A 284,619-nucleotide genomic window follows, 5' to 3' on the forward strand; every position below is an offset into this window, starting at 1 on the left:
CCTTGAGCCACTCCACCAGCCCTTTTTTGTGAAGGGTTTTTTTCAAGATAGGGTTGTGAGCTATTTGCCTGAGCTGGCTTTGAACCACAATCTTCCTGATGTCTGCTTCCTGAGTAACTAGGATTACAGGCGTGAGCCACCTGGACCCGGCCCATCCTCCAGTTCCTGAAGATGGTTTCCCGAATCTCAGAAATCTCCACAATTATGTACATATCTTTAACATAAACATTTAACCCTATCCAAAACAGTGCTGTTGTGGGATATTCATGCAGGGAAATGGGATACCAAGGCTTTTCTGGAAGCAATGTTTATTAGCGTGCCAGTAGTGGCTCAGCAGATTCCCATCCAAAAACTGAGCCCCGAGAACAAAGGGGCTTTGCCTTCTATACCCTTGCAAGCAGGTTACAGCAGCAAAAAGCAAGGTTTAACCCCTATGTGGTTGTATGCATCTCTATTGGCTACTTCACCCTCAGGGCTATGTGACCTTCTTCACATTCACATTCTCTAAGTTTTATCTCCCTGCTATGTTGTTCCCCTCCTCCCTGCTACATTATTCCCCTCTTTGATGCTCGAGCCCACCTAGGGTCAAAGAGCACAATCTTGAGTCAGGGGTTTTTATTTCCACAGCGTCATTACACCGGTGCTGTTTTCCTTTCAACAGTATCCTCCATAATGCTCCCAATTGACCGCAATATCGAGGGAACCAAGCAGGGCACTATTAAACATGCTCCCAAGATAAGAATCACAGCCCCCATCAGAGTCTTCAATCCCCCCAGGGCAGAGAACTATCCTCCAAGCAGGTCATTGGGATTCCATCCTCTCCAAGTCTGGATGGGGACACGGGCAGTCTTTCTCATCCTGTGATTTCCTCTGTGACCTTTTCTCGTCTTCAATCTGTAGACAGCGGTACTTAGATTGAACTTTCCACATACACGTCCCTCAGAGGCAAGTAAATAGCCCAAGCCCAAGCAGTTTTGGTATAGTGCATTGCGTACCTTTGCATGCTGTTTGGCAAGTATATTCAAGGGCCCCTTGCAGTTTCATTAGTTATAATATCAACAACTGCCTGAGGACGAATAATGCAGTTGAGCATATAAACCGGGGTACGATAACCCCAGGATCCATCTTCTGCCCAGGTGGCAAGACCATAATACTGAATGATTTGCCCAGGAAGCCATTCATCACCCTTCCAATTGCCAATTTGTAAGGCACCTCTTTTTTTCCTATTTGTTTTTGTTCCATGTATGGGAACGCCCAATTTTTCACCTTGTGCGAAGGAGAGCAAGAAAAAGGATGGCTTAATCGTGCCCGGTATGCAAGATCTGAACCAACTTCAGCTTCCGAAGTGACTAGAGCAGGGTTGTTGTCCCATTGTTCACAGGCCCCTGTTGTCTCCTAAGGAGCAGACTCCTGCTGGGGAGGGGTGCGGGCATTCCGGAGGGTGATCTTGCACAGTTAGGCTGGGTCAGGGATGCATTCTCACTTGACAGAGGCTGGCTTTACTTGGCTGTGGTGGATCCAAAGAACAATCTCTGCTACTTTAACTGTGGTGGGGGTAGACAAAATAACAACAAAAGTGCCCCTCCAATGGGGTTTTAACCGTTGGACATTCCATTCTTTTACCCAGATAGCACCCCCTGGTTTGTAAAGATGTGTGGGAGTTGTCAGGCTAACGGGAAGTCTCTCCTGAACCCAGTCATTGATTTTCAAGAGAGTCGACCCAAGATCCTGCATCTGTTGTCTCAAGGTGAGGTCACTGTTTCTTTGAGGTTCCCTCATATACCCTTGATTAAGGGAGGTGGGCATCCATAAAGGACTTCCAAGGGTGAAAGCCCTGTCCACCTCATGGGGCCTGACCTGATCCTTAGTAACGCTATGGGTAGTAACTGATCCCACTGTAGATAGGTCTCTTGACATAGTTTTCCCAGCTGTAATTTTAGGGTCCTATTCCTACATTCCACTTTTCCTGAACTTTGGGGGCAGTAGGCCATATGCAACTTCCAGGTGATTCCTAAGCTCTTAGCTACCAGCTGCACCACCTCAGCCACAAAGTCTGGCCATTATCTAACCCAATAGACAGGCATTACAAACCAAGGGATGATTTCCTTTAGCAGGCATCTGGTCACCTCCTGGGCCTTCGCAGTCCACATGGGGAAGGCTTCCACCCCTGAGAAGGTGCAGGTGAACACTAATAGATATTTGCGTCCTCTGGCTAGTGGCATTTCAGTGAAGTCCACGACCAGGTTTTCAAGGGAAATCCCACCAATGCTTTGCACCTGGGGTGGTGCTCTTGGTCCCTGCCGGGGATTGTTTTGGCACGTAGGCTACATCTTTCGTATACTACCTTACTGATGCTGGAGAGATTGGGGACATAAGAGTGCTGGGCCAGGATAGTCTCAAGGGACTGAATGGGTTCCTTTGCCCTGCATGGGTTCCTTTGTGGAACTGCTTAACAAATGTGGGAGCCAGTGACTCAGAAATAGCAATGTGACCATCGGCAAACTTCCACCATCTGTCTGATAGAAAATTTCCCTCCTCAGTCTTAAACCAGGCCTGTTCTTGTGGTGTGTACTTTAAGTCCCATTCAGCTAAGGAATATGGGGACAAGGCAGCAGTCAGGTAGTTGGGGCTGGTCCCCTCATGAGGGCTGCTTGTTTGGCTTCCCTATCAGCTTTCCAGTTTCCCTGAGCAATTGTATCTCCCTTTTGGTGCTCTCAGCAGTGTATAACTACCACCCATTTAGGGACCCACACAGCATCTAGTAGTTTGAGAATTTCTTACCCATACTTAATATTTTTTCCTCCTAAATTAATGAGGCTCCTCTCTTTATATAGGGCCCCATGGATGTTTGCAAAGGCATATTTAGAGTCAGTATAGATGTTTACCCATACTCCTGCAGCGAGGCAGAGTGCACATGTGAGGGCAACAAGTTCAGTCTTTTGTGCAAAAGTTCCAACCAGCAGCAGGTGGGCCTAATGACTGAGTCCAGAGTTACTATTGCATACCTGGCAAACATGTACTGTCCAGACAAAGCTGCTGCCATCTGTGAAATATTCAATGTCTGGGTGGCCAAAAGGCTGATCAGTTAATTTGGCCAGCTTGAGAAAACTTCATCCTGTAAGCAATCATGTTCCAGGGGACCCAAGTAAACTGGTGACCAGGTTCAGAGTCTTAACAACCTCCAGCCGAATGTGTGGGTAGCATACTCTGGATTTTGACCATCCGAGAGTTGGTCAGCCAATAATTTCCCTTATATGCCATGAGAGTTAGGAATGGGGAACTTGGACAGTGAGTTCTTGTCCCAAGGCAAGTTTGTCTGCCTCTGCCTCCAGGGCACCCGTGGCTGCTAGGGCACACAAGTAAGGCAGCCAGCCTCGGGCAACAGGCATCAAGCTGTTTGGACAAGTAAGTCACCAGACGATGCCAGGAGTCTAGTAGCTGAGTCAGGACCCCAATGGCTATTCCCTTTCACTCATGGATGTACAAGAAAAAGGGCTTCATCACACCTGGCAGGCAAGAGCAGGGGCATTTGTGACTGCCCTCCTGATTTCTTTAAAGGCTTTCTCTTGTTCCTCTTGCCATACTAAAAGTTCCCATTCTCCCACCTTTGTGGCTTCATAGAGGGGTAGTAGTTAGGGATTCAGATTCAGCAGAAACCTGAAGCTCCCAAAAACTCTGTGATTTGCCAGTGGGTCTTGGGGACTGGAATGGAACAGTTTGTTTCCTCTTGGGATTGAGTCTGCATTGCCCTTGTGACAGGTGAAAGGTGAGGTATTTGATGGTGTCTTGGCAAATCTGGGCCTTTTTCTGAGAAACTTCATATACTGGCTCCCATAAAAGAGAAAGAAGGAGGCCAATCCCTTCCATACAGTCCTCCCATGTTGGTCCAGCCAGTAGGAGGTCATCCATATACTGGAGGAGTGTGCAGCCATGCTGTTTGGCTAAGAAAACTTTGAGGTCATATACCAAAACAGTTATAGGCTTCCCTACAATTACCCTATAAACTTCATTGACTATAGCAGTGTCTAGCAATCTTTCCAGGGGCCACCCTATACCAAAAGCAGGACAATCTAATTCACAAATGATCCTAAGCTTGTTAAGAGTTAACTTGAATCCATAGTCTCCATTAAATCCCTTTTTAAAGTTTTTAAGCATGCACTCCAAGGGGGTACCTTTACTCTGATTTCCACCCATTTCCTCCCGTTACCCAACATCAAGATAGAAAAGGAAGGGTAGGGGGTTTTGGAGAAGAGGTAAGGGGTCCTCTTCTCCAACACACAAGGAAGACCCTTATCAATAACTTGGACATGGTTGTGCAGCCAGGAACTGCACTTACACAGGGTCCTCACTCACTTCATTCATCTCTGGCTGCTCCCCTAGCAGGTATCTCTTAGCTGCAGTGAGTCCATATAATCCCCAGACTGGAAACCCTGTTAGGGCTCACCCTAGATCATATGAGTTCACCATGGCCCTGCAGATCAGGACTTCACACTCATTTTGTAGCCATGCCACATCTCAGACTCGTACACACATACACATATATGCTCACTCATTTCTGCCCCAGATCCCTGAACCTGAGAGACATGGTTTCACCATTGATAGGACTACTCAGGTATCTCTTGGAGGTGATCAGGCTCCCTGTCTGCCTCCCAAAGGCAAGTCTATTGTTTGAACTTGGGTTCTTACCAGTCTGACAGGCAGAGCTCCCAATTGGTTCCCGAGCCTTCTCTGGGTCCCTTTATGCAACCTAGACTTGCTGTCTGGTGCACTGGGAAAGGTGAGTCCCTCCATCAGATCAACAGGTCTACTGGCACCTGGCAGGACACTCTCCCAACAGGCTAGGGATGCTACATCCCAGCAACAAGGAGGAGAAAACACCACCTCCAAATCCTGGACTGAGATCCCAGAAATTCTGCAAGATATTCAAGTAAGGAAATGGAACCCAAGGCTTTTCCAGAAGCAATGTTTATTACCATGCCAACAGCAGCTCAGCAGATTCACATCCGAAGGCTGAGCTCTAAAAACAAAGGGGCCTTGCCTTCTATACCCTTGCAAGCAGGTTACAGAAGCAAGAAGCAAGGTTTAACCCATATATGGTTGTATGCATCTCTTGGCTAGTTCCCCCTCAGTGCTATGTGACCTTTCTCATGTTCAATTTTTCTTTAAGTTTTATCTCCTTGCTATCTCCTTGCTCTGTCATCCCCTCCTCCCTCCTACAGTGCCCAAGATTCAGGAGTTTGGGGTACTTGGTTACTTGGTCAAGTTGCCCACCCTCAATCTCCCTTGAGAGTGTAATTATACTTTTGCTTCAATAAATCTAACCTTTGCTTTAATAAATCTCACTGTTAAAACTCCTCTGTGGCCTGTAATCCTAGCTACTCAGGAAGCAGAGATCAGGAGGATCACAGTTTGAAGTCAGCCTTGGGCAAATAGTTTGAAAGACCCTATCTCAAAAATACCCAGCACAAAACAGGGCTGCCAGAGTGGCACAAGTGGTAGAATCCCTGCCTAACAAGCATGAGGCCCTGAGTTCAAACCCCAGTACCACCACAGAATAAAAAAAAGAAAAAACTCCTCTACATGTCCACCCTTGAATTCCTTCTTCAGTGAGATCAAGAACCTGCCATTCATCTCCATTAACAAACTGATTTAATAAATACCTTTGTAGTATATTTTTAATCTCTACCATAGGATACAATCGAGGTTCAAGTATTCAATTTAGTTGTCATGTCTCTAGCATCCTTTAATCTGGACCATTTCCACAATTTGTCTTTGTGTTTTACAACATTGACATTTTTGAAGTCTATGGTTCATCTACCTTTTTTTTCTTCATATTCTTCACTTTGCATTTGACTGATATTTCCTCAAGATTTTATTATGATTTTACATTCTTAGTTGGTACTGGAGAGTCACGTCTATAATCCTAGCTATTCAGGAGGCATCGATAAGGAGAATCGTGGTTCAAAGTCAGCTGGGGCAAATAGTTCACAAGATCCTATCTTGAAAATACCCAACATAAGAAAAGGGCTGGCAGAGTGGCTTAAGAGTTAGAGTGCCTGCCTAGCAAGCAAGAGGCCTGAGTTCAAAACCCAGTACTGCCAAAAAGAACAAATAAAGATTTTTGCATTCTCACATAGAATAGTCCACAGGTAATTTATGCTCTGTCCTTTTCTGCCTACCACATCTAGAAAGCACATAATGTCCATCAATCTCTCATAGTTGAAATTAATTTTGATAACCCAGTCAGGGTATTTACTGACTTCCCCTCTATGTAATTACTGGAAGGAAGTTTTTCCCCCTTGTAACTGATAGTTTGTGGGGAGACACCTTAAGACCATGCAAAGCTGGGCATAATGGTAAATGCCCAAAATCCCAGTACTCATGAGGCTAAGGAAGGAGAATTGCAAATTTGAGGTCAGCCTGAGCTACGTAGCAAGACCCTATCTCAAAAAACAAATAAGCAAACAATATGACATGCAAATAATCTGCTGCTAATTTAAATTTCTTCCTAGACTGAACATCCATTGATGATTCTTGTCTAATCCAATCAGTTCCATGGTCGTTACAAAATGATGATTCTCCAACTCCAGCACACCCTCTGTACTTACCAGTCAGCCCTCTGCATCCTACTATCAGCCAGACCCCTCTCTTCTTGACTGACTATCCACAATGTCTAAAAAATGTGTATATCTGTTTATGTGCCTGTTGCTGTGTATGAATATACATGTATATATGTGTTTGTACATATGTATATTTATATGTATGGGTATAATACATATGTGTATGTTTTAGACTACTTTGATTGCTATAATAAATTAATACCACAGATTGTGCAATTTATTTTTAAAAAGAAGAAGTTTAGTTAGCTGATAGTTCTGGAAGTTTAAGAGCATAGCACCAGAATCTGCCTGGTATCTGGTGAAGATCTTTCTCCTGGATCATTAAATAGTGTAGGGCATCACATGGAAAGACAGAGCAAGCAAACCAGAGGGATTCATTTTTTTTTAAAGCCCAGGAAACAAAATCAATATACAAAAATCAGCAGCATTTCTATATCTCAACAATGAACAGTCTGAGAAAGAAATCAAGAAAACAATACCACTCACAATAAAATCAAAAATTAGTACCTGGGAATAAATTTAACAATGGAAATGAAAAGCCTGTACAATAAAAACTATAAATCATGGAAGAAAGAAGTAAAGAAGACACTAGAAGATGGAAGGATATCCCATGCTCATGGATCAGCAGAAACAATATTGTGAAAATGACTATACTACCAAAAGAATCTATATGTTCAATGCAATCCCCATCAAAATTCCAATGCTATTCTTCAAGAGACAGAAAAATCAACCCTAAAGTTCATATAGAAGCAAAAAAGATCTCAAATAGCCAAAGCAATCCTGAGCAAAAAGAGCAATGCTAGAGATATCACAATACCTGACTTCAAACTATAGTACAGAGTCACAGCAAAAAAAACAGCATGGTACTGGCACAAAAATACACATGAAGACCAATGGAACAGAATAGAAGACCCACACAAAAACCCACGTAGCTACAGTCATTTGGTTTTTGACAAAGGATCCCAAAACATTTGTTGAAGAAAGATAGCCTCTTCAACAAAATGATACTAGGAAAATTGGATATCCACATGTAGAAGATTGAAACTAGATCCTAGTCTCTCCTTGATCTTGTACTAGTATCAATTCAAAGTAGTTCAAAGATCTTAATGTAAACTGAAACTGCGAAACTACTACAGGAAAGAATAGGGAAAGCACTGGAACATACAGGCAAGGTAATGACTTGCTGACTAGAACTCCAGTAGCCCAGCAATTAACAGAAAGGACTGACAAATGAGACTTCATCAAACTAAAAAGCATTTGCACAGCAAAGGAAACAGTCACTGGACTAAAGAGACACCCAAGAGTGGGAGAAAATCTTTGCCAGATATTCATCTGATAAGGGTTTAACAACTAGAATATATAGGGAGCACAAAAAATTAACCCCACGAAGAATCAACAACCCAATGAAAAAAATGGGCAAATGAACTGAACAAATAATTCTCAAAAGAAGTACAAATGGCCAATAAATACATAAAGAAATGCTCAAAAAAAGAAATGTTCAACATCCTTGCCCATAAAGAAAATACAAATCAAAATGGCATCGAGATTTTACCTCACTCCATTTAGCAAGGCTATCATCAATAATACAAAGGAAACAAAGGTTGGTGAGACTGTAGGAAAAAGGAACCATTATCCACTGTTGGTAGGAATGTAAATTAGTGCAATCACTAAGGAAAGCAGTATGGTATGGAGTTTCCTCACAAAACTAAAAATAGACCTGCCCTATAATCTGCAATATCACTCCTAGGCATCTACCCAAAGGAATGTGCTCCAATATACAATAGAGCCACTTACACACCAATGTTTATTGCATCACTATTCACAATAGCCAAGCTTTGGAAACAGCCCAGATGCCCTACAACTGATAAGTGGATTAAGAAAATGTTATATATACAATGAAGTATTATTCAACTATGAAGAAAAATGAAATTGTGTTGTTTGTGGGTAAATGGATAGAACCGGAGATCAGCATGTTAGGCAAAGTAAGCCAGGTTCAGAAAGACAAAAGTCAAATGTTTTCCTTTATATATAGAAGTTAAACATACATATATAGAGAAAGAGAACATGATTGTGATAGTGGGTAGGTCTGAGGGAACTAGGAGGAGGTGGGAGAAGAAAAGAGAATGACAGAGAATGATATTGAAATACAATGCATCTGCATAAGAAGTGGTATAAGAAATGCACTGAATGCAGCTGGATAACATGGGAGCAGGGTTCTAGAAAAAGAGTAATAGAAAAGTGTTAATCTGATTAAAGTACAGTATATACATGTATGAAATATCATGGCAAAAACCCATTTCGCAGTCAATATACACACAAGAAAAAATGAAGGACAGGAAGGTAAAACAGATCCTGTCCCAGGGATAGGTACCAGTGGGAGGGAGGAAGGTAAATGGACAGAGTGAAAGAAGGTGAATAGGGGCTGTGTACTTTGAATACATGTATAAAAATAGAACAATGAAACCTATTGAAATTGTTCTAAGAAGGGGGGAGGGGATAAGAGACAGTAAAGGAGGGGTGAATCTAATTAAGATATATTGCAAGCATTATGTAAATGTCATAATGAAACCCCCCTGTACAACTAACATATGCTAATAAAAATGTAAGAAAGTCACTCCCCCCAAAAGTCCATTAATTCACCAATTCATTGATCCATGAGTGGATTTATCCATGCCAGTGTGACCCAGTCACCTAGTCCCACCTTTTAATGCCTCATCTGGGGATTGAATGTCGGTAGAGGTGTGCATTCATGTATTTCAAGTATCTATTGACTGTTGAACGTTCCAAGCAAAGATATTTGGTAGCAACAAACACATCAGTACCCACGTTTTAACTACTAATACCATTTTTCTCTCTAAAAGGAAATGGAACGTCTCAGAAAAATGGATGCTTTCAGGGCTGAGACAATGTTGATACAAGTCTGAGAGGACAGGTGGTATGGCTAAAGTGGTAGAGTACTGGCCTAGCAAGCATGAGGCCCTGAGTTCAAACCCCAGTGCTGCCAAAGCAAACAAACAAGACAAGTTTATGCCAGAAAGCAGAGGATTGTTCAAAAAGATATGAGAGCACATCATAAGGTCATAGGAACCAGATTAAAGTGGAGTCCACTGTCACTTGAGTGTGGTGGTACACACCTATAGAATCCCAGCACCTGGGAGACTGAGGTAGGAAGAATATGAATTCAAGGCCAGCCTGGGCTCAAAAAAGCAAATTTATCCAGGTGCCAGTGGCTCACACCTATAATCCTAGCTACTCAGGAGGCAGAGATCAGGAGGATCAAGATTCAAAGCCAACCCTGGCAAATAGTTCGTGAGACCCTATCTAAAAATATATATATATATCACAAAAAAAAAAGTGCTTGGTGGAGTGGCTCAAGGTGAAGGCCCTGAGTTCAAACCCCAGTACTGCCAAAAAAAAAAAAGAAAGAAAGAAATTTTAATTAACTAATTAAAAATTAAATAAAGTGGCTTTTACTTGTCAAGTGTGGGCCAATTTGAGCAGAAAATAATTAAATAATAATGAATCTTAAACCATTAAAAAATAAGAATTGAGTCCATGACAATGAGAATAATAGATGATAGATAGATAGATGATAGATAGATAGATAGATAAACTATAGAAGCTCTGTTGTTTCTATAGACTCAATGTTTGTGTCTCTCAAAAATTCATATGTTGGGCCAGGTGTGGTGACCCATGCCTATAATCCTAGTACTGAGGAAGCTGAGCAAGAAATCACAAATTCAAGGCCAGCCTGGGCTACACAGTGAAACCACGTCTCAAAAACAACCTATGTTGTAATCCAACCCCCACCCCCGCCTGCCTCAGGCAATAGGATGGGGCTTTGGTGAGGCAGTGAAGGTGTAACCTTCCTGAATGGAATTAGTACTCTTATAAAAGAAACCAGCGAGATCCCTCTCCCTTCTGCCATGTGAGGTTACAGCCAGAAGACACTCCTGTCTCAGGAGCAGGGCCCTCTCCAGACATTGAAACTGCTGGTGCCTTGTTTTGATCTCCCAACCTCTAGAACAGTGAGAAACAAGCTTCCATTATTTATAAATCACCCACACTATGGTATTTTGTTTTAGTAGTCCAAATGGATTAAGACAGTAATATTTTTGTTTGTTTTTTACACAGTAGGATTTTTTAGTCTCTGAAATAGTCCTTACCTAGAACATCTTTGTGCTACTGAAATTCTAAGAATATAGCTGAAATCTTTTGCTATACTCAGTGTGTTCCCCATATAAATCTTACACACTTCTTTCTCATTTATCCTCCCCCCCTCTTTTTTTTTTTCTTTACTCTTTTTGTTACTATTAGAAGTAAAATCTTTTTAAGCTATACTTTCTCACTGAAACAGCTATTGATCTCTGGATATTATTTGTACCCAGAACACGTGACTGAGTTCTCTAACAATGCTTGTGGTTTGCTTTAGTAGTTTTGCAGTTGATTATTCCAAGTTTACCATCTATAAATTGTGTATCTGCGAATAATTTTACCTCATTTTCAAAATTTTGTAACTAAAATCTTTTTCTTGTCTAATTGCATTGATTGATACTTACAAAATAATGTTTAATGGTGCAAACATTCTTGAAATTGTTCTTGACTTTAATGAAAATGTTTGCAGTTTTTATTTTTTTTCCTCCTTAAGCATGGTTCTGACTTTAGCACTGGAAAAATATCATTTTAAGATTTTTGCCAAGAGCGCTGGTGGTGTAGCTTAAGCTGTAGCACAACTTCCTCACAAGCATGAGGCCCTGAGTTCAAACCCTAGTACTGCCCAAAAAAAAAGGAAAGAAAAATAGAACTGATGGAGCAAGATCAACATCTGGCATGGCAGTGTGAGGAGCTCTACTGACTAGCTCCCCAGAGACACTGTCACCATGACATGGAGTCCCAAGGAGGTCTTCAACTCAAACTGTAAAAGTCCTTGACTTCGTCATAGAAAAGAATGTAAGGGTGAGCCAGACATGAGATTTAAGCAGATTCATTAGCAAGTAGGAAAATTACATACTCAGAGGTGGGCATCAAAGAGAGACACAATTTCACCTTTTACAAAGCATATATATACAGATATACATATGTATGTATATGTATCTATGTATGTTTTCAGGCTCCATCCTTGAGATTCTTATCTCTATTAGTTTTCTTTGTTCTGACCATCAGGCTAATTCATTGTTTATTTTGACTATGCTCATAAATTCTTATCTGAGGTTTCTGTTATTAGAGTCTTATCTGATGGTTCCTGTTGCTAGAGTCTTATCTGATAGTTCCTGTCCTTTTGCTATGACCTCAAACACTGAAATAAAAGACACAATCACTTCCTGTCATTCTAAAGGAACACGTTTGATGTTGTTAGTGCCATTTTAACATATGTTTTCTTTAAGATTCCATGTGTGCCTTAATACAGCCTCATGGGGTCACTCTATGCAGGTTTTATTATAACATTTTACTTATTTTTCTGTTTTCTCTTCCTCATCTTCTCTATTTCCCTTTTTCAAGACTAGTAAAAATTATTATTTAAAAACTTTAATGCCATGCATGGTGGTGCACACTGTAATCCCTGCTACTCAGGAAGTAGAATTAGGAGGATGGAGATTAGATGCTGGCCCAGGCAGTGGCATAAGACCCTCTCTGAAGCTGGGCACCTGTAATCCTAGCTACTCTGGAGGCAGAGATGAGAAGCATCACAGTTCGAAGCCAGCTGGAATCTTGAGACCCTATCTCGAAAAAACCCATCACAAAAAAGGTCTGGTGGAGTGGCTCAAAGTGTAGGCCCTGAGTTCAAGCCCGAGTATCACACACACACACACAAAAGACCCTATCTGAGGCTTGGGGTGGGGGCATGGCTCAAGTGGTGAAGTCCTGAGTTCAAACCTTAGAACTACCAGAATTTTTAAAAAGTTTAAAGTCTCTAGAAATGGTCCTAAGGGCAAACAGTAAGTGAAAAAAATATTTTTTCATGAAAATTCAAAAGAAAGGCAAGACTCTGTGACATATGAACCAAGATCACCTTGTTTCCCCCTTTCCCACTCAGCCTAAGTAAAGACTGCACTCCAAATGACGTCAGCCAAGAACCCAGGATTCCCTCTCCCCACTGCTTCCAGTCAGCAGTCTTTCTTCCCAGGAAGAACAAGATTTCATTTTGTCTCTTCTGCCCCCAACTACCTTTCCCTGAGGCTTAGTCCTGGGTAATATAGTCAAGAGATGGAGGTTCCACTCTTTGTCCCAACCTGGGGAATGGAGGCTCCATCTTGAGCGCGGTTACTGAGAGTACTGGAGTCCTGATAATCCTTGCTTCATCTTGTGAGGCAGTGATTCCACAACAGAAGGGGCAAGCCAAGAGAACTTTATGCTGCTGAGCTCCTAGAGAAAAGAGTCATAAAGCAAGCCATAAAATAGATGGCTCCTAATTTCTTCCGAAAGGAGCTGAGTTTATTTACAACAGAGCACCTGAAAGGAGAGCTAGGATAGCCAACTTGAGATAGGGATCCTCGGAATCTTGGAAGAGCTGTTTCTGAGCAACTGAAAGCAGCGAGCACCAGCCCAGAAACAGTGGCCCTAGGATGATAACGAACCACGACCAGGAGAATAAAAAGAGCCTCCCCAGACCCCTTGGAAACTCTGAGAAGAGCAACAAGTCCAAACTGGAAGCACTTCTCAGCTTAAGGGCAACCTGTCACTTTCACTTTTCTGCAAATAAATCCTTCTTGCTTTTACTTTGCTGGAATTTTTTACTGTTAAATTCTTTTAACACAGTAAAGGATAAGAACCTGCATTGGCCAAGCACAGTGCACCCATGCATCACACCAAGAAGCAAGTTAAGGTTGTTCTTAAGAATAGTGAAGCAGAGGTCGGGCTCCGGAGCTCACACCTATAGTCCTAGCTACTCTGGAGACAGAGAACAGGAGGATCGCAGTTCAAGGACAGCCTGGCAAATAGTTCTCAAGACCCTATCTCAAAAATACCCAACACAAAAAAGGGCTGGCAGAATGGCTCAACTGGTAGAGTACCTATCTATTAAGGTGAGGCCCTGAGTTCAAACCCCAGTACCACCAGAAAGGAATAGTGAAGCAGGTTTGGGGGCATATCTCAAGTGATAGAGCACCTGCCTGGCAAGTGCAAGGACTTGAGTTCAAAACCCAGTTCCGCCTAAATAAGAAGTGTGAAGAGAATGGGTTAGAGCTCAGTAGTACAGAGCACTTGCCTATCATGTGTGAGGCTCAATCCTCAGCACTAACAAAATAAAAATAAAAATAAATGGAGAAGTGGGACATTGTGGTTAAAAGCTAAAATGCAGTTGAGAGATTTGTGGATTTAATGAAGATTAAACTGCAGATCAGCTAATTTTCAGGAGAAAACCACAACTGGAAGAACCCTCCTAGAGTCAACACAAATATCAAAAACCAGCTGAGAAACTATTCCTTCAAAGGAGACAGCCTAGATTTGGATTAACTTGTACAATTTATGTCTGGAGACATTGTTGAAAACAATAGAACAGGGGCTAGAGGAATGGCTCAAGTGGTAGAGTGCCTGCCTAGCAAGTGTGAAGCCCTGAGTTCACAAAAAAAATTCACAGAAAGCAGTAGAGCAATCAACCAACCATTACTAGAGTTTAACAGTTAGGGAAAGACAGGAAGAGATCCCTATCAGTACTTCTACCAACCCACCAAAAAGTATATACTCCTAAGGAACAGCATCAGACACTTAAGGGTGTAGGGAAAATTAGACTTTACTGAAATAATCCAACCAGCCACTTAAAAAGAAAAAAAGCAAATATTAACAATCCCCAGGGGGTGTGAACCAGTAGTCAGAGTTGCTGCAGTATGCTATATAAAATATCCAGTTTCCAACAACAACAAAAATCATGTGGCCCATAAAATATTTTTTAAATAAATAAGAAAATATAATTAATGATCAGTATGACTGACAAAAATCAGGCAGCAGACACTGCCATGCATTCAACCAGATGTCAGATTTAACAGAGGAAGACTTCAAAGTGACTTTTATAAATATATTCACAGAACTGGAAAAAAAATGTATGATTGAAGAAGAAAAGGAACTAGGCATGATGATATATGCCTATAATCCCAACACTTGGTAGTCTGGAGCAGGAAGATAGAGGCTACTCTGGGATAGACAGCAAAAAGAAATGGTAAAGGAATATATGATGGGTTGCAATGTTGCATCAAATATAGAGAGTATTAGAAACTATTTTAAGTTAAAATTAGGAATTGGAAGTACAACTGAAATTTTAAAAAATTCATTAGAGGATCTCAACAGTAATTTTTACTGGTAGAAGAAAGAATTGGTGAACTTGAAGATAGATTAGTAGAGATTATTTAATCAAAAAAAACAGAGAAAAAGGATAAAGAAAAAAATGAACAGAGGCTCAGAGAAATGTAAGACATCATTAAGCACCCCATCACATTCATAATGGAATCACCAGAAAAAGGGAAAGAAGCAAAGGAGGAGAAGTGGGGGGACAGGGAAGGGAGACAGAAAAGAAGAAATGGAAGGGAAGGAGGAGGTCAAGGAGAAGAAGAAATAATGGCTCAAAATCCCCAAATTTATTGAAAAATGATCCAGGAAGCTCTATGATCGCCAAGGGATAAATGCAAAGAGATCCACAAGCAGACACATTATCATAGAAACACTGAAAGTAAATGACAAGGAGAAAAACTTAAAAGCAGCAGGAGTAAGAGGACTCCTCACTTACAGAGGAAATCAATAAGACTAACGGCAGACTTCTCAGCAGAAACAATGGAAAGCATGGGATGACAGTCAAAGAAATTGTCAACCAAGAATCTTATATCCAGCAGTTATCTTGCAAAAACAAAGGTGAAATACTTTCCTACCTAAACTGAGAGAACATGTTGCTGCCTGACCCACCTCATAAGAAATACTAAAAAAAAAAGTTCTTCTGGCTGAAAGCAAGTGAACATAGATAGTAATTTGAATCCATATTAAAAAAAATAGAGTTCCAATAAAGGTAATTATATAATTACAAAGACAATATAAATTTATATATTTTCCTCTATCCTTTCTTAATAGATTTTAAAATCTATTGTATAAATAACATGTATATAATGTACTGTTTGGCTATAACATTTAGAAATATAAATTATGAGCCAGATGTGGTGCTACACACCTGTAATCCCAACATTTGGGAGGCAGAGGAAAGAGGATTTCAAGTTCAAGGTCAGCCTGGACTATATAGAAAAACACTGTCTCAAACACACACACACACACACACACACACACACAGAGCCAAAATAATGGGCAGCAATAGCATATAGAGAGAAAGTGAACACAATTACAGTTGTTCAGAAGTCTTCATATTTTTCTGATAAAAGGGTTATGACACTAACTTCAAATTTATTCAATAGTGCTAAAGCTCAAATATTAAATGTCCCCCCAAAAGTCATGTGTTGAAGGCTTGGTCTCCAATGCAGTGTTCAGAGGCACAACTTTTGGGAAATCATTGGATTATTATGGCTCTGAGCTAATCAATGGTTAACCCATTAATGGATTCATGATTTGATGTTAAAATTGGGAGGTGGTGGAAACTAGGTGGTGGGATCTTGTTGGAGGATGTGGATCAGTGGGGACTGCTCCTTGAATGCTATCTCTTGTCCTTGGTCCCTTCCTCTTTCTCTCTTCTTTCCTTCTGCCGTGAGGTAAGCAGCTTTCCTCTACCATGCCCTTCTGCTTTCTAGCCTCACCTCAGGCCACAATAGGGCCAATCTACCATGGACTATAATCTCTGAAACCTTCCTTCTTTTACATTGTTTCTCTTGGGTATTTTGTCATAGTATGGAAAAACTGACAAATCCAATATGTATACTAAAAATAGGATAAGAAAATAAACCAACAATAATGAAAATGCAATTTTAGCTAGGTGCTGGTGGCTCATGCCTATACTCCTAGCTACTCAGGAGGCAAAGATAGGAGGATCACAGTTTGAGACCAGCATGGACAACTAGCTCACAAGACCCTCTCTTGAAAATATCCAATACAAAAAAAGGGGGTCAAGTGGTAGAGCACCTGCCTCACAAGTGTCAAGCCCTGAGTTCAAACCCCAGTGCCACCAAAAAAAATGCAATTTTACTATAGTTAAAAGCTTAAATTTCAGAACAAGACACCTGGGATAAAATCTTAGTTTCTTCACTTATAAGATGAATAGCCTTGTGAAACTTTTATTTGTTTGGTTTTTGTTTTGTTTTTGGTAGTACTGGGGTTTGAACTCAGGACTTCATACTTTCTAGACAGGTATTCTACCACTTGAGCCACTCCACCAGTCCTTTTTTGTGTTGGCTATTTTGCAGATAGGGTCTTGCAGAACTGTTTGCCTGTGCTGGCTTTGAACCCCAATCCTCCTGATTGCTGCCTCCTGAGTAGCTAGGATTACAGGTGTGAGCCACTGGTTCCCAGCAGCCTGGGGAAATTTATCCTCCCTGATCCCAAGAAGTGCACAGTCCCTTAAATATTCTTCTCCTTTTTTTTTTCCTTTGGTAGTACTGGGGATTGAATTCAGTGCCTCCTGTATGCTAGGCAAGTGCTCTACCACTTGAGCCACACCACCAGCATAATATTAAATATTCTTATTTAAAGAGGAAAAAAATGAAAATTAATGCCAAATGTTCACTTTGGTAGTTGGAAAAAGAAAAATAAACTGAAAGCAAAGGAGAGGAGAAAATAAAAATAGTATAGCTTACATTTATTGAGTGTGTTACTATGGACTCTTCCAAGTACTTACAGATTTCAGCTCATTTTATCTTCCCAACATCCCCAAGAGATATACACTCTTATCATCTCCATTTCACAGACAAAGTAACTGAGATCTGAGGGGAAAAGTTTCCCAAGGCTATTTAAGTGAAGAAACTAAGATTTGCCAGCTCAGGTGGCTCCTGCCTATAATCCTTAGCTACTTGAGAGGCCAAGGTCAGGTAGAAAACAGTTCAAGGCCAGCCCAGGTGAATAGTTCTTGAGACTTCGTCTCCAAAACAACAAGAGCAAAATGGACTGGAGGTGTAGCTCAAGTGGCAGAATGCCTGCCCCTTTGCAAGTGTGAAGCCCTGAGTTCAAACCCCAGTCTCACCAAAAAAAGAAAAAAGCTAAGATTTTTTACCCCAGTTTGACTCCAGAAGTTACCCTTGTAACTATAATAAAATTATAAAACTTACATAAAATGAATACATTACTGATAAAATATAGTTTACCTAAATGGAATCAAAAAGAAAAGAGAAGACCTGAAAAGTCCTATAACTAGTAAGTGAAACCTAGTGTAACTTCCCACAGCTCAGATGATCTTATTTGTAGAGTTAGTGGAAAAATATATTAGAATTTTGGTCCAACCTTTTACATACTCTTCAGAAAAAGCAAACAAAAAAGGGAGGTGTGGAATAAGGATGTAACTCAGGGAGGGCTAGAGCACTTGCCTAGCGTGTTCAAAGCTCAGGGTTCGATCACCAGTACTACAAAAAGAAAACAGGAAAACATGAGAGGAAGGTCACTCCTTTAGTGGTTAAAGGTTGACAGAAATTTGCCTCTCTCTCTTTTCAACAGTCCACAGAACACAGTCCAGAGCTGATTTGGCTGTTCCAGGAATCTTCCAAGTGCTCAGGCTTCTTCCAGCTCATCCCTCTGCCTCACCTCTGTGGGGATCTCATCATCATGGGTCAACACAGCTGGTGGAGGGTAGCCATTACTTCTGGAAAAAAGATTTAAAAAGAGTGTCTCAGATGCCACATCCCTGAGTCACAACCTGCGCTTCTGCTGTCTTTCTTCAAGTGTAGTCAGATGGGAAAACCTGGCTGCCATCTGGGAAATATGAATATCATTGTGTTGAGCTAAAACTTGGGATTGTTCATATTGAGAAATGAGCAAGACAGAAGCCAGGCACATGGCTCACACCTGTAATCCTAGCTACTAAGAAGGCAGAGATCAGGAGGATTGTGGTTCTAGGCCAGCCAGAACAAAAAGTCAGCAAGACCCTATCTCCATGAATAAAATGCTGGTCATGGTGGCGTGCACTTGCCATCCCAGCTATGCAGAGAATGTAAATAGGAGGATCAAGGTCTAGGCACAAGTGCAAGACCCTATTTGGAAAAAAAAAAAAAAACTAAAGCAAAAAGTGCTGGGGGCATGGCTCAAGTGGTAGAGCACCTGCCTAGCAAGTGTAAGTCCCTGAGTTCAAATTCCAGTACCACCCAAAAGAAAAGAAAATGGATATTGAGGGCAAAAATGGATTTTGAGGGCAGCCAGAAATCTCTACTGCATTCCCCAATTGCATGTCTGTAGCTGCTGTACACTTGACACTAAATCCAAACAAGGATCATATGAAAAAGAAAAATTCTAGGCCAATCAAGCTGACAAGCAAAACTGTAAAAACCCTAAGGGTAGCCAGGCCTCAGTGGCTCACACCTGTAATCCTAGCTATTCAGGAGGCAGAGATCCAGAGGATCATGGTTCAAAGCCAGCCCAGGAAAATAGTACGGAAGACCCTATCTCAAAAAAAAACCTACCACAAAAAAAGGGCTGGTGAAATGGCTCAAGGTGTAGGTCCTGAGTTCAAGGCCCAGCATCACAAAACAATAACAACAACAACAAAAACCCTAAAGGAAAATCCAGCAGTGTGTTTATCCAAATATAGCTTATTCCAGGAATATAAGGGTGGTTCACATCTTTGAAACTTATTAATGTAATTCAGTACACTAACCAATTAAAGAAGAAACATGCTTTACTAGATATTAAGACAGATTTTAAAGCTAAAATAGTCATATTAGCATAGCAATCAGCGAAATAATTAGAGCTCAATAATAGACCCATTCATATGAAAACCAGTAAATTACAGAGTTGGCATTGCAACTGGAGAAAGGATTTAATGAATGGTGCTCAAAAAATTGGTTATCTAGTTGGAAAAAAAATAAATTGGACCATGACTTTATACCATATACAAAAGGTCAATTCCAGATGTATCAAGAACTTTAATGTAAAAAAAAAAAGAACTTAATGTAAAAGGTGAAAGTTTTAAAAGATAGTATATCAAAATACATTATACCCTTGAAATAGACAAAGGTTTATTAAGCAAGAAAACAGAGAGTACTAACCCTAAAATAACAGTAAATCCAATCACATTAAGACTTTAATCCATCAAAAGGCTATCTAAAAAGTGAAACTACAAGTCAAAGAAAGAAATATTTGCCACTTTGTTAGTCAGGGTTTTTGTTGTTGTTGTTGCTGTGACAAATACCTGAGAGAAACCATTTAAAAGGAGGAAGGACACTCCATAATCAACTGACTCCATTGTTTCTGGGCCTGTGGTGAGACAGAACATCATGGCAGAAGGAAGGATGTGGCCTAGCAGAGCTGTTCATCTCATGGAAGAAAGGACAGAGAGAAAGAAAGAGCCAGGAACAGAGAAAGAGAGAGGCCCAGGACAAGGTATAGCCCCCAAGGACTATTTCCTCTGATTAGGCCTCACCTCTGAAAGTTTCCATCATCCCAACAATGCCATCAAATTATGAATGCATCAGTGAATTAATCCATTGATTAGGTCAGAGCCCTCATGATCCAGTCACTTCTGAATGACTGGATCACCCAGCTGAGGACCAAGCCTCAATACGTAAGTCTTTGGGGTGGACACTTTACATCTAAACCATAACACTACCATAAACACAACTGCTCAAATATTAATATCCAAAATACATTGAAACTCCCAGAAGGCAATAAGAAGACAGCTCCAAACCAAAATAGGCAAAAGGTATTAACAGTCATTTTACTGCAGAAACATTAATGGCAAACAAGCATGTGAAAAGATGCTTACTTTGTTCTAGGAAACACAAATTAATACCAAAATGAGATATCATTTGCCAACCACTAGATGGGCAAAATCAAGACATCTGAAATTGCCAAGAGCTGGTAAAAAAAATGGAGCAAGAGGAAGTCATATACTATGTACTATCTTCTGTCACTTTGGGAAAATAATTCAACATTGTCTTATAAAGTTGAACAGAAACTGCAACCCAGTACTTCCACTTCTAGACACAGATTGAACATCCCTTATCCAAAATCCTTGGGACCAGAAATGTCTCAGATGTTCAGATTTTGGGATGTTTGCATATACATAATTGGATATCTTAGGGATGAGACTCAAGTATAAACACAAAATTCATTTATGTCTCATATCCACCAAGTATAAACACAAAATTCATTTATGTACTCATATCCTGAAGGTAAATCTTTTTGGGGGGAAAGGAATCCTGAGGATTGAACTCAGGGCCTTGCACATGCAAGATAAGGTACTCTACCTCTGAACTACACTGCCAGTTCTTTTAAAAAAAATTGAGGGACTGGAGATATGGCTTAAGTGGTGGGGTGCCTGCTCTGTGAGCTTGAAGCCCTGGGTTCAAACCTCAAGTCCCAGTCCCACAAAAAAAAAAAAAAGAAAAGAAAAGAAAATTGCAACAGAGGGTCACTAGGTTGCTCAGGTTAGCCTCAAATTTGATCCTCCTGACTCCCAAGTAGCATGCACTGAATCCCACCATTCCAGGATGTGAAGGTGACTTTATACAATATGTTTAGTGCCCCTATGTTTTGACTGAGACCTGTCACATGAGGTCAAGTGTAGAATTTTCCATATATGGTGTCATGTTGATGCTTTGAAAAGTCTTGGATTTTGAAGTATTTAGAGTTTTTTAAATTTCAGATTCATCCCTGACAGCAAAACTAGCATGAAGTTCTTTTTCCTTCTTCATAGCTCCACAGATAGAAGGTTCATTCTTAATATAGATTTTAACAACTTCAGGATACAATTTTTTTCTTTGTTTATTTAGTCAAGAACTTTCACCTTTTCACCCAAAGGAATTTAGCATATCTAAATTGCTAGTATAACTACTCTTGTGCTTATCATTATTAAGTAATAAGGGTCACTTGGGAGGAGGGAGACAATTACTGTACATTAGTTTTCATAAATATTTTTACAATATCCTGAGAAACCTTCGGTCAGTGTAATTTGGTTGCGTAGCAAAAATACCATGTTAATCATTTCAACGACATTCCTAAACAGGAGCAAGCCATCTGAACTGGTATTTGAAAAGCAGTATCTATAAATGGAGCAATTCTGTTCCAATTTCAGATGAAATCAAGCTCAGAACCCACAGAGCTTCCCCACCCAACCTAAGACCGAGAGTCAAAACCTAAACTTCAGAAGGAGCCAGAAACACGTTATAAGGTTTTAAAAGCTTTGTTCATTTTATTTGGCTCCTCCCCTCCCCTCCCCAGCCATTTCCCTTTAATTGGATTTTTTTTCTCATACACCTAACGATTTACCAGTATCTCAAAGCAGAGGATCAAGTGCAACAAGATCTAACCCTTGCCTCGGGCACCCTACTTGGTCTGTGCTTGACACAGGCCTGCAACAGAGAAACAAACCACAACCCCCAGAAGGCCTTGCGGCACTGAGGCGGGGCTATCCCGTCGATTGGTTGTTCCGCAGCCCTAGCCCAGCGATGACTGGTCAGGTGTGGTAATGGGCGGGGCTAATGCGGATCGCGGGAACGAGGTCAGTGACTAGAAAGGCAAGTGGTCTGGTCTGGATGCTTGGGTCCGTACTCCGGCTGAGACCCGCAGCTGCGACTTCAGAGAAGCATGGCTCGGTGGTACGTTTGCGGGCTCGCCCTGGCGGCTGCTGAGTTGCTGCTAATTTTCGCCACTGTCTTCAGCGCCAAGGGCCTAAGGGGCAAGGAGTTTCAGGGGGCTTCGCGAATCCCTTCCCAGTTCAGCGAAGAGGAGCGCGTCGCTATGAAAGAGGCGCTGAAAGGTGAAGCTGGGTCCCCCCGCCCACCTCTGCTCATTCATCTTCTGAATCTGCGTTTTCCAAGAGAGGAAAGTTTCTGTTGAGTTCTAGATCCTGTGGGATAATGAGCTGCTTCCTCGCCATTGGGCTTAGCTCCAGCTTTTTTCTCTTTCATTAATAGTGAACTAAGGGGAAACTGCCTACGTAAACATGTGCAGGCAGATTCAGGGACCAAATGCCAATGTCTGTGGTTGGAGGTGGATTGTACTGGCCTGAGAAGAGCTTTCCCAGTGCATAGATAAATATTCCTCCGAAAGTCTCTGAGTCCCGATGCAAAAGTTTGAGAAGAACCTAGTGTCTGGACCTTAGAACTTTTCGTCCAGTGCACAACACCTGAGTTCAGATCTTGGATGAGTAGGCAGTAGGATCTTTTGGACCTCGGATTCCTCACCTATGTGGTGAGCTGTGATGCTATAGCAAAACTAAACACAGAAATCAGTGTGTCTTTCAGAGGCCCTATACCGACATGGAACTGCTCCAATTGAATTTGTTTCCGGTGTTCTTAGATAGCTGTTTAGTCAAATGTAGTCATGACTCACTGTGTTCATGGAACCCTTCCAGTCTGTAAAGGCAAGATGTAAAGGAAAGCCACTAAAACATGGGTGTAGGGAGGATGAGAGGTTTTCAGGACTGAAGAACTTGTGTGAGAGAATCTTTTTTGTAGTAGCTGTTCTTTGTTTTGGCTTGGTTTTGGTTTTGGTTTTGGTTTTTGAGACATTGACTTACTATTTAGCCGAAGGCTGGCCTCAAACTAGCCAATAGCCCAGACTGGCTTAAAACTGACTATCCTCTTCCTACTTCAGCTTCTCTAGTACTGGTTCAGGTGTATACAGCATGCCCAGCTAGGGTTTCAGATTTTTTTAAATAGGAATGCCCTAATCTGTGTCATCTTTAATCTTCCATCTCAAACTCTGACAGGTGCCATCCGGATTCCAACAGTGTCTTTTAGCCACGAGAAGTCCAACACCACAGCTTTGGCTGAGTTTGGAGAATACATTCACAAAGGTCAGCTGCAAAATGTGTGCAGGGTGGTAGAGATAGCAGTGGAGACGTGGCTCTTTTACAAGGTGATTAAGAAATATATTTTGTCACTGATCAGCAGACGATCTATTCCCAAGGATCTCTTCTGAGTTTGTAATTAGTGGGGAGAATCTTAAAGTAGAGGTAGACTATGGACTGTATTTGCCCTTTGAAGAACTAAGCCACATAGCTGTTGGGTTGGAGTTTGAACACTACCAATCTTTGTCCTAAATACATGTTACGTAATAAGTATTATGTAATCAAAGATAGACCTAGGAATTCCTTCTCCTGTGCAAATATTTAGAACTATGCCCCACGTACCTCTCACCCCTACCTCAATACACACACCTATATACCATACATGCACTCCACCTACTTACCACATTGCTAAGTCTCTAGGCAGTTGACAACCTTGAGCTATCACGTCAGTCCTCTCCCTTTATCTCCCCTCCCACCACCACCATCATGGAGCACAGAGGTAGAAAGGATGAGTCAGAGGAGAAAAAGGAGTCATGGAATTCCCCCTATCCCCTTAAGAAAACCTCATGGGAAGTAAGGACCCCCCCCCATACCCCTAACAGCCCCTTTAAAGATGTCAGAGGTGGGAGAAGCTGGCCTAGGAGCAGCAAGTAGGCCCATCTCTAACATGCTGGGACAAGTGGATGTGGGATTGATGCCTAATTACCAAATTGGAAGGCCAGACTGGAAGTCTTTACCAAATATTGATAAAAAATAGAGAAATGATGTACAGTAACCATAAAGTAAACAATTTGGGTGGCAAGCTAAAAGCACATTCTTCTTCAGGTTTTTGTTATCAGATCTCCACAGAGTAGTATGTGGAGTTTTCCAACAAAGCCCAAGGGGAAATACAAGTATTTCTCCATGTATCTAAGGTTACCTGTATTAAGGCCTGACAAAAATCTGAATAATCAACACTGTGAACATCCACACCTGCACACAGAAGTGTAGCCTTGTGCCACACAGAGTAACCCTTATCTCCATATAAACAAACAGTGAGAGTGCCATTTTCTTAGAAGGAAAACTGATTTTTTTTTCCTGCAGTACTGGGTTTTGAACTCAGGGCCTCCTACTTGTTAGGCAGGTAGTTTACCACTTGAGCCATGCTTCCAGCACTTTTTTCTTTTAGTTATTTCTAAGACAGGGTCTTGTATTTTTTGCCCTAAGCCAGCCTGACACCATGATCCTCCTACCTCTGCCTCTCATGTAACTGGAATTACAGTCCTGCACCACACTGCACCTAACTTGTTCTTTCAGATATGGTCTCACTAGATTTTCTACTCCAGTTGGTCTTGAACAACAATCCTATCTCTGCCTCCCAAGTAACTGGGATTACAGGCATGAGCCTCCATGTCCAGCAAGGCAGTATCCTGCTATATAGCCCAGACCGGCTTTAAACTCTGGATCCTCCTGCCTCAGCCTCCTGATTGCTGGGATTACATAGCATATGCCACTATGCCTGGCAGAATTTTTTTATAGAGAGGTCATGTTTGATTCCAAGTAATTTAGATATTGAGAACTACTGTAGTCAAAATTTAATATACCCCTCATGTGCAAAAGTTTCTACATTTGATAGCAAGTTGTAGGTCAGAATGAGCCAGCTAATGGTGGGATCTTTGCACGTTATTACACAGCACTTTAAAATATGAGAAAGAGGAATTTGCAAGATTGAACAGGCTTTGTCTCTGAAGGCCTCTTAAAGAATGATGAATGTGAAGGGAAAAAAATAAGTTAGGGATCCTGAAATGGCAGGAAGACCAAAAGATACTATCTGTCTTTCTCTCCTAATTTTTATCATTTTTCCTCTAGTATTTCCTACAGTGTTTAGCACCAACTTTATCCAGCACGAAGTTGTGGAACAGTACAGCCACCTGTTCACTGTCCAAGGCTCAGACCCTAGCTTACAGCCCTACATGCTGTTGGCTCATTTTGATGTGGTGCCTGCCCCTGAGGAAGGCTGGGAGGTGCCCCCATTCTCTGGCCTGGAACGTGATGGCTTCATCCATGGTCGGGGCACCCTGGACAACAAGAACTCTGTGATGGTTTGAAACACTGTTTTCTCTGCCTTGGGGTTCCAGGATGGGAGTATTTGGCTGATGACTAATCTAGGATGGGAGTAATTGGCTGGCTTCTGGGAGGAAGGAGGCTATGATTGAAAGAATCTTGGCTCCAGGAAGCCTGGGTTCCAGCCATCAGTTTGCCACTTCCTTTTTCTGGACCTTGATTTCTCAACTGCGTAAGAATTGGGGTAGAAAATCTGTCAATGTCAGCTCTGACACTGATAAATTTATGCTTTTCTCCAGGTGGCAAAGATTTTATGCAGAGTTAACTCCCTTACATCTGGCCCCCTAGACCACTTGAGTTTGTTCTTTTTAAAGAGAGTCTGTCAGCTTCTAGTTCCAGCAGCCCTGATGCAAATAGCTCAATGTCTGTGATACCCCACTTAGATAAAAAGATCTTTTCTCTTCTTCCATGTTCTGCACTCTAGGCAATCCTGCAGGCCTTGGAGCTCCTGCTAATCAGGAACTACATCCCACAGAGATCTTTCTTCATTGCTCTGGGCCATGATGAGGAGGTAGAGCTGTTTCTCCAATACCTATCTCTGGTGCCCCTGCTGGGGATGGAGGGGGGCTTCACCCTAATCCAGTGTGTTCCCCAGCTATAGGGTCTCTGTGATGTGGAATAGTTATTTGGCAACTTCTCTGTGTGTCTGTGTGCCAGAACTGTCAATAGACTATGACCAAAATTCAGATTCCTGGTCCCTTGCCATAGATCTGAATATTTGACAAACTCTCTGGTTCTATCTGAGGCAAACAGGTCAACTGTACCTTGAGAAACATTGGTGTGATGGAAAGAGAAATTAGCAGAGACATCAGTGCCTGTGTCTTATTTCCAGTAATTCTACTTACTTTTAACCTGGACAAGTTACTCTCTGAGTCCCAGTTTAGTTATTTGTGAAATGGGGGAGGGGCCTTCCAACTGACTTTTAAGAGTTTATGAAGTAGAATTGTCTCAGGCCCAGCCCCACTCTACCCACACCCTAGGAAGAAAACTAGGAAGCAAGGTTCTAGAGCCCCTTTCTAAGCTTAATGAGTCTCCATTATCTATTTCTGGAGGTCTGTTTCTGGCTGAGAAGGACCATGGCTCTTGGTTCGTTGTCTACAGGTGTCAGGAACACGTGGGGCTCTGAAGATCTCAGAGCTGCTACAGGCAAGGGGCATCCAGGTAGCCTTTCTTGTGGACGAATGTAGCTTCATCTTTGATGGTTTTATTCCTAACCTCAAGAAGCCCTGTGCCATGTGAGTAGAGCATCCCATCCTCTACTTTGGATGGGATTCTTACCCTACTTGAGATAACTCCAAACTGGTATCTGTAAGCCATGCTGAAACAACTCCATTTTATCCCTGTTGCCTTAATTGCCATGGTTTTCAACCTACCTTGGGCTTCTTCTTTCCCTCCTCTAGTGTAAATTTTGCAAAGCAGGGTAAAATTGACCTTCCAGCCCACCAGACTATCATGCAGATGAATCTCTGGGCCTCTGGAATAATTCAAGCAGGATGAGATCAGAAGGGCCATTTTTGATCCTTTTCTGTAGGGTTTCAGTCACAGAAAAGGGTGCACTTGACCTCCTGCTGCAAGTAAACATGACTCCAGGCCACTCTTCAGCTCCTCCAAAGGAGACAAGCATTGGCATCCTTGCAGCCGCTGTCAGCCGGTAAGCAGCTCCTGGCCCTGCTCCTGTGTCTGACTCAGATGGAAGAAGACCTGGCACTTTTTCACTCTGTGATTGAGGAGTAAGCTTCCTGCCCTAAAGCTTGGATGGGAAGCCTTGATGCAGGTTATAGGAGGGACAAGACCCCAGTACCCAGGCAAGGGCTGGGGTTAGACAATCCGTCAGTACATCCACAGAGCAAGTGGGATCCAGGAAGCAAAAGCTAGATCAGGGAGTGGGTAGTCCAGAGTCCAATTAAGCAGTTAGAAATTACATGTTGGCTGTGTAAATTCTCTGCCTTCTCTGGCAGGAGAACAAAGATAAATAATGGCTACTGGCTATGTGTGATCACAGCAGGCAGTGCAAGAGCAGTACTCACCTGTGTCTGAGTTTTCTCAGCAAAGGGGGAAGGAGAACTACACATTCATCAGATATTGAGTGAATAGCTACTATGGTCAAGGCTTTGTGCCCTGCCCCCAGGAAATCACAGCTGGTGGAGGAGAGGGACAGTTCTGTTGCAGTGTGGTAGGTACTATGAGAACAGACACACAGGATGCCAGAGAAAAACAGCAGGGAAGGAGCAGAAAGGGACCCTGATTTGGACTTGGTGTATAGGGGAACCTCCTACTGGGGGAGTAGAAGTGTTCCTGACAGTGCTTTGAGGTTTTCAGAATAGCTGGGCTGGTAAGGCAATGTGGAAATGAATGACAGACCCCCTGACCAGGTTTGTTGAAACTTCCACCTATTTCCCTCTTCCTCTTCAGGCTGGGGTGGGTGGGTCTTGAGACCGTCCATTTCTCTTCCAGCCTGGAGAACACACCAATGCCGAACATGTTCGGAAGTGGGCCACTGAAGATGACACTGGAGCAACTGGCAAATGAGGTATGGGAGGAGGATTACGTACTCCTGTCCAGCTGTAGAAGAGGAACAAAAGTGTGGCAAGAAGGACTCTTTAGAGTAATGAAATGGGCCCAGTGCTGGCCAGTATTCTGCCCATTCCACCTATTCCCAGCCAATGACTGAGCCAAGACTGAGAGATCTGGCTTGCTCCCTAGGGCTTCTGGGAGTGTCTGAGACCCTAAGACCTAACATACCTAGTTACCCTTTAGTTGCTGATTCCCACTCGTCCTTGAGGTTGCTAACCAATCAGCTAAGCCCAGCCAGATAAATCTTGCCTCACCCTCCAGCACAGAATGAGCCAACTGAATTCAGATGCACTCCTGAACACTAAGGGCCCAGAGGCAGGCCTAAATAGAGAAACCCAGGCCTCAGTGACCTGTCCTATTGTGCTGGCTACTCTGATCCTGATAACCTTGTTCTTTCCCTTCCAGTTTCCCTTTCCTACCAATATAGTCTTGAAAAATCTGTGGCTATTTCGGCCCCTTGTCAGCAGGTAAAGTATTGCCTTTCCTTCCTCCAAATCCCCCACCCCAATCCTACCTACCCCCAATCCCCTCTCCTTGGCCAACTTGAGCCTGATTAATCATCCCTCAATCATAGATGCTACATCTAATTCATATATAGGCTAGCTCTCTCAGTCTTAAAGATCTCTAAGGTTTAAGAAACGGAGTGAATTTCCAATCTTTTCTTTCTACCTATTGGATAGTTCTTCCTAACATCTGACCTCAGTCCCTTTGCTTTAGGCTAATGGAGAGAAATTACATAACCAATACACTGGTCAGGACCACCACGGCTCTCACCATGTTCAACGCAGGGGTCAAGGTAACATCACCTTTTTCTCACTGCCCACTCAACCCTCCATCCCTTGACTTTCTCTATGGCTTTTTCTTACTTCTCTGACTACAGTTTGAGTAATAGTAAGGACCAATGCTCTCCTGTGTCACTGTCCTCTTTCATGAGTTGGGTAAACCCCAAGAGCAAGAGGTCTAACCAAGGTCTACAAACCCTCTGAAATTGGTCAAATTTTACCTATGTATATTTAAGTGTGGGCGTCCAAGGAACTTGAGAGGAATTCCCTCTTCTCAAACTACCATAACACTAATGTGAAGAGGGGTTATTTGGGAGCTGGATCTTGTGACCTATGCTATGGCTACAATTCAACATGTTTTATATTTACCTAGTACTTTGGTCATGTAGTCTAAAGGTTTCTAACCTTTCTACCATCAAAGATCTTTTTTAACATCATTCCCATGTTTTAAAAGATCTACCTAATTTAACAAGGAATTAATGTATTTTCTCCTGGTATCACTCTAAATTGAGAGAGAAACTCACTTGCCATTTATAAAATCTATGATATGCATAATATGTACCACACTATCTTTTCCCAAAATCTACAGGCAGCCATAGCAAACATAATTCCTATATGAGGTTTACTCTTCTAGAAATAAGTTCATGTGACTCAATAATTTGATAAGCTTTTATTCCAAGAATTTCTTTTCAGTAAACTAGTCTTTCCTTTGGATTGGTCGTTAAGGGACATCTCTCTTGAAAGGACCAAGCCTGGCCACAAAAAGGCATAGAACTTTCTGAAATCTTGGAGAGCACTCTTAACAACCGTCAGTACTGCCAGCACTTCAGGGGGCGCCATTTGTACGGAGTACAGTGTGACCTTGAGGAGCTCTGGTAATCTGGAGCCCAAGTTAGATATAAGTGAATGGTGCCTCAGAATTAATTCCTGGCATAACTAACTGGTGTGTTCAGTCTGTAACCTGACCTGAGCTATCTTCACCAGCTGCCTGTAGTGCTCATCAACATAGTGGTACTGTGTCCTTGAATTTGAATGGTGTTTTTCTCCCCAGTCATGCTTTCATATTTGTCATTCCTCTTGGTCCTTCTAAGAGCCCTGTGAGTAGCACTGATACAATTACCAGTTGAGAAAACAGAGGCACAGAGGTTACAGTTATTCAAAATCACACAGCCCAGCTCACCGGTCCTAGTCTAGTGTTTTTTGGCAACTTACCAGCTCAAAGAAAGATGTGCAGTTGGGGAATCTATGCTTTCCAGTCCTCCAAGGAAAAATCCCTCCATAGCTTGACTGTCTTCTCCAATTAGTCCTGGATTCTTCCTGGCCAGGCAAAGAACAGAGTCAGATTTTCCAAGTGGATGTGAAAAACCAGCATCACCATCATGTCATCCGCACAGAGTTCAAACAAAGTCTGTTGGGGATCCATGAGGCTCTGGTGTTCTGCCCTGAGTTAAGCACTGGTAACAGAAATGTCCAGGGTACCCTGGGAAAGTGCACACAGAAGGCTCCCATTGGCACAGCACAGAGCCAAAACAGACTAGTCTGGTGCAACTTGGCAACCCCTCCAGGACAAAGAAACACAAAGATCTAGCCTAAAGCAGAGATACTTCTAGCCTAACTATAACCACAAATCAAGGGACCAGATAAGACAAGGACAGAATAATGTTTAAACCCAGGGTCCTCAGATCAAAGCAGCTTTCTCTGCCACTCCTGGAGGTACTTGATGTTTCCTGGGCAGGGGTCATCTGTGGAAGACTGAGATGGGCTCAGGTAAGGCTTATGGTTCTCTCCCTATAGGTGAATGTCATCCCCCCAGTTGCCCAGGCCTCAGTCAACTTCCGGATTCACCCTGCACAAACAGTCCATGAGGTATGTGCCATATGTTCCAGACAATTGTTTGGGATCAAAGAGGCAGGGCCATCAGGACCAGGGCTTAGCTATAATCCTAAAGATTTTTCAATCCTAGGCCATTTTTCAAAGGTATCCTATGCACCAGATCCCTGGCTGGAACTGAAGATCTCTAGTTTGGGAGTGTAGGGTGGGAGGCAAGTATGAATAAGTAATAGTAATAGTAGCAAATATACATAGTGGGCTTGCTCTGTGTTTAACACCATTCTAAGGTGTACACACAAATATGCACATACTTATTTAGCCCTCACATCCACCCTATGAGGTAGGAGCTGCATTATCATCATTCACTAGGAGGCCCAGAGCAACAGAGCAGTTACAGTATACTCAGACTGCACATCTAGTGGTCTAGCTTCCAGCCACAACTCCACACAGTAATATTAGTATAACAATTAGGGGTGAATAAATCACAATAGGACCACTGCAAAGAAAGGGACTGATGCTACCTCAGAGGGTCAAAACAGTCTCTTCTAATGGCTAGAAATTTGAGCTGGGCCTTATAGGACCATTAGGACTTTAATCATTGTGGCTTAAGCATAGGATAAATTGGGAAGTGATGGGAGATAAGAGTTGTAGCTTGGGGATCAAGGTCTTGTATGCCATGCTGAGGACTCTGGGCAGGAGAGAACTTTCAGAGTGTCATGATAGACAGATTTGCTGTTAAGGAGATAGTGTTGGTAGTGATACCAAGGAGGTGCTAGAGTAAAAAGAGATGGTTAGGAGGCTATTGCAGCATTTCAGGTAGTTAATATGAAGGTCAGAACTGAGACCAGGGTTGTGGGATGAAGAAGGTTCACTCACCTGAGAGAAGTGTTCAGTGGGATAAGGTATATATTTATGCATGTGCACTGAGTGAAAGGCAGGATGGCTGCAAGGTTTTTTCCCAGGTAGTTGATGAGGTGCTAATGTCTTTGACTAAGATTAGGAATTTGAGAAGACAGCAAGGTCCAGGAGAAATACAATGATTTAGAAGTTTCAGACGGCATAGTGGCATGTGCCTATAGCCTAAGCTTCTTGGAAGGCTGAGGCAGGAGGATTGCTTGAACCCAGGAGTTCAAGCACTCCTCAGTGAGACCCCAGTTGGTTTTTTGTGTTTTGGTTTTTTTCTAAAAAAAAATAAAAAGAAGAAGAAGAAGGGCTGGTAGCTTGGCACTTCACAGAGCACTTAGCTAGAAAGCACAAAATCCTGATTTCAAACCCCAGTACTGCAAAAAAAGAAAAAAAGAAAAGAAACTTTTTAAAAAGGATGTCTCTTAACTGGGGTATAGCTCAGTGATAGAATTCTTGGGTAGTATGAATGAGCTCTCAGTTTGATCTCAGCACAGAAGAAGAAGGAGGAGGAGAAAGAGAAGAAGAAGAAGAAGAAGAAGAAAGTTTGAAAAGCTTATAATATATTTATAGGAAATTAGAAGAAGTTTGAGAAGCTTCTAATATATAAATAGGCAATTGTAGAGGTACAAACTGGAGTGTTTTAACATAATTGGAACCTCTAGAGTTAGCCCTGCATGCTATGATAAAAAGGTTTTTGGTTTTTATTAGTGAATATAACAAGGAACGAGACCTCCTCTGAGAGTCAGGCAAGTCTTCTCTGAGATAGTGACATTGAGCTGAAAATTAAAGGGTAAGCAGAAGTTATATACAATGTTTGACATCCGTAGGAAATTTCTTTAAACATTTAACATTTAGAAAGAACTCCAAAGGCAAACTTGGGGCTAGGAACGTAGCTCAGAGGTACAGTGCTCATTTAGTATACGCAAGGCCCTTGGATTGATTCCCAGCACTACAAAAAAAAAAAAAAAGTGAACCTGTTCCTTCAAAAATTCACCAAAAAGGCAACCCAACAGTAATCAGATAGATAATATATTCCTGAATACAGCAGGGTTAGTTAGGGGCAGGTCTGGCCGAGATTATCATGGATCTGACACACTTAGACTTCTGTGATCCTTTCTCAAAGTTCTTCCCATGGAGGATTCATCCATCTCCACACAGGGAGGAAGGCATACTCCTCATCACACATCAGGGAGTGAGTAGGTTCCTGGCCTGCTCAGAGCTACCCTGCCTTGGGGAGAAGGGGATCTGGGACCAGTGTAAGCTCGGGGCGCTGCTGCTTTTCATCAGATGTCAATCTGTCCTCTCCCTAAGGGCTCATGGGGCCAGGAAATCACTAAGTTCCCCCTCTGAGCTTCTTTCCACCAGTTTTTTCCAGCCTCATTCCAACTCAATGCCCTTTCCAAGGACTGTTTTCCAACCAGCTGGGCTTTTATCTCCCCAGGTCCTTGGCATTCTTCCTTCCTCTCTTCTCCCCTCCACAGAGGCTTTCCCTCCTGGTCTAGCTGATGACACCCCTTGAATTCCTAGGCCCCCCTGCCCACCTGCCCCCGTGAGGAATGGAAAGCCTCTGTCAAACAGAATGCTCACAGGCCCCATTCTTCCTTGGTCACTCCTCTCCCTATTGCCCCAGCATGCTCAGAGCTTCATGCGGGATCAGCAGGAGCTCCAAGCAGTCCTGCTCTCTATCATGCTACAGATGTAGATAGGCCCTCATCACCTGTCTTCACCTATCCGTGAAGAATAAGAGTGTTCAGAAATTTGGACTGGGTATAGCTCAAGCAGTAGAGCACCTGCTTTGTAAGCACCCTAAGTTCAAACCCCAGTCCCACCAAAGAAAAAAAAAAAAAAAAAGCTGAGTGCCAGCAGCCCATGGCTGTAATTCTAGCTACTTGGGAGACTGAGACCAGAAGGATCTCAGTTCAAGGGCAGCAAATAATTAGTGAAACCCCATCTCCAAAATAACCAAAGCAAAATGGACTGGAGATGTGGCTCAAGTGTAGAGTGCCTGATTTGTAAGCATGAAGCACTGAGTTCAAACCCCAGTCCCACCAAAAAAAAAGTCTTCAGAAATGTAACAGACTACCATTATTCTGAATGGGCCTTAAACAGTAGAAAGAAGATCATTGGGAGAGGATTCAAGGAACATCCCTTGAAGACAGTCTTACATGGTAATGAGGTCCTCATCACTAAAAGGGCTCAGTTTGAGTGCTGTGGAGAAGAGTTCTTCCATCATTTATTCATTCACCAAGAATCTCCTGAGGGGCTACTTACTGTGGACTAAACATTCTTCTATGTACTTGAGAGAGTGGTGAACGAGACGTATTCCTATTCTAACAGTGTGTTCTAATGAGAAGAGACAGCAGTAAGCAAGTAATCAAATAGATGAACGAGGAGATTTTTAAGTGATAAATAACATAAAAGAAAATAATAGGATGCTATGTCACAGAGTGATTGTGGGGTGGAGTTGGGCAAGTGGGCTGAGTTAAATACAAGGATCAGTGAAGCCCTCTCTGAAGGGTCATTTTCATTGAGACCAGAGAAATAGCCTGACTGAGAATATATCCAGGCAGCAAGAACTCCATGGGGTCAATATTAGCACCCGCCTCATAAAGTGATTGTGACAGTTACTGGAGTCTATATGTAAGTCCTTAAGCCAGTGCCTGGCACATAGCAAGCACTCAATAAATGCTGGATTTTAGCCAAGTGTGGTGGCATATCCTGTAATTCTAGCACTAGGAAGGCTGAGGAAGGAAGACCTCAAGTTCAAGGGCAGCTTGGGATACAAAATAAGACTCTGTCTCAAAAAAAATCTTTTAAAAAAGTGCAAAAAAAATCTTTTAAAAGTTGTGCTGGAGGAGTGGCTCAAGTGGCAGAGCACCTGCCTAGCAAGCATGCAGCCCAGTTCAAACCCCAGTATGGTTAAAAAAAAAAAAAAAAAAAAGGAACGCCAGCTGTTATTTGTCTGTTTGTAGAGCAGTGACTGCCTTGGCAATAATCAGAGATACAAGAAGGAGACCAGGAGGAGGGACCATCAATGGTGAGAGTTCAGAGGTTACTTTAGACCACATTGACCTTTCAATTCTGAATCTACAGTCCTTCTAACACATTCCCACAACCTTGTGTTGGTCTCTGTTTTTATGTGTAAAGATTTCCTCTCATGGGAATAGTGTATTTGTTGAAGGCAATGGATACGTAAAAATAAAAATCAGTCAGGCCAGGCACTGGTAGTGCACACCTACAATCCTAGCTACTCAGGAGGCAGAGATCAGGAGAATTGCAGTTCAAAACCAGCCTGGGCAAATAGTTCATGAGACCCTATCTCAGAAATACCCAACATAAAAAGCTGGGGGCGGGGACTGGAGGAGTGGTTCAAGCAGGAGAGTGCCTGCCTAGCAAGCATGAGGCCATGAGTTCAAACCCCACTACTGAGGGGGTAGGGGTGAGTCAGGTTTTTAGAATTAGCAAGTCAGCTTCTGTCTTGCTAAGCTGCTCACTAGAAGACCCATGACAGGGATAGATAGATAGATATTCCCTTTTGTTTTGACATTGCTGGGGATTGAACCCAGCACCCTGTGCATACTAGACAAATGCTCTGCCACTAAGCTACAACCCCTGCCTCCATCCCATTTTTGAGCAACTTGCCTATGAATGTCTTCCTTATGATGAACTGAGACCTGGCTTCCTGTAACTCTTAACCCTTCTCCTTTTTTTCATATTGTATATACTCCACAGGATGTAATATGGTACTAGATGCATTGGAAACACTGAGAATAATCTCATGACATGTTAACAGATGAGCAAGCTGAAGCACAGAGAGGTCAAGGAGCTCACCCATGATCACACAACTATGCGGGATTTCCAAGGCACAAAGTTTGTTGCTATGCTTCAATTTTTGTGCATGCTCAGAATATCTCTTGCTTCTTCTCCATTGCTTTCATATCCTTCCTTTTAACTCAAGCTCAAAATCCATACTGTTAAGACATCCATCTCAGATGAACACCTTCTTTCTGGTTCTCCTTAGCACCTCACCTATGTGTACTGAGGAGGCAGTTGTACATTGTCCTTGTGAAATCAGTGGATACCCAGGCCCTAGCAGTACTAGCTATATAACCCTGGACAAGTTATTTAATGAGACATCTATTGTCATTTTTATTGATTCACATCTTTTATAGCCCATGTGTCCAACATTTATTACATGTCTTTCATGTGCTTGATAATGAAAATACAGAAATGAGATAGACACAGTCATTGCCCTTGAATCAGCACCTGGCCTAACAGCTGGTGAGCAAACTGTCCTCTTGCTGAGGGAATCCAATCTGTGTACTCTCTTCAATTTCTAAAGGCAGGAACATCAAAGTAATTTGAGGCAGGGGGCAGTGGGCAAAATCTCAACCTATTTCATAGCAAATAGTTTAAGGAACCTTTCATAAGGTCAAAAATGTATCAAGATAGGCAGGAGCCAGAGAGTTGAAAATCCCAGAGAATTGTGGTTTGGAGCCAGCCCAGGCAAAAAGTTCAGGAGATTCCATCTCAACCAATAAAAGCTGAGTGTGGTAGCATGTGAGTGTCATCCCAGCTACATGGAAAGCATAAATAGGAGGATCTCCATTCAGGTTAGCCTAGGCATAAACTCTAGACCTATTCAAAAAATAACAAAAAGGCAGAGGCAGGCTGATTTTGAGTTCAAGGTCAGCTCATGCAAAAGTTAATGAGCAAAACACAAAAGATACAAAACAAAAGGCTGGAGGCAAAGCCTAAGTGGTAGAGCCTTGCCTGCCATGTGCAAGGAATTTGCTTTGACTCAAATGGCAATTGCTGCACCAGAAGTGGGAATCATCACTCCCCTCCAGACTCAGCTCCTAACATGCTTCTAGGGGACATGGCCCCTCTTAACAGGTACTGTGGGATGTTGCCCAAATCGAGTGTGATCCCCAGCTGTGGGACTCTCCCTCTTTCTAGTGTAGAAGCTGTTTTAAGGGAACTACCAATCAAATGGGTTAAGACTAGTGCTAGACTTTCCTCAGGTAGCTGAATGGGTTTGGGGGACCACCAGGTCCATTCATACATGTGACCTAATCCTCAAGGTCTGGTCTGCATCCTTCCTGGGATCAGAGATTTTGCTCAATTCCCTCTAGTCATCTCAGATTGAATTTTGTAGGTGTTTCCTTAGGTTCCTTCCTGAGGAAAGGAGGCAAAGAGAGAAAACTTGAATATCAGTACCCCCACTCCTGACTTTTTGTGTATGCTGCACTCATCTTCCCAGCTCCAGTGTGGTTGGTTACAAACAGGAAGCAAAGAAAAGTGCCTGGCCCTCTCACCTGTCTGAGACTCTCAGGATGGAGCAGGATCATCCCCTTGCTTCAAGATAGTTGAAATTCCCATTCTACTATCTCTTTTATACTTTCACCCAGCCCATGGCTCACAACCCAAAGAAAAGAGGCATGATTTCCTGATTATCCAATTCCCCATCTGACTCCTGGCTATAAGACAAGCCTTCCAAACATGTAAACTTACCATGCTGTAGATTGCTTTCAGGGAAGGTCTAGCTCTTTTTTTTTTTTTTTTTTTTTTTGGTTTTTTTTTTTTTTTGCAATACTTGGGCTTTGAACTCAGGGCCTCACACTTGCTAGGCAGCACTCTACCACTTGAGCCACTCGGCCAGCCCAAAGTCCTGGCTCTTCTATCACCTACAGCTAGGCAGTTGAAATTAAGGTACAAGCCCTAAAAAAAACCAAAAAAATTCCCCTGTAAACCCCAGGGGTCTGACTTGCTGGAGAAAAATCAAGAGTATTTAAATTCATATGGTAGTTGGGAGAGCAGATAACTAAGAAATCTAACTCCCTTTGTTTCCACCCGGAGGTCCTAGAACTTGTGAAGAACATTGTGGCTGATGATCGAGTCCAGCTGCATGTGTTGAGAGCCTTTGACCCCCTGCCCATCAGCCCCTCTGATGACAAGGCCCTAGGCTACCAGCTGCTCCGACAGACCATACAGTCCATCTTCCCGGAAGTCGATATTGTTGCCCCCGGTAATGACTTCATCAACTGTGGCTAGAGGGAAATAGGGGCTGGAACTGTTTCCTATCCAATGTCCACTGCTCCACCCCCACTCCAGTTGTGCATCCTGGAAACAGCTGGCTTCTTCCCCTCCTGATGGGACTGGAACTGTATTTTCCCCTCAGAGCGGAAGTGAGAAAGCAAACAGGAAAGGAACAAAAACAATAAATTAGGTCAGCCAAGCCTGGATCCTTGCTTAACCTAGGTCAACAAGGACCTATGCCCCTCTAGCATGGAGAAGAGAATTGGCTTGGAATCTGCCCCTCCTCTGGAGTAGCCACAGAGGTGGTCAAGATCACCCTGGATTCTGGTTCTAATTCACTGCCGGCCCAGCTCAACAGCAGGGCCCATAAGGTCTTCTCAGAAAAGCCTCCAGGCCCTTAACATTTGCATTAATCCCATTCACTTCTGCAGCCAAGTCAACCCCAGTCCCTCCCCCCATCTGCACCCCTTCCCGTCTTCTAGCATGCCATCCAAACCTATCTGTCTATGACAATGGTTCTCCCACATCTGAGTGAAAGAGAATCACCTGGGCCTAAAGATTGAGCTAGCCAGATCTGGATGGTACCCTAGAATCTGTTTGAAAAACACCACTGGTGGATTCTGACACAAAGAAGTGATGACTGACCACAGTTTGAGAATCTCTGGTCTACTATGTGGGGAGGAGGGGTTCTAATGTGAAGACCTGTGTCCAGTTTCCTTCTATCTAAGTTTAATCATTGATTTCTCCAAACATCAAGAAGCCCTGACCGTCAGAGTCCCAGACCCTTCTCTCTTGGCCATCAAAAACTTTCCACCCTACTCTCTCCCTTCTATGGCAGTTGCCATATCCCATCAATGGGGTTAGGTTACTGGGAGTTGGAGCAGGGGTGGTCAAGGAGGGGAAATAGGCAGAAATCAATTGGCAGAAATCCACAAAGCCCATAATTTTGAAGGGCCTGGATACCCATTTGAAACTAGCAGGAAAATAGAACAAAACACAAATTATCATCTCAAATCATCCTGATGCTCTGAGATGTCTTTTCCCAAGAACATACTTATCAGGGACAGAGTAAGAGAATAGGAAGAGAGTGTCATGGGACTTTCCAAACCTGAAGTTTGATTCTAAGACAGGGTTAGCTCTCAGAGGATGAGAATGATGGGAGATCGTGTCCCATTTGGAAAGGATTGCATTTTATAGCAGCAATCTTCCCCCAGAGGGGGTTGGTTTCTGATCTAGAGTGATACAAAATAAAGGCCAGGTGATAAAGAAGTGATTCTAGATTGATGATTTCGAAAATAGTGAATGGACATGGCTATGGGGATGAAATGAAAATACTAAAAGTACCCTTAGCTTTGGACCATTCAGCGCCCTCAGGAGACGAATCCATATTCCTGGCTAAAACTATGACTTTTTGTAAGGTTTTGAGAAAGGGCAGCTAAGACAAAAAAAAAAAACTACAGCTATGGCCTCCAAAGAGGGCCCAGGTGTTGTTCTATAGCGATCAGGGTCCTAATTTGACAGCCACCCCTCCCCCCTTTCTTGACTTGGTTGCTCACATGAAGCCTTTTCCGTCTTAATCTTTCCTTTCTAGGTATTTGTATTGCCAACACAGACAGCCGACATTACACCAACATTACTGCTGGCATCTATCACTTCAACCCCGTCTACCTGCAACCTCAGGACTTCAGTAGGTGAGTGGAACAAATTTGAGTAGCAGAGAAAGAAGAGCTACATCTACCCGTCCCTTACTGCCCTGACAGTCCACAGAACAGGGGAAAACCAGGTTTTGGCAAACTAAAATGGAGACACCATAGAAGCCAACTATTCTCATTGCCAGAGTCTTGTCACTCCTCAGAATTTGTGGAAATCAACCCTCTTTTGAAAGGATGGAGAGAATTAGTTCATTGATGAGAACTTGATAGAAGTAAGACCCTTAGGTAAAGCAAGTAAGACCTTTAGGTAAAACTGGACATGATGGTGCACACTTGTAATCCCAGCACTCAGGAAGTTGAGGCAGTAGGATCTTGAGTTCTAGGCCCGCCTAGCATACATAATGAGACTTTCTCTCAAAAAAAAAAAAAAAAAAAAACCTTGAATGCTCTTCATCTTTTTGAGAAAGGCTTGCCTTACCGCTCCCCACCTCATTTTCTCTACCTATTAAAGTAGGGAGACCCTCAGCCTACTCTAAGATGCAAACACACAGTAGGTCTCAGAAGAAATACTATGGAAATCCAAGATATGAGCACCAATTTTAACTGCTGTGTGTAATATACTATGTGTGGGTTCTTCAGCAAATTTTGAATCCTGGGGTATAGAAAGATAGTTTCTACTTAGCACATCTGGATCTGATTTCCCCACCATGGGTCACTGGTAAACAGAATGAAAATAGTTGCGTGAGTTTAAGAATGGCTTTCATGATGTTGTTTTTGTTTTTTAAATTGGGGGAGGGATGAGTAACCACTCTATATTTCCTATCATTTTTGAGATTACAAATGTAGTTTGTCACTTACTTATTTTGTTGTATTGTGTTGTGGGCAGGCAGGTTGAGGGGACATAAGATCTGATAGCAGGGTTCCCAGGTGAAATAGAGACCCAGATAGGTGCGGGGGAGGCTGGATGTGTGCTGGCTTACAGAAAACTCTAGCTGGGGACTGTATCCTAAGAAAAAGAGAATTTAGAAAATAGCCTTCCCAGAGAGGAAATTATTGGATTGCGCTCAGAACATGAGACAATTGTGAGCTCCCCAGGAGTGTGTTCCTTATCTACCCCACGTGGCTATGAATGTGGATCCTTGAGAAATAACCAGGATGTCACATGAAACCTCACAAATGGTTTCTCCCATCTTGCTCACTTCCTAGCCCCAGAGGGTCAAAGGCCAGCAGTATCAGGGAATGGGGAGAGGAGCAGGGAGGATGCTCTGTAATGACACTGTGCTATAGCACTTGGACCTCCTCTCTTCCCCCAAATGCATCTTTCTCTCCTTCCCTCAGCATCCATGGAATCAACGAGAAAATCTCAGTCCAAGCCTACGAGACCCAGGTGAAATTCATCTTTGAGTTGATCCAGAATGCTGACACCTACACTGGGCCAGTTCCTCATGTGCATGAACTGTGAGGTCAAGGAGCCAGCTGGGTTAGGGTGTGCCCAACCCTGGAGCAGGACTAACAGAAAGGAGCAAAGGCAGTGTGGATGACAGTTTTAGTCAAAACCACATTGTCATATGTAGTTCGTCTGCCTGACTCACTCCTAAACTCACCCAAAAAAGAAGGCCAGGGGTAAGGAAAGATGAACAGAAGTTTGACTTCTGGTTTCTTCCTGACATCTGCATCCCTCCACTGATCAGTACTAACTGCCATATTGTCCCTCCTATCTTAGAAGTTATCCACCTCTCTGTCTTATGCTGATTATTTAACTGCTGTAACTTCCAGGCCTAATTTAGCAAATGCTCATTTGAAAAATCTCTACTAGGTTTTACCTGATAGGAGTTTTAATTTAGGGCACTCTGACTAGATTGTCTTTTCCAGGACTTACGCATTGCTTCTTGCTAGAACTTTCTTTCCCCTGTTATTCCCTCTCTTCTTATACTCAAGAGCTGCCTCTTCATCTCTCCTCTCCTGTCCCTTCCTCTCTTCCCCACGCTCTAGTTTATTCCACATTTGGCATAGGACTTAGTCAAACTGGAATGCTACCACAATTGCCATCACAATTGGCCAAATAAAGGGATCTATGGTCAGTGAGGGGTGAACCTGAGGCAGGGACCCTGAGGGAAACCCAGACTTCCTGGCTTCTGGAGGCCCAGCCTGGAAAAGAAAGCCTCTGTCCTTGGACTCCTCACAAGGGTTCCCTGGACTTTGCTCCCTCCCCTGCCCTGTTCCTGCCACCTGCTGCTGCTGTCCCACTCCAGGAGGTACTAATCTCTGGAAACATTTCCCTGGCACATCCTATGGGGACACTCATGACCCAACCTCCCAGTGGGGCCCAGGACCAACAGAGCTCTGATTTTGGCATTATGTCCTGATTCGTACTGATCAAGGGCAACTGAAGGACAAGAGGGCAGAGGAGAGAGAGACTAGCTACAGGCACTGCCCTGGGCTAGTAGGGTATGGGAAGGCACAAATCATCCCTTTTCCTCTGGACTCCAATCCTCAGTGTACTTGAATCTGCTCAGTAGCTGCCAGGTGGGGGCATTGGAAAGCAGTATTTCTTGGCTCAAGACCAGGAGCTGTGCTTTGTGGATCACAAGGGAGTTGGGGTCACAGAGGGAGACACAGAAGGAACTGGGCCTTGAGAGGCTCCCTCTCTTTTTTCTTCACCAGGCAAGAACCGTCCATGCCTCCCTGGGGTTTGATAACAGTGGGTTCCCTTGCCCTCTTCTCATAACCCCCATGTACCCCAACCCGCCCCCAATTCTGCACCTCCCTCCCCTGGATGCAAGCTGTGCCTTGGAACTCTGGCTTAATTGTCAGTGTGTTAGAAACACAGTGTGGGGATTATTCAAGCTTTTTTGCTACTTCTCCTAAGATTCACATTCCTTCCCTCGCCCTCCCTTTTTGGCCGATTCAGTACTTATTCAGCCTTTGTTAGAGGGCAAGCTGAAGAACAAAAATAATCCTTCACAATTGTGCAGAGCCCTGCAAAGTAGTTTCATGCACCTTATCTCAGTAGAGCCCCACAAGAACCCTGTGAAGATGGTATTGTTACTCCTGTCTACAGGGAGGAATTGATTCTGAGGGTGACACATCAAACCAGGATCAGTCACTTCACTCAAACCCATGTTGCCTGGCCCCAAACTCACTGTTATTCCATGATCCTAAGTTACCAAAGAAATCTACTTTCCCTCCTTTATTTTACTTAATCCTCACAACAACTGCTATGGTTTGAGTGTGTCCTCAGAATTCACATTCATGTGTTAGATACTTAACCCCCAACTCATATGTGAATGGTATTAAGGTGGTAGAAACTTAGTGCAACTATGGTCTTTAGACATATGGTCTTTGGAAGGTGATTGGGATAAGACAAATTCAGTAGGGTCAAGTCCTATAATTGATTTACTGATGGCTTTTTAAGAGGCTTTGAAGAGATAGGTATGTTTAACCTGATTTAAACATTACACAACGTATACATTTGTCAAAATATCACACAACACCCCATTAAAAAAAGGAGGGAAAAAGACCAGAAGACACAGACAAATACACATGAGTGTTCCTTGTCTCTTGCCATATGCTGTCCTGTGCTATGATGAGAAGGGCCTTCACCAAAGACCTTGAACTTTGAACCTCTAGAACTGTGAGCCAAAATCCCACCTTTCTTTACAACTCACTTGGTCTTTGTATTGTGTTCTTGGAAACAGAAAATAAACTAATACAACAGCTATTAGGTGTTAATGCCCCATTTTACAGATGAGACAACTGAGACTCCAAAGTTATCCAAGGTTATGCAGGTGTTGGGGGCAGAATCTGTCTGAATCCAAAGCTTGTGCTAATAGTTCTGAAAAGAGAACAGACTCAGAAAAGTCATTTTCTGGGGGAAATGGCCCAAACAATGTATGCACATATGAATAAATAAATAAATAAATACATAAATAAATAAAAAGAAGTCATTTAACGTGGTTTTTAAGGTGTAGTTCCAGAATTAAAATGGAGATCAAAAATCCCCAAGTCTGGTGCTGCTTCAGTTGCACCCTGCTGCTTACCCCAAGAACCTGTGGCATTTGGCTTATTCATTCTGAACCAGGGAGATGATAAGGACAAAGACTATTCTGCTGCTGAATTTAGTCCTTAGCTCCAGCTCTCTTTGTGACCCTGGCTGAATGCTTTCTGTTCATACCTCTCCCTTTGTCTGCCTGAATTTCTTACCACCCTACCCCCAGCTTCTAGGTTCAGCTATTTCTCCTTCTCTGAGTTTGGGGACAACCAAGTCTCTAATGATCCATCCATCGATGGAGAAGAATGAATAGGGGGGACTCCAGCCCATCTAGCTACCTCTCCCAGCTTTGGAAAGGACAGACTTCCAGAACCTCCTCCCCCCTGCCTCCTGCCCAGTGGAAAGGAAAGCCCTTAAGAGGGATCTGTTCTAAATCCCTCTCTGGGAACACACAGTCCAGTCCAGTGGCCATAAGGGCTTTTGGGAGTGGCTCAAAGTACTGGCCTGAACAGGACATGAGCCCTAAGAGCTAGGACAAAATGAGATAATAAATCTGAGACATTCCTCTACCCTACTACCCCTGCCCAGCTACCTACCACTCCCCAAATCCGCCTTCAAAAAGCTCCATCAGATAAGCATTCATACATCCCCTAAGCCCACATCAAAGACTTAGCTCAAGCTTTTTACTCACTCCTCCCCTTACTCCCACCTAAGGTGGGAAGGAAAACAAAATATTTATAAGCAAAGAGAATGGGAAAGGAAGGGGGTAAAATTCTGCTGGAATCCTTGATTCTGAACCTGGGTTGCTAAAAACATTGCCATCTTTTCTTCCAAGAAAGATAATAGGAGACAAAGTTCCTATGCAAAAGCTAAACATTTCATTAAATGTTTTTGAAATTTTAAATCAAATATTTTTATTAAAATGAAACCATTTGCAATTCTACTGTTCAGTGCCCCATACAACTTCAATAATGAAAATCATATTTCACTTATGTTACATTTAGATCTACAAATATAAAAATTTCAGAATAATGTAAATTGCTACTGCAAAATGTTCCTCAGCCATCATGCTGTGTTGTAAATACTATACTAATTCATGAGTACCTCCAGAGATTGGAAGTCAAAGGGGAGCAAGAAAACAGACACTCAGCACTACTATAAGTAACATGTCATGCTATCTGACAGGAAAGATTTGACAAGTAATTTTCTTTTCTCCTAGCTAAGCACTTTAACAGCTCAATTTCTCTCTGTCTCCAAAGCTCATAGTGACACAACCCACAAACCTTAGGGGCATTCAGATATGGTTAATGTTTTTTTCTGAAGATATAGGGCATACTTATTTTGTCAGCACCTGTACTAAAATTGGAATGATACATGGAAAGATTAGCATGACCCTTGCACAAGGATGGCATGAAAACTTGTGAAGCCTTCTATATTTATAATGTATACATACTTCAAAACATCACACTGTACACAAAGATATGCAATTTCTATTTATCAACTTACATAAATAGACATAGAACAAGATAGAAAAAAGTGTTTCCTTGGGGCCTAAACTGTATTATGTGTGTGTTCAAGGTTACTGGTTGCTCTGTCAGTACTGAGTTCTGGATCCCAAGTGACAGAGACGTCCCAGTGTTTTTGATAGATTTAGATATTTTGTGGTTATAATACATGGCACCTGCTAAAGCAAAAGTCCAAGACAGGTGGCTCTCTTGCCCAGAGCTAAGAGATAAGGTCTTATTCTGTGTATCTCATGGTATTATAATACCCTTATGGTAGGTCTGGAAAAATCAGGAAGAACTCTGTGGTGAGGATTCAAGATGAGACAAGACTTAAAAGTTAAATAGGCAAAGAACTGGGGAGGTGGGGCAACTGTGCTAGACAGAGAGAATAGAGTGTCCAAAGATGATAAGATAGATGAGAATGTGAGACCGTCAGGAAATTGAGAGGAGTCCTTCCTTCCTTCCTTCAGTTTTCTGTCCTTTTAAACATTCTTTCTAACCTCTATACAATATTTACCATATGTCAGGCACTGTTCTAAATATTTTGAACTGGCAGATTGGCTCAAGTGGTAGATCACCTGCCTAGCAAGTGGTGAGACCCTGAATTCAAATCCCAGTACCACCAAAAAAAAACCTAAATGATATCTATCTAACTATCTAGATCTATCTAGATATAGATAACATAATTTGATCCTAAGAGTTACCCTATAATGTAGGCTGTTGTAATAAAACAGGTGGAAAATGGAGGCAGTGAGTTGGAGAAAAGTAGGTAGATTACATAGTTATTTAGCTTAGTCTTTGGGGAAATGCAAATTAAAACCACAGTGGGATACTATTTTACATCCACTAGGTTGGTCATAATCAAAAAAAGTGGAAAATAACAAATGTTGGCAAGGATGTAGAGAAATTGGAACCCTTATACATTTGCTGGTGGGAATGTAAAATGGTACAGCAGCTGTGGAAAACCATTTGCTGTTTCCTCAAAAAGTTAAACATAGAGTTGCTATATTACCCAGCAATTCCACTTTTAAATTACAGTCAAAAGAAATGAAAATAAAAGGTATTTAAAGAAAGGCCTGTGCATGAATGTTGACAACAACATCACGGAAAGTTTTAAATATAAAGCCATTTTTAAAAATTAATATACATTTATAAATTTATATTCATAAATTTAATAAGCCTGCTCCAGAACCTTGTAATCTAGCTGGGAAAATGAAACCAAGACATAACAAAAAGTTCGTGGGGATGGGGGTGAGCTCAGTGCTAGAGCGATTGCCTAGCAGGAGTGAAGCCTTGGGTTTGATCCCCAGCACCACCAAGAAGGAGGAGGAGGAAGGGAAGGTCAAGGGAGAGGAAGGGAAGGAAGAGAAGAAGGAGAAGAAGTTGAAGCTCCTGTAAAAGAAGTTTTAAGCTGTGTAACTGATGATATCATCAAAGCCTACCATTTTATCTTTCATCTCACACTTCTCTACATGCATCCAGCCACACTCTGAATGACTGCTATCCCCTAAAAGGCCAGGTTCTCCCCTGCCTGCCACCATTTCATTCTGTTCCCCTGCTTTCAGTTCTTCTAGACACATACTTAATAGTGGAATTGCTCAGTGATGTGGTAATTCTATGCTTAACTCTTTTCTTCTTTATATACTGAGGTTTGAACTCAGGGTCTACACCTTGAGCTACTCCACCAGCCCTTTTCGCGATGGTTTTTTTCCCAGATAGGGTCTTGCAAACTGTTTGTCTGGACTGGCTTCGAACTGCGATCCTCCTGATCTCTGCCTCCTGAGTAGCTAGGATTACAGACTTGAACCACTGGTGCCTGGCTTATTTTTATTTATTTTTGAGGCAAGGTTTTGCTATGTAGTCCAAGCTGGCCTCCAATTTAAGATTTTCCTGCCTCAAACTCTCAAGTGCTGGAGTTATAGGCCTGAACCACCACACCCAGCTTTGTGCTTAACTTTTTGAGGAAACACCAAACTGTTTCCTGCAGCAGCCAGCACCATTTTACCTTCCCACCAGCAAATGTACAAGGGTTCAATTTCTCTGCACCTTCACTGACAACTTGTTATTTTTGCCTCCTTTTTTTCTTTTTTTTTCTAATGGCCAACCTAGTAAATGTGAAGTGGTATGTCATTGTGGTTTTGATTTGCAATTCCCTACTGACTAACTTAACTATTCAACCTACCTATCTTGTTTTCAATCCACTGACTCCATTTTCCACTTGTTATATTGCAATAGATGCCTTCAAAGGGAATTACTAGCAGCCGACGAGTGCACACATATACCCATACTGTCAGATTCAGTGAGAGCACGGCCATGCCTTGAGGACTTCCTGAGCTTTCCCTAGCAAAGGCCAGTGTCTCTTCCTATGATAAAGGTGTATTTGTGTTAAAGCTCACTAGGAGGCTTGATATGCAGCCAGGATTGAGAACCACCAGGTTGGGGCACTGTTCCCTAAACTAGTTAAATTATGAGTCAAACTATGGGACATTTCTTAAAAGAGTGGGTTTTCTGGCCCAACACCAGACTTTTGGAAACAGAATTTTCAGGAGATCTGAAAAAAATCTATATTTTAAAAGATGTAACCAGAGGTGATTCCTATAACCAGGCCAGTTTAGGGAATAATCACAGGTCAATAAACACAGAGGGTAATTTGAAACTTGATAATCTGGTTTGCAAGATACAGTCTTCTTATATCCTGGCTCTCAAAAAATGAGGCTTTCTCATCTCTGGCTGTGAACCACTGCAGGGATGCTGTCCCAATTAGCTCCCCACAGCATTCCCATGCTGAGGCTGTCTCCCATTTAACCCTTTCCAGGTAGGCATGCCTTCACACTCTGTGAAGTCTAGAAATCAGCATTAGGTCCCAACAGAGATGCGTTGCCTCTTCTAGAGGCCTAATCCCTGGTGAAGTCATAGCAGTCCTACTGTGCACAGGAGATTTTCTAGGTGCAATATTATCATTAATTCTCCTAACATCTCTGAGAAAGGGAGTCATGCCTCCACTTTATAAATGTGGTTGAGAGACATAAACAGCTCATCCAAGGTCACATGCCTAATGTGTGTCTGTCTGTAAACGAATTCAACCCATGTGATTACCCAGCTGTGGCACTTTCCACTCCATAGCACTGCCTCTCAAAGATCGCTTATCTATTAGTTCAGATCACTGGACTATTTTGCCTGCTGCTAAGGCTTCCCAACTATACTCAGTAATTTCAGAACTGCAGCTCCAAAACACCTGGAACCATCCTGCCTACAGGAATCCTAGCATGAGTATCTGCTCATCATGGACTTTGAGAAAGAGGAGCTCAGTTAAAGATGAGGACGGTGACAGCAACTAGCCCCGACCACAGATGGCCACACTTCCCCATCCCGCTCCCATCACGACATCCTCCTAGCGCTGAATGAAACCGGAAGGGGATATCACCTCAGCTCTGGGCAGCAGGAAAGAAGTTGACCTCTGGGAGGGAGATAGCAAGGGAGGGGTTAGAGCAAGGGGAAAAATGGGAGGGGGCACCCTCCCCCCAGCAAAACAAAAGACAGAAAAGTTTCCAGCCATGTCAGGCTAGTCTTGTGACTATGCCATCCATGCTGGTTAAGGGGTCTACGATCTATGGGGCTCTGGAATTTTATGATGCTTCAGGATGAGTATACAGGTAGCTCCTGGAGAAGCCCTTGATGGACAACAGCTGTCCCTAAAGGAAGGCCATGGAAGCTTCCTCAGGATAGAGGATAAATGAACCATATATTAGGTAGGATAAGTGCCAAGCAAGACTAAAATGAAGGCTGCCCTCCAGAGGCCTTCCCCTTACAGGGTCCTCAAAGGCCCCTGGCAGTGATCAACAATTTTCCTCGCCACCCACCCCCCAGACATATTCTTGTATAGCAAACTCTGTGCTTTCTATACAATGCCATTTCTCTCCAACTAGACCACTGTCCTAAGCTCATCTTGTTTAGAAATTTCTGGAGCCTCTGGGTAAACGCCACATTGCCCCCTGGGAAGAGGACACACCTTGAGTTTGTTAGGGTATTGCAAGGGAGCAATCTCTGTCCTCATAGTAGTGGGCATCAGTCAGTCTCCCGACCAGACCTGGTCTCAGCACTACAGCTGAAGGAGGAAGAGGAAAAGGAGGGGGAAGTACTGGAGAGAAAGGCGGTAAGCAAATAGTGCTATAGAATGCAATAGGCCTGTTGGCTTTCCCTGTTCAAGATGAACATTATAGGCTATGTGAAAGTAAAGAGTAGATCTAAAAACAAAAGAAAGATGGGAATAAGTGCCAGTGACTTCCTTTGGAGACAGAAATGTGTTTCTAAGTGAGGGAGAACTCTCAGCTAACAAACATTGAGAGTGGACCAGTCTTGAGTTGAGGAGGGCCCATGTGATCTTTGGAGATTCTTGTCATATAAATGTCCATAATGCTCAGAGACCCTCACTGTCTTCTTGAGACCCCCAACTGTGTCTTTCCTTCTGAAGTATATGGCTGGCTTACTACCTGCTGCTAGTTCCTGTGTTTTCATCTGTGACCTCTGCTCCATACATCTGTGCTTCTCCCTTCATAGACTGTAGCTATTTCTGCTCTTTCAGTAGAGAAAGGCTGGGATGTCTTCCTCTTCCCAATGTTACAGCTGGCTGGGCTGGAAGGAAATGTGTTTCCCCAGGCCTCCTGGTGTTTGACTCTAGGCATCCGCACAACAAAGGGTACACTACCTAGCTCAGTCTCATCCATCAATCCATCATTCATCCAACATATGTATTGAGCACCTACTATGTGTCAGGAGCCAGGATATGGTAGTGATTATTGTCTTGTCCCAAAGGCTCTGACATCTCAGAAAACTCCCAAAATAAGATCTTCTGTACTTAAAGAAATATTCACAATACCTATAACCAACAAAAGACTCATATCTGAAATATATGAAGAATTCTTCCAAGGCAATAAGATAGAAAGCTTAGTAGAAAACTTACATAATACTTGAACAAATATCCAAATGGCAAGTAAATGTATGAAGTGTTCAACCTCATTGGTTGTCAGGGCAATGCAAACTTAAACCACGATCAAATACCACTACACAACCATCAGAGTGGCTTTTTAGAGGGACAGTAGCAAGTGTCAACTGGAACTCCAGACGTTGCTGGCTAGAGTGTAAATTAATCCAAGCACATTAGAAAGCATTTAGTAGCATTTACTAAAGGTAAACACTTGCCTATACTATGACCAAGTCATTCTGTTCCTATGTATATTTCCAATAGAAGTATGAGCACAAGTGCACCAGAAAACATGAACAAAAATGTCACGGCAGCCTCACATAATAACACCAAACTAGGAACAACCCAAATATTCATCAACAGAATAACAGATGAATTGTCATATACTCACTTAAATGGTATATTCACTGCAGTAAAAATGAATGAACTACTGCTACCACATGTTACAGATTAGTCTTACAAACACAATATTGAGTGAGAGAAGCTAGACATAAAATAATACCTACCAAATGCTTCCATGTATATGAAGTTCAAAGGCAAGCAGGGGAACTAATAATCTATAGTATTAGACAGAGGTTACCCTTGGTAAGGCAGGTCAAGTAGTGACCAGGATGGGGATAGGAAGGTGGATTGCTGGGAATGATCTAATTCTTGATCTGGGTGGTAGCTCTATGGGCTTGTTCACCATCTTAGGATTTGTTGAACAGAGCTCTTAGGTTTCAATCACTTTTGCCTATGTCTGGTGTACTTCAACTGAGGGTGGAAAAAGTACCCATAGAAAAGGGAAACACGTGGGTGCTTTCAAGTGGGTAAAAAAAAAAAAAGGAAAATGGTAGGGAAAAGGAGAGATCAAAATCTTAGACATAGATAGCTAAGCTGAGGCAAGATTAAAGGGGGGAGGGGCTGTTGAGTGAAGTAGGGCAGAAGTTGTCCTCAGCCCCTGATTGAAGTGTCTCCAGATACATCAGTTTAATTCCCCACCCACCCCTACATCCCCTATTCACAAACCTGATCCTTCCTGAAGGAGATCTAGTGTTCCTCAGTGTAGGAACTACTTCTGTCAGATACTGACATTTTCTTTGCTAGGTCCCATGAGACTGCAGGCCCTGATGCAGAGGCCCTAGCAGCTGATCTGGAACAATCCTAGGGGTAACTGGAGTGGAAGGTCATGGTGGGCTAATGGGTATGTTTTCATCATCCAAAGGAATGATCTGTTCAGGTTGCAGTGTGTGTTCCTGTGTGTGCACGTGTGCCCAAAGCTAAATAGCTGGCACTGAATCCTCGTCCCAGGCACACATCTGTGCTCCAAAACCCACTCAGGGGGTCTGGAGCCATGCTCCAATGCCCCCTGCACCACTTTCCGGGAGGAAGAGAGCAGGAAGGAACCACTGGTCACAGGTTCCACTGACAAGAGGGGAAAACCTGGGAGTGGGGGTTCTTTTATGGGGGAGGTCATATCCCCTGCACAAAAACATCCCAGAGAGAACTGGTACTGAGTTTGCGCTGGAGAGGTGGAGATACCCCAGGGAGGAAGTGGCAAAAGGTGAGCATGGGAACACCCCTCTTTGATCCCACAAGGTGCGTCAGGGAAAGTTGGATTTCATTTCGCCTGGGATGGAGACATCTCCCATGTGGCCACAAGGCTCAGTGGGTCAAAGGAAGCCAGGCTCCCTCCGCCCTTACCTCAGGTGATGCATGTGGGACCCCAGCCATGAGTGTGACCACTTTTCCCTCCAGTCAGCCCATTCTCCTCCCCCCGCCCCCCTTTCAAGGATGGGACTTTATTAAGGCCTGATCTGTCAGGCCTAAGCCATTTGCTTAGAGGAACACGGGTCTTGGAGGAAGCACAAGGTAACGAGGCAGCCAGAGAGGAGCTGTGTTCAAGAACAAGGTAGGGATGGTTGGGTCCGGGTACTGAGGGCGGGGTGCCAAAGGGATCAGAGCTGGCTGGTCGCTCCACCGGGATGTTTGCCGATCTTCTGGAAGGCCACAAGCTCAAAAGACATACTCAAGATGCAAGGTACACGCGCAGAGGCGCAGTGGCGCGAGCGCTAGGGCAGCGGCACTGCGCAGTGACAGCAGAACAGCGGGAGCCCGGAGCCACCGGCCGAGGGGCGCCGGGACCCGCGAGCCCGCGGCACCGAGCCGGCTCCCAGCTCCCGTCACTCCTCGCACTGCGTTTCCCCGGCGCCCCGCCTCCAGCGCACGAAGCGAAGGAAAGGGGCCGAGCGAGGCTGGACCCGCCCCCTCTCCAGCCTCCGATTGGCTGCTGCACTTGTCCATTCAGAATCTATTTTTGATTTGAGGGGGGTTGCCATCCAGTCTGCCCCAGATCACGTTTGCCACCGGCAGCCAACCAGTCGGGCCCAAGTCCGCGGGCAAGAAACGATTGTGGACGAGTGAGCTCGGCACCCCGGTCCCCGTCCGGGTCCTCCCCCGCCCCCTCCTCGCCTGCCCGAGGCGGTATATCCTGTCCTCCCGGGCCACCTCCCCTCGTGGAAGCGGAGCGGCGGCCTCGTTGTAACGTAGAAGCGAAATGTAGCGAGCCGGGTGTCGCGGCTGGACGCTCGCCTTGCTTGGGGGTGTGGGGGGGATATACGGGGGCAGAGGAGGACTGCCGCGGAGGAGGAGTGATGAGAAGAGGGGGTACCCTGCACCTCCCGAGACCACGGGCCCCTGCTGCCACTCGCCAGGCGCCCCCCTTCCTCCCAAGCGAGGGTCAGGTCAGTGCTGTTGAGGGTGGGGGGTTGGGGGTGGGTGGCGGAGGGCGGGAGCAACTGGCGCGCAGCGCATTTGCTGAGTCTGAATCGTGGAGAGACAGCGGAGGCCACCCAGTTACTTCTCCCCCTCCCTGGGGCTGGGGATACTAAAACTGGTCGTTTTTTGTCCCTGCCTGGGAGGAGGGCGTCCCAGGGTCTGAGGCCCATCCGATGTCTCTTTACTGGGGATGTGGATGGGAACTTGCTTCCTCCCTGCGAGCCCCCTTTCAGGTAAGTGGCCTGCCAGGAAGACAAGGAGGGACGGGGGTGTCAGGTTTTAGCGGACTCGGAAACTTTGCTGGCAGAGGGGCAGTAGACTCAGAGGTTTCGTCCTGGCTCTCCAGTGAGGATATTTGAAAGAACCACAGTCCTGCTTCAAGGGTTCTGGCGGATGACTAGGTTGGTAGGAAGAGGGTACAGTTCCCTTGGGCCAGTTCTTGGGTTTTGATTCAGCCTTTCCCAAACTGGAGTTGACTAATTGTAAGTGTTCAGAATACTTAACAGCCTGTTCATCCCACCTGCGGGAAGCCCTCTAAATTTATTTTTTCTTTGTTGAGAGCCATTCTGATGAAATGAAGTAGGGTAGAATCAAGGCCTGGGGATTCCTTTAGGGAAAGAAAAGTGAGGCCAGGACAGCCAAAGAAACATTTGGGAACGAGTGCATATTAGCTTATGGTGCTTGGGTTTGTCTTGCTGTGTTTTTCTTTTCTTTCTTTCTTTCTTTCTTTCCTTTTTTTTTAATTGATACTATTGTTTCGGATTTTTTTGTTTTGAAGAATTCCACCATATCTGTAACCCTGCGGAACAAGGGAGCCTGGGTTACTGAATTGTGTGGATAATAACAGTTTTACACTCTGTCCCTTTGAAGGAAGATAACTGCCTTGTCCTATCTGACAAGCTTACAGGGGGACAGAAGTAGAGATAGAAGCCTGGACCCAAATCAGCCTCTGAGCTTTTGTAACACTACTGACTCTCAAGGGCGGGAGTGGGTAGGCCTCTGGCTCTTGGCCATGGTTTGGCAGTCTTGCCCCACTGCTGGGGGAGGCCTCCTAGGTTTTTTATTTTTATTTATTTTTTTCTCAGAGGCTAGGGCAATTGAGAATTTGGGGGCCTTCATTCATTCAGTGATCGGAGTCTCCCTGTTTATTGGCACCATACAGCTGTTGTGCTGTTACTGTCTGGTGAGAATAAAACAGTCATCTTCTACAGTGCGTGGCTGTATGGGGAGTTTGCAACTGAATTTTTAACTTACCCCACTTAAATAATCCTTTCTTTTTAATGGGATTCAAGAAGGGATCTCTGAGAATATCCCTGCCCACCCCAGGTCACTGTGAGGACAATGCCAAGGTCTCTGGTGCAGCATCTTCCCGTGAGGCAGTGGGTTGCTGGTTGGGAGGATGATAGCAATGGAGCCTGCTGGGCCTCCAGAGGTAGCAGTGCAGGATGGAGTAATTTTAGTGGAAAGAGGGAGGCAAACTCTGTAACCGACTGTCTTGGAGGAGGATTCTCCCAATAGGAGCTGTTCTTTTCTATATGGTAACTTTCCTCTCCTCTCTTCTTCCCTTCTCTTTCTTTTCTTCCTCCCACATAAAGTGCTCCACACAGATTCTCGTGATTTTAAGGACCAGGCAACTGGGGAGGAACAAGGCCTTCCCAGGCAGGGAGGAAATCTCTGGAAGAGAGGAAAAAAACAGAAGACACTGCCCTGGGACCAGCTGAACCTGGGGTGCTGTGGGAAGCTGAAGGAGCCGAGCAGGAGGAGTGGGAAGAAGCTCCAGCCAATGGTCCAGGTTGTGTTCTCAACAATCTGAATTCAGTCTACTTCTCACAAGAGAGGGGCCACCTCAGGGGGCACTCCAGACTTGGGTTGAACCCTTCTTATCTGGACGTCCCTCCGTCCCGCCCCCCCATCTGAGGAGCCTGCCGCTGAGAACCAAAGATTTCCCTCAGGCACAGTGCTGGGGCGGCTGGAGGCAGGCATCTGCACCCCTAGTGGCTGGCCACTGCGTCTGGTGAGGAGTTGCTCTTTCCCCCCAGCTCACGGCTGCAGTGCTTGATGGGGCTGCCTGTTGGTCGATCAGTTTTTTCAGTGCCCGGTAGGAGCAGAGGGCCGTGGGAAGACGTCCTGCGGCACCCAAGCCTGGGTTCACCCCAAGATTAAGTTATTTCCTGAGTTAGAGAGGGAGAGAGAAAGCAAGGAGGGGAAAAGAAAGTTCTCCCCTCCCCTCTTCCCTGCCCGTCATGTCCTCTAAGCCGGAGCCAAAGGACGTCCACCAGCTGAACGGGACTGGCCCTACTCCCTCTCCCAGCTCTTCAGATGGCCCTGGGCGAGAGCCCTTGGCTGGGACCTCAGAGTTCCTGGGGCCTGATGGGGCTGGAGTGGAGGTGGTGGTGATTGAGTCTCGGGCCAATGCCAAGGGGGTTCGGGAAGAGGACGCCCTGCTTGAGAATGGGAGCCAGAGCAACGAAAGTGACGACGTCAGCACGGACCATGGCCCTGCACCACCCTCCCCGCTCAAAGAGACCTCCTTTTCCATCGGGCTGCAAGTGCTGTTCCCCTTCCTCTTGGCAGGCTTCGGGACTGTCGCTGCTGGCATGGTGTTGGACATTGTGCAGGTAGGACCTAAGTCGGATGGCTTCTGCTGGGAACCGGTAGCTATCTTTGCATCCTGGGGAACCATGACTCTTGGAACTTCCTCTTCACCACTCTGTCAGAAGCAGCTGCTGCTTCCTAGAATACCATTTCCCTTTGGATCATGTCCCTGGTTTCTTTGTGGTCTCATTCATTCCTTTCTCCAGAAGCTTCCAGGAAGCCTCGTAGCCCCAGAGAGGTGGTCAGGGCAGTATTGCTTAATAGTAACAGTATTGGTTCCAGAGCTTAGGTTCAGAGAAGAGAGAGGCAGGGTTGCTTTCCATGTCTCCTGCTGAGTCCAGCTCAGTAGGAGATACCTGGATGGGTTTCCTCTTGCTGCCTTCTTTCCCCTCCACTTGAGGTTTCAAGGATAGCCATGGTAGAAAGTTCAGTTTCAAGTCTCTCCTTCATTCCCCTGCTGGGCAGGAATTTATTCAGCTGCCAAGAGGGGCTCAGATGAAGTGAAAAAGCTCTTAAAAGCGTTTTGTGTTGTTTATCTTCCCGCAACCTTGGCACAGTCTCTTTGGGGAGTGGGGAAGGGCACTTGCCGTCCGACAAATGATTTGAAGAGTCGGTGTACTAAGACCTAAAAGAGTCGATTATGTGCTGTAAATGGGAACAAAATATAACCAGGCCTGGGCAGAACTGTCTGTCCTCTTTGCTTCTGACCTATCTGTCATGAACCTGCTCTAGGCAAAGAAAGCTCTTTATGAGAATACCAGGTAGAATGAATGATAAGTAAGAGTTGGCAGGTCCTGGAAGCTAAGAACCAGGGACATGTTATATTTAGTGTATTGTGAGCTAGGACTTACCCAGCGCCTCCAGGTTGGAGAAATAGAGTCTTGTTTCTAGGTAAAAGTTTTTGAAGTACAGTAAAGCACAAAGAACTTTCCAAAGGTGCTAGTCTTATCCAAGTTAATCAGCACTTTGTGTCAGATTCCTGCCCATGCTGGCTCTGTCCTAGGTACTCTGAGAAATGCAGAAGCAGGAAGAGATTTTGCTGGTGCCATTGGGAATCCCCCAGTGTTCCCTGACTATGACATCTCCCAGAAGAACATGAAACTCAGTGTCACCTCTGCTGTGCCTAGCTAACACCACAAACCACTCATTTAAGGATGCAATGAGTGCTGGAAGGGCTGTCCATGCCCATGTCCCAGGGGACATCCAAGGGTTCCAGAGCCAGAATAGCCTTTTGACATCTTACCCCCATGAGCCTGAGGCATTGAGAGGCCTAGGTAGCAGGGGACCTTGGAGCTTCCCAATTTGTCCACAGAAAGCCGGCATCTGCCCTCAGTGTGGCATCTCACTCACCCCAGAGCTAGGGATAAGTTGGTGTAGATGACAACAGATGGTTTGTCCTTGTCTCCCTCTCCCAGCCTTCCTATCACAGCTGGGTTGGATCAGGGCCTACAAATAGCTGTAGCTAGATCACAGGAAGGGGTGAGTGCAGAAGGACTGGGGCAGGGGACCATAGGAAGATTCTTATTCCATGTCCAGGGGAGTGAAGGGGTGACTGACACTATCAGATACAGGATGAGCAGGGTGATTTCTCGGGATTCACACCTGTATTCTCTCTTTACAAGCTAAAATAGTCTTCAGGAGAGTCTAGAAGTCCCTAAACACAAGGGCCACCTGGGAGAGGTGGCTGTATAGGGTCTCAGGGTCTCAGAGCAACTGCACAGAAGTTTTTGTGGGCACTCATTCAGATGCATCCTTGGTGCAGAGCGCCTGAAGGCCCACTTCTGCCTCTCTCTTCTCTGTCCTCTCGGCTTTCCTCCACAAGCACAGCAGCCTCACCTCTGCAGTGAACTAAGGAACTGGGGAACTTGACAGAGTAGAAAAAGGGTAAGTGGACTGTAGTTGGCTCCACCTTGCCCACCACAGCCAAATGTTCCTGTTGCATTTGAGAGGGAAGCAGGCTTGGGCCTAGTGTTGTCTTTGGAAGGGAGGGACTCAATGGGATTCCCAGCTGCCCATACTTTTTGGCCCATCCCCCCACTAGCCTAGACTGCTGCAGGGCATCACTCCCTTTTTCTGTTAACCTCTGTAAGGAATGGGGGTAACCGCAAGTGGTATGCAACCTCCACTAGAACTCCCAGCTAGGTTTGGACAGGGGCCTCCCAAGTCCCTATTTTAACTGACTCCTTGCTTGCTAAGGATCCAAACTGAGTAGACTCCTCTCTTTGGAACACTTCCTTCTCTGAGATGAAAGTGGATCGTAGCATGACCTTGGGAAAGTGGAGGGGAATGGAAGTGGTCCTCTTGAAGCTGGTTTGCCCTTGTGGCCACCAGTGTTCCTGGGCAGAACACTCAGTTCCCATCTCCTTTGGCCACCCTTCTGCTTTGCTCATCTCTGCCTCCTGTCTGTGGTCTCACTTTGTACAACCTGATATACCCAGGTATTTCCCTGAGGCCCTCCTGCTTGGACAAGTCCAGGATGACTCTGGGGCAAGCCTCAGTCAGATGGAGCCTGAGATTTCTGTGACATGCCCTGACCCAGGCCTGCTCTGAAAGGTCCACTCCAGCCCAGCTTTCCAGGTTCTGTGTACCCTTATGCTTAGAGCTTGTGTCTGGGGACTTAAGTCTTTTAAGGTCTTGACTCTGTCTCTTCTTGGCCCTGACTTTCTGCCCTGCCACTGCCTACTGGAGCAGAAGACTCAGGCCAGAATACTTGAAAGCAGGTGGGCGTTGGAGGCAAGAGGAGGCGAGGGATGGAAGAGTAGGTTGGATACACAAGGACAGGGTACCAGCAGGGTCACTGAGGTGCAAAACTTAGGGGTGATTGCTCTGGATCAGGATTGGTTTTGAGTCTGGGGGGAAGCAATCTTGTCCCTCACTTCCAGAATATCAAGAACTAAAGAGACCCTACCCCAAGGAGAGAGAAAAAATGAGGGGCTGCATTCCTGAGAAGCAGTGAAAAATCCGTAGGTGCTACCCCACCCCTCAGGGCAGAACTTCCTGGACCCTGTCCCATCCCCAGCAGAGCAGGAAGGTGTGGGTGGCAGCTTGGCTGGTGGCTTGACTGACTGGTTTGACTTCAGGGGCAGACACTCCCAGCCAGGATGAACAGGACTGGCCTGAATTAGGCTCAAGGAGGAAGGACTGCTCACTTTATACCCTGCCACATCCTACCCACTCGTAGTTTTAGGACCGTCCTGGTTCCACGTCACCAGCCTTCTAGTTCCTTCCCAGAGTCCTATGGGTCACAGTCTCCCCGGCCTGAACTGAGTCTTTGAGAGGGTTTTGTGGGTGAAGAAAATGTACATGGATTGGAACAAGAGCCAGCTTTGCTGGGCTGGGGATTAGATGGTGTGAGTTCTAGGCTATATTCTGTAAGGGTTGGGAAGGCTTTTGCATAGGGGCTGTTTCTGTCACTGCTCAGTCTCCTTGCTCATCTATCTTACCCATCTCCCCTAAAACTCCACACCTTCCAGACCCTCCTGTAGTTGAAAGGAGAGGGTTGTGTATGTACTGGGAAGTGGAAAGATTTGGGGGTGCTTATAGTGACAGCCAGATAGGGCTTAACTGAATTTTTTACATAGTTTTTTCTTAATAAAGGCAAGCAGTATTTCTCACAAGCAACTCAATAATTCCTTCTGGGCCTTTTCACTTTCCCAGCTTGTAACCCTCTGCATTCACCTCCCTGGAGAGCTTTCAGGGAGCTGGCAGATGGAAGCAGGTATGGCAGGTGTTTTGGGGTGAGGATGAGACAGATGTGAGGCTCTGCTCTGAGAGGAGTTTCTAAAGCATACAGTCAGCACCCTTGTTAAGGGAGAGAGGGAGGGAATTCTTTCTCTGGAACTGTGCATACAGTTTGGGAGAAAGGAGAGGCAAAGCTACAAGGTTTGAGAGGAAGGAGGAGGTGCTCATAGCAAGGTCCAGGAATAAGTCCTTGAGCTCCCCCAGGGCTGATGGGGCTCACTGGGGCTGCCTTGGAGGTGAGCAAGGATTCACCTCCTCTTGTTTGGAGGGGCCAGCTCTTCCTGTGGCTGCCCAAAATCTCAGGAACTGCTGTTGGGGTGGGGGTGCCTCCTCCCTCTCAGTAAGCTTCAGAGAGGGGCTTCCCTAAGGAAAGTCCTAGGTCCTTTAGGAGACCCTAAGAAGGATCCAGGAGCTCAGACAAGGGCATGTTCTAACCCTGATGAAATAAGCCCCTCCCCAACATCCCCAGAGCCCACAGAGAGTTCTGATGAGAAAAGAAAGGTCCTTGCTTTATGGGACCACCCAGTGCCTAGCTCTGGCTCCAGCCCCCTCTCATCTTTTTTTGTTGTTTTTATTGTGTTAAAAAAAAATGTGTATATATATATATATATATATATATACACATATACATATATACATACATATATGTGTATGTATGTATGTATATGTATATATACACATATACATACATATATGTATATATGTAGTGTTAAATATATATATATATATATATATATGTATATATTAGCTGGACCCTAGTGGCTCACACCTGTAATCCTAGCTGCTCAGGAGGCAGAGATCAGGAGGATCATGGTTCGAAGCCAGCCTGGGCAAATAGTTCACGAGACCCTATCTTGAAAACACCCTTCACATACACAAAATAAAAGGGTGGTGGAGTGGCTCAAGGTGAAGACCCTAAATTCAAACCACACTACCACAAAACAATATATATATATATATTGTGTGTGTATGTATATATATAATTTATGATCATAATCATTTTTAAGTGTGTTACATATATTCACAGTGTTCTACAACAGATCTCCAGAACATTTTTGTCTTCCCCAACTAAAACTCTATACTCATTAAACACTCACTCCTTTCTCCCTCCCCTCAGCCCCTGGCAACCACCATTCTACTTTTTTTGTTCCTATGGATGTGTCTACTTTAGATAACTCATAGAATTGGAATCTTATGTTTGTCTTTTTGTGAATGGCTTGCTTGGCCATAATGTCCTCAAGATTCATCCATATCTGTAGCACATGACAGGATATCTTTCCTTTTTAAGGCTAATATTCCACTGTATATACATACCACATTTTGCTGGTCCATTCATCTGTTGATGGACACTTGAGTTGCTTCTACCTCTTAGTTATTGTTTATAATGTAGCTGTGGACATGGCTATGTAAATATTTCTTCAAGATCCTGCTTTCAGTTCTTTTGAATAAGTATCCAAAGGTGCAATTGCTCGATCATGTGGCAGTTCTAGTTTTAATTTTTTCAAGGACCGCCATACTGTTTTTTATAGTAGTTGCAACATTTTACAATCCCTCCAACAGTGCACAGGGTTCCAATCTCCACATCCAACACTTGTTATTTTGTTTGCTTGCTTGCTTGTTTGTTTTATAGTAGTCATCCTAATGGGTGTGAGGTGTTATCCCACTGTGGTTTTGATCTGCAGTCTTGTTCATCTTTAACAATAGAGTAGCAGTGCTGGAATTGCCTTTAGAGTCCATCTGATCTAGCCCCTGAATTGAAGATTTTAGATAGGAGCTTGAGGTCCCTGTACCGTGCCTGAGGTCCCCAGCTGGTCAGTGTGGGGAGGCAGCATGAAGTCTCTCTCTGTGTCGCTTATAGACCCAAGGCTCTCAGTCCAGTGCCCTTGCCATTACAACTCTTTGTCTCAGACCACGATACCCAGACCAACCTGCATACCTTTGCCCTGCTGCCTGCCCTTTCTCCCTCTCCAAACCTGGAGGCTTTCCATTCTTAAAACAAATAAAGGATCAATTAAAGCAAACCAAGTAGCCCTCAGGGCCATTAACTAGTGTCATACTCTCTGAACTTCATTTTCCTCATGTACAGAATGGGGATAAAAATAATCCAGATCTCATTGGGTTGTTGAGATGAATAAATAAGAAAATACATTTAATAGATGTCCGCCAAAGAAACTGGTAGGAGAGCTAAGACTGATTGTCTCAGGACTAGAAACCACGTTTTCTGACTCCTCGGGCAGGGCTCTTCCTATAGGGGTACACTTGCTTCCCCATACTGAGAGATTGGGAAGAATATGCAGGATGAGGGCATACGTAAAGGGAGTAAAAAGTCCCTTGTAGACCAGCATTCAGAGCTGGAGGAGCATAGTCTGAAGTCAGAGCCTGCTCAGGAGAGTCGCCATGGCTGAGGCCCAAAGCCCTTAGAGATAGAAATCAAACAAACGCTCTAATCTCCCCAGCTCCAGCCCCGTGCAGCCCAACTCTCCACAGCTGAGACAACACCACCCAAGGCTGAGACCACAGAGAAACTGGACTAAAGGCAAAGCGGCTGGATAGCGTTATCTGAGGGGTTGGAAATCACAAAAGGGTCTAGCACATAAACCTGCTTAGGGTGGTTCTGCTGTGTGGGTCCCCACTACTCTCTCCTGCCTTCAGAAAAGCAGGCACAGGAGGTAGGGCTGGGCCAGGCCAGGGGTCTCCCCTGTTCTGGGGCAAGAAGGGGAACTGTGTTTTGGAATCCATGGACTTAGTCTACTTCCAGGATTCTTGGAGGAAGGGCTGCTAGTGTGTTCACTCCTGCAGATCCTGTTTCTTCTTCCAGCCCCTGATCTCACACTGTTCATCCTCCATGCCAGCCCTTTGGGGCACTGAAATTCCTGGACTCTATTTTCACCTTGTAGCACTGGGAGGTCTTCCAGAAGGTGACAGAGGTCTTCATCCTGGTGCCTGCGCTGCTGGGGCTCAAGGGGAACCTAGAAATGACCCTGGCGTCAAGACTGTCCACCGCAGTGAGTGTCCTAGCTGGGAGGAGGGGGCACAGAGAAGACTGTGGGGGGCACAGAGAAGACTGTGGGCAGCACAGAGCCAGAGACTGGGAGGTGGTGACTCCACTGCCTGTGCCTGGAGTGTGGGCTGGGTGTGAAGGGAGGGCCTAGCTGGGCAGGTGTAGGGAGATCCCAGACTGGGTGTCCTACGCCTGGACAGGGGCTTCCTACCCAACGTGGTTCCCAGGCTCAGTTTCTAGATGTCCCAGCCATCCCTGGATGCCTGCCCCACCCCCTGCTTTGCAACCTGCCTCGTGACTGTTTATGCAGCTTTGACAGGCAGGCAGCATGCTGGTCCCTCCACCCGCACAGGTGGGGGCCGCCTCTGATCTCCTGCCCTACTCTGCAGCTGGGCAGGAATAGAGCCAAGCCTTCCCAGCCCGCTCCCAGCCATTCCCTTTCCCCAAGGCAGCTTGTTCTTTAAGGGCTGTTCATCACTCCCACTTCTCATGACCCCTTAGACCGGCCATGATCCCTTAGCCAGATACAGGACCATGGCATTGGAAGCAGGAGGCAATAAAACTGATGAAGCCAGGATGTTCCTACATGGCCTAGAATCTGGAGAAGATGGCAAAGAGAAGGGCAACCAGCCTAACCCATCCCAACTTGTTCTTCCCTACTCCTGGCCTGTGCCACCCATGCTCTTTCCCAGATATTTGTAGCCTCAATCCTTGTACCAGCTGCCAACCTTTCCTTTCCTAGGAGAGCAAGCTGCTGCAGAGCCAGGGTTGGGTTGTGCTGATCCAGACAGGAGTGAGTTGCCCAGATAAGCAAGGCAGAGGATGGAATCTGCCTTGGCTTCACTGCAATCTGGGAAGGAGAGAGAGATACAGCTGCCTTGGGAGTTCCCTTCCCACCACCTCCCAGCTGCAGGAGCTCACTCTTTAGCTTCTCTCTTACCCCAGTCCCCTTGTCCTACTCCACTTTTCTAGGACTTTCATGTCCTGGTTCCAGAGTCTAAGGCTACATGCACTGCTTTTTGATCCAGGCAGGGGTCTGATAGATGGAGCCCCAGGCCTTCTCTAGCCTGGAGCTCCAGCCCCTCACCCTTCCTCTCCCAGGCCAACATTGGACAAATGGACACCCCCAAGGAGCTCTGGCGTATGATCACCGGAAATATGGCCCTCATCCAGGTAAAAGCAGGGACCAGAGAAGGTGGGCTAAGTTTCTTCCTTAGTCAGGAATGTCTGTAAGGCTTAGGTTGGCCCCACTGGCTCTTTAGTGGATCTTTAGCCTCCTGCAAAATGGCTCTAGGAGGTAACCTATTACCCAGGAAAAAGGCCAATATGGGAAGAGCCCCAGCATCTCCCATGTCCCATGTCTAGGCTCCAAAGGGTACGGGGTCTTCAAGCCCCCACAGATCCTGGCAATAGGAGCAAATTCAGGAGTGCTAAAGTGTCCTCTCTTGTCCCATCTTTCCAGGAGGCCACATAGGTTTCAGACTGGGTATCTTCCCCCTTGAGTTCTAGGCCTTGACTCTGTACTGAAGCCTCCAGTTTGTTGACCCTCATCCTATCCCCAGAGGAAGGCCTGCTCAGCCAGTAACATGTCCTAGACTCCTGCTGAGTGCACTGCCCAGTACTAGTGTCTGGTGTGAAACTAAATAAATAAAGACATCCTTCCAGTGTGGGAGGACTGGACAGTCCAATCCAGCCTGCTTCCTGGGGCTGCCAAGGCCAGAAGGAAGTCCCCTGAGTGCTCAGTGGCCTCCACTAAGGAGCTCTCTGCTCCAGGCTCACCACATCATCATGCCTCTCCTCAGGTGCAAGCCACGGTGGTGGGCTTCCTGGCATCCATTGCAGCTGTAGTCTTTGGCTGGATCCCTGATGGACACTTCAGTATCCCACATGCCTTCCTGCTGTGTGCCAGCAGTGTGGCCACGGCCTTCATCGCCTCCCTCGTGCTGGGTAAGGAAGGGAAAGGGACACAGGAGTAAGGAAACTGCTCCAAAGGGGTTGGCAGCCCTCCCCACCCAGCACCTCCAACTCTCCCTTTTCATTTGTTGACACCCCTTTATATATACTCACCCTGTCTGCCCGCCTCCCCTTCCTCACCAGGCATGATCATGATTGGAGTCATCATTGGCTCTCGCAAGATTGGAATCAACCCAGACAACGTGGCCACACCCATTGCTGCCAGCCTGGGTGACCTCATCACCTTGGCGCTGCTCTCAGGCATCAGCTGGGGACTCTACCTGGAACTGAGTGATACTGAGGCCACCGAGAGTGGCTCAGGTGGACTCCAGGGTGGGACTGGGAGAGATGGGGGTTATTTTGCAAAACTGTGAGGATTTCTTCTGTGTTCTTAATTATTTGTTTGAACAATTTGTCGTAACTCCTGATCTTAGAGAGAGGAGAATAAGAACTGATTTCAACTTCAAACAGGCAGCAAGTGCCAATGGGAGAGTATCAGAAATCTATTCCTGCTTGGTCCTATGAATCTTGCTGTCTTGAAGGGGTGAAGCAGAAAGGGCACCAAAGGCTGGAATCTTGCTTGCAAAGTGAAAAAGGCGGTTGGGAGGTAGTGATTTCTAGAATCAAATCAAAAGACCTAGAGTCTGGTCTCTGCCCCTAAGTTTAGTGCCTGCGTAACTCCCTACCTTGGTTTCCTAGTCTACGAAATGAACAGGGCTGGCTCCACCTACCTCCTGGGCTTATAGTAAAGATCGAATGAGGTGATGCTTATAGGTGTTTAGTGTAGTATTGCTGTTGATCCATTGGTCCGTTGGGACATTTGCAGGCTGAGTCTCTGGGAGCAGAAATCAGAGTGCTCATCTCCCTCTGATCTCTGCCTTCCCAGAGCACTGGCGATACATCTACCCCCTGGTGTGTGTCTTCTTTGTGGCCCTGCTGCCTGTCTGGGTGGTGCTGGCCCGACGGAGCCCAGCCACAAGGGAAGTGTTGTATTCAGGCTGGGAACCTGTCATCATTGCTATGGCCATCAGCAGGTAGGCTGGGACCCTGAGTACCTACCCCCACTCTGCCAAAGATTCCCTTTTCAATCCTGAAGAGACAGGATATAGGGCAGACCCTAAAAAACGCATTCAACAGTGTCAGTCACGCATCCTTCTGTTGCAAGTGAGGAAACCATCTGAACTGGGTTTCTTTCCAAAGCAGAATGCATTGGCTTAGAGAACTGAAAAGGCACAGCTGGATTCAGGGCACATATTAATCAGGGCCCCTGGATTCTCGTCTCTTACCTCTGCTTTTCTTTGTGATGGCCTATAGTCCAGGTTTATGATTTTTTTAAGAGGGTCTTGCATCAGGGGCTCACACTTACAATCCTGGCTACTAGGGAGGCAGAGATCAGGAGGATCATGGTTTGAGACCAGCCCAGGCAAATAGTTCTAGAGACCCTACCTCAAAAATACCCAACGCAAGAAAGGGCTGACAGAGTGGCTCAAGTGATAGGGCTCCTGCCTAGCAAGGATGTAGCCCTGATGCCCAGAAATTGACCCCTCCAGAAAAAAATAGAGGGTTCACTGTGTAGCCCATGCCGGCCTCAGAATCCCTATGTAGCCCAAGCTAGCCTTGAACTCATGTTCCTCCTGCCTCCTACTGGGAATACAGACATGTGCCACCATACATGGCCTGGCTTACACTTTTTTTGTTTTTACCAATTTCAGTGGGAAGACAGAGATTCTTTCCCCCAACAGTGCCATAAAGTCCTAGACAGAATTTCATTGGTTCTCATCTGGCCACATATCTACCTATCTTTAAACCAATCACTCTGGCCTTGAGAATGCAGTACTCTGATTGAATGGCCTGGAGCCTAGACATTATTGAAGCAGTGTCACCTGAACCACAGTGACTTGAGTTTGAGAGAGGTGGTTCCTTGAGGAGGAGCCCAATACATTACTAGAAAGGGAAATATGGAGCAGGCAGAACAACAGAGGTCTTCACAGGCAGATAGTTCTGCAATGGCTCCTCTAGCCAATTTGGAGGGTAGGTACAAGAGGCAGCTGCCCAACCCAGCACCACCAATTCATTTTGGTGGTCGCTGTGCCACATTAGGAGGTTATGAGAAGCAACTGGTTCTGGCAAGGCAGATGAGGACTGAGAAAAGGAGAAACTCCTAGGAGCCTGTGCCTGTCATTCCAAGGACTAGAGCAGAACCCTTCAATGGTCTTTGTGTCATTTTGTCTTTGTGTCTCTCTAGTGTGGGAGGCCTCATCTTGGACAAGACTGTCTCAGACCCCAACTTTGCAGGGATGGCTGTCTTCACACCTGTGATTAATGGTAAAGTCTTGGCATCAGGTGTCAGGAGGGAAAAGAGAGGGACAGGGGAAGAGGACTTAAGGGGTTGACTTCTGCATCAGTCAGCATTCCAGCACTCAAGAGAATCCAGCTCACAGAGTTCCACACTTTAATGAAGGGACTACTTATGAGATGGAAGCAAGGGAAGAGGACTAATGGGATGTTGAAGCATCCAGAGATTAGCAACAATTTAGTCCTAAAGGCCAATGGAACCCAGAAATTACGTGGTAAGAGCCAAGTGAAAGATCCTCTCTGTTCCTAATAGGGGATAAGCCCTACTAAAAAGCAGAGCAGGGTCCAGAAAGAAATCTCTTTCCTCCTACACTGCTAACCTGCACAAGCCTGAGTAGAAACAGCCAGTAAGGGCAATTAGGGGATGCAGCCTGCTGAAGTCAACCTCCCAGGACTCAGGGCAAGACTGAGAAGCACAGGAACTAACTAGGTTGTGGTATGAAGGCAAACAGTAACCAGCAAGTTCCTGGGAGAAATACCAAACTCCAGAGTCTAGAAATAAAACCCACTACTGGAAACTGTTTACTGGAACCAGGATATAAGAACTGGGTGCCTGGGTCTGCTCCGAGCATTAGAGGGGGAGGAAGCAAGGCAGCTTGGTGCCCTCCACCAGGTAGGCAGGCAGGTACACATGCTGCACACAGGAGGAGTCAGGCTCAGGAACCACAGATTGCCCAGATCCTTGCCAGCACTCTCACAGCCTCTCCAGAGGCATGTGGTATGACCATATCTCCACAGAGGTGGGGACAGAGGAGCTTGGAAGACTCTGGAAGCAGGGATGTATTTATCTTCTTCCTTGTAGTGTCTTGTTCTTCTCTTGGGGACTGGGCAATGTCTACACAGACCCTAAATGAAGATAGAGGACAGGCTTCTACAGACAGAAGACAAGTGCTATTCTGAGTCTGAGTCCTGTGTGTCTCTGCAGGTGTTGGGGGGAATCTGGTGGCTGTACAAGCCAGCCGCATCTCTACCTTCCTCCACATGAATGGGATGCCGGGGGAAAACTCTGAGCAAGTTCCTCGCCGCTGCCCCAGTCCCTGCACCACCTTCTTCAGTCCTGGTAATGGCAGAGGTTCAGCCTCCTGAGTCTGGTTCTGCCCTGGAGGGAGGGAGCCTACAATCCTGAATAACTGGGGCCCTACTCTGGTAGGTCTAAGGTTCTACTCTGCTGGACTGTGCCAGCCATTCTGAAGAGCCTAGCCCAGGCAAGAAGGTAGTCTTTTCCTGTGCCACCCTTGAGGCCTGGGAACCACAGAATGGAGAAACAGAGACAGTCAGCCATTTGCTGCCCTGGAGTGTGGTGTGGGACCTCCTGACTGTGACCTTCTGGGGCCAAGACTCTCTCTGTCCTCACACTCTCTCTCCTCTGGTCCCAGATGTGAATTCCCGTTCAGCCCGGGTCCTCTTCCTCCTTGTGGTCCCAGGACACCTGGTGTTCCTCTACACCATCAGCTGTATGCAGGGTGGGCACACCACCCTCACACTCATCTTCATCATCTTCTACATGACAGCTGCACTGCTTCAGGTACAGCCCAGCCGGAGCATGGGCATGGGGTGGGGCCAGAGTCACCCTGCACTAGTGGGAGAGGAGGCCCAGGCTTGGCCCATCAGACATCCTGTCACCTCTTTGGGTCTAGGCAGCCAATAAACATTGGCTGGGACTTAGGAGAACAGACCATGACTCCAGCAGAGTCACTAACATGTTTCACTTCTCTGAACCTCAATGATGCATTTACAAATTGAGAAAAATGAACCAGAGGTGGTGATTTTCAGGCAGGAGGTTGTAGGATGCTCAGCAAGTAGACTGTGGCCACCCCCTTCCCTCCCTACCTCCACCTCCCTCCCCCTCTGCGTGGCCACAGAACTCTACTTGACTCTGTTTTGCATTCACATGAAGGGTTCCAGCAGCTTGAAAAAAGCATCAAAGGTACTGTCTAGATAATCCATCTGAAGGAGTCAGTCCAGCCCTGCCATTCTGTAATAGTAAGATTCTTTCTCCCTCATGATGTTACTACATTTCATTTATCCAATCCCCAGTTGGTAAACCGTATCCTTCTAACCTCCCACCTCCAATTTTAGAAACGTTGTATGTTAGGAGTCTTCATAAGGAGTGGGCTCAGAATCAACCCTATACATTTCCCCAGCAGCAGTTACCCAAATTGCCACACTCCCTTGCACATGGGGTCAAGAGCACTGGCTGATGGGAAAGGAGAGAGAGTGGGCATGCTGAGAGTCTATAGTGGGAGTTTTCAGTTCATCCTTGGCCCATGTTGAGAGGATAAGCCTTGGCTCCATTACCCTTTATGAATACCTTCAGGACACTCTCTCTGCCCTCTTCTGTAGATCTGTGGAGGAGCAAAGTGACACTTGATCCCCTGTGAAGTCTTCCTTATCCCTTTGCCTCCTCCCTCCTCCCAGCTGCTTGGTCCTGAGGCTGCTTAGGAGGCTAGATGTGAAGACAGCTGCTGCCATCCTGGGGCGTGTTCCAAAGGCCCCCTGGCTGCACTCTTTAAATGGGACTCCTGCAGCTGTTGGAAAGGGTGTGAAGTTACGGGGGCACTGGACCTCACCCATGGCCAGGGCCACAAGCATACAAGGCAGCTGCATGCAGGGTGAGGGGAGCATGAAGGGTGCTGGAACTGTAACCCCTGGCTTCCTTGGAGAGAGGACAGGAGAGCAACAGAGTTTACCTAAAAATAGGTATTAACTCTGGCTTCTGGCTCCCTTAAGAATTCCAGTCCTGGGCTGGTGGAGTGGCTTAAGTGGTAGAGTGCCTGCCTATCAAGTGTGATGTCCTGAGTTCAAACCCCAGTGCCACAAAAAAAAAAAAAGAATTCCAGTCCTGCATCTGGGTCCCTTAGGGCAGAATTTTATAGCACAGTATTTGCAAAGCACAGTCAAGAGCAAAACTTCCCAGATAGTTGTGTTGGGACTTAATCATTGGAAACTATTTCGTTCTCACACACATGCAGTCATTTAGGGAGCCCAAATGTCAGGTACTGTGCAGATGCAGGCCCATCTCCCATAGTGTCCTAAATTAAGTGCATCTCCAATTTCAAAATGCATGTGAATATTGTTAAAATGCAGATTCTGATAAGGTCCAGTGTGAGGTCCAAGATTCTACATTTCTGAATGAGTAGTTGATGTTACTCATTCTAATAACAAGATTCTGATCTTGAGCATTCTTAATTATCTGTAGTAATAGGAGGTAAGCAATGGCACAGATGAATCAGTAGATAGTCCAAAATGTATTCTGAATTGCTATGCATTGTAATCTGCTTTATATTTAGCTGAGTTACCCATAATTTTATTTTGCTAGGACTAATGTGAAAATAAACTTGCATTCTTTGAACTCACAACAGCAGAATGGGAAAAGTCAGGGATAATCAAGTGTTACTCAGATTATAAGGCTGGCAGCAGCCTCAGACACTACCCTTTATTACTACTCTGTTCAAGAAGAAATCCCTGACACCAACTGCCAGCCCCCCACCAGGCTCCTAGAGAGGCCAACATGACAGCAACTGGAGCAACCAAGAATGGGCTGACCCAGAATTAGAGGCAAGAAGGCTGAATTCCTGCGTGGGTAGGACTTAAATTAGGAAGCCCCTGTTTTGGTGAATGTGGGAGCAGAATGTAATGCTGGAGTGGGTGACCCCAGCCATTGCAGCAGCATCCTCTCTAACAAACTTTCATTTGCCTGTTGGTAACTAGCGGGCGTAGGAACGGAGAGAAGGTTACCCTGGTGGGAAGGTGAACTGTCAAACATAAGGATTGTGGCTACTAAGCCTTGTGATATACTGAATGGGTCCAACCATGTGGCCTCTGGCTCCCCCTGGAGAGAGGAGATGGCTACAGGCAGCCCTTCTGTTTCTCCAGGTGCTGATTCTGCTGTACATCGCAGACTGGATGGTGCACTGGATGTGGGGCCGGGGCCTGGACCCAGACAACTTCTCCATCCCGTACTTGACTGCTCTGGGGGACCTACTTGGCACTGGGCTTCTGGCACTCAGCTTCCATGTCCTCTGGCTTATTGGGGACCGAGACACAGATGTCGGGGACTAGCTTAGCCACTCATCCTTTTCCCCATCCCTTTGCACTTTCTGTTTGGGAATTTCTGTTTTGTTCCTCCATCCCTACCCCACCCTATATTCCACCTCTTTCTGGGACTTCACTTTGATACCAAATTCTCATTATTTTCAATGGGAATTTTTATACATTTAGCTAAGTTTGGATAGCAAGAATCCAGGAAGGATGGATGGACTGAGATAAGCAGAACAAGTAGACTTTTGAGACAATCACCAAGTGCAATTCCATGGTGGGTGCCTCCAGGTGAGGTGGATTGGGAAAGGAGGGGATTCTGTCTAGAATCTGAGGACATTTGGTTTAGCTTTAGGAACTTCAGTCTCGGCCCTAATGAGAAATCCTATGTGAATGGGCTCTGGGTTTTGTTTTTTCAGTTCTTTTTGGCTGAACAGAGGCATGGGTAACACTCCCCCGCCACACACACCTACTTTTGTAGAAATGGACCAACTTCAAAGCACTGGGCAGGAAGCAGCTGCCTTAGGCTTCCTATAATCGTACCTTGTTCTCTGCTCTCTGGACTTGGCCTTCTTGCTCTCAGAGTCAAGGTGACTGACCATTTGATTTGTACACATGACTTGCCAGCTGTCTGATGAACATCACCAACCTCCCTCTGATTGTTTTCCAGTTGGATGTCTCATCCAGGAGGAGATGAGCAGTGGCTTGGGCTCCCTGTGGATCCATGTCACTCATAGGTTTCCCAAGATCCACATCCTCCCTGGGCCCAGAGGACTGAGTCTGTCTCTGTTCAACCCTCCTCTAAGCACTCCCTTTCCCCCCAGAGCTTGCCAGGTGGGGTTCCAAGATTAGGGACAAAATAAGGACATGTGAAGAATGTCTTGGAGGTTGAGGCAACCAGAGGTGTTTTATTGTATTGCTGCTGTTTCTCCTGAATACATAATCACGGGGTCACCTTGGCCTCTGTCACTTCCTAAAAGCACTCCTATTGTGCTATGAAGGTCAGTTGTCCTCTCTTGGCTTCTGCCTGCAGACATTCATCATTCATTCACTCATTCAGCAAATATGCAGCCTCCGCAAGATGAGCTCTTCTGCAAGCATGGTCTGAGACATTCATTGAGCAATATTTATTGGGTACCTACTATGTATTAGGGGTACTGTGCTGGCACTGACTAGCCAGTGGTAAGGAATCACAGCTCTAACCTCACCTCATTGCCCAGGTTTCAGAGGTCATGTGCCCCTTTCAGTCTGGCAGAGAAAGTTCTCTTGTAGGTATTTTTCTACTTCACCAAGCAAGGTATTATTGCCTTGTTCTCCCTCCAGACCCCAACTTTGCTGTGATGGCCGCAGCTTGAGCTATCAGCCCCATTGCTCAACCAGTGTTTGTGTCCCTAAACTATTCTTCTTCCCCTTCCCTTAACTCTGTACCATACACCCAAAAGAAGATTTAGAACCAGCAAGCTGGACCTCAACTGGATGTTTCTACATCTCTCTGCCTAGCAGAAAATTGGGAGAAAACTGGAGCCTCTGCCTCTTCCCCACATGTTACTCCAAACAGCTCAGAAAACTGTCCACACTCCAAGATGCAAATATGGGCATTGGAATGCAGGCTTTTACTAACCTGTCTGTTAGGAACTGCCCCATATGCTCTCCCCTGTGTACTCTAAAGGCTCTGCCTGCAAGGGAAGGTGTGGACAATGCCCTGTTTCTACCATCACCACGCCTTATCCTGGGAGCTTTGTCCTGAACCTCCAGAAATTTTTCTCTCCTTCCATTTTCTCCCAGGCCACCTCTGGAATCATAGAACCCTAGAATTGGAAGGAATCATAGAGGTTAGTTGGAGTTCTGTCCAGCAGAGTTCATTAACACCAACCTGGGCTTGTTTCTGCTCTTCTCTCTCACTTCCTTTCATCTTTCCTTCCACCTCAAAACACTTGCACACAGACTCTTGTACAGGCACCAAACACTGAGGCTGTGCCCCTGTGATTCCCAGCCTCCCCTTCCCCAGCCACTCACCCCATCCTCTTGTGTGGTGTTTGGCCAGGCTGTCCTGGAGACTGGAGCAACCTTCCTTCTTTGCCTAGAAAGGTTGGTATACCCCAGGCTCAAGGAGTGTGTGAGCAGAGGAGGACTGTGGGTTGAGAGGGAAGGAAAATGAAGTTACTGCAATGGAAGATTCGATTCTTTCCCCTTGATTGCACCAACTGCATGTACTTCGGCCTGGCTGCAAGGAACAATATCGGTTTACTCTCGTATCCTTCAAAAGTTACAGAACTGTGTCTTAAGAGAATTATTTATAGTTGGTATAACTGAATTGACAAATGTCAACTTAACTGATAAATTATATTTGGTAAAATAAAGAGGATGTTTATTTAGATGGTTAGTGTTCTATGTGTCTCATCAAAAAGCTCCAACTGTTTTCTTGGGCTCCCTGTGTACTCCCACCCCCTCCTCAGAAATATGCAAGGGATCAAAATGTGACAAGCAATTAAACATCTCTTCAATAGAGATGATGTGGTAAAAAACACATCAGTCATTTATTGAGAAATAGTGGCATTCTAGGACTTGTTCTAGAAGCCAAATGCAGGGTCCTTCCTCTCAAGATTATACTGTGGCCTGTGGTCTCCGTGCGTTTACTCAGTCTCAGTATTGGGGTGTGAGCATCTATGGGTTAGGCTCCTTTCTGTGAAGAAGTTTACAATTGGGTCTGGTTAAAATAACAATAGCTATTACTTGCTGAGTACTTACTATTTGTCTTCACTGCATTCATGTCTTGAAAGCCTGTAGAATACTTCAGTTGACCACAAAGGGTTTTGGTGTCATGCCTGGGTTCAAATTCTAGCTCTTCTGCTTACAAGCTATACTAATACTGATTTTATAGGGTAGTTGTGAGACAAGTTTGATGAAGGTAATGTGCATAAAGCAGTAAGTTCTGTGCCTGGTACACACTAAGCCCAAAAGTACTAATCTGTATCAAAGTGGGTATGTTAGTTGACTTTTCATTACTGTAACAAAGTACCCTGGCTGAGGTAATCAACTTCTAAAGAGGGAAGGCTTATTTGGGCTCACAGTCAGAGGTTGCAGGACATATTTAATAGGTCCCATTGCTTTGGGGGCTGTGGTGAGGCAGAACATTATGTCAGGGAGCAAGCTGCTCATAGCAGCCAAAAAGCAAAGAGATACAGGAAGGGACAAAGGGGACCTATATTCCACAGTCCACTTCAAGGACACCCCAAACAAACCTAAAACCTCCCATCAGGCCCCAATCCATAATGGTTTCCACCACCTTCCGATAGCTCCAAGCTGAGACCAAGCCTTTATCACATGGGCCATTAAGAGACATTGATCCAAACTATAGCATTATGGGAGTAATGTAAACCAATAATAAGGCAATGACCACACTGACCACAGGGATAAGTAAGGTAGCTAAGGGGTCAGGCAGATGGAAACAGCACCTAATCAAAGTCATGGGGGGTCAAGGAAATAAGTCTTAGAGGATGCTAAGGAGTTGACCTTGAAGAAAGGGAGAGAAAGAGCCATCCGGCAGAGGGAACCATGAGCTAAGCAAGAAAGCCTGATGCCCTGAGAACTGCAAATAGTTCCAAAAAACCTGGAGTGCAGAGGGTGACTCACAACCTGTGAGACGCATATACTTGTGATGAGGCAATTTTTCTGATGGCAGATACAGAACAGCAGTCAAAGTGCAGCCCTACCCCAGGGCTGTCTTGAGTCCCAACCCTCTGCTGGGAACCACTGTCTGCACAGGACACAGCTCCCAGGATACCTTGCAGTGTTACGTGGCATAAACTGGGTGTTGAACATTTATGAATCTGAGAAGCCAGCCTTTCCAACAGCCCTGGGCTCTAGGATGAACTCTTTGAGGCAGCCATATATTAATAGGCTATTAAGAGTTAATGAAAAGAGGATAATTGCTTGTTAATTATTTATAGAGTTTTTCTATGCAGTATATTATACTGTACAGAATACTTTTAAATAATAATAGTCTTATTTACAACTTTAATATTATCTGTAATAACTATGAAATAGATATCACCATTTTGCCAGAGAAACTGGGGACCAGAGAGGTTAAATACCCTGCCCAAGTTGATGATATATACCCAGGGGTTTCTCAGCCCAATGCTTTTCTATAGTGCCTGGAGCCAGATGAAATGGCTGACCACGGTGCCCCTTTATAAGGATCATTTCGGTACCAGCTAGCTCCATTTTGCTCATGAGACCCATTACTGCAAATTTTCAATTGTCTATTAAAATACAGTTTTCCAATGGTCATTTTAAAACACACCTCCCAGGCACCAGCCTATCTCTGTCGATAGTTTTGCAATAGAGTAACAAGGGGCATTTCCAACCCTGAGATCAGTCAGCTTACAGCCTCCTAAAGTTACTAGCCTCCTTCAGCTAAAATTCAGAAACACTGATGCACAGTACAGGGCTTTCACTGTACTGTACTGTGTTTCATTGTCTAAGTCTTGTAATTTGGCTCCAAGAACTCTTAGAAGATTTTTCTTTAAATCACCAAAAAGAAAACAAATTGCAAAAAATTAAAGATAGTTTAGCCAATCAGGAAGGAATTTTTAAATATAATTTATGACTGTATTCATGTATATAGTTAAGTGTCAGTGACTAATCCTATCTAGCTATTAGTGACAAAACCCAACTAAGTTTGAATGTTTTGTCATAATTATCCTCATATGATACAAATTCTTTATTTTGAACATAAATACTTTGCATTATAGTCAAATGCTAAGTGAAGGAAATTTTGAACAAATAACATTGTTTTAAGGGAGTGCCAAACTGTGACCTGCCTGAGACACATTTTATCTGTCTTTGTCTGCCATGAACTGTCATGTGTATAACTTTCAAGTGTTTGTCTTTTTTAGGAGTTAGAAATCCATGACAGAGAAACTGAAGATTTTAAGCAGATAACTGACCTACCCCAGATGTCAAAGACAAAATATTACTCTGGTCTGAGTGGAAGGCCAAAAAGCAAATTGCCCTTCCATATAGGTTCAGAGAAGCAGAGGGAGATGTCAACATTGCCCGAGGTCCCAAGAGATAACCACTCATTTTCTCACTGCTCTGGAAGACAGAACAATCCATCATGTGCCCGCTCATGTCTGCATTCTGTATTTCTCACTTGACTTAGCATCTAGGTTATATAGGGTCAAAGCTAGCAGCTAGAATCCTCTGAGAAGAACCTAGAATTCTGTTCCTCTAAGCCAGACACAACTACCAGGTTGCCTTTTCCAATCAGGACATACTCTTTTTACTATCATGTCAATAAGTAAGGGTTCTGTTGCCCGCTTTTGAAATGAGGAAACTCTAATATTAAATGCTAATTTTTTGTGGTACTGGGATTTGAACCCAGGGCCTCACACTTGCTAGGGAGGTGCTCTACCACTTGAACCATTCTGCCAGCCTCTTGAAATTAGGAAACTCTTAGAAAAAAGCACAGAGAATACTATACTCTTCTCTTGGAAATCACCTTAGTCCCTACACACAGCTTAATTTTCTTTCTTTTTTTTTTTTTTTTTTGGTTTAAACAGGGTCTTGTGCTATAGCTCAGGTTGGCATCAAATTCTCAGTCCCCCTGCATCAGCCTCCCAAGTGCTGGTATTACAGGTATATGCCACCACACTCGGCCTTAATTTTAAAAAATAGTAATAGAGGTAAACAGACAAAGATTTGGATACTAGCTCTCTCATCTTGTGGCCATTATTAGCCTTTTATGATCCCTGAAATGGGAAAATAATGACCTCTTTGTGGTGTAACACCACAAAGAAGCTTTATTATTACAATGATATAACATGGGTTGAATCAGCTGAACTTTCAGTAGCAAAGTAAGAAAAGAAATACTCAGAATACACAATCTGGGAGAACACTAAGGAACCAGTGAGTAAAGAAGTTGTTACATTTGGAGAACCCAACTCTGCAGTATGGAATGCCAGCTTCACCAAGAGGCCTCCACTGGGGAATGCACCATGACCCTGAGTCTAGCCTCATCCTCTGGGCTCAGAAACCCAGACCCATTCAGAAATTATGTCACACGGGGAGCTGACTCACACCCACAAATTCACAGAGGCCTGTCCATGAGACCAGATGCAACCTGGTTAGTGGGCGGGACAGGCACATCAGCCTGACCAGTACATTTGTTCCCTGCAAACAAACTTCATGGAAGAACAGATGATCAGGAGGTACCTGGGAAGTCTGGAATCCTAGCAGACGAGTTAGTTTTAGACATCCAAGGACTGGAGGCATGACTCAAATGACAGAGCACCTGGCTAGCAAGCACAAGGTCCTGACTTCAAACACGAGTACTACAGAAAAAAAAAAAAAAAAAAAGGCCAGGCGCTGGTGGCTCACGCCTGTAATCCTAACTACTCAGGAGGCAGAGATCAGGAGGATCGCGGTTTGAAGCCAGCCTGGTAAGTAGTTTGTGAGGCCCTATCTTGAAAATACCCATTACAAAAAAGGGCTGGCAGAGTTGCTCAAGGTGAAGGCCCTGAGTTCAAGCCCCAATACCACACACACAAAAAAAGTATACATAGATATCGATAGCTTCAAAATAAATACAATGGCATCAGCCCTTGTGGGTTGGCTGCATGAATTTCTGCAATAAAGACACAGGACAGAGGGGCACATCCTCCTGGGAGACTCTGGTCCCTCTGCCAGACAGAGCCCGAAGAGGTATGGTCAATTCTTGCCTTTCTTTGCCTTCAGGCTGACCAACTTCTCTTCACATCAACACTCCATCTCGAGATACGTTTATACCTTCAGTCAGTGTAATCCCTTGGTGTTTCCAGATGGCTGGGGAGGGGTGGGTTGTCATCCTATGGACGGCCCATAGGAACACTAATTTCTGCTTTTGGACACGGGAACAGCACTTGAAAGGAGGAGCAGGAAGATGTCAAGTCTGATGCCAGCCTAGGTTACATAGTTTAAGGCCAGCTTGGGCTGCATAGCAAGACCTTGTATTAAAAAAAGGAAAGAAGGAAGGAGGAAGGGAGGGAGAGGAGAGGAGAGAGGAAAAAGGGGAGGAGAGAAGGAGGAGGGAGGAGGAGGAGAAAATACATATGAAACTAGAACAGAATCCTCCCAACTTACTCCTTTGGCTTATGCTACTTTCCCAGAGCCACGGGTCCCAGGACAGCTGGGACCACACACTCAGTCTTTTAAGCCAAAATTTCTCTCTAGCTCCTGCTCCTTTTCTCTCTTCTTTCTCTGGTCCTTATTGGAATAAGAGGGAGGGTATCGATGGAAGAAGCCAAATCGTGCAACACAAGCAGTAAAGGCTATTTTTGATGTTTCCCTAAATACTCCACGACTCCCTAGACTTCATAAACTGCTCAAGGCATGAAGAGCAGGCTGCCCTTTGAACTTGCCAATCTCTCTCTTGAGAGGGTTTCCTTGGGCACCTTACTACAGAGCTTTCCAGCTGAATGCTTGGCTGGGTCACAGGCATTTTTCTAAGCTGCCGTACCCTCCCCCACAGAAATTACCACCATGCTGTGAACACTGAAGAGAGTCTGGAGCTTGGGGCTGAGGAATAGCTGTTGCTCCACAGCCTTACCCTTCTCTAGGTCCATCCCTCTCCTCTGTGCCACTTGCTGGGTCACCTTCGTCTTCACTTTGTGTTCTCTGTTCCTAGGACAATGATGGATTGCAGGCTCTGGAGAGCCTATAAACTTTTTGAAGTCAAGCTTCCAAGCCCTTAGGAGAGTACCTGGAAGCAGACAATTTCTTCAATAAGTGTTTGTTGAATACATACTGTAGGCATCACTAATAACTACCTAAGATGTGTAACACATCCTCTGTAGAGGGCACTTGCCAAAAATGTTTCTCCTATTTGCCTAATCTTGAGGACACAAACAATACAAACTATGGGACTTCCTACAAGACAACCAGCCAAAACTCTTTATGAAGAAAGACAGTATTATTTAAAATAAAGAGGCGGGGCGGGGGAGGGGAGAGACGGGATTGCTACAGAATGGTGTCATCCAACAGACCTTTTTGTAGTGATGGAAATAATCTATGTCTATACCACCCAACACAGTAGCCACTGGTCAAATGTGGCTATTGAAATGTGTCTAGGTCATTGATAAATTGGCTTTTTAACTTATTTAATGTTAATGTAAGTATAAATAATTACACATAGCTACTGAGTCCTGTATCAGACACAGCATAGTCCTAGATCAAAAGAAACTAAGGAGAGCTGGAGATGTGGCTCAGTGGTAGAGCACTTGCCTAGCATGCATGAGGCCCTGGGTTCCATTACCTAGGAGAGAGGAGAGGGAGAAGCAGAGGGGAGGGGAGGGGAGGGAAGGGAGAGGGGGAGAAAGAAGGAGAGGAGAAGGGAGGGGAGGGGAAGGAGAGGAGAGGAGAGACAGACAGAATAATCAAATGCCATGCAGAAACCTTACATTCTGGATCAGAGGTGAAGCTATGGAGAAGTTTAAATGTAAACTGTTCATTAGATGACATCATTGAACTAAAGCTAATTTTCTCAGGTATGATCATGGTATTTTGCTTCTGTAGAATTTCATTATTAGTAACTACAGGTTGGAGTTGTTAAGTGTCTACCACACTTGGTAGTTAAGTAGTTAAGTAAGTTAAGTGTCTGCCACTTGCTTTCAAATGGTTCAACACATGTACATACAGAGACAAGGCAAACATGGCAAAAAGTTAATTATTAGTAAATCAGCTGAAGGACATATAGTATGCATTGTTCTCTTCTTGTGTCTTTTCTACAGGCTTAAATTTTTTCAAAATAAAAAATGAAAAGCAAAAAGTTAAAAAGACAAGAAAGGCAGACATCCATCAAAAGTGTAATAGTAACAGCATAAAACTGGCCACTTTCTCCAGTTTCCAAAACACTGTGTTCCAAAAATGTAAATCGGTTGTTTGGCACTCTGAGTATGTTTTTCCTTTTTCTTATTTATAAATAACTGTCTCTTTGGGAAATTGCAGTCAGAATTGCGACTCAGTATGAAAGAAATACATATCCTACCCCACCAACAGAATAAGATTCCTTCTCTGATAGAAACTCTGTGGCTTAGGGGAGCAGCAGAAATTTGCAAAGCTTCCTCTTAAGTCTTCACTCCCCACCTTTGTGATTTGGAAAACTAAGAGAAGTTTGTCTTGCAGATGGCCAGGCCAAAACCAAAATGTTGAAGTTTCTGTTTACTTTGCAAAATGTGCTGTTTACTTGTAAGTTAAATAATTATAAATTGGTCACATAGTTAAGTTACCAAAAGTCAAACAGAATGGAAATGCCACAGGTGACTACTTGTCAGAAGGCTGCAATAATAAGGGAAATGTCCATAAATGAGTCGATAATTAAGTCAAGTGTTACTCAACATGGAATCTGGCTTTGATGCAGATTCCCCAGGGCCCTACCCTGGCCCTACACAATCAGAATGTCTATATTTACCACACATAATGCTTTTTTTTTTTTTTTTTAGTACTGAGGCTTGAACTCAGGGACTTTACCTTGAGCTACTCCACCAGCCCTGTTTTTGTGAAGGGTTTTTCGAGACAGGGTCTTGCAGAACTATTTGCCCGTGCTGGCTTTGAACCTTGGTCCTCCTGATCTCTGCCTCCTGAGTAACTAGGATTACAGGCGTGAGCCACCAGCCCCTGGCTCCATGCATAATTCTTATTCATGCTAAAGTTTGAGCACTTCAAGTATGGAAACATTTAGATGTGTGGAATAAAACCTGAAAAGTATACTGATAGCTGAAGCATCTGATAGGAAATCAAAAATGAACTTGTATTTTTAAAGAGTACAAGGGGAGTGGGGACCCAGGCGCTGTTGGCTCACACCTATAATCCTATCTCCTTTGGAGGCTGAGATCAGGAGGATAGCAGTTTGGAGCCAGCCCAGAGCAAGTGGCTTGTGAGACCCTATCTCTAAAATACCCCACACACAAAAGGGCTGGCAGAATGGCTCAACTGGTAGAGCACCTGCCTAGTAAGTGTGAAGCCCTGAGTTCAAACCCTAGTACTACTCCCTACCCCCAAAAGGCATAAGGTTTTCATCTTTTGGAAGTGTGCAATTCTCACTTGACGATGTGAAATGAAGTTGGTTAGTGGGGCAGTGGGGACCAACACTGGCTCAGGGAGGTTGCCAGTTTAGGCAAGATAGTCGGCTAACAATGCAGAAACAAACAATGATGTTTTAGGAAAATCATGCTGGTAGGTTGTATAGGATGAACTAAGCAGGGACGACAATAAACAGGAAATTATAGAAACCCAGTGTAGGGGAGAAAGAGATATGCTCTATCACCCCTTATTTCTTATGTAGGATCTAGGAGTACAAAAGTTTTCTTTTATTAAATTTACATGTACAAGAGACTGAATATAAAGAAATGACAAGAACACCATGCTTTTATACTTTTTAGACAAAGAGCAATACATTTGTGAAGGAAGGACAGGATAAATGAGTATCTGGACTAGAGATTTAAATTCTTGGGATGTTACTAAGCATTAGAGGGAGGGGGCAGAAGCTAGCAGAAGATAAAAGGCTATTTGAGAGTTTGTTTATTCAGGTTCAATAGAGCCCCAATTAACCAGCCTCTGGTGATCAAGGCTATTTTCTGGCCTTGTTATGTGAAAGCATCCGTTCTAAAGGATCTTTATGGTTTATTGCATGCAGGGAAGATGGGCCAAAAGGCCATTCCTGCAGGGACTGAATCAAGCATTGGGGGCAGGGGGAGGGCTGGGCATGGTGGCAAACTCAGGAGAATGAGGCAGGAGGAGCTTGGGCCACATAAGTTTGAGGTCAGCCTGGACTACAAAGTAAAACCCTGTCTCAAAAAGCAAAAATATTCAAAGTAATGTAAATACTTAGGGGGGAGATAGGAAGGAGAGAAATCTGAAAGAAAAAAAAAGTGATCATCAAAGTAAGACGATAAAAAAGACAGAATAGCATCACAGAAGCCATGTGGGAAACAAATGTTTGGAGTGGTCAACAAGGTCAAGGCAAATAGGAACTGAGAAACTTGAGTCCTTAAAGAGAGTAGCCTAGCCTAACCATCTGTACCTGGGTCAAAAGCATTTTGGGCTGAATATGTTGTTCTTTGCTTACATAATGTAAGCAGTAGTCCATCAGGACACCTGGGCAAGATTTCACTGTGCTGGATGGTGGGCTGTTTTCTCACCAGCCTGAGGTTTCTCTTCTTCCTGGGAAAAGCATAGAAAATGAAGCTCATTTTTGCTTGCCATGGAGCTCAGGTCCCACTAACTCCTATTTAAAGGACAGGAAGGTCAGAAAAATTATAGACTAGACAATTAAAAATATTTGCCAACCTGTAGTGTTATGGTTGTTGAGGAAAAATAGCAGCAACAAATGGAAAAGGGATACCAGTGTACTGCAATAACCTTTTGTTGCAAATGATACATGTATGAGTTGGTCTGGCTAACATAAAGATTGTGGAAGTGTGAATGAGGAACTGTCTCTTGTTATCTGTCTTTACTGCTATGGCTAATTATTAAGTGCTGTAACTGGTTTGTTTTTGTTTTTGTTTTTGTTTTGTTTTGTTTTGTTTTGCAGTACTGTGGCTTGAACTCAGGGCCTACACATTGAGTCACTCCACCAGCCCTTTTTTGTGAAGGGTTTTTCGAGATAGGGTCTCGCGAACTATTTTCCCGGGCTAGCTTCCAATCCTCCTGATTGTTGCCTCCTGGGTAGAAATGTTAACAAATGCTGTTGTAACTTTTGGTACGCATTTTTCTAAGGATTGGTCACTTGGGTCGTTTCCCTGAATTTGCCGGATCATATGGAAAATATGCGATCATGTTCATAAGGTCCAGGGATTGTCTAAATGAAAAAAATAGGAAATAGACTTCGTTTGGAGCATGGCAGGTAAGGCTTGGGCGTTTATTAATGGAATAATTTTTATTTATTTTGTGTGTGGGGCGAACGCAAGGCTTCTTATTGCTAAGAAGGTTCCCTACAGTTTGAGCCATACCACCAGCTATGAAATAAGTTTTAATATTAATTCCATAAAACCTTTAAAGATATGAGAAAATGATCTGGGGACAAATTTAGGCAGGCAAGATGATGTCGAACAGACCTCCTCTGAAGGGATGATTCCTGGCCTAGAATTGTTTTAAAATAAGATTCTGAACGGTTGGAGGAGTTTGAAAACCTTGAAACTATGTAGGTTTTCTCAAAACGCAACAGTAAATAAACTACATTTCCCAGAAGGTTGTGCGCGCATGTCTCCGTACTCTCTAGGCGTCTGCGTCGCGAGGTACGCTGGGAAACATAGTTCTCCGTGCAGCCCCGAACGTGACGCTTGCGAATTAAAGCGAGAGAGGGGTCCGTGACTTCAGGGGCGGGACAGGGCGGAGGAATTGACTCTACGCCCCACAAGTTGGCCTGTGCAAGGAAGGGAGGGCCCTTATCGTCCGTCCCCAGCCTTGTATTGAGCCGGCCGGGGTTCAGGCGCTGACTGGGGCGCTCGGGGGCAGTACCTGTGGGTGAGGCTCCGCAGGGGCAGGGCGGAGGAGAAGGTGTGAACCGCCGAGGGGGCTCGAATTCCCGCCCTGCGCCCCACCCCTGCTGCGGCCGCGCGGGGAGGAAGCGCGCATAGCTTGAGTGCAAAGTTTCCTTTTCTGCTTTCTCGTCAGAGGAGCTTCGACGGGCAGGGGTTGGGGGTGGAAATGCTTAACTTCACTTTGAAAAGGACCCGGAGCCAAAGGGGTTAAAATAAGCGACTTCCCACGTCCCGAGAACGCTGACCCCGCTAGCCATGAGCAGCCGAGATCACCTGTTCAAAGTGCTGGTGGTGGGGGACGCGGCGGTGGGCAAGACGTCGCTGGTCCAGCGATATTCCCAGGACAGCTTCAGCAAACACTACAAGTCCACGGTGGGAGGTAAGACGCCCCGGGTGCACCCCGACCCATCCGGATCAAGATGGACACGCAAGTGGGTGGGGAGCATGTCCTCAGGCCCTTTCTCGGGTCTGGAGGTAGGTGTCTGGGACTAATAGCTGGATGTTTCATTTCATACCTCTCCTGGGACCCCCCAGTTAGGTATTTTACAGCCTGGAAAGATAGAATCCGAAGGTGTGAAGACGAGCAACGGGAGGGGAAGATGAGTGCGAGCCAGGGCGATCTGTGAGCTCCTGCAGCCGTCTGAGCTGTCTGGGGCAAAATCTGTCCATCCAGCACCGGCCCAGAGACCCTCTGTAGGGCCCGGTGAGATACCGGCGGGCGCTGTGGCCCTGCCTCCCGCTGAAGTGGCAGGCAGCTTTGAGGAAGGAAGAGAGAGGTACTTAACTTGGCCTAGAAAGGAGAACCCAGGGAGCTGACTGGGCTGAGGGACCCTAGGATGTGGAGAGCACTGTGTGTGTGTTTGGGGGCGGGGGAGGCTGGGGACACCAGATCCCCAAACGAGTCCCTTGGCCCAGATGTCCATCAGAGCTAATATTGTTGGGTCTTGTCTGTTGATTGTTTAAATAAAGGTAACCTAGGAATTCTTGGAAGAATGTGCAGAATTCTTCAGAGGTGAATGCACCACTTCAGTGGTCTGTCTTCCAACACTGGGCAGGGAAGGGAGGAAGGGAACACCAAGAGTTAACTCGTTTGTTTCCCAGCCTGGCCTTGGGACTCAACGGACCTATTTTTTTCAGAAGTAGAAATATCTTTTTTGTTAATTAGAGGGTATTTAGCTAAGAACACTGGTGATGGGAAAGAGTAATTAAAGTTTTTATTTATCTCTCTTAGAAGAATTTTTAAAGAAAAAAATACTAGTGTAAATTTTGAAAATGTGTGCTGATGTGTTACATATGAAAGTTTTTTAAATTAGCAACTATTTATTTTGCAATTAAAATATCCTCCTTAAGAATATCTAGCAAACTCAAGGATTTAAAGTTTCAAAGACTGTTTTCCTAACTACCCTGCCCCTATTCCTCAATAATGTGAGAGTCCTTATTTGATGGATTTGGGTTAAGTGGCCTACTAATTAATTTTTGCCAATTGTACTGCTTTTCCTTTGGTAAAGGATCTAACTCTGGCTAGTTTCCTTTTTTTAGTGTTTATTCTGAGTTTCTCCTAGTTTTATTTCTGTCATGGACGTGGAAGAATATATTTCCAAACGTCAGAAATTATTCTATCTCTCTCCTTAGCAAAAAAGGTTTTTCCCCTAACATACGTGTTTGTGGACTCAGCATCTACTTTGCGGGTAGAGTCCAGCATTTATTTTTATTTTGGGCAGTACTGGGGTTTGAACTCAGGGCCTTGCACTTGCCAGGCATGCGCTCTACCACTTGAGCCATGCCCCCAGCCCTCCAGTACAGCTCTTAAGCATCATCCATGTAGTGTCCTATTCCTAGGAGTCCTCTGGGACTTTCTTCATTTATCCCATTTCTGACTGAGATAATTCCTATAGTTTTATGGAGGATGTAGAATTCCCCAGAGTGTATTTTTCTCAAAATACAATTTGATTAGAAACCAATAGTGAAATTGAATGTGGAAGATACAAAATTGACCACAATTACTTCGTTTCCTCCATCTTCCCATCATCCCTTCACTGAGAAAACCCCTAAAGTCTCCCAGAAGCTGTTTAACCTAAGAACAAAGTTCTTTTCACTCTCATTCTCACCCTCCTGTCCCCAGCCATAGAGACGAGTAATATCAAATAAATTGGTTTGACAGGGGAAGAAAAGCTGGAAACCCTTTGGAGAATGAGTGTGAATTATCTGTCCCACACAAGTGTGAGCTCCACTCAGCCTTCAAGGACTTAAAAATAAATAAAGGGAATTGGAGTTGCATGTACCTAGGGTTGTCATTGCATATTTGATCTTCGTTTAATCCCTGGATTTTTTTTAAAGTAAACTTTATTGAAGTATAATATCATATATTTTCAGTGGATTTCGCTCTGAAGGTTCTCCAGTGGTCTGACTCAGAGATGGTGCGGCTCCAGCTGTGGGATATTGCAGGTAAACTGGGAAGACCAGATAGAAACAAGGGAAGCAATGTTGATTTAACCAGCAAGCTCTCAGGAAAACAGTGGGGCGGGAAAACCAGGAATTTTTTCCTGAAGCTAGAATGATTAAGCTGCCCTGTGGACACATGAGCTGAGTAGGTAGAGCTTTTACAGATGATTCAGGGGAGATGTTTTGTCCTGAGTAGATGTGGTACACTCTCTGTGTGGGCGAAAGGGCTTGTAAAGTGGTGGACTGTCCAGTTCATAGATGGACACTCCCACTGCAGGGGCAGGTGCTTTTTCTAGGTTTTTAGCTGACCCTGGTGAGAAACAAGATCTCCAGAAAATAGAAACAGTAATAATAACGAACCCTTATTATGTGCTAACTTCTTTTCTAAGTGTTTCAGATTTACTGAGTCATTAATCCTCACAACAACCCTGTCATGAAAGCTTTTATTGTCCTTTACAGATGAGAAATCTGAAGCACTACAAGCCTGATTTGCTTAAAGTCGAATAGATAGTAAATGACAGAGCAGGGATTTAAAACTCGGCCGTCTGGGTACAGAATCTGCCTTGGAGATAATTGGGTTTAATAATCCCTCTGTGTGATAGATAGAAAACCAAGAGTCAGAGGGAGGTGAGTGGCCCCTCTACCACATATACATATTGCCCTGTCTCCCAGGGAAGAGAGAGTGGTGAGGGTGGTTTTCAGAATCACCTTCTGCAGAACTCTCTCTTCTCCCCAGGGCAAGAGCGCTTCACCTCTATGACACGACTATACTATCGAGATGCCTCTGCTTGTGTTATTATGTTTGATGTCACCAATGCCACTACCTTCAGCAACAGCCAGAGATGGAAGCAGGACCTGGACAGCAAGCTCACACTGCCCAATGGAGAGCCAGTACCCTGCCTACTCTTGGCCAACAAGGTATGTGGCCAATCTAGGAAAATCTGTCTTTGGCCAGAAGTAAGCATCTCTAAAATGCCTTCTGATTCTGGACCTTTGTTCCCCCTTTTCAAGATGGCATAATCAGTTCTTCCTCCTTTCAAGAGATATTGAGAGCATGACTTTCTTTGGAACAGTATTGACTGCAGATTTTAGATGCTAGCATTCTTAGCCATTGATGAAGAAATGTTTTAACCCCATAGGTATCTGAGCACGTTCCTCTTCCTTGAAAGTTGATGGTGTTGCCTTTTATGTGTTCTCTTTGCCAGTGTGATCTGTACCCTTGGGCAGTGAACCGGGACCAGATCGACCGGTTCAGTAAAGAGAATGGTTTCACAGGTTGGACAGAAACATCAGTCAAGGAGAACAAAAATATTAATGAGGCCATGAGGTGAGTAATTCATGCCACTCTGGGGACAGGCACACAGATTTATCTACCTTCCACTGTAGCCCCATGGACATTCTTTTCTGGTTTCTGAGGAAACAAGAAAGACTGAGCCACTGGAATGCCAACCCCTGAAAGTCAGGAATACTGTCTGCTCTCCCACCACAATTTGGGACAAAGGGGCATTTATGGCTAATATTTTTACTGAATGCTGTTTGATGACAAGACAATGTCTGCCATTTCTCCCTTTCCTCCATCTAGCTTCTCAGGCTTTGTTTTCATTTGTTTTTTTCTAGGGTCCTCATTGAAAAGATGATGAACAATTCCAGAGAAGACAGCATGTCTTTGTCAACTCAAGGGAACTACATCAATCTACAAACCAAGTCCTCCTCCAGCTGGACCTGCTGCTAGTAGCATTTGGCTTGTATCCCGTTCTAGTTCTAGGAGGTCTTTTTATCTCTTCCCTTTGGCTTCCCACCTAGCATAAAAAACTTAAGAACATTTGAACTGTCTTGCCAACTGACTAGAAAGGACATTGTGACTTATGTTTATTTCTGCATCTCCTGTATGTTGCTCTGACTTACTGTTGGCCTATGTGCTCAACGGTAAGTGCCTTCTGTAGGAGAACCATCTTCTCATCCCTCAATTTGTGATCTGGAATTTTGTGAGAAGGATTAGAAATCAGATCTGTGTTTTAAAAATTGTAATTCTTAAATTAATTCAATTGTAATTCTCCCAGCTCTCCGGAGGCTGAGACAAGAAGAGGGCCAGTTCAAGGCCAACCTGAGTTAACACTGCAAGACTCTGTCTCAAAAACAAACAAAAGAATGGTCAAACTTTTCAACATCTTATTTTGTGTAATGATAATATTTTGTCCCATGAAGAAACTAATTCTCACATTAGGATTTTCTAGTGTTTGTTCACCAGTAGGGTAGAGGCAGGGATTTGGAGTTATACATTGATGCCTTTTCTTTTTTCTGGAGATAGGTCTCACTTTCTAGTCCAGGCTGGCCTTGTCCTCATTATCCTCCTGCCTCAGCCTCCTGACTGTTGGAATTACAGGTGTGCACCAAGACAATCTTGATGCATAATGCTGCAAGTGATATCAGTTGGCTGGGTGCCCTGAAATAGGTCTGCTTCTCACATCAGACCGAAGGGAAGAGGAAGAGGTTAACAGAACGGAATGCAGTTTTATGAACACTGGGTGGGTAGTACTTCATAGCCACAGGAAGCAAACATTATGCGTGGGCTTTGGCCTTCAGGTGGAAAATGGATAGACAGAAAATCATTAGGTAATTTAAGTGCCAAATTGGGAAGTGTTCTTAGTATCGAATCATTTCTAGACAGTTTAATTTGTTAAATTCTTCCCAGGATAATGATTTACAGCCTACCCAGGGTTATGAATATTCATAGTGAACTTATAGGCCTGAAGTTTTTGGACAGGCCTCAAATAAGTGTGCTAAGTCAGTGGTTCCCAAATGTGGCCTATCAAAACCATCTGGAAGCCAGGCACTGATGGCTCACGCCTATAATCCTAGCTACTCACAAGGCAGACATCAGGAGAATAGCAGTTTGAAGTCAGCCCAGACAAATAGTTTGAGAGACCCTATCTTGAAAAAAATCTATCACAAAAAAGGGCTGGTGGAGTGGCTCAAAGTGTAGGCCCTGAGTTCAAACCCCAGCACTGCAAAAAAACAAACAAACAAAACCACCTGGAGTTTGTTTAAATTTTTTTCATGTTTTAAATTTTTCTGGGTCCTAATCTCAAGCCTATTGAATCAAAATTTCCAGTGCTGAAGCCTGGGAATGTGTTCCTTTCAAAGCTTCCTGAGTGATTCTGATCAACTGAGTTTGGAAACCAGTGCTAGAGAACTTAGTCATGATGGAAGCCCAGGCCTTTTTTATGTAAAGCTTCTGTATGCTCTCTTAGCTCTCCAGTGGTTCGAACACACACTAGACTTTGAAAATCACTCTCCAAAGGGCCGGAAGCCAGTGTGGTGGTACACACCTGTAATCCCAGCACTTGGGAGGCTGAGGCAGAACAATCACCCACATAGTGAGACCCTGTATTAAAAGAAAATGAAAAGAAGGTCCAGAAGCCAAATACCAAGGAGAAGGGGAGTCATTGTTTTGGTTTGTTAAGCTGGTTAGCTGGTTTTTTTAGACGGAGTCTTACTATGTAGACTAGGCTGGCCTCGAACTTACAATTCTGCCTCAGCCTTCCAAGTGCTGGGATTACAGGAGTGCACTACCATGCCCAACTTTTTTCTTATTGCTACTTGATGTAACTTGCTCAGTCTTATGACTTTGAAATTCTCTTTTGTGTTACCATTTTTAGGTAGGGCTTTGATTACAGTGATTGAAAATACTGGAGTAACAAATTCCATTTATATGCAGAGAAAAATGATTTTTATTATCTGGTTTGAATCCCTACAAGATCATAAATGAATGAGAACTGGGTCTTATAGTCATGGTAGTTAGTAGTTAGGGCCTTTAATATGAGTTTATTAAAGTGCTGTTTTATACTGGTAATTCTAATATTGTAGAAATGGACTTTCCTCTTGAAATACCTTCTTTTTAAAGGAAGGTAAATATTCTGTTTGTTACTTTAATAGTACCCATTACTTAGGACCAGTTGCCTAGTACAAATTCAGTACTTGATGTAACACCTGCAAAACTGGAGATGTTATCATTTAAAAAGTGAATATACTTTCTTTTCCCATTTGCTGACTCAGGATCTGCCTGCCTTTTTGAGTATTATCAGAGACTGGCCTGGCAGCTTTTCTGAAGTTTCTCTCTCAATTGTTGAACATGATAGGCCTGGGCCTTAATTAAAGGAGGAACTAAAATATAGCTAATTTTGTATGCCTCTTTCCATAAAGAAGAGGAAAACATAAGATGAGAAAGAAGAAAATATTTACATCAGTAGAAATGTGATTATATAAAAATAATCAGGTCCCATCATTTGGATGCTACTTTTTTGGTGAACTTGTCTAGAACATGGATATTATTGTACCCCTCTCCCTGGAGATGTTTCTGTCTTTGGGACAAGATGCCCCTCCAACCACTCAGCTGGTGTTTGGTCAAAAAGAAAACAAGATTTCCCTACAGGGTGTTCTGAGAAATCCAAAAAAGGGTTGAGGTCAGAGCTTTGGGATAGTGACTGCCTTGGTTTTATTTTTTTAACACAGTAGCAAGTGACCAAATAAGCAGGGAAAAGGGGCTGTTAGTGCAGGGCAGGCCTTCTGCAGTATGATGATTTGCTCTTTATTACTACTAATTAGCTAGAATTACTCCAAGTTGATTTCCCTAATTCACTGTGCCTCTCTACTGCTGAGGTATAATTGGGTTCCTCATTTTTTTTACTATCTACAGGTTAACTTTAGGTGGTTTTTCTTGTGTCCTCAGGATACTACTTCATCTCACATCAGGCTTTACTTGCCTATAATTATCCTTTTGTAGCAGTGGCTTGCACTTGACATGAGCTAAGGCCATGGTTAGATGTTGTAAAAACCTCCATGGAATTCTGTAAAATCCAGTGACCAGATTACCCAAGGAAACAAACCTCAGTGCCATCTTCCCCTCCACCCTTCTTGGACCACATCAATATGGGAAGATTCCTGAGCTGTGTAAGTGACTTCTCTATTAATAATAATCCTTACTACTCAGGAGGATCATGGTTCAAAGCCAGCACCAGGCAAATAGTTCATGAGACCCTATCTTGAAAAAAACCCATCATAAAAAAAGGGCTGGCAGAGTAGCTCAAGTTATAGTGACAGTGTGCCTGCCTAGAAAGAGTGAGGCCTTGAGTTCAAACCCCAATGCTGCCAAAATAATAATAATGGTAATAGTCTCCAAAGCTGCAGGTCAGGATAGATAAGAAGTCACCGGAAGATGATGTATATTGGAAAAATCTCTATGTGTCTTTTTAATTCCACCATAAATACCAGACTGCAGGCTATGTCTATATATGACTTTTGTTGTTAGAAAAACCCTGCTTTCCTTTACTTTTCAAGCATGATCTAAATTCTCTCAAATTCTATCTGGAGAATTTCAGTATAATAATAGTATTGTTTTGTATTAAGGTTCTCCAAGGAAACGGCTAATAATAGAGAGTGAGAAGAATACAGAGAGCCTTAAATATATAGAGATACAAATATACATGTTTGTAGTATAGGAATTATTTTACACTATTATGGACACTGTCAGGACCAAAATCTACAGAGCCAGTGTCCCAGTTTGAGTCACAAAGGCCAGGAGAGTGGAAGCGCTAATGTCCCAGTTTGAAGGATGTCAGGCAGGAGATACAGCAGTCTTTTGTTCTTCCTACTCAGGCCTTCAGCTGACTGGATGAGACCTACCCACATTAGGGAGGGCAATTGACTTTACAAAATTAATCTCATTCAAAACATCCTCACAGAAACAGAATAGCGTTTGATCAAATATCTGGGTACCTGGAGGCCCAGTAAAGTTGACATAAACTTAACCATCACATACTCTTAGCAGTACTTCCTGAGTGATGGGTACTATTTAATTACCTTTTCTTCACACTCTAATTTGCTTCACAGTCAAGTTAAAGTCCATTTCGTTTGGAACTCATTATATTGTTAATGGGGATAAAGAGAAGAAAACAAATAGGAAGAGGAAGGAGAGAAGATTTTATGATTTATCATGAGTCCAAAACACTGAATACCAATACCTAATTTTATATAGAACTCTTTCCCCAGATCTGCAAGTTGTATGTGCCTCTTATACCATCTTTGAAATAAGAAAGCAAATGGTTCTTCCTAATTTATGTTTGAGGGAACAAATGTCTCAAAATTTGACTGACTGAAAGGCAGCCGGTTGCATTTGTAATAAAGCCAAGACATAACTGCATGTCTTCTCATTCCCCAGCTCCATTCTGTCAGTTAGGTTTCTGGGAAACATTTGGCCTGAAAAAACCCATTTTAGAAAATAAGCCTAGACATTTAGAGAACTAGAACTGAGCCCTTAGGGGTTTGAAGCTCTTGGTTTGTGTTAGATAGCTTTTAAGAACGTGTTCATGTATGGAATAGAGATATGTGATTAAATTTGGGACCAAATTAAGTGCAGCTTGAATAGCACACAGTGGAGACATTTTGTAAGATGTTTAATTGACAAGTTGTACTTACTAAGATATGTCACCAAATACAGTGACTGTCGTTTAATTTTGAGTATCAATTTTTTTGTTTGCAAGTTTGGGGATTATAACAGCCATTCTATTTTCAACTGTTGCTGACAGTAGCTAACGTTAATCAGAGTGTTTGCTGTAAACCACATATTCTCTTAAGCACATCACATAGATTTTTTTTATTTTCCAATGACCCCAGGAGGTAAATATAGGAGGAAACTGAGGCCAAAAAATTAAGAGTATTCTGAAGCTTAGACAGCTAGCAAATAACAATGATTACAAAGAAAAGTGATTCCAGAATTAGCCCTTTGCTATACTACACTTTGTAAATATGTGTGTGTTGATAGTGGCCTCTTTGAAGTTTTTCTGTTTAACAAGTGTTATGGTTTAAATTTCATGTGTTAAAAGCTTAGTTGCCAGCTAAAGGGCTTTGGGAAATGATTAGCTTATGAGGGCACTTATCTACTCAATGGAATAACCCTTTGATGGGATCATAATTTGATGGCATTAGTAGGAGATGATGGAAACTGGGAGGTGAGTCTAGTTGGAGGAAGTGGGTCACTGAAGAGTGTATTATGTCCCTGCTACTTCCTCTCTGTCTCTCTGCTTCCTGGCTTCCATGAAGTGAGCAGCTCTTCTCTACTATACCCTCTCTGCCTTGATGCTCTGCCTCACCACTGGCTCTTAGCAATGGAGCCAGCAGACCTCTGAGACTGTGAACCAAAATTAATCTTTTAAGTTGAGTTTCTCAGGTATTTTGTCTCAGCAACAAAAAACCTGACTAGCACAAGTTTATGGTGCAGTAGAAAGAAAATAAGTTATTAAATGGGCAGATAAAATTTCCAATCCTTTTATAATGAAAAATGTAACAGCTACTCATCAAGAAAAGTGAAGATGGGGCTGGTGTGTAGTTCAGTGGTGGAGTACTTGCCTACCATGTGTGGGACCCTGGGCTTGATCCCAAGCACTGCAAAAAAGAAAAATCCAAACCACTCATAGTCCCACAACCGAACCAAAACAGGTGTTTCCATTTCAGCAAATTTGCTTTCAATCAACTTTTATGCAAGTTTTTTATGTAACTATGCTCATACCTAAAGTATTTCTGGGTGCACACTTTTATATATCCAGTGTTGGGAGGAATTGTAGGAGATAATAAAGACCTATGCCAGCCGGGGGCTGGTGGTTCACACCTGTAACGTAGCTACTCAGGAGGCAGAGATCAGGAGGGTTGAGGTTCCAAGACAGCCCAGGCAGATAGAGAGACCCTACCTTGAAAAAACTCGCCACAAAAAAGGACTGGTAGAGTGGCTCAAGGTGTAGGCCCTGATTTCAAATCCTAGTACTGCAAAAAAAAAGAAAAGAAAAAGCAAAAGACCTATCAGTATCCAAAGATGCACAAGGTCAAAAAAGGTTTTTTGTTTTTTCTGGCTTGGGGTTTGTTTGTTTTTTGCATGTGTAGGACTTGAACTCAGGACCTCCCACATGCTAGGTAAGCTCTTACCTCTGAGCTACAGCATCAGATTAAAAAAAAAGTAGTAGGATTTGAGATGTATTAAAATTGAGAAATTGGTGGTATGGGATTTCAGGTTGAGAAGAAAGGGAGTTTAAAATTCTTATGCAAATTTGGGAAGGAGACTACAGACCAAAAGGTTTGTGTGCAGAGAAGTGGGAATAGGGTTAGAGAGGTGACTGTAGATTGTGTAAGTCATTCTTGTAACCAATAGTGGTACCTACCGTGCGCCAGGTACTTTGTTTGTTTGTTTCTTTTACAATGCTGTAGATCAAATCCAGAGCCTTCCGCATGCTAGGCAGTGCTCTACCACTAACCTACATCCTCAGCCCTGCCACGTACTTCATTTGGTTTGTAGGATGCAGGCCTGAAGAAGAAAAGGCTCCTGGCCAGAAAGGGTACTCCAGAAAGCAGAACTGCGTCTCAATGCAGGGAGGGCCAAGTCTACTTACAGTGGTGGGGATGAGGAGGGAAGTCAAGAAAGTGTAAAGAGAGGGCAGTGGAGCTGGATGAGAGCAGAGCAACTATAGGAGGACTATAGGAGGAAATGCATTTGAGATAGATGGGATAAAGTGGATGAAGACACTGAGCAAGGTCTGCAGTGAATGGCAGACCTTGCTCAGAGACAGGTGGATGTTCATCACAGGTGGAGGGAGTTGTAGTTTGTTTGGGCCACTATAACAATAAAAGATTTTGAACTGGGTAATTTATAGACAGCAGAAATTTACTGCTCACAGTACTACAGTCTGGCAAGTCCAAGATCAATATGCCAGCAGATTTGGTACTATTGAGTGTACTCTGCTTCATAAACCTGGTTGCTGTGTCCTCACAGAGGAGCAAAAAAATCTCTCTCACGCTAGATTTTTGTTGTTTCTTTGGTTCTGGGGACCAAACCAAGCCTTGTTCACCCCATGCAAGCACCACTGAGCCATGTCCCTCGCCCCAAGCCTCTTTTAGAAGGGCACTAATTCCATTCAGAGGGCTCCACCCTGGAGACCTAGTCACCTCCCGAAGGCCCCACTTCTTATTACCAATACATTGGTGGTTAGATTTCAACAAATGAGCTTTGGAGGGACACAAGCAGTCAGACCATAATAACAAGAGTGAAATAAGCCAGACACAGCGAGACATGATCTCATGATCTCAAGATCTCACTTATATGTGGGATCTGAAAAAAGTTGAACTTATAGAAAAAGAGTAAAAGGGTGGTTACCAGGAGCCAGCAGCCAGGGGAAATGAGGAGATCATCATCAAGGGGTGCAAACGTTCAGTTATAAAATAAATGCTTTGGAGACCTAAATGCACAGTATGGTGACTATGGTTGGTAATAATGTATTATATACTTGAAATTTGCCAAGAGTAAACTCCTTAAGCTTTCTCACCACACCAAAGAAAAAGTTAATATGCAAGATGATAGACATATTAATTAGTTTGGTTGTGGTAATCATTTTACAATATATGCAAAACATCATGTAAAACTTTATATACAATTTTTGTTTGTCAGTTATGCCTCAGTAAATCTGTAAAAAGTGCTACTGTTGGCCACATTGGGGGAGTCAGGAAAAGAAGATGACTTTTTGCACAGAGAAACAGCTTCTAGACAGTCAAGTGGAAATGTGTGCCTAGGCAGTTAGGGGGTGTTGGGCTGGAACTCAGAGACACAGGCTGGCACTAGTCAGAAGAATTGCACTTGTACTGGTCACAGATGGAGTAGATCGATTCTCCCAGGAATAGTTAGGAGGTGTGGAAAGACAACAATTTGGACATTCCCAGTACTGCACAGGCTGATTGTCATCACCTCACTGCCACTTTTTTTGCATCTGGAAGTTGTCAGAAGGCCCTGTTCCCAGAGTTGAAGGATAGTCATGTTTTGCTGGAGGAATAAACCTACTGGTGACGGTCAGATTTTTCCTTCAATGAAGTAGTGAGATCTCGTTCAATTGCCCACTGTGCTTCACAATACATAAACTACTTTCCCAAGTGATTCCACCTTTTTCTTGCTATTATGTTAACCTTGTGGAGTAGGAAAGGTCCAATATAATTATCCTCCTCTACAGCTGAAGGAGTTGAGGCACAAGGTGTTTGAGAGTTGCTGTGCTGAGGCACAAGGTGTTTGTGATTTACTTAGTAAATCACAGCTCAGAATCAGATATTCTTGATTACTAGTTCAGGTCTCTGTTATACCTTGGGGCCTTCTTTTTCAGCAATATTTGTCAGTGGTTTAGATAGATAAAGCTATGCCTCCAATGTTACAAGGGCAAGTCTTCCGTAGATTTCATTGGTGTCCAGTAAAACAGCAAGTAACAGTCTTGGATTTTTTTCTTCAATTTAAAATGAATGTCAAGTTGTATGTTTTTATTGTTTTAGCAGCACAAATTCACCTAAGTGTAGCTCTTAACATTTTTCAAAGTGAAAAGGAAGGTGGAAGTCTGGAGCAAAACAATAAATGCCCAAGGAAAATAATGACAAAGGAGCATCATCTTTTTTTGTTTGGGTAGTACTGGGGTTTGAACCCAGGACCCACAAGCTTAGCTAGGTAAGTGCTCTACCACTTGAGCCACTCCAGCAGCCTGGAGCATCTTCCTTAACCATTAGCTTATCTCCAAGCAGACTACTCAGCCTCTGGGTTGTACAGGGACTAACCAGACACACAGCTCTTCTGTCCCATCTTGTATTTTAGAGTGGTGGGGCACAGAGTCAGCAGGTTGGAAGTAGAAATTTAAAAATAGCTGGGTATGCCAAGTGGTTGTGGTGCATGTCTATAATCCAAGCTACTTGGGAGGTGGAAGTAGGAAGATCACCATTCAAGGCCAGCCCAGGCAAAGTTATTGGGAGACAGTATCTGAAAAACAAAATAAAAGCAAAAAGGCCTTGGGACATAGCTCAAGTGGTAGAGCACTTGACTAGCAAGCTCAAGGCCCTTAACTCCCCAGTACCAAAGAGGAAAGAAAAAAAGCTGGGTATTCTCAGCCCTGGGGAGCCTGAGGCAGGCGAATCACAAATTTCAGGCCAGCTTTGCACTGTGGCAGTATCTAAGCCAATGAGGTTTATCTGAGGTGCAGTTATTGCTAACTGAAAACTTCTCCCGCAAATTCTAGGCCAGCCTGGACTATATAACAAGGCACTGTCTCAGTCATACCCCAGGGCTCATGCCTGTAATCCTAGCTACTTGGGAGGCTGAGGTCAGGAGGATTGTGGTTCAAGGATAGCCAGGGCAAAGAGCTAGTGAGACCCCCATATCCAAAATAACAGGAACAAAATGGACTGAAGCTGAGGCTCAAGCAATAGAGTGCCTGCATTGCAAACATGAAGCCCTGGGTGGTTCTAAACCCCAATTCCACTTAAAAAAAAAAACAAGAACTGGAAGTGCTCTGCACAGAATGAGTGGTAACAATTTTTTAATAGCATTTCCAGCTTCATCACCTTTGAAAGAAATGGTTTTTCATTAGGGATATGGAAGACTCATCAGTCCTACTGGTACTGCCAATTCTTAAGGTCTTCCCTTTTTTTGTGGGGTGGGGGCTACCAGAGAGAACTGAGGGCCTCATGCACATAAGGCTCATGCTGCACACGGACATGTATCCTCACCTGTTACTGTCTTTAACACATGCACGGGAGAAGGAAAAGGCTACTTCTGAAAATACTACTAAAATCACAAGTGAAATGAAGCATTGGTGTAGGAAGCAATTAGAAATTTTTTATATGGATGGGTGATCTCACTATCTTGCCCAGGTTGTCTTGAGCTCCTGGGTGCAAGTGATCCTCATGCCTCAGCCTCCTGAGTAGCTGGGACTGCAGCCAACCACTACTGCACCAGGCTCCAGATCTCATTTTCCAAGAAAAGGAATAACTGCCTTTTCTGTCACCTGATCCTTTTTTGTTTTCATAGTCTGTCTTATTGTACATATTATTCCTTCAGGGTTGTCAGATGGTGCTTCTGAAACCTGACCTATCATATAATCAGTGTCTTTCTTCAGTTTCCAACAAACAAGCTGTGGTTGAGACAGGCACACAGGGCAGATTGTTTTGGAGATGGGCTAGAGGGAACTGACCTTGAAACTGCATTCCAGGTTCTCTTGGCTCTAGTAGGCGTAGTTCTGAACTTGCCCACTAAAAAGTAAATTGAAACTTCAAGTCTCGGGGTTGGGGATTTAGCTCAGTGGAAGAGCGCTTGTCTAGCAGGTGCAAGGCCCTGAGTTCGGTCCCCAGCACCAGAAAAAAAAAAAAAAAAAGCAAAAGAAAGTTCAAGATTCAAATAATTTCCTTCTTGAGAAGTAATTTCTCTTCCTAAGACAGTGTTAGTTGAAATATTGAGTGAATAAATGAGCAAATGGAGGAGAGGGAGATGTTATCTGAAGCTTTGATGAAGAGAGAAGTAGGGTATACCCTCACCTTCACTGGTCATCCGTACACTGTCCTTGGACTACACTACCAGGCCAAGTCCTAGAAAACCTGTTCTGGACTTTCCACTTGCCTGGTCATGTTGACTATGGCTAGTTCCATTCATTATCTCATTAATGAGTAACAAGAATCCTCTGCCTCAGCCCATAATACTAAATAATGGTATTTGCTAAAATAATTGCAACTTGTCCTAATAAAACAACCTCCAACAATGCCACTCTGATCACTACACCACCCCAACTTCAGCGCTGGCATTTTGACAGTACTATGAATGATAATACACTTAGTGTAAATATATTTGGATACCAATTAGGATGGTATTAAAAAAAAGAAGAAGAAAAATGCTGGGCACTGGTGGCTCACACCTGTAATCCTAGCTACATAGGAGGCAGAGATCAGGAGGATTGTGGTTCAAAGCCAGCCCAGGCAAATAGTTCACAAGACCCTAATTGGAAAAACCTTTTCACAAAAAAAGGCTGGTGGAGTGGCTCAAGGTGAAGACCCTGAGTTCAAGCCCCAGTACTGCAAAAATAAAACTTAAAAAAAAAATGTTTGTAAGAATGTGGAGAAACTGAAGCACTTCCACACTGCTGGTGGAAATGTAAAATGGTATAGCCACAATGGAAAACCATATGGCAATTCCTCAAAAAAATATGAAGAATTCCCATATGATCTAGCAACTCCACTTCTGAATAGATGCCCAAAAGAAGTGAAAGCAGGGACTCAGATATTTGTATTCTCATGTGCATAACTGCACTATTCACAATAGCCCCAGAAGGTGAAAAGCAACCTAAGCGTCTATTAATAAGTAAATGATGAAAAATGTGCTGTATACATATATTTCTTTGAAAAAAGACAATATTGGCACATGCTGCAATACCAATGAACCCAGAAGATATTATGCTATATGAAATAAACCAGTTGCAAAGGGACTATGCAGAATGATTTCACTTACATGAGGCACCTAGAGTAGTCAAATTCAGACACACAGAAAGTCCAGTGTGACTGCCAGGGACTGAGGAGGGTGTAGTTAGTGGATACAGACTCTCAGATGGGAAAGATGACAACCTTCTGGAGGTGTGTGGTGGTAATGGTTGCACAACAATGTGAACATGCTTAATGCTATAGATTGCACACTTAAAAGTGACTGAGGGACTGGTGGAGTGCCTCAAGTGGTAGAGCTCCTGTCTATCAAATGTGAGACCCTGAGTTTAAGCCTCAGTACTGCCAAAAAAAAAAGTGGCTGGAATGGTAAAATTTATGTTATGTATTTTTTTAACCAAATTAAAAGAAATACAGGACAGTGGGTAGCATTACATGGAAGAGATAAAAGATAACTTGCTTAATGCTTTGCTGGTGGACTGTACATTCTCTTCCCTTAGATAAGACAGATTTTACAAAGGGAGACCTTCAGAAAAGGTTGTTGTTATTTGGGGACTGCATCTTCAGTTGATTATCAAAGTTGCCTGTGTCAGGGATTGAAGTCTTTTTACAATGTTGGGATGTGTATGTAGTCAGTTTCCCATCACTGTGATAAAATACCTGAAATAAATCAACCTGAAAAGAAGAAAAATTGGGATTGGAGGGAGAGTACCTGCTTTGCAAGCCCAAAAGCTCTGAGTTCAAATCCCAGTCCCACCAAAAAAAAAGTTGAAGAAGAAAGATTTATTTTGTACACAGCTTCAGATGTTTCAGTTCATCATTGCTTAGCCTTATCTCTTTGGGCCTGTGGAGAGGCAGAACATCATGGTGGGGAGCTTGTGGCAAAGCAAAGCCACTCACTGTATGGGGTCCCAATTATCCCCTTCAAGGACACATTCCAAATGATCCAACTTCCACTAGGCCCCACCTCCTAAACTTTCTGCAATCTCCTGATAGCAACCATAGGCATACCACCATGTCTTTAGCATATGGGCTTTAGGGGAGATTTAAAATTCAAATCATATTATGAGGTATACCTTAGCTATTCCTACAGGGATTCTGCACTCTGCCTCTGAGAGTTTTAGACATCTAGCAACTGTTCACGGAGCTAAATCAAATGATCTGAGTTGCCTTCAGTAATGATTTGAAAGTCTGAGCCAGTCCTTCCACTACTCAAAGATGGGGATTATCTTTTAAAAACTGAATTTAACACACTTAAAGAGCACTTGCTGCATGCCAGCGACTGTTTTAAAAGGCTTTTCATATTTCAACTCATTAATCCTAATAAGTTTATGAGGTAGGTAGTATTGTTCCCCATTTTACAGATGATAAAACTGAGGTGCCATGAGGCAAAGGTACACAATTATTAATTAACAGACATAGAATTCCAACCAAAACACCTTGTGGCCCCAGAGTTCATGCTTCTAGTCATTATGCACCTCTTTTTTCGTGAAAGTGATGTCAGCGACTAGTACTTTAATGACCCTGAAGTGGCTCTCAAGGACCAGACTGGCGAATGGAAATTGGAGGTGAAGATATTTCTAGATATGATCCTGACTCTCTACTCCAGCAGCTGGTGTGCCCTTGTGGGCTAACGTTAAAGCCAGGGTAAGGGGCTTATAGCTATAAGGTCAAATTTTTTGAACCTAAGGATTTCCCTCCAATTCTGAAGCAGCCCCTTAATGACGAATCTGCTGCCTGTCTCACGGGTTTTGTAACTAGTGGATTTTCTAGGTGATCAAGGCAAGCGAACATGAAACGCCCTTACACGAACACTGAGCGACGCTGAACCCAATATAAATCTTTTTTTCTAGCCGTTCCAACATAACACCCAAGACGAATCCGCAACTCTGGCGTGGAAGCCAGGGGGCGGGCTCAACAGCGACCATTTTTGTTTTGCGGCCGTGCGCTCTCAAAGCATCTTGACTAACAGGACCCCACGGAGGAGGCGGAGCCTATTCGAGAGCGGGGCGGGGCCGGAGAGACGTGATGATTTAAATGGACTAATGAGTAGGGCGCATCTGGCAGAAGTCGCCAATGAGCGGGCGTGTTGGGGCGGAGCGCACAAACCCCAGTGGGCTTGGTTGCATCGCGGCTTTGGCGCATTTTCGGCTGGTTTGATTCATCCATTTTGAAGAGACGGGGGAGCGGGGGGCTCGTCTGATCCAAGGACCCCGAATCAAGAAGCGGCGGAGTTTGAGACACCAGCAGCTAGGGGCTCGGCGGTAGCGGCTCCATCGGCCGAAGTTCGGGGGGGGTGGGGCGCCGAGCGCGCGGGGTGGGGGGGGGTCCTGGTCTTTGGCTTCTCGACTCGGTCCTGTTTCGACAGCAAACATGTCTCGGCCTGTCAGGTCAGTGCGGAGCCCGAGGCCTGGAGCGGGTTGGAGGGGTTTGGGGGGGGGTAAGTGGCGAAGGAGTGTGGGATCAAGCTTAAGAGTTGGCTCTCCCCGGTGCCACGCGCGGCCTCCTCCGTTTCGGGACCCGCGCGCGCCCTGGAGCGTGGGGGGCCAGCTGGCGCGCGGGGTTGTCGGCTGCGCGCCCGTGCGCGCGCCCCTCCCCGCCCCGAGCCTTTGCAGGGCTCCGGTCTGCTCTGCTACCTCCCCCACCCGCCGCACTGGAGCGGGCGGGGTGTTCCCAAACCGCCAGGGCCGGAGGGGGAGGGGTATGAAGTCAGCGCCTCCGAGCAGGCCCCACCTCCTCGGGGCCGGCCCCGGAGCCCGCAGGGGAGACGGCCGACCTCGCGCTCCAACCCCGCGCCTTCGGTGGGGAGGGGCGGACGCGTCGCGCGGCCCCTTCCTCTCGCGATTTGCGTGCGGGTGGGGGCGTGCGGCCTCGTTCTCCAGTGGACCGGTGTGTTCTGTGCAAGGGGGAGGAGCAGCACTCTGTCCGCGGGGCCGCTGCTGACCCCGCCTCCCGGGCCGGGCGTGGGCGGGACCCGTTCTTTACTGGCAAAAGGGAGTTTGAGACTGGACCCCGGAGTGGAGTGGACTGCTGTCTCTCCCCGCCCCCCAAGTTGTCTATCGCCTCGGATTAGAAATGTCCTTCCTTAGAGGAAAATGTCCGTACCCAGGGAGGTGCGGGTTAACTGCACGACCCAAATCCCGTGTGGTTCTCGTTCCACCTTCACCCGGCGTGTACGTCTCGGGTGTTTCCGTAAGCCTTTCCCCCGAGTGTCTGATCATAAAGGAAGTAGGTGCCGCTAACCATGCTTGAGCCACATAATTTCAACAAGTTTGCTGCCACCCCCCCCCCCCCGCAGCGGTCGGTGGGCTCGCCCTTTGCAACCCTCCCGGCGATGGTATGGAATGTGCCATTTGAGGAGGAATGCGCTTTACTCCAGTCTTTTGAGGCCTTAAAGAGGAGAGCTGTTGTAAATACTCTTAATGTAAGGAGTGGCTGCTTTTGTATAGAGTTTTCTAACTAGATAAAGATTAAGTTTTTGAATGTTTTTACAGTTGTCGCTTCCCTTTCGTTCCAAGTTTTATGGGCAACGGGACGTATCTTACAAGAGTTCCAAAGAGTGCTTTGGAACCTGGGAAGGAGGGTTTTGTTGCTCACGGTTCTGTCTCCTAACCAGATGATCCGTTTACCCCTGGGGGTCTTGTGAGACTGCATATCCTACGCACTGGGTGGGAATGGGGACAGTGAGCTGGCTAGCTGAGTGCTTTTCTGCGCTCCAGTTTCAAGCCGTATTTCTGTAAACCATCTCGACTGTGAAAGTTCTGTTGGCCTTTGGGCAGAAGTTAGGATGGCTCTTTCAGATTATAGTTCGAATAGAGTTTTTTGGCATAACAGTTGATGAGTCCATCCCATTGGTTCAGGAAATTTTCTTTAGGATTAGGTAACATAGACATTATTATAAGGACTTCTTTTATTTGGAGCTTTTGTCTCCTGGAAGTAATTACTGTGTGGTAAAATTAAATTACTATTTTTTTCTCTTTTAGTTTTGATGACTTTATTTTACTGTAGTCACTTTCTTATATGTCTGAGTTTGTGGTCCCAGAGTTTCTGGAATGTGAACAGAACTTTTTTTTTAAAACTGGAAAACTTGGGTTTTTAATGTCACCATGTGGGGATAAATATGTTATTAAGCACATGTCATTAGTTTTTTGGAGGCATTTTCTTTTCTTTACTCGATATGTTAAAAATAATTTAAACTTGTTTATTGCCCTTAATTGAAAAATAAAGACTTCTTTTTTTTTGGTCACTTTCAAGTTACTAATTTCAGAGCAATTTGGTTTCTGGTTATAGTTTAGTGATAAAGTCTCTTTGTAACTATTTTTAAGAAGTCTTTGATATTCTCATAATCAATAATAAAGCAGAAATAATTAAACTTGAGTTTGGTGGTTTGTTAAATTTTTCAATAAAAAGTCTTGACTAAGGAAAATGCTATTGTTTGAAAGTATAATTGAAGACTTAATACTTACAGCATTTGACAAAAAATTACTGACATTAACTTGGTTTCGAAATGATCAATCTTGTTTAAAAACAAGCACATGTTGGAAAGATCATTGTCTTCTTTTGGCCCTTAGGCCTCTATGATTTTACCATTTTTCTGGTTCTCATTTTTACTATAAATACACTTTGTGTGTCCGTGGGGGTGCTGGGGTTTAAAGCCTTGATCTCATATTTTGCAAGCACTCTCACTTGAGTCACACCCCCACTAAATATTCATTTTTATTTTAATAGGAACCTAACATTTAAAGAGCAATTGGAAATGTACTAGTAGTTCTTTGACACTAATTTCTAAATGAAGCATACGATGAGCTGATTGGCCACAGCATGGTTGTCTGTGAACATCTGTCTAGCACATTATTTCTTTTCTATTTTTTTTTAATCTATGTTTTTTGGTTTTTTTGATTTTTTTTTTTTTTGGTGGAACTGAGTTTTGAACTCAAGGCCTTGTGCTTGCTGGGCAGGTGCTCCTACCACTTGAGCCACACCTCCAGCCCTCTTTTCTATTTTTATTTACCTATTTACTTCTGATGGTGGGGATGAAGCCCAGGCACTCATACATGCTAAGTAGATGTTCTACCATTGAGCTACATCTCCAGCTAGCACATCATTTCTAAGTAAGTTTTTTCATACAAGGTTTTTAGTGTGTATGACAGCTCAAGTATTTTAGACTTTAGATTAAAATTAATAGCATAAGAGTATAGTCCTGGGGCTAGGAAAAAAGTGAAGTAAACTCAGTACACAAGGGACCTGGACAAGTGAGGTACCCTGTAACACACACTAGCAGGTGTCAAGTTGAGACTAGAACCTGTTTTTACTAGTTTTGAGCCTTGTTAGTTCCCTTGCCACCAAAGTAATTTTCTGCTTGATAAATAGTAATGTTATTAATGTTGATTTGGTGGCATTTTTTTAACCTTTCAGAGTGGTTTCATGACTCAATCCTTGTGAGGAGGCAAAATGTCATTACTAACAAAAGATGAGAAAGTTTAAAAGGTTTGTTGACTTGCTTGGGTTAGAAACCAGGTTTCTTGATCAAGGTTAGTATATTCTCTAGGGAGGGATCCTGCTCCTTTATTGAAAGTGATCCACGTTATTGCAGATCAATCTATTTGTTCCTCTTTGTAACATAAGTGTGCTTGATATCTCATCTTTTGTTCAATGCTGGAGAACACAAAGAACCTTTGCCATTGAAAATTATTGATTAAAAGCTTAGGCTCTTAAAGGTTTATGATTATGGTGAGAATTAACAGTTTTCTCAAGATTCTAGATTGTTCTAGGATAATTGGGATGTATCTGAATTTTTTAAATATTCTTTATTAGCAAAAAAAATTTGTTCTCAATTCAGAGTAGCTTGGAATTTGTCATCAAGTGAGTACAGGAGGACACTTAAAATTTAGTGTCCTAATAAATGTGGTATGAGCCTGTTTTCTTATATCACACTGTCTTCCAGATGTGTGTGCATGCAAGAGAAATGTGATTTTTATTAACTTCAGATCTGTCACTTTCCTATAAAATATAAAATCTCATCTTTAGACTTTATCTTAAAAAACATTATCAAAGATAGATGTAACAAATTACAAAACCCGTGTAATGGGAGGAGTAAGTTTTATAAGAACATAAAGTATTCAACTTTTTCTCAACATACACTTCAGCTGAAAACTGTAATAATGCAATGTTTAAAATGTGGGCTTTCATAATAGCTTACTAGGAAAAATTAAGTCAGGCACTGTGGTAGAGACTTTCATTTTGTTTTAGTGAGATTACTTGTAATGTATATTATTTTTTTATTCCTCCAGAATAATAACAGATAACAAAACAAGCTTAACGCATGTTACTCAAAGTATTAGAATTTTAATAGCAGAGCCAAGATTTGAACCTAGATAAATTAAAGGGCAAAGCTAGCATTCTTTCATGGTACCACTCTTTCCTGCCTGGTATTTGCCATTAAAATGGTCTGGTTAGGGCTGGAGATGTGGCTCAAGTGGTAGAACACCAGCTTAGAAAGCACGGGTCCTGAATTCAAACCCTAGTACTTCCAAAAAATATTTTCTTTTTTTTTATTTAGTGAGTACATGCTTTATTTTTAATTTATTTTTTTCTGTTCTGGGGATTGAACCCAGAACTTTGTGTATGCTAGGCAAACCTGACTACATTCTGGGTTTTTGTTTATTTTGCTTTTTTTTTTTTTTAATTGTACTGGACTGGGGGCTGCATTCTACTTGTTTTTTCTTTTCTCCTTCAGTTAGAGTCTCTCTGTTTAACCCAACTCATCCTAGAACTCATGATCCTCCTGCCTCTGCCGCTCTTGAGTGTTGTGATTACCGAGGTGTGTCACCATACCTGGCCTGATTGCATTTTTTATACATAGGTTTTTACCACTATATAGAGAATATTTAGAGAGAACATGACCAAAGTGTTTTCATATGAGCACTTTTGTTTAGTACAATACTTTAAATATTTTTCATAAACTGGGGGCACGGCTCAAATGGTAGAGCACTTGCCTAGCAAGCACAAAGCCCTGAGTTCAAATCCTAGTACTGCCAGTATTTTTTTCAGAGAAATTTTAAACTAGTATTAAATTTAAAAGGCTGGTGCCTTACGCCTGCAATTCTGCAAATCGGGAAGCAAAGATCAGGAGGATGGAGTTTGCGACCAGTTGTGGGCAAATAGGTCGGGGGACTCTATCTTGAAAATACCCAACAGAAAAATAGGGCTGGGAGTGGCTCAGGTGGTAGAGTATCTGCCTAGCAAGCCTGAGGCCTTAAATTCAAACTCCAGTGCTGCTTAAAAAAAAAAAAAAAAAAAATTAGGATTTCAAGGACTAAGTCCAAGTCCAGTTCTTCATAGCTCTGATACCCAAGGAGAGAAAGTGTAGAGGTTAATAGCAAGGCTGGATTTAGACTATAAATCTTATCCACTTTACATCCTATTAGACTTATATTTGCTGTAATTGATTCCACAGAGGATGTATTATGTAGGTCTATATCCCTCGTTTGAAACCATTGGGGCCATTGTGTTTGGGAATTATGTTTTTAAAAAGATTTTAAAAGGAATCAGTACATATACTATAAAATACCATTGCTGATCTGGAATACTCTGATAATCAAACACATTAATACCTGGACTAGGGGCATGGCTCAAGTGGTAGAGCGCCTACTTTTCAAGTGCAAAGCCCTGAGTTCAAACCCCAATCCCAGCAAAACAAATACCTAGTGAAAATTTTGAATTTTTACACTAAATACAGATTGTAAAAATCCTCACATTTAGGTCAAGTCAGGGTTTGTCACCATGTAAATTTGGTGGTGGGGAGGGAAGACTTTAGTTTTCATAACTTAAGTTTATTTCTAAACTTTTTAATTTTTGCTACAGGGGTTTAAAGTGCCTTGGCTTGCTAGACAGGCACTCTACCAATTGAGCCATGTTCCCAGCTCTGAATTTCTAAATTTTGAGTTAAGAATTGTAGATTTTTAACAGCATAAATTGGAAAAAGAAAAATCACTTCCACACGATACAGCTGTCATTTACTGAGCAACTCTTAGGTGCCAAATATTCTGCCAGGTACTTTATACATATTTTAAAATCATGCAACAAATCTTCAAGCAAGGTATATATTACTCTTTCATGTGTGAGGCCTGGGGCTTTGGGAAAATTAAGTAACTGGTATACTTCCTCTGACTGCTAAGAGTTGAAGCAAGAATTTGAATCCAAGTGTGAACAACCCAAAACCAGCGTGATTTTATGTGACACAGTCATAAGGTGTTCTCATAGTGGTAGCACACTGTCTTCTTTGGAAAGGATTACAGTTCTTAATGGGACTTGTGGGGAGGAATAACTAAGCTTATGGAGAGTGGGGGCAGGTGGAGAAAAGGACAATTTCCTGGAGGAGGGAGTGAATATGGGAAGGACTAAAGAAGATGTACTTAGGGAGAAAAAGTGCCATGTTTAGTGTGAGTGGGGGGAAATATATGTCAGGTAGCGTTTTAAGTTTAGGCATTTAATAATAGAGCATTTCCTCTGACTAAAAGAAGTGAATAAATTCCAAAGCCACCTAACAGACAATACAAGAAGACTATAGGCTTGTTTTACATAAAAATAAAGGCACAAAAAATAAATAAAGGCACTGGTTTTTTGCCTTTATTTTTCACACTATTAGCTAGCTAAATCCAGTGACTATTAAAAAAGTATCACATGATCAAGTAAAGTCTGTCTAAGAAACAAAACAATCTATCACTAATAATAGTAAAAGGTTTAAAAAAAAACCAGACTGGCAGAATGGCTCAAGTCATAGAGTGCCTGCGTGGCAAGCATAAAGCCCTAGTTCAAACTCCAGTTCCACCAAAAAAAAAAAAAAAACAGGACATTTGAAAAAAGACTGGACACCTATTACATAATGTATTAAAATTAGAAGGAAATTAAGATTAAAATTAGGAGTTAGTTTAACTTTACGAAGGTTACAAATTTAGTACTAATCTTAAGTAGTAAGACAAATTCTTAGGAGAGGTAGCAGTGGAACAGCAATCGAAATCCTTAGTATTGGGAGACTTAAGGTCCATCCTCAATATCATCTCTGTATAATGGTGATATTGAACTCTAATGGGATAATAGCACTCTGCACTTACAAAGCAATTTTCAAAGCTTTTTCTTTTCAGTTTCTTAAAAAGTACCATTCATTATTGAGAAGGGTGATTTCAAATAAAGGTTTTTGTATTTTGGAGTTTCAGTTCTGTTTTTTCCAAAAATACAAAACCGGGCCATTATACAGTGTAACTCTGGGACATCTTCCCTTCTGTAATCCATGTGAGCGCTCCTCAAGCTGTGTGATGCACAGTCTGCATAGCCAGATGAGTTGCTTTGCAAACTTTGGCTACTTGAATTTACTAATAAAGGTATTACTGTTACAAAGTGTCAATTCCATTTGCATTTAAAAATTTTCATCTACAAAGAGAAATGTGACCTCATTACTTTATTCATAAGTAGCTTTGTTAATTTTTGAGACTAGACACAACACCTAGGAGACTCCCTTGTACACAATAGGAAGAGATCTTTGAATTAGTGCAGAACCACATTGGTCAGATTGGGCATCCTTTGTTTCATTGTGAAAAATCTGTTATTACTAGGAAGTGAAACTGATTTATAGAATCCATTGCCATGTTTTTAAATAAGTACTATTTAGTCATAATTATAGGTCTTTGGAATACTTTAGATGAAGAGACAATGGCTGCCAAGGGTGTCTGAACTAGGTATTGTATGTTTTCAGTTGTTTCTTAGCATATGCATTTTTAAAATTTGGTGCTTGCTCACTTATGTGTTAAGCAAAGCAGCTTTCCAGCTGCTTTGGTTTGGAGTGTAGAATCTTTGATTTGTCAAGATACAGTGATCTGGAAAATGAACTACTTTATTATTATATTGTACTGGGAGTACATTGTGGCATTTACAAAAGGTCTTACAATATATCATCATTCTCCTTTATGCCCCCCTAAAAATGAATTTATTGAGAAACAAAAAAGCTTGAAAAAGTAGAAGTCCATCCTGTTATTTGTTGGGATGGGATAACAGACACAGCAGGCTTTTTCCAAGGATGTGACACAGCTGTAAAAATTCATAACACAAAATATACACTCTTTGAATGATTACTGTTTTCTAGCAAGACATATGGTTCTCTAAAGTCAGAGACTATTAGAAGCATTGCCTTGTCTATCATTTTGACATAGATAACTATCTTAATTTACAGTTTTAAAGTTTTGGATGAGGGATTACTAAACACAAAATTCGATATCTACCTTACTTTCATGAAATGGGATTCTAGGTCCTCTTCAGAGGTGATGTGGGCCTCTTTAACACACTCCTCTTACAGCCTATCAGAACTGTGCCTCATTTACCTTAGTTCTATCCTTCCTCAAAGTCACAAGTGTTTTTTTCTGTGTTACAGAGCTGCCTCTCACTTCTTCAGTGTGTTTCTCCTCCATTGTAATGACTCAGTACGCCTAACTGTCAGGCTACAGATTTGGCCCTGGTGATTGGGCTACATGATTTGTAAGATTTCATTGGGTTTCCAAAACCCTGCTGCAAGCCAAGACTCAGTGATAATGTTCACATCTGAGACCCATTTTAATGCTTCTGTCTCACCCATTTTAAGCTTTTATTGGGGAAAATCTGTCCATTTTATTTATCAAATTTTATTGTACACTCATTGAAAGTTCTGTGTGACTTTGAAAGAAAATATTTTCCTGGTCCCACTCCCTGGCGTGACTCTGCCCTGAGATCCCTAGGAGAAGACCCCGCAGCCGCCATCTCTTCCTTCTTTCCAGGCCTCAACTCAGCTCTCCTTTTCCACTCCTGCACTTTCTTCAGTTTTGAAGTCGCAGCCACCCTGCCGGGCTCTCAGAGAATGGTCGGAGTGAAGCCAGTCGGAAGCGATCCGGATTTCCAGCTGAAGCTGAGCAGCGCAGGCTCCAGACTCATGGTGGTCAAATTCACCATGAGGGTGTGGACCGTTGTCTAAGGATTGCCCCAGCATTCAATTCTATAAATAATATCCACAAGCTGTTTTCTTAGAAGTAGATGTACATTGGTGTCAGGGAACAGCTGCCACCAACAATGTACCAGCAACACCTACATTTTTGTTTTTCTGAAACAAAGTGAGAATTGATCAATATCAAGGAGCAGATGCTGTGGGATTAGAAGAAAAAATCAAGCAGCACTTAGAAAATGACCCTGGAAGCAGCGAGGACACAGATATTCCAAAAGGCTATATAGATTTAATGCCTTCTGTTAACAAAGCGGGTTGAGAATGTCTTAATGAAAGTGATTAGCATGGGTTTGACAAATGTTAAGGAAAAGACATGACCTTGGAATCTGACTGTGATGAACAGCTACTTATTACTGTGGAGTGCAATCAACCGGTTAAACTTTATTCCTTGAGATTTCAAGGGCCTAAATATGTAAACATTTTTATCAGCTTACCGCAATCCATGGATTTTGAAGAGACAGAAAGAAGTGAACCAACTCAAGCTTTGGAGCTGACAGAGGATAAAGAAGATAGCATTGTTCCACCTTTTTTTGTTAAGTGTCAGAACATTAGCAGTGTAACTATATTTGTTCAGTCTAATCAAGGTGGAGAAGAAACAACAAGAAATTGATATTTTACTTTTATTGGTTCTCCAGTCCAAACAACAAACATGAATAACTTCAAACGAGTAGTTGGCAAAAAAGGAGAAAGCCACTAAGATACAAAAGACACTGGAAGACCTACTGCAATCAGATTTGCAGCTCCTGGATAATTGCTTGATTCTCTGTAGAAACTGTCAGTGTTTCATTGTTTGCCATTACCAATAAATCATTGCTTTTGTTCAGATGATATCACTAGTGTTTCTATTGTAATCTTGATACATGCAGTTGTAAATAAAAGTCATTACTTTTGGCAAGCGTAAATTTTGTCATTATGCATAAATATTTTCACTTGCCTTTTGTTTGAATATTTGCCAGCTTCTGATTTTAGCAGAGACTTAAGTGTCTGGCAGCATATTGTTTGAAAGCTACTTTCTGTCTTCAGAGGATCAACACTGTTGTAAGGAATTAAGGAGTACTTGTGTACATGTACACATAGAATGACTATGATAAATGGACTTGCACAGCTAACCTTGCTCAAACAAGTGCTGACTTCTATTTTTATTAAAAGACATTTGGGTATCTGGGCTATATTGAGTATACTCATATTATAAACTGCCAGAAATAAATAGGTTCAATAAGATTTAAGTACTCTTACCTAAAGCAATTAGTTAATGGTCTACAAGTTCTCATACCAAGATTTTAATATGGTCTGTATAAACCTTAATTTGAATCAGACATTTTCTTTACTAATAGAGAAATACTGAATTCAGACAGGAAAAATACGGTACATTTAACAATAGAAATTATTTTCTTTAATCCAGTATTATCTGAATTACCAAAACACGCAGAGTATATACAGAGGTCATGAAAATGAGTTTGTAAAAAGTTATATTTAAAAGATGATTCACAGAAGCTGGCTAAATATCTGTCCTTTATTCTTTTAATCTTAAAATTGTAAGCTAGAAAGTCTTGGCAAATTTAATTTTTAAATTTCTAAATATTTTTTAAATTAAGTATTTTAAAGAATATGTAAGAGTCTTATATACTCTTTCAGTTAATAAATTGAGAGCATTCTTGTGTAGAAATAAAGTAGCAATACTGTTTGCCCTTTGAGACCAATGTATTTATACATGATTTTGAAGAAATTATGAGTTTTAATGTCAAAAGTGGTTTTCTGAAACCCAAGTGTCATTAGGTAATGCTTAGTTCATTTGTATGTGAACACAGTAACTGGTCTATGCTGATGTCATATTGTATGTCTTTCAAAAATTTTGTTGCCTTGGGTTAAGTTGGTGGCAGATAGGCAAAAAATAAAAGTTTATAATACTCCTAATATAGACCATCTCAGGTTAATTACACCTGAAATTAAGGTTAAGATTAATATCAATGGCTTTGGTTTATACTTTTGTATACTTAGCCTTTTTTGGGTAGTTGTTAAAGTGCCTCATCTTAAGTATTGATGACCTTATCCTATTTATACTTGACAATTTGATGAAAAAAAGTAATTTCATATTTGTAAAGGATCGAGCATCAGATTTATATTATTTATGTGACTCTTATATAACTCAGTTGGTTGCAGTATACATACATTCCATAATCAAATTGTAAATAGTGAAAAATGATGTTTATAGCTAACTGTAGATTGTTTCACTTATAGGAAGTTTTACTATTACAAGTAAACATGCATAGTTGACATTATTTTTAAAGTATTTTCCTATGTGGTGGAATTGAAATGGCAGTCAGTCATAAAGTACTGTGTGACTTTATGTGACTATAGGGAATAAGAAGTGTTAATTAAGAATTAATACTTAACTAGACTTAGCCATTAACCAGTAGGTCAAAGTGTTTAGTAGGATGACTGACATTTGTCTAATAAATGTGTCGGGCTCATCATTCAAGCCTTCTTAGAATTTAGCTTTCTCATTTGAAAAACCTAGAAGCTTTTTCCTTTAATTTTTTTGTTTGTTTGATTTCCTGTTCCTTGTGCATGCTAGACAAGCACTTCTACCACTGAGCTACGCCCCCAGCCCTATACTGCTTTTATGTTTAGACAACTGTGTTTCATTTTGCTTATTAGGGAGACTTTGTTTGAACAAAAAAGTGTCAATTGCTAAAAAGTTCACTGATTTAAATGAACTCATTTCTTTTTCAAGATGTTTATAGAGCAGTGTGCCATGGCTCACGCCTGTAATCCTAGCTACTTAGGAGGCTGAGATCAGGAGGATTACAGTTTGAAGTCAGCCTGGGCAAATAGTTCTCAAGACCCTATTGGGGGGCAGGGAATCACCAAAAAGGGCTGGAGGAGTGGCTCAAGGTGTAGACCTTGAGTTCAAGGGAAAAGTTTTTTCAGGAGGTATAAGTCAGTAGTAGAATACTTGCCTAACATGCACGAAGTCCTGGGTTCTATTCCAACACTGCAACAAAAGGAAGAAAAGGAGGGAGGAAAAGTTTATTAGATCAAGAGAATTCTGTGAAAATACTGTTTTTGTTTTCTTTCTCTTGTTTTCTTTTACTTGTGAGTAAGACCAGACATACAAGCAGTTTGATAGCTCAGTGGGATGGATTAGTTTCTCACTAGTCTACCTAGAGAGGACTGACCAATAGATGGATGTCAGCCTGGAGACTATTTCCATTGGTGCCTTAAAGGACTGTCTTTTTCATAATGACATAGATGAGTACTTTAGTGGAATACTCATCAAATTATAATAAGTTGGAAAAGATAAATCATATGTTGAAATGGCAGAATCAGGGTACCAAAAGTTCTTAAATTTGGGGGGAAAAAAAGGTTTTAGTTACTAGAATTGCAGTTTGTTGTGGGGGCAATACTGGGTTTTTGTTTGTTTTGTTGAACTCAGGCTTTGTCCTTGCTGTACTACTTAAGCCCCCTCATCTTTTTTAAAAACCATATTATGTTTACTTCTGGGCACTATTTGACAGACTTAACTACATCTGATGTGTGGAAGAGCACAACTAGAGCATAAAGAAGTACTTAAAATATGTTATGAATGGCTGTTTAAAGAATCCTCATATTTAGCTCCAATGAAAACCAGTGGAAATAATCGTAGATTTTAAGGGATTCTCTGAGGAAGAAGGGGAGGAAAAGGGCTTAGAGTGGGTAGGGCTAGGTAGATCCAGTTAGTGGACAGTGGAGGCCGATTTCACCTCACTGTGAAGACTTACTGGAATTTTCTTAGCATTAGTTAGTTGCCTTGGAGATCGTGAGACTTCTCATTCTCTTCTAGAAATAGTCATTGACAGGATGCAGGGTTGGATTAGATTGTTCAGGTAGGGTCTAATAGCTCTAACACATATGCTGTCCCTACTTCCTTACCACCACCAAATTTTGATATGTTTTATGAGGTTAAATTTAAAGTGTTTTTTAAAAAAGTTTTTGAGCTGGTTATGGTGATGCATGTTTGTTTGTACTCTCAGCACTCGAGCGGCAAAGGCAGGAGGATCCAGTCTGGATTACATAGCGAGACCATGACTCAAAAAAATTTCTTTAGATTAAAGTGGAAGAACATTCTTCTGTGGCTATACATCAATAATAAAATTTTTTATTAAGGTAAAACAAAGGAGTTGTGAACCTTATGGTTGTTTAGGTACAATTTTCTCTAAGTGCTTTTTTTCTTCTTTTAAAATGTTGATATGCACCAATAAATTTATGTCAAAGCCCAGTAGTAGTGGGTTGTGACCTATGGATGAAAAGCATTGTTCTGCAGGATCTTATTCATCTGATGAAATTAGATATTAGCCACTAAGACAATTAATGGAAAGAACTATGTTGGCTATTGTGGGTTTCTCAAAACTCAGGATTTGAAAAGCTTTTTTCTGGTGGTACTGGGGTTTGTACTAAAGGCTTCATGCTCACGAAGCAGGTGCTCTACTGCTTGAGCCACACCTCCAGTCCATTATTTTTCCTCTGGTCATTTTGGAGATGGGGGTCTCTTATCCTGTTTGTTGGGGCTGACCTCGAACCACAATCCTCCCAATTTCAGCCTACCAAGTAACTATGATTACAGACATGAACCACTGGTTCCTGGCTGAAAAACATTTTTTTTTAAAGTGCCTTATGAAAAGCTTGTTAAATTCTAGAAAGTTTAGCAAAGTCAGTTTTTTATAACAGTAATTAACTTCTTCAGGATAAAAGTGTCAGTACAATCAACATTAATAATACAGTAGATTGTTTAAGAGTCTCTTGGGTTTAATTTAAGAAAATAACTGTGCTCTTTAGTATAAAGGTTAGGGTGCCCATAATTAAATATGGGATCATATTTAAGTTTCATTACCCATCTTTCCTCACCTAGAGTTTACTTGTTATTTCTATATTCAGGTGTGCAGACTTACTACAAAGTAGAGCTAGATTCTCTGGTCACCCGTTTTCTTGCCTTTAAAATTATGGGGGTTAAATGACATAATTTCAAAGATAAGGCAGTTTCCATTTCTGTGTGTGATCCTTAGCTCTTCAGAACAGAATGTTGGTTCACATGCCAGGAATATTGTTTTTGTTACAATAAAGAAAAACTTTTTGGGATGAACTTTGTCAATATTTAGTAGAAAGAAGTTAATTAAGACAGTGGAGTAATAAAGTCTTATTGCCTTTAAATTGCTTTGAATTGTCTACCTTTAGTGCCAGACATCTTTTAGAGTGCTTTGTCTATCTGCTCACTTTACCTTTTATTTCTCTGCACTTTAAACACATACAAAAGTGGAGGCTTCCCATCTCAAAGAACTGTGGAACCCCCTGGCGGTGGGCAAAGAGACACCTCATTGGTAGTGGTGTTCTTACATCACTCAGGGGCAGAGCAGATGACAGTCCTTTGTTCATCCTAGCTTGGTGCCTGGGTCAGTGGCCAAGGCTATTTCATGCCTAGGGCACATTTTTTAAATTAAAAAAAAAGACCTGTGGAGATCGTCCAGCAGTAATTGGGTTCATTGTGATCAAGTTACTTTATTTTTTGGTGCTGGAGTCCAAACCCAGAGCTTTGTGCATATTAAGCACGATTTCCACCACTGGGCTACAGTCTAGATACAGAGATTATATTGGATTTGGGGGGGGGTTGTGTTTTGTTTCGGTGCTAGGGTTTGAACTCAGTGTCTTACCACTTGCTAGGCAGGTGCTTAACCACTTGAGGCACTGCACGAGCAGGATTACATCAGTTTTTAAAATAGGTAGAGGCACATAATCGAAATCTTAACATTTTTGTATACCTGTGTTTTATATTACACATTTGTTTTCCTTGTTGCATTGCACTTTTTCTTTAATGCAGACTTTTAGAGTTGTTTAGATGGAATTTTTGCTGATTGGAGTGATGGAAGTTGATAACTCATTTGCCAGCTTTAAAATAGCTACTATTTGCTACTTTTTCTGACCTAAATGGTCCGAAATGCCATAATCCAGAAATAACTTAGTATAAAAATAGGAAGATAAAAGTAATAATAACTACTATTTATTGGGTAGTTATTATCTACCTGGCAGTCATTTATTCTCAGAATAATACTGAGAGATTGGTACTGTTCTTATTTTACAGTTGAGGAAACAAGTTCAATGAGGGAAAATTACTTAAGGATATACTAGTAATTGGCAAAAATTAGTATTTAAATCCAGTTCAAAACCTGGGTTTGGGTTTATTTTTTATTTTTTGGCAGTACTGGAGTTTGAACTGAGGGCCTGGTGATCACTAGGCAGGTACTCTACCACATGAGCCCTGTCCCCATCCCTTTTTGCTTTGGTTATTTTGGTTATTTTGCCTGGACCATGGATCCTCCTCCTACTTAGGCCTCCCGAATAGCTGGAATGACAGGTGTGAACTACCATACCCACCTTTTTTTGTTGAGATGGTGAGATGAGAGTGTTGCTTGCTTTTTGTTCCCGCCTGGCCTAGAACCTCAGTTCTTCCAAGTTCCACCTCCTAAGTAGCTGGGATTACAGATCTGAGCCACCACACTTGCAAGTCTTTTTTCTGTGCTATATTAAAGTTTTGTATTGTAGTTGTTGATACTCATTATATCCCGAAGAGTTAGTTTAGTTTAGCTTTGGTATTTAAGTAATAGTTTTTTGTTTGTTTGTGGGTTTTGTTTATTTTGTTAAGGTAGGGTCTCACTCTGTAACCCAGGCTGGCCTCAATTTGGAATCCTCCTGCCTCAGCTTCCAATGTGCTGGGATTATAGATGGTACCACATCTAACTCTTTTATTTTTATTTATTGTTATTTTTAGTAAGGGAGATAATAAGAGTTTATTAAAGGTAAGGGAAAGGCATTACATAAAGCATGGTGACCCCGTCAGACCAGGTGGGATGTAAGCCCACATCCAGCTCTTAAGTAATAATATTTTGGCAAGCTATGATTGTTTTGTTTTGGTTTTTTTCAGCCAGTAGTTGAACTTCTTAGGCCCTTGGACTTGTTTTTTGAGATATTCATACTAAATAGTGCAGGCTGGCCTCAAGCTTATGATTCTTCTCCCTGTCTTCTGCATGCTGGGATTACAAGCATGTACTACCCACTCACCAGCTCTTAAATATTATTATTAAGCATTGGGTTTCTACTGTAATGTAGCTTCTCAGTTTCCAGTTTTTCTGGGAACAAGTTCATCAAAAATGTATGTCAGCCCTAAAGAAGGCAAATCTTCAAATAAGATTGTTTCTTTAGTATTGGTGGGGGTTGGTTCCCAGAGCAAAGTTTGTAGATACTCAAGTCCCTCACAAAATGACATATTTGCATATGACCTATGCATATCCTCCTGTGTATTTTAAGTAATCTAAGATTATTTTAAAGCATACAACGTAAATGCTATATAAATAGTTGCCACACTGTGTTTAGGAAACGTCCACAAAACATGTGTATGTCTTCGATAGAGGTGGAGTTTTCCATTAACACTATTTTCAGTCTATGGTTGGTTGAATACCCACAGATTCAGAGGGCCAACTATAGTGGAAATTAGTATGCTGTTTTTAAGAAATATCTTTAGAAGGCAGGACATACTTGGGAAGTAACTAAATCAACTTTATTTATTTATATTTTTGGTGGGACTAGGGTTTGAACTCGGGGCTTCATGCTTGCAGAGCAGACGCTCTACCACTTGAGCCACACCTCCAGTCCAGACATACTTGGGAAGTAAACCAAATTATTTATAAGTCATTATAAAGACTTTTGAACAGCCCAGTTGCCATAGATACTTTTTTCTTTTCCCTTATTAGCATTTATGAATGGCTCATTTGTTTTGACTAATTGCCCTCAGCAAGATAGGACTGCTTCTGTACTCATATTTTGGTTTACTCCAGTTTTACAGTTTTTGTGATTAAGTAACATTATAAGATCATTCTTAGAATTCTGCCTATTTTCAGATCATCAAAAGCTAAAATATTTTGTGTTTTAAAGGAAGAGATGGTTTTTCTGTGTAATCCAGGCTGGTCTCAAACTCATGATTCCTCCTGCCTCTGCTTCCTGAGTATTGGTATTAGAGGTGTTGGCTTTTTGTTACTGTGACACAATACCTGAGATAACTTAAGGGAGGAAGGATTGTGACTTACGGTTTCAAAGGTTTTGGTTCATGGTAGACAGGAGGCAGAGAGGGGCAAGGGAGGAACCAGGGCCTACCCATAGTGACCTTCCTTTAAGTAGGCCCCACCTCCAAATAATGCCATTATTATAAGTCCATCAATAGATTAATATACTTTCATGATCATGCCACATTACAAAAGCCTGGCAACCAAGCCATGTGTCCTTTGGGGGTATGCTTCCTATCCAGACCATAATATCTGCCCCTGGCCCCTAGAGGTTCATGTCCATCTGAACTAAATGCATTTAAGTTCCCAAAGTCTTCTCTGAGACTCAAGTCAGACTCTTTAACTGTGAGCCCCTATCAAAACAAGTCACATACTCAAACATAACAACTGCACCAATAAATATTCTCATTCCAAAAGGAATAGAATACCATGGAAAGATCTGTCCAAATAAGACCAAAACCCATCAGGGAACATTTTAAATCCTGTAACTTCATGTTTGATATCCAGGGCATGTGGTAACATGATGTGAGCTTCAGAGGACTTGGGTAGCCTTTTCTCTACAGCCTTGCCAGCTGCAGCCCACATGGCCTCTCCCCTGGGCTGACTCTGCTCACTGCCTGCAGTTTGGCAGGAGTTCCACATTCCTGGCATCTCTTTAACTTCCTGGGGTCTCCATTGCAGCTTCGGCTTCTCTCTTAGGACTTTCACACTTTGCCCTCTTCCACACATTGTCTGGTCTCCCAGGCCTTCCTTGGAAATCTCTGTGGAAGCCTCTGTGCCTCACAACTCTTGAATTATGTGTACCTGCAAAACCAGCATCACAGGGATGATGCCAAGGTCTACAACCAGCCCAAACAGTGGCCAGGCAACCTTAGACTACACCTGTAGCAGCCCAGATGGTTGAATGCAGGAAAACATTTCTTTGGGTAGCACTGTGCAAGCAGAGTAGAGCTCTGTTCTCAAAGCAAAGTCTTTCACAAATAAGTTTGTCCTGTTATTGTCTTGTGGGTCTGGCCAATTCCTAAGATGTCATCAAGGCATGTTTCCTATTGTCCTTCTGCAAAATAGTTGACTTCTTTTTTATTGGTACTAATCTCTTTAGAAACTACACCACCCTTCTCTTAGGTTAAAATTACATTCACACTATTGTACAACAAATCTCTAAAACTCCTCATCTTACAGAATTGAAGCTGTGCAGTTAAACAACTCCCCTTACCCTCTCTTCTAACTCCTGGCAGTCACCATTCTACTTTTTTTTTTTCCAGTATTGGGGCTTGAACTCGGGGCCTTCACCTTGAGCCACTCCACCAGCCCTATTTTTGTGAAGGACTTTTTTTTGAGATAGGGTCACCCAAACTATTTGCCTGGGCTGGCTTTCAACTGAGTAGCTAGGGTTATAGGCGTGATCCATTGGCACCGAGCTAGCCATTCTACTTTATATCTCAATGAATTTGACTAATCTGTGTCCTTCATGTAGGTGGGATTAATAGGTCTTTTATTCTTTTCTTTTTTTTTTTGTGGTGGTGCTTAGGTTTGAACTCGGGGTTTCATGCTTGCTAGGCGGGCACTCTACCATTTGAGCCACTGCACCAGCCTCTTTTTTTTTTTTTTTTTGACTGAGGTTTGAACTCAGGGTCTTATGTTTGTTAGGCAGGTCCTCTACCACTTCAACTACTACCCCAACCCCAGTAGTCATGTATGTTAATACATGACTTTGGTAATATAAACCCATCAAATATAATAAAACAAAATAAAAATAGTTTTGGTAAAATAAAGAAAAATGGAAGGCAAAAAATTCTTAGAATCTTCCCTCCCTCATTCTAAAGTTGAGGATAATAACAATACTTTTCTCACTATGTAAACCCCAAATATGTTTTCAGAATTTATTCCAACCCCACTTCATCCTTACATACAAAAAATGATAGACCAATGCTTCCATTCTGACTGTTCTGACTTTGACTTAATCTATATCACCAAGACATTCCTTCTACATAGGGTTTAAGTGTAGCTGGTAGCATTTGGGTTTGCAGTTGTAGTACACGTTATCCAAGGCTCTTTTTCTGACTCGTCTGTTTTGAGTTCTAACATAAGCTTTCCTCTAAAGGAGGAATTTCAAACTTTTAGATTCAGAATACAAAGTTGGAAAACTGAAATTAAGGTTTGTTTGACGTGACCTGACCTGGTATAGGAAATACTTGAAATCATTAGTCAAGTAGATGGTTACATAAGTTTGTGAGGCTTTCATAGGTTTGTTTTGTTTTGTTTTTTTAATTACATCCCTTTGGGATGGGAGGGTCAGTATTCTCCCTGGTAGCCCAGGCTGGCCTGGAACTTCTGATGCTCCTGCCTCAGTCTTCTGAGTGCTGGGATTACAGCCTGCACCACCATACAAAGCATCTTTTGGGCTGACAGAGTGGCTCAAGTTCTGACTTAAAACCCCAATACCTCTAAAAAAAACAAACCTTTTGTTAATTTTTTTTCCTTCTTCTTCGTAAGGCCTAATTTAGTATTACCGTAATTCTTATGCATTATAATATTATATATAATAGTTACAAAGGCTTTTGCCATGAACAAAAGCTTAGCAGGAATCTTTTTATCAAGTACAGGTGTTTGTATGTATAGCAGTAAGAATGAATAACGTTTAAATATTTGAGTTGTAAATGTGGAAGCTCTTAATTTATATGGTGTTTCTATAATGTACTTATGAATTGGTTTGTTTGCTCTTACATGTGTTTTGGGAGGTGGTTTCATGGGGAAGAATGGTTGCTATCACTGAGTGAACAATATAAGTATAGTTTTACTTGGATTAAGCTGCACACTCTTGTAACAATGTGAAGTGTTTGGGCTATTAAAAAATTTTCAGAGAGCTAACACAGTTTATGAAATAATATATTCTGATGTTTTAGAAATCTTAAATTTTATTTGTGATCTAAATTAGAGTCTCTTCTTTCTGCAGAAATAGGAAGGTCGTTGATTATTCACAGTTTCAGGAATCGGATGATGCAGGTATGTTTTGTGATTTCAACAAATCGTATGTTGGCCTGACCAGTGGAGGAATTGCCAGTTTATGTACTTTTTATCATGCTTTTGGAATAAGTTTGTTTGTTTTTAGAATATTTATCCAGATTAATTGTGTCAAATAAAACTTGAACTTGTCTGAGCTTTAGCTTTTTCTTATAAATCATTGATAATAAATGCATGAATAATTTTTTCTTACCTGGTTTTAGAGTCCAGTGCTGTAGTGTGAGACTGTAATCCCAGCTACTAAGGAGACTGAGGCAATTGGATTGCTTGAGCCCTGGCGTTCAAGGTCAAGCCGGGCAGCATCTCAAAAAGAAGGAAAAATCTGCTATGAACATAGTTAAATCTATACCTTGATGGGGGAAGGGCTTTTGTATAATAAAGTAAGATGAGAGTCTGTTTTGTGAAGCAACTTTGGTCTGTTAACCAACTCATCACAGAATAAGTATTCTGTCTTAAATCTTAGTTATAAAAATGTATTTAGTGTTGTGTTCTCATCTCAACTTTTCCAGGTGATTTACTGTCTATTTTATTTTGTTCTACAAAGATTATATGTGCCCTTTGAGAAAACTTAGAAAATGCAGAAAGATATTCAGAAGAATAAAAAAAACCTGACAAGATAATCCTACCTTCAAGTGGTAATACTAACACTAATTAAATTCTTGTTCTATGTGCCAGGAGTTGTTCCAGGTGTTTATTTAATAATTTATTCCTTAGAACAATCCTGTTGATATGGAATGTTTTGTATCATTCTCATTTTACAGGTAGGGAAATCGAAGCAGAGCTAATACTTAAGGTCCCTTTGTTGGCGTGCAGCAATTTTACTTTTCAGCTTCTAGCCTTTTGTGTTTTTTTACCTTTTAAAAATGTAGTCGAGTTTTAGCTTCTGTCCCTGTCTCACTTACGAATATCTGTCTTGTGTTGTTAAAAATGATTTGAGTCAGCACCAGTGGTTCACACCTGTATTCCTGGTTACTTGGGAGTCTGAGGAGGATCGAAATGTGAGGCCAGCCTAGGCAGAAAATTTTCAAGAGTCAATCTTCAAAATAACTAGAGTAAAATGGGCTGGGGTGTGGTTCAAATGGTAGAGTGCCTGCTTGGCAAGCAAGCCTTGAGCTCAAACCCTAATCCCACCCCAAAAAAAGAAAAAAAAAAAAAACTTGAAAATTTCCAAATAATGATTATGATGTTCCATAATGGAATTTATAATGGATCCAACAATTTAATAATTGCTGAAGCTCCAGTTTCTCACCATTGCACATATTGGTGCAGTAAGCAGTTGTGGAAATAATCACCTTTTAAGGTAATGGTGGCTGTCTTTAGTTTTGTTGGGCTTTTGAACTTGGAGGTATTTTCCAGAAGTGACAGGGTATCCAGAGTACAACATATGTATTTAATACTTTAGTTTAAATGTAATTTTGCCTGCTGGACTCTGGTGGCTCATGCCTGTAATCCTAACTACTTGGAAAGCTGAAATTGGGAGGAACTTTCTTTGCAATTGCAGAGCCCTGAGTTTAACCAGTCCCACAAAAAAAAATAATAATAATAAATAAAACAAGTAAATTGTGCTACAATTGTATCATTTTAGGTTTTTTTACTTTCCAAAATGTTTGTAATATGTAACCATTTTGCTGTAATAATTTAAAAAAAAATATGAGCATATTGAAACATGGGGAAATCATAAGTTAAAAGGGAATGATATAAAATGATGTGGTGTTTGGTGTAGATATCTGAAGTGTATACATGTACATGAAGACTATAGAGTAACATGCAAAAATGGAGCTGCACTGAGTGGGATTGGGGTGGAAATTTATTACCATGTTATTGTTATACTGGAGATACATTGTGACATTTACAAAGTTTTTACAATATATCATAGTTGATGAAATAGAACTAAGAAACCTTGTAATTGAGTTAAGTGGGATGGGGAGGGGTTGAGGGGGAGAAATGATGGGGCAATGTAAATAATATACAATATAAGTCTAATCAGAATTGTCACTGTGAATTCTCCTCGTATAAGGAATTATATTCTACTAAAAAATTTACTTTAAAAAGCCATAGTTGAATTCACCCCCTCCATCATTCTCTTTTATCTCCCCTGCCGCCCCGCCCCTCCGGAATTTTTTTTTTTTTTTTTTTTTTTTGTGGACTGGGGTTTGAACTCAAGGCTTCACACTTGCAAAGTAGGTGCTCTACCACTTGATCCACACCTCCAGGCCCGGAAGTTTTTTTTTAATGTAAGAAACTATTTGAGAACTCTTGCCATGCTCACATTTAAATAGCATAAGAGAGAATTAATGTCAATAAATACAGTGGTGATTTTAACATATAGAAATCATAACATAGTTAATTAAATTTGAAAAATGCTCTGTTTAGATGAAGATTATGGAAGAGATTCAGGCCCTCCTGCTAAGAAGATTCGATCATCTCCCCGAGAAGCTAAAAATAAGAGACGATCTGGAAAGAATTCACAAGAAGATAGGTAGGAGATTTGTCTTCTGTTCTGTTTATGCTGTCACCTTTTCAAAATGAGGACAATCTGGGATTTCTAAATTAGTGGAATCTCCATGTACTTAGTGTTCTTTCCTGTTTTGCATATTCTTATTAGGCTGCACTTTTGGGACCACAGGTAAGCCTCTTTAGTCTTGTGGCTTGCTTGGATTCAACCTTGAATCAGAGATGATTTCCAAGAATGCCCTTGCTGCAAATTGAAACTGCTAAACATAAGCAGAAAGATTGTTTAATATATAACCTATGGTTGATACATATTGACACTTCATTCTAGCCATAGCAAAGAAAAGTGACTTCTGTTCAAGTATAAATCACTGGCAAAACCATAACTAAGGCTTGTAGAATCTTAAATTGCATAGTCTACTGAATTTTACTGGCTCATAATCAGTTCTCCTTTGTTAAATAGTTTAATCATTTTAGACATTTTCATTTCCCTTAGTTGTTTTTTGTTTGTTTTGTTTTTGCTGTGCTGGGGAGCAAACCCAGGACCTTGTACATGCTAAGCAAGCATTCTACCACTGAGCTATATTCCCTAGCCATCTTGTCTCTTCATTTTACAAATGCGTTCATATGAGTGGTAACTTAACTGTAAAATAACTACAGGGAGGCCAGGATCATGTAACTTTTACCTCTTTTTTCAAGATATACATACACATTCTCATACTCAACATAGCATAACTTTAAGATCTCTTTAGTGCTGATGGTGGTGAGGATGATAGCTACATTTATGAATGTTATATGTCAGACTCTGTTTTGTGCTTTATAAAAATTATCCTTTAAGTCTCACAACACTTCTATTAAGTTTTGTTAACTTAGTGGGCTTCAGTGATTTAGCCAAGACTATCCAGCAGATAAACAAGCAGGTTTTGAAACCATGCCTGTTGGACCCCAAAGTCCATTTTTTAAGCCATGAGGCTGTACCACTTCAAGATAATACTATTACAGATGGTCAGTTCAAAAAAGTGAATAATATTCTCACTTGTTCTTGTAAGATTCTTAAAGCACTAAAATCACTATTAAATATATGCATTTGTCTATCAGTTTTTGTTTATATTGCTGACTTCTAATTTTTTTAGCTGAAAATTTTCAGAAAATGTGCTTTCAAATTATACCAGTCTTCCAGAGTTTCATAATGTATCTTTAATTTAGATTTAAATAGTAGCCCAACTGTTTTTCATCGTTTTCGCTTACATTTCTCATAAGAATGTACTGCTTATGGCCTGTTACAGTGCCTCATCAGTGTAGATGCATCTAGCCTAGATGGTTTTTTTTGTTGCAACTGTTTGATTTTATTATTCTCTTGTGTCATGGATGATTGAGATAAATATAGTTTTTATTTTCATTTGTATTAGATGCCTTTGTATCAAGTGTCACTGAGCTGCATCCCTGGCCTTTGATATTTTTTCTTATATATTCCTATGAACCAGACCTGTGTTAAGATACCTTTTTCCTTTGGGTCTTTGGAAGCAACTTCTTGAACATAGTAGATAAGATTATGCTTATGCACCAGCATCCCAGTTTGAACATTTTATATATAAAAGAGGTGTTTTTCAGTGTTCTTCTCAAGTCAGTTATCAGAAGTCTTCGTTCATTTAGATTTTTGACGTAAGACTTAGAAGCATTTTCTTTTTCCTTTTTGTCTTCTAGTGAGGACTCAGAAGAAAAAGATGTGAAGACCAAGAAGGATGATTCTCATTCAGCAGGTAGTAAACTATTTTTAATGTAATAGGGATAAATCTATTCACTAAACACTTTAACAAGCAATTTCACATACCAGGCACTGTTTCAAATATTGGGATCATAAAGATGTTTCCTTCTTCAAAGAAGAAGGGAATTGATTCGCCATCCTGGGGTTGTAATACAGAATACATATTCTGAGTCCTACCCTAAGATTTCTGATTCTGTATATCTGGATGGGACTGAGTCTTCATGGGCAATTACAATGTTCAATCCTGGTGACTTTATTGTTGGAGTTTATTTTCAAATTTAACTCTTAAAATTGAGTTTTATTCCTTATTGTTTCTGGATGTGTTAATTTTGGCTAGTATACCCTTGCTTTGGTTTCTTGGATCTCACTGTCAATGAGATCACTGTTTAGCTAATAGGTAGATGGTGGACAAGATTCCACTACATTCACTCCACTGTGCAATTATGTTTTCTTTGCTATTTAAGTATGCTGTGTGGTTGCCAAAATTGAAAAGAAATTGTATTAACCTTTTACACTGTCTCGTGCCTTGTGAACCCTAATTTGAATCTCTTACCTTTATTTCTTTTTTTTTAATTCTGCCCTCCCCCCCCCATTAGTTGTTTGTGCATTTCAGATACATTAGCTCTATACTGATTAAAAGCACAGCTCCTATCAGATGGATTTAGTTTACAGTCTGCAAGGTCTGCTTTATTCTCTAATCGCCTCTGGATAAGATTTTGTCAATGAAAGGACTCAAGAGTATTTTTAGAGTGACAGTGTATGCCTATTATCCCAGCTAGGAAGCTCAGGTTGGCCTCAAACTCAATTTTCCTACCTCATCTTCCCCAATAGGTAGGATTACAGGCATGAGCCACCATGTATGTAGAAACTTCTAAGGATAGAATTTACTCTTTTTGAATGAAATAAGGCTGCAGGTTATATCCTGTATTGACCACTATGTTTGCTTTTTCAGTCAGCCGTCAAATGCAAAATTCTTTGATAATTGCATCACAATAATTTTACATTACAGAGGACAGCGAAGATGAAAAAGATGATCATAAAAATGTACGCCAGCAACGGCAGGCAGCATCTAAAGCAGCTTCTAAACAGAGAGAGATGCTTATGGAAGATGTGGGCAGTGAGGAGGAGCCAGAGGAAGAGGATGAGGCACCATTCCAGGAGAGTATGTGAAGTTAGCTCATATTCTTTGGTCCTTTGTGATTCTAGTTTCTGACCATGATTACTTTTGCTTTTCTAATATGTTAGAAGATGTTACACCCAGTCCCTTAAATTAGATAGATACTCTTTGTTAAAAGACAAGATGTACTGATACCCATTAATGTTTTAAATGATCAGAGATTCCCATGATGGTCCACCATTTCTTATGGATGACCTACTTAAAGATGTTTGTTTCCAAACGCAGACTGACAAGAGAGTATTAGTTGAAACAAGTGTGTTGTTGTGATTTGTTTTTTAGCCTGGCAGAAGAGGATGTAGACCTCCTTTCCCCACAAAAAATATGAACAGGATTCAGATGTTTCATAGGTTATCCAGACTACTTACATGTATTTTTTGTTTTACTAGTACTTTTCTTATTTCATCTATTCAAAGTTAGACCAAAAGTACCAGGTTAATTCTGTTTAGTTTCCCTGAACCAACCAGTACTACATGAAAGTGATGGAAGTATACCAAAAAATCATTTACGTATGTGATAGTTTCAGTTTTTTGATTGTAGTTTTGGTTTGTTTTTGACACAGGGTCTCACTACATAGCCCATGCTGGCCTGTATTTCACAATCTTCTGGCCTTAGCAGGAGTTATAGTGCTGGGATTACAGTTTTGTATCACCAAACCTGATCTGGTTTCAGTCTTTATTCAGATTAAATCTTATGCCTTCTATTTTTCACCAGCTCTTTGAATTAGTCAATCATGTAACTCGTGTGGGGTACATGCCAAAGCCATTTTAAAATGGGGCCAGTGGCAACTCCAACCAAATTGGTAGTGCAGCTGCAAATAGAATCCAGTGGTGTTTGACTCCCAAGTCCCTTTATCCAGTCATTCTTAGCACTCTTTCCTTTTGTTCACTTGGAAGGATGTGTACATTAAGTTGGACGTTGAAATTCTTCTTTCCTCTCAGAAGATTCCGGTAGCGACGAAGATTTCTTAATGGAAGATGATGATGATAGTGACTATGGCAGTTCAAAAAAGAAAAACAAAAAGATGGTTAAGAAGTCCAAACCTGAGAGAAAAGAAAAGAAAATGCCCAAACCCAGGCTAAAGGCTACAGGTGAGCTGTGTAAAAGTGAAGCTAAATCACTGCTTTAAAAAAATTTTAAGAATCAGTACTTTCTCTACATAAATTTTTCATTAGGTTGCAGCATTGCCCTGATACTTAACAGGAATACAAGAAGTCTGAAAGGATTCTGCCTTCTGCAGCTGGACGTGTCACTCACTTATTCATAAAAACTTTAACTCCTTTAAGAGCTTGGTCAGCATAGCATATGGTCAAGTTTAAGCAATGTTTGAGAATGACTATTTGTTTTGGGTATAGTGGGAGAAACACTGTGTCAACATAGTTGTTACTGCTCTGTTCTCCAACCAATCACAGTTCCAACAGCTACTGAAGACTTGAAATTGTGAAAATGCACAGTAATAGATTCAAGTTCCATGATCTATTTCATCCTCTACTGTCAAAATAACCCCTGGTGCTGCCCCTCCAAAAAAGTAGTTCTGGTAAAAAACAAATAAAAAAACAATCCTTTTTGTTTAGTGTGGTTTCTCTGAAGCCGGTGGGTTCTTTCAGATACTGTCCTGGTTGGAGTAGTTTTTAATTAAATCAGAAATATAGATTTGCTTTTGGTATAAGTAGTTTTATTCTGGCAAATAGAATTAGTGATTTTTTTTTTTAACTTCACACTGTTGGGAATGATGTAGCTATCAAAGAATTATTTCACACTTTGGTTTCTACTCAAGCCATATCTTTCCCACTAATGATGATAGTCATTTTTCTATAGCATCCTGTTTCTTTATTAAAAGCATTATTACTATTATACTCTGGTTTGTCTTCAGATCGTATAAATCTTTCTCCTTTTAAAAGCATTACTAGTAACGTAACATTAAAATGTTGGTAAAGTAATTTTGTATAACGAGGTGTGATTGTGCACATCTGTAATCCAAGTACTCAGGAGACTGAGGCAGGAGGATTGAGGTGAGTTCCAGGCCAGCCTGGGATACATTGCAAGACCTTGTCTCAAAAGAAAAAAAGAGACTGGATAACTCTTGACAAAATAGGTTTAACCTGATTTTTTTTTTTTTTAATTTTTATTTTACTCATATGTGCATACAATGTTTGGGTCATTTCTCCCCCCTTTCCCCCGCCCCCTTCCTTACCCCTCCTTACCCTCCCTTACCCCCCCCTTACCCCTCGCTACCCGGCAGAAACTATTTTACCCTTCTCTCTAATTTTGTTGAAGAGAGAGTATAAGCAATAATAGGAAGGACCAAGGGTTTTTGCTAGTTGAGATAAGGACAGCTATACAGGGAGTTGACTCGCATTGATTTCCTGTGCATGTGTGTTACCTTCTAAGTTAATTCTTCTTGAACTAACCTTTTCTCTAGTTCCTGGACCCCTTCTCCTATTGGCCTCAGTTGCTTTAAAGTATCTGCTTTAGTTTCTCTGAGTTGAGGGCAACAAATGCTGTCTAGTTTTTTAGGTGTCTTACCTATCCTCATACCTCCCTTTAACCTGATTTAAACATTACACAGTGTGTACATGTATCAAAACTTCACATGGTACCCTATATAAATACGTAAATTAATTTTTAAAAATGATTGGAAACTGCTGCAGCGTATTGTAGTAATTTATTATGACCTGTTTAGAAATTTATATGTGTACTATAATGCCCACCTTTCTTTAAAAAGTAAGTTGGGATGTTGTTTACAGATACTGTTCTTACAGGATTTTTAAAAAATATTATTTTATAGCTGATTTTTATTTAGACATTTTTTTCTCTTCCCCCTCCCCAAATTATTTTTCTTTTCAGTGACACCAAGTCCAGTGAAAGGCAAAGGGAAAGTGGGTCGCCCCACAGCTTCAAAGACATCAAAGGAAAAGACTCCTTCTCCCAAAGAAGATGACGAGGAACCAGAAAGTCCTCCAGAAAAGAAGACATCTGCAAGTCCCCCACCTGAGAAATCTGGGGATGAAGGGTCTGAAGATGAAGCCCAGTCTGGGGAGGATTAAAAGTGATAATAGTTTGGGGAGAAGTTTTATTAAAAAAAGAAGAAAAGAGGGGGAAAAGAGAGCCTACTTAAGATAGAACATGGTTTTGGCTATGGCTTGAGTTACAGGCTTACAATGCTTTTTTCCATTTGTTGAAAATAACCTCTCTCTCTTTCTCTCTCTGAAAATCATTGTATGTTGAAGTGTTTAAGTTACCTTTTGGTCTGTTAGTCTTCTCTTTGCCACCCCTCCCCCCTTTTCCCAATGAAAGCCATGTCAAATTAATCACTGGATTGACTGCTTCATCTTTTTATTTTTTTTATTGGAAGGTATACCACAGTTGTAAAGCAATAAGATTTGAGGTGAACACTATGGAAACTTTGTTTTCTTTTGTTTTGTTTTGTTTTTGCTAAAGAGTAGCAAGTTAAATAGTAATCAAAATGCAAAAAGGTGTTAGTTAAAAATTATTGCTTCTTCCTCTGCCTGGACTTTTAAAAATCATTTGTCATCTATATGAGTTTATATGTCTATATACATAAGTATAACTGTCTAAAAAAATCATGACTCTAAACTTCCACTGATGAAGCAGGTAGGAGATAAAGATGAATTCTGAATTGTTACTAAAAGTACTCATATTTTTTACCTTGGGCATGGGAGGGAATGGGGTTGGCTGATCTTGTTTGGGGTGTGGGTTTTCTTTTTTTATTTCATCACTTGTTATCTCAACAAGACTTGGAGCCAGTGATCCTTTCATTCTGCTTCAGTCTTTAAGGAGCTTAAAAAATACAGGGGCTGCCAAACTGAATTCACCCTTGATTTCATATTTCATTCTCTAATGCTTCATGTTTTTAAAATGTATAGTATGTATCCTGTTTTTTGGATAAGATTTTACCAAGGATCAAAAAAAGCAAAAGACACCTTAGAGTTTAAATGGCAAGATGAATCTATATAACACAGTGGATTTCTTCTCATACTGACAATGTTTAGGTTTTTTAAAGAAATAAAATTTCAGTTAATGTGAAGCTCAGTCACAAAGGGTTGAGATTTTTTTTCCTTTGTTAAAACAGAGTTGAAATTCTTTTGTGCTATAAATGAGCATTCAGATCCCATGAACCACGCTGTTATTATTTGGGGATAGAATATTTTTCCTTTTTATACTCCAGTCTTCCCTTTTCTTTGTAGAAACATGATATGAAGTACACCTCTCTGCTTCCTGCTGCTACACAGAGTGCCAGTGCATACCCTGTCCCCAGTCCCTACCAGTTCTACTAGAGGACACTATTTTTCTGGCTCTTCACTTACTGCCCAAATGAGAAGTATAATGAATGCTGCTTCTATGCTGTTGAGTTTGTTTTTGCCATAGTTTGCTTTTGCTTAAGGTCTTTTTGTCTGACCCTCTAGCTACTGTTTGTGTTTCTCAAAGCAGAAGACAGACTCAACAGGATTTCATAAAACATGCATTTTACGATGCCCCTGTGCTGTTGAAAACAGACTTTTTACATGCCTTAGGAAAGCAGCTGGGAGATAGATCTATAGGTTTGATCTTCCATATCCTGATACCGTGAGCTAATGGGAGCAAAGTTTAGAGGTCCTAGTATGCCAATAAACTGAAATTTTAATGAAATTTAGTTTCTGCATTTTTCCTGCATTTAATGTAGATTTGCTTCTCCAATATCCTACTTTTGTAGTTTTTTTCTTTTAAGTTGACAGCATGTTTTTCTCAGACAATGTGGCTTTCTTGCAGGTATTCTTAGGACAAAGGGTTATTTTAGGAATATTTTTACTCTGGTTTTTAAGACACTTTAAAGAACATTCTTAACTCTTGACTTTTTTTTTTTAAAAACAAAAAACAAAAACACCCAGTGGCAGAGAATTATTTCATTGTTGCACTGTGTGTTAAGGAATGAGTTAGGAAATTTAGTACATGACCAAAAATACAAGACTTGAACATAGCAGAGTTGGATTATTATCTACATGATGGTTAAATTGATACTTGTGAACTTTGTTTTGAGGGTATTAAGGATTACTGTGTTTGCTTCAGTGGGGTTTGTTCGGATATCCATTTTTAACAACAAAAAAGTCTTTGTGTTCATAAAGTAAAAAAAACCTACCAGTGTTGCCAATAAGGCACTTCTATTTTTTAGGGGTTGTATGTAAGTCTTGCATTCCCAGTAACATTTTGGCTTCTCTTAGGCTATGTTTCATGAGGATGTGGAGAGGGGTCTCTTTTTAAACTTGCCTCAATTTTTTTGTGTAATTCTCTTTATACATTAATTTGTACCAACATCTCTGTGATGTATGCACATACTTTTATGCGTTTGATTGGGCTTTTTGTTTAGGGTCCCTTTTAAAACTAATTCATTAGATAAAATATATATTCTCTGTTTTCCATACGCTGGATGAGGATCCGTGTCCTCAAGTGAGATGGGCTCTGAATGACTTGTTTTCTTCACTTACTATTGATCATTTAAGATACTCTAGTCTTCCCCTCAAATCATGCATGCAAATAGGACAGTTACGATGACTCAACTGGAAACAGATGCTCAGTAGTCAGGCTTGACAATGACATCAGGATGCTTTACAGCTATAAGCCAGTAGTGACTAGCCATTAACGCCTTCCTTGACTTAACTCCCTCTTTTTTTTTCCTAGTGTGCTGCTGGTGAGGTGGCAATAGTATTCACTGTCTTATTTTGCAGTGCTCAGGAAGAGGGTCATTAGCCTTGAAGGTGCTTGTTTATGTTACCTGAATTCTCTAAGTTAGCTCTGCTAGGTTTACCTCTAATAATATAGATCTCAGCAGCTATGTTGCCTAAAACTACATTCTAGTTCTTCAGATACTTTTATCCAGCCTTCCTCCCCCAAATAGAAATGGGTAGTTTCTGTCCTGCTGGTTTTAGCCCTCTTCATCTCAGATCAGAATTGAGGGAGTGGGCCCAAAGGATAAATTTTAATTTCAGTAATGATAAATTTGTCCTGCTTTCTAAAATGCCCTCCCTTTTCATATCTCCCATTTCCATATTGATTCCATAAAGGAAAACTAACGAGTGTTTCCTCCTTTAAGGAGGCAGTGAGAGGAAATCTTTTGATCTTGAAGAATAGTCATTTTGTTCTCTTGAAGAAGCTTTGAGAGTGATTTTTTTCACAATAACTGGTTTGCCCCAGTTCAGTCGTCAAATTTAATACTTACTCTTGGTATTGGTTTGAATAGCATTTTCTTACGGATAACAAATGGAATGGATTGAGGTTATAATCTAGTAAAATTTTATACTCGTGAATATGGTCATCTACGCTGAACTTGACACTTTCTTACAATTGTTCTTTTCATATCCATGAACATTCAAGTAACAAGTGGATTTATGAGTGTTGATTGGGGAAAGGAAAAGTGCTTTTTGTTAAACAGTTCAGTTTAGGAGCTGCTGTGAGTGTTAGAAAGGCAAGACAGGAAAAGCTTTATAAAAGATCATAGACCACTGTTGGTGTTGTAAAGTGTGATTGGCAGTTTGTGTGGTTCTTTGCCTACATCACCAGTAGTTACACTGAAAAGAAAAAAATCTCACCTTAGGAGTTTGGAAAGGAAGAAACAGGCTATGGCCTTTATAACATTTAGACTGAGGTCACTTAAACAGAAGTAATACACATTTCTGGCTTGAGGGTAGAAATGTGTCCTTTTCCCTGTGGATGAAGCTGAGTTTACTTGAAAATCAAGAGTTGGTTTATTGTTTGAATTTTGGGACATCAAGTTGTTGATAGCAAAGTTTAATTTTCAACTCATTTTGCCTTTGTGTTGGATTAACTCGATACCTGATTCTTTTTAAATATTAAATATGTAAATTACACTTTTGTTCAAAGCCTAATTCACACAATTCACAGTGGTGCTGATCGTAATAACCACTATTGGGAAAAATCCCATATACCTGCCTGTTGCCATGCCAATAGAGTGACTGAACTGGTGACATCTGTTTGAGCATGCTCTGTGTGGCTAGTAGAATGCCACCATTGTGCAGACACTTTGTACATCAGGGGTAAGGGAGGGTTTTCTAGATTATGGGGGAGGGTAAAATTGGGACTTTTTGTTGTTCCCTTTTTGATGAGGTTGGGGATAGTACTTGGCTTATGTCCTAAAACGAGATGTATAAAAACTCCTCAAGTATTTTGTGTGTGTGTGTGTGTGTGTGTGTGTGTGTGTGTGTGTGTGTGTGTGTGTGTTTGTACATTTCTGGTAGTTAAATCTTTGTTTTCTGGAAATTAGTGATTTCTTTTTTTTCCTCCAGAAGTATTTGTTAACAAAATTTGTAAATAAGAGCTCTACTAGTCTGTTCACCATGAACGTGTTGCAGCAAACCTTTATACAGAGTTCCTGAGAGACTTAAGGAAAGACTTAGGACTTGCCAGGTTAAGCAGCAGCCAAGTTCTCAGTAATTGTTTGCTTTGATTCATCTTTTAGACTTCATTTTGCCAGCTCTAAAACTCCCCATCTTCCTTGATTTTAGTCCTTAATCTTTTCGGTTCTGAGCAGGGAGGGTAAAAGAGGAACCTGCTTAACTGCATTAACTAATTAGTCTGTGGGCTGAGACCAGGGCATCCCTTTCTTCATACTGCAATGCCACTAGATACATGATCAGACGCCAGAGGGTTGGGCATTCTTGCAATACCTTAACAATGCTGAAATCTGCAGCATGGTACTTAAGGAAGTTAAAGTTTGAATGTAACCACTTTATTTAAAAGTTTTTTCTTTAATTTAAATGAAATGGGGTTGAAGTGAACATGGTTTTGTTGACCATGTTGTGAATTATAGATACAACATGCATTGGTAGAATTCGTGTGATGGTCTTTTGTGATACCTAATTTTTACATATCCCAGTCTCTGTATGTATCTGCATAGACAAAGAAAAAACAAACTCCTGCTTTGCTCTTATTGAAGGGTTTCCAGGACTGCGTGTCTGCTCCTGAGCTTTGTTTTAAGTATGTGTGTCCTTTGCTTGTATTTTGTATTAAAAATAAGAATAAGAACCCCTTATTGTTGAGCATGTTGGCATTGTCCCCTTTATTATTTTTTTTCCTCTTTTGGGGACATACGAAGCAAGTTATTCTTTTTCTGTATCTTTTTTCTTTTGTAAACTTTTTTTTGTTTTGTTTAAAAATGGCTTTATAAAAGGGCTTTTATAACCCAGATGTGTGCTCTGTGTACTTCTTGTAATACTTGAAAGCAAATACTCTGACCTATTCAAATGATTAACCTTGGTCCCTCAGTTCTCAGTCTAGCTCAACTTTGGGAGAAAACTTGTTTCCCAAATAACTTAGAAATGTTAGCCCCTGTTGTTAGGAAAGGAAATTACATCTTACCTCAGAAGTCAGTACTTAAGTGCATGGAATCAAGAAGCAGTAGGTTCACTAGTTTGATGGAGTAGGGGAGGACTGGACTGGGTGTGTGAGGATACCTAATTAGCGTTTTTCCTTGTGTTCATGTCTAAAGTTAGAAAGTGGAGGGCAAAGATATTTCAACAATGCTATATGATAATAGAATGCTTTCTATGTTCACAAAACACATTTGCATTCAATTTCAAATACCACTGGAACTACATTAAACCATCTTATAATTTAAATGTTACTTGAGTGAACAATATAGTACATGATCTCTCTTTAGAACTGGGCTAATACTGTACTCTTTGCTCTCCAAACTTTTCCCTTGTCAGCCAAACACTGTGATTGACATGCAAATTCACCTTAGCCTTGAAATTAAATGCTCTGCATATTATCTGTGACAATTTTATAGCTAATTTTATATTGCTTAATAGGTCTTTTGCTTGTCCCAGGTGAAAGCTGACTTCAAAAGAATGTTAACCATCCACCTTTCCTCAATCTGTGGATGTTTTATGGTTGACATACCAAATTTTACATTTTTGTACAGTCCTGAAAACATCATGGATAAGCACATGCATAGAGATCCACACATTTGCAGCATGTTGGTGCCTGTCCATGACCGTGACCTTTAGAAATTAATAATAGCAAGCCCTTTCTGCTTTATGGAGTTTTTACTTACATGCTGTCATTCAGTTTTTACATTTGATATTAGCAACATGTTTGTTGTTTCTCCAGTTTTTACAGAACATAAGGGAAAAGATTGGATTGCTTGAGTGGGCCAGTGTGTAGTGCAAGGATTTGAAGTAGGTCTGTTTGAAGTTGTCACAGCTGTTAGTAGCATTTTGGTATTCTTTGGTATCTCCAAGTAACAATACTTAAAGCAGTCCAGTGAGTTACAGTGAAGACTTAAATGAACTGGGAACGTGACTCAATGGTAGAGCTCTTGCCAAGCCATACACAAGGCCCTGGGTTTGAGTTCTGCCCTGAAAAAATGAAAAGGGCATAGGTAAAACTTAAAACCTCTTTTCAATGAGGTGTGAAGATTTATCATTAGTACTTTTACGTGAAAATCCCTGTGACCCCTAGACACAAAGTCTTATGTTATTTGATGCTTTTATTTTCTTGATCATGGCTCAAGATAGTGACTGAAGAAAAGTCATCTTGACTCCATAGTAGTTGTCTTCTGCCAGGAGAGGGCAGTATTGGTCCTCTGCATAGTTAGCAGCACGATTGCCTTCCCCATCTCATTTTTAGATACCACACTGGGCATCCTCTGTATCAGGGCACCCTGCCACCTACATGGGTCATAGAGCTTTTTGACCCATTTGTCCTAATACATGCAGCAGGCAGAAATCTGGGTTTTCAATGGGAAATAGGATCTTTTGATTAATGAACATATGTTCTCTTAAGTGGTGTCCATCTTATGACTCCCAAACCTGTGTAGACGGCATGCCCAAAGGAAAGGTATGTTGAGATTTCAGAATGCAGCTGTGGACTCTTGGCCCTGTTTTGAAACAGTTGCCTTTTGAAACTGGCCGCCAGGCTCTAAAGCCTTGTTTCTTGCACAAGAAGTACTGGTAAGTATACAACAAATACTGCTACTTGTTTTCAAGTTGATGTGGTAGTTTGTTCCTTGATCTTTTTTTTTTTTTTCCTTACTGGGGCTTGAACTCATGACCTTCACATAAAGCCACTCCACCAGCTCTATTTTTGTGAAGGGTTTTTGAGATAGGGTCTCGCAGAACAATTTGCCCAGGCTGGCTTCAAACCGTGATCTCCTGATTTAGGATTGAGTAGCTAGGATTATAGGCATAAGCCACAGGTACCCAGTGCTCCTTGATCTTGAAGACATGTTCCTCTTTTCCTTACATTATTTTAATCCATTTTGACATGCTTTGGCTGGGTCACCACCAGGAGAAATCAGTATTACTCAGAGGTGTTCCTTGTTTCAATAGTGAAGTCAGACAAATATTGTAAAATAAATGTTGTGTTAATTCTGGAGTCAGTGAACAAGAGAGTGCAGCCAAGAGTTTCCATCCTAGTAAAGCAAATAATTACTTTAAAATATAACAAGAGGCCCTGAGTTCAAACCCCAGTACTGCCAAAAAAATAATAATGGAAAAAAATTATAACAAAATGTTGGATTGTTTGCCTTGATTTAGCTCTAAGCTGGCACCCAGAAGTGAATTACTTAGAAATATAACTATAAGGAACTGGAGGCCTATTTCAAGTGGTAGAGTACCTGCCTAGCAAGTATAAGGTCCTGAGTTCAAACCCCAGCAGTAGCAAAAAAAGAAAAAGAAGTTGACCAGGCAGAGCAAGGAAGAGTATATATACTTCTTTGCTTAACTTGGTAGCTATTAATGGTAATGTTTAGCTATTAATCTATATGGACTCTCCTGACTATAAGAGATTAGGGTTGGTTAGTTAAATCAAGCTTTGAAGGAGGTGGAAAGTCTTTGATCCAAGAAAAATGACAAATTTTAGAGAAAAATAACTACCAGTTTGGTAGCCCTAGCTGATTGCATATGTGGTAAGAAGTGATTCTCATCCACAATCAGCTGAATGTGTATAGTGATATAATTGAAACTGGTCTTTACTAAAAGATGTGTAAAAAGGAAGGTAGAGAAGGCAGAGTGGCTCAAGTGGTAGAGTGCCTGCCTAGCAAGCGTGAGGCCCTGTGTTCAAACCCAGTGCCACAAAAAAAAAAGATGTTTAACGACAGCGACATATACTGGATCCTTAGTTTCTGGCTATAAATTAGTTCTGTGTATTTTGCTTATTCAACCTAACATACTAAGCACAGAAAAATGTGGTTTTACTTCTAAAGTAGTTAAGAATAATGATATAACAAAGCTTTTTTATAAGACACTAAATGTCCTAGGACTCCATAAAGAGTCAGTTGACATTCTGTTTAGATCTTGGAACATAATCTGTAGCTCTGTACCCTAACTTCATACCTAATACATGCCACATCTCAATTATAAACTCCAGGCTCCCTGTTTTGTCTTTTTCTCCTGCCTCTGACCTAATTTGCCACTGATTCTCTTCTTTCTCTTGTTTTTTGTGAATGAACAGCTGGTTTCCATGGGGCTAGTGTTTTTTGAGGCAAATACATTGTTTGTACATGAACCAGGTCACACTAAGGTGGATGGGGAACCAGCTGTCCTGTAGAGAGTCACATAGTCGGCCTGAGTACAAGATAAATAGCATTTCTTGGTAAACCTGAAACAATGCAGGGCTTAGATTCCAAAGGTCTAGTGTAGTGAATGCTGGTCTCACTTCAGGTACACAGGGTGTAGACAGTATCTAGTTTGTGAGTGTGGGTATTGTCCTAAACCTTGCACAATGGGTCAGTCTTAGGCCATCAGCAAAGCAAGTCATTCCTTCTCTTGCCCTGCTTTCCCTCATTCTCTTCCCACACACTCTTGTGAAGCAATAAGACTGACTATTTGGATCCTGGGCTACTCAATCTTCTCTAGATGTCAACACCACTGAGCAGCCACTGAGAAGTAGGTGCCCTCCCTGGGAGACTTATGTCTAGGTGGAGAACTAACAATGCTAGACAGTGGAAATGGGAGTTCCTAGTGCACCTGTCCCTCTACAAGTCACCTTGAAATTGACTAGCAATACTTACTGACAAAGAAAATAAGGTGACTATATTCCATCCCTAAAATTGGGAGCTGTTCAATAATGAAGAGTTTGTCATATTCCATGGTAAGAAAGACAGTCTAAGATAACGATTTATATTTCAGAATATTGCCATGTCTGGGAAAGTTTTAGGAGTTAAACTAAAGCATGAGATACATAAAACTGGATTATTCTAGGGAACATACATGAACTGTATTCATCCAGCAAAGTTGAGACTCACACACAATGCTTATGTAGTATGAGCAATTATTTGTTTTACTTAACCCCCAGTCACTTTACCTCACCAGGTGACATCCTTTGGAAAAGCTTTGTGGCTGATTTGGATAAAGTCAGTAGATTAATTTACAGGGTGATCTTGGGCAAATCACCTACAAATCCACCCCTTACCCCATAAGGAGGATAATAAGGGATGGCTTCTCTTGCTTCAAAGGGATCTTGTGAGAGTGAGTGAGGCTGTGTGCATCCAGCACCTGGAAAACAGGCTGTCTATGCACACAAGCTGCTGTTAGCATTGTAGACCCACTAGCTTCAAATAACAGCTGCAAGGTGAGCAGCAGGCAAAACCTCATTCTATAGAAATCCTTTAGCTTTGTCTCTGAAGTGCAAATGAGTTATTTATTAGTAAAAGCACTTGCAACAAGGTAATCTTTAACAATCCTACTGCTAGGGGGGTTTTAGAGGGGAGGAGTGGCTTAACTCCCAAGTCACCTAGTAGGACAGTGGGTTTTTACCCCTAGTGTGAGTCACAGAACTGTTTGTATAGAGTTTGGTTTTTTTCAGCTTCTCATAGGAAAAAAGAATTTTATCAAATGGTTTCAAACTGTATTCCTAGAGAGGGGACATATTTCAAGTCAGAGAACATTCATTTGGTCCAACATTAGAGGCTGGGGGTGTGTAGCTTAGTGGTAGAGCGCTTGCCTAGCATGTATGAGGTCCTGGGTCCAACCCCCAGCACTACACAATGAAAAAAAAAAAAAAAAAGGTAAAACTTGTCAGTATCACATTTTTGGAATATGAAATCATTATGTTTGTATCTTTGGTCTTTCAAATTTAAAACCAGAAAGGAAGCCACAGAACTATTTAGTGGAATAGAACCCAGGGCTCAACTGAACCATTTAACTGATAAAATGTACCAAGCGCCGGTGGTTCACACCCGTAATCCTAGCTACTCAGGACACAGAGATCAGGAGGATCGCGGTTCGAAGCCAGCCCAGGCAAACAGTTCCGTGAGACCGTATCTTGAAAAAACCTTTTACAAAAAAGAGCTGGCAGAGTGACTCAAGGTGTAGGCCCTGAGTTCAAGCCCCAGTACCACACACAAAAAAATAGATAACTGATGAAATGTGATGTCCCATGTCTTCACAACACTAAAGCCTACTAGAGTACTTTGTGTGTGTAAGGGCAGGAGGGTAGCTATCATGAATTCCTTTTCTAGACTAATAGCATTTTGGCAACTGACCCCCAGGGACAAGCTACAAGATGTACGTCTCCCTCCTTCACAAATTATCTTCAATCTTGGGGAGTAGGACCTAATTTCAACAGCTAGTGAAGAGTTTGACTTCAGTAAGTTGAGTAATAATCAGACTATAAATAGTAACATTTGGTCAGGCGCCTGTTATAATACACTCTTCCATCAGATTGCTAAGGACATCATTTGTGCTTTTTGGAGAGATATGATAGCTTCACAAGTTGAAGTTCCTCAGACAATGTTATCTTGCTGAAGGAGATGGAACTGTTTTTGGCATTAGTAAAATTTTCATTTTTCTCAACTCAATTACTATCACTGAGTTCTGTTAATGCACATGACACATGCTTCCCCTCATTAGACATTTTGGACAAGTGTCAGCATTTAAGGTCGTGAGAACTGGATTTTTGTTCCTCTTAAGAGTATGGTACTTAAAAAAGCAGCTGAAAACTAGGATAGCATTCTTCTCCCAGGCTTAGCTTTTCTAAAGTCCTTGTAGCATTAAACACTGGCTTGGTCAGAGATAGAAGCAACACAGACATGTTTTGTTTTGGATGTACTAGAATTTGAACTCAGGGCTTCAAGCTTGCTAGGCAGTTGGTCTGCCACTTGAGCCACTCCACCAGCCCTTTTTTGTGTTGGGTATTTTTTGAGATAGGGTCTTGAGAACAATTTGCCCAGGCTATCCTCAAACCGCAGTCCTCCTGATCTTTGCCTTCCAAATAGCTGTGATTACAGGTGTGAGCCACTGGTGTCCAGCAGCACAGATTCTTGAAAGATCCAGTGCTGGTGGAGAGGAGTGAGAAATGGGAGTCCTGCATTTGAAGCTCCCTCTCTCCACCCACTTGAAAGGCCAAGCCCCAGTTTGTGTCAATCAGACTTTCAAAAGAGATTTCTTTGTTTTGGGTTTTGAGTTTTTTATTTGGAGGGAGGTGGTTACTGGGGTTTGAACTCAGTGTAATTCCAGATAGAATTATTAATTGACAATACACTCTTCTTGTTCTAATCAATGAGATAGAGCAGCTAACAACTAAATGCAGCTGTGATTGGAAAGCAAGGTATTAAATAAAGTTTCTACAATTTGAAATTCTTTGGCTCGCCATAGAAAAGTGCTTTAAATCCATGGTTTTCAAAATACGGTCCCTGGACCATGCATCCTCAGCTGGAAACTTACTTAAATGTATAATCTTGGGCCCAGATCCATTACATCAGAAACTGGGAATAGGATTGAGCAGCAAGGGGTTAAACCCAGGGCTATTCTCCAGCTGATTCTGACACACTGAAGTTTGACAACCGCTGCTAATTAAGTCATGCCAAAGGATGTGTAAACCAAGTCCTTATCTTTATTGGAGAAGGCAGCTTGGCCTGAGTAATGTTACTGAGACAGACCAGTCATGGACCACTAACTGGTGGTGTGGTTTAACAGCACCAACTAAATCCTAGAGCTGCATCCTCACTTGCCACTTCTAGAAAGAATTTCTTCACTCCTTTTTGCTTCATCCCTCTGTTGGAATCCCCAGAGACAGAACTGAGCCTTTTCTCTTCCATGATCCCCCTGTCACATGATCTCCTCTGGCATTTCTACTTTAACTATGACTTAAGAATTCTGCCTGCTATTGGACTTGGTACAGATTCAGACTCTGATTTGGGCTTTAAAAAATTTTTTTTCACTCTCTTTCTGGAAAGACTAGATAAATGTCTTTCAAAAACCGCAGATGTTCGTTTCAAGAGAGGAGCACAGAGCATGCACATAGTAACATCTTTAAAATCATTTTTGATAACCTTTAATCTCATTTTGACTGCTAACTTCTTCCTACACTCAATAATAACAGTAACTCCCATTTATTGAGAGCTTATTAGATACAAGGCATTGTTTTGAGCACTTACCATGCCTTCTATTATTGAATCCACACCCCAGTCCTACAAGGTACCTTGTGGCACAACTCTCCCCAATTTACACAGGAAGAAACTGAGGTCTGGAGATGGTTAAACACTATGGCCTGGGTCACATAACCTGATAACCACAATACTCAGCAACATTTATTGACTACAGTCAACATTGAGGCCCAGGCCGTGGCTCAATGCCTGGAATCCCAGCAATTTGGGAGGTAGAAATCAAGAGGATCATGGCTCAAGGCCAGTTTGGGCAAAAAGTTAGTGAGACCCCATCTTAATAAGGTGGGCATGGTGGTACACACCTGTGAACCCAGCTAAGAGGGACGCTTTAGGTAGGAGGAATACAGTCCAAGACCAGCTTGGGAAAAAAATTTAAGACCCTACCTGAAAAATAAAGCAAAAAAGGGCTGGGAGCATGGCTCAAAAGGTAGAGCTCGTGGCTACCAGTGTACAGGCCCTGAGTTTGAACCCCAACACCACAAAAACTAATAAAGTTGACACTGGTCAATTGCATTTTGGTTCCCTCACTTCCTTCCCAGAATATCCAGCTTCTAGCAGAAGCCTTAAGGAGCAGCAAATTGACCAAAAATAGATGATACAATTTGAAAAACCGTACAGAAACAGAGACATAGGTTTGAGTTCTGATTTTTACTAACCAACTAGGACTTTGTCAAGGCCTAAGCCCTCCCTGAGTGACAGTTTCTGAAACTGTAAACTCTGTCAGTGACAGCTACTTTTTGGGGTTGTTGTGAAGATCACAGTGAAGCCATCTAGCCAAAGTCCTGGCGGTAATGATTTCCTCTGCGGGAGGAGAGCTTACTTATGTTCCCAAAGCAGAAGCAAGGAGCCATCACTGAGCCACAGTTCTGTTCATTCTTGTGCAGGGACATTATCTTTCTCATTGTTTTCTCTCAGGAGGGGGATGGTGGTGCAATCCAAGTAAATAGGAAGGGAAGGAATCACAACAGCCAGCATGTCTCAGTGCTCACTCCTGACTGCCTTCCTCTGTTTCTTTTGTGCTTTACTTCAGGCACAATCTAGCTACACTTCTTCTGCAAACTATCTGGGAAACAAGGTGCTTCTTATGTACATTTTGATACCTGTGGAGGGAGCCAGTCAGGGGTCTCTGTGGGAATGGCCTACCATTCTGGAAGGACCAGGCCTGCCTCCCAATATTCTATTGGTTGGTCAGCTCTCCCTGGTTAGGTGGTATGTATATGGCTGAAGGATGGGAACCACAGGGACTAGGTACTAATGGGACCCTGCCTGGAAGCAAGCACGATAATGAGGGTGAAAGGTGGGATGGGTCAGGACTGGTAGTGTTACCAAAACCAGTGACCATTCAGGGAGGAGGTCTCCAAAAAGGAGGAGGTCTCCATTTGGCCCTTGGGTACTGAGTTCATGATGTTGTCACAAGAAAGAATTTTAGGATGCATCAAGGTAGAGACCAAGAAAGTTTATTCATAAAGCAAAGGAAACATAGAAGCATAGTACATCTGATAACAAGTGTACTGAGTATAATTATAGTGAAAAATCAGGTTGGGGTTTGGCTCAAATTTACCTTAGGAAAAATGCTCCTCTTTGTTTTGATACCTGGTATTTTTAATTACTTTTGTCATTACACTGTTTTGTCAATTGGGCCCAAAGATTTGAAGGTTGGTCTGCTCATTAAATTTGGGTTGCTATGACGTAGACATCTGAACATCCCCTTAAGAAAAGGATGGGTCCTGCCAGATGCTCCCTTTAAGACAGATGTCCACTCTTGTGATATGTATTTTCCTTTGTAGACACTTTTTGTGGCCAGAGTCACTTTCCCAAGTGTCTTTTCTCAGGATAGTTGTTTTTTTTTTTTTTTTTTTTAAGATATCTTTGCTCAGTTCCCAGAGTACACTTACTTATTTTTGGGCAAGTGGGCAAGGTCAGAGGAAGAAAGCTGCTCTTTCTCCTTTTTTTTCCTACTATTATAGCTTGTTGTCGGGAGAGGATAAGGCTTTAAGCAAAGAAAGCAGTATGTATATGTATATGTACATGTATATGTATATGTATGTATATGTATATGTTTTTAAACAAGCTATTAATTAGTACAATGCCTATTTGTAAATTCCTAGCTGCTATTTCCCATGCCTAAATTTCCCTGATCTATCCTGCCTCAAAGTGAGTTCCCACCTGGCCCTTCCTCTCAGGTACTGCAGTGAAAGGCAAGGTAGGCAGGAGTGGGATAATCCCAAAAACTCTCTTGTCCATTGCTCTTCTGGAAGGTCACCTGAATCTGAGCCTTGGAAAGAAGATAGAGGGCCACACTTGGAGAGTCCCATCTGACCCATTTTAGTTGCCCTCTGCTCCCTGTAGAGGCTTCCCAGGGTGTGAATGACATTCAGGTGGATGGGCTCTGGTTGCCCAGTCAGTACAGCACTTAGGATCTCAGAATTTGGGAGAGCTGACAGTAACTAAAGGCATGAAGCAGGGACAAAAGGACCCTAGAACTCAAGTTGCTGCTCCTGGCTGGAGGCGGTCCTAGGCCCACCATCCCAAAGGCAGCCATGGATGCTGAGGTCTAAGGCAGGGCTCTGCACCATGCTAGCCTGCAGACCCACCCATCTAGCTGGCTGCCTGTCTCACTCAGCTCACTATTCACCAGCGCAGACTCTCAGGACAAGCAGTGGGGACCATGTCACTGGGCTGTGCTCTTTACCTCCAGGATATTTTGCTTTATTATTTGGCTCTGTTGCTCCTTTTTCAATGTATCACTATAGAAGGGGATGAGAGATGACATGCCAGTTAGTTTGAAGACAAATGTCTTGTTAGAGGGGAATTGTGCTTTATTTTTTTTAAGAGAAGAAAATTTGCCAGGTACCAGTGGCTCACACCTGTAATCCTAGCTACTCAAGAGGCAGAGATCAGGACGATCACAATATGAAGCCAGCCCCAGGCAAATAGTTTGCAATACCCTATCTCGAAAGAAACCCATTACAAAAAAGGGCTGGTGGAGTGGCTCAAGGTGTAGGCCCTGAGTTCAAACCTCAGTACCATTAAAAAAAAAAAAAGAAGAAGAAGAAGAAAATATGACCCAGTCAGAAACTGATATAAGTGGGCAGTATGGTAGTGGTTTCTCCTGCTTTGGAATGGGGGAGAAAGGGGAAATCTGGAACCCAAAGTGTCCAAGAAATTTTGGTTTATCTAAATCAGAATGTCTTCCCCTTGCACTACTTGACTCATTGGATCAGAAGATTCTTTGCTGGGAGAGGGGCTGTCCTGTGGGAGGCTTAGCAGTGTCCCTAGTCGCTACCCTAGATGCTAATAGCCCCCCATGGTGATAATCTAAATGTTCCCAAACATTGCCAACCATCTCCCAGGGGACAAAATAGGCTCCAGTTGAGATCTCCTGATCTAATTGTTCCCTACAATTTTTTTCCCCCAGTGAATTGGTTTTAAGCTTTTTGTTCCATGGGTCTTATCTAAGCCAAGGAATAAAGCTGATTTATCTGAAGAAACAAACCCTTGGCCCCTGCTTCCCATATGCAGCTCAGAGAAACCCCAACAAAGCTCTCTGCTCTTCATCTGGACCACTAGAGCCCATTGGGCCACTCAGGCCTGGAGTGGAAGTAGGAAGAAAGCAGCTACAGCAACTCTGGGGATCCCACTTCCTCATTCTGGCTGCCTGTTTCCCCACCACAGCGCTCACCTAGTTCAACTTGCTCTCAAGGGTGTTCCCATATATTCTGGGCACCTAGAGTTTCTTTATTTCTTGATGTTATTTGAGACAGGATCTCACTATATAGCCCAGACTGACCTTGAACTCCTGATCATCCTGCCTCTGCTTCCTGAATTCTGGGATTATAGGTGTGCACCACTATTGCCAGGCCTCAAGTTTCTTTTGTGTATATGGCATGTATGTGTGTATAAGAGAGTGTTGGGGAGGAAAATGTTGATCCCTGTCCTTACCCATCATTAAGGGTCACAGCCACACTTCTATAACAAAAGATAGGTTAACAAGAGAAAAGAACAATTTATTTAATCAAAGTTTTATGTGACAGCTGAGGGCCAGTGGCTCACACCTATAATCCTAGCTACTCAGGAAGCAGAGATCAGGGGGGAAATGACCCAAACAATGTATGCACATGTGAATAAATGAATTAAAAAAAAAAAAAAAAGGAAGTAGAAATCAGAAGAATCTTAGTTCAAGGCCAGCCCAGACAAAAAGCAAGAACTTGTCTGAAAAATACCCAACACAAAAAGGGGTGGTGAAGTGGCTCAAGTGGTAGCGCTCTTGAGGCTGTGAGTTCAAACCCCAGTACTGCCAAAAAAAAAAAACTTTATGTGACACGGGAGCATTCAGATTAAAGACCCAGGGAAAATTCCCCATTTTTATGCCAGGAATAGATGGAAAGAGGACAGTCACGTGGAATTGAGCCTGGACAAAAGAGTGTGATTTAGTGAGGGGACAGCAAGGCCTGTCTACTCAGATTCTTGGTGCCGTGCGCAACATGGGGCAGGATGCCTCTGGAATAGCAGTTTTGTGACCTTGGTCAGAACATTTCTTTTTGGCCAGCTCTTACATAGAAAGGCAGGGGATGCTTAAAATAATATTTTGAGGTACTATGACTGGTTCGGGAAGAAGGGGTCCTAGTTTCTATGGACCACCTTGAAAAGGAGGAATTCTGGTTTCCATGACTTGCCTTACGGGAGAGTGAGGGGTGAGACAGGAGGGCAAGGGAAAGTGAGAGAAACTCTCCTGAGGTTGCCTCTGGGGCTTTCACTTTGGGTATTGTTTTCTGAGCCCCAAGAGAAGCAGAGTGTTCCTGTGTGGGGGTGGGGGAAGGGGGCTTCTCCCCTCTCTGGAGCCCCTCTCTTGTCACTGTAGCCAGAGGATGTGTTCATTCTCTGGGGTCCTCCCCTTTCCCCGGGCTAATTACATGCTTCTTTAATGAAAGGAAATAGTTTCTCAGCTGAGCTGGGAAACCCAAGCCCCTGGTGCCCCTCTTCGTGGGTATCATGGGAAGGGCAGGAAGGGAAGCAGCTGCTCCACTCTGTGCCTTCCCCGCCCTCTCTAGGGGTGACCAGCCCAGCCCAGAACAGGGACTGTTTCCTTCTGCCAGCTGAAGCCTCCAAACCTGCCACTGGGCATGACCAGGACTGGATGCTTTCAGAGAACTCAAGGCAAAGGTGAGACACAGGCTGAGTGTCCAAAAGCTCCCTGAAAAAACCAAGTTTTTATTCTCAGCAGCCCCTCAGCTGGTGCTGAGAGTAAGGAGTGTGGCTGTCCCCTACCCCTGCTGTGTACAGCTGCTGGGGACGGAGCTGGCTGCTTCTAGGTTGGGAAGGGGGTGCACCGTGGGGAGCAGGCAAGATTGGCTGGAGTCCCAGGACAGAGCTGCAGAATCTTCTGCTCCCCCCTGGGCTTCCCTCAGTCAGCACAGTCCCAGGGAGATGGTTTTAGAAAAGAGACCCCTGTGGGAGCATAGGTGAAGGGGACGTGGGGGAGCAGTGATGGGGGCAGGAAACAGCTGGGCTTCTGCTTCCCTAGAGAGATAGGTTACTCACCAAGCAGATTCCAGCAGATTCCAGGATGTGAGGGTTACCAGCATCTTTCCACTACTGGATAGAGGGAGGAAAGCAGGAAGAGAGGGAGGAAGGGAAGGAGGGGAAGACAGAGAGGGGTAGGGGGACTGAGGGACAGAGGGAGAAGGAGAAAGGGGGAGAGGGAGGGAGAGAAAGAGAGAGCGCACGAGCGCGTGCTCAAGGGAAAGACAAGCCCCACAATCACTCAGCAGTCTTTAGCTGCAACACTGAGGTGGAAGCTGGGTGCCAGCACCATGTGGACCTTGATGGAGAGATGTTCTCTGGCCTCTGTCTCTCACCTTTCTCTGACCCCTGATGTGCAGGCCACTGCAGATGATCTAAGTGCCCCCACCTCTCAAGTGTCCAAGAAAAAACTAAAATACCAATGTTGAGGAGGCAGGAACTGGGGAAATCAGGAAGAGGAGTGAAGATTAACCTGAATTTATGGTCCTTGGAGGAAAATCGGGACAGTCATTTATTATGTGTCAACTGCTATGTATCAACTACTTTTCCCTGAATAAAAGAAGTAGGAAGGGGAAAGAAAGAAACCGAACACTTTATAGAGTGTAAGCCTGAAGGCAGGTCAGTTCCCAAGTCTTTATTTATTTTGGAATGTTGGGGATCAAATGCTAGTCAAATCCTCTACCCCTGGTCCAGGTGCTGGTGGCTCACATCTATAATCCAAGCTACTCAGGAGATAGAGATCAGGAGATCATGGTTCAAAGCCAGCCTGGGCAAATAATTCACAAGGTCCTATCTCAGTAAAAACTCATCACCCAAAAAAAATCCTCTACCCCTAAGCTGTACCCCCAGCCAGACCTTTTCTTGGAGGGAGTGGGAGGAAAAAGGAAAAAGATTTTTGGGGGAAGCCAATTGTCTGAGAAAATGGCAGACTAGTGCCCTAAAAAGCATTGTAACTGAACACAAATTTCAAGCCTTGTTTTGTTTTGAGACAGGGTCTCATTTATGTAGCCCAGGCTGGCTTGGACCTTGAGATTTTCCTCCCTCAGTCTCCCCAGTCCTGGGATCACTGGAGTGCCCTGCCACCCCTGCTTGGAGAAAGGAGAGGTTAGGTGGAAAACGGATTGATGACTGGAGACTTCTAGTGTCTTGCTGGCAGTCTGGAACAGGATTCGGCAAAGTCTGGTGACTGGTAGGTAATCTGTTGGTGATGATGATGATGTCCTATAAGTCTTGAAAATATCTTAGTTACTTTTATCTTGGTGTCTTCAGCTGTTTCAGAGGATCCAGTCTATGGTCAGCTGGCTTATTGCTCTATAGTGAGGCAGAGCATCATGGTGACAGTGAGGGAGTGACAGAGTAGGCCCCTTACCTCATGGAGAAAAGAGGGCTAGGAGCCAAACCCTTTTTTTTTTTTTTTTGGAGGCACTGGGGTTTGAACTCAGGGCTTCACACTTGCTAGACAGGCACTCTACTACTTGAGCCACTCCACCAGCCCTGTTTTATGTTGGGTATTTTCAAGATAGAGTCTTAAAAACCATTTGCCCAGGACTAGCTTCGAACCACAGTCCTCCTGATTTCTGCCTCCTGAGTAGCTAGGATTACAGGTGTGAGCCACCAGCGGCCGGTCACACCTTTTATTTAATTAAAAATTTTATTGAGGGATAGAAGCATAGCTCATGTGGTACAGTACTTGCCCAGAAAGCATGAGGCCCTGAGTTTAAGCCTTAGGACTTAAGAAGAGAGAGAGAGAGAGAAAGGAAGAAGAAGAGGGAGGAGGAGGAGGAGGGAGAGGAGGGAGGGAGGGAAAGGAATGAAGGGAGAGAGGGAGGGAGAGAGGAAAAGAGAAAGAAAGAAGGGAAAGAAAGAAAGGAAGGGAGAGAGAAAGATCCCTTGTACATTTTGCTGGGTCGCTGCCAATGATAACATTTTACAAAACTCTAATATGTTATCATGGCCAGGATATTGACACTAATACAATTCACCAATCTTACTTAGATTTCCTGTCTTACCTGTACCTGTGTGTGTGTGTGTGTGTTTAATGAAATTTTATCACCCCGTATGTTTGAGTACCCACCACTACAATCTAGATTTGAAATGCTACACATTCCAAGGTTCCCCTGTGTGGCCCTTTCATAATCACACCCCTGCTGTTCCCCTCCCTGGCAACCACTCTTCTATTCTCCATTTCTAAAGTTTTATTTCGAAATGTTGTAGAAAGGGGATCATACAGCATGTGATTCTGCAGATTGCTTTTCACTCAGATAATTCCCTCCAGATCCATCTGAGTGGTTTCATGCATCAATAGTTCATTCCTTTTTATTGCTGAGTAGTAATCCTTGGCTGAGAAGTAATTCCTTTTTATGGCTGAGTAGCAGAGTTTGTTTTACCATTCGTTCACCTGTTGAGGGATATGTGGGTTGTTTGTAGTTTGAGGCTAGAAACAAATAAGGCTGCTATGTACATCCAAGCTCAGGTGTTTTGTGTGAACCTCAAGGTGTCATGTGGTTTTCAACCAGCAACAGTATTGTACTGGGCTGATAGTAGACCCTCAGTCAATATTCCTTGGTAATGACAGGATAATGGCTTCAGTCCAGTGGGGTAGGGGGGCGGGGAGAAATCGAGAATGATGGTAGATGATAAAAGTCACCACAAATGATGAACCAAAAATCGAAGCACACTCTGCAGAAAGGACTGATCCAAGGACACATGGTCATCATTAGCATGAAGCAGTTGAGACTTCAAAAGGAAAAAAATTACAAGAAAGCATTGGTAGGCTGCAATAAACAGGTGAAAAAGAAAGGCCATTGGCAATTTTGCATGGCAGGGAGGAAAATGACCTTGGAAGAAGTCACAGGGATGCTTAATTAACTCTAACAGAAGTGAGGTCCAGGCTTTGGGGGGCATACATCCTGCCTCTCCCACTTTTTAGCTGTGTTTTTCAGGTTGTGAGACAAAGAGTCAGAAGGAATAGATAAGATAACGTGTAAAGTTCTTGACTCCCAGCAGCCCCTGAATAAAAGCTCCTTTCCTCCCTGCCTCCTTCAGTAAGGAGGTACTGGGGTGGGCTGATCAGTACAGCTCTCTGAAAGGTACCTGGTTTGGAGGAAGCCTATGGAGCAGCAGAAAGGACTGGGAGGAAATGAGGGTGGTAGGAAGGCTGGATAAGCACAAGCTGGCTGGTTGAGATGCAGATGCCTCTCTGGGTATAGGTGTCACTGCCAAGGAGCAGAAATTCACAAATGGAACTCCACCCCAAGGGATCCAGCTACTACTTGGCTGGGCCCCCCACACTCTGCTTTTTCTTCTTTCAGGGTGAGCCTGAGATGGATGGTGGGTGTCTCTCATGGAATGGCTACTGGAGCATGCTGAACAGGAAGCTGCCCCCTCCAAGCACATAAAAACTATCCACCAACCACCTTCCTCTTGATTCCAGACCCCAAGCAGCCAAAGTCCTTGGTGTCTCCAACACCTTCCAGAAAGTGCCTCGCTCTGCACAGCCCTCCAACCAGGACTGCCTTTGATCTGAAAAAGACATTTAACCTTTCAATCCCATCATGGAACTGACCCAGCCCCAGGCCTCCTGAGAGGAAGGAATGGTCCTCTTTTCCTTGTTCCTAGTCTTCGCAACTCTTGAACAGCAATAGCTCTCTTTGTGTCTCTCTGGAAGTGAAGGGGCCCACAGGCTCTCGACTCTTCCCTATTCTCATCTACTCTTCCTGCCTCTGCAGCCTCCCAGCTCCCAAGATCCTCTGGGTCCCAGCTAGAGCCAGGCATGCAGCTGGGAGGAGCCCCTGGTCTTTGAGCTTTTGATGGTGATGACAGCAACAGGCACCTGCACACCAGAATGCCCTGGCCTTCTCCCCATGCCAGATCTCTCTCCCATTACCCTTTGGATGTTTGGTCTTGCAGGTGTGGGTGGAGGAGACAGAAGGAGGGGATGGAGACAGAGCTCCCTTTGGACGAGCCCTCCCCAGTCCCTCAAGGGCTGTCCATGGCACTCTAGTGACCATGCATACTTCCTGTTCTGTTCCAAGCCTCTTTGGGCCATCGTCATCATCATAATCGATTTTTTCATGTGACATATTGATACTTCTTCCTGCCAAACTCGAAAAGTGATTTTTAAAACTATAAATTACATCCTGTCCCACCTCTGCTTGCCCCTCTAATGTCTTCCTGTTGCATGAGAATGAAATTCACACAGTCTGGTTTCTGCCCACTTACCTGACCCATTCCTGCATCCTCTCTCTGACTTGCTCTCTTCCTGGTACTCATGCATCTTGTCTCAGGACCTTTGCGTTTGCTGTGTCATCTTCCTACTATTTTCTTTCCAGATATTCCTGGAGGCAGACTCCTCCTTACTTCTCAGATCAGCTCAGAGCGCCCTTCCTGAATCCACCCCAGCAGAGCCTCTAATCCATCCCAGTGTTCAACTTCCTTCACAGCCACTTGAAATTATTTAGTAATGAATCTGTGTGATTTTTAACTGAAATATATACTCCAAGAACAGTAGGGACCTCACCTGCCCTGTTTCTGTGTGTCCCCAGCATCTAGAAAGGCCTAATAAATAATGCTTGTCCCTGAGATTATGGGATGGGAAAAAGCCTACGGTGTGGGCAGAACGCTGGCCTTGAGGTCTAGAAAACCAGGTGCAGGTCTGTAACTCACTCTGCAGACATTAGCCTTGCAACCCCAGGCAAGTTGCTTGGCTTCTTTGAATTCGATTTTCCTCATCTGTGACATGAAAGTGTGGCCACTTGGCATTCCGAGAACGTGGTGAGGATGAGTGGATTGTAGGAAAGTATGAAGTAGATATGGAATAAGCACTGGTTTAAAATGAGTCCTGGGTGCTGTTGCACGCTCATCTCCGTTCCTTTAATCAACTTCAGCGTGTGTTTTATTTAAAGACCTTGAGACACATTTAACCCTGATAGAGGGATAAACAGAAAACCACCACCCACAGGCTGAACCCAAGCAACTGCTGGTTTCCTATGGTCTGTGAGGGAGGAGTGGTTTTTACATTTTTTAGTGGTTGGGAAAAATCAAAAGAAGAGAGGGCTGGGAATGTCGCTCAATGGTAGAGGGCTTGCCTACCATGCACAAGGCCTGGTTCCACCCTCAGCACTGGAAAAATGAATAAATAAAAAGACTTTCAGACACATGAAAATTGTAGGAAACTCAAATTTCAATGTCCATAAATATAGTTCCATTAGAACTCAGCATCACCATTCACTTCTGTATTACCTAAGGCTGCTTTTGTGCTACAAACACAGAAGCAATTAGTTATGACAGAGACTGTGTGGTCCCTAAAATATTCATTGTGTGGCCCTTTCCAGAAAGAAAGGGGCTGCATGGTAGAAAGGAGGGAAGAGGGTGACCCCGGGGATGGTTCCCTTTGAAGGGCTCGCTGCTGTCTGATTTGGAAGGTCTGGTTTTACCCCTCGCCTCAGAGGCAGTGGCAACTCCTGGACCCCAGAGGCAGCTTAAGGAGCTGAGTCACCTCCTGAGCCTTTGCAGGGTACCCACAATGATACCCCACAGAAGCCCCTTGTGCTGTTGTGACTTCTGCTCATCCCCATTTCCCCTGGGCTTGGTTTTCTCTAATGGTAGGAGGTGGGGTGGCCAAAGTAGCTGGACTTAGGACGTCAACTTTCCAAGACAAAGGCACCTCACCCAAGGGAGGAGCCCCTCAGCTTCTTCTTCCCTAGGCTGGTCCACTTCCGCTCTGCAGGTCCTGAGTAGGACAGTCTGCAAGAAGCCTAGATATTATTCTTAGGGAAAACTGAAGAGCTGGTGGCTTCGGGGAGGTGGCAAGTCTGCACTTAATGACAGGCCTCTCTCTCTCTGGGGAGCTTATAATCACCCTTCGTGTGGCAGAGGCGCCAGGCTTGATAGAGCCTACGACATCGATGGAGGCTGCTATGTGGCCTTGGGGGCAGGGATGTGTGTGCACAGTCATGGCAAGAAGGAAGAAAGAACAAGAATCAAAACACAAACTCAAAGACCTGTCCTTGCTAAAGCTAGGGTGCTGGGGGTGAACAGGAGGCTGAGGGCAGGAGGGCCTGCTGGTGCAGTCCTACGTGCAGGAACAGAGGCGTGGCTGTGCAGCCAGTGAGCACTTGCAGGCCTCCTTCCTTCCTCCTCCTTGGTCTTCTCCCACCAAGTCTAGGGAGTCTGAGTGCCAAGGCCAAGCCCCCACCCTGCCTTGCACCCTCTAAGGAAGAAAAGGTCCCATCACCAAAGATTTTTCAGGGAGCTGAAATAGAACACTGTCCTGGCTCACTGTCCCCCCCATCCAAGCTCCCAGCAGCCTCTGTCCCCTTGGGTCATTTTCCTTAGAAGTAGATCTACTCAGAGGACTAGAAGTTAAGGCCAGGCTCCAACACTAGCAGCTCTGGCGTTGGGAAGTCTCTTACTACTTCTTTGAGTTTCTGGCTCCCTCCTATAATAACACCTATAATCCCACTGTCTTCCAAGGTCACTGGGAGAACCAAATGACATATTGCATACAAAAGCACTTTGAAAACCATAAAGGCCAGGAAGGAATATTCATGGGGATGAGCTAAGATCTTTGTGCCCACGTTGTCCCGATGGACGAAGTAAGCCTACCGATTATGCTAATGGTGACACAGGCCCAAGTTGCTGAGTGACTTGGAAATAACCTAAGTATAGCCTGCCCCTGGTAGGGTCAGGGGATCAGCTTCTATCACAAGAGATTGTCACCAGTCTAGGAGTTGTGAGGAAGGGGAGGAAGGCCCCCCTCCCAGAGCTGGAGGGCATGGCTAGGCTATCACACCACACAGGGCATGTGATCTCACACATGAAGCTCTGTTCACATCCCTGCCACCCACCTCCCATGTGTGGTCTGAGCTTGGCATCTCTCTGATAAGGCTCAGCCTTCCTGTTTCAGTCCTAGCCGTTAGACTGATGGGTCAGGTTCTTACCAAGCCTGGTGCCTCAGCTTCTTAGGGCTGGGGAGGGGAAGGAGCAGTTTCCAATGTGTGGACTTCAGGTGGCATCCTCCCAACCCCTCTGTGATCCTTAGAACAAGTTGGTAAAGCTCTAGAAATACTCATACAACTTCTGGGGAGCTCAGTGCAAGGGAAGTGGGTCCCGAGTTTTAGTCTAACTCTGCCACTCTGTGGCCAGGCAACCGTTGGTCAGTCACCGGCTCACCAATGCTGTATCTTCCTCTACAAAACAAAATGGTGCCCTTATTTTTATTTATTTATTTATTTATTTTTGCGGTACCGTCGTTTGAACTCAGGGCCTACACCTTCAGCCACTCCTCCAGCCCTTTTTTGTGATGTGGGTGTTTCAAGATATGGTCTCCTGAACTATTTGCCCAGGGCTGGCTTTGAACTACAGTCCTCCTGAGCTCTGCTTCCTGAGTAGCTACGATTACAGGTGTGAGCCATCAGCCTCCGGCTCAGAATGGCATCCTTCTGAATGAGGGCTGCTTTTAAAAGTGCTTTGAAAATAGTGCCATTTACACGCAAGGTATTGCCATTCTATGGAATGGGGAACCAACTGGAAAGCAGATACGGACAAGCAGTATGATGGGGACAGAAGCAGGCAGTGGGGCGGAGGGGAGGTCCTGAGCTAGGGGTGGAGTGGGGGTGGGGGACATGGAAATAATTACTCAGTGCTCTGTGTCAGGCTCTAAGCTTTCTGATTCTCAACACATCTTACCGAAGAAGCAACCCAAGCTTGCAGTGAGGCAATTTGCCCAGTTCATGGCCAGTAAGGGCAGAGTTGGCCGGCCAGCTCAAGTCTGTGTGACTGTGAACCCAATGTCTCTAGAGTACCCACCCTGAGTGTAAGCACAGGACTAAGATCAAGTAGGGGATGAGCCAGCTGCAATGGAGGAAGCGAGATGAGAGGTGGAGGCAGAGGGGTCTCTGATTGCTCCAAATCCGACCAACTGCCTACTTTGCCTCCTCTAGTCTCTGAGCACCCTCTCAGTGCACCTGGTAAGCACACCCAGTGTGACTGCCACCAGAACCAGTCAGATACTTAACTGTGGACAAGCTGTGGATGGTTTGACATCTATGACTCCACGTTCCACTGAACAAAGGTTTGGCCACTGGGCCCAAAGGTGCTCAGTTACTACTTGTGTCTGCTCCTGCTCTCTTTCCTGACCCTGGCACCCAGCAGGGCCCCCACACCACTGTCTCTGTTCCTCTGGAGTTCTGGTGTCCCTGCCCAGACACCTGGACCCAAGTTAGTGCCATTCCTTCCTAGAGGCCTGGGGATGGATTGTGCAAAAGTTGTGCTATACCCTGCAGCAAGAGGTTAGTTCATAATCTAGTTATTAATTAGTCACTTGCTTATTACCTTGAGCATTGCATCAGAACCGTGAGAATGGCTTTACAGTCACTTAACTGGGTATCAGCCCCCATTGCTCCCCCAGACACACACAGAGCCAGCTGCCATAGCAAATTCTGCCAAAGTCATACCAGTCCTAGACTGACCAGTGGTTGGTGTTCTTCCCTAAAAGCTTTTTCCAGAAAAAAATGACTTGCTGGCAGGCATAAGGTTACCCATCTTAGCACTGTGTGATTTGTACGTGATATTTAATACATGTTTATTGGATGAGAAATGAATGATGGGATGCATAGTAAGTCCTGGCCATTCCAGTCCTCCCTTCCAGAATAGGAAAAGCTGCACAGCCAGTATGATTCCCAACATCAGAACCCCAAGATGGGTCCTGGCTTACATCATCATCTATTACCCCTTGACTATCTTGCACTGGACTCAGCTGGGGTGCCACTTACGGGAGAGAGGTTAGAAGTTTTATACCTTGCCTCAGATGCCCTGGGAAGTCCCTCCACAAGCCTGACTCTCATCTGTCTTCCTGAGGTCCTTATTTGGCCCTCTTCGCCACACTGGTTGAGTAAATACCATGGAAACACTTAGTGGTGGGGGTAGTCAACTTCTCCTTTAGCCCTACAGAGAAGAAGGGGAGTGAGAATTCAAGGCCTCTTCTCCCACCCTCCTGCCCTTTGCTTGACCCCTCTATTTTCCCCACTCTGAAGACTATGGGTCACAGCCAGCAATCAAACCAAATCCCTCTGAGCTCCTCAGCCTCCTGGTGTGGGTTCTGCCTGGGCCTGCTGCTGTCACACACCGCTGAGGTACAGAGCTGACAGTGTTACCCTCCCCTGTGCTGCCAGGCAGAGAGTTCAGAGTTCTCCAGGCACCCAGGTAAGGGGGCCCTTGGCTCTCACTTCCTTTAGCTCTGAGACCTTGGGCAAGTTACTTGACCTCAGTTTCCCCATCTGTAAAAGGAAGTGGCACCTGCCTACCTCAGAGGTGCTTGTGAGAATCAAACCCAGCGATGGCTCTGAAATTGCTGGTAAGCCGTTAAGTATAGCGTAGAAACAAGTAATTATCATTCACCCCAGCCAACATCCTGGCCTCAAACCCAGCTCAGACCTCCCCCACTCTGCACAACTTCCCTGGATTCATCCTGCTGAACTCTAGAGGTGGTTTGTAATTGAAATTGAAATTTTTGCACTTGCTGATATGTTGGATCCCTTTTGGACACCACTTTCTAGTTCCTGGGGCAGACTGTCAACTCTGTGAGGTCAGAAACTATGTCGCAGGTTCTCCACCTCAGTACGGTGTCACATTTAAGATTCCCCAGAGAAGACAGACTGAACAAACGTGCTTGGAGACCCTTCTCGAAGTACCATTACCTATGCAGTGGATGGTGTTCTTCCCTAAAAGCTTTTTCCAGAAAAAATGACTCGCTGGCAGGTATAAGGTTACCCATCTTAGCACTAAGTCTGATTTGTACATGATATTTAATACATGTTTATTGGATGAGAAATGAATGATGGGATGCAGAGTAAGTGGCATTGGGTCTGTCGAATTCCAGAACCCACACTTTTTCCACTGCAGCACACAGCCTCCCGGTGACTAGCAAGTGGAAGATTTCCATGGGGGTGTGGAGCTGGCAGAGCTCTTTTGCCTCTGGCTGCCCTTCCCCACTCAACCCAGGAGTAGTTAGCCCCTCAGGCAGTCTGAACTCCGTAGAATCCTGGGTGTTCACAGCAGACATAATCACCTCTCTGCTCCTGGCATTTCAGAAGACAAGCCAGGTCACTCAGTGTCTCTCCTTCTTAAGAGATTCACAAGGAAGGTGTCTGGTTCACTCCTAAAACCCTAGGGGGAAGGAGATGGCATTACCCTTTATGCCTCTGTCTCTTCCAGCAAGCATCTAATCCCAATCCCAATGCTCCTGTCACTCTGGTTCCTAAAAAACGAGGTACTGTTAGGCTGGGGACATAGCTCAGTGGTATAGAGCTTGCCTAGCATGGGCAAGACCCTGGATTCCATCCCCAGCACTGAACAAAAAGAAAAGAAAAGGGAAGGAAAAAAGGAAGGAAAGAAGGGACTGTTCGGAGCCTCAAAGTCCTACAGTGTCCCCATCATGTTTCATCTCTGCTTAAAGTTACTTGGGACTTGCCCCTAGGCTGCCCCTCCCTCCTTAGGCCTCTTCTTCTCTGTCTTGGGCTATGACTGGCTCCCCAAGACTCTGATCTGTGTTTGCCCTCTGAAGCCATTTCTTACCATTGACTTTACCCATGGAAAAGCCAAGACCTGGTTTGGTGGAGTGGCTCAAGCAGTGGAGCGCTTGCCTAGCAAGCATGAGATCCTGAGCTCAAACCCCAGTACCACCATCAAAAAAAAAAAGTCAAGATCATTCCACAGCAGGAATGGGCTCAGCTGGGTCTTTCTGCTTAGAAGACACCTGGTCAGTAACTATCCCGCATAGGTCTGGGCATGGAAGAGGGAGGCAGACTCAAAAGGGTTTTTGTTTTGTGGTACTGGGATTTGAACTCAGGGCCTACATCTTAAGCCACTCCACCAGTCCTTTTTTTCTGCTGGTTTGTTTGTTTGTTTTTGAAATAGTGTCTCCTAAACTATTTGCCCAGGCTGGCTTCAAACTGTGATCCTCCTGATCTCTGCCTCCTGAGTAGCTAGGATTACAGGCGTGAGCCACCGGCACTGGCTCAAAAGGAGGTTTGAATGCAGAGAAAAATAGAAAGTACTCTTCACAGGAGGATTCTGCTGGTCTCTTCCTGAAGTAGACCTGTGCTTGTTTTCAAATCACCCAGCATGGGGCCACTCACTCAGGTCCCCAGCTGTGTGGTGAGAGGCTCATTTGTCAGCAACTCTAAAGCTCCCCTGTCTTGTGACAGCAGTCAGGGTTGGGCACAGTGACCCTAAGAACCAGAGGCTACAATCATTCCCAAGCTTGGGTTTCAGAGAAAAGATTCAGCCATCCCATTCTTCTTTCAGTGGTTTCAATTTCCTCACCAATAACCCAAAACTCAATGTGCTTGTGGTGGGGACCTCCAACCCTCTAGGTTGCAATTCATCCTTTTCAGACTCCTCCTCACTTCTTCACTCAGACCATCCTCCTCCTCCATTCCAGATCTCCCCAGCCCTAGCCCTTGGACACAAATGGGGAAGGGAGTAGCAGCCCCAGTGGTGACTCACATTCCTTTTTTCCCTCCTTCCTTCATTTCTTTGTATTCTTTCCCTTTAGAAATAATATTTATTGAGCTGGGTGTGGTGGTCCACACCTGTAATCCCAGTGGTTAGTGGCCGAGGCAGGAAGATTGTGAGTTCAAGGCAAGCCTGGGCTAAATATTCAAGACCTTGTCTTGAAAATACAAACAACAACAACAACAACAACAACAATGGATTCTTTTCAATTTACTAATTTTGTTTTTTGGCAGGACTAGGTTTGAATTCAGGGCCTCATACTTGCTAGACAAGTGCTGTACTACTTGAGCTGTGCCCCCCAGCACTACAAAAGCAATTTTTGATTCATATAAAAATTCTGGAGATACTGAAAAGTTCCCTTGCCCCCACCCCAAAATCAAAATCATCCTTCCACTCAAAAAAAAAAAAACCAGTATTCAGTTGGAGTGTGGCTCAAGCAGTACAGCACCTGCCTTGCAAGTGTGAAGCCCTGAGTTCAAGCTCCAGTTCCACCAAAACCCAAACAACAAAACAGTATTCATGGGAAGGGGCGAGAAATGACCCAAACATTGTATGCACATATGAATAAAAGAAATAAAACAACAACAAAAAAACAGTATTCATTTTTAGGAATATGTTTCTTAACACTTATTCTCTGTGGATAAATGCCTAACTTTAAGACCTTTTTTATTTTGTAATAACTTTAGATTGCAAAGATAATACTGAATTCCATTTGACCAGTTTTCCCTAATGTTAACATCTTGCCTAATCATAGCTCAATGAACAAAACTGAGAAATTAATATGAATGGAGTGCTAGTCACTAAACTGTAGACTTTATTCAGGTTCAATTTTCATTAACATCCTTTTTCTAATTTCAAAATCCAATCAGATTTCATTAGTATATACATACATTTTTTAAAATATTTATCCCACTGTGAATATTATTTTGCTTTTCTCAGTTGGTAATACATCACAAACATTTCCCCAGTCAATTAAAATTCTTCTTTTTTCTTTTTTATGCTGAGAATCAATCCCAGGCTTTGAGATACTAAGCATGTGTTCTATTACTGGGCTACACTCCTCCCCCAGTCCTATGTCACTTTTTTTTCCAGTGCTGGGGATTGAACCCAGGGCCGGTGTACATGATAGGCAACTACTCTGCTGAGCTACAATCCCCAATCCTTGGTTTTTGGAACAAAGTCATGTTATGTAGCTCAAGCTGGTTTCAACTTGCTATAGAGCTCAGGCTGACCTTGAACTCATAATCCTCTTGCCTCCACCTTCCAAATGCTGGGATTACAGGTATGTACCACCATGGCCAGCTCCATGTCATAATTTTTAATGGCAACATACTGTTTCATTGTGTGGACTCATCATAACTTGCTCAGCCAGTGGCTTACTGTCCTGCACTTAGTTTCTAACTTTTCGCTTTCATAACAAATTATGAGGTAAGTATCTCTTACATACTTACTTCTGATATACATATCTCTGATTATTTTGTAACCAAAAAAAATTCCAGAAATGGAATTTTTTTACTGTGTCCAACCTTTCTCCTTCCAAGTCCACAGTCTGGATTTGGTCCTATTGGTGGCCCTTATGCTTAGGGAGACTGCTCACTGCCATCCTGAGTTGGCAAGAGAGGAGAAGAAGCAAAGAGATTTTTTTGATGGTATTGGGATTTGAACTCAAAGCCTCATGCTTGCTAGACAGGTACTCCACCACTTAAGCCACTCTATCAGCCCTTTTATGTGTAGGGTATTTTTGAGACAGGGTCTCACTTTTTTTGCCCTGGCGGCCTCCAACTGTGATCCTCCTGATCTCTACCTCCTGAGTGGGTAGGGGTATAGGTGTGAACCACTGATGTCCAGCTCAGCAGAGATCTTGAAATGATGGGCCAGGGCCCTTAGATTATGGAGATGGTGACAGGAGATGAGAACATCAAAGGAACTCCAGGTCCTCATGGATTCTCAGCCTTCTGGGAGGCCAACCAGTCCCAGCTGGCATCTTATTTGTGCAGAATGAGGAGGAGATGCTTGCTCTGAGCCCATGGATAATGGGGAGTGGCTGGGGGTGGGGGGGTGGGGCAGAAGCTGCTAATGCATTTTGCCAGCATCTTTGGTTTCTCCAATATCCAGCCAGACTATTAGCAGTTCCCCAAGGATGGCCTGGGTCCTCACGTCATCCCCCATTTCCTATAAATGGGAAGTGGTCAGGGAGTAGGGGTTTTGTATGTATGTGCAGTGTGGGGAGGGGGCGGGATAAGGGAGGAAGGGAAAGGGCCATGATGGCTTTTCTACAGCTGATTTAGAGGACTGACGTCCAGAGAAGTTATTTTCCCCAAAGGACACAGCTTCTTGGGGAGCAGGCTGGGCATTATGACTTTTGAGGACTGCGGCTCTTCCTTGTTTCTGGAGCCTTGTGTGTGGGTGGTTGTAGATGGGGGATGGGGGAGAGAAGGGGAATTAAACAGAGGAATTACCTCAGTTTATCTGAAAACGGAATCCCTCTCTGGAGTTGTCCTAAGGACTGAGTGAGGTAATAGAGGAAAAGCATTTAGAAACCTTGCCTGGCACAATCAGCAGTGGTTAGCTATTGTTATGATGATGGTGGTGGTGGTGGCCACATCAGTAGAATGGGGGAGGGATTTTTAGTGCAGAGCGTCTACAGCTGCGTGGGAAGGGGACAGTGTGTCTGTGTGGTCTGGTAAGGAAAGGTTGCCTTCACTGGCAAGGGTGCTCAGGCAGTCATTCAACAGGCTGCTGGGCGGGACCCAAGATCTCACACCATACTCTCTGCGCACTCTCTGAAGCCCTCCTTCCTCTTTCCTGTGTCACAAGACATAAGCTACATAGCCCCTGGCAGAAGTGGGGTGTGAAGGGAGGGACAGGACTCCCAGTCCTTTGAGGTGGGACAACTCTCTCCTGCTCTCAGTGTTCTTTTCCAAGCCTGGAAAATACCACCATCCACTCTCTCCTGGCTCTGTAATTTTCCGGCTGACCTGGAATTCCCCCTGACTCCTTCCCTTTTTCCTGGGGCAGAGGGGACACCAGCTCAAGGGCCCAGGACTCCACCCTGGTCTCTCTGTTGGCCACAAATAAGTATGCCAAAGACTTTGGGAAGCCAGGGCTCCCGGGAGGCCATGAGAGACCCTTTTCAAGTTAAACTTGGTTAGTGAGTCAGAAGGCTGATTCTTGACTTTTCTCTTCTCTGCTTGCTCCTGCACTCAGTCTCTCTTCCCCAGTACCACCAGGGCTCCACTGTTTCCCTCTCCCTGCCCTATCTCCCTTTCTGCTTTGTCTCCTTCTGCCTCCCAGGTGCTTTGAGAGATCACCTGGCTAGTTACCTTTTCCCACAAAGGCCCAGAACATGGAAGGAACTTGCCTCACATCACACAGCTGGTGGACACAGAACAGCATTGGAACCCAGTGTCCAGTCCAAGCCTAAGGCCAACCAGGTCCTCCCCGTCAAGGGCGCTGTCACCTGGGATTTCATAATGCAAATGTTTCGAGGTCTCCACGGATACCCAAGCCACAACTGGTCAAGTCCTCTCCATAACAAGGTGTAGTATTTGCACATAACCTACACACCTAAAACTAAAGTCCAATGGACTTGAAATTATCACGAGATGACTTATAATACCCAATAAGATGTAAATTCTATGTAAACAGTGGTACTATATTGTTTGGGGAATAATGACAAGGAAAAAAAGGCTGTACATGTTCCTAGGGAAGCAACTCAAATCATTCTACACCTAAGTTAGTACACATCACCAACAATACAATGATTTCCTCCCAATATTTTCGTGGTTGACTCAGCCATGCACTATGCAAACCCCTGGTGTTCAACAACCTGGCTAAATTGGATTTCTCTCCACCCTAATAAAATTTCATGGAAGAAAAAGACACAAGGGGCCTCCATCTCCACCCAGGGCCAGCCTAGTTCTCCAATTATCTGCCTCCCACCTGCCAAATGCATTCTGAAACAAGTACGTGTTGGGACATTGTTCAATAGCGGACACAGGGAACATTTTAGTAGCAACTTATCTCCTCTTCGCTACACCCAACCTTAAGTACAAAAAAAAAAATGTTTGGCTTTGAGCTGCAAAAAGAGGGGCTGAGTTAGCTCTACGTGTGCAATGGAGAAGAGCAAACAGTAGGGAGAGTAACTTGGAAGAATGGAACATTGCCTTTCAAGGGATGGTCCTGGATGTGTGGGGTGTAGCTGTGCCTGGAGAGCAGGGTGGCCGGAGTGGCACTCACGCGCATTGGTCGTAGGCTGGCTCCAGGGAGTGGAGGGAGGTGCCCGGTAAAGCCGAGTAGCTTTTACCTAAATATTTTGGTGGCCAGAGGCAGAGGGGCGGTGCAGGGTCCTAGGTAATGACAGGACAGTCTGGAAGCCATGCGGGGGCTGCCCATCGCGGCTGCTGCTACAAAGACAGCTTCGCGACCTCCCGCTTTCTTCCCCTGGGTACCGGCCCCACCTCTCCATCCCCCTCCCAGCACCCCCCACCTCCGTCCCGCCTCGCCCCGCCCCCCTCCTGGCAGCCCCAGCGCGCATGCTCTCTCCCCCGCGGAGTAACCTGGAGATTTAAAAGCCGCCGGCTGGCGCGCGTCGGGGGGAAGCAGGGGGGGGACAAGCTTGCACGCGCCAGCCCCGGGTGACAGCCGCACGCCTCGGCCAGGTAGAAGAGCGCCCCCCTCCTCTCCCAGGGGACAGGGTCCCGGCGCGGGAAAGGGAGGGGCGCTGCGGAGGTGTCGCGTGTTTTGCGCCCCGCGGGATGGGGCCGCGTCGTGGAGGTCCCGGGCATTGCGCGCCCAGCCCCGCGCGAATCCCCAGAGGAGGGCGCGGGGCTTGCGGGTGCCCCGGGGCGTGGCCCCTACCCCTCCGCCCGCGGGTGCCGAGTGCCCGGCGCCCGCCGGGGTCCCCGCCAAGCTGTGCTTTCTTTCGTGGAGGGCGGACTGGGCTGGAGCCGCCCGGCTCCCACGGCTGTCCCAGGCCGGGCGGCGGGGTGGGCGGGGAGCGGCCCCTCCCGGGAGCCCCAGGCGGGCAGACCCGCCGCTCGCCCCTGTTGCAGTCTCCCGCGTCAGAGTTTTCTTTGGAAAGTTGCATTTATTTTCTTCCCTTGTCTGGGCTTCGCCGGAAAGGGGCAGGATGAGTCACCGCGGCGCGCACAGCCCGGGACTTGGGGGAGCCGGGAAAGGGGCCCACGGCCGGGCCGTCGCGGGGTGCTCAGACTTCGGTCAGCTTTCCTGGGCAAGAGCGAGGAGATGGTTAAGGGAGAGAAGGAAGAGTAAGCACTTCTGGTCATTGATCCTCGGGCAAGGATTTGGCAGATTGATGCTGGTGTGTGTTAGTTACTGTACCCCTTCTCAGTCTTGGTTGTCCCCTGCGGAGGGGAAACTAGAGCACGCTGTGATCGCTGGTCTCTGGGTCAGGTGGGCATGGGCAGACTTCTCTAACAGCAAACAAGTGTGCACCTGGGCATTCTCTACGCCTCTTCTCAGAGCTCTGGGTTGGGCAGCAGCCTGGCCTGGGCAGAAGCCCCCAGGAACTTGCGGGCTCAGTCAGTCCTTCCCGTCTCTGCTTACCCTTGGGCAGTGGAGCCCTGTGAGCTGCTCTTTCCCTTGGCCTCTGAATCAGTCGTCTTCTTCCTTACATGCACTCTTGACCTGTTCAAGTCCAGTGGCATTCCTGGTGCTTCCTCTTTTCCCAAGGGACCAGAGTTGAAGGTAGGGAGGGGTTTGGCATGGAGGGTACCTGGAGAGCTCTTGCCCTTCAGCTGTTACATAGACCCAATTCCAGCAGAGCTGGGACTAAGAATAGCCCAGTGGCTGCCTTGCTGCCCTGGAGTCTGCAGCCAGGGGCACTGCCAGTAGATCAGAGCCCAGAGTGACCCTTGTTGGGCTCCTAGAAGCTTTGTTTAGGAGTGGGCCAGGCCACTGGGGCTTCTGGCTTCCTTTCTTGAAGCATTTAACAAATCTCCAAGCTCAGACAGCCTTGGTGTGGACCCACCTGGCCAAGACCTGAAGAACTGGCTGGCACCGGGGTCAGAGGAGAGGGCCCAGGAGCAACAGGCTGGATGCAAAGCCTGAGGAAACTCACAGAGCACCATGTCCTAGGGAGTAAGCAGGACATAATTTGAGTCACAGGCCTTTCTGTTGGATCCATGTTATCCCCTCATTCCTCTCTTATCTCCTCCCCCCAGGCCTGTCCTGGAACCAGGACTGTTATTCTAAAAGTGCCCAGAAAATGGAGCTTGAGTCAGCCGGATGAGTCTGAAGATAAAAATACAGCTGTTGGTGGATGTACAGCTGTGGACATACAGGCCCCAATTTCAGTGTGTGTGTGCTGGGGGAAGTTTTCCTACGCATTGGTGGAGCTTGCGGTGAATTCCCCTGCTTATCCTGGCCTCTAAGTAACCCTGAAGAGCAGGAGGAGGAGGTGGGCAGAGAGCCTGGGTGGGCCACTGTGCCCCTATCAGGCCACTGGGTTGTGCAGGGATGGCATGTACGTCCCAAGCAGCTCAGCCTGGGTAGAGCTGTGATAGAAAGACAGGGAGGGATGGTCCAAGGACTCTGGAAGTGAGAGTAACTTTAGGTGCTGTCTTGTTGTACGATTGGGACCTGGTGACACAACATTAGGGGTAAAAATGAGACTACCAGAAAGCAAGAATTATATTGGCTGCTTCACTAGCTTGGCAAGTTGCTTGAGCTCCTCTGAGCCTCAGTATTCCTGTCTGCAAATGGGGATGATGGTGATCACACCTACTGTGTAGCTTTGTTATTTATTGAATAAATTGTATTGAATATAAATAATACTTATATAATATATGAAGTCTAAAAAAAATTGTAGTTTTCTTAACCAATGCATATAGAACATTTAACTGTGCTTGAAATGTAATAAATGCTAAATAAATATTAACTAGTATTAATATAAATATCTATTATATCTGTCACCTGTGACTGAATGGACAATAATACTCAGTTGGGTCCTGCTCTTTTTTTTGGAGACAAGGTCTCACTATATAGCCTAGACTGGCCTTGAACTCAAGCTCTTCCTGCCTCAACCTCCTGAATACTGAGATGAGAGATGTGTACCATCATGTCTGGCCAGCCCCGCCCCCACTTTTTTTTTTTTTTTTTTTAAGTCTGCTCTAGGCCTTACTTCTTTGGGAGCAAGGACTTTGGGGAATTGGTTCAAATAGTTAAGAGGCTTGGCTCTGGCAAAACCATTTGAATCCTATTTCCTCTTGCGCAAGTTATTTGACTTCCTTGAGTTTCAACTTTCTCCTCTGTAAAATAAGTATAATAGAACCTACCTCGCAATATTGCAAGATTAAGTACGCTGAGGTAGGTAAACCTCTGAGCACAGCAGCTGCTTGTAAAAAAGCTTGATAAATGTCAGCTGCTGTTATTTGGTGACAGTAGAAGCAATCATTGTGGTCTAACTTAGAAACCAGAGTTCTTAGCAAGGGAATGACACCATATATAACCATATGTTAGCTATGAATTATACATCTGCACTTGAACTTGTCCGGTGCAAAGAACAAACCAGGACTGGACATCTTAGTCTCTTCTCTTTCAGTACTGTGCAAATTGTTTTGTGACGGTCTAGAAACCCTGTCCTGCCTACCACCCAAGAGTATACTCTGCAGTGAAGGAGGGTCCTGTGAGATGATGGGGCAAATTTATGTCCTGAGAAGTTAAGGACCTCCTGTGCAGAAAGATTACTTGTTATTTTTAGGAAGACTGCATGCAGAGGGTGTCCTGAAGTGGGAACTCTCCTTGTCTTCCCTCCATAGCCCTTGGGATCTTTCATGCTGCCCTTTGGTGTCCAGAAAAAAAGCCCAGCCTGGCTTTCTTTGAACAGTCAGTGGCCCTGTTTGCTGGACAGCTAGGGTAGAGGCTGGACCAGTTGGTACCAGGCCCAGTGTCTCAAATGCTGATGCCACTTGACTCCCAGCAATAAAGCTGGAGTGTTGAGCTTTGTCTAGTGTATTAAGTGTCCCCACTGGGGGCAGGGGCTGGTGACAGAGCCATCACAGGATGGTCCCCATTCTTGGCCAGCCCTTCCTATTCAGTCCTTTTTTCTACTGTGTTGTCTGTGTTTCCTCCTCCATGGGACGAAGTCCACAGCTTGCAACCAATTCCGACTGTGAGGCTTCTGAAATTGAGGATTTGGCCTGGGTTTCTTTGCAAAATGTCAGTGGTATTCACCTGGCAAAGTTGTGGTAAAGATTCGAAGTGGTGCGCACATTAGCAAAGTGCCTGTCAGACCAAGCACTCAATAGATGGTTGTCCTCCTTTCCCTTATTTCTAGAGGTCATACTCTCTGGGAGACTGCGTTGAGTCAGCATGAAGAGGGTGGGAGGCAGCTTTTGGTCTCATAGCACATAGTCCCTTGGTCACCAAATCCAGACCAGACCAATGCCCAGCCAGATAGGATGCCTGCAGCAGCAGGTCCTCTCTCCTCACTGTGTGCTCTGAGCTCCCCGCCCTTCCCAAAGTTGCTCTAATCACAAGTGTACTTTGAGCTGGTAAATAGTGCCCAAGCTCGAAGCACCTGCCTCATCCCAAGAGATACGGCAGTGTAGTTTCCCACTCCCAGCTCCTGTCACTAGAGCGATCTGAGCACCCAGGTACCTTGAGTATGGTCCTGTCTATGTCCCAGGCTTACTGGTTATGTCACACGACTGACAGCCTCCTGCTTCAGCCTCACCCATAGGCCCTTGGTTGAGCACCCAACCTCAGAGACTGGACAGGGCTTGGACCTCCTCTCCAGGAGTCCAAGGGCCAGTGGGGAGGTTTTGATGGGAAAAAATTTAAGAGATTTGAGGACCAAGTGTAGAATCCAGCCCTGAGGAATGTCACGTTAGCACAGTAATTTGAGGCCGAGAGGGGCACTGGACAGCTTGGGTTCCAAAGATCCCTGCAGGAGGCCTGGGATTTGAACTGATAGGGTTCAGGTGGAAGGCAGAAATGGGTCAGTAAGGGGAAGTAACTGGGGCATGTGACCATTCTGGAAGCAAAACTCACCCCAGTGCTGATAAAGTCCCTGATCTTGAGCCCAGGAAAGTGTGACCGTTTATCTAGGACACGCAGATGGCCAGGACAGATCTGAGATCAGAACCCAGTCATGAGGTTGTGGCTCTCAGAGTCTGACCAGTATCCCTTGCTTGGAGGGACCAACAGGATGGGGGGGATGTGTTTGGAAATCAGGGGCCTCGTTTTACAGACATTTGCTCTTTCTGCCTAGTGCCTAACTGCTTATCTTTTGAGGCTCAACAACATGTCATTTTCTTTAGGAAGCCTTGGTCACACTCCCACCTCAGGCCTCGCTCTGTGGATTTGTGACTTAGCTCCAGCACCATCTCACATCAGTTACTTTTTATTGCATTTCTATCCTTTGCCGGAAGAAGCCACAAGGTCCCCAGCACCTTCTCGGTGGTCTGGCACAGAATTGGGGCTCAACAGCATTGGGCAGGTGGATGAGTGGGTTGGTTTCAGTGCTCTTTGACATTCCTTTAGGGGCTCTTTGGTTGCACACTGAGATCTACTTCCTCCGAGGGTGGGTAAACTCAGTCTTGTTAGTAGTCTCTTTTGGGGCCTACTCTTACCTTGTTCAGCCCTGCGTGACTTGTTTTGTTTCTGTGCTATAGTTTTAAGACAGGATCTCACCAGGTAGCCCAGACTGGCCTTGAACTTACCACCCTCCTGCCTCAAGTGATGAGATTACAGGAGTGCCCACCATGTCTGGCTGAGTGATTGTTTTGGAGAACACACGTCCACAGAAGTGAGTCTGACCCAGGGCCCTCTGATTGTAAATGGGGCTGGTCACAGAACTAAGGATGTCAGGGCAGATAGAGCCCTGGGGACCATCAAATTTGCAGCCTTGGAGCTGGGCCATATAGACCTGTGCCTCTGCCCAGGACACTACTCATCCGTGGGTCTGTCTCACATGCTCAATCCCCTGGCCTCTTTCCTGTGTACCTCTGTACCTCGCCTCCTGAGGGACACCAGGGTGAGGGAGAGAACCAGGATTGGCCTGTGCACTGATGGGAAGAGATGTCTGGTGTAGCCTGGCTGACTGGCTAGGGTCAAGTTCACTAGGAGGGAGACTGTTCAGGTTTCACTGTGCTGTAGGGAAACCTCATAGAATTTCCCTGCGGAGGTGGAGGGAACTTCATAGTGTCCTGGAGACTGTCCCCCTTCCATTGTCCTCCCCCATCTTGGACACAGGATATTTTGGTACTTTGCGTTTATTGTGGCCCAAGGAGTGAAAGCATGTACTTACTAATTTCTGCCAGAAACAGAGTCCAACTATGGTAGGGAGTAGGGAAGAGTGCAGTTCCGCCCCCAGATGTCCTGCTTACTCGGCTTGGTTTCAGGTGACCACTGACCTTTGCCACTATGCTGGTACTTGAGCAGTGTGTGGGCAGTTGGGGAGCCCTTCTTCAGCTCCCCTTGCCTCTCACTGGTAGAAGGCTATGATGGTGAAAGACTCCCTGATGACCTGTGGCCTTGTCAATGGGCAACTGTCCAGGGAGAGTACCATACCTGAGGCCCAGCATGGGTGTAAGATTACCTGACCACACACCTGGAAAGAGCCTTAGATATTATCTAGACTGGCTCTTATTTTACAGGTGTGGAAACTGAGTCCCAGAGAGATGAAATGGCTTGTCCAGTCTACACAGCTGAAATAGGACTACACTGGCTCCTAGTTCAAAGTGCTTTCCAGAATTTTCAAATGGTTCCAAATTTTCTGTTTTTATTTGTACAACCTTGGTATGTTAATTAAGTTCTTTGAGACTGAAATTTTCATCTTTGTGAAATAGGAGTATTGAATACCTACTTTGTATGGTAATATGAATTATATAAATTATTAAAAGGTATATTGAGCACCTAACACATGCCAGCCACCTCCTGGGCAGTTGGTAGGGGTCAGCCACTGGGATCAGTGTCCCTGTGGATGGAGATAACTCTGTCCCATAACTGGGACATTTACTTTACCATCAGCTCCCTTCTCAGCCTTCCCAGTGCTGGTGGGTCTGTGGCAGTGACCTCTGCTCACCTGTTGGGGCCAGTACCTTACATTCTTGACATTCCTCTTGCCACTGGGGGCTGCTGGGATCTGAAAGAGGCGCTCTGCCAGTGGGAGGGAAATGGAGGGGGAGAAGAGAGGCATGGTTGGTCCTCCCAATCACTGTGTTTAGAAAGCAAAGAGCCCCTCCCAGCCTCCTCCCACATCATTTATCACAAACTCACTGCCTGTCTGTGAAGTTGGTGGATGTGGGGGTCTTGTTTTGTTGTGGTGCCGAGGATGGAACCCAGGGCTTTGTGCGTGCTAGGCAAGTGCTCTCCACTAAACTACATCCCGGCCCAAGTTGGTGTATTAATCTAAATTCCCTGGCCTGTGAATTGGGTATGCTAATTGTGCCCACCTCATCCATGTTAGAAAGATTAAAATGCTTGGAAGAGTGCCTGGCATGCATGTCGCACAGCTCTGCCAGCTGCCATTATTAATTAATTATAAATGAGGAAACTGAGGCTGGGGAGGTCAGGGGTGTGGCTGGCATGCAAACCCAGATCCAGCTGACTCCAGGCCACTGTTGGAATCTGCCAGGGCTCAGGATGTCCGGGCTCAAGAGTCTCCCTCACCCCTGGTTAAAACACAGTGCTTGTCCTGGTGTGGAGGGCATGCCCAATGTGGCCTTGGTGGCAGCTGTTGTCAGAAATGAAGTCTGGATGGGAGGCCCAGGTTTGTTTTCAGGTGCCTGGAAACAAAGTATATGTCTGTGTTAACTGTCACCACAGGATGGCTAGGTGACCCTTAGGAGCATTACTTTAGGCTGGCTGGGACAGAGTAGCCAAGGTAAGGGTCAGCCAGCCCCAGAGTCCCTGTTCCTGGGTTGGAGATGGAAAGGGAGATCAGTGTGGGCTCTAGGGACTACCCTGCTGTCCTCCCCCTTCCTTCCCCCTATCTCCTCTGGCATTTGTGTCCTTTCTGAGGCTGGACTGGGGCTCTCAGACAGGGCAACAAAAGCAACTTTCCTCTGAGCCACTGCCACCTGTTGGGTTTTCACACGTTGAGAGCGAGTGGGGGGGAGGGAGCCGTTGTTGCCCTTTTCCCAGTGTCATTGGTGTGGCCCCCCCCCCCCCCCCCCCCCCCGCAGGGCCTGGGATTCTCTTTGCTGCCTGGAGTGACAGGGCTCAGGAGCCAGAGGGGGTGGGGGGCCAGTAGCAGCTGGAAGGGGAATTGAGTGGGAAGGGGCCGATGCTGGCAGCCGGGAGAGAGTTTGATGGATTACTCTGCAGGCTGAGAGGTTTCTCCCTAATCCCCCTTTGTGTCCCGGCCTGCAGCCCCTCACTCTCTCTGACAAGCTGCTAAGCAGAAGGCTTCCAGTCCAAGGGAAGAAAAGGCAGCTCAGCAGGGTGAACTCTAAATCCCTGGCCTCCGGGCCCGGGCCCTGGGGGAGGCTGAGCTTGGGAGCACTGGGTCCCCCTCCCCATTGCCAGGTCCTTATTCTTTCTTAGGATTCCCTGGAGGTAGAGATTCCCTGGAGGTGAAGCGGCATCTGGGGGAGCCCTGCAAGCTTGGAGGGCCTCAGCTATTTGTGTAATCACTGTTGGGATTTTTCTAGGGTGGGACTGGGAAAAGCAGAGACCCTCACTACTTGGAAACATTTGCGCCGAGAGAATCAAAAACTGAATGGGTTGGAAGCCACTCAAGCCCTATTGTCTCAGACTGTGGGCCTCCTCCCAGCGGCCCAGGTAGGAGTTCCCACTGAGGCCAAGGTCCCTAACCAAGAGTAGCTCCTGCTGCCTCTCCAGGGCACTGTTTTCAGGTGTCTTGGCTGATGGGGAGCTCCTCAAGGTATCCCAAAGTGCCTTTTGGAGCTGCTGACCTGGAGGGTGCAGCTCATTTGGGGAGCGCAGTGTGCCAGGCTTAATAGGCAAGGCCCAGGTGTTGGTTCCCTGAGTCTGGGGCAATAGGGGTGCTGGGCTGGTGAACCCTCACACCTGAGCCCATCCCTGCCTCCAACCTTGAAGGCCTGGGAGAGCTCAGCTCAGAATGAGTTTGGGGAAGCTGGGATCCCCATCTCTGACCTGGCCTGGGGCGGGGTGGGGTGGGGTGGGGTTGGAGGTGGTGGTGGTGGGGGAACCACCTTGGTGGGATGTGCATCAAGGAGATTGACCTGGGTGAGCCCACCCCTTTCTTCAGCTGAGTCATTGCTTCTTGATAGCCTCCCCTTGCCTGCTTTCTTTCTCTGGGGAGGGCAGATGGCCACAGAGGGTGGAGAAGCATGCTTCAGGCTTCCCTTCTCTCCCGAGGAGCATGTGAGAAAGCGAAGTGGTCTTTGTGAGTGTGGAGGGAGGACCGCAGGGTCGCACGGAGCCAGCAGGGTCAGGGTGGGGGCTGCAACCGTTTGATGTCCCTGGGCGGGGTGTGGGGGACGCTGGCCTTGCATAAAGAGGCCATAGAATTGCTGCCTGACACTGGCCCAGGATGGGGGCTGCCCCAGCCCGGGCTCCCTCTGGCCTCTGTCTGTCAGTTTAGGGAATCTGTTCCCCCCAGTTCCACCTCAGCCATGCGGGGAGGCAGGAGCCCCTTTGAAAGCCCTCAAAAGCTTCTTTATGTGTCCCTCTGACCCTCCCTTCCCTTAGGGAGCCACCAGGGAGTGGGCTCTGGTGGCCTTTTCCTCTGCCTCCTCCAGCCTGTCTTTTGAATTTTGGACAAAGTTCAGGCCAAGTTTGTTCCTGTTGCTCAGTTTCATTTCCCAGTGCTGCCCACTTGCCCAGGAGTCCAGTCTGAAGTGGGGGCATACAAGGCCAGGAGGGTCCATCTGAGCCACTCACCATCTGCCTTTGAACCTGAGGAGTTGCTGTGTGTGTATGGGGGCAGGGGTTGTAGCTTGGAATGCCTTGGTGTGTGTGTTGGGTGTTAAGTGAGGGGAGGGACATAAGTCTTTCCCATCTTTTACATATCCACCCTGCATTCATCCATCCATTCCTTCATTATGTAAACATTTCTCAGGTCCCTTTTCTTGTTGGGGCAGGTACTGAGGGGCTGCAGAGGAACCCTTGGCCTGCCCTACTTGGAGGTGCTACTTGTTGGGGTGCTTGGAGCTGGATAGACAATTCAGGTTCTTCAGCTTCACCCAAAGTCCTCAGCTTTCTAAGCTTCAGTTCTGTTCCTCCAGGGTTGAGGAAGGATGGTTTAAGGTAGAGCTCCATGAAGATTTCCAGAGGTCTTGAGTCTCCTTTGGCCTTCTGGCTGTCCAGCCATCAGGGGGTCCAAGAGAAGGGGGGATATTTGGAATTTGAGCCTAGAAGGCTGCTTGCTTCTTTCCTTTCTCAGAGATCAACCCCTCTGCTTTCTTCCTCTTCCTGCCCCTCCTCTCCAGGTGAGTCTTCTGAGTCTGGCTCTTCTTGTTGATCTGTTTGCCAGATAAACTGCTCCAGGAGTGGTAAGGGAGGAGGATTTGGGTCCAAAGCATCTGAGACTGGAGTGGAGTGGAGAGAGAGTTAGACTGAGGGTAGGTAGCAGTGACTTGTCACTTTCAAGCTTTGTACTGAGAAGTGTACTTGGGGGCTGTGGCAGGCAGTGGAGGCCTGGAAAGAGGTACTGAGCCACCTGTTCTCTGACCTCTCTTCTCACTTGGTGCCCCAGGCAGAAGGCCTTGGAGGGAGTGGCTGGCAGCTGGGGAGTCCTTTGTAGTTGCCTCTACCCTGAGGACATGGTGGGGAAGATGGGACACTGTGGGTAAAAAAACCCAGCTTTGGAAGGGAGGGTTCTTATGGACTTGGAATTCTGCAGGTAATTCTAGGCTTGGAAGAGTAAAGTCTGGAGTTGTCAAGAGTTTTTGGACCACCAGAGCAGAGTAAGATGGGCTCTTGCAGCCTAAGAACAGAGGGGTGGCTGCAGGGCTGGGCGCCTTCCTACTTCCTACCCAGCTCTTTTCATTGAATTCTTTACCTGGCCCAGACTCCAACCAGGTAGAGAATCTCTGGGGGTGGAGAGAGGCACCAAAGGAAGGGGGAGGCAGAATCTATCAGAATCTATCTGGGCTCTAGGAGGATGGAGAAATTCCTCTCCTCACCCTTATTGCCTTTTCCCCTTGTAGGCTAAGAAGAGTCCAGCTCATAGCCAAGAGGACTGAGGATCTGGGTTAAGGGAGGGGAAGGCGGGTGGAGTGATTAATGGTTGCTGGAGAGCTACAATTTATTTTCAACAGGAGCAACCAGGACTTGGAGAATGAGGACAGGTTGTGGGTGAGGCTGGGTCCAACAAAGTCTCTGTTTGCTCAGGGAGGGCCTGATCCCTTCAACACAGTACAGGTGTGTGTCAGGGCCTTCTAGGCCAAGGGTGGGGAGTGGAATGGCTGGGAGCCATTTGCCTCAGAGCCATTCTCCAGGCTAGGTAGCTCCATTCCTTGGTCTCTGTGCAGTCTCTTGCTTTCCTCTGGCAATCTGGGAAACCCAGCAATGGGGAGAGATCAAGTTGAACCCACAGCAGCCCAGCTAAGACTGGTGTCTGTTTTCACACCTCTGTTTTGGGACTGTGTGGATCAGATGTTACACTCCTTCTCAGGCCAACCCTGTAAGAGTCCCCTCTCCTTCCCAAAGTGTAGGCACTTTGGGGACCAGGTTGCCTGTTGCTCAGCCTTATCTTTTCTTTCCTGCAAAGCCCTAGAAGGCCTTTACAGAGTGGACAGATCTTATCCAGGTTTGATGGCTGCCTGATTTCTCTGAGGCACAGCTTTGAGAACACCTACGACATGCTTTGTGACATGCAAGGCCCCATGGGGCTTAGTGTTAGTTGAAAAGATAAAAGAAGTCGAAGGGCCTTTTATGCCTTTTATGGTATGATGCTGAGATTGGCAGAGGGGATGGGGAGGGGGGTCACTGTCCAGTGGGTGGGGGAGGGGACTGAACTGGAGACAGTGCTCTGTCACTATGGTCTCTGATCCCGAGTAGCTGCTCTTCAGCAGCATTTTTGGGGTTGAATTTGGTGAGGAAAGGAAAGACTGTGGCCTGCAGTGGTGGGAGGTTCTGTCCCCTGCTAATGTTTTGGGGTAGATGACAGATTATGATGTCTTTTCTGACAAAAGTCCACCCTCTGTTCCTCTGATGGCTAACTTGATTTCCCGCCTTCATAGTCACTTCTAAGCAGAGCAGACAGCAGTGAGTGCTGTTGTCAGGAAGCAAGATCTGGAGGCCACTGTTGAGGGTGTTTTCCCTGCACATGGGTGGCAGGGCTGGCAGGACAGAACTTCTCTGGCATGTAGGAATATCTCTGTTAGAAAGGAGCCATCTGGGGAGCAGAGAAAGGCTGCCCAGGAAGTGGCAAAGCATCCAGTCAACTCTTTCCTGCCCCTGTGAGGCTGGGACCTGGGAATTGCCCTGATGTTCTGTGAGAGTTGGACAGTTTGTGTGTGGGCAGGACTGTTGCTTCCCCAAGAGCATTGAACTTGGGGAGAAACTCAAGGAATGGTTTTCAGGCCTTAGTTCTCCAGATTTGCTCTGTGTAAGTGTTCAAACAACAGGTCGAAACCCTGCAAACCACAACCTTTCCTTCCCCTTCTCCTTGTCCTGGGGGTAGAGGTTATGTTGCAATAGGGCCCAGGGCCAGGAGGTGACAAAGGGGAATTGAGCAGGTCAGTTTGGGGAGGAAGAAAGAAAAGCAAAGAGGTCTGATGGAGAGTCTCCAGGGGCACTTTTTTTTTTTTTTTTTTTGTGGTTCTGGGATTTGAACTCTTGGGCCTACACCTTGAGCCACTCCACCAGCCCTTTTATGTGAAGGTTTTTATTGAGATAGGATCTTGCAAACTATTTGCCCGGGCTGGCTTCAAACTTCGATCCTCCTAATCTCTGCCTCCTGAGTAGCTAGGATTACAGGTGTGAGCCACTGGCACCTGGCCAGGGGCACCTTGATAGCCAGGTCTGGATATTCAGTTGGTTTGGCTTGACTTTTTTTCTTTTTCTTTTTTTTTTTTTCCATCCTTGCAGGCAACAGCCTGCAAAACAGAGAGTAGCTGACATATGTTTGGCTCTGGGGTATGCTGAGGTTTAAAAATCGTATTTACCTTATTAATTATGTCAGCCTTAAGCTAACACTAACATGCATTTCCTGACTGGGAAGCTGGGGGTGGCACCTAAGGGTACAGCCACATCACCAGCCTGTGAATGAACAGGATTCAGAGCATTCTGAGCAAATCCTGGAGACCTGGTTCCCAGGACCTAACGCTCCGTGTACCTCTGATTGTCCTGCCCTTTTAGGATCTAAGTGACGAGATGTGTCCCCATCGAGGCACTTCACAGCAACAGGTGTTTAGCCTGGCCTAAGACATTGGACCTGCATGAGAGGACTGGCAGAAATGGGTGTCTGGCTGAATCCTAGACAGTCAGTGGCAGCAAGGAGGAGAGACTGTGGCTTCTGGAGCAGGGCTGAGACACAGCAACTGTGGAGTTGGTGAGCGGCCTCTGGCATCCTTCCTGCCTGGCCAACCATGGTCCAGAGGCTGTGGGTAAGCCGCCTGCTTCGGCATCGGAAAGCTCAGCTCCTGTTGGTCAACCTGCTGACCTTCGGCCTAGAGGTGTGTCTGGCTGCAGGGATCACCTATGTGCCACCCCTTCTGCTGGAAGTGGGGGTAGAGGAGAAGTTCATGACTATGGTGCTAGGTGAGTCACTCCCTCTCCCTCCCTGCTGCTCCAGTTATGTTGTGCAGCTGTTCCTCTGCCTAGAGAGCTGCTCGGAGGGTGTGGTGGCTATGTCCTGTTCCTGGGCCTGGTGGGCAGGCATTTCATAACAGCCAATATCTCACTTACTGCTCACACCAGCCCTTCAGGCTTATCCACTTTGCAGGGAAGAAAGGCTTGCTCTTACCCCTGCATGGGGCAGGGGGTGGACCTCTGATGCTGCAGATGCATTCTGCGGAAACTGTAGAAGGAAACAGTCACCATTGTGACCCCTCCTCTTTCCCTAGGAAGAGGCGGCCCTGTCGGAAGATAGGCTCTGGAGTTCGGCTGCCTGTGAAACCCTGCCTCTTGCCCTTCTTAGCTCTGTGTCTTTGTAGAAGTGTCACTTCTCAAGTGCTCCATGCCTCAGTTTCTCCATATGAAAATGGGGGCATTTGTAATATTCATGAAGACTGGGTACAGTCACAGTGTCTGGCACAGAGCGTGCTTTCAGTGTGACATTATTATTTCCATCCTTCTCAAGCAGCTCGCGCCCCTTCTTCCTGGCCCCTGTTTTGTCCCAGCCATTGACTTGTGCTACTTATCTTTCTTGTAGGCATTGGGCCGGTGCTGGGCTTGATATCTGTTCCACTCCTAGGCTCAGCCAGTGACCAGTGGCGTGGGCGCTATGGCCGCCGGAGGCCCTTCATCTGGGCCCTGTCCCTGGGAGTCCTGCTAAGCCTCTTTCTCATCCCGCGGGCTGGCTGGCTGGCAGGGCTGCTGTGCCCAAATGCCAGGCCCCTAGAGCTGGCGCTGCTGATCCTGGGCGTGGGGCTACTGGACTTCTGTGGCCAGGTGTGTTTCACTCCACTGGAGGCCCTGCTCTCAGACCTCTTCAGGGACCCAGACCACTGCCGCCAGGCTTTCTCTGTCTACGCCTTCATGATCAGCCTCGGGGGCTGCCTGGGCTACCTCCTCCCCGCCATTGACTGGGATGCCAGCGCCCTGGCCCCCTACCTGGGCACCCAGGAGGAGTGCCTCTTCGGTCTGCTCACACTCATCTTCCTCACCTGCATGGTGGCCACTCTGTTTGTGGTTGAGGAGGCAGTGTTGGGCCCACCTGAGCCAGTGGAAGGGCTGTCGGCCACCTCTGTGTCACACCCCTGCTGCCCATGCCGTGCCCGCCTGGCTTTCCGAAACCTGGGCACCCTGTTTCCCCGGCTGCACCAGCTGTGCTGCCGCATGCCTCATGCCCTACGCCGACTCTTTGTGGCTGAGCTGTGCAGCTGGATGGCACTCATGACCTTCACGCTGTTTTACACGGACTTTGTGGGCGAGGGGCTGTACCAGGGAGTGCCAAGAGCTGAGCCAGGCACTGACGCACGAAGACACTATGATGAAGGTAAGCCCTCAACAGCCAGTGGAAGCTGCTGTGGGAGCTGCCCTCCAGTGGATGTTCCAGGCTTGGGAGATGCTCACTCCCTGGGTCCCAACTTCCCTGTCAGGAAAGGAAAGGGGAGCCTAGCTGCCTGTGGCTCCTTACGGGAGTTGAACAGCTACCCCTGCAGCCCTGGCAGGGCCTCAGGCTGCTCAGAGGTCAGTTAGACTCGCTGCCTCATGTTGACAGAAGACAAGCAAGGCTTGTTCAAGGTCGGCCAAAAGCACTTGCCTAGCAAACGTGAGGCCCTGAGTTCAAATCCCAGGACTGTACACACGTCCAGCACGAGTAGAGAAGAAGCCAAGGCTGGACTTGAGGTCTGTCTGGCTCCAGTTTGGTGTACCCTCTGCCCCCTGCCAGTCTTCCAAATAATCTCACCATGACCTTCCAGGTCAGGTGTTCTAGAATGCCATCTTGAGGCCTGTAGTGGACCTGTGTCTGTGTCCCTACTAATCTTTCTGTCCCCAAAGCTGAGGCTCCTTGTCTCAGCTTTTGGAACATTTCCTCTGCCCTTTGGCCACATTTGGAAGAACCTAGATTCCTGTGGCTGCAGATGGGTCCCCCTGGCTCCCCCCGAGATTGCGTAGGCCCTTACCCCTTCTCCCCCCACTTTCCAGGCATTCGCATGGGCAGTCTGGGGCTCTTCCTGCAGTGCACCATCTCCTTGCTCTTCTCTCTGGTCATGGACCGGCTGGTGCAACGGTTCGGCACCCGGGCCATCTATCTGGCCAGTGTGGTGACTTTCCCAGTGGCCGCTGGTGCCACATGCCTGTCTCGCAGTGTGGCCGTGGTGACGATCTCAGCTGCCCTCACTGGATTCACCTTCTCAGCCTTGCAGATCCTGCCCTACACACTGGCTTCCCTCTACCATCGCGAGAAACAGGTACTCACATTGGCCAGTGACGGATGGGGAATGGGTGGGGGACAGGCTGACCAGTCCCGAAGCTGACATTTGGCGAAAGTCATTGAAGAAGGTTTTCTCTATCAGAGAGGAAGCCCATCTCGGCCTAGGCCAGAGGCTGGGACTGCGGAAGGAGAACATAGATTAGATTCTGGGAATCACTTCCTGGCCTTGAGACTATAAAGCACTGGAGTGGATGATTGCAGGAAATGCAAAGTCCTTCACTGGGAGTCCTGAAGAATCAGATGGGCGGAAGCTCTCTGTCCGCACTGGTTGCTGTACCAGAAGGCAGGGTCAGGATCTGATGTCCAGCCAGTAGATGGCAGTGAGATGGCCTGACTTTAGCCACCCTGTCCTTGTCAGGGAGAGGCAACATGACTGTCCTGTGCCCTGCCTTGCTCCAAGATGGGGAACGCTCCCTCCTGTCCCTTCCTCCACCCTCCCCCCCACCGCCTTTGGTTTATTTTCCTTTTCTAATTTTTTTTTTTCTGCCTCCCTCCATTGACTCCTTCCCCTGCCCCTCAGCAGATATCTGAGCCTGGCATACTGACTTCACTCACCTGCACACTCTATAAATCAGGAGCCCCCTTCCCACTCAGTCCCACACTTATCAGCCCTGCCAGGGCCCTCCTGGTCCAGGCAGTATGGTCACCCTTGTCCCCTGTACTGGCCTCGGTGGGCTTATAACCCTGGATGCTGAACTCTGCTCCAAGGGGCATGAGTTGGAGTGTGTGGAGAGAGCTGGATGTAGGCCTGCCCTCAGAGGGCTTCCAGAACGTAGGGAGACCTGTTTCTGCCCCATAGGAGATGCATCCATAGCAGATAGATTAGTAGGAGTCTCGTTTGTTTGGCAGGCAGCAGGGATGAGAAGTGAGGAGGGGGCAGGGCTGAGGTTTTGATAGAGGGAACCTGGTTCCTCAGACCCCTATGGCCCTGTGATAATCTCTTGAATCTCTACCTTTCTGCTGCTGGGGGTTTAGGGGCTGGCGTCCAGAGGCTAGGCTTGAGCATGTGAGGTCGTGCCCAGGGACAGGCTGAGACTAGTTCTCTCCTCTGTGCTGAGGAACATGTCAGTCCCCAGGGATCTCTTCAGGTTCCAGCCTCACTGGTCTTCCCTGGGGTGGCGGGCAGTGAGTGAGGACAGGTCCCCAGAGGTTCTTTCCCAGCAGCAGTCAAGGGCAGACCTGACTCTGCACATTGGCTGCCTTTTTTTTTTTTTGCCACTTGTGGGCTTCCCTGGAGTTGGGTTGGAACTCTGCATGGCTCCTAGGTTTCTGGTGCAACCAACTCGAGGAGCCTTCTGTGCTGGCCACTGCCTGGCTCAGGGGACAGTGTGGGATAAGACCTGGCCTTGTCCTTCAGTAGGAGGCCCTGGGCCATTGAGGCAGGGCAGGGGGAGGGAGGTGGAGCAGACACAGTCTCTCTGATCTCAGACAGCAGGAAGTGAGAAGAGCTTTAGGGTTAGGCAGCTGGACTGGGGGTGGGGTGCCAAAAGGACTGTACCTGCTGTTTCCCCCTTCCCCGGGCTTGTTGCTAGATTTCCTCTGACCTAAGGCTGGGACAGAGACCTCACTATGGACAGCAGCTCCTGCCAGGGTCTGGGACCCGAAAGAGGCAGGACCACTCTCCTGCAGAGCAAGAGGGATTTTCATATGGCCAAGTGGAGAGCAGACAGGCAGGAAGTGGGTTCAGAGAGCCTGTGTGGGGTTTGGGCCATCAGGAGCCCCTCCTTTGCATTTTATTCCTCTGTTCTTACGTGTATCTCTTCTCACCTGTCTCATGCTTCCTGTCTGTTTCTTTACCCTGGCCTTCTCCTCTCTTCCACACCTGCAGTACTGAATTTGCTTCTTGCCCATTCTAGGAAAAGCTAGAGGAAGTCTGGGCTTTTCTTGTTTCCAGTTTGTTCCCCCTTCGCCCCATCATGCTTTTCCCAGTTTTGAGGAGGGTCCTGCTTGGATCCAAATCAAGTAGGGTCTTCTCAGTTTCCTGATTTTCATGAAAGCCCATTGCCTAGTTTCTTCCAGCCTCTGGGGACAAAGGAAGCTAAGGACCTTTTTCTTTTATCTGGGATCCCAGTGCCTGATACATACCTGTCTTTGTCCCCTCCTTTTCACTCCCCCAGGTGTTCCTGCCCAAATATCGAGGGGACGCTGCAGGTGGTGGCAATGAGGACAGCCTGACAACCAGCTTCCTGCCAGGCCCTAAGCCAGGAGTTCCATTCCCCAATGGACACATGGGTGCTGGAGGCAGTGGCCTGCTGCCAGCTCCACCTGCGCTCTGTGGAGCCTCTGCCTGTGAGGTCTCCATGCGAGTGGTAGTGGGTGAGCCAACTGAGGCCAGGGTCGTTCCTGGCCGGGGCATCTGCCTGGACCTCGCCATCCTGGACAGTGCCTTCCTCCTGTCCCAAGTGGCCCCATCCCTGTTTATGGGGTCCATTGTCCAGCTCAGCCAATCTGTTACTGCCTACATGGTGTCAGCTGCAGGCTTGGGTCTAGTTGCCATTTACTTTGCTACACAGGTAGTATTTGACAAGGGTGACTTGGCCAAATACTCAGTGTAGAATGCTTCTGACACACTGACTGAGGGGCCTGCCTCCCTGGTTCTCAGCCCCTATAGGGTTGCCAGGCGGGCTTTCAGTTTCTGTTGCTGCCAAGTGATGTGGCTCTCTGCTGCCACCTCGTGGCAGTGAGGTGCATAGCTGCACAGATAGGCGACTGGGGCTTCTCTCCCAGATTTCCAGTCTCTATGGCTGACTGACTGGCAACTTCCCAAGTGTGTTTCATTCTGGACTTCTGCAGGGAGGCCAGAAGGCAGGGCATTTGATTATCTCCATGCACTGGATTGCAGGACTCTGCAGGTGGATTACCTAGACTCAGGGTTAACAGCTAGCATCTTGGTTGAAACATTCTCAGAGAAGGGAGGGGGAACTGAATAAACTCCCCCATTTCCAAGTCCCCTTATCCTGCAGATTCCCCCAATATTGCTCTTGCATGGGAGTTTCTGGTGTGAAACTCTCCTCCACAGGATTTGACAGGTTAAAAATTATTTGGAAAGGGTCCTAAGGGGCAAGACGCAGCCCCCTCAGTTTGGCACTACTTTCCTGCTGATTCCCTTGCCCCCACCTTTAATCAGGACATGGCTTGTTGGTCTTTGGGTTGCCATCATGAGGACACAGGCCTTTAAATACTTAATTTATTTATTTAACAAGAAAGAAAATCCATTCCCGACTTTTCTGTGTTGGTATCTAGGAGTTGGGTAGGGTGGGATTCCCCAAGAACTGAGTCCCCTAAAATAGCTGGTCATGGGCTGACCATTGCCAGAATCCCCTTCTCCTGGGGTGATGGGCCTGGCCCCCAAAACTTCCTAGCCCAGGGTCTTGGAAGTTCTACTCACCCCAGTTGATTTCCAGATGTTACCAAGGCTGAGGGTTGAGGGAAGGAAGAGGTGGTGCCTCTTTAGCACCCTCTTTTCTCTTGGCCCAGCCTGGCTCTCCTGACTCCCCTCTGCTCCCTGTAGGATCGGGCCAATCAAGTCACTGCCCTTCCTTCTGCCTTCCACCCTCACTCTCCCCACTGGCTCCACAACCTCTCTGTGGGGCTACTGCAGGACCAGAAGCACAAGTGTGGTTCCTCGAGCCCCTGTCCATCTCAGCCCCCAGGGCATATTTGTGCTCGGGAATCTCACAAAAACTCAGGAGCACCCCCTGCGTGAGCCAAAGAGCTCTCATCTCTTGGGGTTTAAGTGCCGTTTGCAATGTTACGTCTTATTTATTTAGCAAAGTAAATATTTTATACTGTATGTGAGCAATCAGAGTATAATGTTTATGGTGATGAAATTAAAGGCTTCTTATATGTTTGATTAGCATGTGTGTCTTTTCTAAGGGGTACTGACCAGATCTCTCTAAAATCAACTCCCTGTTCATGGGGACCCTTAGCTTTTGACAGCTTCAGTTCCCAGAATCCACCAGCAGGTGGTGCCATAGACAAGCACTCTGGTGATTGTCAGAGGGGACTAGGCTAGGCTCTAGTTCATTCCAGGATGGGGAAGGGGACAGGAAGAATACCAAGTGCAAGAAAGTGGGGGTGTTTCCTTTCTCCAAGGGCTCACAGAAGATTATGGAGCAAACACCCACTATCATCCACAGCAAGAGCATAAGAGAACTCACCCGCCTGCACCTGGGAGGATTTCAGCAACACCAGCCTTTCCCATCTCTGTCACCCTTCATACTAGGCTCAGGTCGAGTTCAGAATCTTCCCTGTCTTGCCATCTCTCTGACCTCTTCAATCTTGACTGGCTTTCTTGTTCTTTAAATTCCAAAGTGCTCGGTACAGTTAACACCTGTGCAAGGGCTCATTTTGCTTTTTAAAAAAGTTCTATACAACTTATGAAAAATTTCAAACAGAAAATTAACATTCCTCCCTCCACCTCTATGAACCCAGAGGCTCACATCTGCTCTGCCACTTGAGCTACACCCCCCCTTCACAATTAGCATTCTGCCATTTTGTTTATTTCCTCTTCCCTTCACGCCTGCCCCCCGCCACAGGGTATTTTTAAAGCATGTGTCAGAGATTCTCATTTTGCCTGTAAATACTTAAGTATGTAGCTCTTAAGAAATAGAACTTTTTTTTTTGGCAGTAATGGGGTTTGGATTCAGGCCTCTCTTGCTAAGCAAGTGCTTTACCACTCGAGCCACACCCACTTCTGCTTTAGTTTTTTTGTTTGTTTGTTTTTTCTTTTTTTAGGTAGGGTCTCAACTGTTTGACCAAGGCCAACCTCAGACTGTCCTCCTAGTTATGATTTCCCTTGTATCTGGTACCACAGGTGCACGCACCATGCCCACCCAGCATATTGCTTGAGGTAGGGGTCTTCCTAACTTTTGCCCCTGGCTTTCCTTGAACTGCAATCTTTCCAATCTCCACCTCCCAAGAGAAGTAGGACTTTTTAACAACTTATTATAATACCATAATATCCAGCACAATTACCCAGTCCATGTGCAATGTACCCCAATTGCCTTAAAAAATGTCTTTTTTCCTGTTGGTTTATTTCTATCCTAATTTCATCAGGATAGAAATAAAATAAACAAATTGCATTTCATTACTATGTCTCTGAAGTTTCTCCTAACTCTTAACAGTCCCCTCTTTTTTTAATGCTGTTCTTCTATGAAGTCATTTTTTACCCTGCAAAGTTGTCCACACTCTGCAATTGGCTGACTGTATCCTCAGTGCATTTAAGTTCCTCTTTGTCCTCTTTTCTCTGTAAGCTGCAAAGATGTGGAGGCTTGATTAGATCAGGTTTTCTTTATTTTGGCAAGATGAAGTCCCAGATGGAGCTGTGTCCTCTTGTGGCACCCCATGTGGCTCATGCCTGCCTTTCCACTTTGTTGGTATTAATACTGATCAGTGGGTTCAGTGGTGCCAGCCTGATCCATCTGTTGTAAGCTTTCCCATCAACCTGTGACCTAGGCCATTGGTGATCATTGCTTAGATTCTACATGTGAGCTATTATAAAATTATGGCTTCTTACTGCTAACACTCTTTCCATACTTAGTATGATTCTTCCATAAATAAAAAGAAATTCCACATCAATTAGTTGGTTATACTGAAATAACCATTGGTTAGTCTAAGAAAAACATAATAAATGGTTCTTTCCATCACTTGTGAATTTTTAGAATAAGGAGATGGTGCTATACCATTCATCAAGAGTGACCAATGAGATTATTTTATTCAGTATCATTATGAATTCATGGATTTTGTACATCTTCCATTGAACTTAGTACTATTGTTGAGGCTCATGTCGTCCCATCTTTGACCAATAGGACCTGCCTCAATGTGTTTCCTGTGTTCTTTTTTGGGGGGAGGGGCGAGGTGGTACTGGGGTTTGAACTCAGGGCCCGGTGCTAGGCAGGCACTCTGCCACTTGAGCCACTCCACCAGCCTCCTTTGGTATTCCTATTCCCTTTGGTATTTCCTCATTTTTGGCATGATAAGATAACTCAAGTTCATCTCACAACTTTCCTGCCTTAGGAAAGACTTAGTCATTTCTCCAACAGTCTCTGGAACATGTCAGTGGCCAAAATCTAAGTGTAAGGCTGACACAGGGTTGGTCATTGTTTTTAGGTCTTTTCTGTGGGTGTAGCTAGGAAATATTTACTTTTCAGAAATAAGTATGTTCATGCTGATATTTCCAAGTCAAATATTGAAGGATTTACATTTGTTTCATTTTATATTTGTATCCATCATTTTGAAATTTTGGGTCCCTAGTCATATTAGCATAATTATTTGCTTTGTTCTTCAATATCTATGAAACTGTTTCAAAAGTGATAATAGTGCTGGGCTGGCAGAGTGGCTCCAGTGGTAGAATGCCTGCCTAGGAAGCATGAAACCCTGACTTCAAACAAAATCTTAAGATATCTTCAATTAAGGATGTATAATCAATACTGTTTTAAACTCTTTTTACCATGGATCATGTTAAATCCATACAGAAGCAGAGAGAATAGTACACTGAATGCCATAGAAGCCAGCACCCCCAGACTTAACAATTTCCAGCTGGTGCTTTTCAGTGTTTTGCCAGTGCCTCCATATGTATCATGTAACTTGGAAGTAACTTCAGACATTGTATTAGGAGATATTTCAAAATATATAACTAAAAGACCAAAAGCTTTAAATACCACCCAGCCACATTTCTATCATCACACTTAAAAATAATAATATAAACAAATAGCCTGTCATTGTATTCCATCTCATTGGCTTTTTTGTGTGTTTTTTTGTTTTTGTTTTTATTTATTTTCTTTAGATTCAGACTTAAGCAAGTTCCATGAGTTGCAATGGGTTGATAGGCTTTGTAATTGTCTTAGAATCTGTGAATTAGTGTTTAAGATCAAAGACCAGATCAGATTTAGTTTAGTTGTTTTTGTAAGAACACATAATAGATTCATGTATCTCCATTTGTGTATTGTTTGGGTGTTTTGTTTTGTTTTAAATGATTTTAATACATGGTTGGCCTTTTTGGTTTTTGGAGGCAATACTGGGGGTTGAACTCAGGGCCTCCCGCTTGCTAGGCAGGCACTCTACCATTTGAGCCATGCCTCCAGCCCTTTTCGTGTTGTTTTTTTTTTTTTTTTTTTTTTGAAGCAGGGTCTTGCTTTATGTCCAGCTGGCCAGGACTGTGATCCTTCTATTTGTGCTTCCCCATGTAGCTTGGAATGACAGACATGCACCACCCAGCCACTGGTTGAGATGGGGTCTTGCAAACTTCTGCCTCTGCTGGCGTGTACAGTGATACCTGGCTCATGTCTTTCCTTTTATTGGTGGTGCTGGGAATGGAACCTAGGGCTTTTGTATGCTAAGAATGCACTCTACTATTGAGCTACCACCCCAGTCCTATCTTTCTTTTTGATGTTAGTAATCACTGATATTTTTACTTAGATTCATTGTAGGTTGAGTATCCCTTATCTAAAATACATGGAACCACAAGTGTTTCTGATTTCAGATTTTGGAATACTTGGGTATACATAACAAGGTACCTTGGATGGGACCCATGTGTCAATAAAAAATTCACTTGTTTCATATCCACCTTATTCACATAGCCCGAAGGTCACTTTATACAGCATCTTTATAATTTTGTGCAGGAAACTATTTCATGGGTGGAATTTTCCACTTGTGGCATCACACTGGCACTCACAAAGTTGCAAATTCTGAAGCATTTCAGATTTTTGTCAGGCTGTAAAATGATGGTGTACCATCATTTCTTAAGCCAGTGCCTGACTCCTTCTTTATATCTACCAGTTTTCAACAAAAGGAAACTGATTCCCTAGCATCCACTAAGGACAATTTTTTTTTTCTTAGTGTTGTGGTGTACTCTAGAATTGGTTGTGTTTCAGTCCTGCAGTTGTTACCTTTATTCCAGTTTACATCTTCATCTTTGGCTAGTGAGAGTCTCTTTGAGTTGATCTGTGTGTGTGTGTGTGTGTGTGTGTGTGTGTGTGTGTGTAACTGGGGTTTGAACTCAGGGCTTTGCACTTGCAAAGCAGGTGCTTGAGCCACACCTCCAGTCCATTTTGCTGGTTTATTTTGGAGATGGGATCTCAAGAGCTGTTTGCCCCTGCTGGCCTCGAACAGCAATCCTCCTGATCTCAGCCTCCCAAGAAGCTAGGGTTGCAGGTATGAGCCATCAGCACCCAGCTCTCAAGTTGATTTTTCTGAGTCCTTGTAACATAATCTTAAACTGTCTTTGAAAACCTACTTGCTTTCTGGCATGACTGGACATGCTTGCTCATCTTACAGACCTGCTGAGCTAATTCTTCTAAGGGTTTCTGATTGCTGGAGACCATAAATATCATTTTATGCATTTGGGGTATTTCTTATGACCAAGATGGTCAATGGTTTGGGGCCTTTTCAGTGAACAAAGCTAGAATGTTTTGTTCGTTTGTTGAGACAGGGTCTTGCAACATAGCCCAGGCTGGCCTCAAACTGGAATCTTCCTGCCTCAGCCTCCCTAGTGCTGTTATTACAGGCATGCACCACCTGCCCAACTAAAAATACTTTTAACATAAATATACTGTGAGTTTATATTTATACTTTTCAACTCAAGTTCAGGATTGTAGATCTTGTTTATATAAATACGCTACCTAATTTTTCCTACACCGAGACAGAACTAAAGGCCTGGCCTGGAGGCGTTGGGTGTGCGTGCATGTTTGTGTGTGTAGGGTGATGTAAGAAGAAGAAAGAAGAACCACCCGTCAGCCATCAATGTCAGCATGTCTGTGCTAGCAGAACACAGAACCTGGCCCTCAGGATACTTCATTCCTTTTCCCTGGGCATAGTACCTTCCTCTTCCCTTGGTCACATTGGCTCAGGCCTGAGCCTCCATGGGGTACACAAGGACATTAGGAATCCTCAGAGCGGTTAGCTCAGGGGTACAGAAGAGCTACATTTTAAATAGTGGGGACCAAATCAGTCCCCAGGCAACCGGACCTTGTGTAGTTCCTGGAGATTTAAATCACATTCCTCATAGAAGCATCAACTTGCTGAGTAGGGAAGGATAGAGAGAACCAGAAAGAGGCTCTGGAAAGGAGGTAGGAAGTGAAAAGCAGCCTCAGAGACAATGTGAATCGAGGTCTCTCCACAGAGGGGCTCAGGCAGTGCAGTCTGGCTCTTGCCCGTAAGGCCCATTTCATGCAGGTGGGAAGAAAGAAGCAGGTGCGAATTTTCTGTGTCGGGCAGGTCGTAAGTAGAAGACACAGACTGTGAACCGCAGAGTTTAGAAGAGAGGAGAAAACGACTTCTTGTGGAGGGAGGAGGGAGCAGGCTGTCACAGCCCCCTCTGCATCCTCAGGCTGGACCCTGAGTGAAGATGCAGCCCTGGGCCTGGCTTGTGATTTGAGACCAGAAAATGGAGGATGGGGGGTTAGGATGAGGTTAGGTGGCAGTGTCCCATCTTTCATATATTTCTGGGTCTTCCTCCCTAACCCAGGTGGCCCTCAGGCAGAACAGCCGCAGTGAGAGAGGGGCCTCAGGTTACATGTTGTGCTGAGGGGGACGAAGCACTTGCTTTCCAGGGTCAGGTTTGATCACAGACACCTGGCAGCTCTGCCACTGTTGGCTGAAGAGCTGTTAAAGCTAGAACTTTGTGACATCCAACACTGTCACCAGATCTCCATGCACATTTGAAGCTGCTTTATGGGCCCTGGTGACAGTATTGCTTGACCTCAGCCTGCCCCTTACTTGAACTTGACCTGCAACAGATAGCTTTCCTGATCGTGTGTACAAATGAGGGCATTAGTGGATCATCTCTACAGATTTAATGCTATAGACAGTTTAGCAATTTACAGTCCCCACCTAATGCACTCCCCTTTTCATCAAATAATATTTGTCTGCCTTCCTGAGTGCTGGAGTCTCTGGGATAATAAAAGACATAGTCATCACCAGGCATGGTAGTGCACTTCTGCAATCCTAGCATGAGGAAGCTGAGGCGGGATCGTGAACTTGAGATCAGTCTCAGCTACCCAGACCTTGCCCTCCAAAACAAATAAATAGTGACAAACAACAACAAAAATAAAATCCCAAAGCAACAATGACAATGACATGGTCACTAGCAGCTCAGATGCAGACATGAGGGGACAGGCCAAGGGGCAGCTGCCTGCCAGTAGAAGGATCTGAATCCTGGAGAGGTTCTACACTCAGAGAGCTCTGCCTATGCTGCAGCTTGTCAACATTTTATCCATTTTATTGCAGTGACATGTGACTAGCACGGAGGCAGCTGCCATAGACTGAATGTGTCCCCCAAATTATGATGAAACCTAACTACCCATGTGAGGCATTTGGAGGTGGGGCCCTTGGGAGGTGATTAGGTCATGAGGGTAAACCCCTAAGGAAAAATGGGATGAGCACTCTTATAAAAAAGATCCAGAGCCGGGCACCAGTGGCTCACGCCTATAATCCTAGCTGCTCAGGAGGATTGTGGTTTGAAGCCAGTCCAGGCAAATAGTTCACAAGACCCTATCTCAAAAAAAAAAAAAAAAAATCACAAAAAAGGATTGGTGGAGTGGCTCAAGGGGTAGGCCCTGACTGAGTTTAAACCCCAGAACTACAAAAAACCAAAAAAACCCACAGAGTTCCCTCGACTCCTCCTCCATGTGAGGACGAAGTGGGAAGACGGTGTCTAAGAACCAAAAAGCTAGTGATTCTGCCAAAGCCTTGATCTTGGACTTGAATCCTCCAGATCTGTGAGAATATAAGTCACCCGATCTGTGGCGTTTTGTTAGAGCCACCCAAGCTGGCCAGACACCGTGTAGGAGACTCTTAGCATTCTTTTAGTCTCAGGACTGAAGCCTGAGAAGATGACATGACCTGCCCAAGGACACACTGGTTCAGGGCTATTTTTGCTCTACATCAACAGTTCTAAAAAGTGGAGGTGAGAGGGAGAAAGGAAAGGCCACCGAGGGGCGAAGAGGATGGAAGTACACATATATGTTCAAAGACACCGTAATGAACCCTACAACTGTTTGAAAGGAGAGGAAGACAAGGGGAGATGGGGATATCATGGAGGGGTGAGCCTGTTCAAAGCACCTGCACACAGGTATGGAATTACCACAATGAAACTGCCTCGTGTTGTTAGTGCATACTAATTCAAAAATATGACAAAACCAGCCTGGCACCTGTGGCTCACGCCTGTAATCCTAGCTTCTTAGGAGGCAGAGATCAGGAGGATAGCAGTTTGAGCTACTTTGGGCAAATAGTTCTCGAGACCCTATGTGGAAAAAAACATCATGAAAAAGGGCTGGTGGAGTGACTCAAGGTGTTGGCCTGGAATTCAAGCCCCAGTACTGAAAAAAAAAAAATGACAAAACCATTTTTAAAAGTGGAGATCAGGGGTGTACAGGGAGCCTCAATCTTCTCTTTGCAGCTTTTCTGCAACTCTAATGTCATTCCAAAAAAAAAAATTTTTTTTTTGGTACTGGGGTTTGAACTCAGGGCCTCACTCTTGCTAGGCAAGCCCTCTACCTCTTGAACACTCCACCAGCACTTTTTTGCATTGGTTTTTTTTTCTTTTGAGATGGGATCTAACGAATTATTTGCCTGGGCTGGCTTCAAACCATGATCCTCCTGATCTCTGCCTCCAGAGTAGTTAGGATTACATGTGTGAGCTACTGGTGACCAGACTTTTTTTTTTTTTTTTTAAAGCAGAAGACTTTTGAGAATCTCCCCTGCCTGACTGTACCAACCAGTCAATCAATCAACCATACTGACTCCTGAATACCTGGCAGGTATTTGGTGCCATGGTACAGACCAAAATAGGGCTAGACGTGTAAAATGCCTCACCACTCTCTGTGAGAGCTCAAGTTTTCCCTTGGGAAAGCAGCATCTGTTGGAGTGATCAGTTACGGCTATTTCTAAGGTGGCCAATAGAAATACAAGCACATTGGGGGAAATGAGGAGAATCCACTGGTAGGAGGATATTTTTAAGATAGAGATAAAGCATGGTAGCTCATACTTGTAATCCCAGCACTTGAGATGTGGAGGCAGGAGGATCATGAGTTTGAAGCCAGACTGGACTGCATAATAAGACACTATTTAAAAAAAATATATAGTGATACAAATACTTTCCTTTATGAAACAAGTTCAAAGTGTTGCTTTTTCTCACATAATGATCTATTGAAAGACACCAGGGCTTCAGTCAACGGTACATACATTTTCTCAGCGTCATCTACCGTACACCCTCAGTATTCCTTACAAGGATTGTCTCATGGTTCCCTCACTGCCACTGTCCTGGCTGTCATCATTTCTTTCCTGGACAAGCACAGTCACCTCCTCATCTCCCTTCTGCAATCCCCAGCCATCCCTCCGCTGGGTCCACACTGCACTGCAGCCTGAGATATCTCATCAAAGCATGGAGCTGATTGCACCCACTCAGGCTGACCTCAGATCCTCAGTCAGTTCCCACTTCTGTACACAGCAGGCAAATGCTTCCATCACATAGCCCCCATCCACCTCTCCCCCCACCTCTGCTTCTTGCTCCCCCACCCACAGTGATCTGCTTCCCATCATTCAAACAAATTTTGCTCTTGGAGCCTCAGTGCCTTTGCACTTGCCGCACTCTTTTTGTGGAAAGCCCTCTGCCTCTTCTTTGCCCACGGGAGTTGTTATTTATTCTCCAACACTCAGTTCAAACATCTCCTTCTCTGGTCCCCTGAAATTGATCACTCCTTCCTCAGTCTTCCCACAGCTCACACTGCTATGGTGCTCACTGTACATTACAAGAAATTTACTTGCATGAATCATCTATTCTTTCCACAAATGGGTATTAAGCAACCACTGTATGCTAGGGCTATGATAGGGTGAAAACACAGATGCCTTCCCTACCCTCTTGGGTACCCCCAACCAGGAAGGATCAGAGATGCACATACACAATTATAGGATGTGTGGTGGTACAGTGATGGGGACACCAGGTGAGTGGTGGGGTAGGTGATGTAGGAGAGTTCCTAGCACAGTTGGAGATTGGGTCTGGTGGGGAGATCAGAGAAAGTTCCAGGAGAAGCAAGGCTAAACTGAGATCTGAAGCCCAAGCAGGAATTTGCAGCCTGTTCCCCTGCCAAGATCTCCCAGGGGAAAGACTGCATTTATCCATCATTGCGTTGCCCCCAATCTAGCTCTGTATTTACACATAGTAGGCGCTCGGTATATTTGCTCCCTTGCTTAAATGCATTACTGGGCAAATGAAATGAATAGGCACGTGAACAACTTCAGCTTAACACTCCAGCTCCTAATTCAGGTGGCTGCGCTGAAGGTGAGGGTGTAGATGCCTTTGCATGGCACTTAAGTTTAGTGTGGGTTTCTTTTTTAGAGTCAGTTTTTTGTTTGTTTGTTTGTTTTTTAGCTTTGCAATTCATTTTTTTCCCTTTTTTTATTAGGATATGTTTGTTGTACAGGGGGGATTCATTGTGACCATTCCAAATAAGCTTATATTGTACATTGGTTAGATCATCCCCCATCATCTCTCCCCCTCAAGCCCCTCATAAGTATATGAAGTCCATCAACCACATTCCCTCACCTTAATCTCCTTTATTCACTCTCCCCCACCCACAAGTGCCCCCCCCCACACCCTGCCTGTTTTACAGTCCTGTCTTTCCTTATTAATATCTAAGTTGATGTTCGAAGAGGTTCTCCATGTATCCCTGCTGTGAGTACACTTTGCTTTGGTCAGTTCAACCCCTTCCACTACTCTCCCTTACCCCTTCCCTCCCACCCCCGTAATTCAAAGCTTTCAGTACACACCCTTGTTCCCTCTGCCTTCACAGATCTTATGTTTTACAATAGTGTTGATGCTCTATCGTCTTTTCCTTTCCCTCCTTCCCCAAGTTCCACTAAGTAGTTCTACTATTAAAACATGTTCCACATATGAATTTGCATATGATCATGTTTGGTTTTTTTATGTATATGTTTATCTTTTGGATCTGTCTTCCACGTATGAGAGAAAACGTGGCCTTTGTCCTTCTTACTCTGGCTTACTTCACTTAACATGATGTCCTTCAATTGCATCCATTTACCTTCAAGCCTAGATTCAGTTTAGTAGCACAGTAGCTCCCCCTTACGCATGGGGGGTACATTCTAAGACCCCTGAACGCCTGAAACGGCAGGTAGTATTGAACCCGACACAGCATAGCACACACTATGATTTTCCCTGTGAATCTGTGCCTATGAGTGTTTCTTTTATAAATTAAGCACATAAGAAATGAACAGCAATGACTAATACTAACACAGGGCAATGTAACAGTCTGTGGCAGTAAACGTTTCATGGCTGTGGTCTCAGCTTCCATGGGCAGGTGCACTGTGGGTACTCTGTACAAAAGGATGATGCACATCTCAGGCAGGACAGAATGGGATGGCACAGGATTTCATCACACTCCCCGGGACAGCCATTAAAATCTACAAATTGTTTATTTTTGGGATTTTCCATTCATATTTTAAAACTGTGTTTGACTGTGGTTTATAAACCACAGAAAGCGAAACCATGGACCTGGAGGAACCTCCTATAGTGTGGTTTCACATTGTTTTGAATGGGTTTGTGGATTCTGTTTCAGTCTGTTATAGAAAGAATTATTTAATTTATGAGTATCTATGGATTGTGTGGGTAATATTTCCCTGACACTGCCTTAAAATTTTTAAAAGAAAAAATAATGTTGTGAAAGGCAATGGAAAGATGTCACAGGGGAGGTGGGCAGGGGGCTGGGGGAAGAAGTGGGATGTATCTGTCCTTGTCAGATGCAAGGACGACATGCCTTTATGTTGGAAGAGCAAAGAACCTGCCTTGTGCTCTTGTTCACAACCAGGCCAAGCTTTTCGAGTGACTATCTAATTTTCTGTCAACTTGACTGGCCCATGGGGGTGTCCAGATATTCGGTCAAACATTATACTGGGTGTTTCAGAGACAGCATTTTGGCTGAGATTGACATTGAAATTGGTGGGCTGAGTAAAGCAGAGAGTCCTCCCTAATGTGGGTGGGCCTGGCCAATCAGTTGAAGACCCCAAGAGAACACAAAGGTGATCCTTCCCTGACTATGGGGAATTCCTCCTGCCTGACTGCCTTCCAACTGGTCATTGGGCCCTTCCTTGGTCTTGAGCTGACAGACTTCACCGAAACTGCACCATTGGCTCTCCTGGGACTCCAGCTTGCTGACTTACCCTGTGGATTTGGGGATTTGCCAGGTTCCATAATTGTGTGACCCAATTGTTTATAATAAATCTCTTTTTTCTCCTTTTATCATTTTTACATTTACTACATGTGTATACATTGTTTGTGTCACCTCCTCCCCCCCACCCCCTATAGTAAATGTCTTCACACACACACACACACACATACACACACACACACACACACACACACACACACACACACACACACGCACACACACTCAGTCCTGTTGGTTCTGTTTCTCTGGAGAACCCTGATTAATACAATGTGGTTGTGCTGTGATGGGAGACTTAGGGCTAGGGGAGTGCATAGAGGGTCCCTAAATGTACTTAATAACACTACCTAAGTTGTCAACCCAAACCTGGGGACCAAACCACCCCTCTCACTTTAGAGATGAGATGATGGAGGCAAAAGGAAGGTTCTTCCCACTGCTCATTCCGCCTCACTTCTTTTTTTTTTTTTTTTTTTGATGGGACTGGAGTTTGAGATCAGGGCTTCATGTTTGCAAAGCAGGCACTCTACCACTTGTGCCACACCTTCAGTCCATTTTGCTCTTTTTATTTTGGAAATGGGGTCTTGCAAACTATTTGCTCAGGCGGGCCTCAAACCAAGATCCTCCTGATCTCAACCTCCCAAGAAGCTAGGATTACAGGTGTGAGCCAACGGTGCCCAGTTCTAAAGAACATTTTTTTTTGGTGGTACTCGGGTTTAAACCCAGGGCTGCCTGATTGCTAGGCAGGCATTCTACCACTTGAGCCACACGTCCAGCCCTTTAAAGAGCAATTTTTGATGAGGGAAGGCAGGAGGAGCACAGGATGAAAAGACAGAAGTAGTCCCTCCTTCTTAGGAGATCCTCATCAATGAGGTTCACAGTTGGGCAGAAACAAGCTATACACAGCACAGTTTGCTTCTCAGAAGTGAAGGAAAGAGGCATGGGGACAGTGGGAGTCAGAGTAGGGAGGAACAGGGCATCCTTACAACCTTACCTCCTTATTACTCTGTCGAGAGAGGCGCAGACCACTGAAGTCTGTTATTCATGGAAGCCAAACTGCACAGATCTTGGGGTGAATGACTGGAGCTGGCCCAAACCTTAATTCCAGCAAGCTCACAGAAAATTTCAGAAAATACAGACTTCTAGCAGTAGCACTGCATCATTTTTAAAAATAACATTTTTATGCGTGTTGCCCCTTCCTGGTTACAGTGAGATGTGTTGTGGGTAGAATGGGCACGGTGTTTAGAGCAATGAGGCAACCAGCAGGTTATTTTCAAACCTGAGGTGTCACTTTTCTTTTTTCTTGTTTTTGTTTGTTTGTTTGCTTATATAAAACATACGGTTGAGTTTGCATTTTGTGTCAATAGCTTGCTAGAAAAAAACATATTCTGCTCAATCCAGCCATTACTGTCATTGTTCTACTTAGAACAAGGACAACGGGCAAGGTGGCAAAGGTACTTGAAATCCCCTCATGGGAGAAGGTGGTTTGGCATGGCCACGAGGCCTGAGAGCCATCCTTGGCTATGTCAAGGGCTGTCGTGGGGAGGAGAGAAGGATTCTGGGTTCCCTGGAGATCAGAAGGGGTTTGGGAGAGAATACAGGAATGCAGAGGGTGGTAGTCAAGGGGACGCAGGCCCCTCACTGGAGGTGCTGGGATGTAGACGAGACAAGTGTTTGGTGCAGAGCTGTGGGGGAAGGTCAAGGATGATGGAACCCTGGACCTACCTTCTCTGTAAGTACCTCCCACCCTGAGGTTCTCTGCTAGGAGGCTGCGGATGACAGCTGTCATGAATAGCGGGAAGACGCTGAAGTGTGGTCATTCATCCCACCCAACTTGCTGGTCCATCATGTATAAATCACTGCTCACAACAGCAGATGACATCAAGGTCCTCAGCCCAAGCGCATGTGATTCAAATCAGAATATTATGCAGGCAATAAAAAGGTGCCTGCTTTTCTTCTGTTAGGGTACAGAAGTCATGATACTAATACACAACTTGGAGAACTAGGTACACTATTGTGGAAAGTGACTGTTTTATCTCTTGTGCATGGTTTTAAAAAATGAGGAAGAACAAACATGTATGCTGTAAAAGTGAGCCTTGGATATTATTCAGCCTTAAAGAGGAAGGAAATAATTTTTCTTAATCGTTGTATATTTAACCATAGCTTATTTGTTTAATTTTAATTGATACACAAAATTGTACATATTTGTGGGGTAAGGAAAGAAATTCTGACAGTTTCTATCACCTGGATGAACCTTGAAGATATTGGGCTAAGTGAAATAAGCAAGGTACAAAAAGACAAGTATTACACAAGGTGGTCAAGTTCACAGAGACAAAAAGTGGGATGGGCTGGTGGTGGGCTGGAGGTACAAGGAGGATAAGGAGTTTCTGTTCGAAGGATACAGAGTTTCAGTTTTGCAAGACTGAAAGAGTTGTGGAGATGGATGGTGGTGATGGTTGCACCCACAATGTGAATGTGCCGAATGCCACAGAACTGTACGTTTAAATATGGTTATTATGGCACATTTTATGACATGTGGATTTTACTACAACGTAAAAAAGTGAATGACCTTTTGTCCTGTGACTCCCAGCCGACTTCCCACTTGAGAACTCACTTCTTACTCATCACTCCAAAGATTTCCCATATCTCTGCATATACACATAAATATACATGTTAAAATTCATACTGTATGCCTCTTGCTTTTTCATGTAATATGTTTAAAAGATATTCTTATGCAACATACATTTTTTTTTTGATACAAGGTCTTGTTATGTAGTCCAGACTGGTGTTAAACTGTCAATCCTCCTGTCCCAGCCTCCCAAGTGCTGGGATTGCAGGTATGTGCACCACACCCAGCTGCAGTATACATTATTCTTTGTCTTTCTTTTTTTTTTTTTTAACGGAGGGCTTGGTATGTAGCCCAGGCTGGCCTTGAACTCTCCATCCTCCTGCTTCTGCCTCCCAAGTGCTGGAATTACAGGCATTTTTCATTCTGGTAAGTAATTAGCCTCTAAAGATAGCAACAGCTTATGCAAGCAAGGGGCTGGAAGGATGTTTGCAGCAGGAACGGGGGGGGGGGGGGGGGGGAAGGGGGCGGGGGGAAGGTCGGCAGGGGGGGGGGAGCCAGGAGGAACAAGGGAGGTGGCGGGAACTCGGTCAGCTTCTGAGAGACAGAAGCAGGTGCAGAACAGTGATAGGAAGGCGGGAAGTCAAAAGGCACAGTGAGTTGTTTGATCTCATCTCCCAACGTTGAATCAAACTCTAAAATGGGTACATAAGAGAAAGCATATACCGAGTCCAAAGACATTCCAGGTCAGATCTAGGGAGAAGCAGCAGAGTTTGGCTACAACTGTTTTAAGATAGGCAAAGAGAACGTGTTCAGCCAGGCATGGTGGCTCAAGCCTGTAATCCTGACTACCCTGAGGTGGAGATCGGGAACATCACGGTCCCAGCTCAGCCCAGCCAAAAAGTTAATAAGACCCCATCTCAACCACTAGAAAGCTGGGCACGGTAGCATGCACCTCTCTTTCTAGCTACATGGGGAGTATAAATAGGAGGATCCCAGTGCCAGCTGGTCTGGTCATAAAATGAGACTTTGTCTCAAAAATAACCAAAGCAAAAAAAGGCTAGGGGCATGACTCAAGTGTACAGTGCTCACCTAGCAAGCTCAAGGCCCTGAGTTCAAACCCCAGTGAGAAAGAGAGAATGAGAGAGACAGAGAGAGAGAGACAGAATGTTCACAGAGAAAAAATGGCCAATAGGAAACAGCAAGGGGGATGCAGATGAGGAAGGTGCTGGGGTGACCAGTCCCCCACATCCAGGAGAAGGGCTGTCTTGCTAGGCAGGTATAGTCGAGCTGTGCCCTTGGGGCGTGGAGTTCTCAGGACACTTGACTCATCCAGCCAACACCCCATTAAGGATTTGCTTCTCAGTGGTTCACTTGTCAATCTGTTAGCTGGATCACTGAAAGTTTTACGTCCAGGTTAAAGGAGTGGTTCAAGTGGTAGAATGCCCGCCTAGCAAGCTTGAGGCCCTGCACCAGAAAAAAAGAAAAAAAAAAAGTCTTATAACCACTGGGTGCCAATGGCTCAAGCCTGTAAATCTAGCAATTTGGGAGGCAGAGATCAGAAGGATTGAGGTTCTAGACCAGCCAGAGGAAATAGTTCGAAAGACCCTATCTTGAAAACACCCCCCACAAAAAAGTGGCTCAAGTGGGAAAGCACCTGTTTAGCATGTGTGAGGCCCTGAGTTCAAACCCTGGTACCAGAAAGAGAGAGAGCGCGAGAGAGACAGAAAGAGAAAGCCTTACATCCCTGTCTCTTAGCTCGGTTTCTGCTACACAGCAGGCAGAAACTCATGTAACACTTGTTGAATGAATAGGAGCTTTGGCTTGGGAGGAGCATTCCCAGGAAGTAGGACAAAGTGAAGAGCAGCCAGAGAGAGGAGGACATGTTACCTTCGAGAGCCTTCTGTGTTTACTAAGTCCCTGGTTTGGAGAGACCTTGGGTGGACAGAGATGACTGACAGTATTTACTTTCCAGGAATCCCATGGGATGGAGGAGACATTCTGGCTAAGGGAGCTGTGGAAAGAAAAGGCTGCAGTCCTGAAAGAGTTTGATGTGTTTGGCGGCTGTAGTTTGTGAGGGTGGGGATTAGGTTGGGAAGGGGGGTAGACAGTGAGCGGTCACTAATTAGAGAAAGGATGACCTGTACCCTTTACACTTTGCCTTTTCTCAGGCCGGAAGCTAGACTTTACTCTTTATCCTGGAAGCCACAGAGGAATCAATCATTGGGTATCCTTTTTGGTGGAATTGGGGCTTGAACCCAGGACTTTATGCTTGCAAAGTAGGCACTCTTCCACTTAAGCCACGCCTCCAGTCCATTTTGCTCTAGTTATTTTGGAGGTGGGGTCTCATGAACTATTTGCCCAGGCTGGCCTCAAACTGCGATCCTCCCAACCTCAGCCTGTCAAGCAGCTAGGATTATAGGCGTGAGCCACCAGTGCCAAGCTAACCATTGGATACTCTTTAAACAGTTGAGTGATACAACAAAATGTGTACTTCAGAAAATTTCCTTGTGTGATGTGGAGGACAGGCTCGAATGCTTGGATACAGGAAGACATGGTAGGAGGCTATCGCAATAGTCCTAGCAAAATACAATGAATGACATGGGGACACACCTGATATGCTAAGGCACATACAGCAGGCCATGATGACTAATTTCCTGTGGAGGACGAGGAAGAGTTGCCAGGGATGACTGGAGTTTCTGGGCAATGTTTTTCTCTGAAACTGGGAAGGAGGCTCTGGTTGGTGTGGCAGACATAGGCAATGAGCACAGGTGGTACACGCTGTGATGGAGGTGTCATGAGGCCATTCTAAAGGGGAAATCCTGTAGAAACATAATTCACAGGAGTCCAGGTCAAAGATGGAATGGGGACCATTAGCATTTGGGAGTCAATGGATGCTTGAGGGAATGGGGTTCATCATGGGGAGTGGAGGAACAGACCAAAGATAGAACCCAGAAGCCAAGCTAGAATTCATTCTTCAGAGCCAGGGGAAGAGAAACCCAAAGACAGAGAGAAACTGGCTGGAGGAGAATGAGGAAGACCAAGAGAGGAGAGTGTATCAGAGGTGCCAGGAAGGGGCATCTAAGTCTGCATTGGAGGTCAAGGGTTGTTTACTTAAGGAAGTGACATCTGAACTGATTTTGGGGGAGAGTAGGAAATGACAAATGGGATAATACCCCCAAAGAGGACATCAGATTTGGCAATTAGGATGGCTATAGGCTGTCGAGGACAGCCAGTGGTGAAGACAGTAGACTGAAGAGTGGGTGGCAGGTAAGAATGCGTAGACATAAAAAAAGAAAAGAATGTACAGACAGCAAATGTGAACCTGCTTTTGTTTGTTTGTATTTGTGGTACGGGGGATAGAATCCAGGACCTTGCACATGCTAGGCAAGTGTTCTACCACTGAGTGACACCCCACCACTTCTTTTTTCTTTCTTTCTTTTTTTTCACTTTGTGGCATTATTGGGATTTGAACTCAGGGGCCCATGTTTGTTAGGCAGCTATTCTACCGTTTGAGCCCAGTTCCAGCCCTTTTTGCTTTAGTTATTTTTCAGATAAGGTCTTAGCATTTTTGCCCAGGGTCAGCCTCAGCCCTGATTTTCCTGTCTCTGCCTTCCTTTCTCATGGTGGGGATTACAGATATGCACCATCACACCTGACTTGTTCTTTATTCTAAGGTCTTGCTAATCTTTTGCTCAGGCTGGCCTGGAGCCGCAATCGCTTATCTCTACCCCCTAAGTAGCTGGAATTAAAGGCATGAGCCACCAAGCCTGGCCTCCTCCTCTTTTTTTTTTTGCATTAATATATCACTATGTCACCTGGGCTGGCCTGGAACTCCTGGCCTCAGACAATCCTCCTGCCTCAGCTTCCTGAGACTACAGGTGTGCACCATCATGCTAGGGTCTAAACCATTATTTGTTGAAGTTTGTTGATGAAGGGAAGGAAAGAAAGGGAAAAAAAAGGTTGGTAGTTTAAGGGGGGAAGTTTTTTCTAGTTGGGTGAGACTCCAACATGTTTTCCAGCAGGATAGGGAGGCAACAGTGGGTGAAACAAGGCCCAGGCAGAGGCAGAGGGCATGGGCTCGAGCTTCTAACCACATTGTTGAAGAAGGGCTCAGACAGAGGCTGAGAGGGCACCAAAGCTTTCAAGAAGCAAGTTTATTATGCAAGCTGGCAGCGACTCAGCGGACTCATGTCCAAAGGCTGAGCACTGAGAACAAAGGAGGTTTTTCTTATATACCATTTAGAGCAGGTTACAGAAATGGGGGTGGGGTACAGTTTGTCCCATACATAATCACATGTTATTTCATTGGCTGTTTTAACCTCTGGGGCGAGGTGACCCTCCTCTGGTCTCCAGGTAACATTCCCCAACTCCAGTTTTCCTTTGTTTTACTGTAGCACTCATTAATCTCTCTTCCCCCTCCCTGCCTTCCTGCCACAACATGGCACCTCACTGTGACAGGCAGGTTAGTGCTTCTGAGCCCTGTGAGGCCCTTCCCTCCATTTGCATAGCCTCTTCAGTCACAAGCCTTGGTGAGGTGGGTGTGGGGGGCTCCCAGGGCAGAGGCAGGCTGGTGCTGGGCTGTGGAAGTCAGTGTGACCTAGGCTTTCCTCTCCAGGATGCCATCCAAAGGCCTGGAGAGACAAATGAAATTCCAAGTCAATACAGAGTGCTACAGAAGGTCAGTGTCCCTCAGGATGGGAGACAATGGAGATCCAAACCCAGCAGGGGTGGGATGAACTTCCTGGAGTAGGTGAAATCGTCAGAGCTGAGAGCTGAAGTAGGAGCAGCCAGGTGGGAGAGTAAGGGAGGAGGCACCCTGGGATGTCTGTTTCCCTACACATCTCATCCCCATCTTTCTCTAGGTCCTAAACACACTGGAGTCCCAGGTATGGACAGAAATCACCAAGCCTCCTCCTTCCCTCCCCAGCACATATAGATTTTACTTCTATGAAGACCCCTTCCTTCATTACAGTGGTTTTACCTCTCATCCATTAGAAACTTCTAGATAGACTGATGGGAGGTTTTTTTGGTTTTTGTTTTTGCGGTACTGGGGCTTGAACTCAGGGCCTTCATCCTGAGCCACTCCACCAGCCCTATTTTTTTGTGAAGGTTTTTTTTTCCGAGATAGGGTCTAGCTAACTATTTGCCCAGGCTGGCTTCGAACCACGGTCCTCCTAATCGGTGCCTCCTGAGTAGCTAGGATTACAGGTGTGAATCACTGGCACCAGGCAGGGAGTCATTTTTTGCAGTGCTGGGGTTTGAACCCAGGGCCTTTTGCATGCTAGGCAATGGTTGTACTATTGAGTTACATTCCCAGTTTAGAAATAATTGTCTATGTAAAAATCTCAGGTTCAAGGACCACTTTCAAGGCTAGTAAATTCTCAGGGGACTCTTGACCTTTGTACCTGAGGCAGAAAGGGAAAAAAAAAGAGAAAGGGAAGATAAGGCCTGGAAAACAAGACAGGCCTGAAAGTGAGGGCTGAGGAAGCAAAAATACAGATAAAGTATCCACACAGTGGGGAGAAATTCAAATCCCCAGAAATCTAAGCAGAACTCTGCTCCATGAAATCTTATCTTTGGATTCTTTTCCATGGTAGGAAAATCCCCTATTCTTCCATTTTATGGTTCTCCCATTTAGAATGTGATTCAAAGGTCAACCGGTTGCATGCATCTTCTGAGAGCTGAAAGAAGGAAGGAAAAAAATGTTCCCACTTTACAGAATGAGCTTCAACAGAATTCAAATGTTTGTCCTTTGAGAGTCAGAAGGAGGAAGCTGGTGGCTGTGTCACATTGCTGAGACAAGTCAGAAGCCAAGTTCTCAAGCATATCTAGCAGAACTAATTTTGTTTTGCTGCTGGATTTAGAAAGTAAGAAGAAAAAGAGATGGCATTCTGTATTTCTCAATTAGCAGCAAAGTCTCAACCTCTACCTCTTCCAGGAACTGTTTCTTCTTCCCAATTCCCTGTTTTCCTGCCCTAACTAAACACTAAATTATTTAAAGCCTCTCTTGTCCCTTCGTTTGTTAGCTTGCCTCTGCCTTTCGCCTCTCCTCTGGGTCCTTAGGTGAAATGCCATGGGCAGAAAGCATAAAAGAACTCTGATGACTTTATGGGGAGCAATGATGGTTCCTGAGAGCGTCAGTGTTGCCAGTCTAAGATGGAGAATTCCTAGAAAAAAGAGCAATTCCCCTTCAGTTTCTTCTGTGGTAATAGCATAGCATTGTGTCTTGGTGGCTCCTGAATTAGTTTTAGTTGGAGATGAAAAATTGTCCAGTCAATGATTATAAGATAAATGAGGGAGGGGGAGGGAACAAACCTTTCTGGCTTGAATTCAGAACAATATACATCCTGCTAGGAGTTGGATGGATGATCCAGAATCTTCCATAGTCACCCAAGAAGTGGCTTTCATGAGTTTTTATCAATTAAAGAACTTTTTCTAAAGACTAATAAGTTCTCTGTCTCTAGGATATACTCCATATCGATTTTATAAGCCCAGGAAAGCGATTTAACAAAGACCAATAAAATTATTTTAGGTTAAAAATATTAGCCGAGGAAGGAAAGAAGCAAATTGGGCGTAGGGACGAAAGATTCAAAGTGTCCGATGTTATTTTCTGAGCTGTGTTTGTGACAGGCCATTAATCACCGTAGCTGGTTGCGATGCTCCAGGCAGGTAACTGCAGTAACTCATGTCCTGTCATGTCCTCTCTGGGAAAATAATGTCTTCTGTGGAGATTATAGCTAGGGCTGAAAGATGTTACCATGCACTTATCTCATAGTTTAGAGGCCACAAGTACCTTGGTTAAAGGGCTTTTTTATGGGGTTTCTCCAGAACCTGAATCCCCGCTGAGTCTTATTATTTAACAAGGGCTCAAAGTATAATATGATAAGCTGCCTTTTTTCTTTTCCATGTCAGATGGGTAATGTGCCAACACCATAACAAGATTTGAGGGCGGCACATGTCACGCAATGATGTGAACACTCAATCATCACGATTATAAACCCCAAAATGACTTTTTTTGGTGGTACTGGGGTTTGAACTCAGGGCCTCACACTTGCAAGGTAGGCACGCTATCATTTGAATCACTCTACCAGCCCTGTTTTGTGTTGGATATTTTCGAGATAGGGTCGTACAAACTATTTGCCTGAGCTGCCTTTGAAGCTTGATCCTCCTGATCCCTGCTTCCTGAGTAGCTAGGATTACAGGCGGGAGCCACCGGTGCCTGATCCAAAAAGGATTCTTTTTTCTTTTACTCTGTCCTTCACAGACAAGGAGTGAAAGGTATGAATCTTTTATTTTTAAAGGTGTTGAAAGGATAAAGGGTTTTTTTAGAAGGACCAAGCTTCAAGTTTAGGGAGATCTAGAAGCCAGAACCTGGAGGTCCTAGATGCTTGTTCTTGTGTCTTAGTCATGCTGAAATTTGCTTCACGCTTGTCCTCACCTAGGCTTGTTGATACTCCCTTTGATTTAAAAGATTTCTTTTTTTTCTCGGTGTTGGGATTTGAACTGAGGGCATTGTGCCAGCTAGAGAGGTGCTCTATCATATGAGTCACACCTCCAGCCCTTTTTGCTTTAGGTCATTTTTCAGATAGCATCTCTCTGGTGGTATTTTTTTTTTTCTTTCCCCAGTCCAACCTGGGACAATGATTCTCCTAATCTCCACCTCCTATGTAGCTGGGATCACTGGCCCATGCCACCACACCCAGCAAAGGATATGTCTTTATGTCATGAACAGTAAGACAGTGCCTGAAAGACACAGCAGGTGACTGGATGGCTCCAGGCTTGATCAGTCAGTCAGAATCCAGGAGAAATTTCTTTAGGAAAAGGGATGGTAACTAGGGGTAATGAGGAGGCAGTGAATAGAAGGGATGGAAGAACTTGCCTAGAGAAGGTAGGAAATGTAACTCAACTAGGGTCATGGGGTAGCAGAGCTGGGCCAACTGTAACAGTTAAGAAGCAATCTAGGGAAGGTCAGGCTTTTGACACATATTTCAACTTTTTTTTTTTTTAATTTGTAAGTTTCATCTGGGATAGCCCTGAGCAGGTAAGGTGAAGATTAGGCATCTGTTTATCTGGTGGGGAAATGACCAAACAAGATATCAAAACAGCAGTCTTCTTGGTTGACCAGCGTAATCACCATGGGGTTTGCAAAAACAGAACCATCTGTTGTGTGAGGAACCATGGGGAGATTCTGTATTTATAGACTCCCGAGAGGGAAAAACAGAGGATGGGCTCCTCCAACCCCCAGTCCTCTAATTTGAAATTCACTTTTCTTCTAGTTACTCTGCTGTCATATACTACATTAAAAAAAAAAAAGTCAATTTTAAAACAGACAGGCTTGCTGTGACTAATTTAAGAACTCCCAAAACAGGCTCTATTCCAAAAATACATTCCAATTGACAATACTGTAAGCCCTGTCTAAAGGCTGTGACACAGCTGCTGGCTGGAGGCTGAGCCAGAAGCTTACTGTCAGTCAGTTAAGCACAACAGGGAGGTCTGTAGCTCTCTACACCCCTTCCCCAGGCTAGGTATGAGCCTGCAAGGAAACTTCTCTATAAGTGAATATTTCCAATGAGTGTATTTTTAAATGACCAAGCCTAATAATTTTTATTTTTCACTTTGGTGTCTAAGATGGAAGTTGTTGCAGGGAAAAATTTATGTGAGAGATCAAGATTGCTAGTGCTTTTCAGATACCACACGGTCCTTTATTTTTGTTTACTGTTTTTATTTTTCAGATGGGGTCTCGATTTTTTCCTCTGGGGGCTGCCTTGGAGTGCAATTCTCCTACCAATGCCTCTTGCATAGCTGGGATAAGAAGTGCATACCACTATACTTGGCTTATTGGTTGAGATGGGGTCTTGAGAACTTTTTGCCCAAACTAGCCTCAAATCTTGATCCTTTGCATCTCTGCCTTCTGCATGGTTAGGATTACAGATATGAGCCACCATGCCCAGCCCCCTACATGTTCCTTTAAACACACACACACAGACTTTTTTCCAGTATTGGAGATTGAACTGGGGGCCTTGCTCATATTAGGAAGTGCTCTACCACTGAGCTACATCTCAAGCCCTTAAATTTAAAAAAAGTTTTGATGCAGGGTCTCACTGTGTAGCCCAGACCAGCCTCAAATTCTCGATGGTTCTGCTCAGCCTGCCAAGTTCTGGGATTACAGCTGTGAACCACAACACCTGGCCTAAAACTTATTTCTTACTGAAAACATGTTTTGGCATGTTAATTTGGCAGAATTAATTTTGAGAAGCTAACATCTTTTGTTGTTTTATATGGATGGATACCTCTGTGTATTGTAATTACTCTGTATTATGGAGATTGGAAAGCAAAGGAAGTAATGATTCTCTTCCAAGAACCTACGCAGGGATGATAGAATCACCTTTCATTCAGGGAGTTCAGTGAACTTTTACCATGAATTCAGTTGTGGGGGAGAGGACTGGCGAAAATAAATGACATCACCATTTATTGGGTGTCTACTACGTGCCAATTAATACACTAAAGTGAATCATGTCTTTTATTCCACGTAATTCTCAGTAATACTGCACATTATCGCCTTCATTGTATGTGAACTGAAGTTCAGAGAGGTTAAGCAACGCATTGCAGGTCACACCGGTAGCAAATGGCTAGGAACAACCAGTAACTCAAGACACTAGCCTTAAGCTTCCTATTCATAGAATAGGCAATCTCTCTCTTGAGGGTTTTGTTCAGCAGTCCTAGCTTATTAGTGACTTCACATCCCTTCTGCTGCTAGTATGTTCAAGTAGCATCTTGTAACAAGTGTGACCTGGTTCCTTAAGAATTCTATCGAGAACCGGGGAGCCTGGGATTCGGCTAGGTGGTTTATACACCTTATCTCCTTTAATCGTTACAACTCCAGAAAACTAGGTTCACTCATTCCATTTCATAGATGGCGAGCCTGTGTTTCGGAGAGGTTAAAAAGGTTCTTGAACTAGTGAGGGGTGCAGCCGCGACGGGACTCCAGGTCTCGACCTCCAACACCAGGGCAAGCTTTTCCCAACCCCATGTGTTGCCATTTGTCAGTGCCCGGGCCAGAGCGCCATAGTGCGATCTGGCAGTTGCATGAGAAAGCAGTCGTGCCACCGTCACCCATTGCTCCGTCCACGCATGGATGGTTAAGTGGCACCGGAAGGAGCAGCTCCACACTTGAGCTCAGCAACAGAAATGGCATCTAGCAGGTTCTCAGCCCTCTTCCCTGGGACCGAGGAGTTTGGAAAACCCAGGACACTCCCGGGAGCCCGAGGCCCCGCCTTGGTTCAGTGAGTTCCGACTGGCAAGTGAGGGACGGAGGTGGAAACGGCAAGTGGGGAGCTCCAGGAACGTCCTGCTACGTGCGTACCCGTAAGCGAGGACCCCCAAATCCGGGCTAGCCGGCTGGCTCCGCCCACAAGAGGACCGTCCCCGGAAGTGACGTCAACGGCTACGGCGTCTGGGAGGGGCCCTGGCGCAACCGGGGGGTTTGAGAGTGGCGGCGGCCGCTGAACAGCAGACAGGCCCAGCCACAGAGAGGAACGTCCGGAGCGCGCGCCCGGCGGGTAGCGGCTCGACGACCCGCGCCGCTGCCGCTGCCTCCGCGTGCGGGGGCGGAGGGCGGGGCGCGAGGAGCCGCGGCAGCTGTGCAGCGGCGGGAAATGCGGGCGGCTGCAGGCACCCGGCGGGCTCGGCTCGGCGGTTGCCGCCGTCTTCTTTGGCCCCGTCGCGGGGGTCGCAGCGACTGCCGCGCCGTCCTCGAGTTCCCAGCGTGAGGAACAGTTGGCAGCGGGTAGAAGCGCACCGCGTTTGTGGCCGAGACTGAGAGAGAAAACCCCGCGCGCGGCCTGGTGAGCGGCCTGCCCGCGCCCCGTCGGGGGTCTCGCGCCGCCGCCCCTCGGATGGGGATCGGGAGCGGGCGCGGGGGCGGAGGGGCTGCGGCACAACAGGAAGTGCACGCGCGGCCGTGGGGCGGGCGGGGCTCCGGCGCGCTCCCCAGGGGACCCGCCCCCGGCCGCCCTGTGCCCGCGGCCCGCGCAGGTGGATGCGGGAGCGCACACCCAGGGCCGCTTGCTTCCTCGTGTCGCGCGTGGTCCCTTGGGCGAAAGGTGGCCGCGTTATTTTTTTTTGTCGTTGCCTGGGTGGGGAGGAGGGGAGCAGTTTGGACTCTCTCTAGCGACAGGAAGGAAGTTGGAAAATGAAAGTACAGTAATTTGAGTGCTCACAAAGGCCGTGAGTTTGCGCCTCTTCCCCGTCCCGGACTTTGATCTCTCGGGGCGCACGGCCGCGGGTGTTTCTTCCTTTCCCCCAGCCTGCCATTCATCCGGTGTCAAGTTTCATACATTTTTTTTTTCTACTTCTCTCCAGCACTGCGCCTCCCCCCCTTTACTTTCCGCTCACTGTACAGCTGGGGCCAGGCTTTTTCAATCCTAGCGAGAGCAATTGGAAACATCTTTTGGAGGCGGAATAGTCACAGACAGATTGGCAGGAAATAAAGTGAAGGAGTATTGCTGACTGAAGTCAAAATACATACAGTTGGCGTTTTCCTTAGCTATAGCTGTTTGAAGTTTGGGGACATTTAAATAAAGGTTCTGGAGCTTTATTCTCTATCGGAACGGCCCGTCTCTCTGACTGATGGAGCAGATTCCCTCCTCCCCCACGCCCGCCCGGTGTGGAAGACTTGGTGCTTTAGTGTCTGGGTCTGGCGGTGGTGTCTTCTGTGAACATGTAGTGTGATCGAATCTTCTCCTCTTTGATTTTATTTAAGCATTAAAACTGCGTTAAGTCAGTCCGTTACATTCTTAAGGAAATGCTGTCAAGTTTTTGCGTAATCTGACTATACATTTGGAGATGGGGTGTACTCAGTAGTAGAGTGCTTGTGCAAAGCTCTGGATTCAGCCCTCAGCATCACTGTTCTCTTTGTATAGAATCCTGTGTAGTGGTTAGCTACACCTAGTACTTTTTTTTTTTTTTTTTTTTTTTGCGGTCCTGGGGTTGAACTCTGACTCTTGATTCTCCTTATCTCAGCCTCCTGAGTAGCTAGGATTACAGGCATGAGCCACCGGCACCCGGCACAACTGGTAATTTTTTGATAGTGATTATTTTGATTCAAAACTAGTTTTGATGCATTTTATAATTTGGTTTTGCTTTATTTAAGCAGCACACTGAAGAATTCAGAGACGTATTTATTTTTTGGGAGCTACTGTCTCTGAAAAATTGCTGGACCACGGGTCACCGCAGCACCTGGACTGTGTGTATTACAAACATGTTTAAGGTGGAAGAGGCTTATTTAATAGAGTCTTCCTTTCCTTAGCCGTTATTTCAACATGTCTTCGTCTTTTTTCTTTTTTCTTGTGTTGTGCTAGGGATCAAACTCGGGGTCTATAGCACGCTAGCCAAGTAAGCTACCACGGAGGTACACCCCCAGCCCTCAAACTTGGGATTTTTGTTTGGCTTGGCTTTTTGTTTTTTAAGGGGGTTTTCCAGCATAAGCCAGAAAACCTGTTGGACAAATTCTGAAAGATCTGTGACACTTTGATTTGATTTTTTTGTTTGTTTTTGGTGGCAATGGGGTTTGAACTCAGGGCCTCACTTTTGCAAGGCAGGCACTCTACTACTTGAGCATGCCCCCAGTTACCAAATTTTTTTTAATTAATAAAATATTTGTTTTAAAAGTGTCCACTGAAGATGTCTGTTTTATATCTTTGTTTTTCTCAAAAATTTTATCTCCAGTACTTCAGTCCAAAACTGTAATGCCCTTTCTCTTTTCTTCTTGTTAGCCTTCTGTCCTGGACAGAGTGTAATGTGCTAGAGGTTTTGGCATTTTCCACAGGACTTAGGTTCTGTCCAAACTCCAGCGACGCCACACACGCAGCTCCACTAGTCACCGAGGGGGAGGCAGAAGGTAATTCTGTACCACCTTGGGCCACCCATATTTTTGGGAACCTCTCCCTCCCCCAGGATGGCACTTTTGTGCTCATTATGGAGATGCTAGCACCTCACTAATGTCCTTATAACTGTGTAGTTTAACCATTATAAACTGAGGGCTCAAACAGCATTTATATGGTAGGTTTAAGACTGCAGTGTTTGGGTTTCAAAGTTTTTCAAAAACAAATGGAATTATAAGCACCACATTTGCAGTGGTTTAGGCATTCCTGTTCTCTGCCTGTCTCCTTTCTTCCCTTCATCATCGTCTCTCACACACATATATATTCCTGCCTGTACTATAAGCATTCTGCTTGCTTTTTTCTCTTTTTTCTTTCTTTCTCTCTTTTTCTTCCTTTCTCCCTGTTTCTTTTTTTCTCTATCTCTCTCTCCCTTCCTTCCTTTCTTTCTTTGGGTCTTAATATGTAGTCCAGGCTGGCCTCAAAATCATGATCCTCATGCCTCAGAATCTTGAGTGCTATTATTACAGGCGTGTGCCACCATGCCCACCCCCTATAAACATTCTTCATATGAAGGTGATGTCTGGAAGTGTGGAAATTGAGTTCTTTGGCTGAGCTCATATTTACTAGGAAGTAGTTTTAACAGGTTTAGACTAGCAAATAATTGCCTAAGTGGGAAAACTATGTAGTAAAAAAGCAACTTGCCATGAATAGGCATTATCGGAAAGAAGTCTGCCTGGTAAACTCAGAAAAATGACAGGGGAGTCCTCCCTCCCCCACTATTCATAATGGGTATAATAACCACCATTGTAACCCAGCTATTTTTTGGTTTTTTTCGGCAGTACTGGGGTTTGAACTCAGGGCTTTGCATTTGAGCCACACCTCCAGCCCAAAAAACCCAGTGTAAGTGAGACTATGAGGAACTGATTTCTAGTGGGCATTCGTAATAGGGAAGCTCTTCATTTATGGACCCTTAGTATCTCACATGTTATACTTCTATATGATCAACTGGGGATGTGAATGCTTTTGTCCATCTAGGGAAGATGAGCAGAGGAGTGCATGACTGATGAAGGAGGTTTGGATTCGTGGGCCTCAGCTTCTCTATGAATTCTGACTGTGGGAGGCATCTCCCCTTTCTACTCTTTATGGTTTTTCCAGCTCTGCTTCTGGATGTCAGTATCACATACAGGCAGCTTCTGAGTGCTCACTATGTGAAGATTATTGGAGGATATTTCATGTGCCTGAGAAGCTATAGATACCTACCCAGGTGTTTTCCTAGTAGATCCTCCAGGATCCCATCCTCTGTGAGTTATGTGTTAGAATTAGTCTTCTCAGGTCTTCACTTTGGTAATGTTTGTTGTGTTAGCTTGTTTGCTTTAAAGTGTCTTTATTGAGATGTAATTTACATACCATGAAATTTACTTACCTAGAGTGTACAGTTCAGTGGCTTGTAGTATAATCATGGAGTTGTGCAATTGTCATGACAATCTAGATTTCAAATGTTTTCAGCAGCCCCAAAACAAAACAAACCCTGAGGTGGGTGTGGTGTCCTATGCCTGTAATTCCAGCACTCGGGAGACTGAGGCAGAAGAATCTTGTCAAGGTGAGGCTACATACTGATACTCTGTCTCTCCACACCCCCAAAATAAAAAAAAAAAAGAAGCGCTGTACTCATTAGCTGTCCCTCTTCTCCCCATTCCTCTCCCTTCCTTCACCTCCAACCCTCAGCCTTCAGCAACCACTGATCTATCCTCTTTGTCTATAGATTGGTTCATTCTTGATATTGCATATAAATGTTCCTTCGTGGCTGACTTCTTTCACTTGCGTGATGTTTTCAAGGTTCATATTGTGTCAGTGCTTATTTCTCTTTTTGGCTGAATGATACCCCATTGTATGAATGTACTAGTTTATTTATACATTCTTCAGTTGGAGGACATTTACATTGTTTCTAGTTCTTGGATATTAGGAATAATTCTGCTAAGAGCATTCCTGTATAAGTTTTTGTAGGGACATTTGTAGGGAGAATATTTTCATTTCTCTTGGTTATATACCCAGGAGTGGAATTGCTGGGTTACGTGGTAAACTTTGCTGGTCACATCATTTTACATTTATACCAACAATGTATGAGGGTTTCATTTCCTCCACATGTTTGCCAGTGCTTCTTACTGTCTTTCTTTTTTTTAATGAAAGCGTTCCTAGTTATTATGAAGTGGTTTCTTACATGGTTTAGATTTTCATTTCCTCAATAATTATTTTGACCATCTTTTCATGTGCCTTTTGACTATGTATCTTTGGAGTTCTGGGTATTGAACCCAGGACCTTGAGACAGCGAGGCAAGTGCTCTACTACTTAGCTACTACCCCCCAGCCCTTTTGTTTTTATTTTGCTTTTGAGACAAGGTATACCTTTTTGCCTGGGTTGGCCTCAAACTTGTGCTCTGAACTGGAGATTCTCTTGCCTCTGCCTCCTGAGTAGCTTGGTGGTGTGCATCACCACGCCAGACTTTTTTTATTATTATTATTTAAACAGTTTGCTATGTAGCCAGGTTGTCCTTGAACTCATGATCCTCCTGCTCCAGTTCTGGGATTACAAGTTTGTACCACCATACCTGGTTTAATTTTTTTCTTTTATTACAAGAGTTTGTGCTGGTGGAGTGGCTCAAGTGGTAGAGTACCTGCCTAGCAAGTGTGAGGCCCTGAGTTCAGACCCCAGTACCACCAAAAAAGAAAGGAAAGAAAAAAAATTATTAAATTGTAAGAATTCTTTATGTGTAAATTTTGTGGTGCAGAGACTCAAACCCAGGTCCTTGAGCACGTTAGGCAAGCACTGTGCCACTGAGCTACATCCCGAGCCCATGAGAGTTCTTTATATATTTTTGCATACAAGTTCCTTTTGAAATACATGATTTGAAAGTGTTTTTGCCCATTTTGGGGATTATTTTCTCACTCAGTGGTATTTGCAACACAGCAGTTTTACATTGTTTTTATACTTGTTTTTGCAGTGCTTTAATGGAATTGATTTAATTTGTTTTTCAGACTAATCTGACTTTCTGAGATTTCATTCCTAGAGAATGGAAGATTTTTGGGGGGTTCTGTTTTTTATGTATGAAATTTAGTCCTAGGTTTCTTAGGATATATATATATGTACATATCCTAAAGAATTCTGCCTAATAGACCAGTCATTTTAAAGTTCTATGAGGAAAATACCTTTATGAGAGTACTTCCTTGCTGCTCCGTTATCTAAGCTAATAGTTATCAACTGGGACAGTTTTGACAACCAACCTGGGGGGGCTGGTATGGGAACATGTGGGAACATTTTTAATTGTCTGAGCTGGCAGGGGGTGCTACTGACAACTAGTGAGTAGAGAGACCAGGGATGCCCTTAAAACAAACTGCAGTGCATAGGACAGTGACTCAACAAAGAACTATCTGATCCCAAATGTCAGTGGTGCTGAAATTGAGAAACTTTCAGGGAGATCCAAAAATTTCAGATGCTGGAAGATTTTTCTTAAATTCATGTCTTTATATTCAAATAAAAGGAGTAATTGTGCAGATGGAATCCCTGTAAACAGAACTGTAACTGAACTTGTAAATTAAATGAGGGAACATTTTGTTGAATTCTCAGTGCTGCAAATTTGTATGTAACTTACACTTAAAATAATGGATGCTGTTTGAAGGAGAAATTCCAGTTGGAACAAGAATAGATTAGTTCCTCCATTTGTGCCTCCAGGCCACCCTGAGACACTTATCTTAGCAAATAAACTGGCTTGATTTAGATAGATACCGAATGGTGGTCTTCTGAGAGAATATGACAGATTTTAAGTTAAATTTAATAGCTGATAACTCTTAATTTGACAGGCTTTATTCTGCTCCAGTAATTTGTGGAACTAGCTTTATCCTCCTTTAAAGTTGCTTACTGTTTGATACTTTTGGCTTTTTTTTTCCCCAATGCTGGGAATCAAACCCAGGCCTTCATGCATGCTAGGCAAGTATTCCTTTCTGAGCCACATCCCCAGCTCTTCTTAAAACTTATTAAGCAGCATGACATGCTTAAGAGTTTGGATTCTGGATCCAGATTGCCTGGGCTTTCAATGCTCTTATTAATTTGTTGTGATGCCGTAGTATCTTATCTTATAGTAGTGCTGTGGGTATGAAATGAACTAGTACACTTAGAGCACTTAAAGAGCGCCTGCCTTTTTTTTTTTTCTATTTTATTATTATTATTATTTTTTTATTCACGTGCATACATTATTTGGGTCATTTCTCCCCCCTGCCCCCCTCCCCCAGCGCCTGACTGTTAAAGAGGTTAATGTTACCACATATCTATTCTTTCAGCCTATTGCTATGGACAGTGCCATCACCCTGTGGCAGTTCCTCCTCCAGCTCCTCCAGGAGCCTCAGAATGAGCACATGATCTGTTGGACCTCTAACAATGGGGAATTCAAGCTTCTGCAGGCAGAAGAGGTGGCTCGGCTCTGGGGCATTCGCAAGAACAAGCCTAACATGAATTATGACAAACTCAGCCGAGCCCTCAGATACTACTATGTGAAGGTAACACATCCTGACCTTGATGCTCTACGGAGAACCTCAAGACAAGAATGATTCCTTCATTTCTCTTGAGGTCGTGGATACTCATGTCTTGGTTATTTTAGTTCCATTTATTGTTGTTTGGAATTAGGATACAAGGTATAAATGTTCCAGCTGTGTTTCTACAAACTCTTACTCGATAACCTACTCTCGTTGCACATATTTTATTTCTGACTGAATTCATTTTTTTGTTTTTTGGGTTTTTTTCCCCCTTTTCTTGGGCAGTACTGGAATTTGAACTCGGGGCCTCACACTTGCTAGGCAGGCACTCTACCACTTTTGCTATGCTTCCATCCCCTGAAATTATTTTTTTAAAAAAAGTATAGTATTGGAATATGGAAAAGGAAATTTTGAGGTTCTTGAGGATAAATAAATGAATATTCCCATGTGTATCATAATTTACTTTCAAAGTTGTGTGTGCTTGTTTTTTTTTACCTTTTCTTGATTTTTAGTTTTAGTTTAATACAAGAAAACACAAATTAATGCCTTAAAAATAGCTATTAATAGAGTTTATTTATTAGTTAAAAATTATGTTTTCATTTAATATCCTGTTATTTTGAATACATTCTTGGTCACTGAGGAAAAGTAAGCAGCAGCAAAGGATAGATTTAGAATAAGAAGCTGAGCTCTTGCTTCCTTTTGCCTTTAAGTAGTTGATCTTATCAGCTTTCCTGTGTGGAGATAAGAGGTAAGCATTGACTAGAATTTCTGAGGGAAGTGGGAACCTTATAGGTGTAATGTTCTGAATTCCTTTTTGCTTACTCAGGATGCTTATGGCTTGTACTGTTGGAATTACTTGAGATTTCAGTTTAGTGAGCTCTGACACAAATGTGGCTGAGAGGGTCAAACAGTTAAAGAAAGTCTCTCAGTTTTTATGTAGCATTAGTTCGGTTACAAGTAAAACATTTGATTCTTCCTGTCTTAACTTCTCCATACTAGTAGGGACTGTGTTTAGTGTAGCTGGAGAGATGTAGATGATTTTAAAGCTTTTAAGCAAGCTGCGTCTACTTCTCAAACAGAGAGCCTTGTTAGGTCATCTTTTTCATGAACTACAGGACATAATTTTATAAGAAAGTATAAGAATTCTTATTTTCTTTACCTACAGAATATCATTAAAAAAGTGAATGGTCAGAAGTTTGTGTACAAGTTTGTCTCTTATCCAGAGATTTTGAAAATGGATCCAATGACAGTGGGCAGGATTGAGGGAGACTGTGAAACTTTAAACCCCAGTGAAGTCAGCAGCAGTTCCAAAGATGTGGAGAATGGAGGGAAAGAGAAACCACTTCAGCCTGGTGCCAAGACCTCTAGCCGCAATGACTACATACACTCTGGCTTGTATTCTTCTTTTACTCTCAACTCTTTGAACACCTCCAATAAGAAGCTTTTCAAATCTATAAAGATGGAAAATCCGGCTGAGAAACTGGCAGAGAAAAAATCTCAGGAGCCAACATCATCTGTTATCAAATTTGTAACAACACCTTCCAAAAAGCCACCCCTTGAACCTGTTGCTGTCACCATTTCAACTGGTCCAAGTATTTCTCCATCTTCCGAAGAAACTATCCAAGCATTGGAGACATTAGTTTCCCCAAAACTACCTTCCTTGGAAGCCCCAACACCTGCATCAAGTGTAGCTACCACTTTCACCCCCACACCTCCTGTTCCATCCATACCCCTTTCTTTGAAGGAGCCTCCTAGGACACCTTCTCCACCACTGAGTTCCAATGCAGACATCGACACAGACATTGAGTCAGTGGCTTCTCAGCCAATGGAACTTCCAGAGAACTTGTCACTGGAGTCTAAAAATGAGAATTCTGCTTTGCCAGAAAAGGACAAAACAAATAATTCGTCAAGATCCAAGAAACCCAAAGGGTTAGAACTGGCCCCCACGCTTGTGATCACAGGCAGTGACCCAAGCCCACTGGGAATATTAAGTCCATCTCTCCCTACAGCTTCTCTTACACCAGCACTTTTTTCACAGGTAGCTTGCTCCTTCTTTTTCGTGCCACTAGTGTTCACATTAAGTGTTCACATTTATTCACCTTTTAGAACAAATCTGCAAGTTCTTGTGCTGTTACTTAGGTTTGTCCTAGAAAGATTATAGGTAACAGTGAAAGTAACCCCCGTTCCTCACCTCAGTTAGGATTGGCAGATTAAAGATTTGGAGTATTGTCTTTAAAAATTCATTTTTCTACAGTAAATAAATATTTTGGGTTTTTTACTTCCTCCTAAAGAAAGTGTTTCTGTCTCTCTAGGTGTCTGTCTGCCCCAACACACACACTTCTTCCTCTCCCTTGTAAAACTTAGTATCTTACAAGAAATGACAAACCAGTAGGTCCTGAGAGCCTTAAGAAAAAAGATGGGTGTGGTGTTGAGTAGCAAGTTCGCTTAGTTACATTTGGTACTTATTAACTTGCTCATCTCCTAGAATGTTTTAATAGATTACTCCCAGACTACCTCATTATTAAGGACTATGTTGATGACTCAGTTACCCATTATCCGTGATTTTCTCTTTGGGAACAACCCTATAAAAATGGAGTTAAAAGGTACTTATTTTGACCTTTATCTTTCTTAGGTTATAAATAATTTCAAAGCTTTTCATCATGATAAAACTACAGATTTAGAGAGCTTGGAAGTGGAGAATAGCAAAATACTCAGATTGGATTTGTGCATAAATTTATATACAATTTGGCCTTTTGTATACCATTGTAAGGACAAAAGGGAATCCTGGTAAATCACTTAGTGATTCTTTTTGTGTATTGCAGACACCCATCTTGCTGACTCCGAGCCCCTTGCTCTCCAGTATCCACTTTTGGAGTACTCTTAGCCCAGTTGCTCCCCTGAGTCCAGCCAGACTTCAAGGTGCTAACACACTTTTCCAGGTAAATTTCATAGGAGTCTCTCATAATTGGGGAATGCTCAATGAAGAAACAGTCAAAAAGGTAGTGTCCCACTGTTCAGTTTAATAGTTATACAACTTCTGTTTAATAAATATTAAGTAGATAATTATTTTTTAATTTACAGTGTCAATTTACTGCCAGTATGCTTTTTATTTATTTAATTTTTGTGTGTGTCTGTGTGTGTGGGGGGGGTACTGGGGACTGAACCCAGGGGTTCACACATGCTAGGCAAGTGCTACACCACTTCAACCATGCCCTTAGTCCCCAAGTGTTAATTTTTTAGCCAGCAAACAGATTGGATAGATATTTACAGCAAAAGTTTGCTTTTCATTGTCTACTGTTATGTACATTTGATTTTGACCAAGAATAATTCCATAAGGAGGTAGATTTGAGCTCACCCAATTTTTTTGTCATTTTAAACTCTAGAAGTCCTGGTTTTATTATTTATTTTATTCTTTTTTTTGTTTTTTTTTTTTTTTACAGTACTGAGGTTTGAACTCAGGGTCTGAGCCACTCCACCAGTCCTATTTTTTAATGTTTTTTTTTCAAGATAGGATCTCGTGAACTATTTGCCCAGGCTGGCTTCGAACCTTGATCCTCCTGATCTCTGTCTCCTGAGTAGCTAGGATTATAGGCTTGTGCCACTAGCACCTGGTGAAATCCTGGTTTTAAAAAAATACACATGTTTTTGCATATAGTTGGGTGTGGTGGTACATACCGGTGGTCTCATATATTCAGGAGGGTGAGACAGGAGGATCTACCTGAGTGTAGGAGTTTGGGGCCAGCCTGGGTAACATAGTAAGATTTCTATCTCAAAAAACAAAATAGATGTTCCTCAACTTTCAGTGGGGTTATATCCTGATGAACGCATTGTGAGCTGGAAATAACAGTAAGTAAAAAATGTATGTAATTCACCTAATTGACTGACTTATCACTGCTTAGCAGTGCAGTCTGCTGTAGAGTATTTCCCCTTGTGATGCAGTGATAACTGGAGGCTGTTGCTCTCTGTTCCTGCCTAGCATGGCAAGAGAGTATCATATTGCTAGCCCATGAAAAATATTAAAATTCAAAGCATGATTTCTACTGAATGCTTATGGCTTTTGCATTGTATTGAATTGAACCATCATAAGTTATAGACAATCTACATAAATATATATGCAAAACATACATAGACACAGCCATGCTTTATTTAATTATGGGGATGCATTCTGTGAAAGGAGTCATATAGGTGATTTTTGTCACTGTATGACTGTCACAGTGTACTTACATAAACCTAGATGGTATAGCCTACTACATACCTGGGTATGGTAGAAGTAGATGAAGCATAAGAGAAAAAGATTCAATTAAAAGACAAGGTACACAAGACAAGAAACAGTGAAACTGCTGCTGGCATAATAGCATAACTTTGGTAATTTTTTTTTTGTGAACTGGAGTTTGAACTCAGGGCTTCCTGCTGGCCACATCTCCAGTTCATTTTGCTGTGGTTATTTTGGAGAAGGGGTCTCGCATACTGTTTGCCCAGACTGGCTTCAGATGTGATCCTCCTCATACTCGTCTTGCAAGTAGCTAAGATCACATATGTGAACCACCAGTGACCAGCAATTTTTTTATTTAACTTTTTTGGCATTTCTAGGCTTGAACTCAGGGCCTTGTACGTGCTAGGCAGGCACTCTGTCCCTTGAGCCACACCCCCACTTTTGCTTTAGTTATTTTTTGAATAAGGCCTAATGCTTTTGCCCAAGCCAGAAATCCTCCCTATTTATACTTTTCAAGTAGCTGAGATGACAGGTGTGTGCCACAACCCCCAGCTTTATTGGTTGAAATGAGGTCTCTCTCTTTGCTTGGTCTGGCCTCAAACCATGGTCCTCCCAGTCTCCGTCTCCCAAGTACCTGGAATTAACTGGCATGAACCACTGTACCTGGCCTTTTGACTTTTTATTTTATAAGTAGAAGTACACTCTGAAACAGTGATTGAAAGTATAGTTTTGTAAGTATATAAACTAGTGACATACTCATTAGGTATTGTATGTAATTGTGTGTGCTGTACTTTTGTACAAATGTTAGTACAGGTAGGTTTGTCTACACTACACCTGAGTAATGCATTGTACTAAGAGTTAGGATGACTACGAGTCACTAGGTGATAACAATTTTTCAACTTCATTACCTTATTGAGCCACTGTTGGATATGTGATCCCTGGTTGACTGAAACATCATTAATGGACACATGACTGTGTGTGGGGGAGAGCTCTGCACTTCTTTTTCTTTAAACTTAAATTTATTTGTTTTTAGGGTCTCTCTTTTAATTAAAGATTTTTTTTTAATAGAGGGAAGTCTTGAGAATGTTATAGCAAATATTCCCATTTTCCCCTCACTCAGAATTGATATATTTCAATATTTTAAACGTATGTTTTAGAAAATACTGTATTCTCTTCACCAAGCTGTTAGGAAGAAACTTGCCATTCCTAATGGGTTTAACCTTTATTTTGCTCCAAATGTTTAGACTTTTTAACTTGTAGGATTTGTTATGGTCGATTTGTTCATTTATTCAGAGGGTCTGTTCCTGGGAGATTTTCCTACATTTTGTAATTTAACTTACCATTTTTTCTTTTACAAATAAAATAAGGAAAAAGAGAATTAAACATCTTAGGGACTGAGGGTATAGCTTAGTGGTAAGCACATGCTTAGCATACGTGAAGCCCTGGGTTTGATCCCTAGCACCAAAAAATCTAAAAACTCCGGTGGTGGTCTAGGGATTAAATCCAGAATCTCTCACATGCTAAGCATGTGCTCCACCACTGAGCTACACTCCCATCTCCCAGCCCCTTTTAAAAAAAATTTCTGAATTGTTAAATGGAAAAAGTGTTGAAATTTCCATATTTTGTTTTTGCATTTTACTTCGCCTCTCCTCAGCAGATAATTGAGTGTCAGAGTGATCCAAATCTTTAAGCAAAATCAGTGCTCGTGTAGCGTCAGCCTGGGAACTCTGTATGTATGTGGTGTCAGAGTACGTGAAGGTGAATCATTTTGTAGGATGAGCCACCCTCAAGCTCTCTGTACCTTTCTGGACCTATTTTTGAGTGTTCATGATTTGCTTTGTAATTGAGTAATACTCTGTAGTACACATACCTGTGAGATTAAACATAAACGTATATACCTTAGGGTATAATAAAAGGTGAATGTTCTTGGTTTCCACTCAATGGAGGTAGAGTGGAAAGAATTAACATTTAATCTTAGAATAAAATTTTTTTGTTTTTGTTATGGTACTGTATTCTTCCATGATAAACAGTTATTGCTGTTTTTCCTGTGAGTCATTGTGGGAGTCTGTCATGTTCTATCTCAGGGACTATAATAGAGGTAGAAAGTAAAAGTCAGGATTGAATAATAGGATGACAATGTGTCTTATTTTCTTTCTTAGTTTCCTTCTGTACTGAATAGTCATGGCCCGTTCACTCTGTCTGGCCTGGATGGACCTTCTACTCCTGGCCCATTTTCCCCAGACCTTCAGAAGACATAATCTACGCACTGTGGAGTAGGAGAACTGAGGAACAAAGAAACAGACGCTCAGCATGATTGAATTTGAAGTGAGCGACAGTTCTACAGTGCTGATGATAGATTACTGTAATTTTTGCCATTTCCCATTGAGACACCTTTTTAGGATTCCCTGACACATAGTTGGTCTGTGTGTAAAAATGCCTTAATTGGAGTCCAAATTCCACTTCCCTCTCTTTTTTTCTTTGTCTTTGTATTTTTGTTTTTCATTTTGAGCTTTGTGCCAAGGTGAATTCTTGTGGGATTGAGCAGCTGTACTTTGCAAGAGTGTTTCAGAACAAAGTTATTCCTCCTGGTTGTCAGGACCCTTTCGCCAGGAAAAAATTATGCTTAGAATCTGTTACTTAAAGAAGTACTAGTTCAATGAAAGTAGCCATATCTTTAGAACTAAGTATGCTCTGTTGAATGACCAACAGTGAGTTGTTCATAAGCAGTGGGAGAAAAGAACTATTGCTTTTCACTCAAAGTAAAATTGGAGCAGTACTATTGGGGAGATTCTGTGTTGTTGTGTTCCCTTCATCTCTAACAGGGGAAGGCAACTCCACAGAAAGGCATTTTGTTTATGCTTATCCAAGGCAGGTCTCTTAGCCATGTGTGTGATCTTGGGACACGACACAGAGTTAGTCTATTTTAACATAAGATTGCTAAACCTGGGGCTTAGGGTGATTTTTGGAACATCTAGTGACAATATAGAGCACCACATCTCAACATGTAGGGCTTTTCTCAATTGGAAGATAACCCAGGATGAAAGACTCTTTCTCCTTCCTGTTCATTGTACCCCATTTTCTGCTCCATATTTATCGTCTTTTCTTTTAAATCTAAGGCTGTTAGAAGTTGTGACTGTTATATAATTAGGAAAGTGGAATGCAGTGTGAAGCCTTCCAGCCAGTAGTGAGATAAAGATGGGCTTATTTCTTTCAATATTTTTTTTTAAATTAAGGAAGAACAGATTTCATTTGGCAGTGCTCATACACAAGGATTAGATTGCTTATATTAGTAGTGAGAAATGTCGACCTTCATTTCGGTATTACCACATTTATAAAATATTGCCATATGCTAATCAGTGCCAGGAGCAGACAGATACATTGATCTCCCAAACTAAATTGATAGCAATGTCATAGTGGAATCTTTTCAAAAATTTGGCTTCAAAGTCTAGGACTAAATTATATGCTGCCCTGACCTCTGCTTATTAAACTAGTATTTTAACCCTGTAATTGAATCACACAAACTAAGTGGAATGAAGGAGTAAGGACTTGAGGGCTCAAAATGACACCGATATAAACCAGCATCTTTCTGATGCACAGTAATTCACTTTAAATTTATTTCTATACAGTGCTGAGAAGCTCCTGTTTCTATAAGTCTTCTATGTAGTTCATAGGAAAGAAGAATACTCATTGAGGGCCTTTAGATGTGCAGTGTTGGAGAACCTGTTACTAGTTCATTTGTGGTTATCAGCCAAAAGTTCTGTTCCTGAGATGTGCAATAGAAGAGTTGAAAGATAGTATTCAATATGGTGGGAACGGGCATACTGGATTTCCTTCCCATGTTCAGTTACTTAGTTTGCTTGCCTCGTTAAAATTAAACCCCTCAACAGCACTTTGGAATAGTTTTATTAGGATAACATTTTGTATAGTAAGTAAATATTGATGGTTGACTTAACTAGGTGTTCACTAGACGTTTTTAAATTCTGAAAGCACAAAGATATTTTATCTTTTTGGATTAAAGGAGAAAAGCCATTGGTTTGTTTTCACAGACAATATATCTGATAATTTACTATCTCAGCACAGAGGTGCCTTGGAACCAAGTGCACCATTAAAACTCAGAGCAACTTCTTAGGAAGCAGTGTTAGTGAGCCTGTGGCTTTTCATAGCCTCTGGCCGAAGCTTTGGAGAGATGTGAGGTCTTAGAAGATGGGTGACATTTTTCTTTTTGAGATCAATTAATTTCCAGAAGTGTGTGCCTGCTTGTGTATATGTGAACGTGTGTGTGCTTAAGTCAGAGTTTACAACTTTAGCAAGTGTGTAAGTCAGACTTCTGTTTGTAGACTACCTCCTTCCTGAGAAAGTCTCAGCTTCATATTCTTTTAAATATCCGTAGAATTCTTAGCATCAAAAGGTGACTTAAGATCAGTATTCACTGGAGAGACTTCTGTTTGGTAGCTGCAGCTGGTATCCATCACCAGTTAATTTCCCTGGGCAGCAGTAGCCTAAGGAAAGGGGAGACAAGCAGGTTGCCTGGGGTGCTGAGAAGCTCTTTGATATCTTAGCCTTTCCTCTGCTCTGGCCCCTACCTACTCAGTCACATGCTGGAAAATATATTTGAGGTGGGGGAAGCTCTGTTTGTAGGATTTGCTTGTTTCCTTCATGTACATTATTCCTTTATAGCTGATTTCGAGCCACCACCTTGGTGCTGAGAACATGCACAGTGACTCAGAGCCAGTGACAGCAAGCCACTGCATTTACTCCCACTGTGGTGGATTGTCATATAAGCTATAACATAAGTTTTTCTTACTCATGTTGATTTTTAAAAATACAAAGTTAAAATCTCATGTCTGACTTCAGTAATTCTTTTTTAAAATGGTTTGTCATAGTGCTGTTGTGATGTTATATTCTTTGTGGTGTACTCTGTGTTTAAACAAAGGTAGAAATTTCCATCAATTTTTAAAACCATATACATAATTGGATTTAGAGGCCCTTAAAGGTGGTCAGCCTGTAGCTTCTTAAGGTTAAAATACAGGTTTTGTTTTTTTTCCCCACATTTTGACAGTTAAAATAGAGGCTTTTTTTTTTTTAAAATATGATGGGATAAATAAGCCCATGGTCCTATATAGGGTGGTGGTTTTTTTTTTTTTTTTTTGATCTCAGGGCTAGGTAGTGCTACCTTGAGCCACTCTGCCAACCCTGGATATTTTTTAAAACTGGAAAATTCCTAGAAGATTTATATATTCTACTAGACATCATGGCTCAAGTGGTAGAACACTTACCTAGTATGTGCAAGGCTCTGGGTTCAATCCCCAGTACCAAAAAATAAAAAATAAAGGTCCTTCCTGCACCACAACAGATGGTTTCATGCACCCAAAACACACTATTCCTGCATCCACTGACTCAAAACATGACTTCTCAGTCTAATATCAAATAAATATATGTATGTATATGTATGAATATATATGTATACACACACATTTATACTTTTTTTGTGATCTGAGGCAAAGTCTTAGAAGAGACTTGGAATTTTCCAGGAGAGGCTTGTCTAAGTTGCCAGGTCATTACCAAATGTTTTCCAGAGCTTCATGCACATTACTGTTATTTTTCTTTCCTAATTGTTGTCTAATTGGACCTGACACACACCAGAGTGTTCCTAAGGCTAAGGATGATTTGTTTGCTGGGTGATTTGTTCTAGCTGCCAAACTGATAAAACAACAGAGACAATAGTCTTGCACATCTTGTGATAGTACCAAGTAGGTAATCTTGTGAAGTAATTGGGGTTGTGGTTAATGATTTTATTCTTCTGTTGTGTGGCAGTCAATTAGTTATTGAACTGAAGGCTGGTTCAATTCCTAGCAACAGTTCTTGAGGGTCTGATCTATCCTATTGATTATTTCCACTGGTCTAGGGGTCTCCTGTGAGTCAAGCATTACACTGGATCTGGATTGCTGTTGACTCGTGGCACTGACCATGAATTCCAAGGTCAGTAGGATGAGGTGTTGATCTTGTAGACATTAATTTGACTCCCAGATATCAGGGCCAAGTGGACCATCCCCAATATTACATGTCTGGTAGGAGAAGACTGAGTTGACATTGATTGCATGTTTGCTCTGCTCTTCAGTCAGTTCAGTGTACATCCAACTAACAACAGGATTTTTATATGCTATAATGCTGTTGAGTGTTATGAGGAACTCATCAAAAAGAGAGTAGAGTAGACGCCAACCATAGAATGTGGGCACAGCTAGGCACCAGTTGCTAAGTATGAAATCAGCTTCTTATACTGTAGTAGGATCACCTCCTCTTGTTTTTGAGTTCCATATACTTGTGCTTTGATGCCATTTTGGTTCTGCACATTATATTTGACAGCCTGTTGTCTCTTTTAGCTTTGTATTAGGCATGACTCTTACTTAAAATTTTTATTTAATAGTCTACTTGTAAATTTCTTTTGGCCTTTATTTTACCAACAAATTCAGAGTTGCTTTAAGTTGCTTTATGCTGAAATACGTAATAACTTCCACTTTCTTGTGTTAGTAATTTTTTCGTTTGTTTTATTTTCTGTTTTTTACATCATGCAAAGGAATACTTTACTTGATTGGCCTGTTCTACTCATCATTTCAGTTACTATATATATGTCTTATTTACCTATGCCAGAAATATAGAGTCAAGTTGAAGTGTAGAATATTCTTAGGTGTGGAAATAAGTGTGGAGACTAGTGCAGTCTCTGACCAGAAACCTGGGGCTCTGAATGAATTTCCAAACCAACAGGAAAGTTACAAAGACTGTACATGCTGTAGTCTGTTGTCTGAGAGTACCTTAGGATATGTTATTTTTAAAATGAATTGAGCAGTTGAGTGTTTAATCCACAGTAATGTAGATGAACTGGAGGGCAACCATAATTGTTTTTCTTTAGAGAATGTTTCTATGGAAAGTATTTTGTTAATTACCTTCTAGGTCTGGGATCAACAAATAAATCTTTTATTTTCAATGTTGGCATTGCCTGAAAGGAGGTGCCCTGTTATTCCTCTTATGTCATCAGAACTCTGTTTACTGAAGGTGAAGTTCTAATCTTCAGAGGCTAGAAGTCTTGTGGGAGGTAGTATATTAAGCAAGAAAAGAAGGCATTTGATTATACTTCTTGTACTTGGTGGAACCTGTTACTTTATCAAACTCATGTTTTGATCTGTAAACACAGAAGATCTGAGAGGTAGTGGTAGTGTGTCTTATAAGTGCTTCCTTCCTCTAAGCCATGGGGTTCTTCAAGCTACTTTTCTGAAACAAAGTCTGACATATCTCTAGCCTGCCAGAAAGAAGCCATTTCTAGGGTGCTGTCATTTGGACTTAGCCATTGTGAAAGATGGAAATGCCAGAGTGATTGATGGAAGGGGAGAATTGTTGGCTTTTATCTTTCAGAAACCAGGAAACTCAAGCTGTTGTGCTGGGGATCGTACCTAAGGCCTCACACAGTTAGGCAACTGCTCTAGTACTAAGCTAGACCCCTAAGCCTCCATAACTTTAAATGAAACCTTTAACAAAAAAATTCATGAGGAATTGTCAGGAAATTTTATGAGGTTTCAGACTTTTGAAATACTTAGTTGGGAGACTAGAACATTTCTGAGTCATCTGATTTATTGGCTGAGTACTTATGTGTGTGTGCTTGTGTACTAATGTAGTGACTGCGTGTGTGTGTGTGTGTGTGTGTGTGTGTGTGTGTGTGTATAAATCTGTTTTTCAGAGGGAACATACATTATTCATCCTCAAGATTAGGATGGCTCCTAGTGTATTTTTTTATACTAAAACTAAAATAACATGTGTTGCACTTGCAGTTGCCACTTTTTAGAAATTACTGAATGCCTTGCTCATTTCAATTTTAACTACTAGACTCATAGGCCTTAAAGACTAGTTGCTTGCCAGTGTTTTAGAAATACAGCGCTTACATGTGACATACTCTAAACAAAGTCATCTTAAGCTTTTCTCTTATGTTCCTGCATTATTGCGCAAATAAGGATGTCCTTTCTTAAAATTCTTCATATATTTTTGTCTAAAATCTTCATTAGGTTGGGTTATAAATTTTTCAGAGAAGAGGTGTATTCTAGAAGCAGTATTTCTAAAATACAGAGGTTTGACCATAGGTGGATCAAATAGTGGAGGATTTCTGGCTTTGTGGCTTAATTTATCCCTTTAGATTGTACATAAGTAGCATTAGCAGAAACCGCAAAGGAGGGTATCTGGGGCTGAATGATCTTCTCAGCTTTGTCTTGTTTCCCATCTCACAAAGGCCCACTCTGGTTCTCATTCCTTCCAAGGATTGTGAGCCGTGCTGCTCCAGGCCTGGGATCTTCTGGGTGGGGTGAGGATAGAGTTGGGGTCCTCTGTGTCTGGTCCAGAGTTTAGACAATAGAATCATTCAAATCTGCAAGGGTGGCAGTGCCATATACTGGTATTGGATCTCTGGCACTTTCTTGGGCACCGTCATTAGCACTGTTTCATATTTAATAACTGGAAGCACTTAATGATTATTCTTGTTTAATTCAACTTCAGGATATTGAGGTTCAGGGAAGTGAGGTTTATTTCTCATGTTTTTGGAAATGTAAGAGTGTTTGGAAGGTTAGAGGTGTGACTCAAGTGGTAGAGTGCCTGCCTAGCAAGCACAAAGCTCTGCGTTCAAATCTCAGTACCACCCCCCAAAAATGTGTTAGAGAAGAGTTAAATGGGTTATGTACTGAGCCATTCTTTTAGGCTCTGTAAGGCATGTTCTTTTGGTGAGGATGTTTAAAAATAATTTACAAGTTTTAATACTATGCTTTGTAGAAATTTATGGTTTAAAAAGATGATTTGCAATTGATAGATTACACTTAAATTTGAAAAGTGTACAATACAAATTTATTTTTTTTCCTGTTTAATCATTGTTGCTTATGTAGGGGACACTGTCCCTTCTAAGACATTTCATTGTTTTTTGGGGGCAGTATTACCAGTGGTCTTTATATGTACATTCATTGCTTATGTCCATTGTGTACGTGATAGAGTAGCATACTTTATGAACTTCCTTGTTCCGTATTAGTGAAATAAACTAAAATGCATATATTAAAGATAGAAAATAAATTAATACAGTTAACTTTTGATTACTGGTGACCTATTTATTTGGTCTACCGCTGAATCACAATCACTCACTTTTGCCTTCTAGCAGTTTCATTTACTTTGTGGATAGGAAAGATAAATATGAAACTCAGTCCATTCATTTTGCTACTGGTTAGCTTTGGATTAAAAGTGGTGTCTTAGAATTATGCCCTTCATTCACCAAATAACCAAATTGTCTTTAAAAAAAAAAGAAAAAGAGTACTGTGTAACTTTGTTTTTCTTTTCTTTCTTTTTTTTTTTTTTTTTTTGAGCTTGGGTTTCACTGTGTTGCTCAGGCTAGCCTTGCACTCCTGGGCTCAAGCAGTCTTTCCTGTCTTGTCTCAGCCTCTTGAATAGCTGGGACTGCATGTGTTTACCACCATACCCAGCTTAACTTTGCACTTTGAACAACAAACTAATAAATCTCCATGGGCCCAACTAGATGTTTTAAAAAGACCTTCCTAAGAGACAACTAGGGATGATTAATGTCAAGGAGCCATAGGTTAGATTGTTTTAAATCCCGAATACTATGCTTTAACAACAGTGAAACTGGCAGTTTATGCACTGTGAAGTGTGGATATCGCTTAAAAGTTAAATAATGTTAAGTAGCAAACTCATTTAATTTTCATGCAGCTAATCTGTAATTTAGGAAAAAACATGCATTCTGCCAAGGGACTACTGCAGTGTATCTGTAAGTGTTAACACAGGAGAGAGGTATTACTTTTGATGTATGTCTTAGCTTGGAATATGTGGTAAAAGAAGTTGTCTGGGTGCTCAGCTCAGCTGAGAAGAGTTATTACTGCTTTGTTTATTTTTCCCCTTATTTTTTTGAAAGCTATATCTCATAATACCCAGTATCCACCACTTTGTATAAATAGATATTTAGATACTGTACAATTGCATATTCACCCAAGAGAATGAATAATGGGTGAGGTATTACTAATGACTTGTCTTAATTAATTTCAGTTTAATTTACATTAGAGAGACCTTCAACGTATTAAAATAATTTTTTTCCTTTTTCCTAAACAAGCAATTAAAATGGTAACTGCTAACAATTCTTAAAATGCACATTAAGTGTTGATTTTGCTGGACAGAAATTGTTGTATCATCTAGCTAAGCAGTCACACTTAACTGTTAAGGAACAAAGGCATGTGTTTTCAGGTTGCTGAGTACTGTTGTAGCTAGAATCTTGAATTCTGTCTCTCTGTAGCAAAGAAACTTCAGTGTTTAGTTAGGTAAAGAAAGGGATATGCTAGCACTTTGAGGGCTTTATAATATGCTGCTTTTAAAGAAAAGAAGTCTACTCGGTGCATCTCCAGACATTGTAAGGGGTTGCTCTGAATTATTTCTATTGCTTCCCAAGTTTTATGCAAAAATTTTGCTAAATTCTATAATGGTGATAGGTATCATTTAAGAAAAAGGAACATTTTTTTAAAAACTATTTTGTGGAAGAACTGACAGGAATTTACTTTGTATAATGCAAGCTGGCTTTAAGAAAGCACTGTAGCAAATTTACACGTCCAGAATTATACAGATATGTTAATAGATATATGTGCAACTAGATATGGACAATTGTATTTTTTTAAATAAATGGTTTTTAACAAAATGACTATGAATTATTTATTTCCTTTCTCTCACATCCATTAAGGTAGACTCTGTATTTTATTTTCATCCATGCTAATGTTTTCCCTGTAGTTATCATTAAAACCTAATCTTCAACTACTTGATATGTATCTGCATGAAAATATTTAAAGCCTATGTTAAGAACAGGTGGTGAAGAGGGAAATTATAAGATGATTGCTGGTATACAGGACTTGAAAGAAAACTGATGGGCCAGAAAAAAACTATAGGCCTTGTAAAATCTCTTTTACTTTTAAAGTTTATTAACTTTTTTTGGGTATTGGGGATTGAATCCAGGGCCTTGAACATGCTAGGCAAGTGCTGTTTCACTTCAGCTATGTCCCCAAGCCTCCAACCCTTTCATTTTTATTTTGTTTTTGAGATTGGGTCTCCCTAACTTTTGGGGTTGGCCTACAACTTTTGATACTCCTATGTTTGCTTCCTTAGTAGCTGAAATTAAAAGCACACCATCATATCCAGTTCTTCTGAAATTTATTAACATTTTAAATGTTTTTAAAATTTTCATCAGGTGCATTTACTGTAGCCTTTGAAAGGAGCAGTTATTTCTGCTTCATTTGCAAGCATGCACTAATGACAAGCTAACACCCTCACACTGTCACTTTCCAGGGCATTATCAGGTAGGAGATGTGATAAAAGGCTGTAAGATTTCATGTTGTTTGTCACTACAAGGCACTGCACTGATTGCCACACTGAAGGGAGTCCATGAAAAGTGACTTCTGACTTCATTTGCAGTCACTCTAAAGTAAACAGCAGTCTGTAATCCTGCACAACACAGCCAAGATCTAACAGCTGTGCAGGTCACTGGTGGTGAGGAGGTTGCTGGAGTTCCAGGGCCCGTGTGATACTTGTATATTTTCAATTCATTTACCAAAGCATCTCCCAGTCAAGGTCACCTTCTGTGTTGCCAAGTCCAAGTGGTTGGATCTCTCAGCAGCACTGATTTCTAATCTCCTTAAGATAATCCTCACATATCTTGTAGAAAACCACATTTTCTCTTGAACTCACTCCTATCTCTGGCTCTAACTCTTCTTTCCTTTGCTTACTGGATCCATTCTCTCCCTAAACCTCTCAACTGTTGAAGAACCCCAGGGCTCAATCTTCTAATCGCTACACTCACTCCTTTGGCTTTGAACACTGCAGCATGTGATGGCAAAATTGGTAACTCCAGCCTTGACTTCTCTTATAAGTGCTAGACATCTGTATCTAACAGCTTTCTTGACATCCTTCTTGACATTTATGATCCAAGATAGCATCATAAATTGGGTGCAACACTGAATCCTTGCACCCTTAGGCACCCTCAGGCCTTCCTGTGTTAATACACCCAGTTGCTCAGGTCAAATGCCTTAAGGCCATCCTTGAGTCCCATCTTTCATGCCTTATGCTTAGTCCATAGCAAATTCTGTCAAATTGGCCTTCAAAAATACAGCTTTAATCCAGTCACTTTCATTGCTTCTGCTACCAGCATAGTCTAGGCAATTATCATCTCTTAGCAGAGTCTTCTACCCAAATTGTATCCATGTCAAAGGGAATAGGGGCCCTTGGCTCCCTGTCAATTTGCTTCTAATATACCGTGTATATGGCTCAGTGGTAGAGCACTTACCTTCATGCATGAGGCCTTGTAAGCGTATGAGAGAGACCTGTCTCTGGGGAACAGTAGGCCATTTGTTTTTGAGATTAAATTTCAACAAAGGGTCAATTGTCCTCATAAGGATAACACACTAAGTTCAAAATACTTTATTTTAGGAAAGATACTTAGGTTTGTTTTAATCTTGTTTCCTATATTAACAAATTAATCACAATCAACTTAGATATAGCCATTGATTCTTCTTTCTAATTCTGTATAAAAAGGAAGTCTTGAAAAACCACAAGAAAAATACAACTGCTTTCTCTTTGCTCAGGTTGGTCACAACCTAGTTAGAGTGCACATTTAAATTTGGCTAGCATCTACTACTTTTACAAGTATTTACAGACACAGTTCAAATAATTCCTTTTTACCACCAGCTTGCCAAAGAAGTTGGATCTGTTTGACTTAATAAATATGTACCAAACATGAATCTTTTCTAAGCTGCTTATTAGGCCTTAAAAATTGCTAACATTAATTAAGCAATTTCCTATGTCAGCAATATAGCAAATGCTTTATACAGATTCACTTAATTCAGAATTCCTGTGAGGTAGGGTACTTCGAGAAATGCCACTTTACTGGTAAAAACACATGAGGTTGGAAAAGTCCTGGTGATCTGCCCAGGGTCATAGAGCTAGAAGGTTAGGCCAGTGCTTGATCCAGGTCTCTCTCTTAAGCCAGATTCCCATCACTATGATGTGTTGGTGGTGGTCAGAGCTGGCTAACTTGTCAATACCTACAGACCCAGGAAAATCCTTGTAGTGTCAGGTGTGTGAACCACAGTCCTTGGGACAGGTAACCAGGAACCATGGAGACACTAAATTTTTATGTATATACATCTACCTTTGTATATACACAGAGAAAGTGCAGGCAAACCAACTACTGTAACAGCTGTTTCACTGCTGCCGGAAGTCACTGTAAACAGCCGCCTCACTATTTCCAAGAAACCTCAGTACTCTGAGCCCTGCCCGAGCTAGTGAGTTTGCCTTTTCCTTTATTACTACCCTCTGTGCTCTGCAAGGGAGCTGGAACTACTGCACAGCTTGAATTTGTTCAGTAGTCCCAGCTTTTTGTAAAAGACAAGGCCTTGATATGGTATAAAATGTTTCCTCCATAAAAGATGCAAAATTTAAGTTAGGTTTTTGTGGGGAAATTCTTAGTGCTATTTCTGTGTCTTTTATAGGCTAGTCAATGTCAGTAAAGGAAAACAACTTCTAGCTCATTCTCCAGGGTGATTTCTGGGCCAATTAGCATCAATGATTAGCAGTGGTGTGCTGGGGAATGTTTAAAGCCGGATCCCTAAGGAGAAACCAGCCATGACTTGTAGCTTTGCTATAAATTGTCTCCGTGGTATAAATACTCCAACCTTGACTGTTTTCAAGCTACCAAATGTTGCTGAGAGTGGAGCTGGGGGATGCCTAGCAGCACCCCATTCCACCACGGGGGGACCACGAACATAATCTAGCAAGAGTATCAATATAATAAAATTAGGAAGCGGTAAGTAAGGAGTACTTAGTACCTTTGTTCTTAATTTAATTTTAAGCTAATTTTTAGTCACGACTGCATTTAACAACCTGCTCTCAAAATGAAAATGTAACAGCTTTTCTAAGCTCGTGTGAGCCAGCCCGGCATACCGCTGAATTAGTGTCCCAAAGATGACAAGATGCAACTTCTCCTTTCGATGTTTTAGGATACAGATAAACTAACGGGCTCTACAGCAGGTATGGGAGGAATTTTGGACTACTGGTTAAGTAAAAAGCACATAAACCCTTTGAACATGCCATAACTTGGGGTTTGTTTTGATTAACTTAAAATGTATCTAATATAGCAATGATTATCAAGCTTTACGATTTTAACCTAGTTTTTCAAACTTCAACTAAAAGTGATCTCAAACCCATGGTGTGGTCCATGCATGAAGCGACAGATGAAGTGACGTGCACAGCTGTCTTCTGCCCTCCCGTCTGGGTGTCGTGGACAGTGAGTCTGAACCAGGGAAGAGGAAGGTAACTAGAATTGTCAGGTAAGTGTGTAATGATTTCCTGGGAAGGATCCAGGTACCAGTACTCAAATTTAATTTCTTCTATCCAACCAGGTAGGAATGGAGAAGGTTCCAACTAGGGTGGTGAAAGAGTCCCTCGGCTTCCTGTGACAGTTTGGCCACGTTGGTGCTTGGAAGGCTGAGGTCCTCACTTGCCTCCTGACCTTGTTTCACCTCTGGTAACACTCAGAATTCTCCATGCCGAGTGATTTGTCTTGGGTAGGAACTATAAAGAAAAAAAAAACATAAATAGAAGAGGTAGCATGTCTTGGCAGCTCCAACTCATTGCAGCAATGGTTCTCTGAGAACTGATCCAAGCTTTGTGTTTCTCTGCCGTTCTGTGGCTCATTAGGGAGCACAGTGCACAGTCAGACGTCAGACCTGTGAGTTCTGACAAATTTGCTGGAGGCAGTTTGTCGAGACTAGTGTCTAGGGTTGTGGGGGGACATGGTTTATGCCTCCCATGAAAGAGGAATATGAGGAGGGTTCCCCATTTTACATTCAACAAAGAGTAATTGAATGTGTGTCTTAAATGAACTCTATGTAGAGGGCAGGGCTAGACAGCAACTCAAAAGCTGTTCTTAGGGGTCCCCCTGTTCTTCTGAGTCTCTATACTGAGTGTTGAGCCCAGGGGCTATGTCTGCTTAGTAAGAGAGGGCTGGGATGGCTGTTCCTTCAGTCTTTTTATGACAATTCCACTTTTTCTTATTTTGGGAGGATTTGAACTCAGGGCCTCACATATACTAGGCAGGTGTTCTACCACTTGAGTCATTCTACCAGCCCAGTGTGTATTTCTGTTTTGTTTTTTGTGGTGCTGGAGTTTGAACTCAGGGCCTACACCTTGAACCACTCTACCAGCCCTTTTTTGTGAAGGGTTTTTTCAAGATAAGGTCTCACAAACTATTTGCCTGGGCTGGTTTCAAACCTCCTTATCTCTGCCTCCTGAGTAGCTAGGATTACAGGCGTGAGCCACCGGTGCCCAGCCGTGTTAGTTATTTTTAAGATGAGTTTTTGCTTTATCTTGGGCTGGCCTGGATGGCGATCTTCCAATTTGTACTTTCCTATGAGGTTGGGATGACAGGCTCGCACACCATGCCCAGTAATTGGTTGAGATGGGGGTCTCATGAACTTTTGGTCAGGGCTGGCCTTGAACTGTTATCCTTCTGATCTCCACCTTCCAAGTAGCTAGAATTATAGGCTTGAGCCACTGCACCTGGTTAATCCTGGTTTTTATGGTGAGGGTGAGGGTTCTGCCTGGGCACCTTCTCTTAACAACTGGCTACACACATGGTCTTAGTCACTGGGCCCTGTGAGAGCCCTGAACAGGACAGGTGGGTTCAGGTTATAAAAACAGCCTTGGGACTCCCCCTGCCTGGGGTCTCTAGGAGGGAGACTATTCTTAGGAGGTGTCTTTGCCCCAAAGGAGTTTTCTCTGCCATTTGGCCCAAAGGATTTCTTTTTGAAGACGTGATTTGGACCAGAGTCAAATCCTAAACTGCAAAGAGATGGCCAATTAGGCCACTGGGCCGAGTTCCAGCCAGGGAGGTAGATTCAGCCTCTCTGTGCCCTGTACAGGCTGTAAAGAGATTTTTGGCCCCTGGTTTCATGGCATGGTGGGATACAGGAAGCCAAGTTCACAGCCCATGCCCCTCTGCTAATGGAGAAACCATGAGTCAGCTTGTCCTGCTCCCACCAGTCATAAGAGTCCAGTGTGGACAATCCCAGGGAAAGCAGGAAGAGGGTAAAGGGAAGCTGTAGAAAAATAAACATTTCCTTGCATTTTACTTGGAACAGAACAGTACTTCCGGCGTGTTAAAATCATACCCCCCCACTCCCACTCCACCCTGCTCTGTTTTCCTCCTCTTGTGTAGAAACGGATTCTCTCCTTACCCGACGAGAGTTCAGGGTGCATCCTGTGGAAAAACAGGAGCAGGATGTAGAAGGTAAAAGCCAGGCAGCCAAAGATCACGCCACAGACCAGGAAACTGTAGCTGCCCTGGGCCTGGAAGATCTGCCAAAGGGAAAAACATGGAGACATGGGCCATTAAAACTCCAGGCGGGAGGCACATTGGGGAGGCAGCCTTCTTGGGCCCTTGGCAGGCGCCTCAGTCAAGTTGAGGCCATTACACTAATGGATAGGAACACCGGGAAGAGGGAAGTCTTGGCCTTTTCAAGGTTATGCATCTGGAGGAGGCAGAAGGCCTGCCCCAAGGCTGAGATTGGACCTGCCCATCCTCTTATTTTTCAACTCTGTGTTCTGGAACTTCCTGAAAAACTCCAATCATATGAAGTGTTTCTATACCCACAGCCTAATTGGAACTTTGCAAAGGGTACCTTATTTTTTAACTTATGAAGATTTAAAACATACCAAAGTAGCACAGGGAACTCCCATAGACCCATCACCCACCTTCAGCAATCAGCACCAGTTTCATCTGTGATTTTCTATTTCTTCCCTGTACTAGATTACACTGACTCAAATCCTGGATGTCTGTCTTTCCAATGCTGAGGGTATTTTAAGAGGCAGCATTTTTCCTCTGCCCGGCAGGCAAGGAAAGGAGCTTTGTATTGTGATATAGGGGTTTTGAAGACTGAAAACCCTATGTCACTGTTGGCAGTTACTAGGAGTGTGACCAACCTAGAACAAGTCACTATGTTTCAGATACATTCATCCACTGCTGTAAAACGGAATAACATCTGTATTATAGTATTCAAGACAAAGCCAGGCTCAGTGACTCATACCTGTAATCCCCAGCTACTCAGGAGACATAGGAAGGAGAATTGTGGTATGAGTCTGGCCCAGGGCAAAAACCTTGAGACCCTATTTGAAAAATAACTAAAGCAAAAAAAAAAGGGTGGGGGCATTGGCTCAAGTGGTAGAGCATCTGCTTAGCAAGTGCAAGGCCCAAATCCCAGTACTACCAAAAAAAGAAAAAGAAAAAGCTGATGTGTTTTGTTTTGTTTTTTTCTCTGATGAACAAATGGAACATGGGCACGTTTGAGGAGAGCTGGGAGAGTCAGCACTTGGTCATGGCTGGAGTTGGGCAGGAGGCTGGGACCCAGGCTGTGAGGCCATGGATGGGAAAAGAAGTGAGGATAGCGCCCACCGTGCTGGGCTCTGACAGCCAGCATCTTTCTCATGGGTCCCCTGTGGCCTCACTCTCAGACACAGCCCTTGTTCGCTTTGCACTTGTGTGCACATCAGTTCCTATCTCCAGAGCCCACATTTGGAGGATCAGCTTTCAAGTGTGACTGGGAAACTGAAACAGGTAACCCTGAATAGTGGGGCCCTGCAGGCTGGGTGGGATTCAGGAAACCACAGCTTGAGTTGGAAAGTGGCTGCCTGCTGCATTTTCTCACTTTCTCTGAGGAGTATTCCCTAGCCATCCCCCCAGGGGACCCAACGTACCAAACCAACCAGCATCTGGAGAACCATCTCGCCAATTCCTGCCCCCGTCACCAGCACTGTGGTTGCACAGCCTGACAAGAAGAGAAGGGTTTGGTTAGGGGAAGGCAAGTTGAGGACAGAAGAGAGTGGTCATGATCCAGGTTGCCTGTAGGAAACCGCTGGAGGGTGGTGTGACTGTGAGGACCACTCTGATTCCTCAAACTTCTTGGACATTGGTCTGTAACTGCTTTGGGAATGCTGACATCTTGCAGTCCTGGGTCCCTCCCCTGTTCTCAAACTTTCAGCTACTCACAGCTGTCTTCAGGGTTAAATCCCAAATTAGTTTGGGATTAGCTTGGCATCAAGAGCTCTTTACAATCTGATCACCACTTACCTTTCCAGAAAGATTTCCTGACACCCTCAGACCAGCCCTCTGGTGAGGAGAGGCCAGGGTCTTCACTGACTGGTCACCGCCTCTGATGCACTGGCAGCATGGCACAGCCCTCCAGACCCCAAGCTTGAGTCAGACTTGGATTCCAATGCCAGCCATGTCACCCACTGGCCACGTGACATTAGACAAATTCTCTGACTTCTCTAGGCCTCGCTTTCCTTCTCCATCACAGGGCTGCTAGGCGGGTTACTGCTGTAAGGTGTGCAGAGTGCCCACAGAACACTGGCTGCCAGCCGATGCACAGAACCAGGCCAGCTTTCTACCTAAACCCTCCCTCACCTTCAGGACAAGATCCAAATGCTTCCATGTGGCTTTCAAGCCCACTCCCTAGCCACCCCCAGCCAGGATGGCCTATGCAGCCTGAACATTTCTTCTCCAATTTGTCCAACAAATTCCTGTTCTTCTTTTAGGTCCACGTTTAGATTTCCTTCAGTTATCTTCTTCCCTGGTCCCTGGATTGGCAGATTTTCCTCTGGACCCAGATTGCCCTTGTGCCCTGCTCTTACCCCACTGGATGCTGGCCTGCCAACCTTCCCCACAGGGCCATATGCCATAGAATGACTGTTCCCTGACTTTTGGTCCCTTGGCGTACACCAGCGCTTATCAGTAGCATAGTGGCCAACCATGGTAGATGGTGTTATCATTAGTGTCTGCTCCGGACTTCACCTCCTTCCAGCTCTTTCAGTCTTGCTCATGTCACTTCCTGTCATTCTGCCTGTGCTCTCACACTGTTCCTTGCTCCTACTCGGCTCCTCCCAGGATGACCTTCTTTCCTTTTCCCACGCTGTCTATCTTAATCCTGGGCAGCTCACATCTCATCTTTTCCACAAGTTGTTTCTAAATTCAAAACTACTTGCTTCCTTCACTGAATTCCACGACACCAACTGTCTGTTCCACTCCTTCATTCAAAAGGCCTTGAGGCTTTTCTGCACATTGGAGTCTGTGCTCACCATGGAGGACACACAAGTGAATAATAAATTAGGGGATATGGAGCACCTTGAGCCACGGATGATGTAACAGCGAGAGCTTTACACTTTCTCCAAAGCACAAACATTGATAAAAAGCTGGTGTTTTACCATTTCACAGACGAGAAAAGTGAGGTTGAGAGACAGAGAAAGGAAATGGGATTGCACCAGGTCATAAACCAGCAAGTGTAGGATAGGATTAACATTTAGATCTGCCAATGACTTCAAAGCCCACGCCCTTTCCCTTTTCCCTAGCTGGGAGTGTGTTGTCTAGCAGAGGAGATGATACAGGTACAGAGTCTTGAGACAGGGACAGGTGTGATGTCAATAGGGCACAAAGGAGGGGGAAACACCTTTTCAGGGGGATCAGAAAAGCTTCCTGGAAAGGTGGGAGGAAGCCAAACAGGCAACAAGCTGGCTGGCTGGAGCAGTAAGGACATTCTAAGCAGAGGACGGCCATGTGCCACAGCCTGGGTACCAAATAGGTTTTTGTGTCTTCAAGGAATGTGAAGTAGTTCAATGTGGCTAGAACGCAGGCTGGGGGTGGGGCGGGGTGGTGGTGGGAGAATGGGGAGAGAGAAGGCTGGAGTGGAGAGGAACTGCCCAGGAAGATGCAGAGGGGGTGCCAGCCATGCTTTAATCACACCCCCCACTACAGCATGGAGGCCACATGTCAGAACCCACCATTACATTTGGAGAGGAGGCCCCATCCCTGGGTCTTGCTACAAGAGCTCCAGGTGCTTTTTTTTGCATTTGGCAGTGAATTTTTTTTAATTATTCATTTATTCACATGTGCATACATTCCAGGTGCTTTTAATGTTGAGCCAGCTGGGCTAGATGGAGGAAAGAGCTATGAAGGCTGTTGAGCCAGCTGGGCTAGATGGAGGAAAGAGCTATGAAGGCAGGGATGGTGACAAATACTCCCGCAGATGAGCAAGGCCAGACTTAGGTAGGGACAGTGAGAAATGAAAAGATGGAGCTGAGTGATCATTCACAATGTAACTACTTACGATTAAATTCTAACATTTGTTAAGACTTTTTTTTTTTCTGGCAGTATTGGGGTTTGAACTCAGAGTCTTGCACTTGCTAGCTAAACACTCTTATCACATGAGCCATGCCTCCAGCCCTCTACACTCTAACATTTGTCTATCACTTAAAACTGTGGGATAGTGGATATGGTGGCTCACACCTGTAATCCCAGCTACTTGAGAGGTGGAGATAGGAGAATCACAGTTCAAAGCCAACCCAGGCAAAAAGTTAGGGAGACCCTATTTCAAAAACCTGTAACCCTAGTTACGCAGGAGGCAGACATCAGGAGAGTCACGGTTCCAAAAGACCCAACACAAAAAAGGGCTGGTGGAGTGGCTCAAGTGGTAGAGCACCTACTTAGCAAGCATGAGGTCCCAAGTCCTGAGTTCAAGCCCCAGTACCACAAAAAATAAATTTAAAACAATACAAGCTGTGTGTGGTGGCTCCTGCCTGTAATCCCACCTACATAGGAGGCAAAGGTAGGAGGATCTTGAGGTTGAGGCTGCCTGAGACAAAAGCATGAGACCCTATCTGAAAAAAACAAACTAAAACAAAATGACTAGTTGGAGTGGCTCAAGTGGTAGAGTGCTTGCCTAGCAGGTGTGAGGGCCTGAGTTCAAAACCCAGTACTGCCAAAAAAAAAAAAATGTATCCCAAAATCTGTGGATATACGGTATGGCATGGGATAACATTTCATTACTTCATTTACTTCCTTGAGGTTTAGAGTCAGAGCTGGGTGAGTGGCTATGTGCAGCTGCCTCACAGCTGCCCCCATCCCACTGCCTCTGGCACAAGAGACCAACTTCTTGGGCATGTCCCCTGCACTGCATCCTGTGTGACATAAGCTGGAGTGACGACTGTCTGGCCCAGGTATCTTCTCCCCTGAATTCCATCAAAGCAGGATCTCTTCAGAGGCACGGTTAATGGGATTTCCCGATTTGGGGAGTCTCCGAGCATGTTTAGTACATACTCGGAAGAGCCAGAAGGCACAGAAACTCACATACACTGGATTCTTAGATTCAGCCTATCACACAAATTGTCTTTTCTAAATTACAAACAGTGAGCAGGATGGTCTCACTTGGGTTTACATATGCATAGATATAATATATTCTCAGAAGGGAACTGGGAGAAAAATGGCTAAGGATTGTTTTCAGCTACTTTTGCCTACTCATTTAAAATCTGCTATTTGAGGTTTTTGCAGTGAGAGATACTCTCATAATTAAAAATTCCCATTTGGAAAACAAAACAAAATATGTGCAAGTTTATTATAGAAAACATTTTATTCCTAATGACCAGTGATGGCGTTGTGTGCTAAAACCCATTGCGGGCCTCCTTGGATTTCCTTGTCACATGACCGTAGGTAACCAGGTTGGATACTGCTGTACACTAGCCTCCCCACTCCTCCCTAAAGAAGTCACCATCTTAGTGCTGGTTTTCCAACCTCTGGGGCATCTTTAGTTACTTCTAAGGAAGATGGTAAATGTTCTAAACACAATTATTTTTAATTAACTCATTAAAAAAAAGAGGTCTTGGTTAGATGCCCTTGGGAGTCTAGGAAAAGGGGGAGTCTGAGGTTTCTGACATCAAAGCAGCTGTGTCAACCCCAAACCAGGAGTGGAGTTGTTCTGATCCATAGAAAGAAGCAACACCCCCAGCCACAGGCCAGGAGGCACTGTCACTGCTGATCAAATTACAAAATGCCTTTTCTAGGTCCTCACTTTTCCCATGCAATTTTGTTTGCTTTGAACTAGGAATTTTCAGCGTACCCATCGGCTGTAGGCCCATAGATATATTACCATGGGGAAAAAGAAAATGGAAAAGGGAAGCTGCCCTGCTTCTCTGTGACCTGAAGTCACATGGGTCCAGGTACAATGTTGAATGGAGGGAGCCACGTGGGCAGAGCACCCTCTGCTGTGAGCCCGTTCCCACCCAAGTCGAGGGAGCATCCATTTATTCCCACTGCAAGGCAGCTGGGCCTGGAATGCCCCAGAAATCCTGGGTGCAGGAAAGGAGGTGGCCCCAACCCAAGGTGCCCTCCACTCACCTTTGTACTGGAGGATGTCCTCGGTGTAGGCCAGCATGCTGGGGAAGGTGCTACTCAGGAACAGGCCCAGACTTGCTGTCCCCGCGAACAGGAAGATGACGTTGTAGGAGAAAATAAGCAGGAGCAGGAATGTCACCACCACGCCCACCTGTTGCAGCAGAGGTGGAAGCCATTAGAAACTGGGCAAAGCTGGGCATCCACTGAGGAAGGTGGAAAGCAGGAATGCAGGCTCCAGCGTGGAGTGCGGCGCAACTCATACGCCACCCTGTGGACAGGCTAGGAATTGCAAGCTTCCTAGTCCGGGATCCATGAAAGAAGCCCTGAGAACCGTAAGGTAGTATTTGGGAGGTGAGCCCACCTGGACACCTATGCAGCTGGCCTACCACACACTGGACGGTGACTGATGCTTGTCCCCGAAGCCTCTGTATCTGGGGGAATTCACATAAGTCATCAGTGCTCCCCCTGCCAGCAATGTTGGGGGTACATGATATCCTCCACTCCTGTGAAAACAGGTTGTTGTTTACCTAAAAGTGGACAGTTAGGGAGCCCAGAGTGCGCAGAGAGGATTCCCTGAGACACCAGGAGAAAGTGCACTGGTGGCAGGGTTTCTGGGACCACTGCCTAGGGATCCAAGCCAGCTTCCCTGGAGGGTCAGTGAGGACAACCTGCCATGGGCTGACCCACCCAGAAATCTTTTCTAGTTCAGCCAATCTTTCCTCTATGCCACAAGAGAATATTTTTACTAAAATAACTCTACTTATAAGCTCTTTAAAAATGTTTTTCTAGGCTGGTATAGTGATTCAAGCGGCAGAGTGCCTGCCAGCAAGCGTGGGCCCTGAGTTCAAACCCCAGTGCTACGAAAAAAAAAAATTTAATGTCAGTATTGAATAATTTATGTGAAAAACACATCTGGAAAGAAACTCAGGCAGCACACAAGCTGGAGTGTGACAACTGAGGTACAAATCCCAGATAAGTCTGAAATAGTCATCTCCCTAACTCTGCTTCCCAGTCTGCATGTGAGAACAGCTACAAAAGCTAAACTACAGGCTAGTGGTGAAGTAACACAAGTTGAGGGCTCCGTAAAGTGTCAAGCACTGAACAGTTATTAGTCTATTTACATGGTTTTTTTTTTTTTTTAATACAGTGCTGGGGGTCAAACCCAGGACCTTCTGCAGGCTAGGCAAGTGCTCTGACATTGGGTTACACCCCCAGCTGTATGTGCAGGCATTTCTTAATATCCCAAGAGATAAAGCCTCAAAGCCCATAGCTTTGAGGGGAAAATGTCCTGGGTTTGGCCTGGGTCAGTGGTAGAGCACCTGCCCAGCATGTGTGAGGCCCTGGGTTTGATCCCAGTATCACAAAGCATACAAAAATATCCTGGGTGAGGATATCTGTGTCTAGGAAAATTGTAAGCACATAGACCTAGAGAGTGTGCAAGAAATCATGCCTACTCCAGGCTACTCCCTCCACTTCAAATGAGGAATGGTAGGCAGAAAGAAGAGACCTTCAGACAGTCACAGCCAATTCTGGGTGATTCATTTCCCTTGGAAGAGTAAAGTCAGTGACCCCAATCCATGAGCCCTGTTAGCTCCTCTCCCAGCCCCTAGCCTCAGCCTGGAGATCTCAGGTGTGAAGTGTTCTGGAGTCACCTGTTAGACTCTACCTTCCTGTCCTGTCCTGTCCTCTGCCCCCCACCCCTTTCCCACTGAAGGTTAAGAATCACAACCAGAAGGACTTCCTTCAGGTCACAGAAATACAAAAGCAGCAGGCTATGGTGGTGCATGCTATAAACTCAGCCCTCAGGAGACTGAGGCAAGAGGATCATGAGGTCTAAGCCAGTACTACACAGACCCTATCTCAGTAAACCAAAAACAAACAAATAACAAAAAACAAAGCAAAACAAAAAACAGCTGGGCTCCAGTGGCTCATGCCCATGATTTTAGCAATTTAGGAAGCTGAGATGGGGAGGCAAATAGTTCTCGAGACCCATCTCCAAAACAACCAGCGCAAAATGGACTGGAGGTATGGCACCTGTTTTGCAAGTGTGAAGCCCTGAGTTCAAACCCCAGTGTCCTGTCCCACGCCCATCACCACACACACACAAAGCAATGGACACATCCATGATTCCAAACACAAGGCATTTCTTTGGCACAGAAAATTGTCCCATAGCTTCATTTGTTCTTTATCTCCTCCCCTCCCCCCCGCACCTCCCACTTGGCCTTTGAAGGTTGGAGTGGTCTAGGATTCTATTCCAGTTCTTCTCTGTCCACTTCCCCTTTAATCCAGCTCTGAGGGTTTTTACAGCTGTCCTCTAGCCACTACTGGGGTCCAGAACTCCAGACTTTTTTATAAAACATGTACATGTGTGTGAGTACATCTCTATATACAGCTGCCCTTATGTAGCTAGTCCCTGGATGTGGTCCAGAAGCTGTGGTCCAGACTGGACTTGGAGTTTTCTCTCGCAGAACAGCACCTTCTGCGTTTACCCTGCTACCAGCGAGCCTCTCTCAGAAGCCAGATCTGTTCCAGGCATTGGGGTGTAGCTCAGGGGTAGAAGGTGTGCTTAGCGTGTGTGAGGCCCTGGGTTTGATCTCCAGCACCAAAAACAAAACAAAAAGATTTGGCTCAGACCCACCATTTCTTCAATCCCAGCTACCAGGGGAGCAGAGACTGGAAGGACAGAGGTGGAGGCCAGCCCAGAGAAGAAGTGAGACTCCATCTCAACAAAAAACCTGGGTCTGCTGCTACATGTCTGTCATTCTAGCTATGACATATGCATACTTCCTAGGCATACTTCCCGGGACAAAAGTGTGAGGCTCTATCTGAAAAATAACTAAAGCAAAAAAGAGCTGAGGGTATGGCTTAAGTGGTAGAGCACCTGCCTAGCAAGGGCAAGGCCCTGAGTCAAACCCCTATATTGTCAAAAGAAATCAGCTTCACCTGCAACCCAAGACCACGTCCGAGGACAGCGCTGCTGCTGGAGGCTGCTGGGCACTGAACGTGCTTTACCAGAGGGGCTGCATGGTGGCAACGCACCTGGAATTCACAAAGCTGCCAAAGCCCGAGACTGGCACCAAGCAGATCTTTGCTGCCTGCGTCCAGCCGTGAGGAGCCCGGTACAAGGTGGTGGAGGCCCTCTGTGCTGAGCACATCAACCTGACTAAGGCTGGGGATGAGGAGAAACTAGGGGAAATGGATCAGCTTCTTGGAAAGTGCCAGAGGGAAACCCTTAGAGCAGTTGATGGCCTTTGTGTAGTGGTTAGTACTACAGCAAAGAATCTCAGTCTAAGGATGTCGTTGACAAGTACTTCAGATGCAAGAAATGAGCAAATAAAAAACTAGGCTCTCAGAAAAAGGGAAAACCAATTACATTCCTGCTATCATTCAGGTCTTGAAAAGGCTCTGTGATAAAGGATTGGTCTCCAGGGTGGCGCTATTGGGAGGTGATGGAACCTTTAGGTGGTGGAGCCTTGAGGGAGGTCCTCAGGTCACTGGGGATGTGACACTGAAGGGTATTGGACCCCAGCCTCTTCCTCTCTCCTTTTGCTTCCTGGCTCACGAGGTGAGCAGTCACCCTCCTGCCTTTGCCGCTTGAGTGCTGGGATTACAGGAGTACACCACTGGAAAAGGAGTGAGGTCCCAGGCATTCAGGTGTTTAAACAGAAGTTGAAGACCCCTTGAAAGGGCCATTGTAGAGATGACTCCAGCCTCGGTGGGAGGTTGGACTAAATGACCTCACAGAGGTCTCTAATCTGGACCCTTTGTCATAGGTGGTGAAGTGGATGCACATCAGGGCAAGAATTTGAACCAGACCTCCTGCTCTGAAGCAAACCAGGCCCTTGGCGGTCAAACCTCCATGCCAGCCAGGCTAGTTGAGAAGTTTCTGGAAAGCTACCACATCAAAGTGCCTAGGCCAGCACAAGGTGTGGATTCCAAAGGCTGGAGATCCCCAGTCTCCACTGGACAGAGGGCACCGAGGGAAACACAGAAGGTCCAAGGCCAAAGCCTGTGTCCCTTATACTCCTGGCTGACAGCTCACACCACAGTAATCACCACCGACAGCACCTTCCATTTATCCAGACGTGGACACACTGTCCACGTTTTCATCCTTCCTCTCCTTCCTCCTCCTTCTCTCCTTCCTCTTTCCTCTGTTTCTACATTCCTACCTTGTTGGCGAGTCTAGTACAAAGCAAATGTCATGTCCTGAGGCAGGGGTAGGGCCAGGAGTAAAGGAATTCTGGGTCTCTAAAAAGGGAAGGAGGTCACTTAGCCACTTACCACATTGATGAACACCATGGTGGCTGGTCTCATTCTTGAGGAGACAGGAATAGAGATGAGCCGACCTAGGGTGATGAAGCCCCAGAAAAGGCTGGGGAGGTAACCGGCCATCTTGTGTCCAACAGACAGCGGCTTCTCCACTGCATAGCTGTACACAAAGGCAGAATAAGCCCCCTGTGGAGAGAGCAGGCCTGGCTGAGCACACCTGTGCCCAGGCTGGGGCAGGAGTAGGGAGGTGCTGAGGACTGACTGGCCCTGAGGCTCAGCTGGGGATGGCCTGGAAGCCAAGACCACACAGCACACTTGGACATGAGCTGAGGACAGAACCTGAGGTGTCACCTGATTACGGATTGCATCTGCAGAGACAGAAGGGTCTCCAAGAGGGGGTCCCCATAGGGTATGGGAAGACAGGACAAAAGGAAAGGTGTGCACAAGAATCTCATTTTATAGGTGAGAGAGAAGAGAGAAGGGACTTGCCAAGGTCACCCTGGAAGTTGGAAGTCAACCAGGTGTGTCTCAAGAACTTTCCACCAGGTTATCTGAGAGCTTTTTCTTTCTTGGGAGGGGCGGTACTGCGGTTTGAACTCAGGGCCTCGTGCTTGCTGGGCAGCTGCTCTATCATTTGAGCCATAACCCAGCCCTTTTTTGCTTTAGCTATTTTTCAGATACGGTCTCAAGTTTTTGCCCTAGCTGGCCTCAGACTGTGATCCTAGGCTCCCTAGTAGCTGGGATCACAGGCAGGTACCACCATGTCCAGCTTACTGTTTGAGATGGGAGCTTGATAACTGTTTGCCCAGGCTGGCCTCAAACCGTGATCCTCCTGATCTCAGCCTCCTGAGTAGCTGGGATTACAGATGTGAACCATTGCCCTGGCTCATCTGAGATTTTTAGGGATTTCCTCTCTGGAGCATCCATCTTATAGCAACCAGTCAATCAATCAGCCACTCAAGACTGTCCTAATCTAATCCTAAAAGATTTCTGGAAAAAGGCACTAAATAGCGTAACAGAAGTCACAAGTGAAAGGACCAGTGAGCCTGACCCCCTACCTGTTTATGACACCTAATCGGTAAAAAAAAAAACCACACAGACTGCTGTCTAGAATTAACAAAAATACAAAACAACCAACCAGGACAGGGCCCATGGTTCCAGTGGGCTGTGAGCGGCTTGGGACCATCTTTCAAGGGACTTTTGCTCACGTTAAGCCTGCTGTTCTGCAGGTGAAGTTCTAGGAACCTCAGTGCTCTTCTTTTGCTGGCCCAGGCTTGACTGTCAAGGGGGAGGTCCCCCAATAGGGCACACTCTTGGGTACAAGCTCACCGTCATCCCATCTGTCATGAATAGGACCAGGGCGGCTGTGATGTGGATGGCAAAGAAAGAACAAGGGGCTCCCCGGAAGTTCTTCCTCTGGCAGCAGCTGAACAGGTCCTCATGCCCTGGAAGGAGGCACAGCAAGAGCAGGGCTGAGTCTCAACTTCTGCTCCCTTCCCTCTACACACCCAGGGGAAGTGGTGGCAGTCAGAAGAGCCCTGACAGAGCCATGGGGCCACTTACTGCCTCCACCTTCTCTAGCTTTCAGCTACCTGTTAATAGCAGCCCATGTACTTTTCCCAGTCCTGGTGCAACCAAAACTCAGAGAGACCAAGTAACTCCCTCAAGGTAACACAGACAGGGCTGGGGAGGTTGGACCCAGAAGTCTGCCTTCCTTATTCTCTTGGCCAGATGGCTCCATCTCCTACCTCACCTGCCTCACAAGGAAGCCTGGAGTGTGAAATTTTATAAGACCCCTCACCTGGGTATGGCTGAAACTTTGGGGGCAGTGAGGTGTCTTCCTTCTCAGGAGGCCGGGTCTCCAGGGCAAGCTCATCTGCAGGCAGGAGAAGGGGCCTCCTCTGAGGACAGGTCAGCAGCCGCTCCTTGGACAGCAGAAACAACACGGCCAGGGGCACTGGAAGCTGAGGGCGGCATAGACTCAGGATGGCCCTGCCACATCAGGCACAGTCCTGGGAGAAGACAGCTCTTTCCAAGGGCCCTACCTCACCAAAACGCCAGCCCAGCCCATGAGCCAGGTACAGCAACCCCAGGCTGGGTATAATGATTGCACGGCCCAACCCTGGCCACACCCATTTCCCTGAGAAGACAGAACTCACACTGGGCCTCTGCAGGCCCAGGAAAGGTGCCCGGAGTAGCTGGTTTCTAGCACCCTTATCCCTGTCCATGTTGCTGCATGGGCTCACACTCCTTTGCACTGTAGATCACACGGGTTTGCTTTCATCTATCACAGCTCTATAAAAAGTGCTGGGGGGATTGCTATCTCCCTTTTCCAAAAGGAGAAACTGAGGCTCAAAGTTTGCACTTAGTCAGATCTCGTTAGAACGCAAAGAGACCCAAGAGGTCAACTACAGACCCAGGCAGCAGAGTCCCAATCACACAGCTGACTTGGGCAGAGTGAAACTGGAACCTGGCATCCGGATTCTGCCCAGCACTGTCTCTACCTCAGGGGCTGCTGGGGTGAGGCTGTGTCCTAGGAGGGTACAGGGCTCTGTCTGGGGCTTTGCGTGGGTATGAACAATACATCCACATGCCAACCTCATTCTCTGCTTTCTACTTAGTCCTTAAGTTTCACTTGAGCTCCCCAGAGCAATGGGAAATGTCTCCTGCTTCTGAGGTTGCCTGGAGAAGCTGATCCTGCCTCCCTCAGGTGCCCGTGCCTGCGTCTAACCACCCTCGCTGACAGGAAGCTCTTTGTCAGGTCTAACTACTGCCCTTCCTGCTGTGGCTTCAGCCCTGCTCCTCTGTTTAGGAAGGAGAGGAAGCCTGTGTACGGCAGAAGGTTCCCACAGGTAGGCACGCACAGCCAGTTAATGACCAGGCAAGATGTAAGATGAACAGACAGCCCACCCACCCTGGCCTGGTGCTGCTCTGGGGAAACCCTTGCCCCCAGACAGGCTGGCTCATACCAGCCTGAAGACAAAATCCACCCTACCCCATGTTGACACCACCCTATGGTGACCTTGAGAGACTTTCTACACACACCAAAGTAACTCAAGGTCAGAGCTGGATATGATGCTGGGCACCTGTAGTCCCAGCTACTGGAGAGGCTGAGGCAAGAGGATCGTTTGAGCCCAGGAGGTCGAGACCATCCTGGGCAACACAATGAGCTCTCATCTCCAAAAAAATAATAACGACAGCAAAAAAAAAAAAAAAAAAAGTCAAGGTCAGACAGCCCCTGGTAGCTGTAAAGCTACAAACGAGGCTGAGACACAGCCTTTGCCCTCAGGGAATCCTAGCCTGATGGAGGGAGACACAGCCCTTCCTCCAGTTGCTGGGGAAACAGGAAAACCACACACAGGGACCTGCAGTGGCAGAACACCTGGGAGAAGGCCAAGGGGAAACAGCTGTGCACCAGGCATGGTCACTCAGGTGGGGCTTTCCAGGGAGGTAGGTGGTAGGAAAGGCTTCATGGTAGATTGGCTGGCGTTGCTGGCAGAAACGCGCCCAGTTTTTATAGGAATCCCATTCAGAGATGCCAGCGCCACCTTGAAAACCAGCTAATGTCGTTTGTGTGAGTGTAAGCAAGCCTTGAATGTGCATGGCCGCATTCCCTTCTGTGGTCCACTGTTCATTTTCACACAAACCACACAAGCCAATGGGAAAAGCCCGGAAATCCTGTGCAAACAAAGTCGCTCCAGTTAGCACCTCATGGGGCAAGCGAGAAGAGACCCTGGGCCTAAGGAATGTCTTTGGGCTTCCAGTTGGCAGTCCCAGCCTTGATGTTGCATGGGCAGTGCCCCTTCCCTCTGCAGGTCCCCCTTGGAAGACCTAGTCTGAAGGCTGCATTGTTCCAAAACAATGGATGCACATGGGCAGAAAAGGGAAGGAGCAGAAGGAGAGGGGCACATTGCTGGGAATCCCCAGAAGGTTCTGGCCCAGGGAAGAAAGCGTTAAAAGGAGCAGTGACTAGGTATGATAGAAGACCCCGACATCTACCATGTCGCAGAAGATTTGAAAGTTGACCCTGCTTTTAGCTCATCACCTACCTTCTTTGAGATTCATAAATGAAAATAGTCACAACTAAGGGACCTTAAAGATGATGCCTGGAAGGTCAGTTCTCCCCCCATCACTTTTTTTTTTTTTTTTTTGCAGTACTGGGGCTTGAACTCAGGGCCTACACCTTGAGCTACTCCACCAGCCCTTTTTTGTGACTTCTTTTTTTTTTTTTTACCTCCAGCACTGTATTTTTTAAAAAGCCCACATATAAGTAGTAGGACTAATAGCTGTTCAAAGCTTGACACTTTACAGAGCCCCTCAACTTGTGTCACTTTACCACTGCCCTTTGATTTAGCTTTTGTAGCTATTCCCACATGCAGACTGGGAAGGAAAGAATTAAGGAGATGACTATTTTGGACTCATCAGCTCATGTGCTGCCTGAGTTTCGTTCCAGATGTGTTTTGTACAGAAATTACTCACTATTGACATTAAAACATTTTTTTGGTGGGACTGGGGTTTGAACTCAGGACCTCACACTTGCTGGTCAGGCACTCTATCACTTGAGTCACTCCACTAGCCCCTTTTTGTAATGGGTTTTCTTCGAGATAGGGTCTTGTGAACTACTTGCCCGGGCTGGCTTCGAACCGTGAGCCTCCTGATCTCTGCCTTATGAGAAACTAGGATTACAGACCTGAGCACCAGTGCCTGGTTCTCCCTCCCTCTTGCCTCCTGGCCACACCTTGGCCCCAGCACATTTCTTGGAATCTGAAGACTCTGCATTTGGAGCAGTAAGTTCTGGAAAGTGTGTGCTGTCCCCTAGCTCCCCACCCAGCACACCCCAGTGACACTTACATTGATGAGGGCCATGATCCAGAAGGCATAGGACACGTGGTTCTCAGGCCCATCCTTTGGGGGCAGCCCAGGGATCGTCTGGTTGGCCCAAGGCTGAGCTCCTATGTGGTGCTGGCCCAGGACTTGGGAGGCATGGAATGGGTGGCTTCTGGAGGTGGCATTGACCGTGCTATTGGCAGGAAAGCAATTGGCCTCTGACAGAAAGGGGTCGGCGATCAGGGGGCTCAGCAGAGCACCAAAGCCCACAAAGAAATGGAGCACCTGTGGGGTGGGGGTGGGTATGGCTCAGTCTTTTGGCCCAGGAAGCAGCGGCCTGAACTTCCACCCAGGGAGTTCTACCTCTTCTTGACCCCAGTTTATGCCCCAGCAAGGAGTCCCCTGCCTGGTCCCAGAGAGAGAAGGAAGAAAGTCAGGAAGCAGGAGAGGTGAGGAAGGTGAGGAGAATCTGGGATAACTGTGGTGACAGTGGACATCCTTTCCTTCTTTCCCTCCTTTTCTCCTTTCCTCCCTCTCTCCCCCCTCTCTCTCCCTCTCTCTTCTTCCCCCAATCTTAACTCCAATTAAGACTGTTGTGTCCACTGTGCATCCCACAGAGGAGGGCTGGACAGGATCCCTCCAGGTGACTAAGAGGAGAAGGAAAAAAAAAATTGGAAAGAGAAGGAAGGAGGGAAGGAGACAGGAGAGCAGACAGCAAGCCCTCCAGTCACACCACTTTTCCAGTTTATAAAGAATTTTCCATGAACAATATTGTAATACATAACATCTGTGAAGGGAGAGGTTATAAAGCTACGTATTGACAGATGTTGAAAAATGGGGGGGTGGGAGAGAAGGGGTAAGGCAGAGCAATGGAAGGGGTTGAACTGACCAAAGTAAAGTATACTCACAGTGGGGATACATGGAGAAACCACTTTGAACAAGACAGGACTGTAAAATAGGTACGGTGTGTGTTTGGAGGGTATTTGTGGGTGGGGGAGGGTGAACAAAGGAGATTAAGGTGAGGGAATATGGTTGATGGACTTCATATACAAAATAGAACAAAGAAACCTCTTGCAAGTGGTCCAAGTGGGGTGGGAGGGGATTGAGGGCGAGAGCCAGTGGGGATGATCTAACTAATGTACAGTGTAAGCCTATTTGGAATTGTCACAATGAATCCTCCCTGTACAACAAATATATCCTAACTTTTAAAAAAATTAAGAAACAAACAAACACAAAAACTTTCTCTCCTTAGCTCTGTGGTTCCTAGGACAGCCCTGCAAGGCAGGCCAGGGATCATTACCCCACTTTGGGTAAGAGGAAACTCGAGCCTAGGTATTAAGTTTCAGCTCGTGTGGCCTGGCTGGTAAGTGGTCTCTCTGCGTTGAATCAACACCCCTGGCAGGGGGACAGAGGCTAGGGCAGGACTTGGGAGGGAGCGATATGACCCAGGGAACCCCCTACCCTGCTCACCACTCAGGCCCATGCTGGCTGCGCTCACCTGGAGGAAGAAGGCTGAGTCCTTCTGGTATATCCTCACCAGCTGCATGTTGGCCACCGTGTCGATGCAGCCCATAGCCAGGCCAGCCAGCGCCATGACCGAGGCTAACACCTTCACATCTCGGCAGAAGGGGATGACGACAAACACCAGGGAGATGACCAGGGTAGAGGTGAAGAGTGCCCATAATGACTGGGCCAGGCTGGGGTGGGGGTGGGCTGCAGTCAGTGGAGGGTCCTAGAACCTTCTAATGAGACTCCCCCTCCTTGTCCTCCACTGGCTGGCAGCCTTGGAAGCCCAGACTTCCCTCCAGCTCTGGTAGGAAGGGAAGGGAGCTAGCCGCTCATTAGCTGTGGGTTGTGGGCAAGTTGTTGAATATGGTGGTCTCCTCAGGGAGCAATCCCGACCTCACAGATACCGTAGAAGCCCAGCTACTCCTTTATGGTGTTTAAACCTTAAATTGTTCGCTTGAAACAATCCTATGCAAAAATATTCTCCATCCTGCTTGGGGAAGCTGCTTTGAGCATCTGGCGGGAACAGTGTCAGATGCCCGCATCTGGAGTGGGTCCCAGGATGGAACCTGAACCTGGAGGCGCCCAGGGTGAGGTGAACTGCGTGTGCCCTCAGCATAGGAACGGGCAAGGGGTCATTCTACAACAAAAAGCACAGGGCTGAGCCATGATAGCCCAGAGATGTGGGTAATGTGGTGACCCCCGCTAGCAAACAGAGGTCAGGGGCTCTGTGCCTGACGAATGTCTGGAAGGGACGACAGGAGGCCCTGAGGCCAGCTCTACTAGGACAAGTCCGAATGGTTCCTGGGTTTAGACATCAGGAGAGCCCACAACAGACGTGGAGGGGCTGTATCCATGAGAGAGTGAGTGAATGAAGCATCCAAGGCTCTGTCAAGGTCTTTCAAGGACAATCTGCCCAAAAACCTGACACTCAGAATTGTATTTTCTGGGACCTGTCTGAAAGGCTAACTGGGGTGGTGGAGGGGTTGTGGAGAGGAGCTTGGGCAGCAAGAAGGTTCTAGAGGTTGAAGGTTCTGGAACTTTCTCAGATTAGGAGCAGCTGGAGAGGTGGAGTGGGGGGTGCAAGAACACCTCTCTGAGTTTCTAAGACACTGAAGAGAAGAGGGAGGCCTCTAGCAGCCCAGAGGCTGGGTCTTTCACCAGAGCTGCCTCTGACCCCCTTGGCTCTTGGCTATCTCATGTGGTCTCATGTCTGATTAAATCCTTTATCAGAAGAGCTCTGCTGATAGCAGCAGTTCGTTATTTTGTTATTTTCTCATTTTCTTTTCTCATTTCCAGGCTGATCTGTCAGGAAGATTACTGTTCATGACCCCTGCCTGTTCCCAGCTCAGTGCTTAGTGGGGGGAGACCTACTTCAAGGCCTGCATTAAGGAGGAAACGAGGGAAGCAAAGTTGTGATGTGGAAGAGCTGTTCGGGTCCCTCCCTACTCCTCCAGCTCTCCCTGGGGACCCTACTCTGATGCTCCCCAGCTCTGACAGCTGGACTGTGCTCTGCCACCAGCCCCTTGTCACTCACTGTGCTTCCAGGTGCTTCTGCTTCCTACACTGGGGTCACATCTCACTTGCCTCCTTGGTAGCCAGAACAGGGGGAATGCTGATACACACTTCTCATAATTATTTTCCCTCTCCTCTCCTCTCCTTTCCTCTCTCTCTCTCTCTCTCCCTCCCTCCTCCACCCCACCCCCTTCCTCCTTTCCCTACATAAGATGCACTAAGCAGCCTTCTTGGTGACTCATCTTCAAAGATAACAAGAAGCTTCAAGCATCCCCCACTGACCGACAGTACATGTTCACCACTTCATAGAAGGTCAAGTGCAAATACTCTCTTGAAGAATCAACACATTCTTATTCTTTCCTTAAAAAACCTGGGTGAGGGCTGGGGGGCATGGGTGTGACTCAGTGGTAGAGTCATGCTTGGCGTGCAGGAGGCCCTGGGTTCCACCTCCAGCACCATAAAAATTAATAACTAAATAAACCCGAGTGAAAGTGGTTTGGTACAGCAGTCAGTCATATAGCAAAGTCCTGAGGGGATGGGAACTGGGGTCAGTAAATGGAGATAGGAAGGAACTGGGGGGAGGGGAGGGAAGGAAACAATGGATAATGACTAGCCTGACGGTTTACATGGGAGGCACTGCCATTTGTTTACAGTGTCTGCTTGGTACACATGGTAATGCTGTGAAGGAGACTTCCCACTGGTGCCTGTTTGACTCATGAGGAAACTCAGACAAGGAAGAACTAAGAAAGTAGCCTGGACCAGCCCATGTCTTCTGACTCTGCGTTCCTTGTGCCACGTTGCTTCTCCATGGAGGAGTGTGTGTGTGTATACACCTGTGCACGTGTGTAAAGGGTTGGTGTTGGGCTACAGATCAGCCAGGCTGAAGGGGGCAGGGGTGTTAGCAGGAGCCAGATTCTGCAGAGGCTTGAATGACAGGACTATGAAGCATTGTAGAACAGCCATGATCTTTAGAACATGTGCCTGCTGGTGTTAGCGCAGCTCCAGCTGTCTGCCACTGGAGCATGGGCTCTATTGGACCCTTCCCAAAGTGGAACCTAGGCCTGGTGCCATGTGTGACCCTGAGAACATGTTCAGGCCAGGCTCAAAGACTGCTAGTAAAATGCGACAGTGCCTAAGGGAGCCTGACCTGCTACCCACCCAGGGTGGCCCGTGGAAAGGGACTGGAGACTGTTAGGAGACTGCTGTGGGAGCTTTAACTAGATTATCTGATGGGGGTAGCAGAGACAGAAAGGTAAAGAATAACATTGGAGGGCTGTGATGTTGCCCAGTGGTCAGCACTGGCCTAGCAAGGCCTAGTTCAATCTCCAGCACCACATTTAATAATAAATAATGTGGGAAATCTTGCCAGGAACACTGTTGGAACAGTACGGTGGGAGACTGAGAAGGGCAGGAACTGAGGGAGGATGGCAGCTACCTTGGGCTTCCCTGCCCAGGCCTCTCCTCTGCTTTTCACCTTGTCATACTTGAGAAGGTGCCCACATTTTTTTTTTTTTGCCCTAGACCCAGTAACAGGAGAAAGCAAGCCTGGGAAATCCCTTCCCTATGCCTCCCACCAGGCGCTGAGCTATGACGAGCTTGCTGACTACATCTGGGCAGGGAGCACTGAGCACATATTCGTCCTGGGTTCTTGGGGGCTGGAGGTGGGGAGACCTGTTCCCAGCAAAGGGGACATTTGATTTGCACCATAGAAAATCTTGTTTTGGGATCCCAGGCTGCCCACCCTTCCAAGTTGCTTCAGCAAGGCTGTTGCCTGGGCATTCCAAAAATCAGCTTGAACAAATGTCCTCAGAATGATATGTTGTTACCAAGAAAGAAGTCCCAGATATATCCCAGAGCCAGACTGAAACAGGTGTATTGCCTGTTTGAAATGGCTCGGTCAATGGCCCTTTCCAGAAATGCGGGTAACTGAAAATTATGGATTGAAAACGTCAAAAGACTTGGCATCAAGGATGTACTGGGATGTACAACCAGAAGACTGGATCCTAGGCCCACTTCTCTCACTTCCCAGTGGTGTGGATTGGAGCAAGTCACTTACACTTATCTCCTCTGAGCCTCTGTTTCCTCTGCTAGCTGTCTTTCCCAAGGCAGTCCCTCCCCAGTTCTCAACTCTCCCGGCTGGTCCTGGGCTTCCCCAAAGGCAATTCTGGGCCCAGAGTACAGAGCTCAGCAGAAAGGGGCCAGAGACCAGTGCCAACCAATGACTTTCCCTCAGTCCTACTACAATGTGTGGTGCACACCTTCTGGAGTGACCCTGGGAGGCTGGACCAGGATCTACAGGAGAAGGACACGCTACTGCCCCTTGTTCTCCCATGCCCCCCAAAACACAGTTCCCAGCTAGAGAGGCAGCAAAGACCTCAGAGACTTACTCATAGGAAGAGAATAGCGCAGCTCTAAGCCAGGACCCTGGGGTCTAGACTCTCAATCCAGACAAAGGCCAACAGTGTACCATTGACCTTCCCTGTCCTGGCTCTGGGTTCAGATGTTCCTTGCGACCAATTAGAAGAGGAATCACTTTCCCCTCAAGGCCTAGGAAACCTATGTTAGGATGCCAGAAAAATGGCCAAGTTACTTTTTTTTTTGCAGTATTGGGGTTTGAACTCAGGGCCTCAAGCTGTCAGGCGTTCTACCACTTGAGCCACTCTGCCAATCCCCAAGTTACTTATTAATGGCTTACAAGGAAGGTGCAAATGGGGGCGGAGAGAGGCAGGAGCCAGGGTCCTCCCTCCCCACAACCCGCCCGTGGCTCTGTTGGAATTCCATGCTGGGCCACCTTAGTTGTGTGACCTTGACCAGCCCCTGGTGATCTGTCTTACCCAGATGCACACGTGATCTCCTTAACTTGATCCTGCCTTGGGCCTCTGCCCTTGTCCTCTGGTTGCAGTAAAAAGAGGAAGGACTTCAGGGCTCCAAACAGGGAACGGGCCTGAGCAGGAAGATACTGGTACAGGGACCCCATTCCTGCTCTCCACTTCGAGGTGGGGAAGAACACTGCCGAGATCCAGCCCCATGCCACCTGGAGTGGGTACAGGGTCTGGTAGCACTGACATTCTCCTCACAGATCAGGAGCTCCCTCACCACAGCAGGGATATCCAGGAGCCCTTCTTTCTCTCTCTTCCCTGCCCAACTGGACAACTCCCTCCTTGGAGGACCAGGGGAGTGGGGCAGAGAGCAGAAGAGAGAAGTCATTGGTGGAGGCAGCCCCAAGCCCCTCTCCACCCCAAAGGGGCAGGTGGCCTCTGAGTGAATGTCATGGGTTCTGGAAATGGGGAACTAGGATGGGTTAGGTAGGCTCTCTGGAGAGCTAGGGTAGGTTTGCAATCCTGTCCAAGCCAGGCTGATGGGGAAGAGGTGGAGATAGGAGGTGCCCTCTAACTGACACCTCCAGCCTCTGTGCACTTACACCTAAGCTTGTTCAGAGCCCTGCGTTAGGGCTGGGATGGAGGATCCAGAGGGAGGGGCAGACTAGCCTGTCTTTGGGACATACCTACCATGGCAGGACTGCCCAGTGAGGCTGTACCCTGTCTGTGCATAACAATAGCCCTATGGCCCAGTGAGTGCTGGGCACACAGGAAATGTACCTTAGACCTGGGCTGAACCTGCAGGCTGTCGGACTAGAACACCTCTCCTCTGATTCTCCCATGCCTGGCTCTCTTCTGTCACTCAGGAGCCAGCTCTAACATTACCTCCCCAGACAGGCCTTCCCTGATCACCTATGTAAAGTAGCTCCAACCTCAACTCTACCATTCTCCATCCCTGTTCTACTTCATTTCCTTCCTTGAACCATCTAAAATTCCCCTCCAGAACATAAGCTCCAGGAGAGCAGGGACCTTGTCTGGAGGATTTTCCCTGAAACAAGGTACGGCTCCAGAGATACTTGTTGAATGAGTAAATTAATGGGGCATGAGGTTTTTTTAATTTAAAAGTTGATATGTAATTTCTATAGCATAAAATTCACCTATATAAGTATACAACTTAATTTTTTTTAGCATACTCTGGGATGTGAAACCATCACCACAATTAAGAAAGTAACCTTGTATCCATTAGCAGTCAGTCCCTATGCCTCTCCACACCCATTTCCAGCCTTAGGCTACCACTAATCTACTTTCTGTCACTACTACTGGACATTTCACATAAATGGAATCATATCCAAAGTGGTCTTTTGTGACTGATCTTTTCACTTAGCATGACAGCTGAATGACGCCATTGGACCCATAGGTGTGCATTTTATTTACCTATCCACCTACTTGTGGATAACTGGATCATTACTATTAGTAATACTGCTATAAACATTCATGTACAAATTCTGGTGTAGACAAATATTTTCATTTCTTTTGGGCTATACCTAGCAATGGAACTGTTAGATCATATGGCAATTCCATGTTAAGATGGGTTTTTAAAACAAGAATTATGACTGGTGCTGCATTCCTAGGAGGCTTTGGCATGAGTTTGTGGCCTGCTGAAAGGTGGGCAAACTCCTGAAGGACAGGCAGAGGTTTTCTGGAAGGGAGGCCAGCCAGAGCCCAGATCAGAGAGGGGAACAGGCTTGGGGTGGGGGTGGGGTAGTAACTTTCAGTGCAGGTCTACATTGGCCTGGGGAATGGGGAATGAAGACTGGGTTTGCTACAAACCCAGATCTGGGCAAGGCAGGATTTGAAGATTAATAGGAATTTGAGAAAAAAAGGTAGATAAGGAAAGAGTCAGTAAGGCAAAGAGAACACTAGTATGTAAATAGGGGAGGCCAAAGGGAGGCTGAAGAAACTCTCCAGTCATATATCTACCCCGATGCCTTTGAGATAAGGGGGTCTCAACTGCCCAGGGTGGTTAGACAGGTCCCAAGAAACCAGGAGAGGAAAAAACCCTAACCTTTTATCTAAATACCCTTTCCTGTTACAGACAGCACATACCTAGTCACCCTACCAACCTGGTAGTTTTTTTCTCTTCTCTGAAAGATTTCTTCCTTGTGCTAAGATTTTCCTAGGGAAGGTCTAGTTCAGTCTTTTGTTGCTGTAGCTCTCTTCTCTTTTGTTGATGTTCCTCTCTTCCTTCCCTGGGCTGCAGGTGGAGGCCTCCTTTAAGGTCTCTGTCTATGCTAGAAGTTTCAGACCCAGGGAAGGAGGGGAGGATGAAGAGATGGCTGGTGTTGTCTTGAGCAGGCAAAGGGCTCAAGTTGTGCCATGTACCAGCGTTGATATCTGAGCTCTCCATGTGCTGTCCCTGCCCTATGTAGGCTTCTAGAAGTCCCATAGTTTGAGCCAAGCAGCAGGGAGGACCTGAGCAGTAACCTAGAGAAAGAGGCGGGGCCAACTCGACTCTCCTATGTGTCATTCGTCACTCTCCCCCACGCCCTCGCAACAGCTGGCCCTCGAAGATTTGTTAAAGCAAGCTCCCACTCCCCAGTGCCAGCCTGGCACTGCTGGTAATCACTTAAGCTGAAAAGCACTTCCTTGCAAGGGCATTAGCATTTCAACAGAGACAGGCAAGGCTCAGGCAGCAAGCTTTAGAGGCTGGTGTCAGGGCTGGCAGAGGTTTGTTCATTGGGAGTGTGTGTGCGCGTGTGCGTGTGTGTGTGCGTGCGCGTGTGCGCGTGTGTGCGCGTGTGTGTGCGTGCGTGTGCGCGTGCGCGTGTGAGTGTGTGCGTGTGTGAGCGTGTGCGTGTGTGTGCGTGTGTGTGTGTGTGCGTGTGCGTGTGCGCGAGTGTGTGTGTGTGCGTGTGCGTGTGCGAGTGTGCGTGTGTGTGCGAGTGTGTGTGCGTGTGCGAGCGTGTGCGTGTGCGTGTGCGTGTGTAGGGGGGAAATTGCGTTGAGAGCTACCCAGAGCTAGCTAAGTGGTGAGACACTGTTGTCTACACTCAGGGTCTCCCCGGGCCATCTCCCACTTCCACGTGCTCCCTACTGGAGGAAAGAGGACTTGGTGACATTTTGTCTTGGGAGTAGGAGAACTGAGGTTCAAAATTTAAACCCACACCTGGGAGAGGACCTACCTCACCCTTAAAGATCCCAGTGGGAAAACCCAGAAGCCCACCATTGACGTCCCAGTTGTTAGAGTTCAGAAATGCTCAGCCCATGAAGGTGCACACATCTCTCACCTGTGCTTCTGTTGCAGAGTTGAAACTGACTACTCATAAGGCAGGAGCCATTGCCAAAGTATCTGGTTCTAAAGACAAATGCCCAGATTCAAATCCCAGTTAGGCCTCTTCTAACTGTGTGATGTGGGGCAAGTTTTGTTTGTTTGTTTGCTTGTTTGAGACAGGATTTCTCTCACCCAGGCTGGCCTGGAACTCCCAGTCCTCCTGCCTCTGCCTCCAAAGGCCTGGGATTACAGGTGTGCTCCACCACACCAGGCTACATTTCCTAGTTTCTCTGTGCCTTAGCTTCCTTATGTATAAAATAGAAATGACAGCACTACTTTGCAGAGCTGTGGTTAAGAGGAAATGGGTTGATGCAAGTAAAGAATAGTGCCTGGTTCAGAGCATGAACACAGAAGGTTCGTCATTAGTGTTACTGTCACCCTTTCTCTTTTCTACTAGCCAGTTTCCTGCTGCAGGACCCTCTCTGCTGCCTCTCAGAGCACTGATGGTGTAAGGAACCCCAGGGAGGCACAAAGCCATCCAGGAAGAGATGGCCCAATTGGGTGTAGATCTCCACCTAGTCACAAAATCAGGCTTGCCAACCTGTCACTTAGAATTATCCTCATTCCCCTTCCTGTTCATTGCACTATACTGGGTCCTAAAAAGTTCCAGGTAAGAGAGATTTTATAAGTCAAAACATTGAAATACAACAAAAGAAAACACCTGTGAGGGCTAGAGGTGTGTGAGGTCCTGGGTTCCACTGCGAAACAAACAAAAACCACCTCTCATATTTACAGATACTCTCCTTCATTCACATTAAATTCCTGAATTGCCTGTATGCCCAATCCTGTTTAAAACCTCTAAAACACTGGTGTGCACAAGGAGACTTCTTTTCCATGCTAGGAATTGAACCCAAGAATGTCTGCATGATAGGCAAGCAGGCAAGAGCTCTACCACTGAGTTACACCCCCAACCCCAGACTTGCTTCTTGCATTTACAAGCAGGTTTAGAGGAAATGGGGACAATCACTCCTGAACTGCTGCAGTTTGGTCAGGCTGGGTGGATAAAACTGGGGTCCATCTGTCCACTTCTTTCCACGGGCTCTACATAGAAGCCTATGTCCTGTACACCCCGAGGAGTGAGCCTGAGGGCAAGAGCCCTTGGCTGGGAACAATCCCTCTAGAGGTCTCTGGGATGGCCCACTCAGCTGCGGTTTTGTTCCCACACCAGCTGCTTGCTTTGAGTCCCTGCAATCCTGGCAACTACTCAGCCAGGAGCTGGGACTAGGGAAATCACAAAGCAGCTTCTAGTGCAAGTCATCCATTCCTCAGCTCTGAGTCCTGTTTTCCTGGCTGCATAGGATAGAGAAACCTGCTGTGTTTTCAGAAGGGAAGTCCTGTCCAATTAGCCAGGAGAAGTCTCTACCTGGTGATCCAATCCAGAGCTCTGTTCTGGCAGATATCAGAGAGGAGTAAGATGGAGAGAGGTGCGAAGGGGCTGCCTGGCATCAGAGATGGAGGGTCCTCATACCAAGCCCTGGATGAAAGGCTCTGCACCTCCCTGTCTGGCTCCAGACACAAGGTCCTATGTGTCTCAGAGTCCAAGGGGTCGGTCTCCAGGGGCCAATACAAGAACGTGTCTTGTGTTCTTGAGCTGAACAACCAGAACCCGTAGGCCCCAGGGTCACCTGGGCAAAGGGATGGCCTTCATCAATTGATGTGAACCTAAGTATGAGTAGAGTCACCCGTGGGCGCCTGGTCAAACCGCAGGTCAGCCCTGGCACCCAGCACTGCCCCTGAGCTGGCACTGTCTTTCCACCTCACTGCCAATTTAGCCTCTGGCAGCTGGGGCTACGACAAACCTCAGAGGAGCTGTGCAAGACGGGTCCCTCTGCACCTCTGGAAACACCATCACTCCTCTGCCCGCGGGCTGGGGGTGGGGGCGGGGACTGCTCCTACCCTGTCACTGGGGTGAGTGAAGACAAATAATCCAGAAGTCACCTTCAGTCTCTGGAGAGAGTTTTCCAGGGAGAGCTAGGGTGGGGGAGGAGGCTGCCCTGGGGCTAAGGTGGGGCACAGCTGGCCGAGTGGGAAGGGTGGTCGTGTGGCCAGGAGGCAGGGGTGACTGGCAGCCCCCGCATCGCCGGGCCAAGGATGGGAAAGGGGTGGGAAGGGGAGCCCTGGGCTTCGAGGCCGGGGCACTCACGTCCTCTTGAAGACGCCCCCGAGGGCGCTGCCCAGCAGGAGGCAGAGCTGCTGCGAGAAGAAGACCCAGGAGATCTGGGGCAGCGAGCTGTGCGTCTGGCAGCGCAGGTCCAGCAGCGTGGGCCCCAGGAAGGCGATGCACAGGCCGAAGCTGAAGAAGACGCTCCAGTAGGTGAGCGTGGGCTGCAGGTTGCGGCGGAGCAGCCCGGACACGCGGCCGTCGCAGCCCATGGCTCGGCTGGCGGGCTCGCGGCTGCTGGCTCCGAGCGAGCCCGGTGCCCGAGTGCCGCGCCGCCCGCCCGCGGGAGGGCTGGCCGGGCCCGGGAGGCCGGCGGCCGGGAGGAGCGAGGGAGGGCGGGAGGGAGGGCCGGGGAGGGGCCGCGGCCCGGGGGCCCCGCCCTCGACCCAGCCGGGGCGCCTGTGCGGCCGGGGGGCGCCGCGTCCGCTCCCGCGCAGTCCTCGCGCGGTGCCAGGCGCCCGCTCCCCCTCGGTGCGGATCGCACATGCTCGTCCTCCCCCGGCTGGCTGCGGAGACCAACCGGGAGGGAGCCGCGCTTCCCCCGCCCGCGCCCAGCCGGCCGCCGGGCCCGCAGCCGCTCCCCACCGCCCCCAGGGACCGAGGGGCCTGGGCGCCCAAGGGAGAGCTGGGCAGACTGAGCGCCCGAGGCGTCCCAGATGTGGACAGCGGGATCTGTCCACGCTGCGCCGAGGTGGGACAGCACCAAGGCGTCCGCACTGTGGCTTTGGTGCGGGGGTGGGGACTCTAATGCCCCCCCACTCTAATGCTCCACAGATGCACTTCGAGGGTCTGGAGGCGCCTCCCTGTCCCCCGATGAAAACCATAATCTCGTACACATTTTTTCTAGAGCGCGTATTTGTGCTTTCATTTGGAACCTCAAGAGGTTAAATGCTTTAGAAGGAAAACCCTTGAAACTTGCGATCTGCTCCACTCGAAGCTTCCTGCAAGGGTCTGAGCGCCGCTCCCAGCAGCCCCATCTCACCTGTGCCCTGCGCAGGTGTGGGAGGAGGAGGAGGACGGCGTTGTCCTGTCCAGACTCCATCTCTTACCTTCTTCTTAGGGGAAGTTGGGGCAGGAGGGAAGGCAGTGACCTGCAGAACTCCCACAATGAATTCTGAAACAATCTTCTAGGAAAAAGAGTTCTAGGGCACTTCTCTTTTCACTGGAAAAAGCCTGCGCAGGGCACAGGGGGTTGTTTAGAGTCCAGGCTGGGTGTCCTTCCAGGACTCTGTGGCTGACCCTGGCTGTCCCTTCCCTCTGTTGTTCTGTGTAGTCCTGTGCCAACAGGACATGGTTTCTGCACTGGTTACTACAGGCAGAGCAGTAAGGCCCTACGCCTTTACCCTGGTGTCCTAGTAATTGTGAGAGCCAGGACAGGGTGCTCACTTGCCTGCCAGAGGGACCAGAGCTGAAAGGACTGAGGAGTTGAGTGTCCCACGATGACTTGGCATGAGGTGGGGACAACCAGCTTCTCCTACAGGTGCTGCCATGTCACAGTGGCACCCAGCATCCATTCCATCCCACCCCGGACTGTGAAGACCAGGGGAGACAGACAGAGCTCCAGGTTCCTTCTGCTCAGTGGCTCTGTGGGTGACAGCAAGCACTTGCCAAATGGTGTTAATGGTGAGCCTTACACCATACTCATAATAAAGAACAAATTTATCCTCTGGCATGAGAACAGATCATAAGCAAGTTTTTAAATATAATTTTTTAAAATTTTATTTTCTCATTTTTACATTTACTTACATGTGTGTATACATTATTTAGGCCACCTCCTCCCACATCTCCCACACATAAGCAAGTTTTTTGAGTCCTTTGTGCCACTGTTACAAAATTCCAGAGCCACAGGAGCTCACGGTTGGAGGAATAACTTCCAGTTGGGACAACACCCCCCCACCAGAACTGCTGTAAAATGCTTGTCATCCTTGCTCTTGATTGACATGGTGCTGATGGGGACCTTGTCATTTCCTCAGAACCTGTTCCGATGTGAGTAGGGTCTTCTGCTACACTGAGATGCTCCTCCCCGTAACTGCTCCCCACTGCCCCACAGAGCAAATCTACTCTGCAGGTTAGTCCTTCACACACAATGACCTTGCCTCAGTAATTTTACCTCTCCATCAGGAACACCTGAAATTCTTTCTCAATTTCCCTAGACAGTGCTTCCCAGCCACATGGCTCTACTAGCTCAGCTCCTCTGCCACAGTGACAATGGGCCTGGTACAGTGAGGCAACCCACAGTGTGTGGAGCATTTTATAGCTTGATCCGATTGTGATTAGTGTTGAGACACAGAGAACAATACTCCCTAAATGTTGCATTTTTTGGTATGATGAGCACTTTGGTCTAAAGAAAATTAGAGAGCCTTAAAAGGCTCAGAATCAAGATCCCTATAGCCTTCCTTTCTTCCTGCCTCCCTCTCTCTTTTTCCTTCTTTCCTTCTTTCTTTGTTTCTTTCTTCCCTTCCCTTCCTTCCCTCCCTCCCTCCCTCCTTTCCTTCCTTCCTTTCCTCTCTCCTCTCCTCTTCCCCCAACCCTTCTTCTTCTCTTTTTTCCTATTCTTCTCCTTCTCCCTCTCCCTCTCCCCCAGACCCAGGACATTGTACATGCTAAGCTTATGTTCTGCCACTGACTACACCCCAGCTTCCTACACCCTCTCTTGCTCCTCACCTCTCAAACACAGGAAGAGGGCTCTGTGGAATTCCCCTATCAGCTTTAAAGCCAGACCGCAAGAGTGAACCCAATTATTGTTCATCATCACCCTGAAACCTCCATCATCTAGCTCAGAAAAGAAGACTGAGGAATGTAACACTGGACAGATGCAAGATAGCATCTGTCCCTTGGGCTCCATTCAAAATCAAGAGACCTTCTTGAGGACCATTCATCCCCCTAATAATCACTTACAAGTCCCCAAAATTGTCTAAAGTTGTCTACATTCCCTATTCTCCCCATCCCCCATAGAAAAGGGGATCTATGAATGCCCGAGTAAGGTTAAATGGATGAGTGATCACATTTCTGTGACTTTTCCATGCTGTTTTCCCCTTTTGCACATGAATAAATTCGCACACCTTTTCTTCTATTTAATATTCACCAATTTATTCCAGCAAACTTTCAGAGCACAGAGAGAACTCTTCCTTTGCCCATACGTTGCCCAGCTATAAAAATTCACTCTTCGTCATAAGTCATGTTTGTGCCTTTTGTTTCTGTTTTTTTGCTTTTTGTGGCACTGAGGGTTGAACCCTGGTCTTCACACTTGCTAGGCCAGTACTCTATCACTTGAACCATTCCCTCAGCCCTTTTATTTTTATTTCGTTTTTGAGATAGGGTCTGGATAACTGCCCTGGCTGGCCTCAAACTCACAATCTTCCTACCTCTGCCTCCTGAGTAACTGGAAGATCTGTACTTAAAAGCTATACTGCAGTAAAATAGCAAAAAATGAAAATAAGAAGTAAGGTAAAATGAAGTGAGGCACACCACTGAAAATATAATATTTGGCCCTCTTATAGTCAGAGACTTATTGGGTGCTGGCACTGAATATTGAGACCAGCAGGTAAGGAGGTGAGTGTAGCAGTGAGGTTCAGGTTGTAGTAGGGGTGGTTTGAGAGCTGGCAGAGGGAAGTGTCTGATTCTGCCTGGGGAAGCTGTCTGGAAGACTTAAGAGCTGGGCCTGGAAGATGAGTGTGGGAAAGGTCTTACTTTCTCTCTTTCTTCATCTCTCTCTAGTTCCATTTTCCAGCATCACACATTGTCTACCTCCTTTTGCTCCATTTAAACTCAGAAATTGGAAATGCAAAAGAACTTGATTTGGGGTCTGAGAATGCAATTTGGGGAAACACAAAATCAGACAGCTCTGAATGAGTGTTCCAAAGAAACTCACCCTGCAGGACTTTTCAAGGAAAGGAGAAACCAAGGACAAAGGAAATTCCACAGGTTACAAGAAAAGAAAGGCAATTGTTATAGAAGCCTATCCTCACACTCTTAGGTATCCCTGGGTTAGTCATGATCGATCAAAGGACTAAGTTTCAAGGTATAAAGTTCACTTGTCATTTGGAAGACCGTTACAGCTTCAACCTTCAATAAAAGATGTTAATGACTTCTCTGGCCTTGGCCCAGTTCAAAGGTTCTCATTCCTGTGTCATTTTTGTGCCCGGTTTTCTTAATCTTAAATTCCTTTTTCCAGGTAGTAGCCTGATACATGCATAGAGCCTGGTCCCCCAACTCCTTTTTTTTTTCTTATTTATTTTTTCAGTACTGGGGTTTGAACTCAGGGCTTCACCCTTGCTAGGCAGACACTCTTATCACTTGAACCACACTTCCAGCCTTCCCCCGAGCCCTGACTCCATTTTAAATGCTCCTCCAAAGTTACTTTTTATTATAATTTTCATATGGGTTTCACACTCCTCTGGCAGCCTTTCCCAGATAAATTCTTCCTAACTCCCCATTCCAGCAGGGACCTAATCTACTCCTTTACCTCTATGTTGTCATCCCCCAGCACCCAGGAACTGTTCCTCCTCCTGCCACCCTGCTCCCCTGTAACTGCAGCCAGTTACACGTGGAGTTCTCCAGGGCCAGAACCATATTTACCTATGTTCTACCTCCCCACCCACCAGTCACCTCACATCACAGAAGGCCTTGCCGACAGCCAGTCCAGGATAAATAGCTGGGGACCTGATTATTTGCACAACTTTATAATTACTTTTGGTTTTACATTTACATGTCTTATCTTCCAATTAAAGCAAGTTCCCCAAGGGCAGAGGCTGTCCTGTTTTTCTTCCTGGTGTGTATTTAAATGTCTGTCCTTGAGGCTAGGGGTGCAGCTTAGTGGTAGAGCGCTTGCCTGGCCTGTCCTCCCCGCCCCCAAAGTCTATTCTTGGTTGGGCACCTTGTGGCCATTCTTAAAAACCTTGGATGAAGTAGCTTGCCTAGCATGCACAGGAGGCCCAACACCATGAAAATCAGCAAACAAAACTGGATGGTCTCTAAACTACTCTGATTTCCTTCCTTATCAATGGGAAAGGAATTGTCTCCATCCCTCACAAGCTCTGAGAAGCAATTTGCTGGGAGGAAAGGATCTAGGAACGAGGATTGGAGGATTGGAGGATTTGTCTCTTGCTTGGAGACAAACCTATTCATTGCTGCAAGCTGCTTGCTTCAGAAGTTTGCTCTGGCCAGCACAGGTTCCCTCCTTAGCACTACCACCGTAACCTGGTATCCTGGGTTTCCTTACCTGTTTACTGCTCTGACTGCTTGGTGAGAGGCTGTACTTCACTGAAGTCCTGCAGTTATTCCTGGATTTTTTTTTATATATATATTTTGGCGCTACTGAGGTTTGAACTCAGGGCCTCATGCTTGCTAGGCAAGTGTTCTACCACATAAGCCAAACCCCCAGCCCCATACCTGGGTCATTTGCAAGCAATAAGCCCACTGCATATCTTGGACCATCCGCAGGTAATCTACATCCTGGAAACACACAGGAGAGGGCAAACTAATGTGGCAGAGTGAAGGAAGAGCTTGTCACTCTTACCTCTACCTTTCAGGTGCACCACAGCTGCCCAAATCCTTTTGTGTAGAAATTCATGCTGTATATCTTGTTTTAGTCACTGTTTCTGTTAGAACTGAAAACCTTAAATATAAAAACAATGTACATGGAGAAAAGGTCTGATAATCACCACCCCAGAGGAGAGTCACCTGGGGCTTGAGCCTGTCACAGTGCCTGGCAGGATCCTCTAAGTGACCACCACAGGCCTGCCCTCCATCCCTGGGGCTCTGTGGTCTCTGCTTCCCAGATTCTCAGAAGACCAGACAGGAACCAGAGGACGAAGTCTCCAGTCCAAGGTCATTAGCACATCCTGCAGTTTCTCTGGCCATTCTAGGGTAGGAGGCCACTCCTCCCCCACCTCCGGTTTTGTCATTCCAGCTGCCACATCACTGCCTTGCTGGCCAGAGTGTGGAGACAGGATTGGTGGGCTCTGTCTGGGGTTGGCATGGGGGAAGGGGAGTGGCAGATAGCCTGGTGCCAAGGACTGCAGCTAGATAGCCTGGCCACCTTGCCACACATGAGCACAAACAGTAGCGGTGTCGGTGAGAACAGTCGCCCTCACCAAATATCACGATGAACTCCCAGCACTCAGCCTGCCTGGAAAGCGAGGGGAGTGTCACTGCAGGTGCCAGGGAGGACAGGAGGGGCAGGAGTAGGTGAGCCTTCCCAGAAATATCTTACAGGTGTGCCAGTGACCAAGAACACCCTGGAGGAAAGTGGCATAGTAACTGAGCTTACTGTGTGCTAGTACTTAGAAGCGCCAGTTGAAGCTAGCCTCACTTTGAGAGTCAGGACTTCCTAAAATGATCTAGTGCAACCTCCCACTCACAAACGAATTCCATTTCCGGCAGCCCTGCAGGCAGCCATTGGACCTCAGCCTGAGCACACCCGGGCTCAGAGTCACCGGGATCTGGACCCGTGGAAAACAGCCCAGAGCACGCTCCCCTGCAAAATGAGAGTCATGGTTGCCTGCCACAGAGGGTGTCAACAGCATGCAGCACAGGAGCTGGTACGCCAGGCCCCCATCAATTCTTGGTAACAACACAAACCTCTAGCTGGTTTTGCATGGTAGGGCAAGACTAGCAAAGTCCAGCAGCAGCAAGGCCCAGGACCTTGGTAAAGATGCAGAGTCTAGGTCTTCCCCAGATGTCCTGAGTCAGGCGCTAGAGGGAGGCCCCCCAGCCCTTCTGGGGATTCAGAGGCAACTGTGGGTTTTTGTTTTTGTTTTTTGGTGGTACTAGGGTTTGAACTCAGGTCTCATGCTTGCTAGGCAGGTGCTCTACTGCTTGAGCCAGCCCTTTTTTTATGTTGGTTATTTTAGAGATTGGGTCTCACAAGGTATTTGACTGGGCTGGCTTCGATTTGTGATCCTCCTGATCTCTGCCTCCTGAGTAGCTAGGATTACAGGCGTGAGCCACTGGTGCCCGGTGGCAACTGCAGTTTAAGAATCCCTGCTTTACAACTGAGGCCAATAGGAAAAAGGGAACAGGTACTAGAGAAAAGGTTAGATCAAAAAGAATTAACCTAGAAGGTAACACCCACGTACAGGAAATCAATGTGAGTCAATGCCCTGTATAGCTATCCTTATCTCAACCAGCAAAAACCCTTGTTCCTTCCTATATTGCTTATACTCTCTCTTCAACAAAATTAGAGATAAGGGCAAAATAGTTTCTGCTGGGTATTGGGGGGGGGAGAGGGAGGGGACGGAGTGGGTGGTAAGGGAGGGGGTGGGGGCAGGGGGGAGAAATGAACCAAGCCTTGTATGCACATATGAATAATAAAAGAAAAATGAAAAAAAAAAAAAAGAATCCCTGCTTTAGAGCTAAAAGAAAAAGTTTACCAAGAGCCAATCACTATTTGCAGACCCTCTATGGTCTTTGCTTTCTACATCATTCCTGTCTGCTTCCTTCAACCCTCCCTCATTTACTGTGTAATTCCCTTGCCCTTCTTATCTGGCCATATGCCATGCTCTGACAGTCAGCGACCCTGTTAAGAAAGGGGCCGCCCAGCACTGCACCCAGGGCTCCCAGGGTCTGAGCATTCTGATTACTATTTATTGGGTGTCTACTCTGTGCCAAACAAGTGACATAGAGTAACTTTTTGTTTACTTTTTTGAATGAAGGTAAACTTACAAACGTTATAGTGTTACACGTATGAACTAGCTTGATGAGTTTTGACACTGTGTACCCAGCCATGTGGCCACAGCTTAGATCAAGAGATAAAGCACTTCAAGTACCCACCTCAGAAGAGGCAGTACTTGCTCACCATCATGTCTATGAGAGCAGCAGTTCCTTCCTTTTCATTGCTAGGTAATACTCCATCACATGGATACATCACCATGGACTTCTGTCTACTGTTGGTGGACGTTAGGCTTGTTTGCAGTTTGGAGCTACCATAAGCCAAGCTGCTCTGAAGATCCATGCAATTATCTCTTGGTGTTCAGAGCCCTCATGCTTTTGAGCAGATGCCAGAAATGAAATCGCTAGGTTGTAATAGTAGACCTGGCTTTGATGGGTGTGCCTGCTAAGCAGTGTTCCACAGTAGTTGAAGTTATGTACGGAAAAAAAGATTTTCCTTTCTTACTAGAGTTCCAGGTGCTCCCCGTCCCCAGCAACACTTGGTATCGCTGGTCATGTTAGCGTATCATTCTGTTGGGGAGCACTAGTATCTTAGTGAGTTTAATTTGCATTTCTGTCATGACAAATAGTGTTCAATACCTTGTCATATATTTATTGGGCTTTTGCTTGTCCCTTTTTTGTGAAATGCCCCTTCAAGTCTTCTGTTCTGCCTACCTTTTTTTTTTTTTAGCATTTAAAACAAACTAATTGAAACACAGTAATTGTCCACACTCATAGACTACAGTGTGGGCTTTTTGGTTTGTTTAGTTTTGTTTTGGCAGTAATGGGCTTGAACTCAGGCCTTGTGCTTGCCAGCCATGGTAAGCTACGGAACATTACCAGTTATTCCTCAGATCACACTGTTAGCTGTCACTTCTCCTTCTCATTCCCCCACTCTTACCAGCCTTTGGGTAATCACTATTCTACTCTGTATTTATATGAGGTTTTTTGTTTTTTGTGGTACTGAGGTTTGAACTCAGGACCTACACCTTGAGCCACTCCACCAGCCCAGTTTTGTGATGGGTTTTTTCGAGACAGGGCCTTGTGACCTATTTGCCTGGGCTGGGTTTGAACTGTGATCCTCCTGATCTCTGTCTCCTGAGTAGCTAGGATTACAGGCGTGAGCCATCAGTGCCTGGCTGGAGATTTTTTTCTTGTTTTCCACTTAAAAGTGAGAACATGTGCCGGGCTTATTGCACCTAACATACTATCCTCCTGTTCCATTTATGTTATCACAAATGACAAGATTTTGTTTTTTTAATGGCTGAATAATATTCCATTGTGTACAGATACCACATTTTGTTTAACCATTCATCTGCTGATGGACACCTAGGTCGACTCCTTACTGTGGCTGATGTAATAGTAGATATGGGAGTGCAGGTGTCTGTTCCACACACTGACTTCCTCTCCTTTGGACAGATACCCAGGAGTGGAATTGCTGGATCATGTGTAGTTCTTTTCGTAGTTTTTCGAGGACCTTCCCTACTGTTTGCCATAATGGCTATAGTAATTGACTCCCAACATTGTATGAGTTCCGCTTTCTCCCCTTCCTTGCCAGGACTTGTTGATTTTTTTGTCTTTTGGATAAACAGTCATCCTTCCAGGAGTGAAGTGTCTTCTCATTATGGGTTTGATTTGCATTTCCCTGGTAATTAGTTATGTTGAGCACATTTTCATATACTTGTTGGCCATTTAATTATCTTCCTTTGAAAAATGTCTATTCAGGTCATTTGTCAGTTTTTAAAACTGTATTGAGGGTTTTTTTTGCTGTTGTTGTTTGTTTGTTTATTTTTGCAGTATTGGGGCTTGAACCCTGAGCCACTCCACCAGCCCCCCTTTTTTTTTTGTGATGGGTTTTTTTTTGAGATAGGGTCTCATGAACTATTTGCTTGGACTGGCTTCAAACCGTGATCCTCCTGATCTCTGCCTCCTGAGTCACTAGGATTGCAGGCGTGAGTCACCAGCACCTGGCTGTTGTTGTTTGAGGCAGAGTCTCATTATATACCCAGCCTGTCCTTGAACTCTCAATCCTCCTGCCTTCACTTCCCAAGTGCTAGGATCACAAATTCGCACCATCAAGCTTAGCCTTCTGCCTTCTTTTAAGAGTTTCTCTTTGACTTTTTTTTAGAGTTTTCAACATATTTTGTATCTGAGTCCTCTGTCACTTATACATATTTACATTGTAAATATCTTCTCCTTGCCTGCAGTATATTCGATTTAATCTTGGCAATGGTTCTGTGAGGTAATTAGTTATAATAATAATGCCTATTATTATCCCCATTTATAGATAAGGAAACCGAGGCTCACAGCTAGTACAGAGTGAAGCTGTGTCCCCAGCCTCGGTCTCCTGACTCCAAAGTCTGCAACTTTCCCATGAGACCCTCTGTGTCTCACATTCAACAACAATTCACACACCTGAGAGGGTGCGAGCAGGAGTCCCTATCCAGCAAGTCCTCCTACCTGGTCTACGCAGGTCTACGCACCCGCACCGTCAATGTTTGAATGTGAGTGCAGGACTTGATACATGTAGAATAATGGAAAGAAGCCGGACCTGGAGCCGGACAGGCTTAGACTTGGGTTCTGCCCACACACTTGGCTGTGCCAACTCAGGGCTGCCACCCTGGCACCGTGAGCCTCATTTCCTCCAGCTGTAAAATGCTGATATCCAGTGACAACAGGACGTGTGCAAAGCCTCAGGTGGAAGGCTCAGTGGTGCACTGCCCTCACCTCCTAACTGCCCTTCCCTGCTCTGGAGTAAGGGTGGCACTCACATTCTATGTGACATTATAAATAGTCATCCAAGTCATCAAGAAAAATACTGAACAGAGCACGCCATTCTCTCACCTGCCTTTTTCTGAGTAACCTTTAGGACTTCAGGTGAGCTGTTCATTCCGCTGGAAGTCCACCCAGGGCACTCCAGATTCCTGCCTTGTGTTCCTTCCATTCCCTCACTTTACGGCCCTACCTTGTGATGACCAGCTGCGGTGGAGACTGACAGTGCAGGTTGGGGCGTACGTTCATCCTTATATCTTGGGAACGTGTGTGGCATAGCACCTTTCTGGTACATAGCAGTCGTTCTGAAAATGTTAGCTGCACAAATATGTGTTTAACTGATGTTACCTTGAATTTTAAAAACTCTTGGGGCAAGAAATAATGTTCAAAGCTGGGTACAGTGGTTCATGCTTGTAATCCCAGTACTTGGAGGCAGGGGTAGGAGGATCATGAATTCAAGGCCAGCCTGGGCTATACAGTAAGATCCTGTCCCAAAAAACCAAAAAGAAAACATAAATAAAAAATAATATTCATGAAGGATTTCATGAGCAATGTATAGTTTGTGTATTTAATCAGGAGTCCCTGGACTTAACTATATATTAGAAATATATATATTCTGAAAACTTTAAAGTCAGAATCTTTGGTCAATGGGGTCCTGTGTAGACATTTTGCAAAAGCTCCCGATGACATGGGGTGAAAGGGAACTTCCATCCCAGCAATAAGAGAAATAAAAACTAGACATAGAGGGCTGGGGCATGGCTCAAGTGATACAGCACCTGCCTAGCAAGCTCCAAGCCCTGAGTTCAAACCCCAGTAAAGCCAAAAACAAAACAAAAAAACCTGAGACGTAGAAAGAACGCTCAGGCAAAACTTTAGCAGAGGCTTTTTCTCAAGAAGAGGGGGAGGGAGTAAGCAAGGGGGATGGGGAAGGGGGATGGCCCAGCACTGACAGAGACCAGTTTGCTTCAAAGAGGAATAAACCCTTTTATTCGGGATAATGTCCTAATAAAGAATGCCCTTTTTTCTGGTACTTTTTTTTTTTTTTTGAACTTGGGGCCATTGGCAGGCACTCTACCACTTGATCCACACCTTTAGTACAGTTTGCTATGGTTATTTTGGAGATGGGGGTCTCTTGAATTATTTGCCTAGGCTGGCTTTGAACCACGATCCTCCCAATCTCAGACTCACAAGTGGCTAGGATTACAGCTCAGAGGATGGCCTTTTTAAAAGAAGTTTCTTTTCTCGTGTTTTAAGAAGATTTTCTTGTGTAAGATTCAGACCAGTGGCCAGTTTGCCTCTAAAGATCTTGTGGCGTTAGCCTACATCTGGCAGGTTTTTTGCCCTTGCAATAAGAGTACACATTTCCTATACCATGGACAAGGGAGGGGACACACATAGCTTTACTTTTACAGAACAGGAATTAAGGGCTCTAGAACATATCCATCTCTGGTTGCTCATGAGGGAGCCTGTCTACTTCATTCCTCCCAGAGATGTCTTCCTCTTTAATCTTCAGGGACACAAAGAGGTGACAATCTCTTATATTTTCTGACTGACATATGGACATTGTCCCTGCCTATCCTTGGAGGTAGAAATCTTGTTTCCTGATCTGAGGGGGACAAGATAGGTGGCTGTCTGTGATGGGTTAAAAACTTCGGGTAAACATCAGCTTGACTTGGAACTGGGTGGGGGGCCTGGAAGACATAAGCACGTTAAACAGGGACCAAAAAAAATCAAAAGTAGGATCTTGGTGACTAATGGTCCCCAAAGTGATAGAGCCAGATGAAATTAGACAGTGCTTAGCATAAGCCTTCCATAAATCCATTTTAGTTACGTTCAGGCTGCCATATGGCTTTTTAATATCTTCTTCATATTAACCTTTATTTCCTGAGACATTTACCCACGTTCAACAGAGGGTGTACAGACCCCTCCCAGTTTTGTCTATAAGACAGGACATTGGTCAAAGGATGTAGTGAGAGCTGTAGGCCAGCCAGAGTCAATGCTGAATCATCTTATTTATTTATTTACTTATTTATTTTAAGGGCCTCAGTTAAGGCTTTCAGTGTTACCCCACTTCAGGAAGCAGGGATGTGACTGTCCCTGTGGCTTTTCTAAGCTTCAGTGGAGACAGTTATGTTACCTTTGTAAGAGCATACAGGCTCCTAGTTTTATGGTTCCACTGGTGTTTATGCAAAAACTATAGCACAGGAAGAAACCAGATATCTAATTCTAGAGTAAAAAAAATTTCTAAGTTGCAGGGTAGAGCATAGATAAGAATCCCACCAAATGAAGATATCTATGTTTTTGTGTAATCATCGGGCCACTTAACTACACAGGCTTTTTGGTACAGGATCCAGGTCTGGAGTCTGGCCTCTACTGTGTAGACCTAAAGATCTTTACAGCAATTGGCTTTAGATAATCCAAAGCCTACACTCTATATTTCAAAAATAGCAATGTTTAGGGAGTAAGGGGGGGCGGGGGGCAGGGGGGAGAAGTGACCCAAACATTGTATGCACATATGAATAAAATAAAAATTAAAAAAAAAGCAATGTTTACAGCTACGATACTTACATTGGCAGATTTATCCCATAGGTACCTAAGAAACCAAATCTTTTGGCCAGGCGTGGTAGCACATACTTTTAATACCAACACTCAGGAGTTTGAGGCAGGAAGATCACGAGTTTGAGACCAGCTTGCACTATATAGTGAGAGCTGTCTCAACAAAACAAAAGAAGCCAAATCTTTTATCAGAGGGACACTTGAATGTACATCAAATAACATAGCAGCAATACGCTAAGACAGGCTGAAGGATGCATTCCTGGAAAAATTAGTGAGACTGGGAATCTGGGCCTCTCGGGGCTGCAGTGAGGACACCACAGGTGTGGCCAAATACTGCTGGAATTTCTCAGGTTTTTTTTTTCATGAACGCTGTGGCCAGTGGGATCTTCTTTTTCAGTGAGTCCTTTAATAGCTGGGGTAGTGTTCAGAGCCCCTTTTCAGACCCAGTCTAGCCCTCTCTGCTTTGGACTTTGGCTGGCTTCTCTGCTGGGTGTGGAAGACCATGTAGGTGGCCCGAAGTCTAGCTTTTCCCTTTCTACTGTTAAGGTCAGTTGAGGATCCATGTGGGTTACTTCTAGGGCCTTCCTTGTGAGGCGTGCCTGGGCTCCTTTGTGACCAGCTGGGGGGAGCCTGGGCTCCAAAGAATCGACATTGACCTCCAGAGAACGGTTTGTAGATGCTGCATCTTTGAGGCCCCTCGTTAAGTGTTTTTATTGAATTATACTTGGGATCTATGTCTAACTTGAGTGTCCGTAGGACAGAGCCGTGTGACTTTGGTTCCTGGAGTCACAGGGGGTGTTGTAGAAGGCCTTCGTGAAGGCGCTCAGGAGAGATTTGTGTTGGATATCAGCACCAGAAAAAGCTGTGGTCCTGAGCCGCTGGTTTGGGTTTATCTTACTGACTCTGAGAATTGTGCTTTTTAACAGCACTTCCTTGCTTGTAGTAGCTTCTGGAAAGCTCAAGGTCAAAGTCATGGACCATCTTTATCACCGATACAGAATTTTATGGTATGTGTGAGTTTGGTTTGATGTTCCTCTTTATTTTTTATTCTTTTCCCTTTATCCTCCTCTCTTCACTTTTTCCCCCATTATACTGTCTTTTTATTGCAATAATTCACACACCATAAAATTCACCCTTTTAAATTGTGCAGTGTAGGCCAAGCATGGTGGTTCATATCTGTAATCCCAGCACTCGAGAGGCTAAGGCAGAAGGATCATGAATTCAAGGTTAGCCTGGGCTACATACAAGACCTGATCTCTAATTAATTAGTTAAGTGTACGATCTAGTAGTTTTAGTATAGTTGCAAGATTGTGTGACCCATCACTGCAACCTAATTCCAGATCTTTTTTTATTACTCCCCCCAAAAATTTCAGGGGCTGGTGGAGTGGCCCAAGTGGTAGAGTGCATGGGCAGCAAGTGTGAGGCCCTGAGTTCAAACCCCAGGTATCACTAAAAAATAAAAATAAAAAAATTTCATACTCATTAGCAGTCACTTCCCATTCCCTCTTCCCTTGCCCTACTTTTATCTCTACGGATTTTCATATTCTGGAAACTTCACACAAATGACATCATACTATATGCAGCTTTTTATGTCTGGCCTCTTAGCATGTTTTCAAGGTTCATTCATGTCATAGCATATATCAGTACCCTTCAGTCCTTTTTTTTTTTCCCTTTGGGCAGTACTGGGGTTTTAACTGAGGGCCTCACACTTGCTCTTCCTGCTTGAGCCACTCTGCCAGCTCTTTTTTTGTGTTAGGTGTTTTCAAGATAGGGTCTCAAGAACAATTTGCCACAGGCTGGCTTCGAACCTCGATCCTCCAGAAATCTGCCTCCTGAGTAGCTAGGATTACAGGTGTGAGCCACTGGCATCTGGCCATTTCTTTCTTTCTTTCTTTCTTTTTTAATAAATGGTCTCACTATGTAACCAGACTTAAAATCCTGCTGCCTTGGCCTCCTCACTTCATTCCTTTTTGTGGCTGAACAATATTCCAATGTATGGATATACCACATTTTTTTGGATCATTAATAAACATTTGGGTTTCTACTTTTTTGTTTGGTGGTATTGGGATTTGAACCAAGGGCCTCACACTTACCAGGCATGTACTCTATCCCCTGAGCCATGCCCCCAGCCAAATGTACTAGTTTTTACATGACCAGGTTTCAATCCTTTATCATGTACTTAGGAGTTCCTTGCTGGGTTGTGCAGTAACTCTTTGTTTAGTTTTTTTGAGACCCTTTTCTCATTAGAAATGTTTTTCATCTTATTGTTTTGTACATATCGCTATAAGCCACTGCAAACCCCTCTTTTTGGAACGAGGCAGTGTATAAATAAAAATAAATCTCAAAGCACTCCCAAGCCATCTGTTTAATAATCTGGGCTAGAATTTTGCCAGGATTCTATATTGAGCCGTTTGGTCTATAGTTTCCAGAAATACCTTCTGTCTCCTTGTAAAAATCAGAGCACTTGCTCAGCCCCAATGTCCTCAGGATGCATCTGGGTGGTTTTCAGTCCTACCTGCAAGGACTTTCGTGATTCTGTATTTAATTCATTTGAATCTAGCCCCCGACTCATCTACAGTCCCAGGAGTTCTCACTTTCCACCTCATCTGTCATGTGATGTACCTTAATGTTTTTATGTCACGGTAATTCATGTACATGGTTAAAAATACACTGAACAGAGGAGCCTACAGAGCTGAGTCCCCTACCTCTTCCCTCTGCATCCCTGGTCTTGCTTCCCCCAGGCAACTGCTTCCGATCCTTTTAGCTCTTCTCGGAGCAACTTCTAGAATATTCTCCAAATAATATGCCTAAGCTGCTGTTCCTTGGTTTTTCAAGTTTAAGCATCCTGTATTGATTTATAACTATGAAAAATGAGAATTTAGTTCAACTGCATCATCCAAACCACCCTCCCCTCTCCTTCTCCCAATATGGCTGTATAGTTGTTTTTATTTAGTTCCTTTAAATAAAATAGAAATAAATCTGTTGCTTACCTTCATTGTTTTAAGTAACACATATGCACCTTTATTTTCATTCTACCAGCTATATACTGCGGTTTCAACTCACTGTTTTGCAGGATAAGGAAAAGGATATCATCACTAACTTTCCTGGTTTTAGTTTTGTTTTGTCGTGAGACAGGGTCTCACTGTGTAGCCCCGGCTGCCCTCAAATTCTTTCTGCTCCACCACCATAACGCCCAATACTGTCTTGCCTTTTTGCCTGGCCCTCCCTTCCAATTTCTGTCTCTGAACATTTACTTTAAATGCTCAGTTAATGCTGATAGCATTTATATTCTATTTTTCTAACCATAGTCAGGTCTTCTGATCTCTGCCTTTAGCTTGGTTCTAGAAGTTTAAATCCAGAACATAGTGTTTATATTTTGTCACAATGTTTATTGTTTATTGCAGAACCACAAAACGTCCTATTACTCATTTTCCTTCTTTCATTTATTTTAGTTTGTCACAGTTTTGAATCACCTTCTGTGTTTGTTTCCTTCTCTTTGCTCTCTCTTTATTTTCTTCTTCTCCTCCTCCTTCTTCTTTTGGCAGGACTGGGATTGAACTCAGAGCTTAACACTTGTAAGCAGACACTCAACCACTTGAGCCACACCTCCAGTCCATTTTGCTCTGGTTATTTTGGAGATGGGGGTCTCATGAACTATTTGCCCAGGCTGGCCATGAGTCACATTCCTCCCCAGGTCAGCCCCCCAAGTAGCCAGGATTACAGGTGTGAGCCACCAGTGCCTGGCTATTCTTTTCTTCTTACTACAGGCCATAGCTGTTTCCTCAAGGTCTTAGGTGATTTCTGTTCTAATAACACAATACCACAGACTGGTAAGTAATAGAGAAAAGAATTTCTTTTGGCTCACAGATCAGTCCAAGGTCAAGGGGCTGCATCTGTTGATGGGCTTTTTGCTGGCTGAGTCCTGAGGTGGTGCAGTGTGTCACACGGTGAGAGAGTGCAGGAGAGACCTAGCCAAACTGACTTTTAGGGAGACCCTCTCTACAGATGACCCATTAACCCACTCATGCTTTTATGCATTAATTGTATGAATGGATTAACCCCTTCATGAGAGCAGAGCCCTAACTACTTCTTAAAGGTCCTACCTCTTTAACATCTTATGATGGGGATTAAGTCAAACATAAATTTCACTCAGTCAAAGCGTTGAGTATAGATCTCCTTTTTTCCCAGGGACCAGTCACACAGAGCCTTTTGCTCTCTGCTTTCATTTGGGCATGTGGCTTTTCTGCCACATCACTGTTGTCCTGGGACTTCCTCCCATCAGTGGATCAGTGGATGCTTGGGGCCCAGTTGCCCTTCCTCCCTCCTTCCTTCTCTTCCTTTCTCTCTCTCTCTTTTTTTCTTTTTTTTCAGTGCTGGGGTTTGAATTCAGGGCCTGCACCTTGAGCCACTCTACCAGCCCTTTTTTGTGTTGGATTTTTTTGAGATTCTCCTGATCTCTGCCTCCTGAGTAGCTGGGATTACAGGCGTGAACCACTGGCACCTGGCATTTTTTCCTCTTTTTTGTCTTTATGATCTTATTTTGCTATAGCACATCTTCAAGTAATTTCTCGAGTGTGCAGTGTGCAGATACTCTGAGTCCCTCTTGTCTCAGTGTCATTGCTCTACCCTCACACATGAATGACAATTTGTTTTATTTTAGGTTTTAGCTTCACAGATTTTTTTGAGACAGGGTCTTGCTATTTTGAGACACTGTCTTGATTGCTTGAGACAGTGGCCCAGACTGGCCTGGAACTCTTGATCCTCCTGCCAAAACTTCTCCAGTACTGGTAATACAGGCATGTACCAACACACCTGGCCTGAATGGTAATTTGGACAGAGATACAATAGTCTTGGTTTATTAAAGCTGCTTTTGTCACAGCATGTTGAAGGTTGCTAGTGAGAATCCTGAGGCTAGCATGATTCTTATTTTTTAGAGTTAACTAACCTTTTTTTTTTTTGCCTCTAAGGAAATTTTTAGGATGTAGATATACTATCATTCAGACATTAGACTAATTCTCTTACCTTCTAATATGTTCTATTGAAAATTTTATTCCCAGACTCCTATATTTAATTTCCAATACCGCACACATATTTTCTGGTTACTCCTTTTCATAGCTTCTAATCCTTTTTAGGGATGCAATACCTTCTCAAGTCGCTCTGAGAATACCAATCATTTAAATTTTTCCTAGCTGGCCAGGTGCTGGTGGCTCTTACCTGTAATCCTAGCTACTCAGGAGGCAGAGATCAGGAGGCAGGGATCAGGAAGATCTCGGTTCAAAGCCAGCCCAGGAAAATAGTTCATGAGACCTATCTTGAAAAAACCCTTCACACACACACACAAAGGCTGGTGGTGTGGCTCAAGGTGTGGGCCCTGAGTTCAAACCCCAGTACCACACACCCTAGCTGGGTACATAGTCTATTGTCCCAGCTACTTGGGAGGTTGAGGCAGGAGGATTGCTTGGGGTCAGAAGTTCAATACATTTACCCCAAGAAAGAAAAGAAGGAAAGAAGAAAGGAAAAAGGGAGGGACAGAGGGAGGAAGGAAGGAAGGAAGGAAGGAGTGAGGGAGGAAAGGAAGGAGGGAGGGAGGTAAGAAAGGGGGAAAAGAAAAAGAATGTAAATTTCTACAGTGAATTAAGTCAATCAGGTTCCTTCTTATGGGGCCTATAAGCAGTGACTGCAAACAGCAGCATTCTCAGTGGCACACAGCCTGTTATAGGGGTTGCCATAAGAGACCTTGGGGACAACCCTTTGCAGTGGATGTTCGTGTCTCTGACCTTGCGCTGTTTTCAATCTGGACAGGTATGTGGTATGTGTGGGAAGCTCCAGGGCAAAGTGGCCGGGTTCATGTTGGTTAGGTCATCACGTCCAACCAGATTGAGTGGCTGAACAGGGAGTGTGTGACCGAGGCCCTACGCAGGGCCAAGTTCATCTTTTTTGTTTGTTTTGTTTTGGTGCTGGGGATCAAACCCAGGGCCTCATGCATGCTAGATAAGTGCTCCACCACTGAGCTACATCCCAGCCCAGTGATCTGTAGGTCAAAAAAGTAGGGCTCACTGAGCTTACTGCAGATGAATTTGAAGACATGGAGGTTGAGAAGCAGTTTGTTCCTGATGCCTATGGGGACAAAAGGATACCTGAACAAGTGGCAGGTCCTGTACTCCTGAGGGTTTCCACCTCCTTAATCTTGCCCACCAATAAATCCTACTTCTTCTCACGTTGTGAGGCCAGTCTGGACAAATAATTTGTGAGATTCCATCTCTAAAATACAAAGAGCAAATGCACTGAAGGAGTGACTTAAGCAATAGAGTGCCTGTTTTGCAAGTGTGAAGCCCTGAGTTCAAACCTTGGTTCCACAAAAAGAAAAGAACAGAAAAGAAAATTCTACCTCCTGTCCACCTTAAAATTCTTTTTCTTTTCTCTTCTGTTTCCTAAGTCATTTCTCTTTCTTATGGAGCATCCCATCCCATCTATTTCTTTGTCTCTTCTTTATGCTAGAGGCTTTTTTCAAATGTCTGGTGATCTTTTTCTTTTCATATTTAAGAGGGAGCCAGGCTGGTCAAATGGCAGATTTCATTTCATTTCCTTTGGGGGATCTTCAACTAATAAGTCAGGGCTCCTCCAGTTGAGGGCTGGGTCCTTGGCCACCTTATGTACTGCTTAGGGTTTAGTCCATATAGTTTGCCAGTCCACTTTTCCTTTCCCCTTCCCTTCCCTTTCTTTTTTCTTTTCCTTCCCTTCCCTTTCCTGTTTCCTTCCCTTTCCTTTTTTCCCTGCCCTTTCCTTCCCTTTTCCCCTTCCTTTCCCTTCCCCTTCCCTTTTCCTTTTCTTTACTTTTCCTTTCCTTTTCTTCCCCCTTCCTTCCCCCCAGCTATCCCCCTTTCTTCCCTTCTTCCTTCCCCCTTCCTTTCTTCCTTTCTTTTCTTCTTCTTCTTTTTTTTTTTTTGTGCTAAGGATGGCACCCAGGACCTCCTATGGTAGACAAGCATCCTACTGTAGAGCTACATCTATCCCTTAAATCCTCTCACACCCTCTCTGTGTCTGTTGCTCTCCGTCCCCTGTCCAACCCTGGGTCTCTGGGAGAACCACCAAGGGCCCTGCTGGGACAATGTGCAGCCTTCTCAGCTGCCCCTACCTGCCCCACTGTCCTCCACTCGCTCATCAGTGACTGTCCTCTCTCTGTTTCCCAGCAACTCTGTATTTGCTGAGAACCTTTACCTATGGGTAGTCTCCCTTCTGATCTCTTCATTTGGAGTTGGAGGGAGGGCACATTTCTTTATTATTTCATTGTCATTTTTGTGGAATTAGGGAAAAACAGAGGGTAACACATGTGGCCAACCATCTGTCCTTGATGGAAATCTTCAATTCTGCTTTCCTTTTTCAGAATCACCTTGATAGAGAAGAGTGAACCAAATGGACTTTCGCCATTATAACGAATATCTCTACTCTTTGAAAATGGAGACTTCTGAACCCAAGGGACTCCTTCCTCCTCTCTTTGCCTGCTTTTGCTTTAATTTGTATCTTCACCTGGTGCCTCATGGTAGACACGGCTTCCCAGTCATCCTTGTCAAAAACCTTGGTGTCCTCACCTCCAAATGCCAGTTCATTAAATCCAGTGTTTTCTTGAATTCGTGGCTCCAGCTCCACCCATTGCCTCTGACCCACACAGAGTTGCAGGTGGGTTCTGCTGCCCCTATCAGGTCCCTGCCTTCCCTCCTCAATTTAGCCTCCACAGGCTCTAAATTCACACCAGATGGTATCCACATTTACATCAAGACAGGGACTTTGGGACTGGGGATGTGGGTGGCTCAATGGTAGAAACGTGCCTAGGTTTGGGGACAGGGTGGGGGGTGCATTTTAAAGCAATTAGTGTCATCTCTATGGAGGACTATTTGACAATAGCCATCAAAATTATAACTGCACCTGCACCGTGACCTACAGTTCCACTTCTAGGGACTCACATAGTTATACACGTGCAAAATGTATAAATTTAATTATTGCAGTGCTATCTGTGAGAACCAAAGTTTGTAGACAACCTAAATGTTAGGAGTTACGCAGTAAGTTAGAATGCATTCATATAATGTAGTCATAAAAATGAGAAAATGATGTATAACTTGATAAGAAATAATATCTAAGAGTAAGTAAGAACAGAAGGCTACAGAACAAATGACTCACACTTGTGTAGTAGTCATGTAAAAGAGGGAGAAAATATGTTTCTCTTCTTGTCTATGCATAAAACCAACAGAAGGTTGCAATGCATCCATGTAATCCAGAGAGGGGCACTAGCTGGTGGAGGACAAGGTGAGGGGATGTTTTCACTAAATGCGCTCTTATACCTTGGAAATTGTGGAGCATGTGACTATTTAAATTAATAAAATTTAAGACTCCCCCTTGGTATTACCTCAACTTAGTTTTTTAAGACACACGTATTATAGTAAATATATTATTTTAAATTATATATATGCATTTTAAATTATATACATATATGCGTATATATATATATATAACCCAGGACATTGCATATGCTAAGCACACACTCTACATCCCTAGCCTGAGGTAATTTTTTACATTTTTAGTGCACCTCCATTTTGACTGCAACCTGTCACATGAAGTCAGGTGTAGAATTTTCCGCTTGTGTCATGTTGGTGCTTCAAAAGTTCCAGCTTTTGGAGTATTTAGGATTTTGAATTTTCAGATTAGAGATTTTCAATCTGTATAGCATAATCTTTTAATATGAAATATGAATTTTGCTCTATTAATATGCCTGAACGGTCTGGAGGTACAGCTCAGTGGTAGAGCTCTTGCCTCGCATGTGTGAGGTCCTGGGCTTCATCCCCAGCACCACCAAAACATACATAGACATATTCCTCTGGATCTATAATGCAGGCACTCTTTTTCACTGCCCAGTTCAAATGTCACCCCCTTCCAGACAGAACCAGTGGTTCCTTCCTTGTGCTCAGGTAGCCAACTGTTTGCCCCTGGCCTGGATTCCTCCTGTGTGTGATCCTGGGTGTGTGAGTCACTGTGCTGCCAGGTGCAGACCACACCCTGACTCCAGATGAGCGTGCTCAGCCTCTGGGCTGGATAGCTGTTCTGGGATGCTACCTTAATCTTCTGGCAGAGGGATGCGTGAAGAGTCTTAGAGCTAGCTGAAGTCCTCACTTCAGTCCAGTGTCTCCTTTCTGTCTGTCAGACTATCTGGGTGCAATCTTGGTGTGCTGCCTAATGTGGCTGCAGTCCTTGTTCCCTCTCCTAGCACCATTTTTTTTTTTTTTGGTGGGGGGAAAGTTGGGGATGGAATCCAGGGCCTTGTGCATGGTAAGCAAGAGCTTTACTACTGAGCTATACCCTAGCCTCCCTTTTAAAATATTGAATTAATTTGTCAATCTACACACAGAGATATCCTGATACCCTCTTCCTCTTTCTTCCTTTCTTTTGGATCAAAACCATGGCCTGTGCACACTAAACATACAGTCTCCACTGATCTACACTCCAGCGCCTCAGCAGCATTTTCAGACAGAGCTACTCGTCCACATTCGTGGTGGGTACTGATCATGCCCTGTGGTCTAGTCTGAGGGGAAGGCTCTTCAAGAATGGCTGGTCTGCTTGCAGGAGAGGAAGTCCTTTTGTAATGTCCTTTAGAGAAAATAGGGCTGGGAGACTTCTGCATCCCTCCCAGGAGCCTTCTCAGCTACCATTCAGAGGGAACTGGGCAGAGGGGAAGAGCAAGGGTCACCCCAATCCAGCTTCTTCTTTGGAAGAGTAGAGATTACTCCTTGCCTCTTAGCACAGCTGGCGGAGAATTCTCTTCCTTCCCTAGTTTCTCAGAGTACAAAGATCCAGTGATTCACAACCTCTCCCACCCTGTCTCTCTCCCAAGCCCTACCCTCAATGGACACAAAGCTGAATCTAAGTTGCCAGAAGCCCTGGCTTAAGAGATGCTTCCATAATCCAGCTCTGCCTCATCCTGACTCTTATTCCCAGGGAGATTCACCAAGAGGAGAAATGCCAGCTGGGGAACTCAGACTCCTGGCTCCATTTGCATCATTGTCTCTGGATCAGGGCAGCTAGGGCTAACCATGGACATGGCAGGCACAGCACCCTGGGCGGACCCAGGCAGTTACCTATGACATTGAGACTATTAAACGACTCCCCCATGCTCAAAATCCTTCTATTTATAAGCAGTCGTGGCTAATATCTGCTGAGTACTTAGTGTGTGCCAGACATGATTATACTCAAGGAAACCGAGGCACAGAGAAGTAGAGTAAGTGGGCCAAAGTGGCTCAGTCAGCAAATGGTCCAGTCAGGATTTGAAACCTCTGCCCTTAACCACAAGGCTCTTCTACCAGGGTTATACTGCTTCTTCAGAGTCCTGTGAGTCTCAGCTTGACCTCTGACCCTTTGAGTGTGCTTTAGGCCACCCTGCCTGAATCCTGGGGTCATGATATGGAATCCTAACCACTCACTTCCAACCAAGGCCTTGGTTGCCCAGTGGAGCTCGGTGGGTCTGAGTCAGCTGGAGTCTTCTGGAAGCCCTCTGTTGGCACCGCCTAAAACCATAGCAGACAGGAGCTTCCTGTTCATTCATAGCCTACTGCTCACTCACCTCACATAGTTCTCTGTGGGGATGCAGAGAGGTGTGCCAGATTGTCTCCATCAGCAGGTAAGAAGTTGGGCTCCGGGGGGATTACTCACCCAGGATCATAGACTGGCCAAAGCCAGGACTCAAACCCAGAACTCATGTGTGGCTTTCCTTCCACAAATACCCAGCTGCCCCCTCCTCCTTCCAAGGATTCCCAGCAGATGCTACAGTTTTGGGAGTCCTACAATGATGCTTAACTCTCAGGACCCCAAAACTATACCATTCCTATTTCCTTTCCTTCCCAAACTTTCATTTGATTGAGAATTGCCTGAGTAGAGGACTTAAAATGAAGCTCCCAGAGGGCTCCCACCACACCCCAGAGATTCTGGCTTGGGTCTGAGGTTCTGGATACACAGCAAACCCTCAGAAGCTCTGAAGCAGGAGAGTCCCAGCACACTCAGCTCTGGAGACCCACTCACATGTATCTCAGAAGCTCTATCCCAAAACCTTGCTCACA

General features: G+C 44.5%; 7 protein-coding genes, 1 long non-coding RNA gene, 3 other non-coding genes and 4 pseudogenes across 19 annotated transcripts; 12 read left to right on the top strand and 3 right to left on the bottom strand.

Moving 5' to 3' along the window:
* Positions 1-22,158: 22,158 nt before the first annotated feature.
* Positions 22,159-44,295, top strand: Pm20d1 (peptidase M20 domain containing 1). The gene is made up of 13 exons (XM_074048497.1): positions 22,159-22,440; positions 23,395-23,481; positions 25,324-25,556; positions 26,003-26,089; positions 26,680-26,813; positions 27,110-27,229; positions 28,033-28,108; positions 28,558-28,619; positions 28,870-28,948; positions 30,729-30,800; positions 37,530-37,698; positions 39,301-39,400; positions 40,700-44,295. The coding sequence occupies exons 1-13, from the start codon at positions 22,269-22,271 to the stop codon at positions 40,821-40,823; spliced, it is 1,515 nt and encodes a 504-aa protein (XP_073904598.1). The 5' UTR covers positions 22,159-22,268; the 3' UTR covers positions 40,824-44,295.
* A 389-nt stretch (positions 44,296-44,684) lies between these two features.
* On the top strand, positions 44,685-44,792 carry LOC141414333 (U6 spliceosomal RNA). The gene has a single exon (XR_012439392.1). It is a non-coding gene; the product is annotated as a U6 spliceosomal RNA (small nuclear RNA).
* A 7,339-nt stretch (positions 44,793-52,131) lies between these two features.
* Slc41a1 (solute carrier family 41 member 1) lies at positions 52,132-72,655 on the top strand. 2 transcript variants are annotated; one of them, XM_074048494.1, is made up of 11 exons: positions 52,132-52,561; positions 54,191-55,213; positions 61,829-61,936; positions 63,034-63,105; positions 63,735-63,879; positions 64,030-64,206; positions 64,772-64,919; positions 66,131-66,210; positions 67,166-67,300; positions 67,617-67,765; positions 70,117-72,655. In XM_074048494.1, the coding sequence occupies exons 2-11, from the start codon at positions 54,839-54,841 to the stop codon at positions 70,300-70,302; spliced, it is 1,575 nt and encodes a 524-aa protein (XP_073904595.1). In that variant the 5' UTR covers positions 52,132-52,561; positions 54,191-54,838; the 3' UTR covers positions 70,303-72,655. The 2 variants fall into 2 exon arrangements, with proteins under 2 accessions (XP_073904595.1, XP_073904596.1); XM_074048495.1 differs by lacking the exon at positions 52,132-52,561 and adding an exon at positions 52,639-52,828.
* Positions 72,656-82,592: 9,937 nt separating this feature from the next.
* Rab29 (RAB29, member RAS oncogene family) lies at positions 82,593-91,748 on the top strand. 3 transcript variants are annotated; one of them, XM_020177467.2, is made up of 5 exons: positions 82,593-83,175; positions 85,170-85,241; positions 85,975-86,156; positions 86,444-86,565; positions 86,856-91,748. In XM_020177467.2, exons 1-5 carry the CDS (start codon positions 83,052-83,054, stop codon positions 86,968-86,970), a joined length of 615 nt encoding a protein of 204 aa, XP_020033056.1. In that variant the 5' UTR covers positions 82,593-83,051; the 3' UTR covers positions 86,971-91,748. The 3 variants fall into 3 exon arrangements, with proteins under 3 accessions (XP_020033056.1, XP_020033073.1, XP_073904599.1); XM_020177484.2 differs by lacking the exon at positions 82,593-83,175 and adding an exon at positions 83,211-83,270; XM_074048498.1 differs by lacking the exons at positions 82,593-83,175; positions 85,170-85,241 and adding an exon at positions 85,723-85,865.
* A 4,484-nt stretch (positions 91,749-96,232) lies between these two features.
* Positions 96,233-96,316, top strand: LOC141414243 (U4 spliceosomal RNA; annotated as a pseudogene).
* A 4,316-nt stretch (positions 96,317-100,632) lies between these two features.
* Positions 100,633-134,225, top strand: Nucks1 (nuclear casein kinase and cyclin dependent kinase substrate 1). 2 transcript variants are annotated; one of them, XM_020177455.2, is made up of 7 exons: positions 100,633-100,894; positions 120,571-120,620; positions 123,012-123,117; positions 124,794-124,849; positions 125,864-126,016; positions 126,973-127,119; positions 128,876-134,225. In XM_020177455.2, exons 1-7 carry the CDS (start codon positions 100,878-100,880, stop codon positions 129,073-129,075), a joined length of 729 nt encoding a protein of 242 aa, XP_020033044.1. In that variant the 5' UTR covers positions 100,633-100,877; the 3' UTR covers positions 129,076-134,225. The 2 variants fall into 2 exon arrangements, with proteins under 2 accessions (XP_020033044.1, XP_020033035.1); XM_020177446.2 differs by having other exon boundaries at positions 100,783-100,894; positions 126,970-127,119.
* LOC141413965 (thioredoxin-like protein 1 pseudogene) lies at positions 100,938-120,552 on the top strand (annotated as a pseudogene).
* Positions 114,848-114,991, top strand: LOC141414516 (small nucleolar RNA SNORA48; annotated as a pseudogene).
* Positions 134,226-146,394: 12,169 nt separating the features above from the next.
* LOC141414116 (uncharacterized) lies at positions 146,395-151,209 on the top strand. The gene is made up of 3 exons (XR_012439206.1): positions 146,395-146,591; positions 147,944-148,140; positions 150,263-151,209. It is a non-coding gene; the product is annotated as an uncharacterized lncRNA (long non-coding RNA).
* Positions 151,210-163,005: 11,796 nt separating this feature from the next.
* Slc45a3 (solute carrier family 45 member 3) lies at positions 163,006-182,323 on the top strand. Of its 2 annotated transcripts, none has more exons than XM_020177425.2 (5): positions 163,006-163,129; positions 175,728-176,129; positions 176,743-177,528; positions 178,182-178,447; positions 180,588-182,323. In XM_020177425.2, exons 2-5 carry the CDS (start codon positions 175,958-175,960, stop codon positions 181,023-181,025), a joined length of 1,662 nt encoding a protein of 553 aa, XP_020033014.1. In that variant the 5' UTR covers positions 163,006-163,129; positions 175,728-175,957; the 3' UTR covers positions 181,026-182,323. The 2 variants fall into 2 exon arrangements, with proteins under 2 accessions (XP_020033014.1, XP_073904601.1); XM_074048500.1 differs by having other exon boundaries at positions 176,785-177,528.
* Positions 182,324-203,121: 20,798 nt separating this feature from the next.
* On the bottom strand, positions 203,122-203,225 carry LOC141414552 (small nucleolar RNA U13). Its single transcript, XR_012439567.1, has one exon. It is a non-coding gene; the product is annotated as a small nucleolar RNA U13 (small nucleolar RNA).
* A 3,614-nt stretch (positions 203,226-206,839) lies between these two features.
* Positions 206,840-228,549, top strand: Elk4 (ETS transcription factor ELK4). 2 transcript variants are annotated; one of them, XM_020177416.2, is made up of 5 exons: positions 206,840-207,059; positions 213,428-213,643; positions 214,785-215,657; positions 216,442-216,558; positions 219,992-228,549. In XM_020177416.2, the coding sequence occupies exons 2-5, from the start codon at positions 213,437-213,439 to the stop codon at positions 220,088-220,090; spliced, it is 1,296 nt and encodes a 431-aa protein (XP_020033005.2). In that variant the 5' UTR covers positions 206,840-207,059; positions 213,428-213,436; the 3' UTR covers positions 220,091-228,549. The 2 variants fall into 2 exon arrangements, with proteins under 2 accessions (XP_020033005.2, XP_073904604.1); XM_074048503.1 differs by lacking the exon at positions 206,840-207,059 and adding an exon at positions 210,351-210,696.
* LOC141414384 (U7 small nuclear RNA) lies at positions 208,683-208,744 on the bottom strand. Its single transcript, XR_012439424.1, has one exon. It is a non-coding gene; the product is annotated as a U7 small nuclear RNA (small nuclear RNA).
* Positions 228,550-230,303: 1,754 nt separating the features above from the next.
* Mfsd4a (major facilitator superfamily domain containing 4A) lies at positions 230,304-260,824 on the bottom strand. 3 transcript variants are annotated; one of them, XM_074048502.1, is made up of 11 exons: positions 260,525-260,663; positions 260,181-260,284; positions 250,709-250,907; positions 249,235-249,495; positions 246,185-246,347; positions 245,713-245,828; positions 244,396-244,569; positions 240,118-240,265; positions 235,650-235,720; positions 234,134-234,254; positions 230,304-232,469 (listed from the first exon to the last, which is right to left on the bottom strand). In XM_074048502.1, the coding sequence occupies exons 2-11, from the start codon at positions 260,228-260,230 to the stop codon at positions 232,414-232,416; spliced, it is 1,359 nt and encodes a 452-aa protein (XP_073904603.1). In that variant the 5' UTR covers positions 260,231-260,284; positions 260,525-260,663; the 3' UTR covers positions 230,304-232,413. The 3 variants fall into 3 exon arrangements, with proteins under 3 accessions (XP_073904603.1, XP_020032992.2, XP_073904602.1); XM_020177403.2 differs by lacking the exon at positions 260,181-260,284 and having other exon boundaries at positions 260,525-260,822; XM_074048501.1 differs by lacking the exons at positions 244,396-244,569; positions 260,181-260,284 and having other exon boundaries at positions 260,525-260,824.
* An 18,320-nt stretch (positions 260,825-279,144) lies between these two features.
* Positions 279,145-279,269, top strand: LOC141414410 (small nucleolar RNA SNORA70; annotated as a pseudogene).
* Positions 279,270-284,619: the final 5,350 nt, after the last annotated feature.

Source organism: Castor canadensis, chromosome 11 (assembly GCF_047511655.1).
Source record: "Castor canadensis chromosome 11, mCasCan1.hap1v2, whole genome shotgun sequence".
Classification (NCBI taxonomy): domain Eukaryota; kingdom Metazoa; phylum Chordata; class Mammalia; order Rodentia; family Castoridae; genus Castor; species Castor canadensis.

Coding starts and splice junctions, on each gene's coding strand:
- Pm20d1 (XM_074048497.1), top strand. CDS start 22,269: ATGGCTCGGTGGTACGTTTGCGGGCTCGCCCTGGCGGCTGCTGAGTTG. Junction 25,557..26,002: donor ACAACAAGAACTCTGTGATG/GTTTGAAACACT, acceptor TCTGCACTCTAG/GCAATCCTGCAGGCCTTGGA. Junction 28,109..28,557: donor TGGAGCAACTGGCAAATGAG/GTATGGGAGGAG, acceptor TTTCCCTTCCAG/TTTCCCTTTCCTACCAATAT.
- Slc41a1 (XM_074048494.1), top strand. CDS start 54,839: ATGTCCTCTAAGCCGGAGCCAAAGGACGTCCACCAGCTGAACGGGACT. Junction 63,880..64,029: donor CATCGCCTCCCTCGTGCTGG/GTAAGGAAGGGA, acceptor CTTCCTCACCAG/GCATGATCATGATTGGAGTC. Junction 67,766..70,116: donor TGACAGCTGCACTGCTTCAG/GTACAGCCCAGC, acceptor CTGTTTCTCCAG/GTGCTGATTCTGCTGTACAT.
- Rab29 (XM_020177467.2), top strand. CDS start 83,052: ATGAGCAGCCGAGATCACCTGTTCAAAGTGCTGGTGGTGGGGGACGCG. Junction 85,242..85,974: donor CCAGCTGTGGGATATTGCAG/GTAAACTGGGAA, acceptor TCTTCTCCCCAG/GGCAAGAGCGCTTCACCTCT. Junction 86,566..86,855: donor AATATTAATGAGGCCATGAG/GTGAGTAATTCA, acceptor GTTTTTTTCTAG/GGTCCTCATTGAAAAGATGA.
- Nucks1 (XM_020177446.2), top strand. Junction 124,850..125,863: donor GGATGATTCTCATTCAGCAG/GTAGTAAACTAT, acceptor TTTACATTACAG/AGGACAGCGAAGATGAAAAA. Junction 127,120..128,875: donor ACCCAGGCTAAAGGCTACAG/GTGAGCTGTGTA, acceptor TTTTCTTTTCAG/TGACACCAAGTCCAGTGAAA.
- Slc45a3 (XM_020177425.2), top strand. CDS start 175,958: ATGGTCCAGAGGCTGTGGGTAAGCCGCCTGCTTCGGCATCGGAAAGCT. Junction 176,130..176,742: donor GTTCATGACTATGGTGCTAG/GTGAGTCACTCC, acceptor TCTTTCTTGTAG/GCATTGGGCCGGTGCTGGGC. Junction 177,529..178,181: donor ACGAAGACACTATGATGAAG/GTAAGCCCTCAA, acceptor CCCACTTTCCAG/GCATTCGCATGGGCAGTCTG.
- Elk4 (XM_074048503.1), top strand. CDS start 210,646: ATGCCTGTAATTCCAGCACTCGGGAGACTGAGGCAGAAGAATCTTGTC. Junction 213,644..214,784: donor TCAGATACTACTATGTGAAG/GTAACACATCCT, acceptor CTTTACCTACAG/AATATCATTAAAAAAGTGAA. Junction 216,559..219,991: donor GTGCTAACACACTTTTCCAG/GTAAATTTCATA, acceptor TTTCTTTCTTAG/TTTCCTTCTGTACTGAATAG.
- Mfsd4a (XM_020177403.2), bottom strand. CDS start 260,754: ATGGGCTGCGACGGCCGCGTGTCCGGGCTGCTCCGCCGCAACCTGCAG. Junction 235,721..240,117: donor GGACATCCTCCAGTACAAAG/GTGAGTGGAGGG, acceptor TCTTCTTGTCAG/GCTGTGCAACCACAGTGCTG. Junction 234,255..235,649: donor TCCAGATGCTGGTTGGTTTG/GTACGTTGGGTC, acceptor TCCCTTTGGCAG/ATCTTCCAGGCCCAGGGCAG.